This window comes from Gymnogyps californianus, chromosome 1, assembly GCF_018139145.2.
Source record: "Gymnogyps californianus isolate 813 chromosome 1, ASM1813914v2, whole genome shotgun sequence".
In the NCBI taxonomy this organism is placed as follows: Eukaryota; Metazoa; Chordata; class Aves; order Accipitriformes; family Cathartidae; genus Gymnogyps; species Gymnogyps californianus.
In genome coordinates this window covers 100677579-100965936 of record NC_059471.1, presented here as the reverse complement: position 1 = coordinate 100965936, position 288358 = coordinate 100677579, and the positions used below count along the sequence as shown (strand labels likewise).

General features: G+C 39.8%; 3 protein-coding genes across 3 annotated transcripts; 2 read left to right on the top strand and 1 right to left on the bottom strand.

Moving 5' to 3' along the window:
* Window positions 1-72284: 72284 nt before the first annotated feature.
* On the top strand, window positions 72285-130836 carry SIM2 (SIM bHLH transcription factor 2). Its single transcript, XM_050913441.1, has 11 exons — window positions 72285-72499; window positions 81877-81959; window positions 84967-85056; window positions 91321-91429; window positions 107975-108060; window positions 110311-110510; window positions 114330-114436; window positions 119399-119546; window positions 121439-121607; window positions 122758-123166; window positions 130109-130836. The coding sequence occupies exons 1-11, from the start codon at window positions 72325-72327 to the stop codon at window positions 130834-130836; spliced, it is 2304 nt and encodes a 767-aa protein (XP_050769398.1). The 5' UTR covers window positions 72285-72324.
* A 3697-nt stretch (window positions 130837-134533) lies between these two features.
* On the bottom strand, window positions 134534-265079 carry HLCS (holocarboxylase synthetase). Its single transcript, XM_050908507.1, has 11 exons — window positions 264840-265079; window positions 261098-261250; window positions 255424-255586; window positions 251636-252585; window positions 248103-248285; window positions 218784-219055; window positions 147719-147786; window positions 146561-146721; window positions 143335-143449; window positions 139410-139623; window positions 134534-138894 (listed from the first exon to the last, which is right to left on the bottom strand). The coding sequence occupies exons 1-11, from the start codon at window positions 265077-265079 to the stop codon at window positions 138726-138728; spliced, it is 2688 nt and encodes an 895-aa protein (XP_050764464.1). The 3' UTR covers window positions 134534-138725.
* Window positions 265080-270302: 5223 nt separating this feature from the next.
* RIPPLY3 (ripply transcriptional repressor 3) lies at window positions 270303-277214 on the top strand. The gene is made up of 4 exons (XM_050892019.1): window positions 270303-270343; window positions 272222-272291; window positions 275770-275837; window positions 277067-277214. Exons 1-4 carry the CDS (start codon window positions 270303-270305, stop codon window positions 277212-277214), a joined length of 327 nt encoding a protein of 108 aa, XP_050747976.1.
* The last annotated feature ends 11144 nt before the right edge of the window (window positions 277215-288358 follow it).

Genomic DNA, 288358 nt, shown 5'->3' with positions numbered 1-288358 from the left:
GCAGATAGGTTTGAATCTTCAGTTAATGAGGAATAGAAATAGCTGCATTCATTCCGAGACGTCTCTGTTGCTTTAAAACAGCCAAATAATCTTCACAGATGCCTGTCAATTGAGGTAAAATTTTTAAAACTCTTTCCAAATCCTTTTGTTTTTTCTACTAGCTCCCGGCATTACTTGCAAATGATCTCTTAATGTCACGTCTGACCTGCATTTGATCAAGTTATTAATACAGAGCTACTCTTAGTTCAGGTAAAGGAAAAGGGTCTTGTGACAGAGAAAACAAAAGGAAAAAAAGTCATTCTGCTAGTTAGGTGAATGAAAGCATTTTTCTATGATACCAGCTAGCGTGTGATCTTGTATGTCCTTTCAGATTCCTGGTTTGTTGCAGACTTGCTCATCTTCCCCACCAAACAGTAGTTAACCTTTTGTAGAACTCCTTTGGGGTATTGCTTAAGCCCTTATATTCCACATATATGTAATAAGCTCTGAACATTTTGTTACCAGATATATTTTGTTGCAAAAATGGATTTTTATTACGTGCCATTAGTGGCCTGTGACCACAGCTGTCCTTGGTCATGCTGCATTGCCACAGTCATATGGGTGACAGTAGTCAAGTAGTTGAGCTGGTCAGATGCTTTGAATAAACTTTTGAAATTAGAAAGGTTGGGCTCTTCCAGGTTTCAAAGGAAGAACAGGAAAACCTCGCCTAGGTTTTCCCCCTGACATTTATTTATTTATTGGTAACAGAGATGGAGAGGGAGAACACCAAATCTTCTGAAAGCCAAACTCTTCAATCAACATTTTCACAAAGGCAGTGAGTGGTAGAGGTCCTTTTCCACCTGCGAAGTGCCAAAGTCACTCTGATTCTGCAATCTCTTCTTCTGCCCTTACTTTTGCAGAATAAGAAGCGCTGTCTTTGCAGTACAGTCTTCTTGCTTGCGGTTTGTGTAAAGTGGTTCCTTGTGGTTTGGGGGCTGGAAACAGCATCAGAAGGGAGTGGGGCAAAGCAGCTGCTGGGCTTCAGCGACGTTCAGTCCTGCAGAGGCTCCTGCAAGGCAGCTGCTGGGGAACATGGACGGTAACTGCACCGCATCTGGGAGAGCGGGTGGTTGTCAGAAGGGTGATCAGAAACCAGGAGAGCAGCACAAGGAGGTGGCTTTTCATTCAGAATACTACTGGCATGAAGCCTCTCACTGACTTAATTTGCCCAGCCCTTTTGCCCAATCTGTTATGCTTCAAGCTTTTACTGCTCTGGGAGGTAAATATTGCTCGATATTTCTTCTGGTTTTACCTTCCTGCACTTGTTCTCCATAGTCTTTTTTTTCTCAGGGAAAGGTTGGGGTTGTACACAGACATCTCCCCATCCAGTTATCACACTCCTGTTATGTACAACTCCTAAAATGGTTTTCTCATTGTGTTTAGACTGTGTGCCATCATGGAGTGCCTGGCACCCTACTTAATCCAGTGACCTGGCTACACTGCACCACAACTCTCCTTTGGCTTACGTAGCCAGGTTTTCTTCTCCTAGAAGTGGGGTGTGGGGCAGGCTGACGTATACCTTGGTCTCACCTGATTCTGGGTGATGTAAAAGGCTAGCCAAGGAGCTCCCTGGACTCAGAAGTTAGGAGCAATCCCAAGTCCTGCAGCTGAGAAACAGCTTACATGGCTCAGTTCAAAATCTGTTCTCAGCTGCATGGCCTGTTTCCCTGTGCTTGTACAGTGCACCAACAATTTTCTCTAAAAGACCATGTGTGAAAGAGGTCCATTTTTTTGTCATAGCAACAGCCTGAAGTGAAGGACTTCACCAAAAATGTTTCATTTTAAAGAAAAATCCATTTTCTTTTCCTAATAGAAGCAGAGCATCAATCTTAAAAGTTGGCTTAGATGAGAATATCTGAATGCTGGCTTTGCTGTAGAACATGATTTCTTAAAAAATGGCACTTTGAAGAATAGGGAGGAATATTGTTTGCAGCTAAACTGAACAGTATGCTAATAATGACAATTATGAGTTCTGGGATGCTACACAGGTTTACAGACTGTGATGCATATTTAGCCACGTGGTAACTAAGCCACCGATTTCCCCCCTCCACAAGAAGTGGCAAACTGACTATTAGCTAACTATTAGAAAAATAGCTTTTCTATCAATAGGAGTTGCCTCAGGGTATCAAAATTACGAAGAAATCTGTAGGTGAAGATCTTTTATATTTTTTTTAATAATTTAATCTCCTTGCGGATTACTTGAAAAGAAAACCAAGAGTTTCTGATTTACTTTCCGAATAGTACCCAGTCAATGAAGTATGTTATATTACCAGTCCCAGAAGTCAATATGCCTGTTAAGGTTGGCAGTGCCTGTTAAATACACAACCAGTCAAGCTGTGTCACCCAGAAACCCAAGAGAGTAAAGGTGGCACTGGTCTCAATTTCAGTTCTAAGAATTGCAGTACTATGGTTTTCTATATTATCTTAACAGATACCAATCTGGTTACAGTTTGTGATCAGGATTATGCAGAAGTCTTCTCTGTGAGTAATTTCTGATGCAAAAATTCAGTTCTTGTTTGGGTTATTCTTAAAGGTTATTGAATAATTTTGAAATATAGTACCAGCTTTATCATGAGAGCAATCTTCCACAAAGGGATATAGGTACATGTGAAGGTGTAATGCTGTAATCATTCCATTGCTGTGTCTAAAATTGATAGTTACTTGTCCATTTTCTGTGGATCTTGTACAGAAACTTGCCAGTCATATCAGTTTGTTATTGAGGACAAGCCTACACAGCCTACGCAGCATGGCTAAAGATTGCTGAGGATGAAGGAAGAAAGGGAGCAAAAGTAGCTGCAGAATCAGTCCTGCTGACTAGCAGGGTCTGATTCCTGCTTTGCAGCAATCCATATGCCAATGGAGGAGTCACAAAAAGAAAACACATCTCTGAGGTATAGCCAATAATCCTCACATTACATGCTGAAATCAAGCCTGTTTTATTGTGATCCTAATCTCAGTCCACCACTTCCACATCTAAACACTGTGCGCACGTCTGTATAGAGGACAGCTTCCTGCACTGACCAAGGGCCGGTACTGCAGCAGATAAGGAGCGTGAGCGTGCTTGAGCTGTATTAATCTATCATCTTCACTTTTTCTGTCTTTTTTTTTAAGCGTTTGAGTCTCAACCTAAGCAGCTATTCAGACTGTTGGCATAGTTTGAAGGTTCCTCAGAGGGTTCCTCCTTTTACAAAGACCATATTACAAACATTAAATCTGTAATTATATACAAAATTAGATGCTGGGCACAAAGCCTATCTCTAAATCAAACTGGCGTGAGGCAGGGTGGTGTTACTGAAACAGGCTCAAAATCAAGTTATGAACCATGACTTGGCTCAAATTCTCTCCCTAGTCCTCAGTCATTAGGTTTGATATATACAGTAATTTTGCAAGGGCACACTGGAATTTCCAGTTTATTTTTGATCAAAGTATCCGTAGAATGGGACAGGAAAGATCTGGCAATTCAGAGACAAGTTCTGTTATCACTGAGATTTCTCTAGGACCATAAATATAACTATTCCAATTAAATTTGCTAATAATTGTCTTAGGAAATGTGAATTGGAACCTTCCTGGTAGATCAGACTGACACTTAATTAGGGTGCAGCTACATTAATGATCTCCTGATCATTGCCACTTACTACGCTTTGGCTCACAGCACAGAGCAGTCTCTGAGTACACAAACTGATTTCCTTTTGGATTAAACGAAACTAGACAATGCGTTCCAGTATTGCTCTTAATGCTCTCCAATTATTTCTACATATTCAATCCACAGGCCCAGACTAAAACTAGCCTGAAGTAAATTCCCTTGAAGCATGTATCATCTGCACATCAGATACTCAACATCATTTTTTCACTCTATAAATGCACTCTTATCAGGCCGCATGCTTACTGATGTAGATGTAGCCTTAGATTTGCAGTTTGAGAGTTTAACAAAAATCACTTGGAGAATATTTCTGAGAGGTCCTCAGATTCAGCAGTATGAAGCTCTTGGCAATGGAACCGTATGCCTTTGCGAGCATTTTGCTATTTAAAAGCTGTCTTTAAAGTACTTAAACTTGTGCTGTGGTGTTTGTTCTTAGAATTTGCTGAAGATTGAAGGAACCAGATCTGAAGTTTGAGTGTGTGAATTTGCAAGTTGTCTCTTTTGACTATTGATAATATATTACCACCTAATGATTTCTGCTTTGCCACTGGCGCCTGAGAAGCGCAACAGGATTTGAGTATGTAAACAAAGCTTGAAGGTTTGGAGGATAAACGTCCAAAAATAGAGGCTGTATTGTGCAAGTGGCCACATCTGAATATACAGCAATTTGATTTCTAAAACTTCTGGTGTTCTTGTATCATCAAAATTTTGAAAGAAAGAGATCATTTGTAAAAACATATGAATCCTTTGTATTTTAATGGATGAGAAAAGACAATGGGGGAGAGAAGCAGGGGAAGAAAGTGGACAAAAATGAGGGAGGTAAGCACTTGTATCTTATGCTAAACTTGCTAAAGTGAAAAGAACTGGGGCAAAATAAAAAGACCAGAGGCAAAAGCAGCACTTTGTTACTTTTTTTGTATGCATCTGAATGCAAACAGGAGTAATACTCCTTTCCCTGTCCCCAATTTTTGTTAGCAAATATTTGAGCTTGTTAAGAGTCAAATCTAAGCATCTGGGTACAGAAGCTTTCGGACAAATCGGTCAGTCAAGTCTTTCTGCTCATGTGACTAGGTGTCATCTTGAGCTCTTATACATGTGACATGCCCTGGTTTACGAACTAAGCAAACGGGGTAAAACAGTAGGTAGTTCAGACATTCAGTCCTTCACTTCATATCACCCAAAACTTTTGTGGCCTCCCCGTCCCGTACTTAGCTATAGTCAAGCCATTTGCCAAGAAAGTGCAAAGGGTGTTTCCTAAACACATTATTACTATACCCTGGTTAATATGTGCTCTGTGGAGACACCACATGCCCACTGGGAGCTGGCTTGTCTTGTGGGATGCTCCTGCATGTGTATGATGCTATACGTGCTCAGGGTCCACATTCAAAGCCTCCTTTCTGCAGTTCCTCGCTCTGCTGTGCGTGAGTCCCTAAACAGCAAACTACGCTGCAGCACAAGCCTGGATGAAGTTTTCTCCTAAACTGAACTATCCAAAACAGAAGCCATTCCCAAACCATCTGTATACGCAGCTGGTATTTGCTCTGAGTTTAAAAAAAAAAAAAAAAAAAAGTGATAAATTGCATGTCTACCAGAAGACCCATATGCTTGAATATCATTGCTCTGCTAAACCAGGCTTTTAGACTCTGTGCTTTTGCCTTGCCTGCTCTCTTTCAAATCTTCCTCATGCATATGCAACCAATCACCCCCGGACTGTGCAGAATTGGGCCATGTGTTTAAAGGACTTTCAGGATCTGCTTGCTTGTACCTTAAGTTATGGCAGCAGTTTCGAGTGGCTTAAGAGGTAGGATGAGCATCCAACTTGACTCACCAGAGGCTCTACCGACCCTGGTTTTACCTGTTTCAGTAGGCAGTTAGGTGACATTGATAGAGCCTTGAACTACGTCCTCAGCAGACAGGGATGTAAAGCGATGGACAACTTTATTTTTATGTGCTATCCCCACCATCAGGTGATCAATCAATGTGCACCACCTGTGAGCAGGACAGCCTCAAACTTACTACCTGATGTGCTACTCACTGAAGTATCTTTAAGCTTTTCACGTCAACTTGATCTGAAATAGATAGAGGGTGAATGCACACTTCTGTTCAGGAGATGAGTCTTTTGTGAAAGGCTGTGGCTTATCGCCATAAGGGGCTGCAAAACCAAATCTTTTTCTCTATGTAGTAATAATAAGATGCCTTTAATTTGGCCAAGACTTGATTTTAATAACTTGTCTGTTAAGTAAATTCAGTTCAGATTTAAAAAAAGAAAAAAGTTTTTGTTTTTCCACAAGTTCTGTGATAACTTGTTAGAGTAACTCTAACAATTACTACTGTAATTGTGTAAAACTTGGTTGTTCATCACAGATGTGATAATGTCACAGACCTGGACCACCCCGTCAGCTTGTCAGCTTTAAAATATTACTCCTGGAATAATGAAAAATTGCCAGCTTCTCAGTATGGCTTTTTGATTTATGGGTAGTTCCTCAGAGATTGATTAGTTGTTTTGTTTTGTTACCTGGAATGAATGATGAATATTTTAAAAAATACTTAATGTTAGATCCAGTGCAAATGAGATAATTTTACAGTGACTTGTTTAGTTGTTTCCAGAATAATTGGACATTATTACCTGCCCACCATGCATGAACTATAGGTCTCTGGAGGGGCTAAATAGCTTCAGTTGATGTTTCCTTAATATTTCAATGTAGTTCATCTGCACTGTTCATACAGGAGCTTTTACCAGATGGTTAACCAGCCCTGTAATGACATTTCACATTTCCGTCTATTACTCACCAATGGAAAACGATACAATTTGATTCGCTGTTCAGTGTAACTTATGACTGACTCACTTGTGTACCTGTACTAAAGAATCGTGGCCAAGTGTCCCAGTGAGGTTAAATCGAAAGGGAGTTTGCTATTACCTTGAGTGGGATCAGTACTGATGTCTACAATATTGAAGCAAATAATTTGCTCTCTTTGTATGATTTAAGAACAAACTGGGCTTTATAAGGCTTTTCCTGAGATGGTTTGGCAAATAAGACAGTTGGATATCTACCCTGAGAGTGATTTTTAAAAAATTCACGAAGAATTGATTATTATTTGAAACCGCTTTTAAACCTCTGGCTCTGCAGGTAGAGGTGGGAGAAGAAGTAGCAGTAGGTAACTGCAAGGCCATGAATAGCTGACCTTCATTTCTGAAAAAATGTACTATTTGTTCAATTCCTAAACATCAAGGCACCTCTCTCCCCTCTCCCTTGGCTTCCCTGACCGCGTCCGTGTTGTTTCAGCCACTGCAAGGCAACCACCTGGAAACCAAGAGCCGCCTCGGGGCATTGCCCACAGCGGGGAGGCACCACTGCTCCCTGTCTCGCCAGCTGCTGGGAGACAGCTGGGAACAGAGGTCGTCTCGCCTTTGGTGCTTTTTGGGCAGGGGGGAGGTGAGGGCAACACCTAATCCAAACTTATCTTTTTCTCCACTGGGCAGCATTTAGGCAGCGGTTTTTTAATAGTTTATTTTTACTGGAGAGTTTCATTATGCTGCTTTTACAAATGGACCTTTTAGGTACATGTTGTCCTTGTGTCTGATAACCTGTCGGTATTTTATTTGTCACCAAAGATCTTCAGCATGGATTGGGTGGCAGGAAAAGGCCGCTTTTGAGAAGACATTCAGAAAACTGCTGTTTCAAAACATAATCTTGCCTGTGTGCTGTCAGAATTTGCACACCGGGAGCTGGATCTGTAGGCAAACAAAAAGACCTTTTTATGTTCCTTCTATCCTTGTTATTCTCCTTTGAGTCCACACTCTATCTTCTTCCTTTTCTGTCTCTATACTATTTCCAGTTTGACCTTGTTTTCTCATCTCCGGGCTGTTCACATTGGTTGAAGGCTCCTACACCCATGTTTGTTCTATACCAGTCTATTTTTGCAAACTCTTGTCTTTCCTATTTGATCTCCATTCCTTGGCAAAGTGAAGAAAGATGCTGTTGCAGCAATCAGTAGCCTTTCATCTGTTGGTAACAGCTCTGAGGACTGGCTAGTGGAAAGGAACCTGGACTGGACCCCTGGGATCAGAGAGTCCAATCGCCCACAGCTACGAACAAGCATGAAAGAGACACTTTGTCTGCACAGCCAAAAAAAAAATTACTGCAAGCCCCAAAATGCTCCTCAGGACCCTTTGGCAAACTTTATATGTAAATATAAGAGACCCGTAGCAACTTCAGGTATTACAGTGTGTCCCAAGAAGAGAATGAGGACATCACCAATGGCTTAAGACACTGCTTTAAGTGAAAAAGCTTCCGTAATCTGAAGAAGTGGGCCACGTATTGAGCTGGCGAGGGAGGGAACCCTACAGGAGGAAGCCTTCCTCACTTTCTGGAGCTTGCCCAAATTGCTGGGTTGTCTCAAGGGCTCTCCACTTTTTAGTAACCTGATCCTACAAAAACCTTTTGTTCTAACATTTCTTCCCTGGCTAATGTCTGCTTTGCAATGTGGCTACTTGACATGTGGATTACACTTCTAGCCAGTTTTCTTTGCTCGTTAAGCATCTGGCCTCTTAGAGTTTTCTTGACTTGAATCTTTGGGATCTTGCTGAACACAGCTATCTGCAGGAGTCTTTATGATAAATGTGTATGCTGGGAAATCATTCTGTTATGATGGCAAGGAAATGGGTGTGAGATGACTGCTGCTTACTATTTCAGTTGTGCTACTTTATTGTTTCCGTCTGTGTTATCATCTCCATCCCTGTCTTCTCCTTATAGGCTCTTTGGGCCATGACTACCTACTTACTGTGTGTACTTTACCAAATGCCTCATTGGAGTCTCTTAAGTGTTGCTGAAGTCTGTTATGAAAATTTGACATGGTAGAAAGCAAAGAGAGGAGAAGATCATATTCAGAGTTGCACCATATTATTTTGATGTCAGAAAATCAAACTGAAAGACCCTTTTTTCACTTTTCTGAAAAAAAAAAAAAGCTCATTTTTATTCATAAAAGAGGCTGCTTCTTTAGCTGGAAAGAATTTTTCCCCTCTCACTAGGAATATAAATAATTTGAGCAGAAGAGAACAGAGAAGCCACATTAATCATGTATGTATGGATATATTTTATTTCAAAATTATTTTCTTAAATCTAAAAAACATTCATGACTGTCTTATTCAAGTACAGTAGTTTTCATAATATAGTGGACATATATAAGTATTTATTTCTTTCCTTAGAGACTTGGGTTTTAAAACATTTTTCTTTTTAATATCCAAAATTCATGTAAGGTTTAGGATTGACTTAGGTTGAAGCCATAATTCTTAAAACGCTTGTGCATATGCTTGACTTCAGGAATGTAAGTCTCTTTCAGTTCAATAGAACAACTTTGTCTAAGTTATATGCTTAAAGAAGATCAAAGCCTGAACCTAACTTTCCAAATAGAAGTTACAAACATTAGTTATAATGATCTAAGCCATGAAAAAAAAAAATAGCCTTTTTTAAACCGACTGTAGTTTCAAACAAGTAAGACAGGATAAACTGTAGATTAGAGGTGGAGCACGGATCCGTGCTGGTCCTGTGAGTTATCCCTGCATGAAAACCAGCTTTTGCAGAAGACGTGGGAGGCAAAGCAGGGCAATGGAAACCGAGAGAGATGGCAGAGAATGGAAAAAACCTGAGCTAGGTGAGGCTCAGAGTGTTTCCAACTCTTTCAAGTGAGTTTTAGGCTGTAAAAAGAGGTAGAGAACCGCTGCTACACATAACACTCCTGACTGCTAGTTCCTTTGCAAACCCAACTTCGCCATGCTCATAAAAGCTTCAGCAAAGATCCTGTTGCACCCACTGAGAAGTGTTGGTAAGAATTTATTTTGACTTGAGAAAATTGCTCAAGAGCTTGGTGGCCATCGTTTGGAGATGCACAGTGTCTTGGCTGTCTTTACCCGCTCTGTACTGTAGCTCCAAGCAAACCAGGATGGCTGTAGAGCCTCTGTTTAGCTCTGCAGTGAGCAGGGAGGAGGTTTCCAGAGGCACAGGGGGGATTGAGCAGACAATTACTGTTGGACACCCCTGGTAGAGAGGCATCCTTTCCTCTTTGTGTTGGTCAGAAATTTTTCTGTTTGCATTTTCCACAGTGACAGCACAATGAGGTTATCAGGGAGTTCATGTGGCTGCTAAAGAAGTTTAGGGCTGATTTAAGGGAGGGGGGTGCTGGAAACTTTGAAAAAAAGTAATTTCCTGTGGAAATATGTTTTGTGTCTTGGTGAAATACCAGGACCTGAACATGCTTCTGGTTTTAATAAAAATGTTTAGGGCTCGGTTTTTGTTTTTGTCAGTTGAAGAAAATTCAACCATCTCCACTACAAAGCATCTTCTCCATGTGAGAGAGCAGATGGAAAGTTTGGTTTCCCAGATGGTGTCCAGGGATTTTGCAGTAATGGATGGTCATTTTAACTGCTCTCCTGTGGAGACCTGAGCCGTACATGAAGGAGGGATGGCAAGGCTCCAGAAGCAGGTACTGAGCACTGTGCGTGGTGGTGGAAATGGGGAGGCTCCGGAGATACAGCCAGAAAGAAAAGTCGCTGAGTGTGGCTGAGGGAGACAGGCAAAGGCTGAAGGAAGAAGAAAAGGGAGTATCTCTAAAATCATGCAGCAGCAGGAAGAGTATCTCAAGGAGTGGAGATGAGACCACACAGACCAACGGATACTCTCTGGGATGCCAGTGACATCCTGGAGTAGTGGCACTCACCCAAAAAGTGTTCTCATATTTGTCTTATTACTGTAGCCTTTATCACTAACTCCGTCTGCATATATTTCAGTCTGTGGGGAGAGAGACCATTATTATAATATATCCTCAAAGCACAGCAGTAAATATTTTCTCTACAGCCTTTATAATGCACACAGAGCCTTGGTATAGACTAGGATGATGTGCAAATTTGCCATTTTCTTGCAGGGGGTTCCCTGGGATGGGCTTTTCATCAGCTCTTTCCCCACCGCCACTGCCCCTAAATTGCATTTATTTAGGCACCCAAAGTACTGAAACCCTTTTTTTTCCTAAACGTTTGCAATGCAGTGTGGGTGGTAAAAGATTTTTAATGCTACAGGACATGCAGTGCTGTGCTCAACAGGAGTACTGATTTCTTAGTTCTTTGTTAGAAATAACCAAATAAAATGTGATGAAAAATGTATTCAGTTTATTAGCTTTCCTAGTTCCTGAATGCCTATTAGCAATTTGCAATTACTTAACACTTACTTGTTCTAATTTACTCAACAAATATTTTAGTGTTTCTTGCAGCCATGGGATTTCTTGAAGAGTTTGCTATAGACTTTCAGTACCTCATATTCAAAATTTGAAGTCTAGAGAACAGTTGAGACTCAGCACTTATATTAATGTATATTCTCTGTTACATCACTAACAAGTGCAGCTTTTTCAATTCAGGGTGGAGAATGAAGAACTTGAAGCCTCTGAAAGTTTTTTTTCCCCAAGTAAAGAAATTTTTTTTCTTTTTTTAAGAGTAAGTAGCAAAAATCCTGAGATAGGCATGTACTAATCTAGATTTTAAAATTAAAAGCACAAACTCTTTCCTTCTAAACCTGTCAGAGAATTCGTTACAAAAGTCACTGTAAGATTTGTTGGCTAAAAGCATGGAGTTTCAGCACATTTACACGGAAAGAAAGTGTGATAAGAGTAATCACATTGCTTCTGGCTTGTCCCTGTCCTGGTTGAGATGCATAACTTCTTTGAAAAACCTATCTTGGCTATGCAAGTTATGGAACATCATCTACAGGGTGGAAGCTCAAATGTGCAAAGCAGATTTTCAGCTGGTGTGAACTGTCATGGTGCCAGTGAAATAAATAAAGTTTTGACAGCCCATATTAGCTGAGTTCAAGCTCCTATTTTGAGGTATAAAATTTGGGAATGCCAAAGAGCAGAAGTCAGGAAGATGATGGAATCTGTTTACAGCAACTTGTTGCAAAATTCATCCATGCTCAGAAATGGATGCTTTCTATTTTTAAATTGTGGCAGTACACGAAAACCCAAACAGACCAAGGTCCCTATTTCTACCCTGTATCTGTAGCTTCTTAAAGAGACAGCCTTTGCCTCAAAGAGTCTGCAGTCTAAATATAAGACAAAAGATGGGAAAGATACAGAGACATAGTGAGGCACAGTCATTTCCCCCCTTTTTCGCAGCAGGTCAGCATCACCATCAAAAGTGGAACCTGGTCTTCAGACTGCTGGTGCACTCACGCGTCATGCTGTGGGCTGAGGTTGTGTACTGCAATGTCAGTTTCAAAGCCCATTGGGATACAAATGAAAAAATGCTTAGACAGTTGTACTTTAGATCCCTCACGTCGTTAAAACAACATTATCTGGGGACATGAGGGAACAGAGAATCAAAATTATTTGCCTGAAGGATGGTTTTGTTTTGCTTTATTACTGCAGTGCTTAATAAATCTGAAAATACAGGTTAATGCATTGTGAACATGTTCAGATCCTGAAGTGGTAGAACTGTATTTTAAATGCTGCAAGATGAGAAAGATGTATTTGGTGTTGAAATATGAATGGAAGGGAAAAATCTCTGACTTCCAGTCCTCAAAGTAAGGTGTGATAATTTTACTAACTGGAGGAGTATGTCCCTGATAAATGATTCCTGCAGGTATTCTGCCAGGGGTTTCTTTCCCCAATGTGGAAGCAGTCTCACAACACACTTGCCAGATTGATTGTCATTGATGCGACAATATGTATTTGTTCTTCAGAGTCATTTTGGTTTTCACTCCTCATTGGCAAGCTGAGAAAGAAATTCTTGAAAGCGCACACACGCACACACACACACCCCCCCACACACACCCCCCCACACCCACACACCCCTAAATAAATTGTAACCATCTAAGTAATCTCTTGCGGAATTTCTATGTCAGAGCAGACCAGTGGTCCTCCTTGTCCATACTCATTCTGAGAGTGGTCAGGGGCCAACAGCATGAAGGAGTGGCAGAATATCCTAGCTCAAGTTGTTGATGTAATAACAGCTCCTTATTACTTAGACCTTGGCTTATGTCCTGACATACAAGGCTTTATACACCTTCCAAAATACGCAAGTTCTCACCAATGCACCTCTGACTGTTTTTATTATTCATGTAAATCACAGGTGACATGCTGAAGGAAAAAAAAAAATGAACAACTCTAAATGATAAACAAGTTTGGAACTGAAAAGAGGGTGAATGAATGAAAAGCCTTCTGGCCCAGGGCAGCATAGGGACTGTTCTGCGAGTCGTTGATTTTTTCCTGAAACGATGAAGTGTATCATTATGAGGGGAAGAAGCTGAAATGAGAATACAGGAAAGAAAGTGGTTTTTATAAAATATAAAGAATGGCAGGTAACTATATTTTGACACTGTGTTTTATTACAGTAGAAATTAACCTATTACGTTAGTTCTTACGAAAGTTCATCACTGTAATACCATTACTGTATTCATTATTACGAGAAGCAGACCAATCAATGTGTTAAACAGCTGTTTTGATCATTTTCAAAAGTTTTTAGGTTTTTTTAATCCTAAAAAAGGGAAAGTGCTGCTGTCCTGAAAATATCTAAGATTTGCTAATGGTAAAAAATGGGATAAGTGGTAAAGTTACTGCATTCATCAGTCAACCACCCCAAAACATTTGCAACTGATTATATATTTCAAAACTTGGCTGGGAGTCATGAGGTTCCTTGTAAGCAACTTGCTGTATTGTGCCAAATGTGGGAAAAATTGAAGGTACTTCTGAAATGTGCTGAGAAAAATACTTTGTTGTTGTTGTTGTTGTTGTTGTAGTAATAATAATAATAGAACAGAAGTATGGGAATAGATTTCGACTAGTAATAAGCCATTCAAGGAAGACTGCAAAGTCACAAAAACTAAGACCATAATAAAAATATCTCATGTATGCACCATTTCCTATTTTATTGTCTACAAGTTGCTGTTAAACTATACTCAGATTGTGTGTCTTCCTGCTCTTGCTGGAATATTTATCATGAGAATGAGGTGCCAGAACCTGAAGGCTTGTCCTAGGAGAGAGAACAGTCAGTCGGGGTTTATTGCAAGAGTCTCCACAAATGGTGGTCTTCGAGTTAAACACGTTTTTCTTCCTCCTCTTTCCTTTTTGTGACTCATGTCTGGTATGTCTTGGCTTCTTAAAAAGGTTTGCTACCCCACACATTGGACATCACTCATCCCTTTCCCCACTCTATTACGCTCTCTTTCTCCTTCCTTCCCCTCACTCTTGCTCTTTCAAGAATGTCAGACTCCCATCCAGACTTTGTACCATAAGCACTTTTTTCTTCCTGATGGTCGGTCGTGCCCTGCTGCATTGCTGCCAGTGATGGAAGGAGAAAGCTGACCTCCTTGGACGACAGCCCTGTGTATATCTCACTGCAGCATTTCTTGGTCACTGGGATCTGGGATGTTGCTGTTTTCTGTCTGTTCTGCTTCAGTGGAGGAAAGTTTTAAATTACTGGTACTTCTTAGGTTGCACCCTTCCTATCCTGTGCTGTTGCTAAATTATGCTGCCATTTCTAGTCCAAGAGGATGGGAGTGAGCTTGGGACACACTTCGCAATTACAGTTGTAAAGAATATTTCAAGTAATATGCACAAGATCATCTGTGTATTGGAAATACGTGAGATTTGCATGTGCAGTTGTCTCCGGGTAATTATGACTCAACTTTTGTTACCAGTGATGCAGACTTTTTTCATAGAATTCTCTACATCAGATGCATTTTTTAAAACTCAAGGCAAGACTTTGTCTAGTACTGTCTTCTTTAAACAGCTGTTATTATATTGGTATTCTGACCCTGTGGTAGTTTATTATCACTTTTTTTTTGTTTTGCTCCCCTCTGCTCAGGTACTCCTACTACATTAAAGGGCTCTCCAAACCCCTATTTGTTATCTATTACTTCTGTTTCCAATCAAATCCCCATTATGGCTGATATAAGTATTTTCAGTAATATCAGAGCGCTTGGAATTGAGCCCCAATCGAAAGAGAAGCAGACATTAGTGAGCTAGAAACTATGTCAAATATTAGCTCATGGAAGTCACAGTCTTACTGCAAGAACAACCCAGAAAAGAACGAGTTTGTAGCTTGCAGCTCCTTAGCTTTTTGTGCTGCAGTAGTCATGCCACCTGTTTTGTTTTGGGTTTTTTTAAATGTGTGTTTTACATTCCCCTCTATGTTGGGCAGCTGGTTTTACTTGAAACTTTGCCGAATTGTGGTCATACCTTCATACCACTCTCATCTTATTTGGAGGAGCTAGTGTAAACAGCAAGCTGGAGACCCGGTGTGTAGTCCTTTTACACTGTATAGTTTCTCCCACTGTACAGCTACAATCTGACCCCTATTTTTAAGCTAAGTCGCTGGCCTGGCCTCGAGGGAGGGAAGCTGCAGAGAAAAGAAAAGGTTAGCACTGCAGCCATACCCAGGAAGCTCCAGTCCAGGCAGAGCTCGTAACATGTGAACTGAACTTGTGTGCCACCTTTTGCATGGACCATGCAGACTTGCTGCCTCACTGAGTTCATCGGCCATTAATAAGCAAATAATTAACAGGTCCAAATGCAGCACAAGGCCATCATCTACATTAAAATTAAAAAGTGTCGGCAAAAATAGTCTGGAAGGTGATGAAGAGGAAGCTGTTTCTGAGAAAACCTTTGCTCCTGCTTAGGCTATACTGATAGATCAAAGATTTCTCCAGGTCCTTCCATGCTAACTTCTGCAGTGCTTGTTGAAACTAGTTTAGATTAGTAGTTAAAATTATGGGGACATCATAAGTCACATTTAAAATGAGGAGAACATATTGGGCAATGTTACTTTTAAAAAAAAAAATTACTAAGAGAAAACATGTCCAATTTCTAAAACCCACTCAAACTGAACTTAATTCCTGGATCATGACAACTAGAAACTAGTAACAAGTATCTCATATCCTGTCTCTAAGAGAGCTTGGTTTAGACAATACATAATACATGCTATTGCATAAGTTGAATAGCTTCCTAGTCTTGGTTGTTATGTCTTTAAGGCAGTTCAGCAGCAAAAATGCAGATAAATGCAATTTAATCAACGTACCTATTGGCTAGAACAAAGATTAACAGAAACAGATGCTTCCAGATTCCTCTTATGTATTCTGTGGGTTTCTTTCATGCACTGTGTCTTATAGGTGCTGAACTTGAGGAACAGGATATGGAACATAAGGCTATCATTCTTACTAACATGATTACAAAAATCTTATTGTATTAGCAGCATTCCAGTTTTACTTACAGAGTGCTTAACTGAATTAGTAAGTTTTATTTTCATGTGAGATACTATCATTATTTAACTCTGTAATTTACTATGAAATCCTTATTGCTTTGTCACAGGAGTTTTATGATCGTTTTTCTTAATGATAGGAGTTGCCTTTGCACCAAGGGAGTTTTTTTTTAATTTAATCATGGTCTTAAGAGATTTGAAACTTCAGGGATTAATAAAGTATCCCCAAAATCATAAAGCAAATCACAGCATACCAAATCATTTCTCCTTTGAGACCGGTGCCAAACATTTTCTGTGGTGTTCCAGTGAAACTGGACACTTCCAGCCCAATGGCTAGTAAAGTCAGCAAAGAAAAGAAAGAGAGCGACTATGTGACCAAACTTTTATTTTCAGCGCATAGCTGGAATTTCAGCCTCTCTGCACAAGTCCTTGCCATTACAATTTATTAGATGTTTTATGTAGCAGATTTTATTGAATGATTTAGGTAGTCTTGACTTGATCCTTTCCAAATGTGTTCAACAGTATTCTGCTACATGCGAAAGCGTTTTTATATTCTCGCTTTCATGTAACTAAATCTCTGAAATCTAGATAAAGTTACCCGCCTGCTGCATATACTGTTTTATTTTCAGAATTAATTTGGAAAGCCCAGTATGGCCTGGCCTCTGCAGCCCTTTCCAGAAGATTTAGGATTATAAATTAGATTGTCCGACGTGCGTCGGCATTTCAAGCCGGAAGGCATGTGTCTGCCAGCAGGAAGAAGAGGGGCATTGGAACCACCAAGCTGACTAAGAGCTATTAAGCTCCTGGGAGTGTGAAGGTTAGGATAAAAGGAAATGGAGAATATTAAAGATGCAGGAACTACATTTTCCAGAGCATATCTTGATTCCATGGTGTATTGATCTGCAGTCCTGGATTTCATCAAACGTAATACCTCATCTTCAACACGCTCACGGAAAAGGACAGGGGAGCAGGGGAGACAGCCTGAAGTAGTTGCTCTCCGCTAAACCCAGGGAGTAGCTCTGCTTCTGTAGTAAGTGTGTGTTACAAATCTTTTGATTTGCATTCAGACACATCCATATTGCAACAGAATTTATAATCTTTGTTCTGAAGGAAAAGGAGCAGCTTTCTTCTCCTAAATCATCTTTTAACAATAATTCCCCTAGAAAAATAGTTTTGATGAGATATAGAATCCCTTATGGCACCTTGTACCTCTTTTGAGAGCCACTAGTGCCAGATCAATGGATATTTAAAAAAAAATGCTGCTTCAAAATACAAGAATGGCAATTCATGTATTTTCAGGTGGTATGAATCCTTTATCTAATGGTAACTCCCAAATCATAACGAAGTTAGAGGCAAGTTTTAATCCATTCTTAGTTGTTTTGCTTTAAATTATTTTCTTGTCATTCACACATGTAAACTTGTTAACTTTATACATGCACAGTGCATATACACACATCTGCACATATTCTGCATGTCAACTCGAAATAACATGACATTATTTACTGAGTTACATTTCCATGAAAATTGAATACCTTTTTTTCTTCCTACCAAGTCTGACTTCAGCCTTAATTTTTAACTTTAACCAGGGCATCATTCTAATTTTCAGTATAATGGATGAAATTCCTGTTATTTGAAGCTGCCAGTGTAAACAGTACACATCAAAGAACTTTCTTGGACATTATCAATGCTGTCCATTTAGTCAGTAAATTTATAAACAATGGGAAAAACATTCCTATGGATGAAGCCTGAGCTGAAGAGAAAAACAATTCCCATTCACTTCTGGAAATCAGAATCTTCTCTTACAGATTTGATGAAGTGTCTTTGCAACCTGGAGGACACATGTTTGTTTATCAAATGTACGTACCTTCTTACAAGGAAACCTGTTTATGTGCACATAAGAGCCACTGCAGACCGGAGATCTGTCTAGCCTGGTTTCCCACCTCTGTCAATGGCCACTAGCAGACGCCCAGAAAGTGTAGCACAGCAGGGTAATCCCAGAGAGACACGTACCTGGGCCATTCTCACAGCCTGAGGAAGTCTCCAGCTTGGAGACTTTTTGAGTCAAAGGTAGCACCAGAGTTGTGCTTGATGAACCTCCCTTCCATTAATTTGTCTAACAGATCTCTGAAACCATGTTAGTTTGCGAGCTCCCACAAAGCTGCATGACAGCGTGTTTCACAGCTTGTCTGCAGGTCATGTGAAGAAATACCTCCTTTGTTGTGATTATAAATCTGGCTGGTTTTACTCTTTTTTCTTGTGTTGCAGTGGCAATCAGTAATGTTCCATGTTCACTATCTCCACATCACCTAGAATTTTATATATGGTTTGTGTAAAGTTAACTCTTTTATTTTCTCCCCTACTCTCCACTCTCATCAAAACTAGATTATGGTCACTCCTCATGTGGAGACTCTCCCATATCATCTTGACCTTCTCCAAGCCATGTCTAGTTCTGAAATATCTGCCTAGAAATAGAGGCTAGAAATCAATGCTAGCCCTGTAATCAAGATGCAGGTGCGTTGTGGGTTTATCTAGAGACACGGTATTCTGTCATGATATTCCTTTCCTATACTACTTTCTTTTTGACCACTACTGAGCACTGAGCTATCTATCAGAGCTCGGAAATCTTTTCCCTGAATAGTAGTAGATGGTCTGAAAACTATCATTTTATATGCAAAACTTGCATGGCTTTTTTCCCAAGAGTATTACTTTACATTTCTCTGCATCAAAATTAATCTGCCATTTTATTGCCCAGTTACTCAATACAGTGAGGTCCTTCTGGAGCTCTGCAATTGACTTTGCTTGTTAATATCCTGAATAATTTAGCTTTGATGCCAATTTTGTCACCTTCATCCCCTCTTTCAGCTGATTTCTGATGAGCACAGGCCCTATGACAGAAATCAGAGGAAATCCACGCTTGACCTTCCTCCTCTGAAAAAAAAGATAATTTCTTTTTTTCTGTGTTCCTCACCTTTTCATCAGTAATGTAAACACGTCACAACCTCCCCTCCTGTCCCACAGCAATTTGATTTTCCCAAAAAATACTTGCGGAAAAATCTTGTTGAAAACCTTTTGAAAATCCAGGCAGTCTATAGCAACCATATCTCCCTTGTCCACATTTGTTGTCTCAGGTAATTATAAGAGATCTGCAAGGGCATGACTTCTCACTGTAAAAGCCCTGTTGACTCTTTCCTAAGAAATCAGTTATCCATTTGACCATTTATGCATGTATCCACTAATTCTTTTCTTTTAGTTTAATGGTTTGATGCAAAGTTGATAGCACCTCCCATTTCTGACCAAAACTCTGCAGGACAATTTATCGTCTTCTATTTCTCGCTGAAACTCCTAGTGTCTGTAAACTGAAGAAGAAATGTGAACTCCATTCCACATAGGCTCTGTCTAATGTACCTCTAATATGAATTTACGTGACCATTTGAAAACATTGGTCTTCCTTCTCTGTTGATGCTGCATTGAGGTATGTATGCAAAAAACTGTTAAAATCAAAGGAGTGCTGGACATATTTCCTTTTCCACTGGGTATATCTAGACTAACAATCAAATATGTGTTGCTGAACTAGCCTTAAGAAATTAAATTAGAATTTTATTTGTATTTGCTTCCATGAAAGTTCCTTCCCAGTTTAACATCTAAGCACTAATGTGTCCAATATCCATACTTTTATGCTTCAGTTGTTTTATCGTTTTTTATTGCAGCATTGTATTCCTCCAGTCAGAAATTACCAAGTTCCCTGTGCTGAAAGGGTACTTGGTAGGGGGTGGAGAAAGAAAGGAAAATGGGGAATTATTTTCCACAGCCAAAATTTGGGGGCCTGATGGACCAGTGCAACATGACAGCTATGTGTAGTCTGTTCTTCTTTATCTGCAGCAATGTTGGTGGCAATGAGTTTCCCTTCAAAGATGGAAATTTTACAATGAGGGTGGTGAAACACTGGAACAGGTTTTCCAGAGAGGTGGTAGATGCCTCTTCCCTAGAAACATTCAAGGTCAGGTTGGACGGGGCTCTGAGCAACCTGATCTAGTGAAAGATGTCCCTGCTCATTGCAGGGGGGTTGGACTAGGTGACCTTTAAAGGTCCCTTCCAACCCAAACTATTCTATCATTCTACTAGCAGTAGTGCAAAACACAGGAGAAGAAAGTGTCCCTAGCTTAAGTTCAATTAGAAAAAAGAGAAAGCCAGGAAAGGGGCATGGGGAAGATAATGTTTAACATGCAAGCAGTAGTTGTGGGGTGATCAAACAAATGCATTTTGCAACCCAAATAAATTTTGCCTTTGTCAGACATGCTTGTTTTGAGTTGAGTGCTCCTTGCCTCTTCTAATACCTAGCTTATTGCTAATTCATCAGATTTCATGTAGGTCTATTTATCGTGGTGGCTGGAGGATGGTGATCTTGCAAAACTGTTCCCAACTGCTACTACATGCCTCTGGATTAGCATTAACATATATGTAGACCTCTTGTGAGATGCACATTGCGGGTAGTCAACAGCAGAGCCCTGGGCAGAGGGGAGCAACAATAAGGGGGTCACATCTGGAGTATCAAGGACCAGTACAATGAAGCTGCTTGAAGAGAAGTTGAAGAATCATAACTGGATTCAGTGGAAAGAGTGCAGGGGAGGAGACTTTAAGCTGTAATGTGATGTAACTAGCCTAACCTCGAGAAAATAGTGATTTATAAATGGCAGGATGATGGGACAAATCCAAGGGATGCTATTTACAGACCCTAACCTTGCTTCCTTTGAAATTGTGGTAAAACTTCTATTGAACAAAAGCTCTGTACTTTGAGTTCTCTTACATTGCACTCTCTGTGGTGATAGAATCTACTGTTTGATTCCAGTTGCTGCTTCAAAATACACATGATAATTTGCATGACTGCACTTTTTAAATACCAACATTTTAAGAATCACAATTGGTTAGTAAATATAGTTTTTATGGAAATAAATTTACTGTGTCATTTAATTCTACCATGCTAAGCTGTTTTCTGTTTAAGCTCTTAGTGTATCATTGTGTACGATAACAACAAAAAGCCAGTTTGTATATCTTTATCTTAGAGTTTTTCTTTCCGGTGAGTCTAATTGTCATGCTTAAGTAATAGTAATGCTACGGGTGGTGTTTTCATGATTCTAGCATTAAAGTACATCGTTTGACTAGTGCTTCCTCTTCTGGAGCAATGAAATTGTCAATCTAAATGAAACAATCTTCCACCTAATTACATTATGCTCCTCTAGCAATTCCAGAGGGCATACAGAATAACATTAAAGGCCAAAGGATTTAATTCATAAAGCCAATTCTGGTAGGAATGTGCAGTAATCTGAAAATTGCTTTAGTTTCACTTTTTGATTATTTAGCAACAACACTTGACAAAAACACATTAAGCAAATGAAATATAAAAATAACTTGTAAAGGCTGTGAATTTTGAAGTTGTAGATGGTCATCACTGTGATATTAAAGGTGACTTGAAGCACAAGCATACAAGGAAGATCTTGAAAGTATATAGTCTACAATTCAAAAGCCCTTCCAGGCATTTTGAGGATGGCAAAAATTCTTAAAGCATCCTCAATGATTTCTTGATTGATTTTTTTTTTAATCTAAAACAAATATTTGTAACAAAAAAGTAGGATTTTTTCTGTGTTTCAATGTTTTTGCCCTATAAATACGGCTGATCACCTAAGTTAGAAGGAAGGATGTTTCAACTTGAGCAGTGAGATCACACTTGCAAAACAAACTAGAGATTGTCCGGGACCCATTCTGGTATGCTGTGGTGTTCACCACAAGTAACCAAGGTAGGACTTTCAGTTTGTGGTGGTGGATGCTAAAGAAGTGAGCAAACCTTTGGTGGGATAAAAACAGCCCCTGTCTCGACAGACTTCTATCAGTGGGATGTCATTTGCAAATATTTTCGCCACCTATGTCTATGCTGTTCTCTTTTTGTTCAACTCCTCCTTTATTTCACTAGCAACATTTCTTATCAGCATATTTCCAAAGCACTTTTAAACTATTTGTTGTTGCTAGTACCTGCCATTTTCATTTATTTCAAGTTACTTGACTTCTGGAAGAAAATCTGTGTTTTCAGCTATTTTGGAGCTCTGCCTTAAGGGATGCAATGTGAAAGGGGTACATGTCAGGTTTATCAAAAACACCTCCCTTTTCAGTTGAATTGAAAAGCATGCCAAATGTTATCAGTATTTCTTGTCTTGCAATAAATCTACGCATCATTCACTTTTACAATTTTGTTATATTTCAGTAAATTACGTCTTTTTTCTGTGTTTTTGAACCTTTCCAGATCAGGCATGGAAAGTTGAGGGCTTAATGTCGATATGGCAGTGGGACATTTCTGGAAAAAGCTGTAACATCATTTTCTTTGGGGCCATTGCTGCAACCTCATATATTGTGTATTTTCTGCTAGAACTTGTATGCCAGGTCAGCTTATTTATCTTCCTAGTAGTCCCATTCTATTTTATTTTGTGGTGAAAGGGATGAAAGAGAGAAAGAGAGAGCGAGAGAGCAGTTTAGAGGCTTCATTATTGCTGTTATTGTAATGAAGTGTTTAAATGAAGTGCTGGTCCTCTTAAGGTACCATTTTCAGCAACATAAATACAAATGATCCTTGTGCTGAGTATAACCATTACAAAGAGCACTCTCAAATGATTAAGATAAATGTGTAATCTTTTAATCACTCTGAAGTTTATACATAAGAGTAATTACTCTGGCATGAACCAAGTTGTCCCTATCAAGGTACGCTATTAATGCATTAATTAGCATAGCTGGAACATCGTTATGGATTGGGAGGGCTCCATATTCTAAGCCTACAAGAAATTTAGGCTATCTGCCATGAAACTCTTTCTCAGTCTAGAATAAGACGTTGCAATCAGGTCTAACACACAGAGGAAAAGTTAGATGTTTTAGAAGCGAAAGCAGTAGTCTGAATGTTTCTCTTTAAACCAGTGGTAAATTTAATATTAGCTTAACTGAAGCAGAGAAGGACCAATTTTGAGACACTTTGATGATCCTTCCTGTACTCCATTGCCAGATTTGCACATAGGTCTGCTCTTTTGTTGCAATTAGTGATTTCTCTGGCATGTGGAAAGTACTAAGAGCGAAGACTGTTTCAGACTCTCTAAAAATAGCATTTACAGAGTATGTTTTTAACTCCTGAAGGATTCCACACCAGACTGTATCACTGAAGTATTTGTGGTGGAAAGCAAAACATCATCTCCATGACTGAAAAACAGAGATCACTTAGATCAGAGATCGTTCTTCTCTCCTGGAACATGGAATAGGAGACGATCTTCTATAACCCCAGCCATGCCTGTATCAAACTATCTATGTTTATTTCTATAGATTTCATCAGATTCCTCTTCATGGGAATGAGATGGTCCCAGTTCTAATCCGATCCAGAAGGATCCTAAATCTGCTAAATTGTGTCCTCCTCTACTGAAATGTTACAGAATTGCAAGCACAGATTTATTGGAGGCGGGGGCCTTCCTGAGCACCGGGTCTCTCTTCAACCCACAACTACAGCAGCTCTTTCTCATATGATATGGGGAACCTGCTCAGCTTTGCTCTTCAGGTGGGGGAGTATCTGCTTCAGTAGTTGCATACTGCCTTTCCAAAGTATACACTTGGGGGGAAAAAAAAAAAAAGAAAAAAGTCTCTTTTCCTCTAGAGCAGTCTTATCCCAGTTCCCCATTGGAGTGACAGTGATAATGATGGACAGTTGTATGGCTGTTAATAGCTCTTAAATCTGAAGCACTGATCTAGTCTATGTCACACAAGCGGCACGTACATGCCTTGGGTGTTTGTAGTGGTAGAACCTGAACTTGCTGAACATCCCTCGGGTCCTGCTGTGGAAGTTGGGAATATTTTCCTTAGCTCTCAGGAGTGCTGTGAAACTAAATATGTCAAATCTTTCCCAGCAACTTGCCTTTCTTAGAAGATGCTTTAGACATCTGACGTACCATGAGTGTAGTTTTGTTATAAAACTCTGTCATTTGGCTAATATTAAAATAAAATATTTTCTCTCTCTATTGCTCAGCAACAGATTCTTCTCTTTATCTATCAGTATTCAATAAAAAGAACCTTTAGCACTTACTGCTCCCAAAATACAGGATGTTCTGCTCTGTACTACTAATCCAGTTTTATTGCTCCATTTCTTCTTGAATATTCTGCCTGTCCTATGTATTGGCAATGCATACCGATGTTTTGGTGAAGTTCATACTCTCTGTGAGATAGTTATTTGCAGGAATATTAGATCCATCTTTGAAGAATTATCCTAGTAGTTTCCCTCTGGCTTGATACTTGCTTGCATTACAATCTGGTTTTGCCTCTCTGGCAGGTAGTTCTTTACTTCCTTTCAATAGTTGAATTCATCCCCATCTTTTCTACTTTCTAAAGATTACCCATGTGTCAGCATGTTTGATACCTTACAAAGGCCAGACAGAGTAGATATAATAGATTTCCTCTGTCTAGAAAATCAGTTATCAAAGAGTTTAAATGTCTGACGTGATCTCTTCAATAAAACTGTCACGTATTTTTGTATCCTATTGCACTTTCCTTTTAAATATTCTTTTTTTTCAGCATTTGTTCTTTTATGTGTTATTGAGATTAGACCAATGGACTCAAAGATGACCTGTTCTGCCACCTCTTCTAAAATACATATGCCACGATTACAGCCCCCTGCTTTGTGGTCCCACTTCTTCATTTGATCACTTTGATAAAATTTCTTCCACTGGAATTGCAATTTCATTTTCAATGCCATGGTCATTTCCATTTCTATAGTCACCTTCCCATGTGGCCTCTCATTACCAACAACAGCATATTTCTCAGAAGATGAGGCAAGATATTCAAGTTCATCTGAATCTCAAATGAATGATCTTTAATGCCTGACTTATTCTCACTGGATGTGATTTTTTAATAGATGTTCTGCATTAATCTTTTGCTACTTGCTTTTTTTCCAAAGAAAATTTGCCTCAGCTTGACTCTTGGAAATTCTCACTTTATACTTACACTTTCCTACTTAGAACACAGTTCTCACCTTTTTTTCCTGCTGTTTATTCTCCATCCTTGCAGCCATTTGCATCTACACTCATTTTGTAAAGCAATTTTTTTATTTATCCATTTGGTCTGAAGATCTTCCTTATGAACATTTTCCCTTTCACTAGGATAGACTTGGGCCACTTTTTTTGTACCTTTGATTTAAAGAAATTTAAAGCTTCCTCCGTACTGAAGTTCCAGAGGTCTTCAACTGAAGTGGCTTCACTGAATAGTCTCAGGCTAGTTGCTTTGAATCATTGATCTTTTAAGTAGCCAAAATCTCCATTATTTTCTTGAAGGTTTCCATCCTATATTTCAGCTTTCCCTCCTTTTATGGAACAAGAAGCACACAGAGTTGTTCCCCCATCTCAGTGTCTCACCATGCACTCCCAGAACTGGATGTGCTTATCTTCCTCCAGGAAGTGAAATTTTTTTCTGACAGTCAACTCCAGGCAACTTGACTTTGTTCCCAGCTAGTGGTTGAAACACTAATTCTGCAGGAATAACAGGAATTTAATTTTTCAGTTGACTTTCTTAGAGTGCTCATCTCACCTCAGTCTGCACAGGGTTAGATTAGCAGAGAGCGCTTTTCAATCTTCTGCTTTCAGCTTTATATATAACAGAGTTAAGGTTTTAACCTGACAAGCACTGGAGTAAAAAACCAAAAGGATGCAAATGTTGGTGTAATGCAAATAAAGATGCTTTCCAGCTCCCAGGAATCCCTTCCTTAGTGCTGATAGGAAACATGTGCAAATTAAGAAATCTATGTATTGTACAATGTGTGATTTTTAACGACTGTTTTATAGCCAGCTTATGTGCATGGGAGAAGGGAAGTTTTGAATTGCATTTCATTTCATTTATTTATAGATAGATGTATTTATACGCGCACACATATACAAGCAATGAGTGCTCGTGTGCATAATGTATGTATTCACAATGTGAAACCCCCAAAGAGGCAGGTTTAGAGTGTCATCAGCGTGCCTTTTCATACAAAGGGGAAAATCAGCAATTTAGAAACAAACCCATGTCATAACAAAGTGGTTTAATTTTAGTTACAGGCCAAGCTTAAAATGTACCCAATCTAGGGCAAAACCCATCTCTGAAGTGCACAGCCTGAGGTAAATTGATACATTCATTCCCAGTGCAGACTTCTTCTACACTGATTACTGGTCCCTACTAACAGTGTTTGCAAGACGGCTTATCTTTTCTCCTCTTCTATAAGAGACACTGTTCAAAGAGCTTGAAACACAGCTGCCTCTTTACAAGCTTTACCTAGTTTTCAAAAGGAGGGGAATCACGTGGCTGGGGGGTGGATACCTCCGCAATAGAAAATCTAAATTAATCTTCATAGAAAGTGGGGAGCCTTGTTTGGATCTATCAGAAAAGGAAAGCACTTGTAGGTGAAATCTTCTTAAGACCAAAGTGAAAACTTGGAGGAACCCTGTGAAAACGCTGGGCCGTGAGGCTTCCTGGGCATTTCAAACAAAAGAAATTAGCTCTCCGGATAAAAGGTTCCTGGTTTAAATGTGAAAGTTTTCACCATGAAGAGGCAGTGCAATGCCGAAAGTCTGAACGGGCTGAGAGTTTAACATCGAGCCTCTCCGCCTGGCTCTGGCACAGCCTCTCTTCTTCCTCGCCTTTTCCTTCAGAGCAGGAGCCGTGACACCAAATACACATTTGCTTCATCCTATTAGGAAACCAAGCAGTGGACTTAAGTGTATCCTAACCTCTGCAGGCAACATTTCAGTAACTTCCCGCTTTCGAATTATTATTTTGGCCAGCTAGCCAAACGCAAGGCTGGAAAAGATGTCAGGACACCTCTTTCAGTGTTTCTCAGTCTCAGTCCTATTTCACTTGCCAGTGTGGGAAGGCTGTGCTGTGGCAGGAGAGAGGGTCTGCCAGCGTCTGACACATTAGGATGTCTTGCAGACCACCACTGGTCCGGGAAGCACAGAGTTCGTCCATCTCACCCTGGCTAGTGCCGCCCCGTACCCCAAGACCGGGAGCAGCGAGAAACTGGAGTTGTAGCCAACAGGGATGACCAAAGGGGGGGAAGGGGGAGCAAGAAAAATCAAGATAACAAAAGAAGGTAAGAAAGAGGGCATTGCCAAAAGGGTCAGCCTGTTCATATAAACACATAACCCAAAGACGTGGTTTAATGGAGACCAACAGCTTTTGGCTTTCATTTTAATGAACTTTCATGGGAAGAAAAAATACTTTTCTTTGTGCAAGACTTGTGAGAGCACAGAGCTGTTCCCACACACATTGCTGTTGGTTTGCAGTCTGACCTGCTCAGTTGTTCAAATGTATGTAAGAGAGGAGAACTTTCTCTTCTTTTTAGAGCTCTGCTAACTGAGGATTTTTAGTATCTGAAGTGCTTGCAAGATGTAAAAATCTACTGAACCAAAGTCACCACAGATTTTTAGTGCAAAATATACCAGAAATTTTCTGGTAATATAAACTGGATCTTTTTCATTTGCCTTCACTATGTTTTTTTTCCTCAGCCTGTTGGAGAAAGAAACGTACAGTATGATGAATGAGCACTGACTTCTGGCCCAGGCAGCACTGGACGTAAAATCCATTGGCTTTTCCAAACTGACCGATGCTTGTCCTTCCTCTTCTTGGGAAATTGGGCTTATGAAGGGCAACATAACACTGGACAAACTCACATAGCTGTTTCTTGTTTTAAAATGTTAATTCACTTGCACTTGGATATCTGGAGTGTAAGTGGGCAAAAGGGATGTGATGTATTCATAAGCCTGTGATAAATCTATTACAACAGGGCTGTGGCTCGTCCTGCCACCTGCTATTTTGAGTGACTGTTTTGCATATCTGAAATTAAGTGTACTAGAGACATAGCCGTCTACATTTCTAATAAGTGAATAGCATATTAAGTATTCTTTTTTCTGTCAAAACACTTTGCGTGTGTGTTTGTAGAAGAGCTGATCCCAAAGTATGGGGTTTCCGTATGCAAAGCTCTGCACCTGAGATAGTGACACTTGCTTTCCAGAATGCTGTTTTTCATTTCAGAAACAGGTCTCTGGCAAGAAGGAAAATAGCAGCACTTACGATATGAGTGAGGACCATAGATTAGTGTGCAAGTTCCACCGGGGATTTCCATGTTCCAGTTTTGCACTTCAGTAGGCCTTAGGCAGCAGAAATTGCATGCCTACATCAGTTAGATTCTGTGTCTTCTTGAATTATGTGCAAGATATGCAACCCAACCCTCCTGTAAAAGACTCGCAACATGCAAGCTTACATAGCCCCCCATGCAAGGGAATTTGTTTTTATGGAAACTGGCCTAATGTGTGAAATCATGAAGTTAACTCTAGCATTAGTGGTGGGCCTTTGCCTTCACAGTTTAAGACTGAAAACTCCCAAGTGCCAGTCCCAAGTGCTCTTAAAGCCCAGTGGATATGGCTGCAAGCAAAGCAACTTCCCACCTCCAGATATATTTCATTTCCCCAAGCTTAATGCAGTAAAACGCATCAGAGATCTCGCTGTGCCTTTGGAAGCAAGACCACCCAGGGGCACCTCTGTGAAATTATTCTGAGTGAATGTGATTTGAGCAGTTTAGTACAAGGTCAACGATTCTGGCTTTTTTTTTTTTCCTTTTTCTTGCACCTCTTCTTCCTTCCTCCCATTTCACAATTGTGAAAAAGTCCAGTTTGATTTAAAACTGCAATCCCGCCCAATATTCTTCTTTGCACAAGGCAAAAGAGGAAAATGCTTTAACGGCTCTGCATAGTTAGATTCATTTAGACAGTGAACGAAAATGCTTACAAGTAGCAGCTTTATGCACTGCTGTAGCCTTTGATTTGTTTTAAGTAGCTGTTATTTTAAAATTATTCCATTAAAAAAAAAACAACCATGCATTTATTTCTTCTACTTGCAAAGACCGCTGGGAGGACTTGTGAGTCATTTGCCAAGGAGATAGAAACGGCAGGGGAAGTAGACTGTTAACACTAGGATCTCACCTGCTGTCAGATCAGGCTTAGCGCAGAATAGGATGGGAGATTTGGATGGGGGTCTGTGAGGCTTGATCCTATGCCAAGGCAGGACTCAGCTCAATTGCTTAAAGGCATGTTCCTGCAGACAGAGCCAGTATGAGTATTGCCATTGACTCCCACGGAAATGCCATTGGAAATTTGTCTCCATCCCTCCTTCCCTCACTTGCTTACTCTCCTTCTTTTTCTTTAAGTCCCATCTTCTTCACTTTGTTTCTGGCCTTTGCAGAGGGTGCAGCAATTTGGCCAGGGTCTCTGCCAGTAGATTAGGGGCCCGATGCCTTTTCTCACTGGACTCAATAGAAATCTTTCTTATGACTGTAAAGGCAACTTGACTGAACATAAATTATCAAGCATGGGGGATTAGCTGTTGTAATAAACATAAGTAATGATCACAGGTAAGAAGTAAAAGAAATATTTTTGTAAGTAAGCTCTCTTCTGGAAATATTTTTAAAAAACCAATTAAGATAAATGAATTATTAATTCAAGTACTTTTTCAGAAGACGAAAGAGAATATTACTTTCTCCTGCACAGAAATTCATTGAATGGGAAATAATAAAATACAGCATTTACTGCATGAAGTCCAGACAAATCACTGAATTCAGTGGCGCCCTTCCTGACTCTCATTTCCTACCCAAGAGGAGAACCGGCCTGTGGGACTGGAGAAAGAAAAGATTAATAAATGGTAGAATGAAAGAAAAAAGGGAATAATTGTATTATTTTAACTGTAACACATCCCTCAACTACTTGGTCTCACTGCTGTTTCTCACAAGAAACTTTCTAAGTAACTTTTGCCCCGCTCAATGCTCAGTTTCTCAGTTAACGGCTCCCGCTACATGGACTAGAAGTGGACTGTGCAGGGCTTGGATCTGCCCCTCCAGCCACATGGAGCATAAGGATTCATGGGGAAATCCATCATAAACCCCACAGCCCTCAAATCGACCCCTTAGAAGGTGTGCTCTGTAAGGCTGCTCCCTTGGCCCTCTTCCATAACCCTACTTCCCTCCTTCCTGCGGACTTCCTGTAAAAGTCGCAATATCCTTGGCTCCCCCAAAGGCTGTGGGAGTTGGCAATTCTGTGCTGACCCTATTGGTATTTTCTGCTGGAAAAATGCTGTGGTATCCTGCTCCTGGGCCATGGTGCCACGTGTAGAGGCCAGTTTCTTCTTTGGCCTCATTTGGCCCTGGGACACATCCTGTCCAGAAAGAGAAAGGAGAGGTATCTGCACCCTCAGGGAAGGAGGAAGATGTTTCTACATGGGATTTGCTGACCTCTCACAGATAGTTTGATCTTTGTCCTCACAAAGTTTCTGCTCTCCCACCAGGAGACAGAAGAGTAGAGGGCAAGTTCCCAGGATTTGCTAAAGTCCACATGGATTTTATTTTTTTTTTCCCCAAAAAGTCTGTCTTTAAATTAAAAGGTTTAAATGTTATTTGAAAATAGCTTAAAGTTTAAAAATAGCTTTAAATGTTATTTTCTTTTATAACTATGTATCTCTGGCTTCTTGTACTGCAATTACAGTATTTTGCTTTTATTTTTGCAGAGTTCACATGCTTTTTATTTTAGCGGAAGAGCCCTAGTGGAGCACTTGGCAGCTATTAAGCACAAAGACATCCTGCTACTTTTGTATTTCCATCCATCACCTTCCTCCTCCCCCTCTCCCATCTGCATGTTTGTCTCCATCACCTGTCCCAACACTTTCAGGCCAGGAGCCCTTTGTCACAGACCGTCTGTCAGCCTACGTGTTTGCACAGGGCTGGAGGCAGCGATACCCAGTCCTGGGCGAGGCCTCTCGCACAATATAAATTGTGATCCACAGAGGAGACGTCTGTTTTTACAGAGAGCTAATCCTCACACATCCTCGTGTGGGGTAGGTACACCTCTCGCTTTTCAGGAGGAAGGACCCTCTGAGCTCAGAGGCACTGGCCCTAAAACCGGGGTTCCTCCCGCTGGCGGGGTGCCGGATGCGATTGCCACTCCAGGGACAGCATCCATAATGTTTGGCACTGGCATGCGCAGTTCTCCCCCCACAAATTTCCCGAGTATAGGAAAATCATGCGTGTAAAGGTATCCTCAGCGATGGCGTGCTTCGGCTGGCTTTTGTGGTCCATGGCAGCTCCGTCACTGAGCTTTGAATAGGGCAGCGTGAGGATTTTGTGAAGCAGCAAGCAGTAACCTACCCCAAAACACCTCTAACCATGAACTCTGGGTTTTCTGCAGATGTTAACCCTTAAAGTGTGTTTATGGCTCTAGGTTCAGCCCTGCAGTGACTCTGTCGGAGAAGCAGTAAACAGAGCTCGTACGTGAGTTTTGTCATCCCAGACCGGCTGCGGTGCTGCCGCGAGGCTCTGCTCACACCGAACGCCGGCAGCAGCAGACCCCAGTGGCCACTGACGCTCCCGGCAGATGTCAGGGCAGTTGTGGTAATAAGATCTGTAAGGGCAGTTACCTTTTTCCTGCTGTATCCTTGAAGATGAGTGCTGGAGAGGAGGGTTAAATACTTTCCGTAAGTAGCATCTCACTGGTACCAGGAATGTGGCAGTTGGTGCTGATATCTTGCACTTTCAAATGCTGCAAAACACTCATCGGTGGGTATGTCAGACGTTGGCAGTGTGCTGTCTGCACGTGAGGAGATTTCATCCTGTAATTTTATTTTTCTTTTTCAGCTGTGACATGGGTGTTTCCCCAGCACACATATGGGAACTCTTAGCTCTGAGTCTTCTTTTAGACATGCAGAAAGCTGCACCTCCTCATATCTCTCTTGTAGACTGGCAATCAAATAACTTCACATCTACTTCAACATTTGCAGCTCAGGGCAGTAAAGAAGCTGGTTACCTGGAAGAGTGCAATACAGTTTTGAGAAATATGTAGGTTTTGACTTACAATTGTTGTGACAGTTTGCTTTGTTGGGCTCCAATTCAAGCAGGAGAGCAGCAGCCAGGAAATAGCCGGGCAGGGTGGGGGAGGCAGGGGCTGCAAAACATTAAAACAGAGTCAGCATTTCAAGCTCTGCACCTCACAGAAGTCAGCTGAGTTTCTTCCCAGCTGCTCGCTGTGCTGTATCTATTTTGAAACTCTAATTTCCAAGAACAGTTTATATTAAAAACCCCTTTGCTGACTCTGTTCAGAAATTTCAGTGTGAAGCAACGAAACAATTATTTTTCCCAGAAATTGTCTTCCCAGCAATTGTTGATTAAAACCTGTGGATATCTTTTTATAATATTTGTTATACATGCCTGCTAGTTTCCCTTGCCTCTGTCATATTTCCCTACAGTTTCCGGATGACTGTCCACCTTTTACCCCTCCTTCTCTTCTCTGTACCTGAAATTCTGTACCACATCAGATTCACACTGGAAAAATCTTGCATATCATCTGTAGATGAAAAATTATGGTTTCAGACTTTAATTAAGAAATAATTTCCAGTAAATGTTTTTCCAGCAAAGTCAAGTTTCACCAAGTTATTTTCATGGGTATTTAAAGAAATTTCATAAAAATAAAAATAAAATTAAAATACGCTGGTTTAGGCCTCAGTTCAGCAATGTGCTTAAGCATGTACTTAAACTCATCCATTAACACATGTCTGAGTGCTGAATAAATCCCCTGTGGTATTTAAAGCTTGGAGCATGTTTAAATACTCTTGTGATTTCAAATCCTAGTCCTCCTCAGCAGAAGGAACAAAAGTATCCCATACATTAGATAAAAACATTTTTATTGTCTTTAAAAAAAATATCGAGGAGGATTCATGCTTCTAATATAGCCAATGTTTTGGGGCAGGCCAGACTGAAACACACGGTAAGCTGTGTTCCCGTAGCCTGTCCTGAAGGGACAAACCAGCAGTGCAGGGTGATTAATGCCTGCCACTGAGTGGTGGGAAGACTCTTGCCTGCTTTCTGCGTGGGCAAGCGTGCGGCGTCGGAGGGAGAGGTCACCCACCCTCTCCTTCCTCGCCTGGTGATGGAGGGCAAGTGGTGCTCTGCAGGTGGCTCTGTGTGAGGACCCAAATGTGGGGCAAAGCTCCCAATAGCTAACAAAAATCACTGGAGGAGGTTCCTGCTGCTGAGGTCAGTCCTGCCGAGCTGCTGCGCTGCAGACGCTGCACAGTCCCCCTCACCTCTGCTTCAGACTCAGCCGTTTGCTTCCAACCCGAGACGGACATACCCGTGTACACGCAGGGCGATAGGCACCAGCCTAGCTACGCTATTTCAAAGTCACTCTCCGCTTAATCTGAATTATTTTCCCAGTGCTTACAAAGACAAGAGAGGCTGAATTCAGCTGAACAGGTCATGCCAGCAAGGAACTTGCTTCACTGTTATTAAGCAGGACTTAAGTTGCACCCTCCTGCAGGAGCAGTCAAACATTTTGGGCATCCTATAGCTGCCAACATATTTTCACCTCCTATTTTCTTCTTCAGCTCTGATGATAAAAAAAAAGAGAGTATGTACGATTCTTCACGGTAGTTGAAAATGAAACAAAGTCTCTGGCTTTAATGCAAACTGCAGACAACATTGGACTCTTGGTAGCACCTCTTTGAAGAAGTGCTCTTTCAGCTCAGCTTTCATACAAATATATGATGAAAGTTCAATGAGAGATGTAAAGACAACAATTTAAAATTTCAGTGCTTACTGAGAAGGGTGGAGAATTGTTTTTCTTAGACAAAAGCCACATTGAACAAAATAAGAGTGCGGCATAACTCTGTTTCTCTTTCGGCCTGTACCTGAGTCCTGAAAGAACTCAGGCATAAACCAGATAAGCCACTAAATATGACTCAGTTCATTCACGCAAGCTGCAAAAAAATCTTTATTTATTTAAAGAAAATTCTCTAACAATAGCCCTACCTGCTTCAGCAGGCAAGCCTGACTGTTCAGTAATGCCAGGCTGTTAAAAGTATTTTAAATGCAGGATTTACCCTCTTGAGGATGTTGGAACAGATGGTTTTGTGGCAACACCTCTATGCTTCTTTTTTGTATTATTATTATTTTATTTTAATACTAAACTTGTTTGGACTGTATGAGGCAAGCTATTAAAAGCAACAGAGTACTAGGCTTGAAAGTATCATCTCAATATTACACTCAAAAGGTTCTAATAAAATGTCTGAGCGAATGAACATTAGCCGTCCCAGTATTCTCTCTGCCGGTGCCCAGTACTGGGAACGTCAGGAACAGAAGTAAAACTCTGGGATGTTTAACCTGGGAAAAATTATACAACTGTGTACACAGGTGGAGCTGGACTCCCTTGTATTAAAGGGAGGAGGTGGAGAGGGAAGGAAAGGGGAGGTAGAGAGGAAGTTGTTCGAGTCTGTTGGTGATGAGTGGACTGTTTAAATATACAGGGGGATAAAGTGAAGAGGGCTATTTTCCATGTAAATATGCACATGTGGTTGTCAGAGTCCCCAAAACATCGAACTGAAGAATCCCATAACCTTTACTATAGGGACGGTAGCAGCCAGTGTCCCCTTACTGGGGACACTGTCCGTTTTGGTGGGTCCCCTGGTCTTCCCACAGTAAATGCTATCGGTAACAGCAACGCAGTTGCGGAGGTTCATGTTTTGAACTCTGCCAGTCACATCCAGCTGTGCTCCTCCTCCTCCCCACCCTTGTTGGTCTCATTGCTTCAGCTCAGCTCCTCAGGTAGGCTGCTCGAAGGCTGGGCTCTGCAGCGTGCCCCCATCCCTGGGACACCTGGGTTCGGTTACTGCACCTCCAAGTGCGTGCCACCCGGTTCAGGTCCAGGCATCATCCCTGCATTATCTGAGGCATGTATTCACTGTGCAACCACCATGAAGAACTGGTTCAGCAAGAAAGGGGTTTCAGGCACTAGCGTATGTTTTGGAGGAACTTAGGTTTACCTTCTTGCTCGTTTAGTCACCCTCTGCAGTTTTTGGAAAGCCACCAAGCCATTCAGAGCTCTGTTGCTCTCTGCAAAGGTTTGAGGGAGGGTGGGAAAGTAGCCCTGGTCTATGAATTACTTATTCTGTGGTAGCAAAGGTTGTGCATGTGCTTTATGAGAGAAAAAGAGGTGGGCTAACTGGCCCAGATTCAATACGGATATGACTGAAATAAATCTATTAGGTTGGAGGGAAGATGTTGAAGCAGGAGCAGATACAGCATGTAAAATCCTGCTCCTGTTGATAGCCAAATTACCATTGGTTTTAGCAGTTCTGGGATTTCGTTCATGTTGTCTGCTGTTACTATCTGGATTTCAATCATTGTGAATTTTGAGAAAAACCCATACTTAAGTCCCCAAAACACTTGTTTTACATCATATTTAACTCTTTTAGAGTTTTTCATAATCTGTTTAGCCTGACTAGAGCTCTACTAAATCTGAAAAACTGTATTCCTGCTTATGATGATTAACAAAAAAGATAAACCCAGTTTAACTTTAGGACTGTGTTTTCCAGGCTAGCAATTGTGCAAACAGTGGTGGATATAACATAGAAAACAGAAATGAATTCCCAATAGCACCTCTTTTTACAACGTCATTGTGGGCTTTGTTGACTTTAGACTGGCTTTTTTTCTGTGGATGCCATGGAATTTGAGATTACTTGAAACACTCGAACACATTTAAATGTGTGTATTTATGGGTAAGGGAGGGGGATTCGCACTTAAATCCTAAGTGCTGGAATTAGCTCCAACAAAGCCTGAGTGTGTTGACTTTCAAATGTGTTCAGCTGATGGAGCAGAAATTTGTTGGCTAGCTTCAAGAGTTATCTATTTTTTTTATTTTTTTTTCCCCCTGGAGAACATCTTTGCCAGCTATCTCAGTATAACAGAATAAGTGCAATATGTTTAAACACAGAATTTCGGCTACGGAGGGGTGGGGTGGTGGGGTTCCCCTGCCAGGTTTTGGGTTCCTTTTGCCGGTGTAATTTGGTGAACCCTGGACTGTCTGTGCTGTTCTTGCTCTGCAAATGCAGAGCTCTCCATCTGCCCTCAGTCCTAAATCCTGCACTTACAGGGGCTCTGACAGAGAGACTTTGGCAAATCCTGCCACAGAAATTTAAGATATTAGCCAGGGCCCCTTGGATGTTAGTGTTGACAAGACCCAGGTGGGAGACTCTCGCCATAGCAGAGGTGGCAGAAGAGAGCAGAGTGCCCACACGTTGTATCAGATCCGTGTGCCAGGCAGCCAATAGTGTAAGCACAACAGCAAATCCCTTTCCTCTTCCAATTTTACAGAAGATGTTAACCTGGGATGGAAAGGGGATCGATGGGGAGGGATGTCACCTGCAGCTAAAGTCTGAAAGTTCAGCTGTTGGAACCAAAACTAAACTGTACGTTACAGGAGGCAACTCGTGTGTGGTTAGAAGTCTTTTCAGACTAGCTCCATTAGTCAGATTAATTGTACAAATTGCCATAGATTGAATCTGAAACACACTTGACAAATTGCCTCTTCTTTGTATGGTGTGAGGGAATAAACCTTTTTAACCACCTGGCCAAGCCTCTGCATTACCTTTTACAATTATTTTTACAGATCATATCAGCCCTGGCTCTTCTCTTTCCTACGGATGATGTAAACACCAGTATTGCAGCTGGATGCTGTGGCGGGGGAAGAGCTGTGCTTGTAGGAAGAGTCGAGTTGGTGCTTGCAAGTCAGTGGGCAGGACAGCGCTGCCTTGAGAGGCTCAGACCAGGGCTTCTCAGGAGGCTGCTCCATCATGCTGACATTTTTGTCTTCAGAGTATGAAAGAAAAACGATTCTGCAAAGATCAATATGCCTAGCATCATGCCTGACAGATTTCCTACAGCCTCTGGCACTTGCTGGGGAAAAAAAAATCTCAGCTGCATTTACCCCTTCCTTCATGTGAATAAAACCTATAACCTATGTCTAGTTTTTGCTTGCAGATACAGTATGTACTCTATCTATCTATTCATCTATCTACATATGATGAAGATAACTATACCTTAATTTAACCCATTGTCTATCTCACAGCAAAATCTTCACTGAAACATGATGATTCACAGTAGTTTGATACACAGTTGGTGCAAATGACTGTTCAGAATGGATCACAGGGGTTTGGTGCAGAATTCTTTTTCTATAACAGAAAAGGAACATATAATGCAAACATTGTGTGCCTGACATATTTTTATAACAGAGTACTAAGAAAATACTTGCTACCTGAAATATTTCTGTAAGTCACTGAAGCAAGCAATCCAACATGTGGGTTACATTACATTCAGAGCTGATCTTAGTTTTGTAACACACACTAAACAGCAGTATGTAGGAGGCTCAGGTTTAATAAAACTAAAACTTTCGGTGGTGCATACAGCCAATAAAGATTTAAGCATGCTGGGCATGATCAGCATACTAATTGCTGCATTAATAAATCCTGAAGCCTGGGTTGTTTTGAAAGGCAAATAAAATTATTGTAGAAACCTTGAAGAGCATTTACTTAGAAAAGTTAACATATGTCTGTACTGAGATGTGCGCGAATGTAAAATATCAGTGATAACACTGATCAGATGTTTTTTTGTGTTTTTTCTACCTCTCTGTTCTGTGCAATCAGGACTTTGCAATGTCTGATGTTAATTTGTTCTGCCCTAGTGTTTATTGACAAAACATCACCAAAAACAATCATGTTTCTGTAACTCCTAGCGATAATGCAGTTTATCTTTCATTTTCACTACTGCATCGAATAAGTCATGCTGTACAGATGAAGGGGTCCCAAGGAATAACGCTGGACAGAGTTATCTATTCCACTACAACACTTCAGACCACAACCACAGGCAAAAGGGAACATGAAGGCGATTGCCCCAGCATAAAAAATTGTCCCAGGTATCCATTTCACAAAGCCAGAGTGCAATATTTCCTGGGAGGCCAGGGAAACAGGACGCCTCCGAGGTCTCTTCTGGTGTGGAAAGATGACCACAACTGGGTCTGAACTGATGTGAAGTGGTACTTTGAGTGCTGCAGGCCAGCACGCAGCATCTTGTCCAGCTGTCAGCAAGAAGATCTCTTCTCCCATTTCTGCTACCCAGCAGCCCGCCAGCTCACCGGAGAGAAACGCTGCCTGCCTTGTCCAGAAACGGGCTGGGTATCAGCAGCAAGAGGTTTTCAGCTTAAGAAGGACAAGCTTGCAAAAGTGAAAAGAAAGATTAAAAAATTAGCCCTGAGAGTTTACAGAAATGGAAAGTACTCTGCATTTCCAAACCTAGTGATGGAAGAAAGATGGCTTTACATGCAAAAAAATGTAAAGAAATGTTTTATTTTCACAGGGAGCTCACTTGCCTAGCTAAAAGTGCACTCCACTATTCTTTACTTCTTAAATAAAAATTGTTTATTAAAAAGTTTGGAATTTTTTTAATGAATGGTAAGATTAATGAGCCGTGCTCAAACAGCAATGATTCCTGCCAGCCTGTGCATTAGTCAGCTATTAACATACTTCTTGGGTAATTTGAAGGCATTTTTTCATAGTGCATTGGAAATCACAAAAGACTCGTTGAACTCAACAGGATCCTTACTCCCAGTTAGCTTGCCTTACAGTCTGATGGCTGTGGCTGTTCTAATACATGTTGACATTTTTCTCAGTGGCATCAGTACAGTTAGTGGAGAAAATCAGCAAATACTGTAAGGTGAAAAGGGCTTCCTTTTAGAGACACCTCATTTTTAGCACAACAGCCATCCTAAGTCTCTCCCTCTCTTTCTCCCGCTACTATTACATGGACTGTAAGAACAGGGAGGTGAGAGAAGACAGGGGAAAAAAAAGAAAAAAAAAGATTGCATCTCTTTCCTCGTAAGCTCTTGTCTACCCAGTCTGATGCAGATAAGAAGCGTGCATTAGAGCTGTGAGTTCTGAATCTCAAGCAGAGTGTTTCCAGCATGCAGAAGATACAAGCGCAGTATATGATACTCCCATTGGGAGAAAGTGATGAGCAAAATGTGTTTTGTTATTGCAGTGTCAAAAGGAATCCCCAGGCTGGAGAAGCTGTGGTTTCTAGCAAAAATCAGGGGTGAAATATGAATGAATAAAAACTACATAGTGAGGCAGCTGTTTTCGCAATGGTACTTCAGACTTCCACCAAGCAACTTTAATGAAGCAGGAAGCAGGAAAGTGGAGTTGTGTTAAAGGACCTGGACCCAGACTGTAGATACCAGACATGGTTCTCAAGTCTGCAGCAGATTCTGTAGGCTACACGGGTCAAACTAGCCTTTCTCTGCCTCAGCTTGCCAGTTGTAAAGCGGGGGCAGCAAGAACACTGGCATTTGTTTTTTTCTAGCGTCTTTTGTCTCCTTTGTTGGTTCCCCTCGAGAAAGTAACCATTTTATACTAACCATTTCTACTGTGGCCAACAGTGTTGTGACCAGCGGTGCTGTGGCCTCAGCTAGATCTGGTGGCTGTTAATCTCATAGACTAGACAATCTTTGATTTCGGGTTGCATATGTATCAAGCTATATGCTTGCAGTGTCTTGGGTCCTAAGTCGATGGCAGTAGTTCTTAGGGTGCTATTCTCTGTCAGTTTACGTACCAAAGTCCCTTTTTCCTGTTGATTAGCACAAGGTCTTTTTTCCTGTTGAAGCAGCTGCTGTAGCAGGCAGAGATTTATTGGCCTCCAAGTCAGACCTCAAAGGCAAACCTTTCAGGCTCCCAAACATACATCCCATGGGAAATCTGCAGCTCCCCAAGGTACCGTTCCCTCCTTTCCTCTGCCTGAGAGTCCAATGAAGAGCTCCTCAGAACACCACAGCGAAGTTTAAATGGGATTCACCCAAAGGACTGGAGAAATAGCAGACCTGTTTCTCATGGCAGAAAGCAATTCAGCCTTCTAAGGATGGTGGTATCCTCCCAAACACCCTGCCTGGGGATGTTTTCCATGGTGATTAACCAGACTTTGCTGCACTATGGAGAAATACCCCTTTCTCTGTTGAGACACTCAAAGACCTAGTGCAAGAAGCACTATTCCCATAATGATGGGAATACGTGGTCTGTTACTGTACTGCCTGCACAGCAGCCGCTGTGGATCCTTTAATGCACCAAATCTACAGCCAGTTTCCAGTGCAGACATGCCCTTATTGTTACAGGTCAGTCTTCCCTTTTTGATGCTTTCACAGGGTATATTAAATGAAACTCACTCCTTTTAAAATCTGGCTACCAGAGCCAGAGGAAAGTGTTCCACACATGCAACTATGTTCCCAAAACATGCTCTCACTGTCTCAGAAAATATTTCAGGTCTCCTGTACTTGCCAAGCAGAATTCAATTCTCCTCCTCTTGTAGCTTTGTGCCATTTCTAATAAAAGAAGCTTAGCATTATTTTTAAAATTCTTCAAATAGGGATTGTTTAGTTTATAGTGCTTAATACTGTGGCACTGCATGCTGACTCTAGTTGTCACCATGATGCTGCTGCTGAACCCCCCATTTGAGCTAGGTTTGGCAAGTTTTTGGTAAGCATAGGCTAAGGTTCAAGCAAGCATGAGTTAAATCATTACCTGGGGTGGAAACTGGAACAAAACAAGATAATAGCTGAGTTTCTGTTTTTCAAGTTTTGGTTTCATTTGAACAACAAACTCAAAACTGAAGATCACAACATCTTTTAGAAGCCATGCCTGCATTTGCAACGCAAGCTCTGGGTCACACTCAGCCCAAGTGATGAGTGTATCCTAATAAATTAATTCTGTTTATTCAGACCTCTAGACATTAGAGGTATGCTGGAAATCTATTTGCCTAGTGAGATTTACTGTCTGGCCATTCTGAAATATCATGAGAATAATCTCTTTTATTGTATCTGTTTTATCACTCAGGATCTTACTCAAACCCAGAAATCCAAAACTGCCAGGCTGGAATGGCAGATAACATTTTTAAAGCCTGCTAATCTCAAGTTCTTATTGTTTGGCATAAGTGTCTAGGTTCAGTCTTATTATATTTGAGCTGGTTAAAAAAAAACAGAGGAGCATGGAAATTGCTCATGAGCATACCCATATACTGCACAGACCAAAAGTTCCATCATGGCTTGCATGGCTCAGGGGAAGGTTCCAAAACATAAACCCACTTGGTCATACAGTGACTCTGACAGAAGTTGAAACATGCTTACCAGGGTTTTTTAACTGCTTGCCGGCTTCATTAAGTATTGCACTACATGTGTAAGCAGCAAAAATAATAAGTGCTGATCCATTAAAAAAATACACTGATTTAAAATAAAAAGATGTCTAGTCCACTCAGTCTACACTCTACAAAAACAACATACTGCCAGTAACTGCCTTTAAATAAACTCTTTAAAATTATTAATGGTAAAGCGATATACCAAATATAAAAGAGAACAGAAACATTTCACTTTTTGTATTTTTATTATTCTGTAAGTGAGGTATCTAAAAGTAAGTATTCACCATAAACCTGTACTTACTGAGTGGTGATAACCAACTTCTGTTGGGATATTTGATGCTGCAGCTCCTCCCATACTTATCTGGGTGCTCTGTGTCCCACAAGAATACATTCTCAAGGTATGAAAAGTAGAAACTTAAAAAACAAAATTATTTTGGAGTGATTATAGAAAAACTAAGGAAACATGCCCTATACAGGACTGCTTATAACCCAGCAGTAATGACTAAATAAAAAGTGATGATGACTCCTGAAACAACATATGCATTTAAAATATCTCAAAACAGTACATTTATACATCTGCAGGGTTTGATTTTCTGCTATTTGTGCCTAGTGACAACCTAGAACAGTTGCTCTGTAGCAATGCCAGTTCCAGCTGCAAAAGGTAAGAAATTCTAAATAATTAACAGGGAGAAAATCAGCCTTAATAATCTGTCGTGCTAGATTCAATATATAGCTACGTTCCATTTGTGCACTGTGTAGTCCTCCCTGTGTAAATAGGGAGTGTCTGTAGCCGATGTGCTCCTTTCTCAGTGAGAAAGATGAATTATGTGGCTCAGCCCGGTTGGCAAGAAAACATACAGCCCCCACATGTCAGTAGAAGTATCCTCATCACCACTCATGTAAAATCTAATCCCTGCCTGTCATGACAGTCTCCAAAAAATGGAGTATTCTCTGAAACACAGCCAATTTTTTGGTCATTCGCTGCATCAGGAGCAGTAGTCGCTCTTCTCTGTGTGTGTGTGTGTGCATTATGCCTCAATGTATAAATACACATACTTTTAATGCAGTTAGTTAGTTACTTTAAAACTGAGAGGGGGTGGAAATCAGTGGAAATCCCTAGCAATTTCTTTTGAGGGCTGATACTTGAAACTTTGAGTTTCATTCATAACAATATGGAAAGACTAGCGGTCTTGACGTGCCTCTCTTTGGGGAATTTTTCACAGATGAACATTTTCCCTAGTCTTATTTCATAACGTGTGAGTGAAATACAGTACACAATAGATTGATAGGGCTGTGTTAAAGAAGTCTTTGTCAAAAATTCCTGTGTGCTTGACCCGTTTCTTCAGTTGTAAGTCCTACCAGAAATGCAATCTGAATATACAGTGAGTAGGACAAATGTGGCTTGGCATAAGCAGCTGCAGGTCTGCAGACGTGTGCCATGATGGGAGGTGAGTGCTAGCTGAATTGCTGCTCCACGGAAAAGGCACCTGTTGAAATAAAATACAGTTAAGGAGCAAAAGAGACTATGTTGCAGTGGCGATCCTTAGTAGCAATGTGGAGGTAAGACCACATACGTGTCTGAGCGTGTGCACGTGTTTAGCACATGAAAACAGGAATCATTTTCGTTCCACGCAAGCTGAGGGGGCAGTTGGGTCCCCACTGAGAGCTCAGGGCTGGGGAAGGAGAGGGTCCAAGGCAATACGCAGACTTGACAGAATCTGAATTATCCAAATGCTACTGAATAAATGGGTGGGCTAGTGTATACTAAAAGCAGTGTTTTGATGCGTTGATCTAGTTTCAAATCATGTGAGCAGGCAAGCAAGCTTTTTCATGAGGTATTTGGTACCTCATGGGAACCCCAACGTGGTCATTTTGGCATCTCCTCTTCCGCTCATAGTTGGAAAATTTACAGAGCTTGTGAAAGACCAGTGCACATGTGGTGCACATACACCATAGAGGGGCATATGATTTTATTCTTCTTTGCCTAGTAAGTAGAGGGTAGGTTTCTGAGGGTGATTCAGCACTGCTTAAAAGGAAGGGTCTCCCATCAGTGGCTTGCACTGAATGTGAGTTTCATGGCTCTGTAATCATTGCGGATTCTGGTTTCACACCAGAACCACCTTTTCTTCCTCTGCCACTGGCTGTGCATTAACACTGGATACTTCAAACTCACCAAAAGGTTCAGGAAAATAGATTATCTGGAATTAAGCAGGTACCACTTAGTAAAAGGGTGAAGCAGAATAAAAAAGAAGTGAGCGCCAAGCTGTGAATGCAAGTTTTTCACTTCTTAGCGTTAATCTTACTCTTGACGAAAGGCTGATGCTGAAAAATCACACACAGCCCATGGACCTTGCTTATCAGGGCAGATAGCAGAGGCAACAAACATCCACTGGGCACTAAAGTGTGATTTGTGGGCAATATTTTTTGGACAGAGGGTCAGAAACTTAAGGTTACCATGCCATTTGATTTCTCTTTAATCATCTTAATTGCTAAAACCAGAGAACCACCCAGAAAAGCTGAATCTTGACAGCAGTTTGTTGTCCCTGGACTTTTACAATTTCTATATGGAAAAAGCTTTTAAGAACTGATTGTCAGGGACACGATTTATAACACAGAAAAACTTACTGTCATACCCATTTATAGCCATATGTTTAGATCCATATTTACAATACACAAATTTACAATATATTTAGAGTACTTCATTCCATAAATTAAACATTATTTCACTTAGACAATTAAAACGTTGTTAGAGTCACAGTGATATTACAAATATAGCAATTGTTGGTGCCAAAACAGGCTAATCCCACAAATGGTGTGTCAAAACCTCTTACTTGCCTGGTATAAACCCACTCCAGGCCAACAATTTCATATATCACAAGGCTTTAGTGCCCCCTTGCTCAGTTAACGGGGAATGGAAGGGAAGGGGAAGGGGAAGGGGAAGGGGAAGGGGAAGGGGAAGGGGAAGGGGAAGGGGAAGGGGAGGGGAGGGGAGGGGAGGGGAGGGGAGGGGAGGGGAGGGGAGGGGAGGGAAGGGGGAGGGAAGGGAAGGGAAGGGAAGGGAAGGGAAGGGAAGGGAAGGGAAGGGAAGGGAAGGGAAGGGAAGGGAAGGGAAGGGAAGGGAAGGGAAGGGAAGGGAAGGGAAGGGAAGGGAAGGGAAGGGAAGGGAAGGGAAGGTTTCTTCTGTAGGGCAGATCATTTCTAATCCTTTTTCTGTTATACACGCTAACAAAATCCTCATTGGGACAACCTGTGGCTCAAGTCCTTCCTACTTGCATAAATGCAAGTACCAGCCACATTCACATGAAAGACAGGGTAGAGAAGTATGTTTGAGTGAGGGAAGACAGGGAAAACTGTGGACATGTGTACACAAGTGATTTTTCTTCCATCTTTTATGAAATGTATTGTTTGGTGCTGGCAATAAAAGCTGCAGAGTTGGCCTTTTTGGGGACCCTAGGTTACAGATTTTCAAATATTGCTACTATTTTCCCCTATTGATCCAACTGGCAGAATTGCCTGCAAAATGCCCGCTAGGAAGTCCATCTTTTCACAAAGGCAAAGGAGAGGTGGGAGAAGGATTTGCACTGATATTAATTGGACTTCTGCTCAAAATTTCTTGATTCTGGCTATCTGAGTTTAAGTGCCCAAAAGGGTAGTCTGGTTTCCTGAACTGATGAATGTGGAAGTTTTATGTGTACACATTGGTTTGTGAATTAAACTTCACCTACACCAGAAGGGAACATTTTCTGAATACTGCTGCATTGTTCTTCAAGGAAAAGAAGCAGAAGATAGCCTCAAAACTGTATTGTAACTGCTTAAGTAGACAACAAGTCAGATCTTGCAAATAGGAAATAATTACTTGCGCAAGTAATTATTTTTTTAGTTTGAATGTCTGTTAGCTAGTGTTTACTTTTCAACCAGGAGATTCTGATGCTTGCAAGAGGACAAGAGAAATTTTCTGTAGGCTTCTGCATTTATAAATCTACTACATTTTTATAACTTCTTAATATAGTCATGAAGCTGAATTTATTTTGTGCATTAGTATTGTTTTTGCATCTCAGTATATCTTACAGTGTGTTTTTTCCAAATGAAAAATACAGCATTAAAAAATTTGCGAATCAATTGGTAAAGGTGACTAAAAGATTTGTTTTCTTTAAGTCAGGTTCATGCTGCTTCAGTAAGCACTTTTACTTCTATTATCCTCCTATTTTTAATCCTAAATAACAACTGAAAATGTGTTTATTCCCCTGGTACAGTGAATATGCACACTTGGTGAATATGCATCATCTGATAACTCCACATTGTCACCACCTGCTGACCCACAAATTGGTCACATATTTTTCCTTTCTTCTTCCTTCACTATAGAGACCTCATAAGTGTGATTTTAGTCCCTTGGAGGGAAGTTCTCATTTTGCTTTGAATGCAGCATGCTGCACTTTTCAAAAATTAGATGAAAATTCAGTAAAGGAACTACAGGCCCAACCTAAAGCTGTGACATATGCAGAACTAGTGCACCAATCCTAGGTAAAAGTCCTTTCCTGGGCAGCCCAAATGTCCCTATCAGCGACCCTTGTGAGTCTGGCTCGACAATGCCCAGGCAGCATCAAAGCTTTTGCTCAGGAACCTCCTGAGGAACTTGAGAGAGGCCAATGAGATGTTACAGCTTGAAAGGAGTTTTGAGGAGATTTATCAATTGGGTTTGAAGCTCTGCATTAGAGGAAAAAGCTACAGTTGGACAGAATGATTAGGAATGACAAAGAAATACGTTTGTCCTTGAAAAAAAAATTCATTCTGTAATAAGGGAGGTTCATAGGTGAGTGAAACAATGTAGTGGGTCAGGCTTTTGCAAGACCAGGCAACTTGTAAGGTTACTAGGAAAGTTTTTAAGCACAAAGAGATGACACACTGTCTGATTCATACAGGTAAAGACAGAAGAGGCAAACAAGTTTCTGTAAAGACTAGAAATATATAACATTATTATGAACTGCCAGAGGTCTAGTGGCACTTATTAGTCAGTAAGAAGGAACAGTTCCAAAGCAGGACACAAATCAGCAATGGTTACGGAGTACTAATGCACATACTGCCATGAATCATACTTTTTCCAATAGTAAAAAAGAAAAGCATATAAGCACTATTTGTGTTTTATATATATTCAGTTCCTGATTTTTTTATTATTATTATTATTTCTTAAAATATCATAAAACAAACATGGTCTTTAATCCATCATAGAAAACCCCTGTGTCTAATCTTAGTGTAGCTGTTGCCATAAGGGCTGTGCAAACATTAAAAAACAGAAAACAGTAATTCTACGATAAGCAAAACAGGAAATTGGAGGTTGCTGATGATGAAACTGATATCCAACTGGTAATCTGAGCAATGAAGTCACTAAGCCTTTCCTGCACTATAAATTTGATTTCCTGGGACATATTTAATGTTTTTGTTAGATTTCTTGGATAGTATGCACCAGGTATTTTTAGCTAAGAATCATCACCATCATTTTGTTCAGTTCCCTCGAAATAAGTAGCGTGTTAAAAGCATAATGTGGGAGTGGAAAGCTAAAGCTTGCTCATACTATAGTGTCAGCATTTACTTACAACTAGGCCAGTTGTGCAGATAACATCTAAGTGATAAAAGGGGGAGGGGGTTTAAGCAGTGCACGCTCTTTACAAAGGCTGCTTAGTAACCAACATCACATTGCCTCACTGGAAGCTTTATGTTTGTTCAGGCTATTTCATTAAAAATCTGCAAAGAGCCCTTCTGGAGGGTAGTGAGGAGGGAGACTCAGAGAGCAGTGGCCACAGTAGGTGAAATGTAATTACAGCCCACCAAAGCCTTCCCTCAAAATGGAGACAGCAAAAGATTTAGGTATTTTGTGAGCTGCTGTTAATCCTTGAAACTGTGATAGCCATGTCTCTGATGCCCAAGCATAGGCCATTTATTTATTATGTACTAAAACACAGCGGTTTCTGAGAGACAGATTGTATCATCAGTCAACGTAACTACGAAGTGCTGTTGGCTTTAGTGAACTTATACACAGTATCTGGCCCAAGTCTTCATAAACACTATTGAGCAATGTCCTGGCACCTCTGTAGAAATTGTTTTAATGATCACATATTGTCTGGCTGTCTTACAAATGGTGTTTTTAAGGGATGATTCGCAATGGCTTCAGTCTAAGTAGAGAATTGTATTTTGGAAGTCTTGTTCTCCTGCACCTCTGAGAGTCAGAGACAGGACCCAGACGATGGGCTGGGATTGTCCAAATTCACTGCAGTGAAATGAGGCTGGGAATGATACCTGGCATACAGGATGCTTGCTGGGGAAATGTCTCTGAAGGCAAATAAGAGAGCAATAGGAGGAAGAAGCAGTCTGAGAGTTAATTACAATCATGAGAGCATTAGCAGCACAGTGTAGGAGGTTATATCCCAAAGGCAGTGAGTGATGTCTGCAGTAGCACCAGCAATGGACAAAGTTATTTCATAACAGAATTTATGTGTGTATTATATAAGAGTGTGTGTGTATAATTAATATGAATTAGTCAATCTCAAAGGATTGAGACTGACCTGGAGGCAAGTGTCCCCTGGATGTGGAGGTTATTCTCTTGTTCCAATAGGAAATGAACCTGCTAGAGGACAGGGCAGTGGGAAAAGCGAAAGTCATGTGCCATAAAGACTGTAGGATTCATCACTACCACTCTCAAAAAGAAGCACAAGGTGATGGCAGTCGTTTCTCTGAGGAAGGAGGCAACAAAGATGGACACTAGTGGACCAAGCTTCACATTCAAGGAGGTATGCTACGTGCAAAGAGCTCAAATCTGAAACAGTTGTACAAAAGTTGTGAAGTCATCAGGCATCTCTGTGGCATCTCTGCCTCCCATTTTTCTGACCAGTAATGACACTACCAGGAGTCACCCTGAGCATATCGGAATACTCCCAAGGCCCTGGGAATAAGGAATTAGGGGTTCAGGTGTTGCTCTCAGTATGTCCCTCCAACTTGCCTGCCAGGAGCTGGTGTTTGTGTGTGGCTGCATAGATGACATTGCCAGTGGCCATCCCATCCCATGTGATGATGTTGAGCATGGATGGAGTTAACATCATGAGAAAGGAGAAGAGCATCTTTGTACACCAATCTGTTACTTGAATGAAGAGAGATCTAAACTGGGACAAAAGAATGAAAGGGAGCATCCTAAGTAGTATGAATTAATGTGACCAGCAGAGCAGAGGGTGAGAGAGGTAATTATAAAATAAGAAAAGAACTGGGCTTAGTAATGGATCTGCAGATCCAACCTAGGCTGCCAAGTTAGGAAGGTCAGCTGGATAAGTATTTTGTTGAGTAGCTAATAAAATCATTCAAGGCACAAAGTTTGGTGACCTGTACAGATTTTAATTATCCAAATATCTTCTGGGAGAGAAAGGCAAAGGGACTGTCCAGAAAACTTGGGGGATGCAGTATTGTCCATTTGCTTTTTAATCTGTATATTCTAAGAGAGAAGAAAGGTATTAGAGAGGAAGCTTTTTCTGATGCAATTCTAACTGCTAGGAGGGAACTGGTTCACGCAGAAGGTAACTTGAGAAAAGATGACTGGAATGACAGAGCTCACAATCAAGGAGAAGGAAGAGCAACAAAATAGAAACCATGAATCCGTGCAAGAAAGTGGATTTCAGCGAAGTCAGAGACTTTGTAGGACCGATCTCCCAGGAAATTGGTTCAAGGGAGTGGAAAGGATTCTTAAGGAAATAGTATTACAAACACATCAGCGAATTATCTCACTGTGAAAGGAACGGAAAAGTGGTGTAGAAAACACCAAGATGGCTAAATTGTGAGCTCTTTTCAGAGACCTGAAACACAAGGAGAGCATGTACAGAAGTTAGAAACTAAATCAGATACTTCCAGATGAGCACAGAAACACAGCACGAGCATGTAGTGACAAAGTCAGAGAGGCCAAGGCGTAAAATGAATGCAGTTCACATGGGACACCAAGAATATCTGATGCAGAAAAACACAGGCAGGGAAGGATCGCCTGGCTCCCTGTCCTGCAACAGATGTCCAGTCTGAAAGAGTATACGGAACATTGATTCTATGCACCAACCTTAAGCCATTAAACTCTACCCAAAACACTGTAAAACATCTAGATCCTCTTGCCAAAAACTCACAGTTATTTCTGTGCTGCAGGAAGAGGGCGGAAGAGGATCAAGCATACTGCCTCTGCCCCAGGACCCTGCAATAGCACAAAATGTCTCGTAACTCCTAGAACGTTGTACAAAAATGCTTCATGCCGTTGAGAGCAGAGAAGAGATGGTCCTGGACGATCTGATCTCTGGGAGGGAAATTCCCCTTCCAACCCAAACCTGGCTGTAAGGGTGTGAATAGGGAATGGCAGGCAGCAAGGGTGCTACTCGCTATACGAGTAGCAAAAGGAAGACCACAGAACAGAATGGGAAAGCTATTAACAGAGAACATTGGGGAAGACCATTGATGTACTGGAAGACTGGAAAAGGAGAAAACATAGTAGGGGGTCTTATGAGGTGCATGCAAAGATGTTTGGAGTGGCGTACCTGGGCAGTAGTGGTCAGTGGTCACTAATGACATGGGAGGCTGTGCTGAGCACGGTTTTGCAGCAGTCTGTCCTGGGATCTGGTACTGGTCAGTATTTTCATTACTGACTTGAATAAGCAATGTGCTAATCACATTTGCAGATGACTCCAGTTTGGGAAGCCTGTAAATAGTGAAAGAATGAAATTGAATTCTACATGATGGCTATGAAACTGAGAAATAGCGTTTAAAAATATTTAATTCAGTAACAATGAGGGTAAAGTGCTACGTAGGGGATGGCATAGACACAGGACAGGGAACAAGTAAGAATAGACCTAGTTGTTATAGTAGGTCATTAGATGAGCCATGGACCACTCTGCTAAGGGTGAATGCCATCCAGGGGTTGGATGGGAGCAGAGTCTGCAGGGTAGAGGACGTGATTCATCCCCTCCACCACAGAAGGAGTCAATTAGAGGGAATTCAGAAAACAGAAATGTCAATAACCAGAGATATAGAAAGCAGGGTCTGTGAAGAAAAATTTGAATGAACAGAAGAAAAAAACTGGAAAGAATATCTAGGAAAAAAACCTAGAAATAAACAGAATAATCTGTTAAATATTTCAGAGCTTTGTTAACATTGATAGGAATTGGGTTTTTTCATTTCCAGTTACTGGGATTTTTTAACTTTTAACAGATAAATTAGACCTATCTGATTGAGAGAGAATCGAAAAATTTGAGAGGAAGATTTTGATTCATCTCCTTTGAAAGTTCCTCAGAAGAGAATGAGATGTTTTTGAAAAATGTGCCTTTCACAAGAACCTATAAAGCCATGAGAGGAAACGAGATCTTATTAATGTCTGTGCAGCTACAGTGAAGTCACCAGAATCCATTTGCATCAAAACTGAATCTAACCCACACGTCTCAAATGACATCTGATTTGGGCCTTTAGATTAGGTCCACAGAGGAATGTAGATGCTCTTGCGTCCCCTGCCTTGTGGCTCAGGTCCAGCCCTGGTCACACGCTTGGCTCCCCTGTGTGCTGCCTGGGACTCAGTGCAGCCAGCATGCTGAGCGGGGAGCCGCACAAATCAGCTGGTGAAGAATGCTTTAAAGAGCAGCATGTCATGCATTTTGCTTCTTTTGGAGGTTAGGCTCTTAACCCAGGCTGTTGTTCCTTTCAACAATGTAGCAAGAGGTCACTCTCCTCTTTTATCATACAGGCTAAAAAAGAGCAAGAGGTTGTGGTCATCACAATAACCTTTTGTCCTCTAATTCAGCGGCTAAAGCACTTCTCAGGACACAGGTTGTTCAAGGCTCCCGCAAGACGGTACCCTGGTGACGGAGCTACTGGTGAGGCTGGGCACTCCTCTGTTTGCTGGGTCACACACACACAAAAAGCCTTCAAGAGTCATTGTGTTAAGAAGGAGCGTGATGTTCTAATCAGGTGCATGGGCTCCTGACATGGGAAGACAGAGACAGGGACTTAGCCCAGCTCTTAGACTTGCTTATACATTATACATGACATTTGCACCGGATAAAATTATTCAGTAGCTCCTAAGAAGGGCCTGAACCCAACCTGCACAGCTCTGTGGGGATTGCAGCCATTCTGGCCATTTGCAGAAGAAGGGATTTAGGGGTTTCAAAGACTTTATGCACCTAGAAAATGATGTGGGGAGGAACTTTATATTACCCAGTCTCTACCTGAACGTGGACTAGGTCCTCACCTTTGGATGATGATCCCATTCAGTGCAAGAACTTCAATAGAAAAAAAGAGTAAGCAATCTTCACAACACATTCTGCTTTACCGAGCAAATCTTCAGCATTGTCCATGCATAGACTGCAAGACAATCCTTTCAGACAAAAGAGTAATTAAAAAAATACAGCTGTGTATGAAGTTATTCCCGACTGTTGATATTTATGAGCAATGAATACCTGACCAAAGTTTAAAAAAATAACGAAAAAATATGAGACTATCAATGGGTTTGGGTGACATCCATCCCTTTGCCACCTGCCCAATATACTGAAGTAGCATTCATGACTCTCCTAGGGGTTTTGTTTTCAAGGCTTAGTCCCATAAATGCTGTTTTATGTCATGAGGCACTGAGGCTGTCAGAGAGGTAAATAAATGTCATGTCTATTAGTGAGTGCCAACAGCAACTTGATTGCAACAAAGCCTCAGTTGTTGAATGTTTTTATGAATACCAACGTTATTCATTTTGCTCCTGGAATCCTGGAATCTCTTCTGTTTTGTTTATGCACATACACACACATTATATATATAATATATATAGAAAGCATGAAGAGAAGAAATTTGGAATATTTCCCTCTGCAGTGTGATGGAGTTCAATTTACTCAACAGTCGCATGACCCACTTGCTTGTGAAGTCCTAGCGCCCCTCATTTCTGAGCAGGATGCCTGTGAGAAGTTATCAAGAGATGAATGAATACAGCATTTTCATATAATAGCATTTTATACCCATAAATATGGGCAATTATAAAAGAGAGAATCTTGTGTAGAATAGGTAGCATATTCTATTTTTTTTGTTCCTTTTTATATTTTTCTTCCTTTTCCTTGCTCTCTTTTACAGGAAGTTTTCTTCATTATAAAGCATCAGAGTGCTCCACACTGGGTGAGATGGTTCTGAGTCTTCATCTAAATTTATTTTTTAGGAACTGTAAGTATTCCGGTCATCGAACTCCAGAGCTTCAGTTCCATGTTTTGGGCATCCTCTGCTGGTGCAGAAAGAGTGTCTTGGATTTTTTTGCAGTTGTTGATCACAAATGTATATTTCTTACATTACAAACTGGAAACTCGGGTGTTAGAACATCATGAGCCATCTTCAAGGAGTTTTCAATGACACAAAATATTTGAGAGCATTTTGCTGCCCTTTCTGTGTTTGCAGCCTTTTGTCTTTTGTACTTTGATGAGAGTTTCATCTCATGTCCAGACAAATACCTCCTACTGAAATCAATGAATGCTTTCATTGTGAGTAAGGCAGGCCCACGGAGGAGCTTATCTAATAACAAGAGTTTCTTTTTGGCAGGTTTCATGATTCATGTTTCTGTATGTTCATACTTACAGGGAAGACTTGCTAATGTGATTTTATGTGACCTACTCAGCTTTCTCTTGTGTCTTGATGGAGAGCCCCTACAACCCTTTGCTGTGCCCAGCTTTATTGCAGTACTTTGGATTCTCTTGGACTGCCTCCATTAGAAAAGTCACATCTGACTTTGTGTTCAAAGACTCATATTTATTTATAAAAATGTTGCACTCAAGTCAATATTCTGTAAACATGGTAACCCAGCCAGGATTTTCCTGTAACCTACTGGCATTGTGTTCAATAACATGATCCTGACAATAGATTTATTGCAAAGTTTAACACTATGTCGGGTAACATCTCTCCTTTAGGTCAAATCCTGATCCATTTTAATGCATTTAAATTGTGCAGTCTAAAGCGCAAAATTCACCCTTAGACAAGTATATTTCACCCTGTTGGCCCCTTGTGCCTTTTGCTTAAGGCTCAGCAGAGTTTGCACAGACACTTGCTTTCCCATTCACCCGGCTTACTACCCGCATTTGCTGTTCCATTCAACCATGTATAGACGTGTCCGACAGCTCCCAACATCATGGGGTTTCTATATGTTGTAGGAGGAAGTGTAGGAGGAAGTCATGGACACTTCTTCAATTGTATGACAGCCAAACATACAACCCCATGACTAATATTTGGCTCTGTTTGGTTAAGATGAACGGCATCTTGAAAAGTTCCATCATGTACAGTAATCATTATAAACATGTGGACAGCCCCTTCCTTAGCTTCTTTAGTCATGACTTTTGCCCTTTTTTCTTGATTGATAAGTGACAGCTTTGCATTCTGGACCTTGAAATATATATTTACAGTAGTCTAAGAAATTTGTCCTTAATCAAAGGAGGCTTGACTTGCCAGCACATCTTTAGAATATTATTGAGTAACTCATTAAAATGCTAATAGCTTCTGTCAGGATTTATTGATCCTGATGTCAGCTTTTCTCAGAATAAGAAATAAAGCTGATTTTTATCTTATCTTCGGACCATGCTGAGTGATCGGTACTTAAATAGAATAATGAGAAGTGCTTGAGTAGAATAATCAGCATCTAGTACATGTATCAGTTCTGAACACAGACAGAGCCCTCCAGATATATGAGTGTATTTTATGTGGTGTGTGAAATAATACGTAATATAAGGCAAATGAAGAAGACACTTGATCTGGATGATTTTGACAAATAATTTATTCTGCTGAAGCAAACAGAGGGAATACAATCACGTCAAATATTTTCTCTTGGATTAAAATAGATTTTTTTAAACAGCTTAGTAAAATAAAAGTATGTGTGCCCTTGTTGTTCATTGCATCCTGTTATACCAGTTAAATAATGACCAAATTCTATTCCACTGAATTTCTATGAGACAAACATTTGATACAGAATATTTTCTGCTATTGTCACTTTGTTTTGGTTATATGTGGAACTAAACAAAAGACTGACTGACCTAGTGAAGGAGAGGGAGGGAAGGGTATTTGTTTTTCAAAGGCAGCTGCTAATCTCAGAATCTTTCCCACCATGAGCAATGTTGTCCAACAAGAGTAAAACAGCAAATCCCATGCTGACCCTAGCAGAGGCAGGATTGTCAAGTGTCAAGATGAATGAAAGAAATAAGAGAGAAGAATCTGTCTTTTATATCTTGCTTTAAAATGATTAAGTCGACCTTCGTCAGGACACTTCTTTTGAGTATGTCAACAAGCATTTTACAGCATGTTCAGGACTTTTAACAGATGGGTACGATGTTGTGATACTTTGCTAATTTGAAAGGACACTGAAGACAGTATATAGAAATCTGTCCCTTAAAGGTTTATTTAAGTAGCAGCCTACAAGGCAATTCCCTCTGAGCCTGGCATGTAAGAACCACTGTTTCCCTTGTAAATATGCTGTCACCTTGTACATGGAAGGTGATAGGCATTTACTGGCAAAAGGACTGGGGCATTGCAAATGGGCTAAAAAGTCACCTGGCTGCATTTAAGCTGCAGTGTGGTCAGCCTGTGAAAGGGCTACATAATGTAAGTGTCTGCAACAAAAAAGGCTCAGCCTTCTGATACAAGAGATTCTTTTAAATCGTGTGCTCTTATAACTTAAAATTTAAAAAAAAAAAGGTGGATTATTTAGTAGTTTATTTATAAGATAAGGGCAAGAGCAACTGGCAAGAGTGTGATGAATGCCATAAAACTTAAAAAAAATAATAATTTTAGGACATCCTGAGAGAAGCTTCTTTCTAAATCAGAATGTCTTCTTTGGATATTAAGTAGAATCTGCAGTCGAGGAGAATTTATAGGAGTTACAGTTATGAGTGATATTGTTATGAATTTGGTCAACTTACCTTTTCATCAGATTAGTCAACATAATAGGACTATGAAATCTGGCAAAACAGCCAGATGTCATCACATGCTTAGTGAATTTTAGTCTGGCATTTACAGTATTTGAGGATATAATGTGAAAAACCCTAAATGATGCCTAGTTTATGTGACTTGCGGTTCTGATTTTCATTAACACTTTTATTGTGACAGTTGCCAATAAATCCTGGAATTACTTGCATTCCTTTAAAAGGACGAAGGCAACAGCTGTGAGGATGCAGACAAGAAACATTATTTGGTATATGGTAAACAGCGTGCACTTCTGAAAGCTGGTTGAATCCTTAATGTAGCATATTAATTGTTTATGCATAAAGTACAATCTTAATAACATCTGTCCGGAGTGACACTCATACGTTAAGGTCTTCAATATGCAAACACTTAAGCTTATGGGTAATTTTACATTTATGTGTAATCCTGTTCGATATGCAATATAAAGTTGCTCATGTATGTAAGTGACTTTAGGATCAAGGTCAGGGTTTATAGAGTGATTTGAGATTCCTCAGGATAAAAATGCCATCTAAATGTAAAGATACTGTTTGTTAGGCATTAGTGTTTTACAGACAGTAAATTTAATGGGCCTGATTTTCATTTACCTTTACAGTCAGATGAGGGATCTATTTTGGAAAAGTCACCACTGTGGGGGAAGAAAAACAATAGCCAGGAAATTGCTAATGTTAATGTGATGTAAAGTCAAGCAACCATTTCAAATCTCGTTTAAACTTTGATTCAGGAAGGGACTGAAACATGCGCTTAATTTTAATCATGTCAGCAGTCCCAGCAGTCAGTGAGACCACTTAAAATTAGGCGTATTCTGCCTGCACAGAGGCCTCAGTCAACAGAGTACAAAATACATTACCATTTCTTGTCCGAATTGCCTGTGCCCAGTTCTTAATGGATGGATGGTCTTCTCCCAAAACACAATGACAGAATAGATATTTAATGGAGCAGAAAAACTTCTCTGCTGAAGTGAGTGAAATGAGATGGTGAGATTTCACTGAGGGGAGAGAGAGTCTCATCCTTTGAGAGGCATGTATTTTAGAGGGACTAAGACAGAAGCTCAGGCAAAATCCCTAATGTAGGTGCTCTGAGGAATCAAGCGTAGTGCTCTTGATAGCTCATGCTGGGTACCCACACTCCTAACTTAACTGTCTAGGCTAAACATCTAAAGTAAGAGGGCACGAACTTTTTTCAGAGAGGTTTATCTGTCTTCTGCTACCCCCAAGGGCAACGTGTTGTATCATATCATTCGTCTGTGCCAGGAACAAATAATTGCATCAAAGAATTCACCACAACTGTGCAAAGCCAAAGGCTGCTTCAGAATCACCTTTCTTTCAATGGCTCTATTCAAATTATCTATATTATTCTTCATTTCAAGAATTAATCTTTCAAGGGAGCTACTTTGAATGTCTACTTAAAACAATATGCCCTTGTGTATTGAATTTAAAAATAAAGTGTACATTCTAGCTTTTTAAAGCACATATTTATAAATAAGATATGGTCACAGTCTATATTTTGCACTTTCATTTTTAAATGTTGTGTGATCTAGAATTTGATGAAATTAGGGTTTTTTTCACAAACACAGAGATCAGAAAGAACCATTTATGCTGTTTCTAAAGTAATGATGTGCAACTTAATGTTCTGCATAACCATTCATATATGTATTTATATATGTGTGTACGTGTAGAGATACTTTTATATATTGTGAATATGTGTTTATCCTTCTATCTTTAAAAAGGTTGCTTACAACAGAAAGGATTTATGCAATTCTTCAGGCGTCTGCATTCTTTTGAGGAACCCATTAAAATAAATTTTCTTCTGACACTCAGGGACTTAAAGAACTGTTAGTGTGTTTTGGGTTTTTTTTTAACTTTTTTTTGGCTTAAAATTGGCAAGACCTATTTATTTGGCGCTTATATATATTCTCCCAATAGGCAACTAGGTATTGTATATGATTATGGCTAAAAGAGGGAACTGGGAAACAAGAGTGCTTTTTGAACTTTGTAAGCATCTTCCTGCATGATCCAGGACAATTTTGTAGATTTTAAGATCAGAAGGGATCATTACAATTTTCTGTTCTCTTTCTCAGAAATCTCCCTGGACCTCCAGCAGGATCCAGACCACAGGATGCCACCCATGTGACTTGTGTGTGTTTAGCCTCATGGGAGTGGTATGAAATTTGAAGAGCTAGAAATAAGACTTAGGGCTTAGCAAATAAGAACATGCTATGTATCTACACACCCAAGTTAATTTTAAAGGCCTCAAGTCACAGGAAATTTATCATATTCCTTAGTAAAAATTGCGTTATTCCTAGGTTGAACTCTACATCACGCAGCCAGATACCATGTACCTTCGGTGTGACAGACAAGGAGCCTCCGTGGGATGATACTTTCTCACAGCCCATTTCCAGCAGAGAAGTGGGGAAACTAAGGGACTCCAGGAATTCAGTCATTATTCCTAGCCTTGGGTCTGCTGCATGTTTGTGATCCCAGCCTGATGCTTTTTTTCTCAATAAGGACTTTCAAAATCACAGGTAAAATCTCCTGCACTTGTAGGAAACATTATTCAATTGAAATTTAATGGGGTACAAAACATATCATGCATGAATGCAGGACTACTTTAGACCACGTTATTTTCCACTGTTCCCAGGCTTTCATACAAAAGGTTCACTCTCGTAATTCACAGTTTACAATAGCTTTTGAAAGATCTGGTTAGAAGCAGTTACAATGTTTCTTTGGGACGTTATTGATGTAGGAGACTGGTCCAGTGTCCTTACCAGCACTGCAAAAGTTTCTACCCCTGCCAGCTTCCAAGGTCAGGAAAGTCCATGGAAACAGACTAAAAAGCTCCACGGTTTAAATTCTAAAATAAATCTCTACCTTCATTTAGTAATTTACTTATCTTGATCCTTGTGAAGATCTATATACAAATCTTACTCGTGTATGGTTTAAGCAACAACTTCTGGCTTAAGAAGCAACAACTTCTGGCTTAAGAAGAAACACCAAAAAATGCTGCCGATAAATATTCAGCTGACCATGGCATGGCCCGTGAGGCTTGGTAATCATTCACTCCTTAAACTCAACTTCACAGCCAACAAATGATTTTAAAAGAGATCTTAAAAACAGTTTACCTGTAAAGACTGTGAGCATTGAAATTTCATGGACCATAATTAGAGATGTGAAAATACTCCACAATAAAAATGTTGCAAGGATATTTTTTATTCCATCTCCTTTAGCTAAAATTTACTTCCAAAGATTCCACTTCCCATGCAATCCAAAAGGCTGGATTTTAAGTGATTTCCCAACAACAACAACACGTCTAAAAGGGCAGCAGGAAAGTGACCTTTTTGGGGAGAACAAACACCTTGATAAAAGAACGCATTTCTCTTTAGAGGGGGGCATTTCCTAGGGTATCAGTGGGGTGAACATTTACACTGTAAAAATTGCTGGAAAAGCCTATGAAGCACAACTGCATCTGCTCTAGCAAAGATGCTATCGCTGACTCGGATAGAGGGCCGAGTGTCAGATGTTTTGTGTCTCTGAAAACACTTGGGAGTTTGTGCCCATGACCTTGAGTGTCTCAGACCAAATCACTGAGGCGGACCGTTACCGATTCGTTCATAACAGGATGCCCCATCCCTGGAAACATTCAAGGTCAGGTTGGATGGGGCTCTGAGCAACGTGATCTAGTTGAAGTTGTCCCTGCCCATTGCAGGGGGGTTGGACTAGGTGATCTTTAAAGGTCCCTTCCAGCCCAAACTATTCTATGATTCTGTGAGTCTATGATGTGTCACTAATAACAACACCGCATGATCCATCCAAGCCACTCATTCATACACAAGTAATCTAACCATTTCTAACAATGAGCAGTAATTTCTAAATGCATTTCTCTTTCTCTTCAGGTTGCGTAGGTGAGGTAGGGGATAAAGGCGTGCTTCGTTGGACGCTTACAGCAACCAAGCAGACAAAACTGACGCTAGGAAAAGCTGATTGGTTTATTTTACCCGCTATCCCATAAAAAGTGGTAATTGACATTTTAGTGCATGACATGTTGCATTCCTTCATAACGCTACAGTAATTGAATACACATGAAACTGTAGTGCACTGGGTGACCCCGGAGTGTGCCACACACCTGGAAGCAGTGAAGTTCAATTAATGTGTCATTGCTACTAATAACAGCTACTAGTGAGAACCTCCAGCCAGTTGCTACACCAGAGGAAACAGTAATCCTTGTATTTAGACAGATAGCATACAGTAAACACCAAGGATCCATTGTTTACATGCAGAGCTGTTTTGGATCAACAGTTAAAATCTTGTTCTCTTAGTAACTTGCTTTTTCACTAAGCTGCACAATTTAATTCACCCCTGCACTGCATTTGTCTAGCTTTGTGTGTAAAAATTTGCAGATACTAAAATAAAATCAGCTGAGAGCCATTAGTAGACTAAATCAAATAGTACTGAGACAAAGGTTCATGCAATAAAAAGAGGACATAAATCACACACTTGCACAGAATAAACTATGGTAAAATGGCCTTAAGGATTTGATTTAGTCTGTCAAACCCCAGGAAATTTAGAGTTAAGAGTTGAAACTCCTTCCTTAACTTGCCTTATTGCTAAAATCAAGTTGTAAAAAGTCCTACATTAAGCATATGCATATATAGATGTGCATACACAAACAGTCTGAATATTTTCTTCATTTAGTTTACAAAGATAGAGGACATCAAAACTGAAAGTGTACATGTGTGGTGGACCAGAACGGAGGCAGGCAGGGCTGAAGTTCTTATTTTTAATATTTCAGCATCAGGTCTGATTGCACTAAATAGTAAACATCAGGCTCTTGAGACAAGTTATGTGTCCTAGGTGCTGAACCTAAGAAATTATTAAACCATTTAAGCCAAAGCTCATAAGGAAGCAAAGATTGTTCCAGTATGGCCTGGTTCCACAACATCTCTGTCCTCGCTAGGATTGCAGAGTAGGATCTCGAGTTACAAACATTACATCATTTGAAAAATCCTCCACTGACTGAAAGCCATGTTGATACTGGAGACCATGATGTTGATTCATGAGGAGTTTAGCCTCTTCACAGGAACCCTGTTTGCAGTATCAGACCTGTGCATTTTTACTGGTGTTGAGACAAATCTCAGAGGAGTTGTAGTTTCTGGCTGAGTAATCCCCAGAGATAAAACTTCTTATTGAAAATGGGTTTGAACTTCTGCAGAGCTTCACTCCTCTTCTAGCAGCTATCATCACCACATCTATTTTATTTCTCCAATCATGCTGTTCTCTCATCTCAGATTTGGCTAAGATTTATCTGTCAGCTTTATCTCCCCCTAAATTCATTTCAGCTCTCTGGCTGATTCTCTCAGGCATTCATGATAAATAATATTCTCTGTGGTCTTCATACTCCTATTTCCCCTCACTTTGCTTTTATATGTCTCAGTTTAAAGTCTGTTCCACTGACCTGCCTGAAATCCCATATGTTTATGGAATTAGAGTACAAACTTCCTCAGCGATGGGTCTCTAATAGTCAGTAAAGCACTGAGTAGGCAGCTGGGAGAATATTTATCTCGTATTAATTGCACAAATATTCAGCTCAGTCTAAGATCCACTCTGGGTTTTTTGAGCTATCTAGTCCACGCTGCATGTGTTCAGAGAGTTAGAGACATTGGTGTAATCAATCCCACTGTGAGTATTTGCACTGTCCGATACTTGCAATCTATTCAGGGTAAACAGTTGTCTGCCAATCCCCACTGCAGGAAGGTTTCCCAAGATATGCTAATAACATATCTCCAGTGCTGGAGAAACCCTGAAGCAGAGAAAGCTTGGGAAAAAATAAATACAGAAAAGGCTCTGAGTTCAAAAGCTAGGAAAGAGGAGAAAAGCACATTCAGAATTTGACTTTTATATTGGGTAGCAGGAGGTGAAGAAACAAAACCCGTTCTGAAACCATTCAAGTGATAAAAGGAGTGTTTGGAGACAATAGTATGTACCAGTTTCTGTTGATGGCGGGAATCTGCTGTTTTCTTCTCTCAGAAAAGAAGTACATTGCATTTCTGGAAATGCAAGAAAATTCTGCACAGGTTTGAGGGGAAGGAACTTTGGAGGGGTGTGTGTCTTTCTTTCCATTGCAGCGTGGTGGCCTCCATTTGGGAGACTTAAGCCCAAGAATCTTATTTTGGCTGAGGCTGGTTGTATGGAGACAGTTATATGAGGACAGACGATCTCAGGAATGTTCGGAAACTCCTAATAAGTAGCACCAGAAAACAGTGGAATAATTTCATATATTGCTCCATAGCAATGTGAAAACAGATTTCTCTTGGGTTTTTTAGATAGGAAAATATCAAAAAAATTACTTTGGAGACATAAAGCTAGGTGTTGCAGCTCCTCGTACATAATCCAAATCCTAGCATCATTTCCAAAGTCAGTGTTAGCTATCTAAACTGCTGTGGGATTGGGCTTTTCCAAAGAGAATGCATAAAAAAGCTGAGCAGTGAAACATGTAAGCTAGCCACAGGGAGATGCTAAGGGAGTGGGCTGGTTCTTACAGCCTTCTTCCTACCTCAGACTTAGACATCTTCCTCATCATGAGGTTCCCTGGCTGGGATTTTCTTCTAACCTTTTCATTTGGTTTATTTGTTTGTTTGTTTGCTTGTGCTTCGGGTTTTAAGAGAAAAAGCAAAAGAAAACACTGTTTAAGCTCTAAGACTGGAGGCAGAACACCAGTTTTCCTCATCTTCCTGCCATACCACAGAGGGGTCCTGAATTCATGAAATAAGGGGAAAGTTCAATTGCCTTTGAGGAAGTTCAAACTTTTATCTCCATCTTTTCAACAACAGCAGGATATAAATGGGGCTGAGAATCACAGTCTCTCCTGTTCACGCCAGGCTGCTCTGCCTAGAAAAACTAAAGGAAAGGAAAAAAAAGTATGTGATCCTAGCCCCATTGGCAGGGCAGTAGGCTGGGAGAAGGGAGTCCTGCACCTTATCCTGTTCTAAAGACTTTTAATGTATTTGTGTGCAATGTCTGTTCCCAAATAACATACATTTAAAACAAAAAAAAAAAACAACTTTTGAAAAGACATGAAAGGTTTGTCCCTTCCCCAGTAAATCTTGATTCTTCTACGCACAATGAAGTCATTTCAGTAGGAGAGTACCCCACACACAGACTCAAGTGGACAATGGTCTGATACCTCGAATATACTCTTTATAGACAAGTGCATTGGGTTTGTGTGGCAAGGTTTTGGTAGCGGGGGGGCTACAGGGGTGGCTTCTGTGAGAAGCTGCTAGAGCTAGTCCAATAGAGCCAATGCCAGTCAGCTCCAAGATGGACCTGCCACTGGCCAAGGCTGAGCCCATCAGCGACGGTGGTAGCGCCTTTGGGATAACATATTTAAGAAGGGGGAAAAAAAACGTGTCAACACCAGCAGCAGTCAGAAGAGACGATTGAGAACATGTGAGAGAAACAACTCTGCAGACACCAAGGTTGGTGAAGAAGGAGGAGGAGGAGGTGCTCCAGGCACCAGAGCAGAGGTTCCCCTGCAGCCCGTGGTGAAGACCATGGTGAGGCAGGCTGTCCCCCTGCAGCCCATGGAGGTCCATGGTGGAGCAGAGATTCCCCTGCAGCCCGTGGAGGACCCCACGTTGGAGCAGGTGGATGCCCAAAGGAGACTGTGACCCCGTGGGAAGCCCGTGCTGGAGCAGGCTCCTGGCAGGACCTGTGGACCCATGAAAGAAGAGTCCACACTGGAGCAGGTTTGCTGGCAGGACTTGTGACCCCGCAGGGGACCCACGCTGGAGCAGTCTGTTCCTGAAGGACTGCACCCCATGGAAGGGACCCATGCTGGAGCAGTTCATGAAGAACTGCAGCCCATGGGAAGGACTCACGTTGGAGAAGATTGTGGAGGACTGTCTCCCATGGGAGGGACCCCACGCTGGAGCAGGGGAAGAGTGTGAAGAGTCCTCCCCCTGAAGAGGAAAGAGCGGCAGAGACAACATGTGATAAACCGACTTCAACGCCCATTCCCCTTCCCCCTGTGCTGCTGCAAGGGGAGGAGGTAGAGAACCTGGGAGTAAAGTTAAGCCTGGGAAGAAGGGAGGGGTGTTTTTTAAGATTTTATTTTTATTTCTCATTATCCTACTCTGATTTGACTGGTAGTATATTAAATTAATTTTCCCCCAAGTCAAGTCTGTTTTACCCATGACAGTAACTGCTGAGTGATCTCCCTGTCCTTATCTCGACCCACGAGTCTTTTGTTATATTTTCTCTCCCCTGCCCAGCTGAGGAGGGGGAGTGACAGAGCAGCTTTGGTGGGCACCTGGCATCCAGCCAGGGTCAGCCCACCAGAACAAGAGGCCTGTGGTTGAATCCCTTTGGACAAAGGAAGGAATTGAGTCTGGATATTCACCATCGTATCTGACTGATCTATCTTGTGTATAAAATAAGGACATCTTCTGTTGATCACAGAGAGGAAGAAGCTTTCAGCACATTTTCACAGTGTATTCATTGACTGTGTTGGGCACAAATCAAAGGAGAGAAGCAGAGAAATACTTGCTTCCTAGGTCTGCATTAGGTACCATGCTAGCTCCGCCCTGCTAGGGCTGAGGTGCCACTGGGGGTGTGTTTGGGGAGCTGAAATGATGAAAACTGGGCTTTAGATATATCCATAATTAGCCAGCAACTGAGCAGAAGTGCTCAGCATTCCCATTTTAGACTTCAGCATCTGCATTCTTCCTAAGTCCCTTTCTGGATCTGGCCTTGAGCTCCAAAACTGAGAGTGCATTCAAATGGCATCCAGTGACTGAAGTGTCTAATTCTTTGGTATTGGTGGGTCTTGGGGATCAAATTTCAGGATCAGTGTCTAAAGGTCAAACAGATCATTTTAGAGGGCAGTATCTTCTGAGTATCTTTCTGATGTTAACAGAGACTGAACTTAGGTCATCTTTGTTCAGTTAAGATTGAACATATCCCAAGTTCCCATAATAAAAGCAAGGAAACCTTGACTATATGAACCCTGACAAAAGGAAGAAGGCATGTGAAGTTATAGCCATAGCTGGAAACAATAATGAGAAATAGCAGCAACTTCCTACACTGAGAGTAGCTCCACCTTCTGATACGTTTGCTGACTGACTAGCAGTTCAGCTACAAAACCAGCTGGTGTGAGTTTGTTGAGGGGTGAGTTACCAATGCAAGCAAATGCCTTGTATGCCCATGCAGGATGTTTTTGAAATGTTTCAATGGCAAATGTAATTGCATTGTGGCAATTACTATCCAAAATGGCATAACTTTTCAATCTCACTGCTACTGGGGAAGCTCATGGTGACCAGAAGAAAACAGCTGTCTGTTTTTATATTGGAAAGACATGAGCAGAGGCGAGGAACACCCCTTGCATTCTGCCTTCGGTGAGGTCAGCTCACGTGGGCTTCTTACACACTCGCAAAGCCTTGACTCTGCAAGGATGAAGGTTGGGAGACTTGCAACCCGTTTCAAACAAGACACCATGGTATGAGGCCGTTCTCTGCTCTGCCTTTTGAACCAAAAGGGATCACTTCCATTGAAACCACACCACCAGTTCCCCAAAAGCTGAGCTTGTGAATCCTCGCTTTTCCCATGCCTATGCTAGACCTTCCCAATCAGCTCGACCACACTAGCAAGGAGACAGAGGAGACAGACCCCCTCTTCCCACTCTTCTCGGTGCCTGGTCGTGCCTTGCTGAGGCTGAACTGCTGTGAGTATTCCATGTGTTTTAAGCTAATGGCATGGAGAGTTGGTTGATACACTTTCATTTGCAGGGCTGAGGTCTTAAGTTCACAAAAGCGACCTTCACTAGAACCTCTGCTTCCCTTCTCCATCCCCTCTCGCTTGCAATAACGTCCCAGTCCCATGTGAATAGATTATTCTTGACTTAAATTTCTCTGCCGGTACATGGTAAAATACCTATTTAGAAATAAGCTATTACATGTGTTACAAAGTGTTCAGTGGACAACTGCAAAAATACTGAATCAGGATGTTACAACAAATCAAAGGTACAGTAGTTAATGAGAGCATATACATTTGCTTATGAATGTGCTTAGAACACAGTAAAACATCACATAATTATGTATAAATAGCGTTTTCCATTCATCATTTCTAAATCATGACTAAAGTATTTATAAACTTTACCATAAAGCATTACCAAAGTTCTTCTGACAGCCATTATATAATATATTGAATGCCAAGCAGCATAAAATACCACCAAAAAACAGAGAGATGTTTTTGCATCAGAATTCCTCTATTCCTCACAGATCCATTACTCATCTCCACTAGATTAGTCACACTATTCATATAAGCTGAGGGCCACTGAGAAAACAAGTTCAAGTCACTGAACATAACTTAAAAAAAGTAAATAAAAATACTTACATTGACTTTCATAATGTTCAAAGGATTTCAGACAGATAGAGCAAAAATGCTCCACTGTGTGCTTTTCCTACTAGGTTTTCCCTACTTCTTCAGCCTAGAAGCTTCCTCTCTACGATTGATACATTCCCTCTCCTGTTCCCAAGGTCAGCTTTCACCTTTTAAACTATCTACTGTAGTTAAAAGAAATATGGTTTGCAGCTTATATTAGCAGAAGCAAACGTTTGGTCATTAAAGTTTGGGCATCATAATTAATATCAATTATCTGAGTTTTAAGAAAATACTTTCAGAAAATTCATCAAATTCCAGGTCCAGTTGGAAAAAAAAAAATGAAGTTGGCCTTAACAAAATAACTTTATTCTCCTTAGAAAACTGAAATTGAAAACCTGACCCAAACATGAGCATTCAGTGTTTTGAACTTAGACATATTTTTTGCAAATGTCATCCATTTGGATCAGTCCATCAACTCTGACAGCTCCTGCAGTGTTGCATGCCTGTATTATCACTGTACGTTATGTGAAGGCACTGTACATTTTGTACGCCATGTACCCTATTCTACATCATGTACAGAAAAAAATAAACAAATTTACTAGTTCTAAGGAAAAAACCCACCCTTATTTCATTTTTAAACAGCAGGTATTTTTCTGGATAGCTAGCTCAAGCTGCTTTTAACAGACTCTGAAAATGCTATCTGAGTAACGAGAAAGAGCGTTGAGTTTTCCTTCCCTCCACTCTGATTAGAAATGGGATCCACGGCCCAGCTGGATATTTCCAGTTCATGCCCAGTAGAAATAATTTTCTGTCTGATTGCCAAACGTTGTCCCATGTGGCCAGCAAAGGTTGGACAATAGCAGTAATACAGCTTCAAGTAAAGAGCTGAAAACGATCCCCTGCAACCGGAGGCCTCAATTCTGCATAGTTTAATAATTCTAGCACCATGATTTAACTTCCTTTTTTCCTTTCAAGTATTCAGTGCAAATTAATCGTATTGTCAATGCTTACGTTTCCTACCTTACTGATTTGTAAGGACATGTTCAAGTGGCATACTAGAAGGTTGATCCTGCGGTCTATACTTAACTAGTAATCCTCATGCACACTGGTAACCCCATTGAATATCAATGTAAGATTGTGGTGCCAGGGAAAGTTAAACAAATCCTGAGGAATCTGTTTTATTAGCATTTATAGGATTTGTGTGTGTGAGCGTGTGTGTGTATACATCCACACTTGGGAACAGTAGTTACAGGAAAAAAAAATATAAGGGATTCCTCCGGGGACGATAAGCGCTGCTAGTTCTTGAGCTCATACCAATGCTGATGTTGCAGCCTGTAAATGTTAAAATATCTGATGATATTTTCTTTCCTGAGGAACTTGGTGGTATTTCTCACAGTTAATACGTTAGCTAAGCACATCAGACAAAAGTTAAGACCCGCACTGTACTTGGCCCCGCAGCCCTGTTTTCCCCAGTCCGGACCCGTCTAGCATTGCGTGTATTATACGAGCATATGAGACCGAGAAATGCAGGAAAACTACACGAACGTGAAAGACCAAAGCCACGGCCCTGCAAAGGTGTCTGTCGCAAGAGTCGACCGGGTGGCACCGGGACCATTTTCACGGACACGGGTGGACGGCAAGCCCCGGCCTGCCGCCTGCCCCTGCCTGGGCCCTTCTTCCCCGCCACCGTCCCCACCGAAACACGCCAACGTCTGCAAACCGCGGCCGAAGCGCCCCTGGAAACCCCCCCCGGTTCCCGGCCGGGGCAGCCGCCGCCGCTCCTGCCGCCCGGGCGGGCTGGGAGGCGGGCGGGAGCCGCGGGCAGTCGCGGGGCTGCCCACCCCGCTGCGCACCGGAGGGGGTTCCCGCGTGTGCCGGGACCCACTCTGCCTGCGAGACGCTGTCCGCGTCTCCTTCAGGACTACCAAAAAAAGGCCTTAAAACCCCCTCGTTTGGAGCTTCTCCTTCGTCAGCGCCTTCCCGGGCATCTCGCCTACGCGCGCCGGCGTAAAATCAGCCCCTCGGGCTTGCCCCCAGCGCCACGCGGACACGCGTGGGCTGCGCGCCCGGCAGCCCCCGCCACTCGCCTCCCTCCGTGGCGGGCCGCGGGGAAATGCCCCGCCGTCGCCCACCCGCGTAACCCCCCCCCCACACACACACACGCCGTGGGGCGCGCAAGGGCTCGGCCCCTCCGCGCAAGCCCCGGTGCCTCCCGGCGCGCTGCAGCCGGGCAGTACGTGACTCGCGGCGGAGGAGCTGCTGATAGAGCTTGTCTGGGGGTGGCGGAGGTTTTTTTTTTTTCACCACACGTTTTCCTCCTTATTTTCCATTTTTAGTTTAAACCCTTGGGGGGGGGGGGAGGGGGGAAGGCGAAATATTCCTCTGCAATACAGCTCACCTGGGAAAGAAACGCTCTCCCTTTATCTCCCACCCGCTGAAGAGTTTCCCCCTCGAACCAAGGAAAAATGTTGTTAAGTAACAGTGCTTTTTGTGTGCGCCCAATTTATGATGCAACAATAACGTATCAATGAAAATATGATCTGCGTATTTAAAAAATGAATTGTTTTATTTATTCTCCTTATTTATTTTCGTCCCTGGAGTGGAGTTTCTTATTAAAACGGACGGAGGGAAGCCCTTCCCCGAAGGTCCCTGCAGCCACCTCGGACTCACCGAGTTGAATATTGTGAATCCACCTCGACAGGTTTGGGCCACCCTTGTAGCAACGTGATTTTTCTTTTTCTGTCGGGATTATGTTGCAAACATTCGCAAACCTGCCCTTTCTCCAAATTACCGTAATTTGTTCGAAATCTAACGTGCGCCCCTCTCACTTTCCTTTGAGACCAAATCGCTCGTCCCTATATATTGTTTACAGGACACAGAAATGTCCCATACAGTTTCCTTCTCGGGGTTAGCGATCGCGGAGCTTGTTGTATCAGACCCGTTAGGACCTGCCTTGAAATACAGCTACTTTTGCGCATATATATATATATAAAAAAAATATTTTTCCCCCGTATGATTTTTTTTACCTCTGCTAATGTGTCCAGTTTCGGCGGCGGGCGGAGGTTGCATTGAATTTTGAGGATTTCCCCGAAAGGCTGAAGTTTCTTTTCGACTGGTGTTTTTTCTAGATTAATTTTAGTTTGTTTTGCTCGGCGAAAAGTCCCAGCCGGAGCACGCTTCCGTAAAAAGAAAAATATAGCGGCGGGCTTAATCGCCGACTACATCTGCCGTCCCCAAGCCCGCGCCAAGGGTCCCCGTGAGAAGAGTACCCCTGCGAGAGGGGTACGGGGCTGCTCCTATTTTGCGGGTAAAAAGGGCAGAGCAGGAGGGTAAAACGGGTCACATCGCTCCCCTGTGCAACCGTTTCGCTCAGGTTTCCTTGACCTGGAAGCCAGCTCTAGCCTAAATCCCACCCAGGACGGCAGGGCAGAGGCCTGTTCCCCATCCCCGCGGTCCTCCCTGCAAAAGCCGCTTTCCCCTAGACGCGCCAGCCAAGGGACGGGCGCGGTACCGGGTACCTGAGCCGGGAGCGGGGCGGATTTGGGACTGGACGGGGCAAGAGGCCGTGCGGGCAGGGCCCGGGGCCCGTCGGGGCGCCGCTCCCCGCCTCCTTGCCCCACGTTTCAAGCAGCAGACGCAGAAGGTGCCCCCAAGCCTCCCTCCTCGCCGGCCCCCGGGCGCGGCGAGGAAACTGGCTTCCCCGGGCGGCGCGTCCCCGCGGGGGCGGCCCGGGAGGGGAACGCCGGGGCAGCGGTGCCGGCGCGGGGGGCCGCGCAAGTCCCGCCCGCGGAGATGGGGCCTCCGCCGGCGGCGGGAAGGTTAAAGAGCGTGGCCTTTCCCTCGGCAACGCCGAGCCGGGCCCTTTCTGGTGTAATAGGATAATTACGGAGGGGCGGGCGAGCTTAAGCAAACACACTCGCCCGCCGGCCAGGCCTCTCCCGGGGATTAATATTAAGGACCAGTGCATTGTGTTTTGCAAACGGGAGATCCCATCCCCCCTCGGCGCCCTCCCTGTGTCCGCGGTCGTGGAGCCGCGTCTCGCCGGGCTGTGCCCGCCGCTCTGCCTGGTCCCTCCTTTTCTTCGCACCGAGGGTTTTCTCCTCACTGCTTTAATGGCCGGCTGCAGCCCAGCTCCCCCCCGCGCGGCCGGGAGGGTGCCGAAGCCACGCGTGTCCCCGCGCAGCCGGCCCGCGGGACGACTTTTTGCAAGGGGCGCTGGGCAGGGCTGGTTGCCCGTGGGAGTGGGTGTATGTACGTGCGCGTGTGTCCCCCCACGCCTGTGCCTCTCGCAGCAGCGTGGCTCCCGTCGGGAGCCAGGCCGGGCACGCCGCGGTCCTGTCCGGGCCGGGGTCAATCCTGTCGCTCGGGACATGACGCTGGCGGGAGGGGGGACCCCGGCATCGCTCTTGTTTTCGCGGCCGCTGTGACAACCCCTGCAAAGGTGGCCCCGAGCCCTGCGGTTACAGCCCCGTGAGCGCCGCGTCGCCCGGCTCTGCCCACGCCGCGGTACGTGGGGCCGCCGCCGGGAGGGAGGGGGCCTGGGGGGCCCCGGCAAAGCCCGGGTGCTCGGAGAGTTTCTTCACCTTCTGCCGGAGAGCCGCTTCGGCTGCTCCGAGCTTAAGCCCTGGTCACAGGCGGCCCGCCGGGAAGCGGAGAGTCACGTCGGGGGCTGATGAGCAGCGGCTGCCGGTACGGACCCGGCGGGGAGGTGTGCGGGGCAGCGGGGCCCCTCGGCAGCGCCCGCCGCCTCCCCCGGTGCTCGGCCCCGCGCTTCCCCTCTCAGCGCACGCAGCAGTGCGAGAGGCCATGTATAAGTATATATGCGTGTGTGCGCGTTTGTAAACGTACTCATGTGCGTACATGTGTATATGCATACGCACACGTGTAAGGTATATGCAAAATATCTATAACGTGTACATATAGTATAAATGTGTGCTGTATATATGTATGCATGTGTATATATTAGACACACACACATACGTATGTGTGTGCAGGTACATTTTGCCCCTTTTACCCAGCGCCAAAACAACAGGGGAAAGTGCTCGGGTGACTTAATGGCGGTGCAGTGGGTCTGGTGAAGGACGGCCCGCGCGTGTCGCGGCCCCACGCATGCCCGTGTCCCGGCGCCCGCAGGCAGCCGGGTGCCGGGTAGGGGTACGAGGGCCCCCCCGGCGCCGCGGGGTCACGGCCGGTGCACCAAGCGCGTACGTGACGCAGTTATGGGGTAAGGAGGCCGCGGGTCTCCGCCGGCGCTCCGCGGCTGCTTAGGGAGGTCGGGGGAGCGGGCTCAGGCTGCCGCAGCAGACGGCCTCCGCCCCCGGCTCCCCCCGCCCCGGCCTCCCGTCCCATCGCAAGTGCTAATTGCGGCTCTTTTCTGGCTCCTCTGTATTTGGGTCCCTCGGAGGGCGCTGTGCGGGAGGACACGTCACGGATACATTATCCCCTCCCCTCTTGAGGCTCTCCTGGCTTTCTGCAGCCTTTGCTAAAGAATTAACCGAGGAGTCCACTTCAGAGCTCCTTCTGCCCCTGGAAAAAAAAAAAGGGGGGGGGGGAGAAAAAAAAAAGGGGGGAGATATCGGTGCTTTCAGGCGAGGAGCGTGGCGGCTAGGATTTCCGAAAGGAGGGGAATTTTACCTTCGATCCTTGCCGTATGGTGAGGATCGCTGGTCCTTGCGGGAGGTGAATGTAGCAAACCCTCCCTTTGCCTTTGAAAGGCATGTCTATGCGAAAGAGCCACCGCTTTGCTCTCTAAATACGTGACAAAAAAAAAAAAAAAAGAAAAAAGAAAAAAAAAAAAACAATTCCTGATCTTGCAAATTCTTTTTCTTTAAAAGGAGGAAAAAAAAAAACAATAAATAAATCCAACAAAATCAATCCCGCGCCTTTGCCAGCGCTTGGACTTGTTTGGAAAGAGACAACGCTGAAGTGGCACTGGTCCCGAGGAAAACAGATCCTTTAATTTGACTCCGCATGAGAACCACATTTGGAGCTGGGCGCAGCGGCCGGAGCGGCGGGAGCAGCCCCGCGGCCAGCAGCCCCCCGCGCCCGCAGCCCGCCGCCAGCCCAGCCCCGCCGCCGCCGCCGCCGCCGCCGCCGCCGCCCCGCGGGGCTCGGCGCCCCCCGCGCCCCGGCGCTGAAGCAGCTCCTCGGGGACGGGGGAAAGCGTCTTTCTGCCGCAAGACCAGCCGCCGCCCGCCGAGAGCTGGCCGAGAGGGGAACGTCTGAAGGAAATGCGAGCTTGTGATTTCGGAGCACTCCAGCCGTCAGCTCACTCCGCACCGGCTTTGACTTTCGTTTAGCGGGGGGCTGCCTTGCCGGCTCGTCGTCTCCTCGGCATCTCGGCCTCCGGGACCAGATCATTTTGCACTTCGTTAAACGAGCAGCGCGGTCTTTCCTTTTCTTTCTTTTTTTTTTTTTTTTAAGAGACAAAGTGTCCAAAAATGGTTCAGCCTGCTTAGCCCAATGATTTCTTGCGTGGACGCTCTATTTTTAATAATTTATTGTTATTATTTTTGGACGGGGAAGGATTGAGTAGAAGAAATCCTTCAGTGAAGGGAACCCAGTGATTTGCTCCCCGTTGAGGAGAAGATCCGATTCCAGCTGCAGGCAGAGGATCGTGGTTCGTGTAGGTCTTTCAGTCTCGGTTTCGAAGCGCTAGATATTGCAGGGTCAGAGCAGAACTGCCTTCTCCCGAGCGGCTTGCCTGTCGTGGTTGTGGCTCAGAGATCGCCTCCCCCCTCCTCGCACCATTTCTGTTGGTGTTGTTTTTGTTTGGTTGGTTTGGCTTTTTTTCCCTCCCCTTTCCCCCTTTTTTTCTTCCCTTTTTATTTTTTTTTTTAATTATTATTTGATTTGATTTGGGTGAACTCCCTCCCTCCCTTCCTTAAACGAAAATACTAACTCTGAAGCCGAAATCCATGCCCCCTGCAATTCGGAAGGATCGGGTCTAATATGCCAGTGTCATCTTCGCCTTGCAGTAGTCGCGATGAAGGAAAAATCCAAGAACGCGGCAAAGACTAGACGGGAAAAAGAAAATGGAGAATTCTACGAACTGGCCAAACTCCTGCCCCTGCCCTCGGCCATCACCTCCCAGCTGGACAAGGCGTCCATCATCCGCCTCACCACCAGCTACCTGAAAATGCGAGCCGTCTTCCCCGAAGGTAACCACCCCGGGGATCCCCGGGAGGGGCCGTCCGCCTCCCGCCCGGCCCGCACAGGAGGGACGGGGCAGCCCTGTGACCCGAAAGGTGGTGGTGGTGGGGGGTCACGTACCCCAAGACGAGCCCGCATCGCCTCTGCGTCCTGGGAGGAAGGGGGATGCTTGCAGGGGTCCCAGCACCGGGTGGCAAACGAGGGGCGAGCGAGGGAAAAGCCGCCGGGGGTGGAAAGGAGCCCGCTTGCCTGGGAAGAGGAGGCAGCGCTGCGCTGCCCGAAAGCTGAGGCTTGCCGCGGGAGCGGCGTGCGGAGGGCGGGCTGCAAGTAGCAGCTCTGGTCCTGTGAGGCCTAAACCCGAAAACAGCTCGTAGGAAAACGAGCCCCCCGGGAGCCGCGCCCGGGGGTACGGGCTGCGCGGGGATCCCGGCCGGCGGCTGCGACGGGCTGGCGGCGGAGCGGGGGTGGGCAGCCCGGCCGACGGCGGCGGGGGGGGCAGAGCCGTCTGGTTAATCCCCCCCTTCGCTCCCCTCCTCCTTTGCTGCCGGTTCAGCTCCGTCTGCTCGGGGTGACCGTCCCGAAGAGAGCGGGCTCCGCTCGGCTCCGCCGTGCCCGGCATCTGCGGCCCCGGGAGGCAGCCGCCCGGGCCCCCGGGGGAGGCCCCTCGGCACGGCGCTCCTGTCGGTGCCCAGGCACGGCCTCGGGGAAAAAAAACATAGTGTGGGTGTTATTATTATTTTGTTTTGGTTGGAGTTTTCTGGAGGTAGGGAAGCAGGCTGGGAAGTAAGGCGCGGCGGCTTCGCAGCGAGGCACTCCGCCTTCTCCTGGGGCCGGGGAGAGCCGGGAGGGCCGGTCCGAGCCCAACCTGCCTCCGAGCGGGGCCGGGACCCCGCTGCTCCCCGGCCGGGGCCGTGCGGAGCCGGGGCCGGCGGGGCCGTACGGAGCCGGGGCCGTACGGGGCGGCGAGCCGCCGGTGGCTCCTGCAGCTCTTGTCGGAGGCACGCAGCAACGAGGCCTGACACCTCTCTCCCCGTCCCCCGAGGTCTGGTAAAAAAAAAAACCTCCCCGGCCAGCCTCGCACCTACACCCCGAGCGTCGAAAGGGCGCACGGTTGGGGCCGCTTTGGGCGAGGGGAGGCAGCCAGCCGGCACCCGCGGGGAGCCGTCGGCCGCTCGTCCTTTCCGTGCCGCCGCTGAGCTGGTGGGAGACGTGAAACGAAACGCTGGTTAGTGTCTGCGGGTGGCTAAATAAAGCCCAGCTCCCCCCCTTTGTCATTTGTTTGTGCCTCTCCGGACGGGGAGGGGGTGAAGGAATTAGCAAATTCCGGAGTGGAAGGTCTGCTCTCCGTCGCGGTTTCTAAGGAGCTTTATTAAAAGGATGCAAATTAAAATACATATAAGGGGGGAGGGGCGGAAAAAAAACCCTAACCCAAACCGAGAAAAGCTTACCGTTATGGCCATCTAATTCAGTAATTTCGAGAGCAAGTACTAGCAGTGCTACGGAAAGCCAGGGCTCCCGAAGCACGCCGAGCTAGCAGAGCAAGGGGAAGCGAGGCGCTGCTCCGCTGCAATTTCCAGCCACAATCCCCCATCGGGAAACTTCCCGACGAGAAATAGCGCGTCGTAATTTCGGGGGGGCGCTCGCCGGCCCTGGCTGGGGAGCATGCCCCCGAATGGCTTTGATTTAGGAGGGAAAAAAAGTGGCACGTTTCGAGATGCTGCTGGATGTGTCCCTGCTTTTCCAGCCCTACTGATCCTCACGAGCAACAAGACGACCCCGAGAGCAGGTTTATACCCACAGCTCGGGTGTGTTTCATGTGTCTGTCTTCCTTAAACAGGCCGGGCGTGCGCTTCCGCACACTCTGCTTATTAAGAGCAACGTTTAAATGCATACAGCGAATTCCTGATCTTTCATCGTCTTAAGTATGGATGGAAATACATTCAAAACCGAAGCTTTGCATCCAGGGATGACAGGCCGGGAGAACAACCTCCTCCGGCCCTGAGCCGTGCGTTTAGTGCCTGGGAGGGTGGAGGGTAGAGGAGGGAGCCGGAGAGAGGCGGCCGCGGGCAGTGCCCGCTCCCCCGCCGGCTGCAGTAGGGCGTTTGGTGCCGGGCGGGGGGGTGCTGCCCGACGGCACACGGTCCCGCATTACCCTAACTCCCCTTTCCCTCGGGATTTGTCTGCGGAAGGAGGGGAGAGGAGGTCCTCTCCCCCCCCCATAACCAGATGATGGTTTCCAGTTGGCTTTACTGGGAAGGGAGAGGGGGAAGCCCAACAGCCCCAGAGGGCTGCCCGGCACGGCATCTTAAATTCTGGGGCAGCAAGACCTGGGGAAAGCGCCCCTTCGAGCATGACGGACCCGATGGCTGGGGGGGGACACACGACCCACTTCCGAGGTCCTGGGGCTTGAAATAGAAGTGGGCACGTAACAGGCCCCCTCACCACCCGCCGGCCCCTGCTCCCGGTGCAGCGGGAGCCGCGCCGCCCGCGCTCTCCCGGGAGTCGCCCCCGAAGCGGCTGCTGCCGCGGGTCCAGCGCCCCGGGCCGCCCCGGCCGCCGTGACCGGCACCGTGGCATCACCCTGTAAGTCTCAAGGGAGTTTACTTCTTCCAGCCCGCGGTGTCGGGGGGGAACAGGCCTGAGACGCCTCCAGCATGCGTGCTAGGCCCGGGGTAGCTGCAGCCAGCGTGATCAGAAACGTTGTCCAGCTATAAAACTGGCTTCCAGCTCTGTCTAGACTGGAGGGGAAGAGAGAGAGAGAGAGGGCTGTGTTTTTAAAAACTCCGGTGGATGGCTTTCCCCCACCCCCACTCCCCCACCCCCCCGTTTTATTTCCAGAGCGAGCTGACACATAGTTTAGGCAAAGTTTGAGACCCTCACCGAGGTGTCTGATCCCAGCTCTTCGACAAGGCTTGTAAGGGGGTTCAGACAGGTCTCCCCCTGCTCACCCCGGCCGGGGTTTTCCCGAATTTTGGACTGAACTCACAGATCCCCCCGCGGAGGCGCCCGATCAGGCTCCAAGAAGTGAGAGTGAAAGGAGATTTATATTCCAGCTCATTTCTCCCCTCAAAGTGCAAGCCCTGGAAGGCACAATTCCGTGCTCCGATATCACAGATTTTGCCGTGCGGTTTCGCTCTGACCTTCAGATTCATGAATTAAAGTCCAGGAGACAGCAATCTACAGCCTCCCCCGCGCTCCCGCTCTGTAAGATCGTCTTCTCTTGTGTTTTGATTTTTTGCCAAGGCATTTATTACTGTAGAACAAAAATACACCACGGGACTTCCTCCGTCTTGACTGTCAGTATTTTTATTTTTTTCTGAAAATGAGCTAATGAAAGAAAGAGACGCGAGAAAAAATCGCGTTCAAAAACCGCGATTCTCTGCCCCCCGGTTATGGCAGACTGGTTAAATTGTGACCCTCTCCCTCCCCCATCCCGGACGCAGTTTCCAAAACTGACTGTAAAACTGCACATTTATGGATGTTTAAACCGGATGGGAACGAGCTAATTAATAAGTGACCCAAAAGATAATGGGCGCTATACAAAATAATCTGACTAAAATGACTGAGCGGTAGATCTTAGACCTCTTTCTTATTCCGAGACTCAGACAATAGAAATTACTAGGAGCATACAGAGTTTTCGGTCCCTATTTAAACTTGGCCGTGAATGTATATTTTAAGAAAATCAAGGCGAATTGCAGCCATTTCATCTAATTTTCGTACGCACTCGGAAGAGGTTCATTAATGAATGAAATAAATAAATAAAGCCCGAGCCGACGGCGTGAGCAATCCCCCCTCTTCGAAACCGTGCCTCTGCTGTACTAACCGCTAATAGTGGCATTAAAGGTCTTACTAAAACAAAAGTGCCGTCAGGGTTTCCCTGGAGCTGCGCGGCCGTTCCCAGGCGGCGGGAGCCGGCAGCCGTGCGGTGCGGGGACGGGCGGCGGCGGCGGCGGCGGCGGCGGCGGCGGCGGGGTGGCTCTGGCCTCTCCCGCCCGGCAGGGAGGGAGGGAGGGAGGGAGGGGGTCACTGCCGGGGTAGCTGCGGCTGTGCCCGGGACCTCGCTGTTTGTCGTGCGCCCGCTTTCGGGCCTGTTAACATGATCTGGTGTCTCTGGCTCGCCGGCAAAAGCCGGGTTTGGGTTTGTCCGGGTGTCCTGGAGGGCCTTTTTGTTGTTTTTTATTCTCTGGGACTTGGCCTTTTTCTGTTTTCCTTTTTCTTTTCTTTTTTTTTTTTAAACTAAAGTCTTGATCTTTACGTCCGTCGCTCCCATCGCCCAGCCCTCGGCCGCCTTTCGCGCCGGTGACGCTGAAGCCCACAGAGAGGAGGCGGGCGGCCCGGCACATCCCTGCCGCAGTTAAGCTAACGCAGCCCTGCTCCTTCCCAAAGCGACCCCGGCGTGGGAGCCTCCCCCGCCGAGCAGAGATTACCCCCACCGGGGCCGGGGGCTCTCCGTCGGCTCCAGACCCGTCCCGGACTCTCGGACTCGCCTATTAAGCGTTGCGATCCTCTGTGCCGTCGGGGCTGAGATACCTCGCCCCCCGCTGCAGACGGGGCTTAGGGCAAGGTGTCAGCTCTGACCCTCGCCCAGAGCCCCGCTGCCTCCCCCACCTCACGGGCTGACAGGCCACCCCCTCCCCATCCAACCCTGGGCCTCGCCTAAACGAGGGAGACAAAGCTAGACGGAGGGCAGGGGCCGCCTCCGCCCCGTCCCCGGCGGGGTGCCGGGGCTGGCAGCTCGCCGTCCCCCCGGTAATTTCCCCGTTGGTCTGCCGGCCGAAGGAGGCACAACTGCCTTGGGGAAAAATCCCCCAGGAGAGGCGGCGCTGAAAATCCCGGCGCTTGTAGTTGACCCAGGTTCCTTGTGAAGGATAGCGATTGAATAACGCGGGGGGACCATGCGCTCCGGGGGAGCCGGGGAACAATACAGTAGACACAAAGGAAATACTCCAAGTTACAGGGCAATCCGATACTTAACATAATACATGGCTAAGTAATTCTTTTAGCAGAATCCCAAGCAGAAAAGCTACCGGGCTTTCAAATGTGTGTGTATACGAATTTATATATATGGAGAGCAAAGGTGGGAGTTGTTCTCAAATATTTCTAGATCTTATTACAGTTTAACTCACCCTCCTCCCTGGAAACTGGGAAATGGTACAAAGTGAACGTTGAGGTACTTTGAAAAACAGCCAGAGATGTCAAAGGACGGTGGGGGGGAAATCGTGCCCAGGTTTGCCGAAGGGAGGGGGACGCGTTCGTATGAGAACCCTCACGTCTTTCAACTGCAAAAGTAGCACGTACTTTGGGGTGCCTGTGCAAAACCCCCTCTCTGTCCCTGGGACGCCGTCGTGGGAGCCGAACCTGCCGCCCGGTGCCCGGGGGTTGCTGGGGGGCACAATTGCGATCAGGGCCGGTTATTTCCCCCTTAGCGTTGCCTGCCAGGCATCCCGCTGTGCCCGTCCTGCCCCCCCAGCACGGTCCCGGTCCCAGTGGGGACGGGACCGGCGGTCGTCACAGACACCAGTAAATGGAGGGCAAACAAGGAGAGGGGGTCATCTCTCATCCATGTTTGCCGACGGCGGGATGCCGGGAAAGAGGAGGTTGCGCCTGGGATCGGCGAGTCACCCTCCCCGCAGGCAGCGCTTCGTCCTGCCAGCTCCTGCCCGCCGGGGCGGGCTCTGCCGCTGAGCCCGGCTCCTGCTCTCCGGGCTTTACCCTACCGGCAGCGCCCGGAGTCGCCCCAAGCCGCTGGCTGTAGGCGATCCCCTACCCTCTAGCACGGCAAAGAGGCTGCGCTGGGGGCACAGGCCACCCCCACGGGTGTCCCCAGCATTTGCAGGAAGGATGCGCCAGCTGCTCGCTCGCTCGCTCGCAGGGAAACCGCTCTCTGGGCCAGCGTGGCAGGTAATTCGTGCCGCAATTTTTAAAGGTTTCCTTCGAAATGTCCCGCCCGGCACCGCACCGGCTGCACAGCCGTGTCGGAGACCCGTCAACCTCCCCCGCCGGAGACCCCTTCCCGGCCGGGGCCGTCCCAGCAAACTCCCACCGCGTTTAAGCGATGTAGGAAACGCTCGCTTTGTATCGGCAGCTCTTTTGGCCTCGCTCCAGTCCAGTGAGTGAAAATGTGCGTTATTTAGTGGCTGGGCAGGAGCGGCTCGGCTGAGTCTATTGCATCCATATGTTTACAGGACGTACGCTGCGCGTTTGCAAATCTCTCGGAAGACGAGCTAATGGGCGTTAGTCCTTTATCTGAACGCAAGGTTTTGTTCGTTTCGTTTCCACCTTTAAAACGATCTGCTGGTGGATTAAATGATAAAATCACCGGCTTTAAAATAAGCTTAGACGAATGCCAGGCTGATCCACCGAACGTGTTTACGTTTGATGCGAGTTCGCAATTGCAACTCCAATTTAAAATTTCAAAGGGAACAAATCTGCGGGAGTGACTTTTTTAGTCCGGGTTAGGAAAAAACCTCAAAAATAGTGGATATTTTGGGGATGCTGTGAAACCGTACCTGGCCAGCCGTAACGGACGGGACGGAGCAGATTGCCACGCACGGGTGGGGCAAAGAAACCGTTCGTTCTTGAAGAGCTTCTTCGTGAGTGGCTCAAAGAATAAATCTGCTTCGTCCTTCGGAAAGTTAGGGCTCGGTTCAGGACAGTTTTTACACCGCTGTGCGTAACACCTTTGTAGGGTTACAATCCCATGTTTCGAGATTTGCAATTAGTAAATCGAAATAAGGGCAAGCCGCGCAGCACCAGGACTGACTCTGTCGTTTGCATTTGTTACCGTCTCGGGAAAGAGACTGCAGGATGTCTCTGCGATCCTCAAACTTTTCGCCCCAGGGGAAGCAGCGTTTCAGCAGAAAGAACATTTTAACGGGTCCCTGGAAGTTTAGGAGCCTTCTCCAAACTGCGAATTGGGAAACGGCGGTAGAAAAGTGTGACTTTTCGTTGGCTCTTCAAAGCAGATTTCCCAGTGTGTGGCCAAACACTTCTCTCAGCGAAGGGAAGGTGTCTTTCCCCTACCCACAGGAAAGCGCAGCCGCACACCGTGCACTTCTGCGGCGCGGTTTGGAGAGACCCGCTGGGGCAGCCGGAGCGACTGACACGGGGTGGGGAGACAGACGCCTCTTCTTGGGACCGACCTTGGGTGCTGCTACTGCCTTGCGACGGCGAAAAGGAGGCGCCAGGGCCGGCGAAGGTCCCCGGGGTACCCTGTCTGGCGCTGGGAGCCGGGGGCTTCTTTGTGCTTGCCCGGCGGGCGCGGGGCCGTGGGGCCAGGCTCCGCTGACACCGGGGCACCGGGAGGAGGTGAAACTCGGGGGGAGGCACCGCGGGCAGCCGCACTTCGCCACGCGTCCTCTCCGCCGCCCCCCGTTCCTCCAGTGGGAGATCCTGTCCACCCCAAGGGAGGCCCCAAGAGCGGGGAGAAAGGCTCCCATCGTTTCTAGACCAGGGCTACCTGTGGACGCCCGGCCAAAGGATAGGCGTATCCGGGAGGGCTTCAGGCGGGGCGTTTGGAAACACGCTCCAGAGCTGGAGCTTAGGGCAGGGCTTTCCGCCTGGGTGCCAGCTCCTTCTCTCTCCCGTAACGGAGCCGAGCGGGGCTCCCGCTGCAGAAGCCTTTGCCCTTGCAAGCTTGCCGCGGGAGGTTTCTTTGAAAGCACCTGGTCAGTGAGAGGGCACCGGAGGAAAACGCGGCGCTCGGTTTCATGGCTGCACATCAGTTTGCAGCGACGCTGAAGGCTGCCCGGGCTGAAGGGCGCAGGGCTGTGCATCCATCGCACGCGTGTGCGCCCACGCGAAACGCTACAGACGGGACCCCCGGGGCCCCCGGCCGCAGTGAGCCAGGGCGCTTGTGGAGTTCGCGGCGCCGCACCCCGGCCTCCAGCACCGCCGAGCTGGCAGCACCGAGCATCCCCGCCTTTCACCCGCCACCGGCCCTTCCGCAGCGCCTCTCGGCTGCAGGGAAGCAGGGGCAGGAACGCCCTTAGGGCTCCGTGGCCTCTCAGAAGCGGTGCTGTAGCCCCGAGGGCTGTCCTTTCTCTTCAAAAAGGAGGCATTAAACGGATGCGGTCCCGTCCCCCCTTTCTCCCACCGTCTGTGAGCTCTTGCGGGCAAGGGCACGCTGCAGAGCCTGCCATCAGGTGCCGACATGAGTTTCCAGCTCTTCAGCTGGCACGGGTAGTGGTCTCGGCTCCACCGGGGAGCTGGTGCAAGCCTTCTTTGCATGGAGGAAATGAAAAACAAACAAACCAACCAGCCAACCAACCAACCCCATACCAGCTCCCCCCCCGTCCCCGTCCCAAGCCCCCCCTTCCCCCACACGTCTTCGTCAATAACCTTTCGCTGTCACCAAGGCAGTGCTGGCCGCACGGGCTCCCCCCAGCCCGCCGGGCAGCGCTACGGCGGAGCGGCGGGGCCGGGTCGGGCCTGTCGGGTCAGCGGGGCCGGGGCTCGGCCGGGGCCGGGCTGGACGCGGGCAGGGGTGGGAAGGGGGCGAAGCTGTGTAGTCGCGCCGGCAAATTGCTCGGTCCCCTCCGTGCGCAGGTGAAGAGGCCGTCGGGGCAGTTTCTCCCCGACTGAGCTCCGGCCCTCTTTAACCTCCTCAGCCCCCTCCTCAGCCTGGACCCGCCTTGGCCAGCGTGGGGGTGGTGGGCAGCGGCACCCCCGCGCAAGCTACGCTCCGGCCCAGCCCGCCGGCCGGCGGCAGGAGTGGAGGGCAGCGGGGCGGGGGGGCCGCGCCAGGCAGGCCCGCGGCCGGGTGTCAGGGGCCGTCCTGCCGCACCTCCCGCCGGGAGCACGCGTGGCCGGGGCGGTAATTGAAGACAGGCGAGTGTCTCGCAGCTCCTTGTGCCTCCCGTGTGGGAACCCCCCGCTGGGCGCCAAGTGCCCTGCGCTGTGCCTGGCAAGGCTGCTGGCAGGCCGGGTGCTCCGCGCCTGCCTCCGCGGCGGCTCGTCCCTCGGGTCCTCAGTGTGTGGCCAGCCTTCCGTCAGCCCGGCCGCGGGGGAAGGGGGGGACGGGCACGGTGGTGCTGGCAGGACGGTGCCGGCATGGCCAGCGAGGGGAAGGGGTTGGGGCAGGCGCCTCCCTGGGGGCGCGCTGGAGGGCGGGCGGCTCTCCGCGGAGGGAGAAAGCGGGTCCTCTGGGGTGCCCTCGCCGGGACCTCCAGAAAAAGAGCAATGCCCTTCCCATGCGTGTGTGTAGAAGGGACTCGGCCTTTCCCACCTCCTGAGCCCCCACGTCGCGGCCTGGCCCGCTCCCCGCGGGAGAAGGGGGGAGAGCGGGCGGGTTGCGGGCAGCGCGGTCAGCGTGTGTCCCGCCGGGGAGGCAGGGCGGGCCCGGCTCCGCTTCCCCGCAATAACCAGCTCCTTGGTTCCCTTGCAGGTCTGGGCGACGCCTGGGGACAGCCGAGCAGGATAGGGCCCTTGGACAACGTGGCCAAGGAGCTCGGATCCCATTTGCTTCAGGTAGTGGACGCCTTCCTCCTCTCGTAGACACTGCGCATCGCAAGTCTGGTGTTGCGGTGCGAGCAACCTCCCGCCTCTCCTCCTCCTCCTCCTCCTCCTCCTCCTCCTCCTCTTCTTCCTCCTCTCCCCCGCACCGCGAGAGGAGCCTGGGTGAACCCTTCCTCTGACTCCCGAGACTCAGACCGGCCTGGAGGGGAGAAAAACCGAGACACCAACCACTTCACATTTTTTTTTTGTTTGTTTGTGTTTGTTCTTGTTGTCGCCTTCGATACTAGTAGAAGTAACAGCTTACCACGGCACTAATGGGCTGTCTGTGCATGCAAAGTGTCTCCCAGCCGTAAAAGCGATAACCAGACGCCCCAGAGCTGCGGGGGATGTCCCTCAGGCAGCCCTCGGCGAGCGGCAACGGGGAGCGCGTTTAGGCTGGAGGAGTGCCGGGCACCGGGGATCGTCGTTCTCCGCCGGTGACTCGGGAGGGGAAACCCGTAAGGGAGCGCAGGGCTCCCGAGGCGGGGGGTGAACATCTGGATTAGATCTCCCGTGGACGTTAGCACCTGAAAATACCGTTGTTCACAATCCCGTTGATCTGCTCTGGCATTCCTCTGAATTCCCCCTGCGTAGGAGAGTTTAGGAAGTCGTAGCTTGGGGCGTGTGTGCCAGCCGGGGAGGGGGGGGGGGAAAGAAATTACGTTTAGCTCCATTTTTTTATATGTGAACTTAATACAGCGAGGGTTTTTCTCCCCGATTTTAAAGACCTAGTAAACCGTAATCATTTAACGGCCGTTTTTATTGTGGGAGGTTAATTCCTGGTCACAGAGCTGGAGCTATTTTAACTGTTCGCTCGGCTGGGGATAAAAACCTCAACAGAAACTCTGTTCGGGGCCTGTGGCCGCTTCCCCCCGCCGAGTCGCCGGGAGGGCTCGCCCACCTTCGGCCCCGCCAGCCGGTGGCGCGCGGGGCGAGCCCCGGCCGTTGGCCCCCCGCGCCCGCCTCGCGCCCCGGCCGTTGGCCGCGGCCGGAGGGCCGCGCGCAGCCCCCTCAGGTAGCTGCCGTTCTCCCCAGGCTGAAGCAAGCCGCAAGTAGGCTGGGCGAGGTAAAGGGGCGGCAGGGTGGGCTGGCTAGGAAAGCTGTTCGAGGTCGTCCGACATTGAAAGTGACGTGCACAGTTATTTATTTGTTGCTGCAGCCCTGTAAAACGCCATCCATTCTTCTGCAGTAAAAAGAGAGCACGCTTTCGGTAGGGTGATTTGAAGCATGCGTTACTGACCGCATATAGTAAATGGAAATTGATAAAGTTCAAACTATATCTCATGTGGAGGTATTTCTAGCCTTGAAAATTTTGTTCTAACTAGCTGATGTCCTATCAGCTCTTTCCGAATCACTAGTCTACCTAGAAAATACATACCCAATTATATCATAAAAATCATTGTTGTTACACTTGCTTCTCCTCCCTGTTAGCCATTTCACATTTTGTCTGGCATTAAATGAACTTAAGTAACATTATATGCTAATCACCTGTAATACTCATTTTACAGTTCAGTTATTTCTGAATTATGAATGTTTAACATTTTAATAAACCCACATTTACTGTAAACTTTTTAAAGGGTTCTTTCCACTGAAACCTTACATGTGAAGTTTCAGCTTCAATATGCTTTTCTGTATAGGAAAGTTAGAGACCTACTGCACCATATAATGCAGTAATGGAAGCATTGACACAGTTTTAGTTATGATAATGGGTAGAGCAATTGCAAGATGACAGTGTTTAAAAGCAAAGTTATGGCTAAGGGTGCAATAATTTATTTCCCATTATAATACTTCTACAAAATTTAATTTATGTTCCAAAAAAAGAAAAAAAGTGAAGGCAAAGAGTAATCTGGTTTCAATTACATGCTGTAGAATCATTAGTAGGCCAGAGAATAATTTGGAATATTTTCTTATTGGGGCAGTGCTGTAAGAGCATGAAGCATACAGGATTTTATTGCTTCTCTCCTGGTTCAGTAATTTAAAAGATGAATTAAGATACATGTTTGTTTTATCTGTGTAGTGTAAAAATTATTCTTCTCTTCCAAATGTATTTTCCAGTGACATTCATATGTAGGTGTTGATCAAAGCTTCCTAAACTGGTTAGAGATAATAGACACTTTTTGACTGAGGATATAAGATACTCTTGAAAAAATGCCTCAAATTGGGCACTGAAGAATCAAGGTACCGCCAAACTGATAGTTTGTATGTCCAAATCATGGCCAGTTTTGGCTAACCTGTACCATTTGCATCATATTATTTTTTCTTGTATGAATGATATATGACTAAATTAAACTTCAGTTTTTACTCACACAAGTAATATTTACCTTCCGGTCAATATCCCGTCAATGAGAATTTGTAAGATTGCATCTCAAGTTTGCATTGCGTATTACCACTAGTCGAGATTCACAGACTGTAAGGATACAGCTTAATGAGCATTAATATCTCTCTTCAAGTGTGATAAAGTTTTGCATGCTGATTCATTTTACTTTCTTTTCCTAGGTTCTCATAGTTACATAGCAGACAGCCCTCTGTTCAGAAAGACATTATTAAAAATATAGTCAAAGAAATGTAAAGCATTGCTTACAGTATCATTAAATATATTGCAAATAGTGGTAAGCTGTGTCTGCCAATTATACCATAAAAAATGGCTTGCGTAGTACTAGACTTTCCCCTAAGTACCACATAGCTCAGGATTTGTACTAAGTACTAAAATAACCAGAATCAACAGGAGAATGTTAACTTAAAGTGAAGCAGTAAAGCTAGCATCTGTAGGGGGAATGAATTGGATTTCACAATGTGTGCGTGTGTCGTAGAGTTTGTAGGAACAGCATCAGATAAAGGTTTCTGTTCCTTAAATTTTGCTGCTATTTGCTGCTGTTGAAGTTGGATAGCAATCTTCCTCCAAAAGACTTCAAAAACTTTTTCACTGTAAATGGTTTAAACAGAGTGCTTGCTTTTTACCGTACATATTTCTCTTTTTCAGACTTTGGATGGCTTTGTTTTCGTGGTAGCATCAGATGGCAAAATAATGTACATCTCAGAAACAGCATCTGTACATCTAGGCTTATCTCAGGTATGAGTGATTTATTCTGTCCATCTGTTTAATACAGATACTAGATTTGGAACCTAATACTGGTATCTTGCCATGTATATAATGTCATTGTTTTTTAGGGGTATTTGAAGCTTTGACTTTGTTCTCTGACAAATGGCCTTACTTAAATATTCAAGTTTCCTTTACTTACAACCACATCATGACTGTCTTTATATCTTTTCTTGTTCATTGTATTTTACTCCTCATTACCTTTAAGAAGGGCAATAAATAATATGATATTGCAAATTGCAGATATATACAGAGCTTGAAACCCAAACCTATTGCTTGTGTGGTAACGCTATACGTCTGAAATAAAGTTTAGAATTCAAGTCTATATGTTTTAGATTGTGTAAGATATTGAGACTTGCTATGAAATAGAGAGGAAATCTGATGTGGAACATGAGTTTTATGGTAAATGTGCTTTAGGAAAAAAAGAAAAGGGGGGCAGATTTATGAGTGTTCACATGGAATTCAGGGTAGTTTTTCCTGAGTTTTTCCAGCTCAGTGGTCTTTTCAGTAAAGCGTTTTATATGGTTGTGATAGAACTCATAAAACTCAGTTTACTACTGTTCTGCACAAGAAGTATAAGGGGGTTTTATTGTTTTTTTTCTTAGAAGGACATTTCTAATTTTTTGCCTTCTTGGGATAGGCACAAGGGCAAATAGCCTGAATTTATTGCAGAGTGCAAGTTTCCATACCTTTGTGTGTAAATGTACTATACAAATTCATTGGTAGCACCTGACCTAAAGCTTGCCGAAATCCAATAGAAAAACTCCTAATTAATTTCACTGGGCCCTGGATGAGACTTGCAAGAAACAGAAGTGTTTCTTCGGAACCAGTTGCAGCTCAAACACTTCTCTGAGTTAAAAAAAGTGAAATAAATACTTAATAGCAGAGGGAAGAAGAATGAGGAGATGAAGGTGAGAGAGAGCAGGATGTTCTGAAAATGTCTGGGGAATACGCCCTGTGGCTATTCCAATAGCCAATAAACAGAGAAGGGGCTGAATTGTGGAGATTATATGTGTACTTTAACTTTGGTAGTAACTAATATTTTTGATTGAAAAACTGTGAAGTTCTTTGGATGCGTGTTTACAATAGTGATACTAGAGTTAGTAGCTGTGCGAAAAAATAGAATTCTAAACAGCTAGAAAAAGCAAGTATATAATGTGATAAACACCGTTTCTAAATCCAAAGGCAACTACAATCCCTGTTTTTGTAATCTCTTTTAGAAAAAGTAATTTTGAGAATCAATATTCTGTGTGGATACTTTTTTCCTGCCAACTTTAAAAAATGTGTCCAGGGAACATTCTTAGTTCAAGCAGTTTGTTCAGTTGAGTCTGTTACAGTATAGTATTAGTCGTTTCATAACATTTAATGCACGTTCATATTACTTTAAATATTGCTTTGTTTTAGAATAAACTTTCCTAGAGAATGGCCATATTTTCTACTCTGAATCGGCAGCCTTATTAAATGTTTTTCTCGCCTTAACTTTTTGAAAAGTTCCACCACGTTGCTGACTCCTTAAATAGATTCATTTAGTCAGTACAATTATTCCAAAGCACTGAGTGTTCCCATCTGCCCTTGCTGAAGTAGAGTCTCATTGTCCCGTGCTGCTTGCTGTTTGATAAGTGCTTAGTGATCTTCCAGGTTTTGTCCAGAAATTGTTTCTTTCTTTTCTTTCTTTTTGAGGAATATCAAGTCATCAGATCTTGCAGGTCTCAGTATTATCCAGTCATCTGGTGAAATTAAAGAACTACGGGATCAGTAGGGCACTAAATAGACTTTGCCACATTCAAGGAGAGGGGACTGAAAGCGTCACACAGGCTTTAGTCACATTTAGCCCTCATACCCTTACGGCCATCTGCACAGGCTGAATTCCATGTGCATTGCACATGTAAATATCTATAAACCCTTAGTGCAAGAGCTGCCGAGGAAAACTAGAGGATTTGGTCATATTGCTCATTGAAGTCAGTTTAATAAGCAAAATCACAGATATTTCACTTTAGCAGAGATTTGTAAATGAATGGGCTGTATCCTTGAACTCCCCAGAAAGCTATAGATCGAAGAGGACAGAGGGATATGAAATTTAAGGGCATGTTTTAGACTCTCAAAACACTAAGTGCTCCAGCAGTTTCACAGCGCACAGTTTTTATTTACAAATACAAAACCCCAGCTAAACAAGGCAGTGATTTTTTCCCCCTCTTTCCTCATACTGTTTTATCATCTAATCTGTTCTTGCTATTTCTCAATGCTCTATTTTTGAAGGGACAATTTTGCTTTAAGTAGTACTAGCATTAATACTAGGCTACTCCTACGTACTAGGCTATTAATACATTAACACTAGGATATTCCTGTAAGCTTCCCAGGGCTCTAAATGAGTTCTTGTTCCTACTTCTCTGGAAATCACTGGGAATTTTGCCACTGACATCAGCAAGAATAAGATTGGTCTGTAGAAGCAAATTCTGCGAGTCTCCCTCACCAAGTCATAATCCCACACTATATTTTCAACAAGTGCTCTTATAGAGCTCCAGCCAATACAAGCTGAGACCAGAGTGATGATGATTGTAGAAAATCTTTTAGAGTGTGCATAGAAAGGCCTTTTTATTAAATAATTTGACAATTAACTAGTCCACACATCAATTTCCAGTTAAAGTGTAATTTGTTTAAAAATATATATTTAAACTAAATAAAAAGTCCATTTAAAAATATTTTGCAGGATATTCTTGGAGTTCTACTACAGTAGCCTTTATCTTCTAGTTGATCTTGAATTTAACTTCAGCAGAAAGAAATTAGAGCTTCTGAATAACCCTTCACTGGCTGGTGTATTTAAGCTAGTTTAAAATTTAAAAACAACATTAAGGATTGTTTTTCAACACTACTTCACTCACTTCTGTCTGCAGCATCAGAGAATCAGAAATAATATTTCTGAAAAGGCTACATCTTAATTTGTGGACCTGTCACTTAATTTGTGGCTTTGGATTTTGATCTGCCTTTGCTCTCAAATGTAACAGTAAATATTGTAAATAGTGATGGTTAGGACCCCCTCCTCCATCTAATTTCAATTGGCCTCAGACCAGTGTTGAACTGACTTGTACTAGCTGGGAGAGCCAATTCCTTGCCTCTTTTTTTCCATGGATAACAAATAGGTTCAAATTCCCCAAATATTTTTTCCCCTTAGAGTCCAAAGACACAGAATGGAGAGGAAAATCCTCCTAGGAAACAATGGTGAAAGATTTTTTTTTTTTTTTAATTTTGAAGGTCTGGAGCTTATTCCAGCTATTTTCTGGGTCCATGAGGGAGCCAAGCTTATCTTTGAATTTTGATAAGTCTTGAAATATTTAACCACAAACATCTGAACTTTTCCAAGAGTTTACTTTACTTTCATCAAGTAAGTATATGAAAGGCAAAATATATAATTATTTGCTCTAGAATCCTTCTACTTAGTCCTCTGTGTTTATTATGAATCGTTTCTTGGCAGGAAAAAAATGTGCAGCTGAGTTACACATAAAAAACCTCTTAGTAGGAAACAGCGGTATTTGGTAGTAAGCAGGTATTTACAGATATTAAAAAGCTGCATCGAGGAAGCTGGTTTAATAATCCTGAGGCATGGGATTTTAGAAGGTTCATGAATTGAACCATATAATTTATTTTTTTAAGTTTTCAGTGTTTCATTGTAGGCTTTAAAATAGCATGCATGCACTATGCATAGCAGGAGACTGTGGTCAGTTTCAAAATTATGTATACATATTTGGGTTATTTGACTCTTACATAGCCCCCATCTCTTTGCTGACGGCTTTATGTTTCCACTTGCATTTTTACAGTCAATTTTGGTTTCAGCGTCGTATGTTCACCTCCCGCTGATTTTGCTGGGGTTGCAAATGCGTACATCAGAGTAGAAAATATTCCTATGTGTATAACAAGAAAAACTAGTCATTACTTTGACAAAGCACTTTAGTTTTGAATTTTAGATATAAGCCCTGGGATACAAATTACAGTTTGGATAAAACTGTGACCTTGGGTCCAGTCCTGTGAATCCTGTGAACAAACGTGTATTACTGTGAGTAGTCCTTTTGAAATAGGTAGTGACTTTTGGAAAGCAAGAGAACCCCATGAGTTATACTTTGTAAGAGAGCAGATGCATGTTGATGTGGTTATGGTTATACTCAGTAATAGCAGAGATGCAACAAGATCTTTTGGATTACTACAGTGATGTTGCTAGTCAGGTTGGTTGGTGTTGGTTTTGTAAGAAAGTCTTTATATTGAAGGGAGAGATTGTTTGCACATAGCCACCTATGAACGATGGGGTTTTTTTGGAAGCAGTATTCTCTGATATAATTGTTTTAATTTCAAAGGCAAAACATACTCTTCAGCAAAATCACTATTAGCCAAAGATAAAATAATAAGAACAGGGTCATAAGTGATACTCCTTTTGGTTTGAACACTGACCACAGCTGTGCATTTTTGCAACGATAATTTTTTTCATGTTCTGGTTTATTAAGCATATAGGCCAATGAAATTCCCATCACCATAAGAATTATCAGAATTTTTTAAAAATCGGTTTTATGTGTCTGTAGGTGATTATGATATTCACAGAGATAGCTATGGACATTTACAATATGTTTTTCCCCATGTAATTAAAAACAAACAGAAGCATTGAGAAGCATGACTCACAGTGAGATTGTATATTTTCCTTCCTCGCCCGCCACTAAAGCTTGAATATGGGGTGTTACTATAACAGGTCTCCACCTGTTACAATCCTGAAAAGGAACAGCCAGTGCTTTTTAAGGAGAACTTTTAGAGAAAATTATATAAATGAAGCAATGTAGATAATGTCCTTTCCCCTTCTCTCTCCTTCTCTCTCTCCTTCTTGTCCCCTCTCTTCCTTTCTTTTCTTCCTGTCTTTCTCTCTCTTTCTTCACCTCTTTCTCTCTACCTTTCTTCCTCTCTTTCTCTCTCTCCAGCTCTCCTTTCCTTTTTTCTCTTTCTTTCTCTCTTTTTTCCCTTATTCAGTAAAATTTTATTCTGGTTAGAATGTCAAATCAGTGTTGGTGCTTTTGTTTTTGCAGGGAGGGGTTGTTGGAAAGAAGCAGTGGGGAATAGATGGCTAGGAAAAAAGTTAGTTTGCATAGTCTTGGGAAGAGACATTCCATGAATAATGCAGAAAATGGAATGATGAGAAACATTTTCGGAAAAAGATTGCTTTGTGGGGTAGACAACTTCATTTATTCCAAAGAAAAGGCAACTCACACATCTTAGCAAATCAGTAGGATTGGCTCAGAATAATAGGTTAAATTACTTCACCTCTCAGCTGTCTCTGATCTTGGGGGCCCAAGGCACATCAGGCCACACTGAACAATTGGGCAGCCTGACACTAATTTAAAACACAGGCTCAAAGTATTGGTTCACTCCTTAAATCAATTACTGCATCTATCTGGAGACTTTTGTTGGTGAGTTTTATATGCGGCAAATAGAGTTAGCAAAAAGGACATAGGGTGCACGCCATTCATTTTTTTGCGCAACAGTTATTATGGGTACAACAGTGGGAAAGACAGAAATACATTCTTGTGCGAGCAAAGTTCAAGTGAGAAGAAGGAATACACAGATATTTAAGATTTATCTAGTCTTTACTGTGCATGTTTACTGATAGCAGTGAAGGCTCAATCCAGAGCCCATGAAAATCTATGGAAGTCTGCCTTTTGAAATCACTGGCAACTGTTCTGAGCCCTTCACACTACTGTGGATTGAGTATGGTGGATCGTCTTTGAAAAGACACAAAGGAATTGTGTAAGTCTAGTGGTTTGGCTCTGAAGGCTCAGCTGCCAGCTGAATGCAGGTGATAGATTCTGGGAACCTGTAGAAACATTATTTTTTTTGATATCTGTCTTCTTGAGAGACATTAATACAGTTCACAGAGATTTTATCCCATTTTGTGGCAATCTAACGTTTCTACAGCTGCTCTAGTTTATCACTTCATTTGCCAGCTCTCTCTAATAGCAGCTCTTCTGTATCTGGGTCATCACCAGAAATTCCCACAAAAGCCCCTACAATATTAGTTACTGCTGAAGAAGGAATTAACTCAGTTTAATTGGTATAATTTGGAACATAGTTTTGATACATTCAATTTATGTTTTCAAAATTGTGTGTAGTTACCCAGATGCAGTGTATGCAGGTTACTTAAGAGCAGTTTTGCGATAGGAAAAAAAATAGCCAGCTGCACTGCTTCATGTGTTACATGTCTCTTCACAGGTGGAGCTTACTGGTAATAGCATTTATGAGTACATACATCCTTCTGATCACGATGAGATGACAGCTGTTCTTACTGCTCACCAGCCTCTTCATCCTCACCTCTTACAAGGTATTTGTGTGATCTGTGATCAAACTAGCATTGAAAAACTAAAAAAAAAATAACAACCCTAGGCTGAAATGTGACAAGTTCATATTTATCTGATATGAAGCTTTGTACGCGAATGCAGGAGGAGCATGAAGTTGAAACTGTGACCCAGGATTTCATTTTATTGTAGTAAAGGGAATAAGGTATCCTAGATTAAATAATGCTTTTCCTGCCGTGGAGTCCATGCAGTTTTAAACAGGTTTTTAGATTTTGCCCAGTGGTCATTTCATCTCTTTTATTTTGTCATCACTGTTGAGGTTGCAGGAATGTTGCAATGGTCTAGCTGTGCACAGCTGCAGCTACACGATCCTAGCGGAAAAAGAAAAGAATAATACATTAGGCAATTGGGAAATAGGAGGACACTTTTACTGTCTTAATAACAACTGTTAAATTTGAAGCTTGGACAAAAAGCCAGACCTAATACCCTCCACTGTAGGAAGAGCAAAAATGAGGTTTGTAAATGACCTAGACTTAGAAACTCTCATAAAAAAAGTGATCTCTCCGGGAAAATAATGTCCTATTGCCTTGATACTGGATTGCTGATTTGTCAAGCCTCTCCACACGTCCTGTTTAGGTGCTGCAGATGATTCACCCACATGTACCCATACAGCATGATGCTAAGCTGGATGGAGTGTCAGGGAAGACAGCAGAACTCTTATTGATTATGTGAACGCTGGATCAGACTGTCCACCCTGGCTGTGCTCAGCCACCACACATAAATATTAACATAACCCTTTGTGTATTAAGTTGTTACTTCAGTGCTGTAACTCCTATATAACTAACAAAGATATACTCATCGTTGCATTATCTTCTTCAGTGGCTTTTGTTTCCTCAGTGGCGATTCTTTGAATTTTAAAATATCAGAAATAATCTGGCTCCATCATGTACAATGTGCTTTCACATATATTTCATAATTGCATAATCAGTTGGAGCTCACATCCTGCTAGTTCTTACTGGCCTTCTTAAGGCACAGCCTCTAAAAGCTTGAGGAGCTTTGGGTTCGCACTACAATTCTGTTTAGGATCAGGCTTTTTTTTTTTTTTTTGCAGTTCTGGTGCCTGTGCATTTTCTGTACTTGGTGATCTCACCACAGTTCTGACTGCTGTGATTCCATCAGCGCAGAACCATGTACCCTCTGCACGCAGGGAAGTTTAATGTGCCTGGAAGCATATGTACTGCTCTGAGTGGTGTAAATGGAAGAATTATCTTAGCCTCCTTCTCTTTTCTTCCTCCCCAAACAAGTTGTCTTGTGTACCCCTTGGTGTCTTGAAAAACAAACTCTTATTTTTCTTGGACTCTTCTGATTCTAGTGGTCGCTTGACTATTTCATAGTTTGCTCATTCCTCTGTCAGGGATTTTTTTTTTTAATGTTGACTTTTTAAAAAAACAGCATTTTTTTCCTTTTTCCTACCTTACTGATAAGCAGAGGGGATACCTCTGGTATAAATCCATGACTTTTCATGCAGTTCTACTGGTATCCAGAATTAGTAGTAAGACATTTTTATACCCACTGTCTTGCCAATGGCAATAGCCTCCTGTTTTTGTTACAATTTTTGTTTTTAATTTATTAGTTGGAGATTTTTTACAAATTTAAAGTCATGGGCAACTGATTGGAATTAATTTCTATGTCAAATGCAAATAAGCCTGCAGCTCTTCCTGTTCTCTCTTTAGTATCATGACTCTGGTTTACCAGAAGCAGTGAGACAGCACACTAGTACTGCAGTTCCAGAAGGGGTTTTTTTGTTCAGAACTAGGTACTGCCTGTTTCTTGCTTACATTTGGATGTCTCTGGATGCTTATCTTGCCTGTTAGCATTTGTTTTCTGAAACAATCAGGTGTCTCTCATTTTAGCTACTTATGGTCAAATTCTTTATTTCCTTAACAAATTCTCATCACTGTGAAGTGTAATTCTGTTCTGGTTGTGTTTGCAAAGACTTTACACACAATTGAAACTGTTAATTTCAGTTTACTTGCAACTGTTTCAATCTGAAATTCTCCTGATGGTATAATTAGCCTCAAATATATGCCTCATTCTCTGTAGCTTTCTTTACCTCATTCTACATAGATGCTGTTTGTTATTAGCATCAAGCTCTGGTTTCTCAATAGTGCAAAGGTAAAGGAAAATTTACTGTGATCCATTTACATATGTTTTATTTTGTGTAAAATTTTGTGTAGCAGAGGAAATTCATAAAAACCTCAAAACAAGAGCATCTTATTTGGATTCCTAGACTTGGAGAAGATAAATAAAAGAGTTAAGCTGTGTTCTGGTTTGTATAGGGATTATTTTATGCAAATCATACTTCAGTGTGTCTCTTCACCATAAAATGCATGGAGAGGGTGTGTTAAAATATTCAGAATACATAGCTAAATCTTTTTAAAATGAATAGAGTGACCAAATATTTATTTATATTTGTCTTCCCTGTGCCAGTAGTTCCCTTTTCTGCAGTGTATACATTTTATACATATATATCTTGAGGTATAACCTGAAACTACCTGGCCTACAGGAATCAAAGCAGATTTCCTATTTTCCTTCAGTGAAGCCCTGAAACCTATTTGATAAATGACAGGAATGAAGCAACTTCTGTCTGTATCTTAGTAGATGTTTTGAATATTTAAATAAAACATGGAGTTCTACAAATAACTTAGGACAGAGGGAAGTTGAGTGAAATTGGTTTTATTTTCTAATAAAAAGGAGAACAGACTTTTAAAAGAGCATTTTTTGTCATTTCAGTTTGATTTTACCCCTTTTAATCTTTTAAAACACGTCTGAAAAATCAAGTCACTGAGTCGAATAAAAACTTGCCTTTTATAACTTTATTACTTTATAGATCTCTCCAATCTGTGGTATTACTCAGGAGTAAAATCAATATTGCACTGCAGACACAGACGTTTATAACACAAATTTACATCTTGGCTCACATAACTTTACTTGCTCAAGATGTGTTCTTCAGCTAATTCTCAGATATGTATATACATTTTTAGTTCAGTTGCTATTTCAGCAGTTGTAGCCGGATAAGATCTATTATGATAGAAATAAAATCACAAATGTGAACATAAGTATCTATACTTTGTGGTATTCTGTTACTGGTTTTTAATAACTCAGAGTACAGATTATTTTTGACCTCCAGTTTTACAGTCTTTGTGAATTTCGATGCTATCCCTTTATTTGTAACTTCATTTGCTTTTAGTCTTCCTCATTGTCCTTCATTATTCTCTTCAAACCTTCTCTTGTATTTCCAGTGCTTCATCAGTTCCATAGAAGCTTTTCTGAAAGGCCAAACAACATGAGAAAGGTAGAAGCATTGCAGCTGTTGAGCTCTGGAAATCTTATTTGCATGAGTTTTATTTCTCAGGGAAATGCAAATTATTGCTCACTGCGTAAAATCAGACATAGTGTGGATTTCTTTATATCATGCTTACTGTCACATTGTTTTTCTTCAGATAACTCAGCCTGGTACTCAAAAAGTGATATATTAGTTTAAAAGGTACAAGCCTTCTTAAATGATAACTTTTTAGTTTTTTTAAGTTTGCCCTGGACTTCTAATGTTTCATGTACAACAAGGCACATCTTCTAACATAGAGAGGGTAGATACTTCGTTTTTTTAAAAGACAGTGAAAATTCTTGAATAATCACATGCTTCCAGAAGCTGGGACTTCATAGCAAAATAAAATGTAATAAAATTTGGGAAAATGGATGTTGGTGAACTAGCTGTTGTGTCATCACTCTTTAGATAAGTTCAGTGTGGCACTACAGCAAGTTATGGTAAGGAAAGCTTTTGGGGCAAGAAACTGGAAGGCAGCAACTCTGAGAAGCATTTAAAGGTCATAAAGGACAAACAGCTCGGTGTGAGCTCCTGTTGTGAAGCTGTGGCAAAAAGGGGTAATGGAAAATCCTTGTGCATATAAGCAGGGGAATAGTGAACAGGAATAGCAAGGATGAGTAATTGTATTCTTTATATAGTATTAGTGAAATGGACACTCGATTTTTCTGTATAATTCTGTTGTCTACTTTAAAAAAAAAGTGGCAAATTGGAGAAAGTGCAGAAGAGAGCAACAAAAAAGATTGAAGGACTGGAAGGGCTTATAATGAGAGATGAAAGAACACCATCTGTTTGGTTTATCAAAAAGAAGATGGGGAGGTGACTTGATTACTCTGTGTGCATACTTTCAAGGGAAGAAAATACTGGGAACTAAAGGACTGTTTTAGAAGAAAAAACATATCAAGGACCAATGTCTGTGAACTGAAACCACAAAAGCTCAAATTAGAATAATGCATACATTTATAACTAGGAGTTTGATTAACCACAGGAACAAAATACTGAGGAAAGCAGTGGTTTCTTCCTCTTTTGATGTCTTCAGATCAAGGCTGTATGCCTTTATAGAAGATATGCTTTAGGCAAACAGAAGTTACTGAACTCAGCACAGGAGTAACTGACAGAAGTTTAATGAACTGCAATGTACAGGTTACACCTATGATCTAATGCTCCTTTCTGGCCTTTAGAGTCTTCAAGCTATGACTCAATGAAAGCCATAAGCCCCATGATCTGTGGAAGCTTTGGAGAATTTCAGCTTTAATTTACAAAGTCTTTAAGCTGCCTTTTTACTTGCATGACCAGCACTGAAAATGTAAAGAAATATGTACTGATCCCTTGCTATGAAAGAAGCCAACAGCTGGACTCTCTTTCTGAGGGTAGCTGGGGTGGCGAAAAAGAATAATCTCCCTCACATACACATTAAAGGTAGGATATGCCTCAGCGAATCACCTTACTTAAGTCTTTAGGCCAACTTTGCACCAGTTGTAACAAAATGAATCCATTATATTCAACTGGGATGGGTTAGCAGAAAAAGAAAAAGAAAAAAAAAAGAAAAAAAGAGAATAATTTGATATCTTTTCCAAACGATGTGTACTGGCGGTGCTCAGATCTCAGATGACTTCACTGGCGCTTCACACCTTTCCAAATGTTGCTTAATGTATTTCTGGTCTGCAGCATTTTAGTGTGTTCTGACTTAGTTTTGTACCTGTGAAGCCTTACACCTCAGTTTTGCTCTCCCTATACCATCTGTATCTGCTGCATAGGCTGATATCAGGATTCCTGGGCCTCTATCCTAAGACATGCAACAGTTAACTAACAGGAATGTGGGAATTGTTTCATGGTGTAGGGCCGAGAAACTGATTTCTTAGGATGTAGAGAAGTGGTTTTGAGGCATGCTGTCTTTCCTTGAGCACTTACAGCTCTGAAAGCTTTTCTTTTCTGTTTCTTCAAGTAGTGGAACTAACAAACTGGGTCCACCGGATGAGATTCTCCTGCTGGGGCAGAAGGTAGTCATCCAGCAGGGCGGTTGGGCTCCAAAATGTGGGGATGATGAGGTAACAGCAGTTTCTGAATCTTGAAAGACTGCAAGGTTACCTTTATGACCGACTGTAGAGACTCAGTGCATGCTGTGTATCTCCCCTGCTTAGTGCAGGAGGCCTAGTAGGTTGTGGTTGTAGTGCCATGCAAAATTCTGCCTAGCCAACAATAGCTCCAGAACTTCATGGAGGCATGTGAGTGGTTTGCCCCTTTCCTCACCTCACATACAGCATAAAACTAAATGTCTGTCAGGCTAGCAAGTCTAAGCTGCTACAGCTCAGCAGCAAAGCATTTTGGTACTAGCATGATGGGGGGTACAATGCTGGCACAGGTTTGTGAAGCAACTGTTACAAAGTGCCTTGTCCAGAGGTGATAAGCATTTTGAATGTGTCTGAAATAGTGGCTGGCTTTCAGGGACTGAATGTTGAGGATTGCACCAGGATTATTGATTACACCCAGCTCCCTCTAGCATGCTCTGTAGAGGAAACAACAAACTGACACAAGCTGGGATGCACATACTACAATAAGTCGGGACCTTAAGCCCTCAAACAATGTTGCTGTCAAAAGTCTGTCTGTACCAACCATTTCTGTAGAAAGTTTTCTTTAACAGTTAGTGGCATAGAGTGGTAGCCTTGTAGGAGGATAGTAACACTTACTAAACCATCTGGAGGTTTTTGGGAAATACTGTACCTCCTGAACCATACTTATAAGAATAAAGAAGGAAATTTTTGTATGAAATATCAGGGTAGTGCAAGCTAGGTATGACTAGTCAGTCCGTCTGTCATCATTGCAGCTGAATACAAGCAAGCGAGCAAGGGAAATAAGAGATATTTGCACTGCAGGTTAACTGAGACAAGCAATTAAGCAATGCTGAGAGGGATTCAGCATTGTGTGCTGCTCTTCCATGTGTGTATTTGGAGTCAGACATTATGTGTCTTTTATTGGTTTCATATGCTTTTTCTGGGATTTTAATCCTTTAAAACGTCTATAGCTTCCCAACTTTTGCTGACTTGCACACCAAAGCATGGTGTACTAAAAGCAGTTTATTAACATTCCCCAGAGCAGACAAAGGGAAAAAGGAATACTGTAGTTATTGTAGACATTCCAATTGTCTGCTAATAACTGGATAATTCTTATATGATTAGTTATAAGCCTAATGTAAGTTACACAAGGAATGTGGAATACATTGTGTCAGGCTTTCTCTACTCTGGTTGACGATTTAAGGGCACCGTTTTAGTCAGCTAAGAAGTAAATGGCAGTGCACACTTTTCCTCTCAAGGAAGAACACCTTCCCTACATACATTTTGTTTGACATTAAAAGAAGAGAATAGAAAATTGTGCATCTGGAAAGATCTTTTTTATACTAAGTTTTAAAGAAATTTTTCTAGTAGTACATACGCAAGGGACAAATGTTGATAGGAATTTTTGTTTTAATTAATTTAAAAATATTTTATAGGAGAACTGTTATTGAAAGATAATGGTTTAACATAATGATCCTGTTACCACTGTTTGTTAGTGTTATTTTAAACTTAAGAAACCTAGAAAATATTATTATTTTAGATGTACAAAAGTGGAAAAGAGGGCAGACTGCTGGCACCCCATTAAAAAATCTTTTTTCATTGGTAATTAACAGTAAACTATACCAAAGAGAGCAGAGTGTCTCAGACTGCAAAAGCTATTCTTTTCCTTTCTGCCTAGTGCCCTGTTGAGTTTCTTCTCTAAGAAAAGTTTGGAAGTATCACTTACAGGAGCAAAGGAAAATTTGGGCAAATGCTAGCAACGGCTGTATTTGGATGACAGGAATGATAACAGAGACAATTTACCTTCTGCAGCGCTGACAGGATTCTGAATACAGTCGGGACACGGAACAAACTGCCCAAATGGGGAGGAAATTTGGGCAGCTCATACAGGTCTGGAACTCTAGAACAGAGGCTAACAACAGAACTGATTGCTTTCCTACCATAGCAAGAGCATTACCAGGGCACACCAAGTCAGCCCACAAACTTCAATTTTCAACTTAGTACGTGAATAAGAACTTGCTCTCTCTCTCTCTCTCTCTCTCTCTAATTTGCAATTTTGCCATGTAAGGCATTTATAATTTATCATTCAACTGGTGCCACTCATTTGCTAAAAAGAAGATGAGTATTCTCAAATACTTAAGCCTGTAACCTGCATGTGTATATATGATGCTGCAGTGTAATAGGGAGAAGGGAAAGTATGTCTAACTGTTTTGTTTCTTTCTTACTTGGAATCAGTTTTGACCACACATACCAAGGAAGGACAGGGAAATGTTGTTTTCATACATCCCTTTGCATGCAGTGTTACACTCTGCAGAATAGTTTTAGTCACAACCTCACTTTTGCACTGTTTTTTCTGGCATAATGATAATAAAGATGGTCAGTAAGCACCAGGCTTACAGGTCTGACTCCTCATTTTCCACTAACTCCAGGCCTGCTTCTGAACTTGTCATGAGGAAAGTCCACCAACAGCATTTGCAAGCCCCTTCTCATGCTGGCCCTGTTGGGCAGTCCTGGATTCCCAGCTTCAAGGTCTACCTTAAAACTGTGTGTGCTATTATGCAAGCATCTCTTTTGTATGCACCCTACAGTGCTTTTACCTCTTTTTTATTCTAGAAACTGGTGTCACCCTCATTCAGAATTAAGGGGTAGAAGTTGTGGCATTCTCTCTCCTGTGTCTCACAAAAGGCTATAGCCTTGTTATGCTCACAAGAGTCTAGCCAAGATACTCGCGTGCTCTTTTAGTCAGCAATGTGCTGTGTGGGACCCAGATGCTTTCCAGATTACACAAGAATAAGAGTAGAACATGTGTGACTTTATAGTATAGAGGAGGTAAGATGAAAATAACCAACTGAAAGGGCAAAAATATGCAGAGTGTTTGGGGGATGGGCAGTAAAGTGTTATCCAGACATGAACTTGTGGTATCTGTGTTTCCACGCTGTAAAACAGTCGAGCAGGGACATGGAGCACAGCTTATCACACATGCATGCCTTGTCTCCAGAGGAATGCACTAGCTTGAAGCAGGCGCGTGTCTCCGCACAAGCTGGATGGGAGGGAAGGTAGAAGCAGGTGACCGCATGCACAGTGCTTTGGTCTAAATGTGTCCTTAGAGAATAGTTTTCATCTCCTACACTGTAGCTGAAATTTGACATTGCACCCAAGCTGCCATGTAGAGCGAACATGAATCCTTAGCTGTGTCAAGAGCTGCCAATTTTAATGCTGCTTCGTGTCTTTTGTAGTGACAGATGAGACATACATTCTTAAAACAGCGCATGGTGCGGCGGTGTGCAGTTTGCATGCTGATGTATATTAATTTACAAAGTGGTTCTGCAACAAAACAATGCCATATTTTGCTAATGTCAAAACTTGGGAGCTTTGGGAAAGAGATACAAAATAGTAGCTTTTACCTTCGAGAAAATAAAGGCATGAGAGGTGAAGCTGTGGAAAAAACTATGATGATCTTTTTTCTCAGTCCACTGTGCAAGCAGGATGCAAACCACAGAATTTTGTGACTGTTTTCTTTCAAAAGAGATGAAAGATGGAGTGGAAAACAAAGTTGGATTTCATAGTTGTACCCCCAGGGGTGGACAATTCTGGCTTCCATAAAGCTAAACATAATTTCACAGAAATGCTTGGAGAATCCTGTTTGGCAGTCCTGTGCAATATAAGTGAACAAATGCACAAATTCTTTATCCAAAATAGCAAGACTCATTTTCTTTACCATGACATTTATTCTGTTTATGAGAGTAAGAAAATACAAATCTGTAAAATATAAACAGGCTATTTTATTCTTGACTAGTGTTTGCAGTGAAACTGTATTGCATGATATACTAAGCTAAGAAAAGAAAAGGGATTATCAGAGAAGGCATACTTTATAGAAATGGTACTCAGTGCTGTGAGAAAGAAATACATCTTCTGTATGTCCATGGACAGCAATGTTTTTCTATGTTCTCTTTCACAGGTTGCTGTGTTTCAGCTCTGTGAGGATGTTAACATACGGATAAGTTTGGGCTGGGATTTGAATGAAGCCATTTACTCTTTGCCTCATTTATAGCTTTTACTGAATCTCCTCAACTACATTGTAGCAGTGCTTCAGGGAGGGAGCCCCTGTAAGATGACCAGGCAATATAGTAATATATTAGTAGACTAGAAAAACTTCTCTGAATCTGATAAGGGAAACATGGAGTTTGGCTAAAAAATAAACAGTAATGCATTTGAAATGGGCATCTTGGACGTGGATATGGACTCTGACTTGCAGTGCCTCACCCTATAAAACTCATTATAAATGATACCTCAATTTTATTAAAATATCTGCTAGTAGGCATATTGAAAAAGTCAGGATCTCAGTAACCTCAGTTACATCCTTCCAAAGAAGAGCAGCAGAAAAGATAGAGAAATCTGCTCAAAGTATATAATCATGGGGATCAAAACTAGTATTTTACTTGCATCAGTTCTCATTTCCAGCTATTACCAATCACCCAGTTGGGGAAAAATGGAAAACTGGAATTCCAGGATAGAAACTGAGAGTCTCACAGGTCATTCTTAAGAAGATTTCAATAAAAGTTTGTGGAGCAGTGGGGAGAGGACAATCACTTTCAAATGTTAAACATTGATACAGGGCAAACAAAATCAGTAATTTGCTATCATAAGTAAATCCAAGTTATAACAAATATTGGAAGCAGCTGAAATAGAAAAATAGACCTGCAATTGTGTTCCACATAACTGGATAAAGGAAAACACTATGCCAAAAATGGGAGGGTAAACATTTAGAAAGAACCCTAAAGCTCTGCTTTTCATCTCTAATTCCTGTAGTAGATAAACACAACGTCAGTAAGTTCTGGAAAATGTTAAAAGCTGTACTAAGATGGTTGGTCTGCTTTTCAGGAAGCTATCATCAGAGCCTTTCAAGATACTTAGCAATTTAGAAGTGGGGGTGGAGGTTTCTTTTTAGCTGTAGCAGCTATTGAGACATTTTCTTGACTCATCTTCTGAAAAAATCTTGAATAGAAGAATGTACAAACTTTGAAAATTATTCAACTCACGTATGAAAAGAAGGATCAATTTCCCAATTATTTTAAAATTGTTTGGGAGAGGAAAACAAGTCACATTCAGGTAAAGCAGGAAAATAGATGCTGCCATAGAAAGTAAAGGGGAAGATGGGAAAAGCAGACCCATGTTGCAATACTTACACCCGTAAACGAAAACTGCGTTAAAACCTTTCATAGCAATACACAGCTGTTTGTCAGAATTGTAGATGACTATGGCAAATGCTAGAGAAGGTGCAATTAAACAGACAAATTTTTTCACATGTGGTGGACTTGCTGGAATAGTAGGTATTTGAAAGAAATGGTGCTGAGTAAGAGATACAACAACAGTGAAATTTAGCTTGAGTTGCAGCAAAATTTGCCATCTACATGTGGTGACTGCTCACTTTTTTGAAACCTCAGGCGGCTGGGAGAGGAGTGTCTGGAGAGCAACGCTGCAGAAAGGGATCTGGGGGTGCTGGTTGACACTAAGCTGAGTATGGCACTGGCAGCCAAGAGGGCAAACCGCATTCTGGGGTGCATCAAACACAACATAACCAGCCGGTCAAAAGAGGCGTTTATCCCACTGCATTTAGCATTGACGTGGCCTCACCTTGAGTACTGCGTGCAGTTCTGGGACCCACAATTTAAGAAGGATGTGAATGCCCTTGAATGTGTCCAGGGGAGGGCAACAAAGCTGGTGAAAGGGCTGCAAGGCATGTCCTGTGAGGAGCAGCTAAGGAATCTGGGTTTGTCTAGTTTGGAGAAAAGGAGGCTGAGGGGTGACCTCATCATTGCTCTCTACAGCTTCCTGAGGACAGGAAGTAGAGAGGGAGGTGTTGATCTCTTCTCCCTGGTATCCAGTGATAGGACCCATGGGAATGGTTCAAAGCTGCGTCAGGGGAGGTTTAGACTGGACATTAGGAAACATTTCTTTACTGAGAAGGTGATCAAACCCTGCAACAGGCTTCCTAGAGAGGTGGTCGAAGCCCCAAGCCTGTCAGCGTTTAAGAGGCAGCTGAACAATGCCCTTAACAACATGCTTTAACTTTTGGTCAGCCCTGAATTGGTCAGGCAGTTGAATTAGATGGTCGTTGTAGGTCCCTTCCAACTGAACTATTCTATTCTATTCAGCTTGTTGTCAGTTTTCCAGTTTTTCAGCTTGCTTCTGGAAGCTGTAGTCAATGGGGCAATATAATATATAATACCTCCTGCAGTGAGAATTTACATATGAGATTGTTTTACTCCAATCTAAAATATCCCCAATCCCACACTGTTGTGAAGATACAGTTGTCTCAGTTCCAGGTGTTGTGAAGGCGCAGTTGGAAAGTACAGTTCACCATGGGAGACATTGCTATGCTTAATGAAATCTCCTTTGTTTCTTGCAGCTCTAAAAATGCTCTTTTGTAAATCCATCAAGGTGCATACATACAAACACACACAGAGTACATACACGGACGTTACAGTGCTGTAATAGTGTTCTTTTAATCATTATTACTACTAATAATATGAAGTACATCCTCATGCAGAGAAATGGGGTTTCTTTTGTTAGAGATGAAAACATCTTCACATTGGATCTGGTTTTATTTCTTATTCTCCCTTTTCATAAAAGAAAAAAAAAAAAAAACCAAAGCTGAGCAATATATAGTTATCAATATCCATAGGGTTTGAATGGATTACTTTTTCTTCTGTGATATATATGGAAGACAAAAAACAACAAAGATTGTTATTAATAGGGTTTTTTTTTGTGTTAACTCAGCTGGAACATCTCCGTAAGACTTTCTGGTCTACTCAGTAGCATTTTGTTTCTCATCCTTCATTAGCTGATGTCTGCAACCTGTTGATTTCATCTTTTCTTTATAACAAACAGACATAGTTTATAGATAGATTTTTAACATTTTCTTAACACGTAAAGAAAAGGTGTTAACATCACTTACAGTGATGCATTTATATAGTCAGCATTTCAGAATAATTAAATACAGTGGTTAAGCTTTGGTTATTAGATGGTATGAATATTCTCTAATAATTAAGAAGGCTATTTTCCTTCAGTGTTGCTTATATTCTGGTTCAGTCATAACATTTTATTATTCATTATTCTCTCTCTTAAATTTCATATATATGTGCTTAACCCACAGTTCTCTCAACCTTTAACTGCTTAAGAACTGGTAGCACTTGATTGGTTTCTTCTCTGTTTCAAACCTCTTTTACCTTTTGATAGCCTAAGATCCTTTCTGTTATTTATATGTGCTGTGCTTACATGTTTGCTTGAAAGAACACTAGTGATATAAATCATTAATTACATTACTAGGTCTAGATGCTTTATGTTGTTATATTTTTGCAGTTTTTCAAAACTTAATTCTGATTGATAAAATCCCTTAACTCTTAAGAATAATTGGTTACATTCACCTTGTACTTAAGCCTGGAGTGCTTATTTTACATTTACTGTTTTTCTGTCTTCCCTAATTCGAGACTTTTGCTACATCCCTGAACATCACCAGTCATTCTGCTTTTACAGCAGGTGTTGGCTATTTATGCTACAGGCTTTTTTCCTGCTTTGTAACTGAGCTTTCATGCCTACTATCTCCTCACAATTTTGTGATTAACCTCTGCAGCAGGACAGCATGTATTAGTAATCAGTCTTCTCACAGCTCATCTGATATCTCCTATTTGAATATTCAGCGTCTCCCTCTTTGCTTGCTAAACCTTTAAGTACCTCATTTTCTTTCTACATTCTCTTCATCAGAGTAGACCATCTTAATTGCATCATATACAGCCTGGATGTGATATTTTAAGTTTTGCATTATATTGATGGATGTGCTAGCATCCAGCGGGATACCAGGGCTCTTTATTTCCCAATCAGCTTTACAATTACAAATTTACTTTAGTTCTTTTTTGCTTTGCTACCCCCTTCTGCTACTTTCAAGGGTGTTGGGGAGTCACACTGGCAAAGGTATCAGTTAATATGAATACTAATTCACACTGTTCACAGCCTTGCACATCTAGGTTCCTTATGTGAGGGTTGTGGTCTTACAGCTCCTTTATATTTTGCAATCTGTTGATCAGGTCTGGAGGTAGTTTTATTCCCAGTAGGCACGCACAAACACACGTATGTACACAGCACCCACCAATGACAGATCAACACGGACAGGAGAACGGTGCTTTTACAGGCACCACATACACACTAATAGCACTCACATGGGCATGAACAATATGAATGTCCTGGTCCTGCTTTTCCTTGCCAGTGAGTCAGTCTCAAAGCTTGCTAATAGATTTTGTACTCAGACACACACTCACAAGGATCTCTGGTAGCTTTTGTGTTCTTCAGCTCCAATCCTGCAAATAAGATGCCAGATGCCATGTAGCACCTGCACATTATTCACTGGGCACCTTGACACAACTATTAGCCTTAACCAGCCATGTAACAATCCCAGCTGGCTAGTTAAAAATGTTGTGGCACTCTGCATCCACCTGTGCTATGGGACACGCTGCATTACTAAATAACTGCGTTAACAGTTGTTACGGCCCCAGACCATCCAGGAATGGTCAGGCTCTCTTTTTCTCCTTCAGACACATTCTGCTTTTTTCCCCCCAAAATGGCAACTCTCACAGCAACACTGGGCTCCCACACAAACAGTCATTCTTAATACACACAGGTGGAGGAACGCTTATCATCATGTATACACTACTTCGGCCTCTTCAGGTAAAAAGGCAGTATGTCACTCAGGGCCCAGATTCTGTTTGGCCATATGGACCATCTCTCCTTTTGCTTACTTAAGGCATCTTAATATCAGCTAGCTCAAGCCTCAAAAATGCAAACTCCCAGATGAGTTCCCAGTTACCTCCTGGGTAACTCTTCCCTCTTTAGATTGCAGGCATGGGATGTAACTGATTTAAGAGACTAGTGTTTGTTGGTTCAGCAACACACTACTAAAAATCTAATAATTCAATAATCAATAATTAATAAACACATCATTATTAAATTACATTTATGTAATTTTGCACTTGATTACACACAATGTCAAAGCTACTAATTATTACTCTTCAGTCTCACAAATCACATGCAGCTACTATTGAATTACAATTCTTTCACCCTTCCCTCCCCATACCACTTAGTACTAGGGTGCAACTCTATCCCTCTTTACTTGTCCTCCTACACCACACAGCATATTTGCCCTTTAATTCTTTTAATCTCCCCTAGAGAGCCTGTAGCTAGTTACGAGGACTGGTGTTCCAGGGGGACCTCTTGCTTACAATCTACCATCATGAAATCAGGGAGACAAGACCTCTTCCTAAATAATGAAATAATTACCGATTTTAAATAATAAAGGAAAAATGTTATCCTACAGTCTGGGTACTACTCTGGTTTTATAGACACCTAAAGACCACACCACATCATAACCTGTTCCTGGTGGAACAGTGAAGTTAGAGCTAACTGAGTGTTTCTGTAGCAGTGCACTAGTCCACAGTAACATTTAAAAATGAAGGAAGCAGCAAATAGAAGGCTGACAAATAAGGTGCCTGGAAGGAGCTTGTTACTGAAAGAGACTCTTTTAGGTCTTGTGGCAAGACATTTGAGAAGTTTAAGGCATTGCTTCCAATTCCACTAATCACCTCTTTTTATAGAAGAATGTAAGTCATTAAAATTGCTAGCAACTCAGTCCATGTCCGAAGATGGTCTTTGTACCCTCATTACTGTGCGTCAATTATTTTTCTCCCTTGCTCCCTTGAAGGTAGAAAGTTACCTTTATTTTGTGTGCATGGGTCTGTGGCAGAAAGAGAGCAAACACTAGTGTTAGGTCACACAGAAAATCTGTATTGAAGCCATGAATTGCACCGATGTTCCCAACTCCCAGTTCCATTCTTTACTCGTGAGATCATGCTTCAGCAATAGTAATATGTACTGTATGGCTTCCTCCCACCAAATTGTGTACATTTGTATTTAAAACTCTATAGTAGATGTGCCGGTTCATTTAAGTGTCTGTTTTTGCCCATACGGATCTAATTTGCATTAGGAAGATAAATGGAAAATTCAAATACTCAGGAAGGCTGATACTAGTTGAGATGCACTACATATTGTATTTCTTTTCCCTCCTCACTAAATCCTTTTTCTGTGGTTGTATCTTCAGACCTTTAAACTCAGAACTTAATATAGAGAGTTTATTGGTTTCCAGGTAGTGATCTGAGGCTCAAACCACTGCAGGTGTGTGGCTAAGAGGTGTTAATTGGGTGATGGATGCACAAAAATTGGGAATACAACTCAACAGCTAAATCAAATTAAAGCAAGACTCCAACTGATTACAGTGGACTCTGGATCAAACCCTGTGGGGAGTTAGGAGGTAATACACATTGCAACAAATCTGAAAACCCCTCTGCTTCCCTGATTTTCCTATTCACAGATGTACCAAATGAGTTTTCTTTTCCTGATACAGTTGTGTTCTGCCAAACTACAACTTTCAGTAAAAAAAGCCAGAACTATTAATGACGTCTGAACTGCTATTGAGAGTAATTAATGTTAAAGATAATAGTAACTTATTCTTAGCAGAAAATATGTGTGTATCTGAGCAATATTTAACTTTAAAACATTTCTGGAGGTTATCCATGAAGACACTGTTTTAAAAACCATCTACCAGGATGGTTTTGGAAGTCAGTGAAACAGGTAATAACATTGCATACGGAGGCTAGAAGTTCACTAGTCTGGGCATGACTAGCTACGTACACTCAAATTATTAGAAAACCTATGAATTTTCTGGTTTCCCATTCTGCTATTATTTTGGGGAGTACCTTCATTTACCTGTGCTCCAAAGGACACATTTCCTTCCCTTTACCAATACGGGCTGTTAGTTAGCTGTTCAGAAACAAGGTGATTGCCTTGTGAAGGGTGGTAAAAACAGAAATTTGGAGACCTAGTCATGCTGACTTGTCCAACTTTCACAGAGAATCCTAACATGAAGGTGAAACAAATCCCGAGGGCAGAGATTGAGTGGGAAAGCAGAATGGCTGACTTCTATTGCTGCCTAAGGCTGACACATAAACACGTCTGTTAAATCATGATAGGCAATGTTATGGACAGTTTTGAAATCTTCAGTAATAAATAAGCAGTGTGGTTTATGCTTTCAGAATATGAAATTGAAAGATCATTTTTCCTGAGAATGAAGTGTGTCCTAGCCAAGAGGAATGCAGGATTGACATGCAGTGGCTACAAGGTAACGTATATAAGTTTCCCCCCCTGCCCCCAAGTATTCAACAAGTGACAAGTTTATTTATTTAGGGTTTTTTACATATGTGTAGCTGAAAGCCAAGTCTGTGATGGAAAGAATCAGAACAGATGCAAAAAATGCCACTGCTGATTGCAGATTCCCTTAGTAATGCAAGTCTAGACTCTCTCACAGTGAGTTGGTTTGCCTTGTGGCACATGCCCACATCCCGATCCCTGATCTTCCAGATTGGGGAACTGGCTGGTGCACAGCCATGGAGGTGCAAGGAGAGCACACAGCTAGGTCTTATTCCCCTATGGAACTGGAGGCAGGTGAAGCAGGAACCCAGACACAGGAACTTGGAAGTCTTCCCACATTACTCTGCCTTGGTGTTACCATGCTCCGGCTGAGCAGCCACCCAGTTGCACAAGTCACCTCACTGGCCTGACCAGAATTACTTCAACATTAACGAGACCATAATGTTACCCTAAACAATCATTACTATCAACTCAGGGTTGAATTGTACTAAACCACCAAGTCTGTTTATGAATCTTATCATTTGTATTAATTTTCTATTTATTACATGAAATCAGAAGCCATAGCAAATGCTGAGATTCTATAATAACACGTACCATTCAGGTAGTTCTTCTTTTCAGCTTTACAGTGTGCATTTGTTGCTTTTTGAGCTACACAGTATAATTCTATCACTTAAGCATCAGGAGAGAAGGGTACTTCACATACAGTCTGGTGAGGATTCATTTTGAGTCATTCAAAAACAAAAAGAAAAGCATGCAAGAGAAGCAGAGCTTTTTTAAGGAATGTGTTCAAGGTCCAGACATATATCTGTCTATTTACACTGCTATCTATCTGGTTAGACTGATAATTCTTCATTACGTGCGCCCCTGTTTGCTCAGCTGCTTCCCAGCAAAAATTATTCTGTCCCAAAGCTGAATCTGAAATCAGATAAAAGAGTAGAGCTTGCAGTGGTGGTATCTCTGTATGGGTTTTTTCCCCCCCATTTGTGACTGCTAATCAGAGGGATCACCTTCTTTCTTCTTTTGCTTACTATCAAAAGTTTACACAGTGAAACATTTAAGGATGTATTCATCCAGAGAGATGTTGGCCTAAATTTATTCTCTTTGACTGTACTTAGAATCAGGACTTAATAATTTTGAAAATATCACCTGATTAGCTGAAGAGCAGGAAAAACTCATGAATCAAATAGTATGGGAATTAGTAGGATCTGTTGAGAGATCTTAAATAATTTTTGCTTGCTACTGTACTTTCGCTAAACATACTAATCACTTGGTGATTGGAGAGGAGGAAGGAAGGTTATACAAGAGGAGCCTATTTATAGGTGACTGTTTAGTAGGTTGTTCAGGAGTACTAAATACAGTGGAAATTAATTCCTTTCCACTGGACACAGTTAAAAGTCAAACAAATCTAGAAATTAAGCTGAAGGATGTGTAGTATGCCCACTGTCTGGACTAGAAAATTGGCAGGAGCACAAATGATTTCTAAATACCAGCACTACATTAAACAAATCTTATGTTCTGGAATAGTCCCTAGGTTACAATTCCCCCCCGCCCCCTCTTTAGCTGACATTGTGAATTTTTACAGTCTAACACTGAAGTTGTCACTCCTGTGGTTAGGAACTGTATATGGGGATTCAGAAATCTGGTCTCAAGACCCTGGGCTTGGTCACACATCAAAAGAACGTCATCTGAACTTTACTGGAGAACTTAAAACTCATTTCTAGTGCATTTACATATACAGCAGTTAATCTCTATAAATGTGATGTATTAATCTCCACTGGATCTTTAAAGTGTCTGTTTTTCATCAGAATAATAACTCATTAAAATGTAAATGTTTATATATCTGTGTGTGTGTAAGAGAGTAATTTAAAAAAGCAACTTCCAGATTTTTTTTATTAATGAACAGGAATTCTGACTGTATCTACAAGAAATCTATACCAAAGAGAGTTTAAAATATTAACTGGAAAGCAGTCTAGATAGTCCCCAAAGAGCATGTGCCTTAATACTGGATTAATCATGTTGGCAGTAAACACAAAACCTGCATTTACTGTGTTTTAATCTCCATTTATAAATTAACCGCACTTCTGAAGCCGTGACAGACTATGCAGTATTTAAGTGTTATAAGGGTGTATTGCTTTATAACCTCATTGAAACTGGGTGGTCAGCTGACTTGCAGCCTCTTCCATTGCCATCAGATATTGAGTTTTTTTTCTTCTCATGCCAGGTGATCCATTGCAGTGGCTATTTGAAGATACGGCAGTATATGCTAGATATGTCTTTGTATGATTCCTGTTACCAAATCGTTGGACTGGTGGCTGTAGGTCAATCTTTACCTCCCAGTGCAATCACTGAGATCAAACTTCACAGTAACATGTTTATGTTCAGAGCAAGTTTGGACTTAAAATTAATATTCCTAGATTCCAGGTAAGCAGCTATTTCATTTCTAGCATAAAATGTTTTCAAAGTCAGGTGTTATCATAAGCTACAGTGTTTTCCAAACAGATCAAAATATCCATGAAAAAATAAAGCAGTCCAAAACAGATCTGGAACACAAAGACCGTGTGGGTCTTCAAAGCCCTTCAGGTAGCTGGATAGACCATACTTTGTCTTGAATGCCAACATATAAGAGCCTGTACAATTTAACCTATAGTTACCGACAGTTTCAGAGAGTCAGCTAAAGCCTTCTTGCTGTGAGTAATTGGCAGATGAGCAGTAATACATTTTTACCTTAAAGGACATAAATTTTAACATACATACAAAGCTAGTGAAAGGAATAAGGATGTACGGTCATTCAGGATTAAAAAGCCCCACAACTGAAACACTGAGGTCAAATGACTTGCTGGGGTCATCCAGAAAGGTTTTGACAGAGTAGTAAGAAAACGTAGTCTTCTGCACTTCAGTGTAATGCCTTGACAATGAAACCAGCCCTACTAATGGGGCTGTATTAGAATGAAAATGAATTCGATTGGCTACTACATGAAGCTACACAACCTTCTTAAACAAAAATTGGGAAAACGGCTATTGCTGAGGAAAGAACCCTACCTCCACTCTCAGCTGATATAGCTCACATACCAGCTAAGAAGAGAGGAGCACAAAACCAGAACTGAAGGAGTTGTGAAATGATTCATTCCTCTCTTTTTGAAACATGGTATCTTTTAGTATACAATGATACTTTGTACAGTGCAGTTCAAGACACCTTGAGGGGAAAAGCCCAATTCCCTGACAATATAACAGATTTGACTACTGACAAGATGATCATTCTTCAAAAATCCCTGCATGTGAAGCAGTTTTTCACATACTCTCTCATTTCCCTGGCATGCTGGATTTGCAAGAAGCAGAAATTATATTCATGTGTAGCAGTGAAAAAGAGTCCGTATCCAAGACAGTGGGAAGTTTTGCATGGCAGGTCAACCATGCAAGAACATGCTCTTTCTAAGCCAATGAGATAGTGGGCCATCAGCTGCTAAAATACAAAGAACTAGTTGTTTCTGGAATCCTTCCTTTTTTTTGGGCATGCTTTACTTAATGTAACAGCTACAAAGAAGCACAAGGGGTTTAGCAACATGTCTTTGCATGTGGAAAAAAGGAAATGATCTGCCTAAGAGGAACTGCCTGGAGACATAAGTGTCTTCAGAGGAGACAGTATAACCAGAGGTGTTGACAGGAGCACACATAGAACCAGTACTGTTGCATAGCTGTGTTTACTAAAAAGCAGATGAGTGTCGTCCACACACTGGACAATCAGCGGTATTAAGCATTACCAAAGCCCTTTGCTCTCCCAGCTGAGCAAACCAAATTATATTTGCTCAGAGCAGGGACATTCTAGGAATAAGACAAAACTGTTTTCAGGCTTGCTTCTGGTATCCATACAAGGAAAAGTGTTGCTAGATCTTTAGAGGTAACAGTCACAGCAGACAGGCCAGTATGAAAGCCATAGGAAGGAGCAGTTAAACAAGCCTTTCTAGACACTTGATACTAAGTAAAACATGCAAGTCTGCATTTATCAAGGTCACTGGAAAAAGGAGACAGTTACTTCCGTCCAAAGTGATCTGCTGCTTCTGATTTTCGTGGTGCAGCCTATGCATTCATTGCTCCATGGTTTACAATGGCTTTAAAGAACTCTAGAGGGCAGAACGGATCGTTGGGGCAAACTCTGTTTCCTTCTGTGTGCCCTGTCACATGCAAAGAACAATGTTCAGAGCCCAGGCTCCCTACAGTGGCTTATTGAGGGGTTGCTTTTGTGTTAAGGAAGTCAAGCAGCTGAGTTCATTTCCAGATTCAAACTTTTCAAAAGTTTGAGTGTCCTCGTAACTGCTAATGTTGGTTTTTTGGCCCATGGGAAGACCAGCTTCAAAGTGAGGCTGCACCTCCAGAAAAATTAACACCTGGCTTAGGTTTGTGGCATTTTGCTTGTTTTTGGATTAGCTGTTTCTGTACTCACCAATTAAGTGAGCCGGATGAAACTGACACCCTTCTTTTAATTACCCTGAAGTCAGAAGGAGCACTGAAACCTGAACGGGATCTTTTACCAGTATTTCACCATGCTGATAGGCTTAAGTGAGAATTTGGGCCCCTAGAATTGTAAGCCAGGAGGGACAGCACACACTGCAGAGGAGAAACACAAGCATATATTCACATATCCTCCTGCAGAAAGAGACCACATGTGTTGACTCCGCGTTGGCAGTCCCTGACTGAGGCAAAAGCATGCAAGAGTTTCCCAGATGAAGGTATAGCTAGGGGAGGTATTTGTACTGTATTTATAATAAACCAGACCACGATGGCATTTTTTTGTTGTTGTTTTTCTGATTTCCTTCAGAAGAATCCCACCCCCCAACACTCTCTCTCAAGCACTTAAAGTCCCCAGTCTCTGTGGGGTCTACATGATTGCTCAGCATTAGGGTAAGAGTAAAGAAGATGCATAATAGTTACAAAAGAAAGAAAAAGTAATCAAAGTTTACATTATCTGCAGCCCCCAATGACACATGTTGCTTGAGACCCCTGTATTCATTTCTGTAGACACTACTGTGTTACTCTCTGATACAGTGTATCCTCATTAGTGTTTAAGTTCAGACCAGAAGCATCCTTTTGAAGTGAATGTCCTGACCGTCCCCACTCATTGCACTGCGGTTCATGTCATGAAGAGGCCTTAGGCATGTGAACTGGATTCCTTCTGGATGAATCTAAACTGGAAGACAACCTCCAACAGCATGTCTAAGGCACTCCAACTATTATAAAGCTTTCAGTCCACAGGCCTAGACTAGAGCTAGTCCCAAGTAAAAGTCCTGAAATTAAAATATGCAAATGCATCTGCTCCTGCAGAAGTAGATTCTCAGCAGTAAAAATTTTACTCTACAGATTGCCTGCTAATGGACTGTGTTGCTTGTTAATGTAGACATGCCTTTGTATGGTACCTCTGTTCTGCCTTTTTAGGTGAAGAAAGTCCAGGACAGCATAAAACACCCCCAGCAACACTAGGTAAACAAGCCACATTATGGCTGAGTTGCACAATGTACTTTAAGGATTTTTGTTCTCATGCAACAGTGCTAAATAAACAAAAGTCCATTTTGAACCATGAAGTTTGACTCTTCCGGTCTGACCCAGTGTAAGTCTGACCAGCGTAGTCTGGTTCTTTAACATCTGCAGAGGTGCTGCTGTTTCAAATTTCTTCCATTATTCTCCTTCTTATCATGTGAGGATGTTTTTTGGAAGTCTAGCTTCAGCCTTCCTTTTCTTAGCTTGTGATCTTCATAGCTCCTTGTCTTTCCACATTCTCAGCTGGAATAAGCTCCTGCTTCCTTCTTCTGTTAGGCATTAGCCTGAATTTATTTATAGAACATGATCACAGCTTCTATGGACTGACATACATGCTACACTTGTATGTTTGCAAAAGCAAATGAAAATGTGTCAGCAGTCCACAAGAGTAGTTTTATTGTTTCGTGAATGGCTCCTCAACTGGATCTTTGTGCAAAGGATCATGCATGGCAGTGGCAAAAGCCCAAAGTGGAAATAAGTAAAAGAACTCTTTTTCCTGCCTGTGTGTAAGGCTGGCCAGGGAATAGTTGCACCTTGCTTTGGCTGGGTTGAGAGGGTTTATTTCCTTATAAAGATGAGGATTCTGTTTCCAAAACTAACATTTTGTCCTGCAGTTTTTAGGCACCTGATTTGTTGGCACAATCAAATGTTAGGTTAATGAAACTGAATATTCCTAGAGATTTTGCTTATTATGGAATCCTCCTTTTCCAGGGTGACTGAATTAACTGGATATGAGCCCCAAGATCTGATAGAAAAAACCCTCTACCACCATGTTCATGGCTGTGATGTGTTCCATTTACGATATGCTCATCATCTGTGTAAGTAAAAAGAATGCTAGACTGAAACTTATTAAGTAGAGTGAGAAGTTTTGCAGACAACGGGCACTGTGCTGGAAAGTAGAGAAAGCTTTCCAAATCTTGAATGGAGCTAGATTTTCAAAAGTGCTTGGCTGTCACTTAAGGAAACCATTAGTTCTGCAAATAAGCTAGATATTCTATATGCTGTGCTTCTGAAAAAAACCATATCTGGCCACTTTTATCTTCCTACTTAAAGGATTTAGGCTCTTTTGAAAATTTGGACTTGATTCTGGGTGGTAACTCTTGAAGAAAAAAACCCAAAAGAGCAAGTGAGTGAGTGAGTGAGAGGGAAAAATCTGAACTTCACTAGCCTCCGTTGTTAAAAGAAAAATTATGCAACAGCTCCCCATTCCTCTGAAATATGTTGGTAATAATCATCCCATGTTTGAAGTGAATGCAAACCCAAAAAATCCTTAAACGAATGTTCATTAATAGCATGTGGATGAGGTTTGGAGAATGGAGTGTCAGGAAAAAAAATTACACATTTAATAATTCCCCATCTGCCAACAGAGACACTAATCATATCTTCAAACATCTGGATTTGGGAAGCGGTTCATTCAGTAGCACATTAATTTGAGAAGCAAATTGAGGGAATAGCTGAACTCTGGATTTGGCTCAGTCTGCTGCAGCCCATACGATGCAAAGATGACATCCAAAAACCAATGTCAGTGAATTTTTTTCCAGATTGCTTCTGTGGGCTGAAAGCAGCCAAAGTCAAACTCTTCTCTTAGGCTCCCTGAAGGAGAAAGTAGTCAGTTCTTCACCTTAATATGTGCTGTTCATGAGGATCTGGAATATAAAGGAGGATGTAACTGTATTTGGCAAGTCAGTGCTGAAATTCCAAGTGCCGAATGTTGATGGCAGTGTGAGCTACACCCGCGAAAGCAGAAACTGATCTTTACAGTAAGTTCATATTTACCAAAACACCATTGAATACTCTGGGCCATTGCAAACTGAAAACTAGAATGACCAGCATACATGGTAATGTCCTGTTGGGGGCATCCTCTTTGTAGTGTTAACATCTGCATCTGGATGTGACTGTTGACCTGTACAAAATATCACTCATTATTTTCACAAGACTATTTGAAATACCTGTGTCAGCCAGTGTAGAGATGATTCCATTATAGCCACAATCATCTCTGGAAAACAGTCTTCCATTTTAGAGCAGAGTGATGGATAATTCTGTGTGCATGGTAGAAGACTTGTACATTGGCTGCCAGTTTGATCTATGTATGACTGGAGTTTTAAATAAACAGACAAATCATGTTTACTGAATTAACCCCCCCACACCTCCTCCCACAAGAAGAAAACCCCTCAACCAAACAGAATAACTAAAAGCACTTGTCTAGATACTGTATCTGAATTACAAAGATAAATTATTGTAAAGCTCAAAAACAGAAGAAAAATGTGAGACATATGCATAGAAATTTATGGAAGTTTCAAAGCAAATAAATGCCAAGAAGCAAAAAATAATGGCTAATGCTTGGGCAACAGTGGAAACAGTGCAGAATCATAGTTAGAATACCAAGTAATAGGAATTATTAAAACAGATGTAAAGTGTACAAACTTCCTCTGGGGAGCACTGTTATAACTCCCCCACCATTCATCAGTAAATGTCTTAGGAACATGAACAGTAAAAGGCTGGCAAGTTTGACGTACCATTCTACAAAGCAATCTGATGATTAAGTGTCATCTGATGAAGAAATCTGGAGAGAAACATCTTACACCTAATAAGGGTATTAAGAAAAAAAAAAAAGGCAACCTTAAACTAGGGTAACCAATTGCTTTTTCAAAGAGGAAAAAAACCTCCCAAACTGAAGACTGCTTTAGGCAACTGAACTTTAAGTTAGGCAGCACAGAGAACAAAACAAAGGAAACAATGAGGAGAACAAGTTAGAAGGGATATAACAAGAACATCAGACTATGAGGAAAATGTAGATGTGAATATTTGCCTAAGGTGTGCTGGCAGCAAACAGTGTTTCCTGTTTTAAACATTTGATTAGCTTCCAGCTATATGAAAAAGCTTCTGGCGTTTGAACTAGTGTTATTTATTTCTATAGCACCATCAATATACACAGTGTTTGCTCTGCAACTGGGGAAATGTGGCCACACAAATAATGAGTCGCTGCCTAAGGATCTTGCATTCTAAAAGACAGGGTAAAGAAGCTGTTCCAGTACAGACAAAATATTTTTCTGGCCTCAGAGAAATCACTTCATTTGTACCATTGTGTCTCTGTGAGGAGGATTTTGTGCATCCCACATGTTGTAACATCATTGCTCTTCCCACATAAACTTTTACAAGAGTCACATCTCTGTGCCTTGGCAAGGCAAGGCCCAGCCCCAGCTGATGTCATCACCAAACTGTTCTGCCACTTCCTGGCAGTCAACCTATGTATTTATAGAATCTGTCTTACAGCAGAGCACAGTTTACACTCTGTCCATGGCACTGAGTCTACTTTTGCTCCCCCAGCAATCAAGCCTTCCGGCAGAGCTGCACTAGTTTTTAAGAGGGCAAAAGAACTGCAGAGTCTGCTAGGGCACCATCCACTGACCACGCTGCTTGAGGGCTGGACCGATGACATGCCAGGTTGTGTGCACCAGGGAAGCTAAAACAATAACTGCTGCAAGCGAGGAACCAAGAAGTCCATTCCTCTTAGTGGTATCCTTAAGTGCAGGCTAGGAACTCCCAGCCACATGCCTGTGAGCCTGCTGGAGCCTTTTAAAATAGCCGTCCATGACAGACCAGAAGGACCAGCCCAGCCAGCCCAGTGCCTTTTTCAGCTTGCCTGCTAAACCAGGAGGGAACCACAACAGTGGAACACCCAGTTACAAATGGCACATCTAAGAGCCAAGTCTAAAGCCACTGAATCCTCCCCATTTGATTGCAGCGGAGGCCACCAAGAAGTCTGAGCCTGCATAGATTGTCTTGGTAGTGGATTTACCTCACTCCCATTGCTGAGGTTTCCCAATCAGCATCAAACAGGGTAATTTAACACAGAGCCAAATGGAAATTGACCTCATTTACTGTATCGGAAGCGCAGCTACTGTCCCCTAGCCAAGGTCAGACTTTCTCCAGATTGCTAAAAATGCAGGAGACACGGAGTCCTCCTCCGTCCCAGGAGAAATATTGGTTTATACATATAATTAGGAAGGAAAGATGAACGCTGTAGTCCTCAGTGGTTTTCACATCTTTTAAAATACTGTCTTAACTGGAGAGCTAAAACAGGGATTAAAAAAAAAATAAATCAGTGAGAGAGAAAGTCAAAGCTAGTCCCAAAGCACATGGAAGAACTTTGTTATAGCTAGTGAGCCATTACAGCATTAATTTCTATTTTGGAAGACTGAGTAGCAAGGCATTTTGAATTCAAGGAAAACCTGACCATTAAACTAGCATGAAGACTTAGTTCTGAAAAGCCTAGTCCGCTTTACAAAAAATATCTGTTAGATGATCTAGGCCAAAATGTAAGCATCGTTTCCTAGAACTGGACCATTTGAATTATAGAACACCAAGAAACATAGTGATTCCATGGCATATAGCTAATTATTAACAAATATTTTTAGAACAGATTTATCTGGCATTGTTACACTAAATCTTTGAGTAGCAGCTACAAGACCTTTACCTTGGAGCTATATATTGCACTTAAAGAGTACACATGCCTTTCTATTTTGTAGGTGTGTTTACGTACTTACACACACATTCCTCATGATTTTCTTAAGTATCTGTACACATGCACACCTCCACCCCATAGAGTATTCCATGTGGAAATGTAGGCGTGAAAAAGGACACCAGCAAGTATGAGGCAAAAAGCTGATATCTAAGAGAGACTTCAAACTCTAAACAGCAGTGGCTTGGTGTCAGTGAGGATGGGTTTTTGAATGTCCTGCAAGATGTTGTTGTTTATCTTGTTGCTTTCTGAACAAATGGATACCATATCCTGTAACGGAAGGAGAACTGACACTGCCAGAAAGACCCGTCTATAGCCATTTTGTAAGAGCCTGATTTTCTTAGGGAGATTAACTGGATTTGAAGAAAAGTTTAAATATGTTGTGATGTGTGCAGATGGATAGGAGAGTAAGCAGTCCAGAGAGATGACCTATGTGCTACAGACTTAGAGGACCTTTTAGCAAGAACAAGAACTCTTGCTCTTCTATTTCTGTCAGTCTTACATTGGGCTATTCACATTATTCACATTATTGCAGTCTCTTATTACTATTGAAATTACAATCCCCTACTCCCCAAGTAACAACTGAACAAAAAAAAGCCAACCCCAGCGGTGACTGATAGCCATATAGTTAATTACCAAACAGTAAACAACCCCCCAAAGATTATGCAGTCTTTAGTTCCCAATTTAACATTGGATGCCCTCCCTGTCAGAAAAATCTTCTATGAATACCAATTATAAGGCCGTATATTTTCATTTCAAGTGGTCATTTGTTCTACTAGAATTGGCTGAAAGAGAAAGCTGTTGTTTGATTTCCTTATTATGTATCTGCTTCTGCACCAAGCCTGTACAATGAGAGAACAAAATCACAGTGAACTTTGCTACTAAGTTCAGTCTAGTACAAGCTCTACATTTGCATGCAGGAATTCCATGTCTTAATCATGTATTATATAAAGGAATTGCTGCTATTGATCACTTTTTTTGGACATAGTTTGTGTAGCAAGCTCAGTCTCTTATTTCCTAATTTAAAACAAATAACTGATGGTATAGAAGAGTAAGAAGATGGAGTTTCCTAGAGGAATGCTCCAGGGTCACACAAGAGAAGAACCACCTTCGAAGGCTGGGCATTACCTTCTAGTGAATCATTAGATAAATGCCTGGCCCTGAACCAGAAATATTTGTGGCTAGATTAAATATTCAGAGATGCTGCACAACTCCTATTGCAAGCAATGTGAAATGCTTTTTTTTATTGTATTCACAGTATTGGTGAAAGGCCAAGTCACAACCAAGTACTATCGACTACTGTCCAAGCATGGAGGCTGGGTTTGGGTACAGAGCTACGCTACTATTGTGCATAACAGCCGTTCATCACGGCCTCACTGCATAGTGAGTGTCAATTATGTCCTTACGTAAGTCAAAATACTTTGTACCATTACGTGTTATCAGTAATTGATTCATTTTCTGTGTTATCAGTAATTGATTCATTACTAATTAAATCCTTTAAGTTTGCTTTACTTGTGTCTTCCAGTATCATTCGGTGCTTGCATGTTACAGCCACTTTTCTCTCCTCATATCCTCCCTCTTTTAGTTACGTTGAGCTAAAAAGAGCTAGTATTCTTGATGTTTACCTTGTACACCATATGCTTGACTGTAATACCACTTGTAACCATTTGTGTTAGACCTGGACCCCAGTTCTGTAATTGGCATCAGAACTGTGCTGGGGCTGTCCAGACACAGTGAAAGCTACTGCTACCCAGCAGAGGTCACAGTGTCAATTTGGGAGAGAGAGACATGGTAGGAAGCATTACTCCTTTCAGGGACAGGTGAATCACCGAGGATTCCCTCACTTGCCTTGGGCTGCACAGATACTCTGGGCAAAACTACATTCTCACAACGGCAAGTAGCTCCCCCTGAGCTGGTGAACGTACAGCGGTTTGGACCTGCAGTTTATGAATTCTAGTTCAAGTCATGAAGGTGTTACAAAATTCCTATCTTGATATAAACCTGAGAGAGATAGAAATCTATATTGAATAAGAGGGATAAGTAATAGTGAAACAGACTGTGACTGAAGAGACTACCTGTGGGGGAAAAGGAAAAAAGGGATAGTCAGCATCCCTTGTGTTGAATAGTGTAAAAAAGTAGGGAACTATACACTCTTTTTTTTGTCTAGACTGGTCCATTTCTTATCTGGCTTGAAAGTAAGATGTATTTGCATGATGTGTGTGGTAGGATCATGTGTGTTTGCATATTATAATGTTGTCTCTGATACCTGACTTTGGGGAGTTAAAGTGTATGAGTTGAGAAACCATAGGGTGTTTCCTTAAACTACTTGAAATAGGTACTCAGCCCTAGGCACACTGGCTAATGCTGCCCTCATTCTTGTACAGATGTGAGAGCCAGCAGCATGAGGGAAAGACTCAGCCCTGCAATCTGCTTGAGTCCCATGAGTTGGGGCAAGTGATATGAGTAAAAAGGAGGACACTGTGCCAGGGATATAAAAGCATATTCTTGAGTTGAATTCACTTCCAGGTTATTCACCATCAAAAAGTGATGGAAATGAGTTCTAGATAGAAATTGAGAGAGAAGTAGGTTTTTTTCTAGTTATCCTTTCAAAAATATGCTCCACTGTTGCTACTGACAAAACCAGGGGACACCATTTAATCATCAGAACTATATCAATTAATGTTTCAAACTATGATCCACAGTATTTGTTTTTTAGCCTCTTTTGTACAAAAATCTGCCCTGTCTGTGGGGCAGACGATAGAACAGAACAGAACGGAGCAGAAATGAAAGTCTAGAGACTGTCAGAAAAACAATGTTGCAGCTCCTGTAGTCTAGTTACAAGCACATTGTGCTGACAGGAGAGGAACATTGCTCTTTTTCCTTTCCTCAGGGCTAATTGTGAGAGCCAGGGCAGAGACCAATTCCTGATGGAGGGGGAGACAGATGAATCGATCTGTGTCTTTTTATCAGCTGACATGGCTGTGATTCCAAACTGCAGGGTGCCACGGATGGCTGAGAAGAAGTCAGCACAGCTTAGGTTCAGAGACTGGGGACACTTAGTAGAAAGATGTTAATGCAGTTCCCAGTGGAACGTTTGTGATAGACTTGCATGGGGACAGGGTCAGACCATAAAATTCACTGCCTGCTGACATCCCCAGACTCACACTGCAGACTCAGTGAAAATCTTGGAAGAATGAAAATGAAAACATTGTGAAAGCTAACATGTATTTTCAAAGGAGCTATTTTGGATTTGTGTGGTATGTTTGAGTATGTAATTTATTGGACTGTTCTTTTGCAGAGATATTGAGTATAAGGAACTTCAATTGTCACTGGATCAGGTTACCATTTCTAAGTCACAGTTTTCATGCAGAAACTCAGTATCTACCTCGCAGGAAACAAGGAAAATAGTAAAACCCAAAAGTAATAAAATGAAGGCAAAACTCAGAACAACACCTTACCCACAACAGGTAACTTTTTCAGTCATATTTACTTACCAGTTGTTGTCATAGAGTGCTTGGGACAACATAGAGATCATCCAGAAGTGAACTTACTGTAAAACTGACTATGGTATGCTCTGCAGCAGGAACTCCCTTGTAAGCCAGAATACAATTAGACCCTTTTGTCCTTGGGGTGGACAGCAGAAGTAGTACAAATGAACTCTGGCAAGTGATGCAAACAAAAAAACTCTTGGATATGGAGTATGTAAAGTACTTCAAAAACAATGTGCTTTCTTGGTAAGAAGAACTAAAACGTGTACTAAGAATAGCTGTGCTGTGAAAATTTGTGCTGGTGTAGAATGCATCACATTCACTGTTGATATGCAGAGTTCTTAATGTTGCATAGGTATTAGCAGTTTCCTTATGCTGGAGAATGCGTCATAAGAATGAGTCCTAGCAAACAGAGCATTGGAGTGGGATTTGGAATATCTCTCACTGTCACTGGGTGAGCTAGAACCAGACGTGAAAGGAAACTATGGAGATTGTCCATAAAACTGGGTTGGTGAGACTGACACCCACCATGAGACATTCTGAGACTTTGCAACGAATATTGCTGGAGGGGTCTACTATTACCTCAGAACAGCAGTGAATGCAGTTAGCACATACACTGCGTTCAAAACAGTGAGAGCCCAAAAAGCATTTGGTGTATGGAGAGGAGGGTGGGAGAGAGTGGGAAGAGAAAATCATTGTGATAGAAGCTGATGCAAAGGACAGATTTTTGCCTTCCTACCATTCTAAAGCTTGATATGCCAACGTATGCCAAATCATATTTGTGGTCTGCTGCTCCATTTATCAGTGACTTCCAGTGCTTTGCAACAAACTTCTGCCCTCTGGTATTTACAACTGCCTGCACGTACTAGCTAAAATCCAACTGGCAAAATTAGCAAATAAACCCTTAACATTAGGATGACAAAATAGTTTTTTGTTCCCATGTTAAGTGAAGGTAAAGTTATTGTGAAGACAAGGAACTTTAAATACACTGGTAAGCCAGTCCCTTTAGCCAGTGAGATCGCAGTTCAAGGAGGCCCAGCTCTGGGCGCCTGTATGATATGTTATGCGGTTTCATATAAAAGTTAGTCATTTAACTCTCTTCCCCTCCCTTTTTTTTTCTTTCCCCCAGCAATACAGCTCATTCCAAACAGACAAACTGGAATGCAGCCAGGTGGGAAGCTGGCGATCCAGCCCTGCAGTGAACGCTGCCACCATTCAAGAACAAAACTTCCATTCAGAAAACAGTGAACTTTTATATGCCCCGTCATATAGCTTGCCTTTCTCTTACCATTATGGACACTTCCCTGTAGATTCTCATGTCTTCAGTAGCAAAAAGCAAATGCTGCCTTCAAAGTTTGGGCAGTCTCAAGGAGCACCTTGTGAAGTGGCTCGATTTTTCTTGAGTACGCTGCAGACAAATGGAGAATGCCAGTGGCATTATGCCAACTCCTTGGTACCTAACAGCCAGTCACCACCCAAAAATCTTCCTGATCAGCCAGTGAACATCATCCGACATAATCTCGCACAGAGTTATGAAGGTGGGTGTCACTTTAAAAAAAGAAAAAAAGAAAAGCAAAGCTCTGGGGTGTCTGGGAAAGATTTGTAATTGTAGTTTGAAAACAGGAATTGAAAACAAGGTGCTTAGGAAACACAGAAAATCAGAAACAGTGAAGTGTAACAACCACTATGTTTACAGTATTTACATGTTCATCCCTGCTCCCATTACCATCAGCACTTGATTAGGAATATTGTCAAAGCATCAGTTGCAAAAATGTATTCACCAGAATCACTTTTAGAACAGGGCAGAGATACCACCTCCTTTAATACTGGCACAGTTTACCTTCATGTTTTGCACTACCAGAGTTATTTAGTGGAACTGCTGAGGTAAGCCATTGCTGAAGTCAGAAAGAAACAAAAGTATTTCAGCTCACATACAGAAATTAAAATAAACACGATCTATTTCCATAAAAATTGAAGGTTGTCCTTTCTGAGTATGAAACCATTCTGAATGTCTTTACCTTACAGTTAACTACGGTGAATGAGTAAATGAAATGCACTGTCTTCTGCTTTATTTGAAAATGTCTTCAGCGCTCCTCCCCCATAACTGCATTATCTCTCTGTACAGATGGTCACCTCAAATGAATTGAAGGAAGCAGTGAAGACATTGACTCCTCTGAGGTGGCAACCTATAAGAAATAACCTTGCAAAGCTATAAAGTAACTAAATGTAAACAAGCTCAAGATACACTCTAATCCTTAGATCTCATATACATTACATCTATCTGCATACACCGTTTTGATTAGTTAAAAATCACTGATGAGGACTGACCGGTTGACGTACTGTTATAAAGTTAGACAGAAACACTCCTTTCTTCTAGCTTCATTGAGGATGGGATGGAGAAAGCAGTAGTGGAAATTTAAAATAAAAAAGCTAGAAAAGATAGGCTCAAGATTCTTGAGTACCAGAAACAAGCATTTATTCACTTAGGGACATGACATTAGAGATCCTAGTTCTGAAGGGAGTATCTGCAGATGTTAAAAGCTGAGCTTGCTACATCAGACAGAAGACGGTATCAGACATTGGATGTGTCTCCCACAGAGGAGCAAATAACTTCTGCCCAGGGTTTTGTCCTTCACAGGACCGTTTGACCTCACCTAGCTGATTGACCTCACCTAGCTGACTGCAGCATTTTATTTTACTGTTCTGTGTTTAGGTTGAAAATGAGCAAGACTGAAGCTCCTCTTACAGCCTAGTGCAGGTTAAATGCTTTTTCTGAGCTCATGCTCCTCTAATGTGCCGGCTTCCTTTTGTTGCTGCTGTGGACTGGGTGTGAAAAGGAGTAGCTTTAGACCAAAAATAAGAAATGGTTTTGTCCTTTCTAAAGGGGCTGTATCTTTGTGGAAAAGAAAAAAAACCTACGTCTTTTGAGGATAAGTATAAGGGTTGAAGTAAATCCTGCAGATCCCCAGTAAGTCTGCAGGAACAAAGCTATTCTAGGTGTACAGAAGTCAGCCCAGCTTTTCTTCTCTGCTTCCAGACTAACAGATGCCGTGAGACTGACCAGGAAAGTAGATCCACCCCTTGCTGGTCAGAGGGTGCCATCAGATACACTGAGAATGGATGTGGAAAGAACAGCCTGTTCAGAGAACAGTCTGTAAAATTGATTGTGGCCATAACATTTGCCAGAAAAGCCCAGTGAGCATAGCAGCAGACAAACAATTTACCATCAGTCAGTTGATATGGGCAGATAACTCCTAGTAAATACATTAAGTCAGAAGGATTCCACAGGAATACTGTTAAATATGTTAGGGTAAAAAAAATCCCAACAAAAAACTGCAAGCAACTGCTGGTATTTTTAAATTTCTTCATGCATGCATACCTTCACCATTTCCTCACGAACAGGAAAATGGAGCTGTGATACCAGCGGTTCTTACTTCTGGATCTACTTAAGATTTTGTTGCTTAAGTTGGAATATGTGGGTTCTCTTTTGAGCACAGATGTATTTTAATGGATGTTTAGCTATTGGGCATTTGATGAAAACTGACTTGGTACAATTAATGCTCTGCAAAAGCACTTATAATTGTACTATTTAGGAAGGAAAAAAGAGTATGGTCAAACTCAGGCCTGGTCAGAGATCATTGCTTGAGTTCACACACAGTGTTATAAGAGGGGAAAGAAAAACGGAGTCTCCACTGCAAAGAGGATTTCTATCTAACTGTTCCAGAGTTTGTTTCCTCCTGAGGTAGAATTAGCCCTGTTGTACTTTTGCTCAGGCTGGTGGCAGAAGAGAAATCCGAACCTTTGGAAGTGACTTTTTGCATTGAATTGAAAGGGGCATCTGATCTTCCTTACATTGTCAACTGCTGCTTTTTCCAGCGGTTCACTGAAAAACTGACAGCCAGTAAGCTTCAAAGCAGAGAGGATCTGCTTAGCGTCATTATCTTCAATCCAAAGGCAATGCCAAATATGACATCTGGCAACCGGGTTGGATGCAAGGGCTATTCCACATCACATCCATAGAAGCATCTGCCAAAAATGCCGTAGGCCAGAGACATTTTTCTCTATGGAAAATAGCTTCTTTTGGAGAGATCAGAGATTTTAAGATGATCATGCCAAGCCATCAAAGCTCTGGAAAAGCACGTAGCAGATAAAACTGCCTGCCAATCAGATGCTACTGCCTCAGAATCTGGTTTCGAAGCTTCTTCAACTTTTTTCCAGCTGGCCTAGTCATCAGAAAAGAAACTCACTTCAGAGAAGGCAACCATATTCTTAGTCAGGGAAGTTTCCTTTGTACACTTGAATGGATACATTACTACTGTGGGTACCACAGTACCCGCTTCTCATTAAGTTATGCTGTTGGTCAGTCTGTACTCTCTGTGTGAAGCTTAGTGCCACTAATCATGCCAAAACTCAGGAAACGACGAAGAATACTAAGCAAATGTGTGACAAAGCTCTGGTCTACCTTCCTCCCTCAAACCAACTCCCCAGGTTTAGCCTGTGACTACTGGAAGAAATACACGCCTTCTCTGAAAACTGCGTTCCACTAGAGACAAAGAGGTCTTGAAGATCGTGTTGCCTTACTATTGTTTTTGGAGGGAGAATAACGGAGAACATACATAGTAGTTACAACATCAGCCCATGCCTCACATGATTTGCAATTAGCGTTCAGACCAGGACACAGCAGAGATACTAAGCTAATGTAAAAAAAAAATCTTTTGCATGGGCATGGATGGTATTAAGACCTGTTGTGTCTTTGCCTTGTTTGACACGGAGGAATATCAGCACGCCTTTGTGACACAGGAGTGTGTGACCTAAGCAGTACAGCGGCCCTGCTTGTTGGTCTTCAGCAAAACTCAGAGCGATTGAGTAATTGCTCCTCTTCTCTGAAGGCCCTCTTGTACAGATGATCAGGAAACATACTGAAACATCCTGGGCTACATGTGAACATTCAAGTATTGGCGTATTGTCTTTTCAAAACATACAGTAACTGTCAGGAGTACACTCTTCTAGGTCTGGTGTAGATCAGAAAGCCCAAGAAAAATTATGCAAGACAAAGCATGCATGAAGAGGGCTTCAGCTGTGTCCTAAAAACAGACAAGGTTTTTCACAGACAGGATGCAAAACTCTGCTGATAAGGACTGCATACCTTTTGCATGAAGATCAATGCTGAGTACCAGTCTTTCTTTGCTTTAACCTGGTTCCAAGATGCCTTTCTCTCATTTTTACTGAAATAGACAGGGGCAATGAGAGAACAAGGAGCAGCTCTGCCTATTAATGTCTTGGTACAGAAAGGCATGTTTGTGAATGAAATAAATACCTTTTCTGCAAGCATCTTTCCCCGTTGAGCACCATCTGAGCTTTGACTGCGCTAGTTAAAGGTGAGGAGGGAATGCTCCTCGCTGCAGCACTATGTTTGACAGGGGAAAGATTGCTCTAGTACACTGTAACTATGAATAGACATGATATGTTCTAAACAAAGACCAATACCTGCTCGAGTAGCCTTCCTGTTCCCACTTGGATGGTTGGATGCTGAAATCTGAGCAGGCTGCCCGGTGATGGGGCTGTTATCTCCAGGTTTTCCCTCACCTTGCCTGAGCTGCACCCTGTGCGCCAGCAGGAAAGCAGAGCTACTTGGCAAGAATTAACAGGGACATGATGCCTGAAGGACTGAGTTCACTGTTGCGGTGGTAGGCTGCTCTGAACGGAGGCAGTGTAAGTAAGTACAAAGGGCCTTCTAGAAAGCTGCTATCACTCTGGTATGATATACAACCTTAGATGTGCAGCATGTCTACCTCACTTGGCATGGCTGAGTTGCTCTGGCAGAAGAGTGGTCCAGAAAGCATCCCAAATTAATGCGCTGACTTCAATGACTGTCAAGCATTTTCAGTGCCGGAGAAGTGCAGAATGCAGGGGATCCCCGTGCACCTGCTGAGGCAGGTACTCTGGCAACTGCCCGCACGCCAGATGGGTGGAAGCAATCCTGGGCTGCTGCCCTTCTACAGCAATACAAGCAGCTGGTCAGCTTTCTATTAACTTCTGTATGAAAAACTCCCCAGGAGGAGTCTGTCCCAGGGCATCCTTGGGTTTCCGTCTGCAAAGGAAGACAAAAGCAGATTTAAGTCTAGCTCCACTAACTGTTCTGAATGTGAGCAGACAAAAATGACTGCGCTCTTTTGCACTGCAGACACGACTTGCCTAACTGTCTGGTCTAACTCCACAAATGTGCTGACAACTTTAACGGAAGCCTGCAAACAATTAACCAGACGCTTACCTTCTTCCTCAACAAAAGAGATGAAAACCATGTTTGAGAAACAGGATAGAACAAAATGGATAATATCCTGTAAATCTCCCAAGTACGCAAATTACTTCTTGGTACCAAGAAGGCAGCCATCAGCCCAGCAGAACTGGAGATTACAAAAATGAGAATAACAAGGCAGGGGCCAACTGGCTGCTGTGATGCTTCAGCTTCTTACAAATGTGGGCTTTAAAAATGGAAAAGGACGATCTTTTGTTCAGAGATTAGAGCCATAAAGTAAGAATACTCTATGCTGCAGTAAGAGAACAAACCCGTCACTCTTGTGGATGTCTCAAGTGGGAAAACCACTAAAACCAGTATACCAGATCAGTTAAACCATATTAGTTACATGTCAGTAGCTCTCAGCATGTATACTTATTTCATAGTAAAAATGCCAAAGGTGGAGTTAAAATTATAGTAGTATAATTACACTGGTAAAATTTCCACGTTATACTCAAGCTTGTGGCTGAATCCCTGTTTTGATTTGTGATCTAAGAGGGCCGTTTTTCAACAGCTGATGAGAATTCAGTTTACTTAGGACTGCATATACTTCTTGGTACAAAATATATACATGGAAATTAAAAAGAATAACTTGAAAGGTTGTTGTTTCTAGGAGGGTGGTGGGTTGATCAAGAAGAAATTGGATCCAGATTCCTGTTTAAATTCTGGTGTTAATTATGTGGTGCAACTCCCTCTGAAATTAATGAAGCTCTGCATATAAAAAAAGGTACAATTGAGCTATTTCTGCTTCCTCTGTTGTACATGAAGGCTTTGCCAGTCTACTGTAGCACAGGGAATATTTAATTATTAGCAGGTACAGTTACGTCAGCAACCACTACAGGGGAACTCCAAAACTTTTAAGATGTTGAATAAAATTTTTGGAAAAACAGAAAATCCCTTTTACAAAAGGCACTTAGGTGTCCAGGGCTTTCAGTGAGCATAACACAAAATAGAGTTTAGGTTTAATTTGAGAAATTTGCTAAGTGCCTCATTTAACCTTTAACATAAAACTTTCAAATATGCCTTGGAGGAGTAGTATAACTGTCAAACTGTTCACACAAGACAGTGCAAAAAATTTAGTACTCGCCTAATTTTAGCCATACTGTACAGGAGTAAACCAGTGGCTTTTTCTCTTACCATTTGCAGATAGCTGTGTACAAAAAGGAACAGCTGCGTAAGCCAAGCAGAAAACGATAAAAACAATTGAACTTGTTTCAAGAGTTCAGCTACCATGCAGAAACTTAAGAGAAAACTAGGATTCCTCAATATATTTTAGAGGAAAAGCCTGAATAGAAATCCTAGGTTCATAATCTCTTGAAAATTTAAGAATCTAGCTTCTGATTTTCCATGCATACCCAGTTTAGTACTCCCACATTCAAACAAATGTTCTCAGGGTATGCTGTAAATTACATTTATATTATACACATAGCTTTATTACAGGATAGTACCTTAAAAGCAGAGATACAGCATTACTCAGGAAGGATTTATGTTGCTTTTCAATAGATGTTTTTAATATCTGATGCTAGTTTTTCAAAGATAAAAAGCAAAGCCTTTAACGTGACACAATCTAGATATTACATACATCACAAATAGATATCACGAATTGGATACTGACACGTCAGTATCTAATACTACACGCTCTCTTCTTTCCTTACAAGGGCAAGTGTCCAACACAGTTCCACAGAGACAGGAAGAATAAATTCTGTTCTGCTCTAATCACTGAATTGTTGACATGTAATAACTGTTATCCATCCTTTGGTAAATCGTTTGATAGACCTCTGAAAAGAGCTTACTTAAGGTCAAGGCTTTTGACAGCAGGTCACATTTTCAAATATTTCTTTGGTTTAATTTCCCCGATTTAACCATATTAATAATGACAGTGATTTATAATTCTTCAGTCAAATAAACAAATGGGCATTTCATATGGAAAAACTTTTCAGAATTGTTCAAGACTGTTGGCCCTTCTGAATGGGTTAGGTTTTTTTTTTTTTTACTTTTCAGCGCTGTCTTAAAGAGACTTATCTAAAGGCACTGAGGCAAATGGGAATGTCCCTGATGTCTTCACTGGGACTTGGATCTGGCCCAAACCAAATGGGTATTAAAGTTCAGTCATAAAAAGTGTTAAGAGTCTAACTATTATATGAGCGCATTGTCAGTAATTAACATGTTTTCTCTTTCCCGCAAGTGCCCCTATCAAACAGAAGATACAGCCAAGATGCTCTATCTGACAACTTTACAAGCTGCACAGCACCCATGCCAGGCAGCAGATACAAAGAAGAGATTTATGATTCCGGCATCATGAAACCCAACAAAATAGACACCAGGATTCAGCCACCTCACCACCTCATTAAAGAAGAAAACAAGTTAGCTTTGAACAGAGACCTGCAAGAAAAAATGAGCATTAATGAAAGTTCTTTTTCAAACTCAATAGCTAACTCCTTGCTGCCAAAATCAGAATGTTTCCAGTCTAAAGCTATAGGACAATTAAGTCACCTCCTGCCAATGCCCTCAGTATACGAGCAAACAAGAAGGATTTGTATGAAAGAACCCAAATATGGGCATATTAGTCACCACGCCACAAATCTAGATGAAGTGGACAGCGATGAGAGAATGACTGTAAAGCTTGATCATGACTCCGAAAGCGAACGTGTGATGGATGTGAGACCCTCCGGACAGGTTCCATTTGTGCTTCTAAATTATCACCATGTTTTAGCCAAACATGGTACGTTTCAAACTTCATCATGTACAGCGGCGGGACATGTAGGAGAAAATTATGGATACAATTCTGAGGAAGTAAATACATTTATTTACAAAAACCAAAGCCCCTCATCAGCTTCTTCTCCAGAAACCCACAAGGAATCTGCACTACCCCATTATATTGGAACTTCTGTAATAATAGCCAATGGAAGGTGACAGTAATAGAGGGGTATTTACGTTTAATTAAGAAGCCAAACTGTAATGATTTGCAAAAAGCATGCGAAAACATGGTTACATTTACTGAGCATAGCTGAAGGTCATTGAGGGACAGACTCGTGTGTTCCTGGCAAGCCACGTGTAACAGTACCTTCAAGGTCAGGAAAAAAACCTACATCTAGCTTCCGTGCTTCGTTGTCACAGATTAAGCTCTGGTGCCAGTGAGAAGACGTGTCACAGATCTTATTTTTGTTATTTTATAGTGTGCAACAAAATTAAATGATAGGTGTTATATGCAGAGATTTATATGAAGAACATTTTTTTCCTTAACCCCTCCTTCTCAAAATACATTCAAGAGTTTTTTATCACTATCATAAACTATACACTCTAGGTATTTTTGACAAACTGTGTGAAACCTTACATCAACTCTCCACCCACGTGTTAAACACCCTGACAAATGAACTTCGTTTAAGGAGCGGTGATTTTTAGTATCCATAATACAGCTGTATGAACTAGACAGAACCCCGTTTGGAAAAAGCTGATTTATTAATTATCCAAAAGTTTTTAAACTGAATAAATCAAATCTAAATTTGATTTATTTAGCATAGATTTCAGTGCTCTGAGACTGTTACCACCATCATGTGTCTTGAGAAGGAACGATATGACAAATTAATACATACAATGATAGGTATTAAAGGGTTACAGGTCTTGTCATGGCAAATTGGCACAAATCACGTAGCAGGAACTGGAGACTATTCCCCATAAAATGTTGTAATAAGAAAACGAAACTTCTAAAATGTGCGTTTCACTGAGTGTTCTGGGAGGAGGCTGTGCAGATTTTCAAACCAGCTAGTCAAAAATACATCTTAATAATAGCACCAGAAATGTTTTCTTTATAGTCAAGGGAATAATGAACATTTATGCTTTATTTTAAGCTTACCAGTAGACTTCTGAAGTTTGAAAGGTTCGGCTTTTAATGCACTGAACTTCCTTAAGCATAAATCTCACTGTCAACACAAAGGTAAGATTAATATTTGACTGATTCGTGCACTTCACAAATAATGTCAGTGGACAATCCGAGTACGGAAAGTCGAAAGTCATTGCACAACCACAAAAACCAAAGTTGCACTTGAAGTAAAGCCGAGTTTGAGTACATCGGGGTTTGGAACTGAACGCTTTGCACACTTCTCAGTTTGTGCTAATAAACTGTAGCAAGCGAAGAGCGTACGGCACACGCTGACATTTTGTCCAGCCTATTAGGAACAGATCTCCCCCCCTTTTTTTTACTTCTGTGTAAACCTTACCAACGAGGAGACATACAGATCTGTGTGCATTTAATTGACGGCAGTCAGTCCACTTTGGTGGACATCCCCAAACGTTGTGTGCGCTTGATGAAACAACAAATGACTCCCTAAATAACGGCTGTAAATACCAACAATAAAGGTTGTTGTAGACCTGAGTCAGCTATACTTAGCTGTATTTCTTGGCCCCATTCAAGGCTAATTTACACTTTAAAAACTTTCTCTCTCTTATCAGACTCTCTCTAAAGAGACCTTCGCTGAAGAAAATGCTTACCTGGCTTGTGCAATACAGAAAAACACCTGCTCATGGATTGCGCCTTGTCAGAGAAAAATGTCATGAAATACACACTCTTAAAAATTACATGTTGTCCATCTTTTATATGCAGCAATAATATTCAGTCACCTCTTTCTATGTATGAATATTTATTGCTGAGTACACAAAAATACTTTAAAAACACTCTTGAAGACAATTTTCAGTATTTTTATTGCTTCCTATTAAAAGGTTAACAGAGAAGGCTTTATTATGAAGTTAAGTTGATGTTCACTCGGAAGCTCACAGGTGTCTGACTTTTTCATTTGCTAAAAAAGCAGGAAAAGTATCTTTCGTGATAAATATGACCAAAACATACCTAATCAGCCATTACCAGAACAGTGACTTAAAAACCAAAAGCAGAACCAAACGGGCATATTCACTCCCTCAGTATAACTGCGCTCCTTGGTTCGCCTAACGCTAGAGAAGTTAGCAGCTCTACAGAAACGTTATGAGTGAATACTACTGTCGTTCTGACTTTATAAATGGAAGCGATGAGACACGAGTTGGTTTTACGGCGGCTTTGGTTAGCAGCCTTCCCAGCCGGTGCTACTAATAAACGGGCCCAACTCCTCACAAGAGACAATCATGCTAAGACTTGCATGTTAATTTTGTTAAATTAAAACCATGCCCTATAAAGGAGTAACTGACATTGTTTGCATCATTAAAAAGAAACCTGATGCACAACTCTCATGCTACACGTTTTCTCTATACCTCATTAGTGGCTTTGCTGCACACACAGTCAGTCTGGTGTATTTTTCTGTTCTTGTAAGTACTTCTCGCTATAAAAACATGTTTTCAGGAACGTACAAATTAGGCTTCGGTTAAAAAAATGCCATTGATATTTTTCAGTAAAATACCACAAAATATTTTTCCAGCATCGACCTTGTTATTCACACTTCCAGGCTTTATTCAATGAGCCTGGGCAGAGGAGGTGTTCCATCATTCTCCCACAGATGTTTTACAGTATGTGATATTCAGGTACATGAACTTCCCCTGTTAGGCAATAATGAATCAATTATGCATTCACATATGATAATACAGGGTAGGTTTAGGAAAGAGCTGTGATTAAAAAAGCAAATGTGTGAAACATTTTTCCTGCCGTTCCAAAATAGAAACAGCAATCGCATGTTCACATCTGGAATGTGAGTAAATTATATTGAGAGAAAAATATGACTGTTAGTCAGTTAAGCTCCAGATGTTCACAGCACACTCGTACGGCAGAACGCGGCACAGCCGCTGACAGTGGCAATGTTTTTAATAATTGGAAAAAATTATCTCACAGAAGTGGAGTGTGAATTGGAATATATTATGAAACATAACCTCATTTCTCTCTACCGTTCTTGTCTGAGCCACTACAGATACCTTTGTCATGCGACTTGACAGGATTTTAACTCTTAGGGGAGTCCAGATCTAGCAAGTAAACGATACGGAGGATGAGAGAGAGAAAGAGAGTGAGAGGGGGAACATTTTACCAAAATGTAACGTTGGAAACGTGAATCCCATATTGAGGTCTCAAAGTTTTTATCCTATTAACAGAAACACCGCAATGTAGCTAAGGTGATAAGGGAACAGGCTTCTCTCCAGCTCACAGTAGCCCTGTAACTGGAAAAAGGGTATTAAAGGAATCTAATGAAATGAAGCGCAGCGGACAACAGACGTAAAATGGGAGAATATATCACTGAGAGAAAGTGCAAATGAATGGGGAACCTGCCAGAATACCAGTATTCCTCTCAAAATCACAAAACAGGACACCAAGTATTTTTGCAACATTTCAGTCATACTTCAAAAACAGCACAGAGAAAATTTTATTATTCCATTTTTTTCCTGAGCATTAGATTTTGCTTTTTTTATACAATGCAGGTAAAAGCTATTTGGCAAATGTAGGTGAAAAAGCACGCAAAACAAACAACCTATTAATGCTCAGAATTATGTATGTATTCCCTAAAAATGTAAAGCATTTTTGCTTATTTATTATGTAAAACAAAACTGTTAAAATGTTAATAAAATCCTGTAGCCAAAGGAAAAGTGAGTTGGATTTCTTTTTTACTACAAAACACAGGGTTTCACACAGAATAATGTTGCATATTTGGAAATTTATTTCAATTGTAATACATACTACATTTGACAGTTAATGTACTATGAAATACAACGGGGTTTTTTTATTTATTGTATTTTAGCAACGTTGCATTTTAAAGGAAGAGAAGTTCCTGGAGAACTGCAAATAACACAGAATCACTAATGAAACGCGCTAACGCAAGATACTCAAACACGACATCAGTTTACAGTTCTTCCCTGCAGTTCGTTTTTCTCAGTTGTGTGTTACCTGACGGCAGCCTGCGGCACGCCAGCGGTTTTTGACCTCTGTTCTTTCCTCAGTCCAGATTTAATTTCTTTGGTGTCTGATCAGTGCGGTGCGTCGCTGCAGTAACTTGTGCATGCAAATGCTTTTATCAAACCAGTTACCCCCAGGGACCAGCTCTTTGCGGCACAAAACTTTTTCATGATGGATATTAAGCTGTACTTCAATTTTTTTTTTTATATAGCTACTGTATATTCCAAAGTAGTTGCAGAGAGTAATTTTTTAGACTGCTGATGTCTTGTAGCTGAATCAGAAAAAGCAAAGCAACAAAAAAGCCTGCGGTACAATGGAGCAGAAGCATAAAGAATTAAATGCTTTAATATTATTTCTAGGTAATAGCCCTTGAAGTAGATTATATTCATTGGATATATTTTAAAAAATGCTCTGAAGTCTTATAAAACCTTTTAGCGAAAGTGAGATGTACTGCTCGAACTCTGTTAAGTACATGATTACTTTTTCAAATCTTTGGAAACAGCATGGGTGCTGACTGGACACAACCCGCTTGCTCTTTCTGAACACAGACACGTGCCAACACACCCAGCCTGCTCGGCAGCAGTTTTCCTATCAGTAAACAATCTCTACAAATATTTTCACAATGTGTAATGAGAAATGTTGTAACAGAGTCCAGGAGGAAAAAAAATGAAGTCACAGCAATATGCATACCGTAATAAATGTTTTTTGAAAGCACTTCGTCTAGAAAATAGTCTAAGAGATGACATCAGCCTCACAATGAAAGAGGTGTTTTACTAATCTAGACAGTTGAATGAAATTAACCATTTTCAGTGCATTACATCTGGATCTGGAGTTGTCTGATTCTCTCCATACCTACGCCCAGAGACACTCTACACACCACATTTGTCTGTCCTATATAAAGAACAATAACAACACTGATTTTCATACAAAAATGCTGTGGCTTTCGGAGCCTGCCAAGTTTGGCATAAAAAGAGTAAGACTGCGGGCTGCGCTCCCCATCTACCTTAAGGTGTGGTACAGGAAGGTTCACTGGCTTTCTTGGCAGGAACAGCCGCCAGTCAGAAGGACCGTGATGCAGCCGCTCACTACACAACGGGAATTTTCGTTGTGAAGTTCTTTGGTTCTTCTGACGGAAAGGCCAGGTTGGTAACAAACGCTTCATCCAACTCAAGGCTGTTTCCTCAAGACAACAGGTAGTTTTGTACACACAGAATAGGCCACCAAAAAGTGGGGGCAAGGCGGTACGTTCCCACAGCACCCACCTGTGCTCCGACACATCCACACTTGGTTAGTTCTCATTTGCAGAAAGGAAGTTCAACGCTAAGTTTCTTTCCAATGCAAAAATTTTCAGAATAATCTCACAACTCAAAGTGAGACTAGAACAAGCTTTTCATTAAGAAGGTTATGAAGAAATCCAAAAGGAACAATAGCAACCAAGAAATACTGCAGCATTTTACTATTAAAAAATCCATCTGCCTGCTGCTCAGGCACTGCGGTAGCGTAGCTGAGCGAAGGTTTGCAGGTCCATCCTGCCCTGCACACAGGAACAGGTCCTATCATTTCCCCCCATCATTCTTTTACGGTGCTTGTCCCTAGCGAAGGGAGAGCGTGTTTCAAGGAAGCAGTTCAAGTCAAAACCTGACGCGTGACCCGGTCACTAAAAGAAATCTCTATGGGCACTCCTCAGCCTATCTGGAATACGAGCGAAATCAAAGGTGCTTCCTACAGGCACACCCTACAGGACCAAAACAGAGACAGTGTTTTAGCTACGAATACCGGACTGAGGCACAGATCTAAAGTTTTGTAAAACTCTGTGGTTGGAAAAACAGTACCCGAGCTATGCTTTCCACAGCTGACCTGCAGCAGCATGCGTTGCTCATAAGCTGCTTGAAGGAGAAGGTAGAAAAGAAGTGAAGATGCACAAGAAAGATGTGAGTGTGCGTATGCACACACACACATTTCTTATGTATGTATATATAAGTGGTTTCTTCTTTTTATTTAAACTTTATTAACTCAGACTCAAGTTTCATTTGACTATAATATGCATCAACATTTGATTCTGAAATAAAGGTAGTTGCCAAAAATTAACAAGCCCAAAGCAGTTTTGAAAGCATCTGGCGGGAAAAAGCAAAAACTGGTGTTCATGTGTATCATTTTAACTATGCCAATTAACAGCTGTCTACACTCCACTGTACAGTTCTACGAAATACTGGTGTGCAGTCTCATATGATGTGGATCATGGGGGAAAACAAAACAGCCAGGTATGGACAACCAGGCACACAGACAAATCTACTGTGATATGGAGCATAAAATCCTAAATGTAATAGGGACAAGTTAATTTCTAGCACTTGCTGCCAAACCACCAAACCCCTAATACGTGAGGATTACTCTAAATTACCATTACAGTCTAGTTTCCTTGTTTTAAGACTTCTTGGCTTTGTAACTGAAACAATCTACTAACATGTTCAGATTGTTTATGAGGCGAACTTTAACCTAAAAACCCCATTTCTGGCTAGTAGACAGAAGTCCTTTGTGGAAACCAATTTGGCTGATCCACCCTCAGTAGGGACAAGGTAACGTAATAAGCAGTGCTGCCTACTTGAGGAAATGAAGCTGGCCACATCACACCTCTGACAAACTTTTCATTTGCAGAGCGCTGTTTGAAGTGCTGCGGTGGCCAAGCCTCCTGGTGCAAATTCGCCTCGCCCGGGAGAAAAACCCGACAAGTTGCCATCGCACGGAAGCTCCCGCATGCCTGCTTCACGATGCCTTCCAAGCGCGACCAAGCTGTTACACCTAACGGGGAACTGCGTAGCCAGCCCCCAAAGCAAGCAAGCTACTTTCAGGTCAGCAGGTGTTAAACCTCTTGCTTTTAATGGTTAGCAGCAAAACCAGATGCCCTGCTTTGGGAAAGGGGGTGACAACAGAAACAACGGAAGAGAACTTGGACACAGGTTAACTGCATGTTTTCTCTTTTTCACTGTAGTAGTTGTTTACGGCAGCGACTTTAAGAGCTGGGCATTTTGTCTTACTTATTCACGTAACTTCATTGCTATTACAACAGAATTACTATTAAATTCTAAACTACTAGGACTTCCCTCTCCTGACATGGGATTCTACAGTAACCTGGATAAGAAGATTGCAACTAGGTGATACACTACTCCAGTGGGCTATTCTTACGGGGGCTAAAGCCTCTTGGAAGGCTATGATTCAAAGGAGATATGAGATGATTTACTCAGATCCAACTGACTAAGAAGAGCAGAGTACAAATAATTTGGATAACCAACCACAGCTCTTAAGCGCTGATGGAAAACTCTCCAAAAATTCAAGGCAGCCACGAGAGAGTTGCAGACCTGAGACCAAAGCACAGGATGGTAAACTGTTGTACAGGCCCAGACGGAGAAGAACCAAATCAGCAAGGCTCTACACTTAGACCTGAATTTAAACACAGTGGTAATCCCAGTAATTCAGAAATATACGATGAGCTCTTCCAGCTGTTTCCACTGCAGACAATGCATAAACCAGAATTTAGTTTAACAACCCATAGTAACAATGTAAATATTGTACTGCATTGTGCTAAAGTACAATAAAAAGGAAATATTTAGCCACTTCAGTTTCTCAAATACAGTGTGTAAATGAAGAGAAAGTTCTGTTCATTGAAAAGTATTCCTTTGCAATCAGGCTCCTTTTAAAGAACAGATGCTTACAAAGAATGGCAACATAGATGTGTTTTAAAGTTAACACAAAAGAATAAAGGCCTTCAGCAATCAGATAATTACCTCTTCTTAACTGTTGAAGTTATCCGTGTCAAAGAACAAAGATATCAGAAAATCAGAGGACAAAAAACCAAGCTATCAACTACCCTTCCCACCTTTAAGCAAGTTTAGCTGCTCGGTGCCAAATACTAAAGAGCCTCCCTTTGCGCTGTGAGCTCTGAGGACCATTAATGCTTTGGGACTATGAGGTTTCTGAGCATGTCAAAAGAGTTGCCGTCTGGGTGCACAGACTCTACACCCTTGCCTTCTTCATGAACTTGAAGGAAGCCATAATCATCTATCCCGACTATCCATGCAATCGGGCCCTCCTCATTGTAGAGACGGACCTGCTTACCGCTGCAAATAAAGAGAACCAGACGGTTAGGAATTAATCGGTGGACATTGCACAAACCATTAAAAATAGCTTAGAGGACTAATGTCTAGCAGAATATTTTTATTTCCCACTTCACTGGTTCTTTACAGAGAATGATTTTCAGCAGCATTTTCTACCTGCTTTAATTTCTTTCTGTGGAATTAACAGAGTTGGAGTTAATCCAAATAGTCTATTTTTTTAATAAAAGACATGCGTACAGCAGCTTCATCATTAGCTAAACAAATCATTCCCAATTCCCTTTGTTTTGAGACGATACATGTAAAATACCTAGAAGCATTCTTTAACTCATGTTAGTCCATTGATTTTACTATGTGCTATTTTTATTCTCCCTTAAAAAATTACATCCTGCTTGGGAGTATATTTTAATTAAGTCACTAGTATTAAAGGCAATCTAGAAGAAAAAGTAGAAAAAGACAAAATATCCATGAGTTCTTTCCAACTTTCTTAAAAGAAAGTTTGAGAAGAACATTATACTTACCTGTGTACCCAGTACTTGTAGTAACAGGGAAGAACTCCGTTGGGCCCTTTCTCCTGAAAAATATCTATAAGCCTCTCTAGCCTAGTTACAGTTCTTGCAATAAGACAGTCTGCAGTTAAAGGCTTCAGCTTTGTCCCCTCTTCCTTATTAAATTTTGTGATGAGATCATTGATGCATATGGTGGGGTTGCTGTTGTTCACATTAAATCCAAAGCCTGAAGAAGACAAACCAAAAGAAGAGGACAGGATCTGTAAATACGAACACTTTGTTACCACCAGAAAGTCAGTACTTTATTCAACTACTTGATACAATTATCTCTACGGATGTTTCCAGTAGCTGTTTTTCTTACACCTTTAAACCTTCCTACTCGTGTCATTACAAATCTCAGTCCAGATTTCACTTGTTCCTTGCCCTTAAAATGCCTCCTCAGAACTGTAGAAGCAAATCCAGTGCAGTCTTTCAACAACACACCATCCTATCAATGAGGGTTAGGAAGATGGATGGTAAGTGGTAACTTGCATGTTGGTTACAGTAACATCAAAGTGAGAATTTCTTTTACTCCCCGGAAGCTGACAGGTCATTAGCTAATTGAGAATAAATCATTGATCATACTCTAAGATGGAGTTTTATCTTTCAGTCTAAAATTTAATTAAGAGACCTTTCTGTTTACTACAGTTAGCTAACTGCATTTTCTGAAAATTAAGCCTTTTTACTCAGCTGATAAGCCTTGTTTGGCTTGCTCTGAAAAGCCCAGAAGATTTGACTTTGCTGTGTAAGACTCCAGTTTGCTTAATCTATCTTACCACAGCATATCCTTTAGAAGCCTCAAGTCTCTCGCTGAGATTTCTCCATAACGTTGGCAGAATGCCTTTCTTATTTAAATATGGCTCTTGGGGCCTTTTTTGCAGCCTGCTGAAACAGGCTTCGAGGGATGTAAAGAAATATATTGTATTACCTGTTTATTTTTTTCTCCTAATAATTTGGATTTTTCTTTCCTCAGACACTTGGGATAAAATCCCTGTCTGTCAATCAGGTTTAGACATGATACACCTCCATCTGCAAGAAGGTCCAGACGCACTGTTTTGTAAACTTGCTATTAATGAGACTATTCATATATGGAAGTAATTAGTTTTAACTATGAGGAGAATGACCTCTACAGTGAAAAGGAGTTTTTGACTTTTAACTAGTCAGAGAATGCATGCAAAGAAAGCCACAGTGATACCAGTACCCATACATCGATCCTATGGAAGTGAGGCGAAATGTGTTATTGGAAAGAGACAAAGGAAAATGAACTGGAAAATATAATGTGCCATGCCAGCAAATCCCAACTCAGCTGTTTACACTCAAATACAGTACAAGTGAAGAGAGAGTGACCGTGGCCATTAAGCTGCAATTGGTACTGTCAGGTGCATAACGGGGCCTTGGAGTCCATCTGCAGGCTCGGGGCACTCAGGCTTTTAAGTACGGAGATCACTATTTAGCAATCCAAAAACTGAAACAGACACAAGAGACACACTGAGATGACGAGCTCAGCTGAGGCAGAAGCACCTGGGGTTAAACACGGTGCCAAAAATGTAGCCAGCTAATTTGAAAAATATTAGGTACTCAGGACTCTTAGGGCATCTCTGCGTTGCCCATGTGAGAAGAGTGAAAAATAAACATTTAGCACTGATCTTGCAGTGTGCTGATGTGGCTAATACATCTTCCAGTTCTAGAGCCAGCCCTGCCTTCAGCATCTGTGCACTGTTCGAACATGCCTTAGCTACACACAGAGGCAGACAGAGCTTTTGCAGGTCAAGCAGGCTGGCTCTCCCTTGCATTCCACTCGTGTTCGGCTACCTACGTCTGTTCTGAGTCTGGCCCTTACATTAATGAAGTATATTCTTCTGCAGAACTTTTCTTCCAAAAGTCCCACAACAATTAAGTCCTTAGAAAAAAAAAGATTTCTTTAAAAACATGTTTAAAAGTATGGACATGAACTGTGTCATCTGTGAGGCCTTGAGCACGTGGTACAGGTGAAAAGGCACGTTTGTCTTTCGCCTTATTCTTCTGAGGTGCTTCTCAGAGCAGTGAAGCCATGTAGATGATCTTTGATTTTGATCATTACCCTCATATATGGGATACTCTTCATGAGTGCCATGTAAACAGTGAGGTCTAGGTAAGGAATCTGCATGACTGTAGAAAGGGGATGATGCATCTGGCTTACCTTTCCTGTTGTGGAAGTTTGATCTCATTGCTACTACTAATACAAGAAGTTAGATGTCATGAGTCACCCCTACTACTCTCAGTGACATACATCACTGAAATGATGGAAAAGATCCTTGGACTAGAATGTGGCAAGTAAGTTTCAATCTTAGAAGCTTCCAGGTGAAAGAAAGTTGAAGAAAACGTACATCTTTGTATATACCTCAGACCTATCACCACCAAGATGACTCCTATGGACATCAGAGAGAATGCATACAGAAAGTTTCCATTTGAATTTGAATGTTTGTTGTTTAGGGTAAGAAACACAAGGTCCAAACCAAATATGTAATATGCAAAGAGATATTTGATAAGATGAACTATTTTTGGAGCCATTTTTCTTTTTCTTGTATTAACCAGAACAGGCTCTGGAAAAACATATGGAAGCAGTAAATGGTTGACGGGGCACAGAGAGACTTTTTAAGTGTCTCGGTGCAACTTCCATTCTGTACATGTAGATTATTTACAAAATGAGGATATAACAATTGAACAGAAAATTTAATGGCTGGGCATGTTTCACGGAAAGAGGTGACGACTACTTCAACTCTTTTGCTTGTTCGCGCCTTAAAATTTACAGCACCTTGACAGAAACAATATCATGCCGACACTCTCTTTGCCAGATACTTTACTTATCTACTGTGCTACATTCAAATATAAACCAAATATTATAATCTTCTTCTTTAACCTTTTAGACTGGCTAGGGAACTTTCATGTAATTTTTTAGACATAGCAGAGATAATTATTTTTGGAACCAGAAGCTAGAGCTCTGCTGGCAGGTTTCTAAGCATGTCTGACAGATCTGTGCAGCTGCTGCTGCTTAGTTGCCGGCTAGGGTTAAACCACGACATTAGGGGAAAAATTTTCCTTAACAAATAGCACGATGATTATCAGACTTGAAATGATAAAAACATCTCAATACTTATTTGTGCACCTAAATGTCTTCCCCTGTTACAGCACTGGGACTTGCTGGAAAATACATGTACAGTCTTTTTGAGATTGGCTGTGCTACCTTTTTGGAACCAGCTTTCCAGGTAGACTGTTTGTCTTCACAATGAACAAACAGACAGTCACTCTTTGCTCCCTGACCCAGCCTTCCCAACTACTTTGCAAATTTTACTTTTTGAGAGAACTAAAGAAAGCGATTGATTAATCAAATCATTACTTCACTGCTGCTTCACTAGCAATATTCCAGTTTCTAGAAAGGTATCAACAGAAACAAGTTATGAATAAATTTTAAAAGGATGAAAGGAGAAATTAAAACATTACTATGTGTGCATAGCTCTTTTTCTCCTGATTTAAAAGGCATGTTCTTTATTTAACTATTTGTCACGTTGCAAGACAAAAGAAAACTGAAAAAAATAGATACATTTTTCAGTATGTTCTACTAGTTTTGCAATAGATCAAGGAGGACATTTTCCCTCTCTCCTGTAATGCTGTTTCTTTGAACTGCACTACATCAGCCCAGATGCTTGCATTTACATTTTCCTTGTCAAGCATATGGAATTATTAAGAAGAATGAAAACATTTACATTTTGTGCTTCCTTTTGATTTAATATTGTGCTTTATTTCCTTATGCCTGCTGTCATTATTTGTTCTTGTCCTTATCATTTGAACTCATAAAGACATTAATAACAAATTTCTTCAGGAGAAAACAGTATAGAAAAGCTTCAAAATAGACATTTACCAATAAGTATATGAAATGTTGTTTCAGTAAGTGTAGAGTTTACCAGAACTCCACCAAGCTTCATAAGATCGCTGTAGTAAATATCGTTTGGCCATTTTACTCGCAGATCAATATCCTAAAGAAACAAAACCATACATTTAGAAACACTTTGCTCTTCGATACTGATTATAAGAACATGGCTCATTCATCACTCCATATTCTATATTTTCTGTACCTCTTTGTCACACCGAATGTGATACTGTCAACTGCTTTTCATAATGAGAACCTATTTAAGTGCTCCACAAATGTTATTGAAAAAGTCATAGTAACATGGTTACATGGTTTACTAAGGAGGTTGGCAGCTGTCAGAGAAAAGTATCTATTTGCCAAAAAAAAAAAATTATGCCAGATAATTAAGGCTCAGAGCGACCAAAAGGAGGACTAAAGATACTACAGATTTTCAGTCTCAAACCTGTGAGGTTTTATAGAACTCATTTCCTTCATTCACAAGTCCCTATTAAAGATTTAAAAGATCTATTCAAGAAAGATGCAAACTGTGGCAGCCACCGTGGCTTACTGCTGATAAACAATCAGGGTAAGCCCACAATAACATCAACACTGTATTTGAGGATCCTTGCAGAAACCAGACAAGGAGACAATGACATCTTGAATTTCAGAAAGGAAATTTAGCAGACAGGAGAAATTCCAGTTCACAACTACGTAAATACTTCAGTAACGTCCTAAATATATTCACGCTTTCGGCAGCTACGCTCAAGCAACACCATGGAGCTGGAAACACAAACTGTGCTGTGTGACACCGTTCCAGCGCAATAGAGAAGTTTTTGTTGAAACCACAGAACTGAACTGAACTTTGCACCAGCTACTTAAACACAAAAAGAAAGCAAATGTGCTTCCTGTAGTTTGAAAAACTGCATATGACTGTATCCCCAGAGGCAAATTATGGGAGGTGCTCCAGGACTACAAGAGACGCTTTCCCTCCTATTGTAGATTATGAAATCCCTTTACAGGATGTGTGAAAACTGCACCTGGGTCCATGTCTACTTTCCTGACAGATTTAAAGGTCAGAGAGGGGTCCATTACACGTACATTCACAGGAAATACTACCTGATTTTGCTATCAAGGCATTCTAAGAGAGAGTATCACCAATTCATATTCATTATGGAAAACAATTTGAGTCTTTGCACTGGGAAAAGATTTATAGAAAACTCTTGAGACATGCGAAGTATGACACAGTTAAACAGTATTATCAGTGTTAAGAGATCTTCTGAAGAGCTATTCAGTAGATCTTACCTAAGGAAAACACACACCTGTAAGACACCAGACACTAGCTCTGCAACTGAAGTGACAGCAAGCATGAAGAACAATCAAGTCAACTGGGTATTCTCATGACATAAACTACACAGCAGAGACTTTGCCACAAAATGGAGTTACAAGGTACTGCACAACTATCTGTGTGTCAAAGAAACGATGGGTGTCACAAAATATGCTGGAAAAGGAGCACATTCTTATCTTCACTTACTAGAGAGAGACGTCTGCTGTTCTCAGAATGGGAAAGCAAAGCATTCTCTTGATATAAGGCCCATTTGCATTTGCAGCACTAACATCTGACAGTAAAACTTCCCACTGAGCAGTCAGATTTTCTCCGTGAGGACCCAGAACAAAGGCCTCAGTTGCTGCCTGTTTAGCATAGTCAACATTTGTGGCAAACCTAAAAAGGATGACTGGCTGATAAACTGAGACATGGGTATTTCAGATTTTTCAACAGAAACCCTGAAATGGACTTTGAGCATAGTGAACAACATTAAAGCGTGTTAAAGTATTATTAAGATTCTGACATACACCCACAGAGGTACGGAAATTTGGAGGAGAGAATGAAACTTCATCTACAGATTAGCCCATTGTTTGCAGCTACTGCAGTTTGTATGGCATGGATGTTCATCTGACATAAAGAAAAGCCCTGCGTTACCTAAGTCTAAAGGCGAAATCTAAGCATTGAGTTTCCGATAAACCTTTGAATTTCCTTGCTTTAACATATTTGAATCCAGACCCTTAACATTGGTTTCACCCATTGTCTAGGGTGGATGTACTATCAAAGAGATTCAGTAGCTTTGTCTTGGTCATAGCAAGCTACGTATTGTACATGTGCTATGTACAGTACATGTATTATTGATAAATACTATTTTTATATTAATATTTAGTACTTCAGTCACCTTTTTCCTCTTGAATGAAATAAAATAAAAAATGCCAATGTATACCAGGGTAGGCATACAGAAGCAAAACCACCTCCATTCATAAGTTAACTCCTTCCCCAGTCAGACTCATATTTTATAGAACTAACTCTTGTCCCTTCTATTTTAAATGGTTAAATTATTCACTCTAGCCAAATATTTTATATTGCAAATTTTAGCCTGAAGCATTTTGTTTTTATAGTCAAGTTATGAAGCACTGAAGTTAGAAGGTTTTAATAGAAAGGCTGACAGACCCTAAACTACAGCAAAGCTACTGGGTGCCACTATAATAAAGTTCATGTGTAAATGTGTATAAGTCATTGATTTTCTGTAATATAGGAAACATATGCTTTAGTTAACTACTTCTGTAAAATACCAAAGTTTTATAGTTAGCAAATATTAGGAAATGGTAACATTAAAAAGGAGATATATGAGGTGATGAAGAAGACTGGTTCTTCATTTTAATACTGATGACAGGACACTTGATTCCCTCTTGAGAGCAATACTCCTAAATTCTTGCTTTAGAAATCAGTTTTCAACCTTAAACAAGGGTTGGAAAAATCCTTTAAAAGGGATAAAGTGACCACTGAAACAGCACCAACAAAAAAAGTGGAAAAGGATTTGTCAGTTTTATTCATTTTTCCCTCTTCCCTCTTCCCCAACTCCTTCAAAATCAAAACAAATTAACTCAATTGTTAGACAAACAAAATGGACATTTTCTTTACTGTTGAAGACTGAGTCTTAAGTTTCGTAAGACTATGAGTGAAGTGAGCATAGTATACTTAATCAGCTCAGTAAAAGACAGTATTCATCATATGTATACTAGACTTCTCAAAAAACATAAATAATCAAGCAAGTATGAAGGCTAAGTTTACCACTGTATTAGTGCTGAAGAACTATATTATGCATTCAGTCATTCTACACATAGAAGACATAGTTAAAATCTGCATTTAATGAACATGGAAACAGGAATTTTGAGAAAAATTAGAATGACATACCTCATATCCTGGTATTGATCTAACTGACTCTACCACTGCCAAGGACACCAGGTGTTGAATAAAAGGAACTCTCTGGCCCAGGTTGGAATGTAGAGGAATGGCAATATGTAAAGTGGATAGTGCACAGCCCAGGGGACTGAGCCAAACATTTCCACCACGACCTGGGGAGGGAGAGGAAAAAAGTTAACTTCAACTCAAGGAAAAAATATTTATAAAAAAGATCACTTTGTTAAGGTAGACAACTACAAAAGAGAAAGATTCAATAGTATCCATCCAAGAATCTACCGTAAGTCCTGTAATGGAGTTTCCAAACTAATTTTGAAAGAAAAATGGTTAAAGTGCAAAGCTTTTTCTTTAAAAAAACAGCAGGTTGTTTAATGTGCATGCTGCTACTCAGTTTCCTAGAATGTCCTAAATGACTTGCTTCCAGGATTTTCCTGGTATCTGGTAATATACACATTTCAAAAAATCTTGCTTTGTTTAAGTGAAGAAGTATTTGTGAAGATGCTCTGTGTGCATCTAGAAATCCATCCACGCTGTGAAGCAGCTTGACACAAGCTAGATCTGTACTGAAAGCCAGGTAGCCACCTTCATGTAGATCTGTGCTCCCAAGAGCTTACTAGGCTGGGCACCGTGTTCTTCTAATAAAATGAACGTGGCTTTTAAATCAGTGCTAGCACCTTCCTGGGAAAGAGACAGAACTTGCTTATATTTAACTGCAAAAGATCAAGAAAGCCCACATGAGTGCTCACACAGGTCCTGCAGACTCAAGAAACCTCTATCTCAGAGCAAGTCAAGACCCAGTCTTGTTCCAGTTAAGTCAAAAAGGACTTCTGATTTGGAAGTCTGACTTGTATTACACTAAATGTAGTGATGGCAGTTTCCATGACTGGGGAGACTTTTTGGCAGAAACTAGAAGACCACTAAATCATTTCTGCAAAAGCCACCAAACATCCTGAAAATGTTTACTTTGGTCTCTGTTAACTTAGTTTTTGAGTTTGAAACCACAGCTCAAGCGGGAAGAGAAGAGGACATGATTATTCTATAGATTATATTATAAAAAATACTCATAATGTATTTTTGAGGCAGCTAGGTGACATTAAAATGTCCTATTTCATATATTTAATACACATTTATTAGCACTAGAAAGAAACTTACCTTTCCCTTGCGTTTGTTGAACAGCAATTGCTATTAAACCCATCTCCTCAGGCAAGTCGAACATTAACCTGCCAATTAGGAAAAAAAATCCCCATGCTTATCAGCTGGAACACTAAGCTACATTCATGAAAATATAGGCTTAAATATCAGGTAATATTTTATGTTAACATTGCACTACCACTTATCCGTTTTCAGTTAACATATATTCTTGACCAAAAAGTATTAGAATATTAAAAAAAGATTAACTGAAAAATGATAATGTAAAACATTACTATATCTATTATGCTGGAAAAAGTTATAGCCGTAGTTCATTTAAGGTGCCTTCTGATAACATACGTTTTGTATTTCTTCATGTTTTCTTGAAGTGCTTATTTTTTGCGTGTCACTATCTTCAGTAAGTGACAACTAGCAATTCTAGACATTTGTTTCTACTTACAGCAAATTTTTGTTCATACTACAGAATATAACAGCAGCAGTTTCTGATTATTTAGAAAACCAATATGGTGGCAATAAAGCAGTTTAAAAGATACACTATCCCCTGAGAACTAATTATGATTTAACTACAGTAAATAAATCTACACCTTCTGAGAACTCTAGAGAACACTGGCTTATTTTAGGCTTGTGTTCTGCTTTTAAAATAGTTTCACTTAAAAGAATACTAACTTTCCTCTGGGGATAAGTAGAAAGTGCACTTTAACACCACCAAATGAGTCAATGCTAGACTTAAAAAAAAGAAGAAAAAACCCTACTGTGAGAACTTCGTTCAAGCCAGTTTAAAACAGATCTGAACTGTACTACAATCCTCCTCCATCTCACTTTTCAGGAAGAGTTATTTAACAGATAAAACAGATATTCAAGATGTTGCCAGCAAGGTAAACCCAGAAAGTGATGTATAGCCTACAAATCTACTTCTAATATGGACACAAATATCACGTTGTTCATTCATATAAAAGCAATCTTGTCTTGGAGATAAGTGCAGTCCAAATCAGCAAAGAGTACCATTCAAAATTATTTCCTCTGCATTTCAGATACGTATAAAAGGTGTTTCAAGTCCTGCAATCAAGCAAGTATCCATGGGCAGCAAGGACCAGCTGCAAGCAGAACTGTCCCCCCGCTGCCCACAGACACACGTCTTTAGGCAGGCGACAAGCTAGGGAACTATCCATCCCTCCTGCTTCGCAGGTTGAAAAGCAGGGCTTCAGTAACTCCTGGGGCTGTATTGGTAGCAAAATGTAAGTAGGGTCCCCAAGGCTTCAGAATATCTTTCAAATGGCTGACTTGCTTTCACGATGATCAAAATGGGAGGTTATTGGAGGGCCCGAGCAAAGTCTGGACCACAAATGCCTTCGCTCATTAGAAATACCTGAACCCAAACTGACAGAAGCCATAACAGGCTCCACAATGTTTTCCCACATTACTGCTGGATCAGTGAGACATTGTCAAAGAACAGTAGCCAGAAGATCTTTTTGCCAGTCCCCTTCCAGTTCATGTGAAATACAGCTCAATAATTCTTTCCTTTGGACCCTATGGATTGCACACTGAGACCAGGCTCACCTATCTACCACCAACCTTTAACATTAAAAATATACCTCTTCTTATGCTGGGACCTAGGGGAAAATCCTCCGTAGCTCATGAGGCCTCAGCGCTGTCTTCTGGGAACAGCGTGATTTCAGTTACAACACCAAGTTCATGGTTTTGCAACATGAAAATCTTATTTAAATTTGGAAGCACAGTTAGGAAGAGATTACAGGCTTTGTCGAAATATGCTGATTTCTGTTACTTCTCCATCCCTTCACATATTTTTTTTTAAATAGGAAAAAAAAAAAAGTCATGTGCTGCCATGATGGGAGGAAAACAATCAGAGCAGGAAAAAAAGTTAATTATGAATCCAAAACACAGGCTTCTAGAACAAAGAGATATGATTAACAGAACATATGAATGTAGCTATTAGAGGCTTGGCAGCAGGTAACAACATATTAAATGCAGAGACCAAGTTTGTACTTTTAAGGGCCATGAAGAAATTCTTTAATGGTCACAACATGGGGAAGTTGTTAATACCCAGACTGATACAGCAAGAGACAGATAGATTTATTTTTACTACTTCCTGAGATTGTGTTGGAATTACCATGAAGCCTACGATAATAAAAAACCCCACACAACTGCCCCCCAAACTTCAGAGCTTTGTAAACTGCGTGTGCTTGTTAGTTTTATTCTGGGAGAAACAACTTGGATTTTTCTTACCAGAAAGAGTAACTGTACGTGCACTTTTTTACATATTGACTTCCCTTCTTTTCTTTCAACTTAATCAGTTGCAGATTTAACGATTCATTTTTCTGCAGAGTGACTTAATCACAGTGCTTACCACATTTTCCCCCCCGAAATTTTTTCCTTCAAGAAATTCTCTGTTCTTTTTTGTGCTCTTTAACTAACTTGCTCCACATATTAAGTCAAAAGACCACACTGAGATACAAGACTACGGAAACATCAAACGTCTGAAGACAAATTTACCCATCAGGAAGAATATCAGACGGCACCTATATGACCTTAGAAGATAATACTAGAATGTTATGAAAATTTTTCTTTTCTGCTTTGAACATTTTTGTGGTATTTTCCAAAACGTGAGCAAGGCACTTTTGGTATTCAAGAATATTAAACCAGCTGAAATATTAAGAGAGAGATTCTAGCACAATTTTTTATACAAATACCCTCCCCCCACCCTCTAGTGCATACTATGAATGCTGTCAAGAGTAACAAACAATACTTAATTGTTTTATAGAAATTTCAAGTCTAAGGAGGACTCGTGTCTTCACGGCTAGTCAACACAATGACTTTTCTTCCTACATGCATGTAAAATGGGAACTGAAACCACAAAAACTATGTTTGAATAATGTTAACGGCCTGACAACTATAAATTTCATTGATGTTGTGGGTTTAAGATTGAAACTCTCATTAATGCATCCTGCTGTGTTACAGTATTGCAGAGGTATTACAACAGGCAGCATTACGTTCCAGATGTTAAAATACCTGGGCACAAGAGGGTAAGTTATGAACAGATTTCTCCCTTCACTTCAAGTTCCTTGTCTGAAAATCTCACTCTCAAATAGCTTGTTTATAGAGTATTATAAAAGCAATATAAAAAACCCTTTCAATTTTTAGTCAAATGGAAAGGAACATGCCTTTTGAACAGTTTCTTGTATTATTTTGGACAAAAAGGTGCCCTGAACACTTGCTTTACTACTTTATATCCACTGTTTCTGTCCATTATGTCCAATTTGAAAATAAGCAGTGTGCCTACTAGTATTTTTCCTAAACTCTCCTCCGTTGCCCTCCATCTCCTTTTCATAGCCCTCAACTGCATGATGCTGTGTCTGATACCAAGCTCTGTGTGTGAATGGCCTGCCAGAGGGCGTGCTGGCCAAGTAGAATAGGTAACTCTCGAGTCCACGCTGCAGACTTGTTGCTGGCAGCACTGATCTGGGTCTCTCTCTCCTATCTGGAAGCTTGTTTTCATGAGAACATGAATACCTGAAGGAACTCAAAGATATGGAAGTCTTCTGTAAAACAGGCAGTAGACTGACTGAGAACTGGTAGGCCACGATCAGAGGAGAAGCCATCAAAAATGACATCACCGTGGGAGTCTGCTACAGACCATCTAATCAGAAGGAGGAAGTGGAAAAAGTCTTTTTGAGCAACTTGAGGACATCTGCAGATCACAGATCCTGATTCCTACAGGAGACTCCCATCTCCCGATATCTGCTAAAAGGCAAACAAAGGGATTGGGATGCAAGCTGTCCTGGTTTTGGCTGGGACAGAGTTAATTTTCTTCTTAGTAGCTGGTACAGTGTGCTTTGGATTTAGTGTGAGAATAATGCTGATAACACACTGATGTTTTAGTTGTTGCTAAGTAGCGCTTATCCTAAGTTAAGGACTTTTCAGTTTCCCATGCTCTGCCAGCAAGCAGGCCTACAAGAAGCTGGGAGGGAGCACAGCCAGGACAGCTGACCCAAACTAGCCAAAGGGATATTCCATACCATAGAACGTCATGCTCAGCATACAAACTGGGGGGAGTTGGCTGGAAGGGGCAGATCGCTGCTTGGGCATCATTCAGCAGGTGGTGAGCAACTGCATGGTGCATCTTTTTTTTTTTTTTTTTTCCCTTTGTTATATTCCTTTCATTACAATTATTATTATTATTATTATTACTACTATATTTCATTATTATTGTTGTTAGTGTTATATTTTACTTTAGTTATTAAACCATTCTTATCTCAACCCAAAAGTTTTACCTTTTTTTCTGATTCTCCTCCCCATCCCACTGGGAGCTGGGCGGGAGTAAGGGAGCAGCTGCGTGGTGCTTAGCTGCTGGCTGGGGTTAAACCACAACACAAGCAATCCAGCTGACTTGTGGGAGACGCTAGGGACAAGCTCTTAACACAAATATCAGGTGATAGCTGGAGTGATCAACTCGATCTGCTACAAACAAGGGAGAGCTGATTGGGGAGGTGGTAATCTGTGGCAGCTCTGGCCATAGCAACCATGAACCAATGCTGTTCAGGATCCTGAGAGGAACGAGGAAGGCAAGTAACAGAGTACAAACCCTGGATTTCACGACAGCAGAATTCAATTTATTCAGGGATCTGATAGATGGGATCTTATGAGAGGCAGCTCTGAAGGGCAAGGGAGCTCAACAGACCTGGCCTTTAAAGAAAACCTCCCACAGACAAGATAATGATCCATCACAACACGGAGGAAAGTAAGTAGATGAACAAGGAGTCTGGTTTGGCTAAAAAGGGAATTGATAACTGTAAAAAGAATGTACAAAAGAGATGGAAGCAAGGAGAAATGCTACAAAGCAGAAATGTAGAAACATTGTCCAGACAAGCAAGGAGGATATTAGGAAAGCTGAAGCTCAACTATAGCAGAGATTGGCAAGAAACATGGCAACAAGTACTTCTACTGCTACATGATAAGAATAAACAAGGAAAACGTGGGCTCACAGCTGACTGAGGCAAAAGCACAGCGGACACACATAAGGCCATGTTACTCAATGCATTCTTTGTCCCGGTCTTCACGAACAAGGTCTCCCAGGCCTTTACACATACAGGCAGGGTTCAAGGAGAAGAGGAAATATCTACAGTATAAAAGGATTGATCTCATAAATCTCTTGAGAAATCTTGACTCATACAAGTCCATGAGAGCAGATGGGATGCATCTGAGAGTGCCGAGAGAGCTGGCTGATGGCACGTCAAGGCTGTTTTCTATCATCATGGTCATGGAGATCAGGGGAAGTCCCAGATGAATGGAAAAGGGCAAATGTTGCAACCATCTTCAAGACGGTCTTTCACAGCACCCTTGTATCCAAGTGTCCTGGTTTCGGCTGGGACAGAGTTAACTCTCTTCTTAGTAGGTGATATAGTGCTGTGTTTTGGATTTAGTGTGAGAATGATGTTGATAACACACTGATATTTTGGTTGTTGCTACGTAGTGCTTATCCTAAGTTAAGGACTTTTCAGTTTCCCATGCTCTGCCAGCAAGCAGGCCTACAAGAAGCTGGGAGGGAGCAGAGCTGGGGCAGCTGACCCGAACTAGCCAAAGGGATATTCCATACCACAGAACATCATGCCCAGTATACAAACAGGGGGGAGCTGGCCAGGAGGGGCGGATCACAGCTCTGGCATTAGTCAGCAGGTGGTGAGCAACTGCACTGTGCAGCACTGGGGTTTTTTTTCTTTTTTTTTCCCCCCCTCTTCTTTTTTTGTTATATTCCTTTTCATTACTATTACTATATTTCATTATTATTATTGTTAGTATTATATTTTACTTTAGTTATTAAACTGTTCTCATCTCAACCCACAAGTTCTACCTTCTTTCCCGATTCTCCTCCCCATCCCACTGGGAGTAGGCGGGGGCGGGGAGTGAGGGAGCAGCTGCGTGGTGCTTGGCTGCTGGCTGGGGTTAAACCATGACACCAACTTTGGCCATTGTGGTCTAGATGGACACACTACCAGATGAGCAAAAAGTGTCTGGATTCTGGGACTGAAAAGTAATGGTTTGTACTTTACCTGTAGGCTGAATACAACTGCAGTTCCTCAAGGGTTTATCCTGAGACCTATCCTATTTAATATCTTAATATCTTTATCAATGACCTGTAGGAGGAAATGGCACGCACATTAATCAAGTTTGCGAATAACACTGAACTATGAGGATAACTAAGCATTGGAATAGGGTGCTCAGAGAGGCTGTGGAGTATTTCTATCCTTGGAGGTTTTCAAGATCTGATTGGAAAAAGCCGTGAGCAAGCTGGTCTGAATTCATTGTTGACCCTGCTTAAAAGGAGGAGGTTGGACTAGAGACCTTCAGGGATCCCTTCCAATCTGAGTGATTCTTTGACTCCAGGAAATGTACAGAAACTTGGTATCTCTGGTGTTTCTAGCTGTCCTTTCGTTTTGGTTGAAATCAGTCAGAAACTAGCCATTAGCTACTAATTACTAAATTAGCAATTTAGCCCAAAGGCTGTTCACTGGAATCTCCTATCCCAAGTAGGATCCTAGATTAAAGTAATTTTCACACTCTTTTTCTAGCCTAAATATTTAATTTTATCCATCTTCCACTTTCCATGCAGTATTTTGTACATGACCAGGTGCAATATGCAGGCTCCCAAAAGATTGACTCCCACAGTTGACACAGGTAGAACAACACCTAAACTGTTAATCCTACTGAGGCTTATTTAAATGATAGGAATCTTACAGCTCTGCACTGTTATAACTTTGCCTATATCCAGCAGGCAAAATACGTGCCAGAATACACTATTACATGGATACACCCTTCCGTTCTATTGCAAAAATTCATAGCTTCTTTCACTTTATAGTGGGTTTCCCTATAGCAATGTTAGTACAGAAAGGACCATTTAGTGTCAAATTCTCTTTGAACTCCTTAGATACATTGAAGTCCTACATCAGCGAGAAAAAGCGTTAAGGAATTACAATGTCCCAGACTTGTGGAAAACTAAAAAAGTACTGGAATCTTGGACTGCTAGTTTCTTGTACCTTACTTCAATAAATACTACAAAAAGAAGATTGTCCTATACAAGTCAGGACATTTTCAGCAAGGAATAATCTGTTGATGCTATGAATGACATAAGTTAGTAACATATATAATTTGGCTAGTTGGTTAGACTTTGAGAGCAGTGCACTAATAACAATATAGTTTCAACAAAACTGCAGTACATAGGAAGACTGTAAATAGGGCAAAGTCGTGTGAGTTATTTTTCAGCTGGATCAATGCTCTAATCTGGCTCACCATAAATGAACACTGCTGTTGGCAAAAGGGAAGCAACAGTAAAAGAGGCCAGTGGACAGAAGGGAAGACTAAACTACCTCTTTCTTACCACCCATGTACTTATGCTTGATTTAAATTACCGTATTATGGCCTCAGAATAGTGCAGGCTTTGCTTGTGGAATTGCTTTGAGAATCAGGCCTGCTGAACAGGCAGGGTAAAACTCTACCATTAAACGCTCATTTTTTCTGCTCACTGCATTTTTCAGCTGGTAATTTTCTTGTCTCTATTTTTATACCAGATATTTTATAATTAGTCCTTTGTATATGTTTATAGGCTTTTCCTCTTAAAAAAAGAAAAAGAGAATTTTAAAACACAGTACCATACAGCCAAAGGTGTCAGGAAACATACCCAAATAAGAAAGGACTCCAAAAAATTGGTTTGCCAACAAAATGCCAGTAAAATTTGAAACCTGGGTTCAGACACACTGGTAATGTTCCAAAACTGAAAACTTAAAGAACTTCTTTATTCAGTAAATCAGCTTCTCTGTGAATATCATCAAGACCACAAAGTTACAGTAAAGGAGGGAGTTTCCAAGGGAGATGTGAGGAGAGTTTAGGAGTTTAAGTTGTTTCAATTTTTAATTTGAAAAGCAAAAACCTCTACTGTTTTGAACAATTTATTTGATTTTTTTCCTATAATAAGTAATCTTTTCAATTCATGACCTTTCTTTATTTGAAAAAGCTACCTGAAGCATACTGAAAAGTTAACATAGGACAAATGGAAATGAAACGGATTTCATTAAAAAAAAATGAACTCCAGTGCCAAGATTTAAGAAACAGAATAGTTACTGGAATGCAGTGAAACATATTTATCATAACATGTTAAGAATAGAATCTTCAGAGTGGAATAAAAAGTTATAAACATATTGATCAAAACCAGATCTAACCACTCTTGTCCAAAGTAAAGCACAGTACGGATGCTATACAAAATTTAAAACACACCGATCAATACAGCCTGTAGTGATGTCACTTTTAACAGTAATTTCATCACACTTCATTAGATTCACAAGCTCGAGAAGTGGGCCCATGTGAACCTCATGAAGTTCAACAGGGCCAAGTGCAAGGTCCTCCACCTGGGTTGGGGCAACCCCCAGTATCAATACAGGCTGGGCGATGAAGGGATTGAGAGCAGTCCTGCTGAGAAGGACTTGGGGGTACTGGTGGATGAAAAGCTGGACATGAGCTGGCAATGTGAGCTCACAGCCCAGAAGGCCAGCCGTATCCTGGGCTGCATCAAAAGAAGCGTGGCCAGCAGGTCGAGGGAGGTGATTCCCCCCCTCTACTCTGCTCTGGTGAGACCCCACCTGGAGTACTACATGCAGCTCTGGAGTCCTTGGCACAGGAAAGACATGGACCTGTTGGAGTGGGTCCAGGGGAGAGCCACAAAAATGGTCAGAGGGATGGAACACCTCTCCTATGAGGACAGGCTGAGAGAGCTGGGGTTGTTCAGCCTGGAGAAGAGAAGGCTCCAAGGAGACCTTATTGCAGCCTTTCAGTACTTAAAGGGGGCTTATAAGAAAGATGGGGACAAACTTTATAGCAAGGCCTGTTGCGACAGGACAAGGGGTAACGGTTTTAAACTAAAAGAGGGTAGATTCACACTAGATATAAGGAAGAAATTTTTTACAATGAGGGTGGTGAAACACTGGAACAGGTTGCCCAGAGGGGTGGTAGATGCCTCATCCCTGGAAACATTCAAGGTCAGGTTGGACGGGGCTCTGAGCAACCTGATCTAGTTGAAGATGTCCCTGCTCATTGCAGGGGGGGTTGGACTAGATGACCTTTGAAGGTCCCTTCCGACCCAAACTATTCTATGATTCTATAGGAGTGTACACGTTTGGGCACTGTCTGAGAGGGGAAACTTAAAGTAACCCCATACAGTACAGCAAGAAACAACAGCATTTCAGTAAGATTGCAAATCTATTTTAAATCACTGGATTTAAATAATTGGATTCACTAACTTATAGTGTGAGGCATCGCAAGCATTGGGATCTCAAAAGTAATCTATCATGATTCTGAATTCATACAATATTACTTAAAGTCACCTCTCAGATAAAATAGCAAACCTAGAACTTTTTGCATATATAGTGATTTTAACTTGATATTCTGGCCAATTTCTAGTCTGGGTAATCACATTTCCTTACGAAAATTTCTCTGCAATTTACTAAGACAGCACTTCATTTCCTGTCTTAAATCATACAGGGTGTTAAACAGTTGCCACATTCCACCAGAGAATTGATGAAGGTATTCCCAAGTAGCCACTCAGTTAGGGTTAATGTAGAACAAAAGACACTGGACATATCGTGTAAATTAAAGTCAGCATGAAAAAGAATTCTGTGTGAGCAGAAACTATCTGCCCTCCCCAGATCCTTCACAGAGGTTTCCATTGCAAGCTGGGAAAAATTAAAGCATTTCAACAAAAACCCATCCATTCCTTGCTAAGTAACTGTAAAAGACCTAAAAAATTAGCAATAGCACTTATTTTCCTTAGATTCATAATTTTTCCTTTATCCTTTTACTATTGAAAGTTTCATCAAAACCAATCGTACTTAAAATCACAGAAGTAATTTATAGTTAAGAGAATACTCTAAAAGCCTTTGAATTTTCTTCTGTGATTGCTTTTGTTTCTTTTATTTTATGCCTGCAACGTATATTGTGCTCCAAAGTTAGGCCCTGGTGGTTTATGATAATGGTAATGTGGTTGTTGCTATAAACCTAAGGACGTAGTAAATTTCTAGTCTTCCTAATCCAATGCTAACCGAAAAATAATTTTATTTTTTCTCCTCTTTCTAAAGGTACCCTCAATAGTTTTCCTACACTAAAACAAGAGGTAGAATATTTTTACATTGTTTGACATTTCTTGTGGTCTATAGATTAGACTTTACTTTGGGGGGACCTGTCAGTTGGTTTAACATTCTTTCTGAAAAATATTTTTAATGTGAAAAACAATTAACTAAAATGTCACGCAAATTTCTTTGTTACCACTGTTTTCCTTGGCCAAAAGCATCTGAGTCTCAATTTTAAAATTTCCATGTGCCTCTCTCACCATGTAATTTAAAAATACACACAGAACTTCTTGTGAAGTTCCAAACATTTGTTCATATTCTTAGTTCTATGATATGGGGTACACTGTACAATGTACAATTACAAGCATCGTCATGAAGATGGTAATTTGACACGTTACTTGGCATTAAATCAAATCTTCATAATTTTGCCCAGGTGTTACAACTACTATAAAACAACATGGCTTCATAAACTGGCAGGTAAAGCACAATTATTTTACTTGCGCATCTTTTTTTCCATTAAGCACTGTGAAATACGAAATCTTTGAAAAAAGTATTACTAACATGTTTTTGCTGTGCAAAAGCAATCAAAAGCACTGTATTCCTTCTATGTCAATAAGCCCAGAATTTAATTGCAAAACTCCCACAGACAAAAATGTCAGTTTTTTTTCTCCTTCTCTATTAAAAAAACCTAGATGTGCAGCATCTAGAAATTTCTTGAGTATAATGTAAGAGATTAATGCAAAAGGATAAATTTAATGCCAATTTGGGAAAAAAGGTATTTTTTGTTTAAAGAAAAAGTGTTCCAGTGAGAGCCATTTTTAAAGAAATTCTTAGAAAATGGCAATTTAGCTCTAAAATTTTAGTTATAATTTGAAATACTTTGTTTAGCAGTTACAGTTTAGAAAATTATTTTTTAAAAGGCATTATTAGACCTGATCAGATATTTTCCATATACATAATTTAATAATGTATTTATTAATAATTTAATAAAAATGTCATTTTTCCTTTAAAACACAACACTTTTTTGGGGTATTTTCAGCCTAGTCAAACATATAAGTTGCTTCAAATATATGGAAATGCTAAAGTTTTGAATGATTTAAACTTTGAAATCTACCCATGGTACCACAACCGGGCTTTCACATGCCTCAGTTTCCCCGTGAAGCCTCAGGTTCCGTTAAGGAGCTACATTTGCCATCCAGCTTGTGGTTCCTCTTTGTTAGGTCATGCAATGCTTCACAGGGGACACCTTTTGGATGAGGAGTCTGGCCTACCAGCCAGAGTAGCAACATGGGCTCTCCTAACTAGAACCTTCATAAGGCATAAAAGTCCTATATGCACTTCTAATACGTTGTTGAGCTGACTTGAAATGAAGCATTGAGCTGGGTTATAAATCCTGAACATTACACTTCAACATCCCTAAATAGAATTTCCCTGCAATTTCTCGTTCCCTGTGTGAAGAAAGAACTGACGATACTTCAGCTTTTTTCTGATTTCAAGTTGCAGATCATGTTAGAGATAGTAACCCAGAAAAATTATTGGGTTTTTTTATGGTGAATAAAAAAAGGCAATAAACACAATAGCTGAACTCAGTTGGCTCTGTATTCATGCGTCTAATAATTAAAACACAAAAATGCTCTCATCAAGTACCAGAGTCTTATACTAGCTGCTCCCTCACAGTGCCAACAGAAACCACAAGATTTCTAAATTCAGTATTAAAGCATACAGCACTTTTCTCATGCAAGAGCCAACATCCAAAAACATATAAATAAAGAACAGAAAAGTTCTGTTTCCAAATATGTTGTTAAATATTTTTAAAACCCCTACTATTAGACTGTGCCAACTTGAAGGCAGACTCCAATAGTTAATTTCATGGGTGATTAAGAATGGATTTCAAAATAAGGAAGTTACTTTATGCTGGCCACAGCATCCTCTGTAGACTCCAGAAACAGTCACCATAATGTAGACTTTAACCACAGACTCAACACAAAATGTAGCTGATATCCAAATCCCAAAACAGTGGATTCTCTTTGTCAGGGTGGGTAGGAGAAAACCCAAAGGTCCCCATGTAGCCTCGTTATTTCAAATTCTTCAAATGCAAGAAAAGCAGTAACTTCCTACTTCTGTAAAGTTCAAAGGAATGCCAGGTTTAAGACAATAAAATATGTACAAATACCTCTTACCATGAGAGGTGGATGAATGGGTAAAGCCCTGAACTGGAGAGAGCTGACATCCAAGTGGGGAGGGCTGCACAACCATCCTGAATCCTGTATCCGGATCACGCCTGCTGCTTAAGCAGCAATTGCTAGGGGGCAAGAAACTGTATAGGTCCCCAGGTAAATCTATACTTGGATCTTGGCATCTTGCCACTTTTCTGAGCAATGGCCACTGACATTTGCACATAGTGGATGATGAAGTCTGAATATACCAAATATTGTCAAAGAAAAAATGCCTTTCATTCTTGCATTACCTTAGTAAACTCAGGAATTACTTGCAAACACTGACAAATATAACATGTCAAATTCTAACTGTGTATCACTATAAACAGTATTTCAACTTTCTTGTATGAAAACCAAAGAAAACTGTAGGATGGCTCACTCCCTGCCATTTCTCCCTCTCCCCCACCTCTGCTGCAGCGTTACTCTGTTGTAGTATCTCAACAGCCAGGATCTGGTCACAAGTCCTGTTGTCCATTACTAGCTCTCAGTGGATGTCTTTGAAGACATGCCATTCTTGCTTTTGCTCATCAGATACGTAATCAGTACTCATAGAGTAATAGTTGAAATCTGTCACAAATAATTTCTGAACCTCCCGACAGACCTCTGGGTCCTCCTTCACCTAATTTTTTTGTGCATTCTTTAGCTGTAAAGTGAAAGCAAAATACAGGTGTAGAAAAGAAACCTTCTCACTCAGCTTTACTGATACATTTCTACAAAACAGGTGTTCAGTGGACCCTGACACTTGAATTGAGTTGTACTAAAGCTTAGTCAGATGCGAAGCCTTAGCAGAGGTGTTCTGGGCTAGTAAGCAAATGAGCAGAACCATTCAGATCACATGCAATAGAAGCAAGCATCAAAGAGAAGGAGGAAGACTTGGAGGATTAGTTATACGATACTATGAGTCTTAGCAGTACTTAACACTAAGCAAGCCAAAATTGTGAGACAGACATGGTGGTATTTTATTTTAAATGAAACAGTAAGGTTTTATCCAAGGTTAGGGTGGTCTGTAGTAAATAATTCCTTTGGCTCTGGAGAAGAAGAAAAATGGGCTGGGAAGAATGTCTTAAATGGGAAGCATCAGCACAGACATATATAAGGTACTATGCAAAACCGCTCAGAAATAGTCAGAAATTAACAAAATAAATAAATATGTGGAAGAAAAAAAATCAGTAGTTAGCACATTTGTGCAAAATAAAAATCCACCCCACTAGCAGAAGGCTATCTCCCAGTACCCAGATTTGTAGTCATGGCAAAACGAGCCACAGCTGTGCGGTAGCAAGCTGAAACCCTACTCCAACAACAGGTCAATGCTGACAGCTACAGTGTAAGTCTAAGATACAATTTTACACCACAGTCACAGAGGGTTGGAAGGAACTTAAGAGCCATCTAAGTCTTTATCCTTTCCTCTTCTATGTCTGGTAAAACTTTCTCTAGATTATTCATAAAAACTTACAATGATGGAGAAATGACAGCTTACTTAAGCAAACTACCTTTCTTTAGCAATTTTAAAGGAAAAATTACTCCATCTGCATTTCTGTATTAAAGTGTTGTCCCATACCCTCTGAAAATGGAGAAATGCTTATTCATTTTCTTCCCGTAAGGGACCATTGACTTGAGTAAAGGTTTCTTTACACCAGTCTTGTCTTCTTTTGATGAAAGAAACATAGTTCTTTCATATCCCACTCTCCCTATCTAAGGAGTCATATTTCCTAGACCCTGAACTATTCCCTTTTCTCTGTTTTGTACTGTGCCCAGCAAATCCACACCTGTTGAAGGCTGGTGCTGAAAACTGGACCAATAACTCCAGTTAAGCACTCCCAGTGTTGAGTAGAACTGGAAAGATTACTCTATACATTTTACATGTAGAACATTTTTAAGCACTTTTGTATGAATTTCAGTCTCAGTCCTCACCTCCTTCATTACAACAGCAAGACTTTTTTTTTAACCTATATTCAATTGCTGACTCAAATTTCCAGAATCTCTCTTGAAAACTGATATCCAACCACCCTATCTTAATTTAATGATTTGCACCTGATTATTACTCTTTGTCACACTTATCCATAAAGAGCTGCACCCTATTTATTTCAGGCCATTCTTTGATTCATCAAGAGTTTGAAATCTACCTTCCTACAACCTTGTAGCTCCTCCCTACAGAGTTTCGTTTTTGATAAACATACCCTCAATTCCGTCACCCAAATTATTAATGAAAATGACTGAGTTGTGCTGAAGCATCGGCAGGTATGAAGCCTCAGCAGCCTGGCCTGACTAGTGAATCAGCTGAACCGCTAAAGTCACATGCAACATGAACAAGTATGAACGTTGCTTAAGTGAAATCAGAAAAACACAAGGAATCTTCTCAAATGCATACATCTAATAATGAAAATAAGATCTGTGATGCTGAAGCTCCAAGCAGGGAGATCAATAACCGTAATCTTTGTAACCCTTTAGATGCCATCCACTTTGCCCAAAGCAGATTAAACTAAACCATGACTAAGAAAGGAACAACTACAAATACAGTAGAAATGGAAACAAGCAAGTCAATTAAATGGGTCTTTGTGCTATAGTTAAAACAGGAGCCTTAGCTGTAGCACCTTAAATTCCTTTATTCCAAGAAAAAATAAAAAGCAATTGCATAACTGGCATATTGGCCCAGATAAAGTGATTTTAGGGAACTACTTTTCACTCTCTCTGAGTGCTAATGGTAAACATACCATTCCTAGGCAAAGCATTTGGATTTTGGGAAAAGTCAGAGTGATTTTCCAAGCCCAAGAAGCTCTAACGCAACAGGCAACGCTATTCTGTAAACGATCATGGATTTTGGATAAAACAAGAACCAACAGGTCATAACCCGCTTTAAGAGTTGGAAGATCTTTGGTAATGCACACTCCACATGGGTCTTAGTTTTAAGAAGGGTGTTTAAACACTTCAGCTGTGATAGTAAGGAGTTAAGCATCTAAAAGGAGAAAGATCACTGAAGAAAAAATGATCACCTTTCCCCTTCTCCACTAACAGAATTTTAACAAGAAACTCTTCACAGAATTAATAAAGTTGCAGTTGTAAATGCCAAGTGTTTGCAGCTGTCTGTCTCCTCCACCTTTCACAATACATTTAGTGTTGAATATAACTGAGAAAGAATAAGGGGAGGAAATACTTTTCCTTTCAGGTGTTTTTTTAAAAAGTGGCTTTTTCAACAAGTACTCCATAAATAATTTTGACTTTTCAACCATGGACATAAGACTAACATAAAAGAACACTATACTCCTATCCATCCAGAATAAACCTGTAAAATTCATCTTCCTATCACCCTTGTTTTCTTTTATGGGATAACTTCTCTATTGCAGCAAATATAAGCTCCTTGTGTTCACTTTCGAGACCCTTTTGACTATCATTCAATCTAACATCCCACAGCCATCCTGTCCCTGGAGGTCTTTTTCTCATTCACAATTTGTAAGCTCTGGGTCAGGAACCATCATTTTGTGTTTTTATAACTTCTAGCCTCCAAGCCATCACTAGGGTGGCTCAGATGATTCAACAAGAGAAATTCAAATGGGGCTGGAGTTTACATACTGTAGGTTGACAAGGCCAAGTACAGGCAAAATACAAGGCTCAGACAGCAGTGGCACGTCTTTTGTCTTTGCAGTCCATCCACCACAGGGAAATGATTGTCTCTCACATACGAAATTCCCACTAGTATTAGCAGAACAGACAGAAAGAACTGACTTTAGAGACCAGTAAATGAATTGACTATCACCCAACATATGGGTTCTTACCATGAACATGTTCAGATCATAAACACCCAGGTTTTCTGGAATTCTAGAGGCATTTCCCATGTATAGAGACTAAACTGCTTCAGGTATCGAGTTGCAGAAGTGTTATATTAATTCCACGGCTATACATCAGAACATAAGCAGAGCCCGAAGTTTACTAACAGGCAAGATATAGGCTAAGTGCTCAACTCGGGCAGAATACTTTTACACATCAGATACTCTTATGCAGCAAGAAATGGAACAGTCATTCCAAAATCAAATGCAGACATGATCAAATAGACCTCTGTCAATATGCAGGGCAGAACCTAATTCTCTGGTGGGGTTTTTTGTTCTACAGATCCTGAAAGCTGAGACATGCAGCAATGCAAGCCAAATACAACAAAACGAGCATAACTCTCAAACTGAAAGTACGAGGCATATATTTACAGCGTGACACTACCTGGCAATTCTCAGTGGTTTAGCAACAACAAAAGATGAAAAGATGTTTTTTTTAATAAACCAAAATCTTCACATCTAATGCAGCAACTGAATGGTTGGATATTGTCAAGTTACATTTGCTTATTGCCTATTAGTGTATTTTTATTTTTAAATAAATTATGTATATGACTATCCATTTTTAAAAGCTACTATAAAATCTTTTTAATAGTAAAAAAATTCTTCCCTCAAGTTATGTATTTCAAGCGATAAAACTTATATCAGCTCTTCCAATATCAGATAAAGCAAGGTGGCTTCCAAAATCATTAAACGCATTGTCAAGTTCTCAATTTTAAATACTTTTTTTAAACCCTAATGTCAAAAATATTTCTTGGAAGTTAACATAAAATACGTCTTTGATTATTTATCACACTCTATCCCTCCTCTGAGATGAACATTTATTTTTGTTATTGAAGAGTTCCTATAATTGAATTTCCTTGTATTCATTAGCTTTTAGGATACTTCCACAAAGAAAAGATGACTGAATTTTAGAAAGGAGATCATAAAATATAAAATGTGACAGAAGAAGAATGCTTTATTTATCTGTCCATTAAGCAAAACTCACTATAACTTAAGCATTTCTTTCCAGGTGGAACAGACACTGTGAGGAGTACGTCCAAACAATGCTCGTAATATCCTATAGGTGTACATAAACACACAAAAATTAACTCATTCTAGCAACTGAAAAAAAATGTTTGCAGTCAAAATCAAGTTACTCAGCCCCCCTTTTGTTGCCAGTGCACATGTACATCAATAAAATCCCACAGGCCTTTTCTAGTGAAAAATTTTTGATAATCCAGTTAAACAGCATTCACTGTAAATTGAAGGACTTGAAAGAAATAATACATAATTATAGATGTGCCTTCCCATAAGAATGCAAAGTTATTTGCATGGCTGACTAACATCTCTGGACTATATTTTGATGGTTTTGGTTGTCTTGCAACTCAGTGAAAACATTATCTGCAAGGCAGTTTGCCATGAGGCCTCATGAAATGCAGCTGTTCGCATGGCTGCCTCTTTCCCAGACAAACTGGGATTAAGTTTCTGTTGCCGCAAAAACTCTGCAGTCCTGACAAGCATTCTTCTACCTCAGTGTTAGGGCTCTGTATTGGGCTATCGTATGAGGATGGCATGGGCATGGCAGAGTTCAGTTTAGACATCACTTACATAAACAAAGAAAATAATATATATTTTAAAATTTTTTTTTAGTTTTTTAATCACAGAAAAGAAACAAGAAGCTGAATAGGATAAACTATCAGTATCAGTCTGCACTTGATAAGAAAAACTTTATGTCACTCAAAGTGGGGGGGAAATAACACTGAAATTTTGATCAGAGTCGCTTTCTAGTAGTTTTGAATACTGAAGATTGCATGCAAGGAATGGTTAAAACTTTGGTTTCAATCTACTATTATTAGACAAAATCAATTTGATTTGTCTAGACAGTCACTACTTGCTACTCAATCCTACTTGACAGTATGGCATCTTCCCATAAGCAATTTTTCATGTATGCCTTTGTAGAATCCAAAGCAAAATCATAAGTTTTGTGGTTCTGTTTCCCCATGTTAGTATGCACTTAATCACTATTTATCTACACTGTTTCTAAGAGATCTTGGAAACCTAAATGATAACTATTGGCAAACCGTTTCAAAACCCACAGATGGATGATGCTATAAAAGCACAAAAAGCATACTAGCGCCGTTTCTGAAAAATGATACAGTTAGTGACTTAGAAACATTGGGCACTACTGTTCTACTACTCTGTGTTATTATTCTGCATAAGTAATGTTATGAAGAGCTTTGCATGTTCACCAAAGTCCCTCGTTTGGAGCAACTTGAAGGATGTGCTTTGTTCAGGTTCTGAACTTCTGACTTTGCACAGGCAGTGAAGGCCTGTGCATACTATTTCTAATCCCATGGGTGACACAGATCAGTAACGTGTATTTCTAAAAATCAGAGACAATAGCACGATGGTCTACGATTGAGCTGTAACTATCATGTTCATCACATATCCCATGGCTAGGGATGAAAGCACTTGGCTGTCAGAGAAACAAATCAAACAGTGGATGTGCAAATGACTGCAAAATTATTATAGGAAAAGGTTTTATGTAAAACCTCTTATTCTCCCACAACCACAGGCATCATGTGCCAGAAATATGATATTGTTGCATGCATTCAAATATGCTGTGCCTTTGCCTTAGAGTACAATGAATGTCTGACAGCATTTCTAACCATCAACTCATCTACCACTATGCATTGAAAAGCATTGTTGGAACAGCTTCAGGGCACTCACAAATTACCATGTCTAGTTCTAGGCCTCTGTATAGCAGTCACCTGGACTTTCATTTTCCATCCATCTACTGAATGTCAAGGCCAACTTATATTTCACTAGTTATGCAACAGATGCACAGTAAAACCACAGCGTTTGTTATGTCTGATAATCCAAGGCAAGGTACACAGGAAATTTTAGAAGGTTCTTGGACTCCTGGAGGTGGTGTCTATACAACATCCAGATCTGATATCCATGCAGTAGAGGTCCAAGATTGATTACAGCAAAACACCTTAAGCTAAACTATACATTAAACGATATACAAGCACAAAAGAAATTATTGACTTTGTCATGCCTTACCACCTTTAAATGCCTATGGTCTTTGGTAGCTAATCAAATGTTCAATCATTTTCTTCAAGCCAAAAAATCAAAACAGTGAACTTCCATGACACTTTTTCCTTTTTTAAATATGCATTTGATCAGGTTTGAAAGAATCATTTTGACAACTTCTGCCTGTAATGACGCAAACGAGATCAAGTACATCTGCAACCACCCAAGATATTTCAAGTGTATTCCAAGACACACAACCCAGTACTGATGCAAAAAACATGTACAGCCACTGTAAAAAATGTTTGAATCTCACTGTGACATTACAGACACAACTGAACAGAGGTTCATCTCTGCGCAAAGCTGTAAGATACTTTTAGGTCTTGAAGTTTTAATTATTTGTGAATCATGGGCATAATTCAGTGCAAATATCCTTTGAAGTCATTACTGTTAACTGCATTGCAATATGCAGAATATTCTATTTTTATTCTATGACATAATTGATGCATGATATTACAGAATAGTAATATTAAGTCCTTGGCTAAATGCCAACTGTGCAATTACTTTCTGCCTATCTAAAATTCCAGTGCAGTTGCATTTAGCGATGGTAATGGGCATGTCCCATCCTGAATGTTTGCCTGGCTCCACTTCTGCTTAAGGAATACCCTCCATCATTTTAGAAATGTAGGCATCTCACTTTATTTAAGAGAATAAATTGAGAAATTTGCACATTCAACACCTTTAAAAATTAAGGTACTTTTTTTGGTGCGTATTTAAAAACATGCAAACACTGGAATTCAGAAACTAGGGAACAAAGCTCAATGGGAAACTTCGTACTTCTACTCGTTATATGAAATCATCTCAGCAACAAACTACAGCAGCTGTTTGTCAGCAAAACACAGTACTACCTTGCTCTTCACAGCAAGGAATTTGGAAAATATTTTCCAACTGAAAACTGCAAGAGAAGTTCAGGCAGAAAGTAATTACTCTCTCTCAGTTATGAAGGAGACCTCATTATGCAACTCATTAGACAGTAAAATTGGTCTCTGTCTCAAAGAGACTACAGTTTAAGAATAAGATGAGAAGATAGAACAAGAATAAGATGATGGGCAACAACACTGACAAGGATAATTTTTTTCTGAGAGACTTCAAGGCTAGAAGAGACTTCCCAAGACCTTGAGAGGAAAAAGTGGTCAAAACCTCAACATCATGTCCAAGCTGAATACTCAAAATACTACATGTACATTTAGGCTCATAAGATGCACTTTAAAAATACCTTTTTTCCTTCTCCTTCCCTTTTTTTGGTAGTCTGGTTAACCCATACAACATTTAGCATAATTAAGAAAACTATACTGCCTCAGGGATGGATATGCTCTTTTCCTTGCCACCTTCCACTGAATCCAGGCTTTCATTTGTGGGCTTGACATCTGAAATCCAGTCTTTCATGAAGAATTAGTATCCTAATTGAACTGTCCTAGCTTACAATGACAGTTACGAAAAGAGAGCAAACAAAATGCACATAATTATTGTAAGACTCATGCAGATGCAATTAGGTTAAAAGTAGGACTTAAATTTAAAGATATACAAAATTTCATAGTTCAGCAGTGAAATTATTTATTTTCAGTTCCACCTACATCTTCCCATCCTTATCTTTCAGAATTTGAACTTATAAAAACATACCATTAGACAAAATGGCAACTGGAGGGGAAAAACAAACCCCAGAAGATAACTGGCATCCTACAAATAACAAGCTAACTGGCTTCATGAAGAGCCCAGCATTCACAATTCTCAGGAAGACAGCAGACATTCTTGTCTCAAATCCTTACTCAGCACATACACTGTACTCTTCTGAGCTGTACAAAGATGTCAGAACAATGTACGCATCATGATAAACATACATGTACAAAACCATTAATGCAACATCTTGACTTACACAGTAAGACAAGATGACTTCCAATGTGTTTTTCCTCTATGAAAATGGATGGTCTCTTTTTGCAATCACACAGCATTATGTTAATGCAAGAGTCTTAAGAGCGAGCCATGTTTTGTAATTAGACACTTCTTCAGTAGTGATGGCAGATATATAGTTATTTATTTCTATTTTAAGAGCACAAGCACCTACAAACCTTGCTGAAAAAGAAATACTGAATAACGTGTCCTGGCACGCTTCTAATCTCCTTAATCTCACAAATCATTAAAAAGTAAAAAGAAAAATCCTTACTCTCTGAATGCTGTGGATTCAATCCTATGTTCAAACTTAAAAATGAAAGGTTGCATTTACATAATAATTCTTTATAGAAGTCATTCTTGCTTTTAGCAACATTAAAGGTCCTATTTTCAACTGATGTAAATTGGATGGAAAAAGACTACAAAAATGGTACATACACTAAACACTACTTCATCTACACATCTTCAGTATAAGAAGCCTCTTTGGGCCAGGTTTTTCCCACCAAAGCAAAGACCTTATAAAAGGGGCTCGTGGCAATCACCCATCTCTTCTTCCTCAAAGAGACTGACTCTTTTGTTCATACACTAATTTCACTTTGAATGTAAACAATTTTTTAAAAAGTTATTTCTGATACAGTGAAGACTTACACTAGTACATATACAACTATCTGCACTGGAAATATATTAAAAGGTTCTTTTAATCTAAACTACTCATAAAGTAGTTGGATGACCACTAACGCAGGCAGCTGTCCTAAAACTCCAAGGCTTTAAGCAAAAAAAAAAAAAAAAAAAAAAAAAAGAAAAAAAAATTGTTGTAACACCAACAAAATGTGTTGTAACACATGGTATAGTATATAGTATACGCATCAATCTCAGGAGTTAATCTAGGACAGCAATCAAGCAACGCAAGCACTGAAACAACTTTTTCTTACACAGGTAGAAAACAGCTGTCAGACAGCTACAGTTTTGTAAGATAACTGTTGTAGCAATAATGAACATTTTTTGTATTCTGAGACTTCGTTAGCATCAAAGCAGCAATGCTGGAGAAATTACTTAGCTCATCTCAGCCCAGGTACTCATTTTGGTCCTGAATGTTACTGTAAACAGTAACCATTTAAACCTTCAAATCAGTCTTCTCAGCACAAGAGACTTCCCAGAAAGCCAAAAAAATTGGTCCCATTGTGTTTGTATGCTTATGCCCCTATGTGTGCATATATGGTTATTTCCAAATATAAAAATAAAAAAGGAATCATGCATTTTAAACTCTGAAATATGTATTAAATAAGAATTCCAGATTTTCAGTTCATTCTTCCCATAGAGCAATACATGTCCTTGGTATTAACTCTCTTAAATTCCCATCATTGTTAAACCACAAAAACATACAGTTAATCTGCTGACATTTCACTTATTAGTTGCTTCACATCCTATTGAGGTTAAATTTTCACTAAAATCTTTCCTATCTTTAAGTTTAAATAAATTGTACTATCATGTCTTGCAAATCTTTTTCTTGTTTTAAGGAGTTACTTCAACAATTATCTCAATGATTTAAAATAGGGTATTTTGAGAAAAAAAAATATACTACTATTCTTTACAAAATTAAGCCTGCACTACACTATTAAGCCTGCTCCTTATTAAATTAAGCTTACAAGTAATTAGTTTCTTCTAGCTCGGTGATTTACAGCATATTCCCATGTTATAACAAACAAAAACTTTCTGGGATCTTTTCTTCTCATATTCAAAATTCCTCATATATTTCAAATAAAAAGAAGTGAGCGTTGAAATGAGTATAGAACTGAAATATCTTACACAAACTTATTAACAAGTTTTCTGCACACCTATAGAAACAGTAGTTACAGTTTCAGTTTCCTCCTTCCCCTGATTTTCCTGTTAATCATCTGTAACTGCAACTTTTATCCCTACTGAACATTATCTTAACTTTGCAACTTTTCCAACTGATTGGAATTGTACTGTTAGAATAGCAAGATACTTTTCCATGTAAGCAGTGTAATGAGATCTTTAATTAAAAAACTGACACTCTTTCACTTTTAAGATGGGGCCTCAGCTTTTTATTTCCCTTTTTTATTGGTAATGAGCATTCATCAATACAGTATCATATATGTCAGTTTTCAGTTTTTGAACACTAAGATGGAAAAGAAGTGAATGCACAAAAAACTGAAAATGCCTCCCTGTAGGTATTAATCAAAATCCTTCCAGTGGAAGAGGACTGTCAACTGAAATAATCAATATAACCCAAAAGATATGGATCCTTGGGATCTGGCTCAGGCATAACTTTGCTTGCTTGCTTGTTTTATTTATTTTTATTTCAACTACTGATTGCCACTGAAAAAGGCAAATAAGCAGTTTCACTGGTTCAAGTGGTACGTTTTCTTGAAACTTTATCGTTACTGATATTCTGGCATTTGCTGCGTTTTGTTTTCAAAAATTTTGTCTATTTAATGGACCTCTACTTGGAGTTGCTCATACAGTAACAAACTATTTACTTTGGGCTCCTTGTTCAGGTGCTATTTATCCTCATTCTACAAAATACTTCACTACATATATAGACATCTAGCACTCGTAATATATATACAATAATCAGTAACTCAAGAATTTGACTTTTAAAGGAATTCATCAGCTAGCACTTTACAGCCTGAGCTCTACATTACAGCTAATGGCCTCCAAGGCAGCCATACTGCTCTCAGAAACTTCCCTCCAACAACTGAGAGACGTGCATTATACATCATCAGCGGTTAAGCATTCAAATATCACAATATCCGCTGATGAGAACAAGAATGCATTGCAAAGCACCACTGGCCTCTGCTTTTATTTTTGTAGACTAGTAAATCTTCTACAAAATAACTAGAGTCCAGGGCAACTCCTCCTAGACCAGAATCAAGCCATAGAAAGTCTATGAATTTTCATATTCTTCAGTACTACGATGAAAAATATTTTTCCCTCAAAAACCACAGAGCATTCCATACAGAAGCAAAAATCCCTACATCCTTCAAAAAACCCCAAATTTCACTCTACTGATGACAGTTTTCAAGAACAGATCATGCCTTGCCTTCCTTGCCTCTAGGAACCAAGTACATGTTTTTAAAAAAAACATTAGGGATCGGTTCTTGGGTGCTTTTTAGGCTGGCAGTGCATCAGGAAGGAACATGACCTCCTCCGCTCTGTGGCAGGTTAAGCAGTCTGATTGAACAATGCTGCTAATTAAGAGCTCTTGTTGTTTGGCAGGACCACCAGAGTACCTTCTGCACTTGTTCATGACAACAGCACCTCTTTCAGAAATTAACTCTTGATGAGTGCAGACAGGGGGCCCAGCTGGTTCTCCCAAATCCTCCAACTATATAAATGAAGCGTAATAAGAACACTGGTGACTACCGAGGGGAGAAAGGCTATTCGTGACCTCTTTTTAAAAAACAGAGTATACTTTTACATTGACTTAATTTTCTACATTGGGGGTAGATAATGCAGCTGGGAACTGTGTGAACAGAACTAAAAATCACAGGAGGTGATAGTGAATAATTTTGTAAGAAATATTTTATTAGGCAAGCTAAAATATAATTTTGTTAACAGAGCTTTCAAAATCAATAAATAATATTCAGTAATCAGGCTACAAAAAGAAAGTTTCACAACAGAAGCTGAAGATGAAAAAGGAAAAGGTTTTGTGAAAAAAAGCATGTTATTAAAACTGATTCGATATTTCATTTCTAAATCTTTAGGATGCATTCAGAAGTGCAGCTTTGTAATATTCAAAAGGGACGTTCCACATGCATAAATAGTACAGGCTACCCTATAAAACACACACAGAGCTAAATCCTCCACAAAATACAACCCTCTCCCATTCAATGTTAATATTGCAGCATATAGCATGAACTGACAAGTCACTGGCATCTCTGCTGACATTTCCACAGGTTAGCAACATTTTGTCCATCTGAAGAGGTGTTCCCTGAAGACTTGGCATGAAACACACTAGAAGAGCAATGGCAGGAAGCTCGCCGTTATCTTTGCTGTACTTACTCTGCATGGGATTTCAGACTTCAGGACACCTTGCTTAACACTACATCCAAATCAAATTCATAAGGTGAAGCCTACAGATCGACTTCCAGATAAAACAAGAATGGATACCAAGCTGATAATTCAGTAGCAGAAGTACTGTCTATTAATATACTAAGATGCCACAGTCACAAAACAGTGATTTTTTGTTCCTTTGTATTGTTTCAGAATCTGATCTTTGTACAAAGAGCCTATGCATCTGTCAGCCTTAACTTGGTTGTTAAGAGCTGAAGCTTATGGAGATGCAAGAGTAATTATTACTATTTTAAAATATTTATATCAGTATGATACATTAAGTAGTGATTAGAAATAATTACATACAGAAATAACTACATATGCAAAGTGCTTGGACTGCACCCTTCTGTGCTAGACACTATCCATCAGATATGACAAAAGAATGTGAAAAGCTATGATGATTGGAAACAATCATTTCCCTCAGTTTTTAAAACAATTCAGTCCTTGTATTTCTCTTCTTCCCCCCACCCTTTCATTTCATCTTGTATGAAGCCTTAATTTCAAGGTAGCTGATGTTAGAAAAATCTGAGAGCAGGCAATATATATATTTGCTCACTTTAAAAAAAAGAAGTGAGAATATAAGAACAGTAAGCAGTTTTCATAAAGTGACTAAGGAAAGACATCTTTACATGTGTTTCACTGGCATGAAAAATACCACCAGAAACAAATACTTGGACACATGTGAACTGTACAGGTTTTGTGTGACTGAAAAGTTTGTAATATACATCCTTAATTATTATTTACTTTTTTCCTTCTGAGATGATTTCTACTTCAAAAAAGTAACCAAACATTCAACCTAAACTATGATTAAGGATACCTCAGTGGTCAGCATACTCGGAGAACATTTGGATTAATCACAATATTTTAGTGGTGGTAACATGTTACTGCAAACCTCACACTGTGGTGATATGTGTGAATTTTTTAAGGTGCCTCAGCTTCTGAAACCCTGCAAATATATACTTCAGCTTAAAAATCAAAACATCAGCCATGATGGGTCCATAGGTTAGTCGGAAAAACACGACCCAAAAGTCCAAATAGCAAATAAGTACCCCATAGCTATTTTTTCTTAATCTGAGTATCAGTGAATGTACAGAGCTAGTACCAACATAACTTCTTTTCCTTATGTGTTGGTAAAAAATAGGAGAGAACTGATTGTCTTTTTCTAATTCCATAGTTTCAACAGTCTCCTTCCAGCTTTTTCAAATTTTTGTTATATGTGGAACTGAGCATTGTGGAGCCACAGGAGGAGGGCTGGAGAGCAAAGAGCAAGTACCTATGAAGCAGTTGAATCAGAAAGGAAAAATATGAGCCGTTGTTAATAGCTGCATCTATGGCAGAGGTGTACAGAAGCACAGTAAGTTTTCACTAACCATTTTCAACTGGAATACAGCACTAAGAATGGAAGCAGCCTATGATGGCCATGTTTCAGTACAAGGTTTTCCACTGGATTAAGTGCTCTCTCTCACATTCATATCCCAAACTAAGTTCTAATGGACAATGTCTGAGGGCAGCAATAGAAGATGGCATGGAAGATTTTTACCTTAGTTTCTCAATAAACCTCTTCAGGTTATAGGATGGATAGTAATTATTATTAAAGTCCTGAGTAACTGTAGTTTTAGATTGCACATAAATCACCTTTTAACAAGTAACTTCCATTCATACCCTTTCCACTTTTCCACCACAGCTTTAGGAAATGTTTCCTATTCGTTATGACTCCTGTTCTGTCACACGATCTCTCCACTTTTTCTGGGTGAGGGCAAAGGGGGAAGGGAAAACTGCATACTGAATCTCAGGCCTTCAGTTAGGAGCATAATTATGTGTTGTAGTGGGCTTCAGATTTCCTCAAACAAGCCCTTTTTCCAAAATCACCAATTGGTAAGTGCTCAAAGGCAACACAGCCTCAATTAAAGGTATCTTTAAGCCATCTGTTAGTTTTGGGAAGAGGGCAATTCAAGTCTCCCCATACAACCAGTAATTCTTTTTGCGATGGGAAACAGCTGCATCCAGGCTAAAAGAAGGTATATTCCACAACCTGGAACTGTTAAAAGAAAGAACAGACTTAAAACAAGATTTCTGAACAAGTATGAGAGGCAGAGAATTGTGAAAGGAAAAATTCAGAATCTGGCTAGAGTGGCAGACATCAAAAGTACAGCCCAGGGCTCAAGGAGGGGATTGAAAAATGCTTCTTATTCCAAAAAGCATTCCAGATAAAACTATGGTACTCCGTATCATGCCCTATGTTAGAGCATTGTACTGTACTTGGCACATACACCACTTTACACAGTCAAAATGCTATGTAAAGTAATAATTATAGCCTCAGTTAGTTCATTAATGAATTTCTACCAGAATGGATGGCCTTCAAAACAAATGCAAAGCCAATGGCTCTTAATAGTAAGTGGGCAAATTTAATGTGGATAACTGCATATATACTTTCAAAATTATCTCTCTCAAATTCAGAGAGTTTTTTTTTGTTTTTAATAATCTATTGGGGGAAAAAAAAAAGAAACTGAGGGAAAATTTTCATACTAAATGTTGTTGCACAGTGGCAACACCGTAGTTAAAGGATCAGGTTCTGGTCTGACTGATTAAAAGTTCATTTCTTCTGGAGGGAGAAACTTTAATTCCTTCCCACATCAGAAAGACCTCTTTCAGGCAGCATTTAATCTTCAACTTTCATGTAAATATCCACCAAGAGCTATGCTAAACTGTGCTACATGCTGTACAATAATTCTTTCAAACATGGCCATAATACCTGATGAGTCAATAACCTAAGACAGACAATGCTGTGTCAGAACAAAGCTTCAGCTAGGTTAGCATCCCAACCACAACAATGACCCAAAGCATGGCCAGGGTAGAATAACTGACCACAGCAAGCACAAAGCCATACCTTTCCAGGGTGGTCTCCCTGCTTTTAACAATTTGCAGCTCAGAGGCTTCCTGAGCCAAAGGCAGTATCTTTCCATATAACAACCCTCAATGGATTTCTTTTCTATGAACTCATCTGTGCAGCGATTTTATTTGCATTTAAGGAATGATTTTCACATCTTTATATACTCTGTCATCGGAAAAGGTATACTTTATATGTATGCATTGCTCATTACATATCTTTCATCTCTTGTTTGAAGCTGTTTTTTTTCACACACTGACAGTCCGTTTCTCTTAAGTCACAGTCCTAAATTCTCTCAAAACATTTAGCTGGGAGATGTAGCACACAATCCTTAAAATCATTTAAAAGTCAAACAGAAAAATTAAATGGCTTTATTCTGCAGACAGAGGAAGTGACTCAGCCTTGGAAAAGACACCTATCAACAGTTGGTGCCCTTGCGGGTGATCAGAGTACAGGCTAATCTCAGAAGACTAGTGGTGGTGTACAAAATCCTGCTTTATGAATAAGCATTTTTTCTGATAACTTGCCATTATTATAAATAGTATAATTGTTTTATTCAATTATGTTTACCTAAAGAGACTTTAAGTTGCAAAATAAAAAGAGAGTTAAAGACAGAATGAATTAAGAGTTGAGAGAAAGCTGCTCAACAGCCAACACAACAGCCACTTAGTACCCTTAATTTGCAGTGCTGGTAGTCATCACCCAGGAACAGGGAGGGATACAGGATCAAGGGGGCCAATGCTAAGAAGTTCAAGAACAGATGGTCTAACAAGAGACACTACCTTTCTTTGCATGCTGTACCTAACTTAAACACTTAGGCCATCACAGCTAAGAACCGTAACAACATTACAAATCATTTTTCTATACTATTCTTACTTTCTCTTCAAGACACCTTGGTTTTCTTTAGGCTAAGTCACTTCTCTTCATACTATACGTAGATCCCTGAAGATGTCACCGTGGTCAACATGTAGCCAATCAGCCTACGCAATCTTCCTTCAGTTTGAACCCATCCAACCTAATCACTGTATTGTTTTCTGAACATCCCCAAGTTTGTTTTCATCTTTTTCCGCTCATGAGTATTCAAGACTGTACATAACACTCCAGGAGCATTTTTGGTAGAAAGGCACAGACAGGGAATATGACTGATCAGCAAAGACTGAATTACTTTTATTTCACAATTTACTCCTCCAAAAAATGAGCGAACCATATCTCCACAATGTCCTGTCAAGGTCTACACACAGCAATGATAATGCATTTCTTCTTTGACAAAATTACTCGACTCCAGATTTCCTTGTGATGACATCTCTTCCCTTGGCATAATACAATACAAACAGTTATACTAGGTTGAAATGCTCCATGCTTTTCATGGCATTTTCAGAGAGTCAGTCCAGACCAGTATATTCTATTTTAAAAGTTTTCTTTACTTTTTTCTCAAATTAATCCACAAGTATATTTTCTAAAACAAAGTACTCAATAAAGATTCACAGTACTGACTTCAATGTTAATCAATATTACTGAAATTTCCTGTAAATACAAATTAATAGTTAAAATCAAAGCATCAGTTGTGGGTTTTGGCCTGTCAGTCTCAATTCTTATTCTTTATTTTAGGTCACTGAGCACTATAGGAGAAATAAAGGAGGGAAAAAAGCCCCAAACTCAGAAGAATGCTTAGGTCTGCTTAACGTTTCTGTTTGCTTTTTTAAAGTTTGCTTTTGGTTTATACAAAGAAATGAAGATTCAATATTACTAGATTCCCAAAACAAAAAAGGGAGTCCTCAAACCTTTTCTTTTCAAAAATGAGGAGACATACTACGTAACTTTATTATTCATTCTACATCTTACCATGCACCAGCAGTCTTGCCATCACAAATGATCTAACCATCCTGCCACCACTGTTCTCTCTGTATTTATGCAGGTGTATATAAATATCAATTCCAGTAAGATGTGTTAAATGAATTTACAGCATCCTAAGAGGTGGCCAAGAACTACTGCGTGTGTATTTATAAGTTGTATTCAAGCGTAAACCTTATATATTGAGTTTCCCAGCCAAAACTCCGTAACTTCTATTGATGTGAGGTACAGCTCAAAACAATTTCTTAAACAAAAAAAAAATTGTTCCTTTCTCCAAAAAAGGATACAATATCAAGGCATGAATCTGTCATAAATAAGATTTATCTTCCTGCTTGCAGATCAGGATTTTTTAATTTTTGCACTCAAATTGAATACTCCAATCAAAAAAGGCATTTGAAAGTTTTCTGATCTGCACTGCTAGCCTTCTGGTAGAGTCTGCTACTGAAATAAATCGATACCAAAATTAATTTTTGTCATATTAATATTCACTTAGTTGTATTTTCTGAAGGTTGGATGATAACATTAAATTGCCCAATTTCATGTTGTGATCTCTCACACTATCAAAGTGAAGGATTTTGCAATAGCAGAGGACTACTTTTATTGAAGTGTTGCATAAGAAATCTACTACAATAGTCTCATGCAAAACAAGCTTTGTAGCCCATTTGTTATTTTAACAAAGAAACATGACCTTAAACTGATGGTAGACTTATATGTACTTGTGGATAATCACCTTTCAATGATAAATAATAACAGGCAAGTCAGGAAAAAAAAGGAGAATTTATTTACTGTTCTTTTTTCCTTCATTTTCGTACGGACAGATTCTTAATTCAAAATTTCTTAAAATCAGGTCTTAATAAGCCATTTCCATTAGTGTCCCTGAATGCATTATTTGCTGCTTGAGGTTTCACTGATATTTTTGGAAGTATCATACCATGGATTTTGCTAGCACTTCTATGTAGAAAGAACATACTTAGTTTGGAGCAACACTAAAAACCAAGCAAGAGGCAACACCTTGACTGACTTTCAGCATTATACCTTTTATATATTGACACAAGTTCCCCATTTAATATTGCAAGACCTTTTCTGCTATAGTTTTGATGCAAAACTTGTTATTCTCAAATCACACTGAAAAAAGTTAGATGTTTTGGGCGGACAATTCCACTTTAAGTTTTTTGGTTTGGTTTTTTCTTTTTTTTTTTTTTTTTTTGAAATGCTAATTTAGAATGTTTTTTCACAGAACAGTATTTATAAACAACAAGAGCTTTGTCAGATCTGAATTATAGTCCTAACTTTATCATTAACATTTTGTGCCATTTTGGGATTGACACAGTGTTCAACAGACTCCAGCGACCGAACTTGGTGTTTTACAGGCTAACCCTCACTCCGTCTGCACTCAGACCTGCGGTTGTCAACCTTTGCAAAACAAGTTATATATTAATTGTGGACTTTTTTCTGTGAAATGCTAAACTGCAAAAATAATTCTCAATAATAAATACCATTTTCCAGATTAGTGTCCTATGCTACAGAAGTGTAAAGACAAAGGCTTTGATTGCCCACTGTAAACACTTCACCTGAGGTTTGGCCTTACCTATTTTATCAATACAAGAGCTACAGCAGGATCTTTGTTATTCTACATGCTCCCCAGTTATCAATGGGCTTTCTGTCACCAATGACTCAGAAAACTAGCCAATAAATTAGGCTGTAAAAGTCACAAAAGATGATGATCTGAAATGATTTTAAATCTGAATTAGTTTTTTCTCTTTATATTAAGCTATTATTGGATTAAGCAGCTTACACTTTCAGACCAAATATTATCATGTGAATATGGACACTACATTCATTCCTCACAGCCCAAACAACTACATTCAAATTATACATATACATAGTTGGAATCATAAGGTTCTGCATAAGGCAAGTTTTCTGAAAGGAAACCATCAAGTAACAGAGCTTTCTTGGATAAAGGAAGCACTGGTACAGCCCATAGATCATGAAAGAAAAATAAAGCATCAGCTTATACTGAAGCTAGAAAAGGCCCACAGATTCAGTGCCAAATTTGACCCATGGTGCGTGTATCATTGTACAATAATGTTCACAACGACTAAACTGATTTGGCATATTTGGTGGGGAGGGGTACAAGGACCTTTAATCATCCCTGACCTTAAGAAAAAGATGTACGTGGATGAAGCTCAATTCACCATAACAGAAAAAAAAAAAAATAAAAAGGAAAAAGAAAAAAAAAAAAAAAGAGAAAACAAAAATGGAGCACATCTGAACTCCATAAAAGACTTCACTACTCTTTCAGGGAGCAATGCAGTCAAATTTAGATATTTACAGGCTTTTGGGGACAAATTTTAACTGAAACAGTTTGAACTCTTGCAAACCAAATGTGAATCCAAATTTTTTTTCTTGTAAAATAGTTATATGTACATTGCACTCATGAAAGTTAAAGTAGAAAAGGTGAAAATACAAACTGCAAAATGTTTAATTTCCTGGTATTTCTAATTGTGATGGTTTAATGAATCCACAAGTCAAAAGTGAATTATAATTAAAACTTCTCTTGCATTTTAATATAAAATAGACAGTATTTATTTTTAAGCTAATTCACACAGTAAAGAACAATCCATTTTTGTGCTTGACTTTTTGAATTCATATAAATACACTGTGTTGTTAAATACCAAAAGCTATTACCACTCCATCAGAGACATTTGCTTTCAAATGAGAATAATCATTTCAGCAAGTTGCAGCTGCAACTCAGCTACGCTTTCTCAATATTTGTAATACTTTCTTTTATTACATGTCCTTATCCTGCTCTTGCTACAATACTTTACCATTCAAGTCCCCTGCTCTTTTGTGTAGCTCCAAATAAAACATACTGTTTATCCATAACGGTCCAACACCAGCATATCCCACAACGAAAGGTTTTTTCCATATGTATTTATTTCCAGTTTTAGCAACTCTGAAAATTCTATAAATATGCAGTCAAATAAGAGAAAAAATAAATACAAGACAGCAAATTATGTTAAGCTGTGTTCCTGATTGCTCTTACTATGCAGTTACGTTGGTGGTTAAAAGAATACAGGACATTTTGTTATAGCACAGGTTTTCAAAGTATAGTTGTGCCATTTGCAAGCTGCAATTGGTTAATGAAGCTAAATTTAATTAGCTCAACTTCCTTGCAGATCCCATCAAACGCCACTATTTGATGTATTCTGTAAGATGACCAAGTCTCCTACAGCTGGCTAAGTGTCACAATGAAAAGGCATCTATACTTACTTCTGGGAACTGAAATGAGCTGTTTTAAGTGGAGCTTTTCTTCCATTTTCTGAGGCTGCACTGCTCTGACCTTCCCAAAATCAATCCTTTGCGGATTAACATGTAAAGCAGTGTCGAATTAATTTCAGAAAGCGAATATGAGATCAGCCTGGGATCATACAAAACATCTAACTCCTAAATACACTAATGCTTCTAGCCGCTCAATGAGAAGCTGTCAATAAAAAGAGGGAGGGGGTAGTTAGAAGGATTTGAAGCGTGGAGCAATCTATCAGGCTAGTTAGAGCTTTGCCTACTTCTGTGGCATGGCTAATGCATTCCTCTAGAAGTTAATCCTATTTCTAAAGACCCTCCCATGAGGAGCACATAGGCCGTGCCGAATGAGAACTAAAATGCATTAAAATTCTCAACAACGTCACCAAAAGGCACACTAGTAGATTCTGAGAGTTGACAATAAGATGGTTCATTAAAAGTGCAAGGTCTTAAAGAACTGATTTTTGTTACAATATGTCACATAGAAAACATCCAACGCATCTTTTCTGATGCACCTGCAAATGGCATAATCTCTTAAAAACTGTTAAAAAAAAATCAAATAAATAAAAATAAACTTGTATTAATGCTACCACTGTAAATGGAAATTGTCACAGTTTCCATGACATTGCAAATCCACTACAAAAGAAGACAGTCAAGACTCCTTTAAGCAAATATTTACATACAAAACTTATTTAGTATCTGTTACAGCAATACAGCATATGCAAATATTTTTAGGTATGTTTGCTTCTACTTTAAAAAGAAAGAAAAGTAAATTATCAAGTTACTACCTGAGAATGTGGTGCTTCTAATACACCAATGTTGAGTTTTACAAATGCCAATAACTGTCAAATGCACGTTCAGTCTGTATGCCATGATACAGTTAGACAATTTTCAGAATTTTTAACAGAATGTTGTATCTAAGTCAGCAATTTAAGCATCCATGAGCAATAAAGCAAGGAAACCTCTGAACAGGCTAAATATCATCTGGATACCTTCTGCTCTGCAGGTAGCAACATCAAAAGTCTGAAAGGTCAAAACCAGAATCCTTATTCATCAGTAAAGACAGAGAATAGATGTAGTTCGTATTATGAGGCAAGTTTTCTTTGTAATTATGAGAAGGTAGTGGAACCATATTATCTGAATAAAGATTATGTTAATCTTCATGAAACAGAATTATCCATTTCCAGATGGAGAGGATACCAAAAGGCGATACAAACTTGTTTACTATTGCTGTCTTGAGGTTGAAGTGCGATTGGGAGAACCAAAAAGCAAACCCTTTGCCTTCTGTACACCTATAATCTTTTGGTGTTTTCAGCACGTAAAATGTAATAGAAGCAGGTTAAGAACTGTGCAGTAGTCACCAAAACTGGATTAAGCAGGTATCTTGACAAAAAGCACACTATGCATAAAACATTTTAGACAACTGCATTAAAAACATATATTTTCTACTCCTCAAAGTTTAGAAAGAGAAACGCATGCCCATTGCTCCTAATTAAAGACTACATATCTCATAAAACTTACTGCTAACAGTGAACAATACTTCACAGAATATTTCTTGATTATCAGATCCCAGAACAAATCTTACGGTAAGAAAAGTCTCATTTCATTTGTAACCTGATAAAATCTGATACAGGATAAATGAAGAAAAACCAATAGAGCTGAGTGTCATTTCCACAAACTCATTTGTGATCCTCTCATCATACGTACACGCTGTCTAGGGTGGTGATTAAAATGTACTGTGATTTTGCTAGCACAACCGATCAAGAATTCAACCACCTTCAATTCAGCAAAGGAATGGAATTCATTTTTTTAGGCCAAAAGACTCTGGCAAAAAGAATTTTATGACTGTTTGAGATCATACTTCATCTAGCTGTTTTTTAGTCAACACTATTCATTAAAATGCCTTGCCAACATCTACGCATAAACAAACTCAGAATATAACATGCAAGACAAGCGAGCAATTCAGCAGCGAGCAATTCTCAGTCTAAGCGGGGGAAGGGATTTGTACCACCACGTTTTGCTAAGCCGTCACACAACTAAATTTTGGTTGCGTCTGCTTTTGTGATATAATCCCACAATCAGCACACAAGCACCATCTTGAAGATACTTTAAAAGAAGATGGAAAAACCAAACTAGTATTTTCCACTATTTCTGACTACCACAAACTGACCTACTTAAAGATGAAAAAAAAAAAAAGTTAACGCATTTTTTTCCCCTCAACAAAAATGATGTCCGTTTAGTCTTTCAAAAAGGGAACCGAAGGGCTAGTGAAAGATTGCAATGTTGACATTAAAATGTTTCACACTCTAAAATCACAGGAAATGAACCAAACACATAGTTTCCACAATACAATGGACTGGCATAAGTTTGCCTAAGCTTAATGGGATAAAGTCTCTGCTCACAGAAATAACTGAATCATGAGAAACAGCTACAAAAAAAGGCCATTAAGAACAGTTAAGTAAAAAGTGAAAACTAAATTAAAAGTTAATTTAGTACTCAGTGCTGCAATTAAAAACTAAAGACTGACTTTTCACTGAAAATCCTATAGCTGAATAGCTCTTAACACACGCTTCCATCCAGAAAATAAGGTAATGGCTTTCTCATATTATTCAGAGCAACAGAACTTTAAAAAGTTATAAAAGTGACACAATGCTGGTAATTTTTAACAATTCTATTACAGAACCATAAAGACAATTTAGTGAAGACAAGCTAAACAATATACTGTAATTCCACTTCAACTCACCACTTTTTGTGCCGTAGGTGTTTTTGTGGCAGTATTTATGTTCATGTAGGTTTATAAATATTTATGCAGAAACTTAATGTGTCTCAGTCTTCCAGAATTTCCAGATTCCATCCTTAATATTTTGTCAGAAGAATTCCAAAAAGGTATTATTGACCAAAAGTAGATGGAAGCAATAAGTGTAACTAATTTGTATAGCATAGCAAACATTCATTGGTTTTACTTAAAATACTCCTAAAAAAGGAAGTTGGTAAGAATTTGGCTCTGCAAAACTTTTTATATCAATTTCTTTCCATAAAAGATACAAAGCTAGAAACTAACACTTTGAGATGTAAATATATTTGTGAAAGAATATTGTGAGAAAACCTGCACAAATCTGCATAAGGAAAAGATGTAATAGTTTTCTTCAGGACAGCACTGAAGCTGCACAATACAACTCCCAGTATGAAATAAAGCTTAAGTGAGAAGATCATAACCGAAGATCAGAAGCCTTTTATTCTCTAGTCTGAAATAAAGAGAAAGAAAAAGGAACAGAAACTATACCTTCTAATAAAATACTGTTTATTCTGAACTTGATTTTTCTAAGGGGGAGGCAAAGAAGTAGGAAGGGGAACATATTTTGAATCATACATATTATGAGATGTGAGTTACATCATGCACTTGTGTTAAGTCTGATATTACACCAAAACTATGCCATGTCCTTGGAAAGGCAGCTCATGGGAAATGCCGCATTTTCTCTTAACCTAAAAGACACACACAACATGTCAAAATGTTCCTGTAGTTATACAATAAGGTTGTGCTGCAGAAAAGTCAGTGATTTTGTACAACTGGACTGAAAATCAGATTTTGAAGGGAATGTTCCTGCTGCTGGGAACCTGACAGTGCCTCCAGTTGCTAAACTGGCAATGTATTTTTATGTCCTAACTGTTAAACTAGGGAGTGAAATTAAATTCCATTAGGAATTAAAAGGTTATGCTGCTATTGTGTAAGTAAAGACTACACTGACCAACAATATATAGTGGGTCTAGAAGATACTGCCCACAATAATCCACCATGGAGAAAGTCATGTATATACAGAAAGACTCTGATCTTTTATAGCGAATGTTTTTCAGGTAATGTTATTGTCAAACAAAAAGATATATACATAGATATAGAAACCCAACATAATTTCTTTTTTTCACATTTCTAATATTTCAGGGAAATTTAAGTCTATACTTAATGTAGACAATGGTGATATTGTAATTTTCAAGACTCATCTTTTTGCATTGCCTGCCATTTTGCACTTAATTTCCCATACTAGAATATCAATTATTATCAGGTTACGAAGATAAGCCAGTTATAGCAAATAAACTGCTACTATCACCGTAAAGAAGAGGGTCATCACATCCTAGAAAGGGTAAGTTATTGAACCACATTTGGTAACAGCATGCTCACAATTACAAAAGATATCAGATGAGACCATATCAAGGCACTTTGTTTATGCTGTGCCTAGCAGAAATGTTACTGATTTCTGTTGCGTTTCGATAGCTGCATGCCACAGCCTGTTCACATGTAAACCTGAAAGCTCTCCAACGGGCAGTACAACCAGTCCAGACTCTGAATACCTTCCTGTAGGGCTCTTCCATAACCAGCCCTGAAAATCTCCCAAAGGCAGGAATCTTGGTGCTTATCCCTCAGATGGCCCTAAGCACAGCAATGGACTGCTGCTTCCTAAAGATACCTATACGGCTATGGTACTTTGATATTTAACAGAAAGACAGGTTCTATGCAAAACATCCAGCAATACGCAGCTGCCAACACACACAGCCATTTGTGCATTCACAGTGTCAGAAAGTTATCCTACCGCCTTTACTGCCCAAACTCTGCTCAGACAGTTATTAGCCACCATGACTAACACAGCATAGGTGTGTTAGAATGCACATAAGTGTATTCATGCACCTAAGTGTATGAATTTTACAAGATACGAAGCATCTGAGCCACTCACATGCCTAAAAGAATGCACACGCTTAAGCATTTTGGTGTACGGGAACAGTTACAAGCATGTTTTTATTATAACATAGCCAAGTGAATTTCATAATTCTTTCTGTTTCATGTTCTTCAGCTCAAACCTAATATCAAAATACTAACATTGTCTAAATGCTCATTTTAAGGTCTACAGCAAACACAGCATGGGAGGACCTGCTTAGACTTTTATTCCAAGTCATTTCAAGACAGACAGATGTTCAACAAGATCCAGAAAATGCTGCTTGATGGATTGAAAAGCATTTCTCTAAGTGGATTAAAAGACTACAAGTCAAGATGTTTCTATTTGTGCTCCACACAATTATGCTCTTTAAAGAGACTGCGTTAAAACTGTTACCATGGTGCCTATATTCTAAGGTTACACGTTGACAAGTATGTCATTAAAAAAACAGCAGACACTTCAGTGAGAATCTGCTCCTGATCATCAGAGTTAAGCTGTTTTAGAGGGATTGCTCTGACCATGTTATTTAGCACATTCAATTCTTACCTACTTTAAACAACAATCATAAAAGGCTTTTTTCCATGCGATAGCATAAACCATATTAAAATGGTATCAGATTTTTACTGCTTGGCCACACTGCTTTTTAATAATTGAGTACGAACAAGCAGCTTTATCTAGCAAAATGTATCCAATTCATCAAGAGCCTGACACTTTCACTGACTTAAATCCATCCTACAACTCCAGCTCTTCCAACACAGCAAAAACCTGTTTGGTTTAGCACCCAATCCTGTAAACGCGCAAGTTCTTCCAAGACGACAATGAGGCTGTATCTGCAGAGGCTTCAGCAGCTAAAGTGTGCTCTGCATGCCCCTCACAGTCCTTCTGTCAAAGCTGCACATGCGGATGACTCATTGCTCTTTGTTATATGCTGAAGACTAAAATAGATCCAAAGACAAAACAGAGCTGGGTAAACTCTCTGTCCATATAGCGCTGCATATGCCAAGAGAGGAGTCTACAAGTGAACCAGGGCCCAATGAAGGCTTCCCCTTGACTATGAAAGCCCAGCGTGTGCATACCTCAAGTTAGCATGCTGACAAAGGATGCTGTTTGTTTCCTTGACTCAACAGGCATTCAATTCACCTGCTAAATCATGTGAAAATGTAAGAGAACTACCTTGCCTTTACTATGATGCTTGCTCTGTTAGCTAACTTATGGTTAAGTTTTTAGCAATAACAATACCAATGACAATAGTGGACTTTGCTGTGTCTTTAATGTTCATCTGCTAGAGAGATTTTCTGTTTAACACATTAAAAGTGGGTAAAGAAAAATTTATATTATTTTATTTAATTCTATAAAATACTATGTTTCACTTAAGGGAATTAGTGCCTTAAGCAATAAACAGAAGTATGCAATAAATGGCATATGTGGGATCTATTAACCTAAGTGCTTGACTCTGCCATCGAAATAATCCCCTTTTAGAGTTTCAGATTTAAAAGTTCATATATAAATGATTGCTAAGAAAGTTTATTTATTAAAAACAAAAAGAGATTAAAATAGACTGTGGATCTAACAGCATGTGCTGCTGCTGAGGATTTAGTGGTGATGCTGGTCTAACTTTTGATCCCCTGAAAGTTCATTTTCCCACCCTCAGAAAAATTACTGGTAGCATGAGATAGTGTCACTAGATTAATTGCCAGATAAAGCAGGAACTTGTTTGAAGCTCCTGCACAATCGATTTCTAGCTTATGTGGGCAAGGCAGCTTAAAGGCCTTTCTAACTTACCCTCTCTCTCCTTTTCTGTGTTGCTACCATATGTTTTGCTGTGCTGAGGATTTGCTGCCTGCCTGCTAGATCCAGCAGGTCAGGCTGATCTAAGCTGGATGGATGCTTCCATCTTTCTTCCATCTCCTTCCAGCACTGCTCTGGAAAAGAAAAACTGCCCAAAGATGATCAGCCAATAATAAATCATGGACTTTGGGTCTGGCAGACCTTTAGCCTGGGGGAAAGACAGGTGAGGAACTGGGAAAATAGCACACTGAGGTCTTTCCTCCCTGTTATTCGCAACCCACTCTCCAAACAGACCAAGAAACTGGTACCTCTAGTCAACTGTGGATGAAACCAGTAACCTTGTATGGGACACTGACTGTAAGAGGTCCCATAAGTCATCATTAAGCCTGCTGTTTATCCTGTATGTCAGCATTGTTTCTTATCCACTGTCCCAATTAAGTAAGAGTAAGACAGTGCACAAGTAGGGATATAAAACCTAGAATCATTTTGTCTAGTATTACATTTAATACCATCCAGACATAGTTAGCAATTCACATCAGAACATTATAGAATTGCAGCATTGGCTTACAGTAGTCAGGACAATACTGATCTCCTTGATTAAAATGAGAATGAACTCCCAGTCCTAAACAGTAAATATTTTATTACCTTTCCCATACCTTGTATATCTCTCTGTATAAAATGTAATAACATCCTAATATATTTCTAACAACTATTATGTCAAACATTAATTCTTTAGCTAAGAGCAACATCTTCAATTATATGCAGAAAATGAATTGTTTGCTTTTTGTCCTTTTCTTCTCATAAATGCCTTAATGGCTAAGAAAGTATTTTTCTGCACCCCCCAAAAAATCAGATAAGCAGGGATTTTACCAACAAACATCAATATGAATTAAAAAATGGATTAACAATTAAAGATTTAAAGTACATTAGCATTGATCTCCAGCATGAAATTGTTGTGATCAATAAGCTAATCTGTAAATTTGATTAATTGAGTAAATCCTGTTTAGTAAAGTATTCTATAAGCATAATTTACAAATACAAGAAGATGAAAATCCTGCTCTCACTAAAAAAAAATTCAAAACCATCATATCTGTGTTTAGACAGGAATGGAAAACCAAGATATTCTCATTCAAGAATGTATTCCTACAGAGATACCAAAACTTCACGGGCACCGTGCTGACAACATACGAATCAAGAAATGTCCTCTTGATACTACAGGAATGGGACTGGCACACAGTGAGCTTGGCCAGTGAAGTAAGAAATATATAACAGGGCAATAAACTCTTCTGTTTTTTTTTCTAAGAGCTTGCTCATATACAAAGTTGTGCTGCTTTACAACTATACTGCTAGACAGGAAAGGGAAATAAGAAATATTGGTGGAAATATATCCTCATACCTATATAACTATATTTATTCTAGGAATTGTATCAATACAACTACATTGGTTAAAAAAAATAAATCATACCTCTGACTGACAGGTTTAAATAGTACAAAACTGTTCAGACCAAACCTTAGTATTGAATGTGAGACTTAGTAAACTGAGTAGGTAAGCACTGCTAATTGACAATAATTGAAGCATGAAAACAACAAGTAGTGAGATATAGTATTTAATTTAAAAAAGAAAAAAAAAGAAATAAGGAGAGTTAATTAAAAACAAAGTGAGCTTTTTTCTAGTTGTAGGTAACAAAATTTTACTGAGAAGTTAAAAGGCATACAAACTTTCATTTTTATCTGCAATTCTAAGTTTTGTGATGAGTCAAGTTGAAATGGTTGTACTTCAAAACTTATGAAATAATAGCCTTCGTGAAGACAGATAAATGATGGGCACTAATGTAAGGAAATTTAGGACAACTCAATGCACTTTGCACAGAAATGCAGAATTCTTTCCAATTCCATTGTTCTCTTAACCCCAGCTGGGAGAAAACACCACTTGATTTTTCTACGCAGTCATTGCTACAAACCCCTAAATAATGGAACTGACAGGCCTTGAGATACAACAGATCCTACACTGTCAAAATTCAGAAAAAACCCCGTCATGACATTTGAGATCCTCATACATAGTGAAAAACATGAATACATGGAAAAAAGATCCTTTGTCGTTCACTTCATGAAAAGAAATCAGTTATAATATCAAAACTTAACACAAACTGACATAAATAAATTCAATATTCAGACTACTAAATATTTATTCATCCAGCTTTAACTCAATCTACAGGCCCTCTAAAAGACTACCGAAGACTCTAAAAATTAGGCCTATTCCAGCACCCACCTGTAGCAAGGGAAGTCACTTAGTCAACCACATCTATAAGAGACCAGTAGGTTTTGTTGTAGTCTGGCTCCAGAGGAATGAACCTCTGAAGTGTATCAGTCAGTCTGCACTTCTCTCAAAACTACATGGTCTCTCTATTATTGTAGGTAACACTGGCTACGTGTCAACAGCAAGTAGTGCAACACAGTACGAGCAGATCTGCAGAGCAGAACAGCTGGTGATGAGGATGCAATGTCCGCACTATAGAAGGGTTGGGGGTGGATTTTGCAGTAACTCCAGCCTGCTTCCAGGGACTGAATGCCAACGACTGGTTGAAATGTACTAGGTGCACTTCTGGAGCACACCTTCTGGTTACGTGTAACCTGAGAGGAATCCAGTTCACACTATGAGAACACTGGAACGTGAACCAAAGCACAGTAAGTGAGGATAATTACATTTCTTTCAGAAGCTCATTCTTGATCTAAATAGGTAACACAGATGCACTCACTGCCTTCCCAGGGCATGGCTCTTTCAAATCAAGATTCCACTTGCTCATGAAATGAGCAAATGGAGGCAAACCAGATTTTATAGAGAATTCTTCTGACCAGTTCAGAGTTTTTAGCTGTATGCACCACAGTTTACAGTATCTCCCCAAATAACCTGTCAACTACAAGAGGTTAAATGTTAAAAAGATCAGGTATCGTTAAAAATGTAGAAACAACTGTATCTTGCTTTAGTCCCTTAGAGAATATAATTTTCACATTATGATTTTTAGACCTGCTATATTATTATAACAACTAAACATGAATACAGCAGTGTTTACTGAATTTTCTTACATGCAATTTTTTAAATGTTTAACCAAATTTTGGGTTAACTTTTAAAGACATACAAAAAAGCCTCATGGCTGGCACATTCAATTTTAAATGGAATTCAAGTAACGGAGGTTTAGAGTTTTCTCAAAGATTTGTAATAGAAACTGGAATTGAATTTTACCTTAGCTAATGAGTGCTGCTGTAACTCTCTGAAACAATCTCCCCAAATCTCTGACAGAATATAAGATATTTCAAAGTCCCATTTTTCCTCCCAGCAAAACTAGAACATATGAGAATAACTAAGAATTAGTAAGATCAAGAGGTCAAAACTAAAGAAACGAATGGTAAGTTTTGCACATTGAAAGAGCTGTTTTCTCACAGAAGTGTAATTTTAGAGAAATTTGCAAGTCAACTGCAATCATGAACATTTTGTCAAACTATATAATGAATGCTACTGTTTTCCATACAGCCCACATGAAACCATGAAATTCTATACATTCAGTCAGACTTTCTACTCTGTACACTCAAAATTGCTGGTTATTCCCTCTACAGCATTTCCTTTTGTTTTGTTTTTGTTTTTTTTAAAAAAGCAGCATATAAATTAGAAAAAAATATGTTAGGTTATCTCCTAAAAAAAAAAAAAGCTATCTTTAGCTATAGTACATATACACTGCTTATTGATGTACTTCATCATCTCCCAACTTTTGAAAATAGTATCTCATCTTGTATGTTTGACTTCGGAGGAAAAGAAAGTTCAGGTTATTAGTTCATGCAACCTGATTTGATGTATTTGTAAATCTATAAAGGAAAGTTAATTGCAATGGGACTTGAGCCCATCTTCATAACAAAAAAACGTTTGTGAAGAATACACATTTTCTCCAAGTAACTTATCTGTTTTTCCTTATGCAGCCCATTTGGCTACATGAACATGTAAATGCATTGATACATTGATGCCTTCACCAGGATGTACTACAGTGTTACCAACACTTCTGATTTTATAAGAAGCCTTGCAGTATTTTTTAAACTTCAATACCTCAGAATAAAACTAAGTGTCCAGTGCTCAACATTTTGCCTATCAGACAAATAAGAACAGGAATAGCTTTAAAGCTGTCCTAACCTTATTCTGGGTTTTTTTGTTTGGTTTTGGGGTTTTTTTTGGCTGTTCCTTATTGCCAAAATTCCTAAGTAAAGTCATGAATTGTACAAGTATAGTTCAAGATTGGCTATGTGGGCAATTTTTTGCCCTTTAGAAGCACAAGGAAAGAACTGACCCACAACTATCAGGCCTTCCCAGGAACTGCAGCAACACCACACATTACCTAAGCAAGTGCTGAAATGACAGAGAAGAGGAAATGCAGCAAAACATAAAGGGAGAAAGGGACAACTGGCATTATCCCAAAACGAAGTGGTTTAATAATATGTACATCACTAAAGTAGCTCATGTCAGGAAGTGCAGAATAGTTAGCACAGTACAATGCATACTCAAAAGCTACAGTCAGAATGGATTTAGAACTTGTTAATTGTAGGCTGAACACAGCCATTACTTTAAGATAAACAGACAGGACAACTGATTATAAATTATAAAACTGTAAAACATGATTGTGGTGGCTGCACAATACCTGTATGAGAATAAATGTCTCTATCATTCATTAGACGAAAATTTGATAGATAAGGGAAGGCCAACATGGTTGCAATGTCCAGCTCTCCAACAGTGTCCACTCTTTTACCTCCTACCCACTCCCAGAGGGACCCAAGTATTGAGACTTGGTACTGGAAATATATATCATCAATAACACTGCTACTGTAAAGGAAACTTGTACACAGTCTTGTCTAAAAAAAAAATCTATTAGACTGTCCTACATTATTTCAAATTTGGCCGGTTTCTGTTATTTTTCTGGCAAAAACTGATTTTGAATACTAAAACTGTTCTACACTTTTTACACACTAAATAATTTTAGAACTCTCAAACCTGCATCCAATGGTTTTTCCTTAAAGTAAGAAACATGTTACATGCATCTTCAGTGTCCACAGAAACTAGAGGTGGAGAAAAAAAAATACAACCATAGAATCATAGAACAGTTTGGGTTGGAAGGGACCTTAAAGATCATCTAGATCCAACCCCCCTGCCATGGGCAGGGACACCTTCCACTAGAGCAGGTTGCTCAAAGCCCCATCCAACCTGGCCTTGAACACTTCCAGGGATGGGGCATCCACAACCTCTCTGGGCAACCTGTTCCAGTGCCTCACCACCCTCACAGTGAAGAACTTCTTCCTTACATTTAATCTAAATCTACCCTCTTGCAGTTTAAAGCCATTACCCCTTGTCCTATCCCTACATGCCCTTGTAAAAAGTCCCTCTCTGGTTTTCTTGTAGGCCCTGGTGGAATCTTTAGTGACCTACACAACATTCACAGAAGATGTTCTCACTGTTTCTCCAGGCTGTACAATGAGCTGTCCGACAGCATAAATCATTTCAGATGACTTATCTGTAATCTAAAAAATAAAGCTTAAATATAAAAAATCTGATTCTCATTTAGGTTTAATGGAGGAAAAGTTGAATGGATGAATATTTGATCTAAAGGATATCTACAGGATTTTATGTATTTGTTCACATCAAGAAAAAATGTGCAATTTTTGAATTACAATCTGGTACATGTATGGAGTGTGATCACTTACTGATACCGTCTATCAAATGAGTTTAATATTCACAGATACTATATTACGTTAAAAAAAGAAAAAAAAAAAAGAAAAGAGGAATTTACTCCATAAGTATATTCCTTTGATATTAGCACAGCACAAGCTTCCATTTATTGATGGTATTTGCGCAAACTAAACAAGGAAACATTTGATAAATCTTAGTGGAATTCTAAAGAATATTTCTGTGTGTTGTTCATTGTTTTCAAATCTGATGATCTTTACAGAAGACTGACTTTTAGAATGAGTTCCATTACAAAGTCACAGGTGCCAAGGACACTCAAATGAATGCAAAATATCAACTGCAAAACAGTTTCCCAATAATTCCTATGAGGAAGTCTGAATTTACTGAGGATTTAGGCTTCTACACCCCCTGGGCACATCCATACATCCTGCCCCCTTAAAGGCTACATCTAAAAGCTAAGAAGCACTATGTAAACACCACCCTGAATTCAAACTTGGCAAAAAACCTTTGGGGTTTTCACAATAGAAATCTTTCTAGTCTTATTTTAGGTATAAGAATGTTTTTACTTGACAATTTTGATTAAATTTAGATTAGCCTACTTCAAAACAGAAGGCTGACAAAACCAAGCAAGTAGAAAGTGAGGCTTTTTACAATGAAACAATGAAAAAATTGTTTTAAAAGCTGAACTACACATATCATTTACCTATAGAGTACTAACTCTACCGCTTATTTTGAAAAGATATTTTAATTAGAAAGGAGAGAGACTGGAAATGACTTACAGTAGTAAACGTGCAGTTCTTCCATTTCATAACTCTAAGCATCAATGAAAGGATCTTCACTACATAAAAAAAAGCAGCGGTTTGCAAAAGTGCCTCTACATATCAGCTGGTTTTCATAATGATGTTCTCTATTTTTACATTTGTCTATATAAACAACGAACAAATGTCTCTCTTGCAATAAGTCAAATATGTTTCTTTTTGGCATCTTGAGAGAAAACCTGTTTCATTACTATCCACATGATTTCAGGTCCACATAAAGAATAGGAAATAAGCTGGTTTACATTTCATCCTTGGAAGGAAAATGGGACTTGAGAGATTATTCAAGTTCTTTAAAAATGTAAGAGTACATCTGCACAGTCATTACAGAAACTGAACTTAGAAAATTTTCTTGTGGAAAATAAGCTTTTGTAAAAAACACCACACTGGAACATTCTTGAGAATGGTGTTGCTAGCAGAAAATAAGTAACACATTCTTGTACTCTTGTCTTAATTTGTTATGCGAACAAAGACTACAGGGAAGGGAAGATGTAAAAAGTTCCTTCAATTTTTTTTTCAATCCAGAAACCCGTAACACAAGCTGAAAAGTAAAGGACTATCATTAATGGCAGCCCTGGATATTTCCTTGGATGGAAAAGGCAACAGACCCCAGACTCTTTCTACGTCTGGTAGAAATCACCACATATTGTGGGACCGTGAGCCCCAAATCTTTTTCTAACTGTATCTGGCTAAAAAGTCCCTCTCTACTAATCTTGCTGCTCCTTATAACCGTAGAAAATCATGGTCACAATAATACTTCTTAGTAATATAGCTTCCATACAAATAAGACTAGTGCCTTGGTAAGTTTGATAATGTTGATCTAAGCATTAATTTAACATACGGGTAAGCTAGCAAAAGACACTTGGACACGTCTCTGTAATAACGCAGTCCTGCACCTCAAGTTATATTCCACCATTCAACTGTAGCACCGTCAGGGGATGTGACACTTCGTAAGAATCCCCTTCCTAAAATTCCTCCCTCCCTTACTCTCAGGAAGGGAGAGTTTACAATGCTATACAGCCTGTACCTATGGTATTGTCCAAATGATGTAGCTAAAATCCATTCTATTTAGACAAACTCCGACTGATGCATAACGCAGTCTTCATTTCACAGGTTTGAACAGACATGAGGGATGTTGTAGAAAGCTCCTGTACTTTGTAAAGGCTAGCAGCTGCTTTGGGAGCTAGCAGAACATTTCCAAAAAGATTCTTCTCTTTGGAAAAGAGGCTATTCCTCTGTCAGTGACTTATCTCCAATGAGGTCCGCATGGAAATAACTGGAGTGGAAACTTTATTGGCAGCTTTGCACAGCTCTCCCTCAGTTGCATTTTCCATATTACATTTTATAAAGTAGGAGTTAAAGAATAACTTTCAAATTGTAGGGCTTTTTTAAAAAATGAAGCCGTCAAGAGCTATGAAGGCTGGCAACCAACACAAGGTTAAAGCTGAACCTTTACCCTTGCAGACTGTCATAACAATTTCTTTGAAAGGAGTGCTATATAAACTGAACAAGCAGACAGGTTTTTGTGTTCTCACATAAATGGAAACTATGTCATATAAAAGAACTTTAATGGGCAAATGACACTGGCTTTTTTTGCAGCAGAGTTTAAGATTTTCTTCCTTTCATTTTTCCTTTTTTCCACTTGAAACACACATTCTATCATGCATGCGAGCAGCACAAACGGACAAATGCTATCAAAAGTTTCAGTTGCACACAGTATTTCATATTCTGTTTTTTCACCATCCACTGCATTTTGTCTAGTGTTAGTGGATGTATCGGTACTGTACTGCATTTTTTAAGACTTCACAGGGAAAAACTATTACATTACTCTGCATTTGGTGGAAAAACTTTACTCTTTACAAAAGAAATGTTGTAGAATTTATTAAAACAAAAGTGCCAATAAGATTTTACTTTAATACCTGAGGGAGAAATATGATCATCTGCACCAATAAGAAAAAGATGCATGCACTAGGTGCTCTACTAATTACAACTGCTTTGGTGGGCAATATCATTGGTGAAACAGATGTTAGGGACCTATTAACGTAAGTTTTTCAAACATCTGCTTACAATTTTAAGGCAATTGTAAATACAGCACAGAAGGTCAATTGGGCTCATTAAGGTCTATGTGCAAATCTACTGCTGCAGGTTTCTTTTTAGCTAATACTGATTTTTTTTTAACACAGGAAATAGAGTTTAATAGCAACTTGTGTCAATTTTGATTGTGATTTCATACAACAACAAACAACAATCGCATGCCCTATGCTTCACCAAATAACCCATTTTCCTTCCTCTTTTTCCTCTCTACCTACAGCACACTGCCACGGTTCTATGAGGTGAAGCACAAGGTAAAGGAAAGGTTATAAATTGGGCAATTATATAGAAATGATTGATTTTACTTTTAAACACCAATTATGAATCTTGTTAGGAAATCTTCATTTGTTGGACCAAAGACAAATGAGTTTTGATTACAATGCATGGTTACGATATGCAAATTGTTCTTACCAACTGGAGTCAGTAGCCCCTTTAAGTGTCAGAACAAGAACACAGATGTTCAGCAGGACTAAAACATGTTATTGATTGGAAATACTCATCAGTCTTCCTCAAACTGGAACAACCCAGTAACGCCGTTTTCTGATGAACTGCTCAAAACATAATCCCCTGACCATAGTCCCAGCAACAGCAGCAAGGTGCTACAATGTTTCCATTGCAGCTGTTAATTAGTATTCTAAAATTCAGGAACACACAGAGGAGTTTCCAAGATTGGTTCTTTGAGAAGACATCCAGTAAACTTGCTATCTTGAGTTACAGCTTGAACTAACCAGGTGACTTTGCACTAAACCACATCTGTAACAGTCGGCCGTTCTGTGAAAAGGGCTGCAACCTGCAGCTGAAAGGCTTCCTGAACCAATTCAGTTACATTCCCAAGAACTTGTCTTCCACCTGGAACTATATTGGTTATACATGGCAAAAGCTCTTTGTAATACACAAAGCTTTAAGATTTTAACATAGAGAAGACATTTATGAAAAGGAGGAAAAATGCTGTGATGTAGACGTCAGTCAGTATTAAAATCACAGCCTGCATCCTTATAATAAAGTTCATAAATTTGATGGCAAGTGCTGATCTATTAAAAAGCAAAATTAATTATTTTGTAAAAAATTTTATAAGCAATTTAAAAAGACAATTCTATTACTACCTGTTATAATTCACTACAGGAAAATTAATGATTCTACAGTAAAATTGCATTTGAAAGCTGAATTTTGTGGCTTGCACCAAATTTGAAGAAGATTCCACTTTAAGTACTTTGCTGCACATTTTACAGCAAATCCAGCTTAGGAAATAAACACTAAACAGCACCTTCTGCTATCAGTAGCAGTACGTAGTTGAAATTATTAAAAATAAATTAAGTATAATACAGATGAAAGTGTAAAATTTGTAAAAGTTCTGTATATCTGCAACCTTGAAGCTGTGCTTATATAGATCTGAAAAAGTAATATGAGTCCTTCTTGTCCAAACAACTGCTAAATCTGAAAGCAAACATCAGAGCTTTCAGAAAACATTCCCATCAATAAAGACTTGTCTTTACTCAGCTTGGCCCAATATTGCCTGCTTTAAAAACTTATCACCCTATCCATCTTCTCTGTGACTTACTAGAAAGGATATTTTCAATGTCTTATGAAATTTTTTCCAAGCCATTTTTCCTTCATCTAGCATTTAGAAGAGTCTAAATGGACTGTGAATTTCTTTATTTCTTGTAAAGGAAGTGGGTAGCTTAATTTTGTAGGGCTGAGGAGTCTGGAGATTACCACTGATAATCTGTAAACTAAGCTTTTGATTCCTGTGTTTTTAATCTTCAAGTTAAACTTAGCTGAGCAGAATGTCATTAATGATTTACTTGAGACTGAGTAGGTCATAGAATTAACATTATTCTTTGCTTTTAAAAATCTACGACCCCACTGTGGCAATTCCAGAGACTCCAGGTACATTTCATATCAGAAAGGGAAAAGTTTAGTGACATAAATTATCCCATCTCCAACCTTCCCCTCAGAATTCAAACCATTTAAAAAATGGTTTGGATTCACAGTGCAAAGCTAATTTTAGTGGCCTAACCTGCTTTTACTGAACTGATCAGGGTATTTTTCTTGCCTGGGGAAGCGAGGAAGGAGAGAGAAGAGAGGGAAAGGAATAACATTTCCTAATAAAAACAGAACTAGGGGCACCTACACATAAAAACTTAGAAAAGAAGAAAAGCTATCATTACCACTTCCAGCAACTTTTTAGATTTCCCATTTGAATACTGATCCAACTTCACCTATGCAACTTAAAATGGGATGCCAAAGAAGGTAAAATCCTTACATTTTACTAGGAGTTAAATGAAAAATGTGTCCCTTCATTATACCACTTATATTTGTTGGATATTATTCAGGACCACTTAATTAAAAAAAAGCATATACTTCCAAATCAAATCCCAGAAATCCCAAAGAAAGTGGGTGTGGGAAATGCAAGAATCTAACTAGCAAAAAACCAGCACAAAGGTAACACTGATGATGAAAGGATTTGCTTTAGCTGAGGAGGACATAAAAGATGAAGTTCTACAAAGACCATTAAGTATTCACCAGCTCACTGCAAATTACACTAAACACTTGGTAAAGAAACATTTGGCAGATGTCAGCAATACGTAAGCCAAACATGTTCCTTACATTGAAGGATAATGTAACTACAGAGAGGGTTTGTTTTGGAACGATTTCTATAGCACAAAAATAATCTGGCCTTGTCTCCTGGCAAGGCTGGATTTACCAAGGAAGAAACAAGAGAGAACCATGACTACTTATGTGACAAATCCACATTTCTGCCATTTAGATACTTAATATCACTCCTGAAATAAGATATTATACACAAATTTGGATAATAAAACATTTAGTTTTAAAAAAGATTGCAATAGATCTTTAAAAACTCAAATATTTATGTAACCTCTTGTTTTAACAAGTGTAGTATACACACCACTGCATACACACAACTACTTTCTAAAGTGAAAATCTTCCATATTTTGGATTTTGCTATTCCACTATTATCTTTTGCAGGTTTGAAACTACATTCCGAAGTGTGATTTACAAAGTTGAAACAGAACCTAAACCCAGTGAAATCTGTAGGATTTTCTTCTCCTGTCCATCTCCAAATAGAAGTTTTGCAGAAGTGCACAGGTTCACCCCCCCAGTTATTAGAAAGGTTGACTTGAACATTTAATGTTAAAATTAATGTACTGTTAGGTTCCACTTTAGGAAAACTACACTTCAAGACAAGACAGAAAGGAAGGCATCTATTTATAATTAGGAAAGATATCCTTGGCATAACTGACCAGGCTGTCAGTATCATTGCTAGGTAGAGCTTTTAGATTTCTTTTGTGGCACATGAATTTCCTAGAATCAAGTTGCATCCTTACAGCTGATGCAGTCGGTACTCCAAGACTTTATGTGCATGGCAAGCTAAAAGCAGCAATTGAGCTTCTTGTGGGATTCCCATACTGGCTTTCACTAGTGAGCTCAAGTATCTGTAAATAGTAAGAAGGGCAGCAAAGCACAATACTCAGGCTAAGTCAGGTTAGGCATCCAGGCTCAACCAGGTACGATAGTGTTGCATATGCTGGTTTGAAACTAGTTCAGAGAATCTATACAAGCTTTGTATCCAGACTGATTTCACTGTACACCTACCTTATGCCAGATAAAGCACTCCCTCACGCTGGTATTTTGACTTGGAAAGGTAGAAAGAATCTTTTTATTTGCTCTTCTCTTGTTGTTATACACGTTTGAAATCTCTAGTTCTTTTTTTCCCCCCCTTTTCTCCTCTGTCAGCAGGGCATCATTTGCATCAGCATACATTTAATATGAACTAAATCAACAGATTTTAAAATAGAGGGTCCACCATAAAGGAATTATACAGATTTGCTCTTTTTCAAATTTTTGAAATAAAGTGACTGAATTTTAAAATTGCTAAGTTATCTGCTACTGTCACCTACACAGGCTACCAAGTTTCATGCAGTTTACTGAGACATTTAATGAAAATGCTATTGACTTTTATCATTGTAACACTGTTATAATTTTAAAATAATATGGCTCTAATCCCAGTAAAAGAAAACATCTTGACAGCTCTGGTCCTCTGCTTATTACATGGTTGCAAGAGTGGCAGCTTCTTGCATAAAACTTCACAACTACGAGTTACCAGGAGCTAAAGTAAGGCAAATTTCTATTGTCATACACAATCCTTTGCACCAACTCACAAACATGAGAGATGCAAATGGCAGCTAACACTATGGTGCTTGAACAATCACATACATCTGTGAATGCTGGAGAAAAGGGAAAAATAATCAGGCTTTCCCCCACATACACAACACACAGTCCCTCATTTTCCTGTCCCCTATAAAGCACAAAGTCCTTCACTCTCACCTCAATTAGATGTCTGTTCAAGTTCTAGTTCAAGTTTCCTGAACAAACATGAGAACAAGATAACTGAGTTCTCATCAGCTGAAAGTTTTACTGTTGCTGAGGCTGACTAAAATCAAGCAGGTAAAAGTCTCTGTAGCTTATCAGCTGGACTCCCAGCCAGGAATACAGACACTTTCGGAAGCTCATGCAAAGACTAGCTGTTCAAACAACTAAATTGAAATTACAGCCCACGAATCTCCTTTGGGAAAGAATCAGCAAGTGGACACAACATCTTCCAAACAGAAGACAACCTTCTCCTGACAAACACACTTAATTTAAGATCATGAAAACAAAGTTTTAACTATTTACACCAGTCTGACTTGGGAGTGCAGCTAGCTGTTCATTAAGCCTCTTAAAATGGCTGATCTTCTATTATCTTAGGGCAGCTGACTTTCTCAGAATTAGCTCTTCTCATACATAACTTCATCCATGTCAGTTCTATGTATGTACCCACAAAAAAGGCATGCTAGTTGTATCTGACAGTTAAAAGACTTTTCTCTTCAGTTAGCTGCATTTTCCCAGAGGACTAGACAGGTGGTTTCTCTGGCAATCTGCAGTTTTTCACTGGGCAGTACTTCAAAATGGTGGCCCTCATCTGTGACATTCATTCCTAAAAAGGACACATAGTGCTCACATCACAGTAAATGAGCAACAGCTATCACACATCAACCTTTAAATTATCTATCAGGAGTAGCAGTGCCTGAAAAGGAAATATTGCATCCCTAGCAAAACAAACCAATGAACCACCCACATGAACCAGCACTTACCCGATGCAGTGCAAATGAAATAGTGGTCTATAGTCATCCAGTCACCTAACCACAGTAAGGAAATATTGTTTCCTCTGAGGAATTCTTTCTCAAAGTCTCTGTTTAAGCACTTCATACTTCCATAATTCTGTCATAAGTACTTGGCAGAAGCTGTAATACAAACATAACGAATGGCAACCCTTACCAGATTACAAACTATAGTCTCTGAAACCTGGGCCTCCAGAGACATCTATTTTATATAGCAGTTTCGTATGTGTAGAGATGTATCCAAGTGGAGCTGGAAGCTACAATTGCCAGAAGTACAGTAGCCGCTGACTATATTCCTAATTCTAGGCATCACTGCTATTTGAGCGCATTTCAGGGGATATTGTGGCAAGGTATAAAAATTTCAGGCAGCATTTCACAATGCCCAGAGCGTTTCCTGGAAGACCTGTTATCCTTTCCCTCAGTAGTATGTCCAAGGTGTTGTCTTGCCTGACTTGATGCATGAGGGATGTGGGGGATAATTTCCAACCAGAATTTTAAAGCTGATGAAACCGGACCTATCGATGTTCTACATTTAAAAAGATACTTGGAATGACCAAAGACACATACAGGATACTTTGAGAAAGCTTCATTTATTGCTTGCAAAACCATGCAGAAAGACTGCAGAAACAGTTCCAGCAGCGGCAGTTTCCTGCGACACCGCTGCGGAATTAAATTAGAACCTGTTACCAGAAAACCACTTCAATTAGGCAGGGAGTGGGTAAGAGGGTGCAACTGGTATTCCTAGCTGAGCTTCCAAGGCTTTCTTCTTGCTCATGCTTCTGTTGTGCATGACAAATATATCAACAGTGCTGCTATCCTTTTGTAGTCACTTAAGCGCAACTAATCAGAAATGTCTCACGGTACAAATCAAACATCATCTGTTTTATATCCTCTCTGTGCTATTTTGTGGAATCCACAGTACTGGAGGTCTAGAAAGTACATCTCATACTATGTCCTATTAAGAAAAACTCAATAACACCCATTTTTCACCATCCTTTGCAGAGCTCTTCCCTTCACATTCACATAACTTGCTTTCTATAGGGACTGCATCTGTTACTTACGGCATTCCTATTCAACACGTGCAGTGTAACAACATAAATATAATTTAGAAAGATGCTTGCTGACCATTACCTTCCGATGTAAAAGGATGTACCTTTGGCTTTCTACCTTTTCTTCTCTGTGATATGATACTATACAAGAAATTACTTTTTTTGCACAAACATTTATGCTCAGGCTTATTTTGCAACTTCTATTCAACATCCTATAATACACATACAGCTATAAAATCTCCCATAGAGAAGGCAACTCGTCTGATATCACTTAGAATCTGAGAAGCAAATTTCATTTTAGTTATTTTTTTAGCTAATTTTGAAAATGAAACCTAACAATTCAAATCCTCCTAAATGTTGAAATGAAATGTTATTTTAGTAATTCTCTGAATTATGTTCTGTCAACACAACAAGAAAGAGCTCCCACAAAAATTTTTCAATTTTAGTCTATCATAAACCTTGTGAACCAAAGATGCATGGAGTTATGAGAACTGAAGGATGAGGAACAAATTACATTTTACTTTTCTTAAATATGTTACAATCCAACTTTACTTGAAGGTTGTAATTTGTCCCTGAAAACACACAGCATAATAGTCACATGTTAAAAAAGGCTGGGGAAGATCCTTGAAAAGTATTCTAGCCAGTTTCCAGAACAGGACTAAACCTGCTCAAATCCCAAGCGTAAAGAAATCAGAGTACAAATTTTTTATCAACCTATTCATATAAATGTATGAAAGGGATGCCTTAAAACATCACGAAACCACTTCATAAGATTAAATTTTATCATATAAAAGACTGGAAGTAGATGCTTGCTTCCTTTCAGAAGTCTTCACATGCTTAGGTTATTAAAGCTCACAACTGCACGTATATTTCATATACTCAAATGTACATGAGTACATTCTAAACGAAAACTCTTCTACCAGGTCTATTTGTTAAAAATATAATATCTACAAAATGAAAATAACTATAGTTAGAGGGCTAGTGCTTTTTGTTCTGGAGGCAAAATTATGAAGCACATGGAGAAGAAAGAAGAAATTACTCAAGAAAACCCAAGTAGGACTGTTAAATTCCCACATTAGGGAAGGTCAAACTATACTTTCAGTTAAGAGCCTGTAGTCTCAACTTGTGTATTTAGAGCCTGCCGAAAACAATTGTAGATTTAAAAAAAAAAACAAAGTTGGAAAATGGCACAAATATGACAGGTAAATTTAAGCCCCAGTCCTGTACCAAGTTCTACTTCGTAAGTATCCTTAAAACCACACACAGCCTCAACAAAAGCTTACGTGATTGGACATGCAAGTAAAAACATGAGCAAGTCAGTCTTGAAGCAGCAGCAGGAATACTGCAGAGAAAATATTATACCAAGTACTTTATGGCCAGTACTATTTCTGGCCTTAATTTATGAGTCCACTTCCACGCAGAACTGTTGTACCACCTTAAAAAGAAGGCTTTAAATTATGATATGCAGTTAGATGGGGCAAAAAAAACCCAAAGGGGCAAGGCAAGGGGATTCTAATTTCAGAAACAAATAAAAAACTGCAAAGCCAACTAGACTGATCACAGTTACCAAAAAAAGAAGCTGCTCTCCAAGAAGGACAGGATGAGGGCCTCTGTTGTTAAGAGGATCAGATCACTTGTGCCATTTACTTATACAAGCTGCATAAGACTGACAAGTCAGTAGACTGGACTCCTGAACGATCAAAAGAACTAAGGACATGGATATAGTGAAGAGCAAAACAAAACATAAACATATCATCATTTCTTGCAGGTAGTGACAAAATTTTGACTTGATAGAGATGAACAAGGAGAAGAGAATTTCTTTTCCACTGTAGATCATACTCACCAATTATGGTCTGGCAGAAGAGAAGCAGTACAGAGAAGAGGAGAAATTTAAGGAGGGAAACAGGTTCTAGTCAGTAGATTTTGACAAAAGACTGAAACGGTTATACCCTCATGACTATGGACTAGCTGAATCTGAAGGAGAAAAATCTGCAGTAGAAGCAAGTAAGGTACCCTGAGAATTTCTTGATTCTGCTTGAAACACAAAACCTTAATGTGAGCATCTGCCATACAGCTGGTGCTTTAAAACAGACGTAGGTAAAATCAGAGTGAACATAAAACTAGCTCACATTTTCTGAAACCAAATCCAACTCAGATTACTGGCAAATAATGCAGACACCACACATATCCTAGTAACATGAATATCAGTGTTTCAAAACCACCCTCCAGAATGTGTTCACACAGAAAAAACCCTACATGTAAATGTAACTGATGCTAGGAAGACCTAATACACTATGTAATATGGTCCAGTGCAGAAATCTGCACACAAATGACATACACACCAATAATCACCTACTTAGGGAAAACCACATCTAGGGATCATATTCCTACCCTTCTTGTAATGAGGTGGGTATGAGCCACTGCATAAGATGGAGAGATGGTTAATGTATTTTGAAACCTGAAAACCAGAATGAAGCACCTCAGATTTACTAGAACACATAAAACTGAAAACACAGACTAGGCAAATACTTCTGCCTTACAGCTCATTCCCTTGATGATATTAATATCACACAATAAAAAAAGACCTTTAGAAATACTGAAGTACATGACAGACTGAAAACAAAATAATCAAAGTTTGATTTTTTTAAAAATTAAAGGACAGTTCATAATACACAACCTTCACAATTTAGCTTTTTTAACAGTTACGTGGTTGAAGCTTATACAGACATTCACAACATGATTTTTTGGAATTTGATGTTTAATGATTCTGTTAAATACAGGAAAAAAAACACCCTAGTTTACTGAAGAGCAGTTCATTCGCGTCACCTAGCATTGTACTGGATGTGACTGCCAGCTGGCTCCACAGCCAGTTGAATGGGTGAGCAGTCCCAGCAGGCTAGCCTGCAAAGCTGCCTGGCATCTCTTCTGTGAAGTCCACAGTAGGGTGCCTGGAGCACTGTTGTAAAAAAAACAAAACAAAACAAAAAAACCCACCAAACACCAAAAAAACCCCAACTTTCTCTTGAACCAAATTAATATGTGAAGTCTCCTATGCCAGCATCCATTAGATATAGAGCACAAGATAAACACATGCATAAAATGTTCATCTGAATTATCTCACAGTACAAGGAAAAGTGAAAAAGAAATTATAGCATAGTTTGACTCTTGGTGTTATTTTTTATATTTTATTCATCTCTGACCTAGTACTTTGTAATCTGAATTTAGCTTAGGCTTTCCTTGTATAGTTACCATCACTGTAAAAAAAACCTTCCCTATTTCCAGGAAGGTTTTGCTAGGTACTAGATAAAAGCAGCTGCAGACCTAGCCACCTAATTAAGAGAACGTGGTTCCGGATCCAGTAAATGCAACCTCCATTTCTACATTTCTTGTTTTAACACCATCTAAAGATTTTTTTTTTAAAGATCTGAATAAAGTGTGTGTTTAAAATATGGGAAGAATTCTGCTGAGGATTTTAATTAAAAAGCTATAGCCCTCCATCACTAGAAAGCCCCCTGACATGAGTTAGAGAACAGTTAAATAAAAGGAAAATTTACATCCAAAATCTTGAAAAATCTAGGGTTACCACACTTTATGAGCCATGTCTAATTTGTATGTGGCACATCTGGTATAATAGATATGATATACAAGCAGGCAAATATTTGAAGTAATAAGTGTTTCCCAGTGTTAAAATAAACAGCACTTCAGATTTTTGGTCAGCAATTTTTCCTCAGTGGGAGAGGAAGTAGGGAAGGAAGGGTACTTATCTACTTATCTACTGTTACACTCTACCACTTATGAATTATCACTCACTCACCAAGATTTTTGGTTTCAAATCCAAGTAGAAAGCAGTCCATTTCACTTGGTTCACGTTCACGATATTTCACTGCTTAACTTGGCAAAACATCAAAATAGAATATTTTCACCCTTCTTAACCTCTCCTGTTGGCACACCAGTTTATTAAGCTAACGCCTCATAGCAAATTATCATTTTCCCTCTAAACCAATATAATTCTGTTGTCATGAACACCCTGTATTACAGCTTCAGCCAACTGGAGAATATTCATTCCTCTTCACAGGTAAAGGTCTACAGTTTCTGTCCAGTTGTTCCCCAGTTACTAGTGAAATATAATTTGTCAATGACTAAATATTATCTGTTCTGAAGACCACTGAATGCTGAAACCTCCAAATAGTACATTAGATGAAAAACAGGTTGTCAGGTAGAATCCTAATGTTCCAATTATCTGCACTCCCAAAAACGCCTACCATACTTTCTATGTCCATGCCATGTTGAAATAAAAACCAGAAGAGTCTGGAACAGTAACATACCTTCAGCAAGGAGCTAACGATGACCAGCAGACATTCTCCCAGACTGAATTATGTTATAGCCAACATGTAACAGGACCTGCTTATTGATCGATCTGGACTTCATAAAAAAGAAATCTTCAATTTTACTCCAAGTTTACTTATTCTTCCCTTTTCCTTCCACCTTCCTCCCAAAAATCTGACTGTCTTCTATCTAAAAATCTTCAGAGTGAATGGTTTCTCTGTTCCCTTTACTAGCTGGTTTCCATAGAATTCTGGGTTGAATTTTCTGGTGAGTCTTGCAGAATAGTATCAATAAGCATTAAGTATACAATTTTTTACACCTATTCTTGCAGATGTCCCAAAAAGACATTTATGTCTATCTCATCTATCCAATTTCTGCATAAAACACTAGGAAAAAAATTTTGTTATTTTTGCAACACATAGCTGAAAACAGTTGAATTTTATGAGTTCATTCTTTTCTTTTGGTTCTACCTTTTTTGAACTATTTATGTTGTTAGTTAAAGACAAGGTGGAATTGTGCTGAATTTCATACTTGATACTACTGTTTAGTCATACTGTGAAAACAGTCAGAAGTTTGAATCCATTCTCTAGTGTAAAAAATGTGTTAACTGGTTTTAGGAACAACAAGCAGATGAAAAATAACAGAGAAGGTAGAGAAGGCAGCATGCAAATTCCTGATGACACACATCAGAAATATGTGTAATTTACACATTTCAAGTCAGCTGACACTTACAGAAAAAGGGAAGGGGAGATTTAGAATATTACTCTTTTAGAATATTACTTCTTTTTAAAGTATTTAATGATTACAACTTACTCGTTCCAAATAGTGTTCAGAACTGCAGGATTTAAAGCAGACCAATGAAGAGCTTTAAGACAACAAAGTATAAGAAAAGCTAAATTCAATACAGTTTACCAAAACAAGGTTTTTTCCAGCATATACCAGGTCAAGATCTGAGTTCCTAACTGAAATAAGATTGATTTCTCCTAATTTTTTTCTTTTTACTTATCAGTCAGCAACTATCAGAATTATTTTAACATGAAATTACTTTAAAAAAAAAAAAAAAAGACGTGAGTTCTGCAATTTCTGGTTTTAATAATTGGTAGTAATTAATTAAATTGTAGTAACAGTAAGTTATATCTTATCCATCTCAAACATGAAATCGAACCAAAAACTAAAAAATAAGGAAATAAAAATTACTGGTAACAGCAAAATACTGGAAATGTGTGAGGAAACTACTGGGAATAGAAATAATATAAGCAGAAATGTTCTTTTTCTTGTCCCCAAAAGGTAAGCATGAATTTGCAACCCTTGTCCATAACAGAGATTAAGAAATAGAATAGATTTGCCTAAAAGATTTTAATATGGTTTGTATACCTAAGGTTATAACTGCTTAGACAAATTACTCGATCAAATTAAGACTATTTTATAATACCATTTATGGTACTGTGAAGGCCACATTTGGCTGTTAAGCAAGATAATTCCTCATCTTGCTCTGTCAGAAGGGTTAAAAAACCCCTCAGGAACGTGGCATGCAGTGAAATACCTATGACAATATATCCTGTAATCAATTTCCAGCTCTGTGGCTACAGCATATGGCTCTGTGGAAAGGTGAGTTAATCAAACAAACTTCCAATTCCTAGGGACGAGATTAGCATAGTTAAATCCACTGCAAAGGTGATATTCTGTGCCTGAATGTAGTTTTCTAGGCTGAGTGCTTCCATACAGCAGGCATTTCAACCGGCTACACCAAGAATCTTTAATTGCCATTACTTCTTAAAAGCAAGAAGCCTCTTGGGATAAGGATTCTTTCCTATTTGAGGCTTTATAGCATGCTGGTACTGTGGCGCGCAAGGGTATCTTCCGTCTACTTTTTCTGTCAGCCCGTTGTCAGTATTCTGATGGAGAAAACATGCCCCAGAAGAAGAAATCTGCACTTAGTTCGAAAGAAAACCACGTAAATGTAACAACTGAATGGCAGCAGAATGCTGATGCTAAGATAGAAACAAAACGACAGCCAAATAAGCTGGAGTCACAGCGCTCCACTGACTTTCCAACACCTTCCCATCAAAAATTCTGTGGTGCCTGGCTACCACAAGAAATATCCAAGCCACTCACAGCTGCTTTTCAAAAACCTTGGCAAAAGGTGATTATTTCACTTTTCTTTTTTAAAATGGACAGATAAATTGTGATGGAAAATATTAAACACTCCACAAGCATTGATCCTTGCTAACCTGACATGGTCTACTAACTTAAAATTATTCTCTATCACATGAATTCTACATGACATCAACTAGCACACACGATTTTAAATATGCGTTAAAGCAGGTGGCCACCAGCAATTTCTTTTATATCTCATGTCTGGTACCATACTCCATATAAAGTATACACGTTATCTTTTGCTAATCTATCAAGACTTGAGTAAGAACTCTTTATCTAATTTCCAGTCTTGAAACTTAAAAGCTGTAAAATAATATTCTTTCTTTTTTTCTGCATCTGTGGACAGTATTTTAAACTATCTTCTCCTTTCAGGGAAGCCTGACAGACGGCTTATTGAGATCATATAAGCATTCTTCTGTATTACTTCATAAAGATATGATCTTGACAACACTTCTGTTTCAGAAGCCAGTAGCACAAACAGAGCTTATTGGAGGAAAAAGGTTAAAAAACCCTAAGAAAATAGAAAAATTTTTCTTTCTCCTAGGGCTGGGATGAGCATCTATATTCAACACGGAAAGAAAATGTTTTTTGGTACAAGATCAGTACTTCATCAGAGAGTTATATCCAATGCCAGCAATAAACAGTTCTAAAACAGCTTGTAAGCCTGTTTGATACCCCTGACACATGCATTTACACCAGTATATCAAACAACTATTTGTTCTGAGGGCATCAAGTCCTGGTTTACTCCAGTGAAGAGTGAAATATTATTTTTAGCCACTAAAGCATTATCTGCATGTTATTCCTTCAGTGTTCATAAATCTCAGTTTCACTGCAACAGTCATATTGTGCAATACACTTTCTTAAAAGGAAGCTGGTTCTGTAACAACTAGTTTGCAAGACCAAATTAGTTTCTCCTTTAGACATACGAGAAAAATCAAGTCTTACGTTTAAACAAAGCAACTGATTATACAGGTGAAATATTTCAGCTGAAAGATGATGCAGCAGTATAAAAACACGTTGTTCTCTTTCACTAAGCCCACAGCCCATCTAAGTCTACCAACAAGTTTTAGGGGCTTAGAAATGGGTGAATGAAATTCCATTTTGAAATTTTAACTGCCTATCCAAGGATTTGAATAAAGATAGTAAATTAATGGATGGAAAGCATTACAGTCAGGTGGAATGAATTCTGAAGCTTTTCTACTGTCATGTAACATGCAATTTAATGAACTACACGATATCCAAAAAGTACAACGTAATATGTTGTAAGCCACATTTTTAAAAGCATGAAATAAGCAATTTGTGGGATTCTGATTAGGTATTCAAAAATTGTTATGATGGTAAGAAAGATTAAAAGGATGACTAAAAATAAACAAGCAAAGCAGGACATCATAATTTGCAGATTCAGTTATGACTGTAAGCAAAATTATTATTTAGCCTCAACACAATAAAGTGCTCCTCTTTCCTCATACTCCCCAATTTTCAAACAAAAATTAGAAATGGAATCACCACATGCTTAAGTGGAGTTATTACCAGCCTTTATGACTTCAGAAGAAATCAAACCCAAACACTACGTAAATTATCTTTCAGTAGACAATTTGCCATTTTAACAGGGGAGTATTGGGCTTTTGATCAGTAATTGGTTTGCTAAGCACTCTGACAATGTGTAGATTTCTCCCCAATTAATACTGCAATCTTCTTTCTTACATCCCACTTATTCTACCTAAAGCTTAGCATATTTGCTAAAGAAATATTCCGTAAATACAGATAAGATTTGTTTCCCTTGAACACTGTATTTTTATTTCCTCTTTCTTGTGTCTCAGCCTCCATCTTCCTACTTTTTTTTCTCCTCTAGTTTTCTCTTCAGCATGCCTCTTCATCTTCCTCTGTGAATGGACAGACTGATGATCCATTCAAACACAGATCAAATGAAAAATGTCTATAGGACAGTTTATAGTTGTATTCCACAACTGCTTACTGTAATATGCCATAAAAGCTTTGTGTTTGCAAGGAATTCTTTAAAATACTTTTGGGTTTTTTATGTAAGACAATATCATCAGTAAAAATAGTGTCAGTCCAAGTTTACAAAAAACATTTGGAAGTTCATCCACGTTTAACAGTTAAGCAACAAGAACAATGCCAGTAAATTCTTTTGAAAGCAACATGAGGTACAGCATTTTATAGCGATCCTGGGGATCACAAAACCACAGTGGGGGAACCTCGCTTTTTTTTACACACCATTCTAAAGGCCATGACATTTTAGGCTAAATGATATGAGGTGTGATAAATGCAAGCCTTCGTTTGAATACAAACAGATTCTTAAAATATTTTAACTAGGAGTATAAGTGAAAATAAATTAGGCCAGTGGGATTTAGGTAAAGAATTCAGATTCTGTGGGATTTTCTTAGTTTACTGCTTAAATTAGAAATTACACAAGCTTTGAAAGTTTTTGGCTCTGGAAACAATCAGGGAATTATTCCGAAATTAAATCACTATCTTCAGACTGGCAGCATAAGAACAAACAAAAATCAGTGTATTTATTCTTAACACCGGAACAGGTGCTGTCTAAACTTCCCTAAACAGCCATGATTTAAGTTTCCTAGCTGCTACCTTAGCTCCCATACTGTTGTAAATCCAACCTCTTTTTCTTCTTTTTTTTCTAACAAGGGCAAAGAGATGGAGGTGTGCAAAATGGAAACTGAAAGCCATGATCTAACTTTGAGTTTCTAAGAAATCTGATTACACTCTTCTTCCTGTGTAGTCAGAATGAGAAGCTGGCATCTCCAGAGAATAATTCAGAATTTGTGTGACTGCACTTAGTTGTAGTTCAGCATTCAGACCTTTACTGTAGTTTCAAATAAAAGTAGTTAAAGTCAAAACCTAGCACACAGCATGTTTGTCTCCATGGCTGACAACAGTGATTCTTCCCATCAGCTTCCTAAAACGATCAGACAAAAATTACTCTGTAGACGTAATTCCAAGGCTGAGGTAGGCCCTACGCATCACTTAAAGCAATTGAAATGGCCAGAGGAGTTGCCAAAGCAACGCATACTGGGCTCCACTTCTTCTCCAGAATTCCCATTTTCTGAAAAAGTAGGGAGCCTGTTTGGAACTTGCATGTGCTGAATACGCCCAGCACATCTCCTTCATAGGTCAAGTGTAAGAAACACGTGCAGTGCCCAGCCAAGTGGATTCTTTACCAGTTCCTAATCTGGGGCTTCCTCAGCAACACATAATGTGAGCAACCTGTTAATCAAATACAGATCAAGTCACTTAGATACCTAACTGCTATTCTGTTTTGTTTGAACACAACATCTTCAATTTATTCTTTTACTAGTCTGATAATTATAACAATTACAGTAAAAAGGTATGGGGGAGAAATGCAGATCCATGACTTGTCCAAGCCCTGAGCTACTCAATGAGGTTAATTAGGGAGGTGGGAAGGTTGTTTCATCTGACCACATTATCAACATATCTAGTTTTGCTATGCCTTACCCTCCCCTTTTTAAGTCAATGGGTCATGTCCTACACTGACTTATGCCTGTCTTTGAGTTTTTTAACATATTACTATAAGCACGTGACTTCATTAGAGGCTATATTCTGATCTGAGCTCGGACCAGTGGCAATAAGGTGGCAGGTTTCCCAGTGCACAGAAAGCTATTTGATGAACACAAGGATAGCCCTACCTGATATGCGTTTGCACTGACACTACAGAACTGACACTGTTATACTTAACAATATGCTACAAAACGATGATTGAAAAAGCATGAAAATCTTTCTCAATGAGGTGCAAACATTAATCCGTAAGTGCTTCTGGGTAGTTTAAGCTTAAGAAACACTTCTTTTTACTAAATAAAAGTTAAAATTCAAAGGCAGAATTGACAGTCACAGAGTTAGCAAATGAACAGCAATAATATACATGTAATATGTTGTGATTAATATTATACATATATATAACAATATATATTATTATGATATATTGTATTCTATTACATGTATTATATACTTTTTCAAGTTAATCCTCTTCTTCAAAAAAACGTGATGATTTGTAACTTCAGTGCTTAATTTTTTCATCTTAATACAAAAAGTCTGTTTTAAAATGTGTGCATGAAAACAGCACTGTGTAAAACAAAATAGTAAAATGTTATTGAAACCCTTCCATTTCCATTCTTTAGCTCTCGTTTTAACTGTGCAGTCTTACAGGGTTTCCTCTCATATTTAATGAATGATGAGTGCACTCTAAGGCTACATGTGTATTCATACGACAATGCAAATTGTTCAGGAACTTCCAGCAGCAGGGTAATACAATATACTATATAGTATAAGAGTTCAACGTGGGTTAATTGCTCTGCAAAACGAGTATCTTTTTTTTATGACTCAATCCCCTTTGGGAATGCCAAACCTCCCCCTGCACTGACAGAAACCGTGCAAGCACGGGGCCCACTTCATTAACAGGAAGAAAATCTACTGATTTTACATAACAAAAAAATAGAGGAACATATTTTGCCTTCAATTCCATGAAAAATCTGACACACAAGGTGCGTGACAGGAAAATAGGGACCTAATTGTTTAGTGCCCTCAAGAACTGTTCACAACAGGTGGAAAGAAAGGCACGGAAAATTGACACAAAGGAGATGACAAATCCTAATACAGAAATCTTTCAGCAAGCATGTAATGAAAAATGGTATTGCAGAGGAGAGTCTGGGAATGGCACAGAACCAAACCAGTGCCAAAAACTTCCGAATTCCTCCCTTTCTACAGGCGAGGAAGGGAACAGACTCTTGGCTGTATTACAAAAATTCCTGCATGATCTTTTGTCATCAGGCTGAAGGACAGCTTTCTCTAACACTGGATGATGCAAAACACTACCAGTAAATGAATGGAAGAATCAAGTATGACATATTATACATTTAAAACTAAATTAGCAAAAATTACTGTTGAAATTAATTTGATTTGATTTAAGGGAAACAAACATATTCTGTTATTTGAGCTAATCTTTATCACCAAAGGAAGGCACAAAATATTGAATATAAAAAAATCCTTAAGGAAAACAAGCTATTCCAATGCACTAACTTTCTTCTTTTGAGAATAAAAAGCCCTTCAACCTTATAAATAAAAAAATGAAAGTTTAAAAGTTAGTAACTCCAATGACGTAAAGAACGAAGGAATGTGTTATTGTATCAAGGCTAAGTTAAATGGGACAGATGTAGATTAAAAGCACAGAATTCCTTAAAGAGCAGGTCTATCGCCACTAGTATCTAACTTTAGTTTTTAGGTTAGACTTTCATCAAGCGAAGCATTCCTATCCCACACTACAGTTTAACAAACAAATAAAACCAAGGGATCTAAGCTTTTAAAAGCAATATGAACTATTCGTGAGAGCTCTCTGCACAAAGAAGTACTTGTTATCCAAACTGATAAAATATTTTTGGTTATCTATCTGTAGAAAAGATTTTATATAAAACGCATACACCATTTAAATGCAACTGACCAATTTATCAGCACACATTTTTAAAATATCCAACAGCAATGCCTATTTCCTGAGAGAAAGGCATCCTTCCTGCCCACCATGGTATTTTCCAGCTTTCCAACATGCATTCTTGAGGGGGAAGAGTATAGGGGGTTAATTTTCATAAACTGTTTATGTTGGTGACAAAAGATTTATTTATAGCAGACTATTAATGTACTAGGATAGTCTCACCACGCTAAAAGACAAAGATTACTCTCTGAAAACTCTGTACTCCAACAACCCATACATCTTCAAGAGAGGAAGCCACAAGGTCAGCGATGAAGCTTGCAGTCGGTTTTGACTATTACGGCAAAACAGCTTCCTCCACCCACCTGAGCCAAGATTATGAGACATGGCTAGCTAAAATAATATTAGAAGTAGTAAACAATTTTCATAGCTTTTAAGAAAATGGTTGATCAAGCTGAGCCAATAGTTGTAAGAAGAATAATTCTGGCATGTAGTTACAGTCCTAGTGGAATTTTGAGGCAAGTATCTGAGAGGGGAGACTTTAAACAGGTACACCTGATGATGGAATGAAAACAAGCACTGTGACTATATGGCATATTTTGCAAAGGTTACGTTAATGCCAAGTTTCTATCTTCAAATGACATTTCAGCCCACTCCCCACAATTTATCTGATTTTAATTTGTTTTTTTAAAAATATGGTTTAAACAGAGAATAAGGGAGATCACCAAGGTGCATGGAATGACTAAACATGAGGCCACTGTGTTTACATAGCGTAAAACATTACACAAATTTGAAAAAAACCATAAATCACTAAGTACAAAATAGTTTGTCAATCTCAACTTGTTTGCTTGTGCCTCTGAAGTGCCATTCTAATCTTCAATTATATGCTACTCTTACTTTTCACTAACTCATACCTGCACTAGCAGCATGCATATTTGAATACAACTAAAACAAGAGTTTTAAAATAAAATGAGTCCTAATGCTCACTTTCCAAAATTAGAGCTGTAGTACAATTTTTAAAAATTCAACAATATGAATCTAGAAAAGCATAAAGAAAAACTAAAAGGGCACCAACGATGTAAAGGATTTTCTTTTTCAAAGCTTTTAACTGCTTGGAAATTGTTTATTCTAAGCTGACATTTTATTTAAATATCCTATTCAGCAATTATGAAAGCAACTTCATCCCACATTTCATTTCCACTAAAATTCACCTTTCTTGTGTCAAACCCTTCTTAACAATGGCACTTTGTGCTTCTTAAATATCGGGGAAAAGGGATCCACAATGGCATTTCATATAGAATGTATCACATGCTGGCTTAATGATGTATAAATCAAATCTTCTGCCAACTAAAACATTAAAACAGGATATAAGGTGCCAGTAAAGAATAAAACTGAAATGTATATCTAATTAATTTATTTTTTAATGAAATGCTTGTGAAACTATTCCAGCCAATTAAGAGTGTGCTAGAAATATTTCTTTATCAATCTCAAGTCTTGTAAGTCTAATAAGTATGTCTCTACAATGTAACACTTGTATCACTATACAAGATGCATCCTCAAAAAGAATGATTTCATCTTAAATCATGCAATGCTAGGCATGCTCTGAGAAGAGGAGACAGAGAAAGTGGAACTGCTTCTGGCAAGGTTAACCTGTTCAGGTGGCATTAGGATAAATATCTTTGAAGACAAGGTTTCTGACATGAAACTTACAGAAAGAATTTCCTTTTAGAGAAAAAACAAGAGAGCTTCTAATCTTTGGTAAGGATTTTAAATTTTAGTTTAAAAAATAAAAATGGAAATGCTTTTAAAAATAGCCTCAAATGATTCAAATAAAGCTTTTAACATGAAATCATAAAAGCATTATTGATCATTTAAAACTATATGACATTTAAATAAATCTTTATTTTACAATTAGACTAATGCCATTTAATTTTAGATACCTACAGGTGAACCCACACTTCACTTTTTACCTTGGGACACATAAATGTATGCCAGTGATAATACAGTGTGTACGTTAACATGCAAACCGCCAAGACCTGCCATCTGGAGAGCTAATGAACAATCAAGGGATCTCAAATTAAACTACAGAATTTTCCCTTAGAATCTTTAGGACAACACTGTCAAGTTCAATCTATTCACTTAACCTCCAGAATCAATTTTTCAAACTTTATGACAGGTCTAATAGTTTCCACCTGTTTCTCTTGCTTGACTTTTGACTGGCACGTTACCAGCCAGGGTGGAAATGCAGACAAAGACCCTATTAGGCTCCGGCTGTTTCTCTACTGTGAGGTTGCTCAGCCATTAAATTAGTTCCAGCCCACTTTCTCCTTCCACATCTTAATTTTTGGGGGGTATGAAGGTTTGGGGAGGTGGAAAGGAAGAGAGACAAAAGTTCGACTTTCAGTTAGTGGGAAAGGTATAAGAAAATCTAAAGTCAAGAAAGTTAAATGCTGAATTTATTTATGATTTACTAAATAATTTACTAACTAAATTTACTACTAATCACACTACTTAAGTTCTGAGGTGTCTGTATCACATTTTCAATCACCACAAACTTGGTAAAATTTGAGAGACCCTAAGAGAGTCTATCATGTAACAATTGCTACTTAGAGCCAGGACTTCTAGTTTACATCTTGCCTGAAAACCGACTACTCAAGCTGCATCATGACGGGGAAAATCTTGAAGACCTACATCTGTAAACACTTCATTACATTTGGACTACTTAATGTAAAAAAGCAACCTGAGTGCTGACCACTCTGCTGGTACAGCACTCTAAAGATAAGAGAGTAAAGGTTCCACAGTCATTGAAAAGCCAAGACCACTTCTCTTAGCTCCCTTACCCTTCCTGGTAATATAATCATATACAAAATGGCCAGACATGATTCTATTTAGCTTGTAATATCTAAATAAATTCTCAAAACTCTGAATTATATACTTCATCTTCCTGAGATGTGTGAATAATGTTACTGAGAACCACCACCAAAAACAACTGTCAAAGAAAGGTCTTGACCTATTAAATTACCACTTTGTCGGTTTCTTCACAGTACTGCTTTCAATCCAGTGGGCTGAACATGCTGTGAATACTAAAAATTAAGAAGCAAATGCTACAAATGCTTCTATAAAATAACTCTTTTCTTTGTGGCCTCTTATCGAACTAGCGTGTCTGTCTATCTCCAAAAGCCATTGCAAAATCAGTTGCAGGACGAGGATGTAGATCTGGGGGAAGGGGAGTGGCAAAATTAAACAGCAACATTTTTTTAATGTGTGTGCACATGAGTACATATGCACACACAGAGAATAGTTTGGAATTAAAACAAATTTGTATTTGATTCCAACTGTCTCTAAATTGCAATATTTTAGCACACATTATCATTTTTCAATTCTATCACAGTGTCAACTGTAAGACTAGAAACTGATTTACTTTAATACCGTTATAATACATCCTCATTCACAGATTTTGTGTGCATATGTTCTAAAACAAATCACCTTTATTATTTGCAAGAAGGCATATTCTGTAACTTATATCAGTCTCACAATTTAGGCTCTCTAGCTGAGAACTAAAGCTATTATTGCTGGTTAACTAATCAGTTACAATAACAGTCAAGATGATTTAACTGATGATGTTGATTAAAAAAAAAATTCCAAAACAAAATTCCTGAGATTATTTTCAACAGTAAAATTCATCTGCAATTTCTGCGGATAAATTAACACTGATACTTAAAAGTAGCTGCCAAGAAAAGTTATAGCTACAGGTGGAAACATACATAGAATAATCTGTCCTGAAGAGCAACAACTTCCCAAAGACAGTTTTTTCCATCAGACTGTTTCATGAAACTTAACAGTATAGTCTTTGTACATAGACTCCAACCTAAGATTTAGTAACTGTGATTTTCATATCACTTAATCCCATTCAAAACTCTAATGAACTACCTTCTCAAAGGTATCCCACAACTCAATCACAAGGGTCATCTATATGATGATGAAAGAGTGTCTAGCATAACTCTAACTGACGTTTAAAAAAAAAACCCAAAAACACTAAAGAGCATTTTAGTGAAATACTCAGTAAAAGGAATGAGAGAAAACAGTAATGCTAAAATTAAGGCCACAATCTACTTGGTATTTAATTTTGTCATATAACTAGCTTAGAAAATAACTTGTACTACAAAATGCATATAATCTCCAAAATATGCATATTTAATACCTTAAACTTTCCTATGGTGATGTTCATGCTTTGCAAGAGGAATAATGACTAAACTCCACTGCCAAGTAAAAAGTTGTCACACTCAGATTTTCCCGCTCTTTATGGATTAGTATTTTATACGTTGTCAATTAATATTCTGTGAACACAAAGATCTCTATTTGGTGTCCTGTCTAGAAGATAATCAGCTTTTTTTTTTACTTTGGCTAGCTTGTAGGCAAAAAATAAACCACAGAGAAAAAGTTTTCTTTCTGAACATCGTGTGTTACTATAATTGTGAATTCCAGATCAGAAAGTTTATTCGGTATGGTCTAGATCATTATCTTACCCATCTAGAAGATTCATTGTTGTTGTGGTAACTTCAGTAAAAAGAAGAATCTTTCCAAGCTTCTTTGTTTGAAGATTCTGTTGATACGTCTTCAGGCTGAAATGTTCTGATGAGAAGCTTCCCATCTCAGTGATGACTGGCATGAGAGATGGAGTTATCTCCATTTTTGATTCACAGGATGAAACAAATTTAAGAGAGACCTTGCTGGACGCTCTTAATCCTTCAGCATCTACATTCCCCTCGAGCCATTTCAGAAAAGCAAGATGGATTTCCTGTGGGCAAGGGAAATAAAGTAAGGTATAGAAATACAGACCACCACATGTGAAGACATACAAACATTCTTCTGAGAACATTTTTATTCAAGCAATCATCTTCTACTTCAAAATAGGAAAATTGACTCAATTTCCTCTTCAAAGATCAACTTCTGCTGCTTGTTGAACCTGGCCTGACTACTTGGTACTGTCTTCCTAGACTTGAGACCATGCTCCTTTGCAGATTAATTAGGCTTAATCTTTCCCTATAACAGGCTTTGTAGTGGTTCTCCTGGATACTGAAGCATGGAGTGCACACATTCATCTATATTATGCAGGTTTTTCAACATGCTAAGCTTCTTTGCTGGAAGCCCTTTAATCCATTGTTAAGACTCGTTCTGAAGGATAAAGCAGCAGCTAAGAAAAACATTTACTGATTTCTCAGCAGAATACCTGCTAAAAGGGCTCATACCTTCAGGTAACAGCAGCTTGGCTAGTATTACCTTAAATATAGATAAAAGTGGCTGTTAATTAGCTAGCTAAAAGAGAAGCATGTAACTCAAGAATGCACACAACTAAGAAAATTCTACCAGTGTATGAAATGCAGTTGTATGTATGCTCTGTTGTCCTTGTCCCAGTCAGTGGTACAGCTAGCACACATTTCGGCGTAAAAGATTTTAAATGTGAAATATACATGTACATACACATATAATTTTATATATCCACACACCAAAGCTTTGATTTTTCTCCCCTTTGTTTTAGGTTATTTAGAAATACATTTTTTTGAATGTGAAATGAAGAGATGAATTACTGGGATTATCACCTGTCTGGTGACACACTGAAACAACTGTCACACATTCACAGAACTCTTTCTGGAGATATCTAATTCTATTTTGAGAGATTTGATATGAAACGTTTGCCATGTCTTTAGAAACCGTAAGTTAACAGCCCACGAATGCAGATGCTGGGACTTCTTTTCGCTAACTGTGTAGCTTAAACTTCAAAGAGCTCTCCTTCTAGAGTCAAAGTAGTCTTTTATATATGATATATGAAACCACAAAAATTGTGGTTTCTATTCTACTGAAAATAATGTACTAGTGATTCTTACCCTCAAATTTTTAAGAGGAAGACATTTGACTTTTAAATAAAAAACTTCTAACAAATATATGCCCCTCCTTCCCATTACTGCCATATCTGGGAACCAGAATACGAGTGTTTCCTACGTGAGTGCTGAAGACAGGACTAAGCTCTCTTGCCCTTGAACAAGATGTCTCTGAGCTCCAGGCCAACTCTTTAAAACCCACAAACCACAATTAAGAGCAAACTTCATATAAATAGTTATCTATCCAAGGAATTACTCCAATTTTCCAAATCCCATTGTTATATCTTAAGAAGGAATGAGAAAAGTGGTCCTGTTCCTAACACCTTTCTATATATTTTCCATCCTCAGAAACTACACATTCTCAAGTTTCACATGGACACTGCTTCTTGTGTGACACTCTTTGCATGCTGAATGTCAGCAGACTTACTGGTTTGCAGCCCTGTAGTATGGGTAGCAGAGCATAACACAAAGAAAGGAATAGTCTCTTTCCAAATGCAATCAGGCACTAGCTTTTAAGCCCTGGGATGACCTAAGAGTGACTCAGTAGCTAAATTTTAGTTACAGAGAAATTACTTCTAATTTCTTGGTTTTCTAAAGCTCCATCTGAACTCTTTCCATCTAACTTCTTGGATAAAATATGCTCTAAATATTTTCTTCCTTTTTTTTTTGCATATGCATCGTAAATGATGATGTGGCATTAAAGGTTTTATGAGCATTTCTTTGACTTTATCTGCATGAAGCACTTGTATCTTCACTTAGTGTAATATCACAGCTTTGACAGACGGCTGCTAAATTCTTTACACACTTTCCTACTTGTTTTACACACACAGAGTAACTTATTAGCTGTAACTCATATTTAGAAAAATTATAGCTTTCATTCTTGTCAGGGGGTATATGGAAAAAACTGTGCTTAATCAGAAAGTGCATTTTCCTATTGCTTTCCAAACACAGAAATTCACTTAGCATAATTGAGCGTGCAAGTCCTAGACACAAAAACATAATTTTAACTCACATAAGGACACGTTTACAGACTTACAGAAACAGACATTAAGTTAAAAAATAAAGGTGCTTAAAGTATTATTATGTTCTAAACAAACAACGAAAGTGCTCAATATTACGCGTCAGAAAGTCTGGTGTACTTTTGCCACAGAATACTTTCTGAAAAGACTGAAATAGCATGTACTTACACGTGATGTTACATTATTACAAATATGCCACACAATTCCTACCAATTATCCTCTTGAGTATATTCTTTCAGGTGATTTTTTTCCCCCATAGTTTTTAAGTTTACCTCTTGATTTAATTTTCTTGTTTCTAACGCATACTGAACCATTTAAGAATTGTTACATGTATATAATTATGAAGCTAATTCTTCCCATAATGTACACGTTTATTGAGCTGATCAAAAAATATAAACATGAGTAACACATGATCAAGAACAACATTTTTTAGGAATTTTAAAAAATCAAATATGTTTTTACATTTTTAACAAAGCAAAGTTTCAAGTGCTGTCCAAGTACACGCTAGAAAAATTAATTTTCACTGTAAGAACCTCCTTCACACAAAGTTACAGAAACACAGATGCTGAACCAGTGCATTTTGGTCCCCACAATTACACTGGCACACAGAGAAGTACATTTTTGTATAATGAAATAAACATACATAAGAAGCCAGGGTTAACCTCTGCTTCAACGCCATTTAAAAGGAATATAATCACGTTAGAACCTGAACTGTGCGATTTGTTGCTAAGTTCAGGATTCAGCTTTGAATTCAAAACCCATCCCCAGACGTGTCCGCCGTTCTGCAGCAACCTCTGGTGGCCATTTAAATGAAAAGTGTTGGTTCAGGAACTGTTTGGCCTTCCACACCTCTGGGACCAGATCAGATGTGTCAAGCAAGGTACCCAACGCAAGGTAAGGGAATACCCAAACTCCTGGCCACTGCTTACTCTGACCACTATCAAAATCCTAAAACATGCAGGTACAAGCTTTAAATGAGTATGCAATCAAAAAAGCTGTAGCTGTTACATATTCAGGCACCGACAACAATATCTGCAGCTACTTACACATACAATCATACTAAAATCCTTATTACGCATATTATCAGTAAGATATTTTGTAAATATAATAACTACACTTCTTTTAGGGTGACACAAATACTTTCTGAAATTGTTATTCATCATTACTGCATCAGTTTTGGACAGGAGAACTGAAGTCAAGCCAAATTTAATTTCCTATAAAACTGTTCATTTTTCAAACCACATTTTATATGTACATTCTCTAAAGCAAAGATATTGCCTTCTTTCTTAAAGTAAGAATGAAATTTGACATGTCAACCAAACAACTTGGTGACAAGAGAGCTAATCAGGTTTTCACAGTTAAAATAACCAACTACAAATTCAATATTTATAAACAAGAAAATTTTTCTACCCATATTTTAAATGGTAAAAGCACAATATATTTTCAATGCATTGTAAAAAACAATTACCAAAAGCAAAAAAGCACTATGCCAACAGGAACTACCCACCACTTCTCACTAACAAATTCTCCCCCAGCACTCCAAAGCACAACTTAAGTCCTCCCAGACAGAAACATGGAGAGATATGAAATATCAAAGCAGTGACAGCCTCACTGGTCTTGTACCCAGGGACAAACAGATCAACCAGCAGAATTTTGATTGTCAGACTGAAAGTGTCACTGAATGACAAGTTGTTCTGAGCGGATAGGGAGATATAGTGGATGTTAATTCACAAAATTCATAGAAATAGAGACTTAAGCTACTGCATACTATATACCCTCTGCTCCTCCACTGATGAGCACAAAGGTTTATTAGGGGCCACTGTACCAAGGACTGGAGGTCTGACATTGCAAGTTGTTGAACTAAAGTTTAAATGGTAATTGTAACGTAAAGAAGGAAAAGTAAAAGCTGTATTTGTTTATGATTTAACATTTGCTTTCTATGATTTTAAGAGTTTGGTCAGGTGTGTGAAGAAACTGCTACATAATGGAAGTTTTCTTTTGCTGTTTAAAATTATTTTTATTTTCATAATCATTAGTTTCACTTTTTCCTCACACTTACTTAGCAGTTGAGATTGAACAAAAAAGGATAAAAGAGGGAGACATAAGAGACAAAAACCAGCTGCATAGGGATCGTTCGCTGTTGTAGTATAAAATAACAGAAAATTACAGCTCCTGATGGAGAAGATTTTATTTGCACCTGGGCTCTATCAACCAATGAGACTTATACACAAAGCACATAAACTTTCAGTTACAATGGTTCAAACCAATCCCAAATCCAAGACTTTATTCTTACATTCTATTTATATATATAGAATTTTGATGTATTTTCTTATTTTTATATGTATGTTCATATACACACACAGATATATGCAAATATCACTCTCATTGGGCATATTTGGGAGCTGCTCTTTTCTACCAAACTCTGTGATGACAGGTCTTAAACTCTGTATCAATGGAATCCTTTGTTAAGACAAAATTCAGTCACAGCCAAAATTCATTTGGTTTCTATTAAAAACATGGAGGCTAAACTAAAAGAAAGCTAAAAATATAATGCCATAAAACAAACAAACATTATACATCAGTAAGGTCTCTCCTTTCTTGGGAGGAAAAATGAGACAATTTTAACTACTGATGCTCTACCTGATGACTCAATATTGTGACTATAATGTAATACTCTATTTTAGCTGTTACTTGTTGAGTAAGTAAGGCCAAGTATTCACTTTCCGGATACATAGCTAGAACACGATTTAACAATTTTTCTCCTTCCTTTGCATAAAATGTAATCATTTCCAATGAACTACCTCTATTTTTGCTTCACTATACTTTAAAAAAGTTTGCAGTTGATGTGTTGATTTATATATTATCAGTTGATGTACTGATTAAATCACATAGGCATATATGTTTATTAACTGCAAACAGGTGAAGATTACACAGGCATAAAGTACCAATCTTTTAGAGGAGCACATGAATAGCCCGTTTGGAGCATAACCACATTTATAGACATCACACCTTCACTATGGCTAACCTGCTCTTTTTTCTGAATTGGCTGTTTTCAAATGAGTATTATTCAGTTCAGGTATGATCTCAGATGTATATATTTCATATGAATTCTATAATAGCACTGATAGAAAAAGAACATATTTTAATAAAGAGTGCATGGCATTTGGAATCTGATTTCAACTTTAGAATATAAAAATACACACATGCATATACATATACACAAAAAAGATATCCTCCTTGTATTACACAGCTTTGCTCAACAGCCCTACAAGTTTAAAGGTGTTAAATTAGCCACTGGAGAGCTTCCATAGCATCTCTTGAATCCAACAGAAACAAACTGAAGTCCAACGTGGTAGTAAGCGGTAGGCTGGTGCCAGCAAAAAATACATCTATAGTGGCAACTCCAGCCCCGAATGCTAGTGACTCAGGAGGCCAGCAGCAGGAAAAGTCAGCTATTAGCACAAGAGGGCAAGGTTTTGGCAGACATTTCTGACTAATGAGGCACACAAAATGCTTTTCTGATGCTGCCTGCGCTTTTACTTCCTGTAATAATGTCATACTTTGAGATCTGAAGCAGATGACAGTTTCATAACACAACCATAGCCCCATTTTAAAATCATGTTCATACTTAGTCAATATAGAAAAATGCTAAAAATAAATATTAAATGGCACCAAAAAACCTTACTGTAAATATACAGAAGATACAGAAAAAATGTGACGTTATATACTATCCTTATTGCTTTCGAACTCTAGCATGTATATATTACCTTTTACTGAGGCTTTGTAAAACATTTTATAAATACTAAGTTTAGTACCACAACCATTCATTAAAAGGTATTATTTTCTTTTATGAGGCAGGGAAACCCAGTACAATGTCTTTCTCTTTAGGAAAACACTGAAGAAAGGAGAAAAAAAACCCCAAAACTTGATAGATCAGATAAGGAAAGAAGATAATCTCTTGGTAATCACAGCTTTGACAGAGGAACTGGAAGAGGATGAAGAATAGGCCTGCTGTAACCTCTTCCATATAAACACTCACAAAGATGGGAGAAAGGTTGCTCTTCCCTCCCAAGAAAAACAATACTGGCAATTAAGTTGTAATGGCCATCTTCTACTAGTTCAGCAGCACTTAGGAAAGCTGTAGATAGCAGATGTATTATTTGTGTTTGTGTGTCAAAGCCAGTGTCTCTAACCAGACAACCAGGTTAAGAGATTTCATTAGGTAGTCATAATCATTATTTCAACACTGTTCAGATGTCTTTAACATGTAATAACACTACCAAACTACACATCAATGCCTGGAGTCCTGAATAGTTGCCCTTTTAGACTTCAGTAAGTGTAAGCTTGAAGATGGATTTTGTAACAACTGAAACAAAAAGAATAAACAGAACTATAAAACACACAGGCTATTTACAAACACATTCAAAATCTGATTTGAAATATACAAAGTACTCGAATTCATTTTCAGAAAGCATATATAAAACTTTTATCTTAATATTAACTACTTATAATTAATTTCAAAGTTCAGTCCTTGTTCAAGGAAATATATAAAAATTGAGCAAGCTAGATAGTTTCCCTCCACGGTCCCACTGGCTGGTTTTAATCTATCTTCATATTACTTATAACATTTTCATTTGTTTTGCATATTTTATTAATAGGAAGACAGTTTAGCTGAGGTCACTCCTCTAGGCTAAGTCAGGGGAGAATCTGTGCATCTATCGTACTCTATTCAGCACGCAGAGGGCCATTATTTTCATGATTGGCATTTTAGTTCATAGTATAAAAATCCTAGGAAGGAGAGAAATCCTCAGTTCTCCACTCCCTCCTTTCCCCATCCCTCAAAGAACTTCATAAAGATTTTATTGTAGTACAACCGAGGTGCATTCTCATTTCATGTTCTCATGAACTTCTGTAGTGACTTGGCTGATATTTGCTATGCATTCTCAGGATACTACATAACTAGGAAATCTGTTTCAGTTTATTAATAATCTTTTTATATTTCCTAAACCCAGATACGGTGCAAAACATGAGCTGATTGCATAAAATATGGAAGGGCTTTTAGAAAGATGGGAGGGTTTGGTAACTTTTTAAATTCACAACCAACTGGATTTTTAGGAGTCTCTAGTGGTTCGGGCAGTTACTTTAGTCTGCGATATACTTTCTCAAGAGAGGCAGAAAAAGGTAATAATTTCTGAACGATCATTCCAGAGACCAAGTTCCTTATTTTTGTCTCCACACTTCAGTGTGTTTTTAAAAACAAGTATTACATTACATGAACAGTTACACAGTGCATCATCTCAGCAGTATGAGGAGTAAAAACAGTCACATATAGAAGTGGGTCCATTTTGCTAAAAGATATGTGGAATACCTAGTCCAAAAAAGGGAAAGCTTTTTAACAAACTGTTGCAAGGTATCCTTATCCTTTTTATTGCAGTTACATTTCTTTGAACATAAAGCATCTTAGATTTCAACCCATTCCCAGTCTACATGTCCAGCAACTGCTCATAAATCTGTGCCTAAATTTGAATCCAAAATTAAATTTAGCTTTAAAAAGTACTGTATGTGGGCAGAAAATTAATTTATCCAATGTGCAGCAGTCCATTTTAAAAACAGGCTGCAGGGCCCAGGTCAGAATTCACCAACTAATGAAAAATATATCAGATGTTACCTTTTGTAGAGAAAAGAATGCTGTCAATAAGGTTAAAAATAAGATAAAAAAAGAAAACAACTAGCAATGAAAAGGAAAATGGTCTTCATGTCAAGTTTTTTATACCAATATCTCTCTGTTGTTTTTAGCACAGTTACGCTTAAGTATTAGGTTGCTAGAAGGCACATGGTATCATTCAGTCATGCAAAACAAATACAGGAAGTGAGGCAATCGCATTTTTTCTTTATTGTTATATGCAAAAAAAGTATCAAAAATTCTTAAAAGGATGGAACAATAAAACCGAGTGAATGTGTACTGCCCTAAGCAGAACACACTTCTTTTGATTTCTCAATTTTGATAAAGTACTACCATTTATGGTCCCTGACTATGTAACAGCCTTTGCAGCTGCAGGACAAGGCTAGCTGCAGAAGGCCCCACTGCACTGTCCTCAACACAACCCAGAGCTGAGCAGAGGAACAAGGAGGACAGCAGAGCAATGCTGTAAGGTGCATCCTGGCCTTTGCTTTTCTTACTCAGCTGCAACAGAACAGTCTGGAAGCAATCTTCCCAGCAGCTGCTCTCATCAACAAACTGTTTATTGTAAGAAAGTGGCTGGGTCAAAGGCTAAACGTCATCCAGAACTGAAAGCATATCTTTAAAAAAACCTGAAGCCATCCATGCATATGAAAAAAGCACATTACATATGAAAGAGAACCATATTCCATTCTGAAAGGCCAGAAGTCTACTTAAACAAAAACTCTTTAATTTGATGAAGCAGTATTTTATAACGTTGCACTAATCTACTGTGGCTTGTGCTGATTTTGAGACCTGTGCAAGGTTTCTAATAAAAACAGAAGTTATTTAAATTCAGTCTGTGTTTTATGGTTAAAAAAATAGAGTTGTATTAAAAAATATTCTAAAATATTTTATTAACACTGAATAAGTTAGCTCCATATTCACATACAACAACAACAACAACAAAATAAGTATTCCTCTAATACATTACAAATGCACCATCAACGTGTTATACAATTTGAAAAAACAGGTTTAGGCTCATTATCAGTTTTACCAAAAAAAAAAAATTGCAGGTTTTATGATGCAGGTAGCAGAGCAGGATGACTTATTAAACGCATGTGTATTAAATCCTTCGCAAGCACTTGCCAAGTCAGTTTCAAACCTTATTTGAAAACTTTTGAATGCAATAGCCCACATTCAGATGTCAAAACCTCTTCCAGAATTCCCAGCTCTGTCAAGAATCACTAAAGGATTGAATTTAACCAGGTTTTAAGCCAAGCATACTTTAAAAAATTGTAATCGCGTGTTACCATATAACTACATTTAAGCACGTCAACACACACACAAAGAAAGGAACAAAGAATGTATGCATCAAAACGCCCTCATATTTAGCATAATTTAGTAACATCCATAATAAAGTTTTAGTTTAAACTAAATGATACTAAAAATTACAGAACGAAATCTCATTTAGTAGTTTGTAGCTCTTAATCTCAGAAATTAAACAGTATATGACCACCTATGCAAGGTAAACTGGTATCATAACATAGCACAGTAATTGGGGTATGTTTGCTGCAACAGACTATAAAGCTGACTTTGAGGGTAAAGGATCAATAAGAACAAGGTCTACCTTTGACATAACATCACTACATAACACTTCACAAAAATGAGCATTGCAATGAAAAGGCTGATAAATCAGAGGACTAGTAGGTGTTGATTTATCCTACCAGAAAAAGGAGTGATAAATTATGGTTTGACCATTTAATTCTTCACGACACCTACTTTGTAACAAAACTGTTGTTATTTTTTGAACAAAAGTGTACAGTAAATTGAGCATATGTGCAACTGTGCTAAAAATAAGTATAGAGAAACCAGGCAGAAGGGAAAAGACATTCCAACTTTCCACTAAAATCTGAACATTATGCATATTAAAGTGGGGTTTTTTAAAAAAAAAAAAAAAAATCAGTCATGTTTAGAAGAATAAATTAAGATATAAATCTAACCCTAAATGCTGTACACATTTATTTTAAAATTACTCTCAAAAGTATCCTGTATTGACTAGAAAAAAAATACAGAAGAATTTTGTTCTCAGCTAATAGGGCAATAAATTAGATGCAATATATTCAGCTGGTAAAACTGGCTCTGTTAAACAGCTATCACATAATAATATTTTTATTTGGTACCAAACCTTTTTTTTTTTTTTTAAACTGAGGATAAAATTGTTTGTTGAAAATCTTGGAATTAATAGTAGAATGAGTTATGTAAATAAAACCTAAGAAAATATTTTTTCTTAGCACTGATAATACACAATTCTTAGTTTAAGGTTTTCCATCAGGTTTGTTTGGCCTTTCAACAGGTTTATATACACAAAATGTGAGTGAATTTAGTGTTCATGAATATGAAATAGTAGAACAGGAGCCAAAGATTCTCCTCTTAGCACTGCAAACACGCATTAAACTCGAACGACAAGATTTCAGCTGTATCTCATTTTTGCCTCTTCTGAGCAAGAACTCCCAATTCTGTCACACTGTAGGGGTTTTTGAGCTAAAGAAATGTCTGTGAAATAGTAGGGTGAAACAACTACACATTTTCACATGTACCACAACGCAGAGATTACAATACAGTTATGTCCCTAAAGTTGCACAGCTAATGTTCAACATGTATCATGTATTTTATAATCCTTTCTAAAGCATATTCAGGTTGACATAACAGTTTATAAATAAAAAAGATACTAAAAGAAACATCTTAGAAAGGAAGAATTTCTTGGCAATTATATGCTATAATGGCAAGAACATGCTTGGTATGTTATTTATAGTATACCTACTCTGAAGATAAAAAACAGTATTAAGATAACAACTACTAACTTTCACTGTAACTAAGATCTCCTTCCTAATCAAGGATCCTAAAAAAAAAAAAAAAAAATAAAAAATCAGCATGACAGCACGGTATTATTTAAAAAAAAAGTAAACCAATGCTTTTTATTTAGCGGAGTCTATCAAAAACATTAAGCTTCATGCTTCGAAAATATCTCATATACATATACAGCAATGTAAACCCTCAATAATATTCAGTTTATCACAAATTAATAATTTTTTCTTACAAAGCATGGGGAAAAATACAGTATTCATGCCCTTGTACTATAACGCTAGGTTGTAAGAGTGAATGATACAAACTAAATTTACAGTTATCCTAGCTGCATGTTTTCTAATGCATTGTAATTCTTCTCTCCCTTTTTCAGCCCTTTCAGATTTAACACTTACCTGCATCTGCTGGGATTGAAACTTTGTTCAGAACAAAAGAGGTAAAAATGTTTCCTCAGAGGAAAAACAAGAAAATAGTAAGCAAATCATACACTACACCTTCCCGTAGCTGTAAGTGTCCTGATACACAGGCCCCTTCAAGAACTAACTTCAGAGCCAACCTCCTTAGAGAGCAGTCACCTGAAAGCATTTCTGCAATTGTCAGGGATAAATTGGAAAAAAAAAACAAACCCCAAATTTAATTTGTCCTTTAAAGGTGGACATAAAACATACTTAACCCTCACAGGGATAAGGCCGAACATTTATCTAGACAAACCCTTTAGCTACTCCAGAGCTGAGTTCACTTTAGTCAAGTCATATACACTACTAGCTTCTACTCCAAAAGACCACGTTTGGCATACAGAACTTACAGTATTGCAGACAACACAGCAGAAGTCAAAGCTCATGACTGGTTTTAGGAGTGACTTTGGGAAACAAGGCACTCAAAGAAGCAGACAAGAACAGACTCGAGACCGAGGCAGTGTATGAAAAGTGGTCAACAGAAGCAAATACAGACAGTCAGGAGCATTTTTGACAATGGCACATTTTCTATTCTGAAGGACTCTGGATTCCCTTGACTTGTCTCTGAGGATAACCACCTGTTTCTGTGCTTAGGGATACTTATGCTCTATTACTGTTAAAAGAGTTGAGGGAAGACCCAACCTGTCAAACAAAATTTGGCAATATTCGTTAATGCAAATGGTAACACTTCATGTAGAATGTAGCCTAAAGAGAACCCATTTAATAAAATCTAACCACAATGCTCGGAAACATGCTCTTGCATTGTTTTAAGACTCAACTGAATAGCACACCTGAAAAAGATGGCTTCATTTTTTAGACTTTTCCCATTAACATTTAGTATTAACCCAAGTAAGGAAATGTCTTGGGGGGCAGCAGTCTGGAGGGGACAACAAAATACAACCTTATGGAAACACTTGCTGAAAACTATGTAAACAGTAAATGCTTGCTGCATATGGGCACTGATGTAGTCTATTACAAAGGTTAGTGACTGCAGTGCAAGCTTCAAACTTCTGACAAGGTATAAAAGCTTTTAAGTAGAGTAACAGTAGAGCTTAAGGTAATATTTCATTCCAGCTCAGCAGCCAGTGAGTGAAAGGGGATTCCAGCTCCCAAGGCGTATGGCTGTATTGTGCATTTCCTAGCTCCTGACTGACCATAGAAAGCAGTAGAATTGAAACTTTTGAACCCCGTTGTAATACTAAAAAGAAAAATAGCCAAGGTCCGGGCAAGAGTGTCTTATGGAAATGAGGACTAAGACTACAACATCCTACCTAGACTACACTTCTAAAGTTAAGAACCTGGCCAGAATGAAGCAAAGGCTTTGAAAGAATGAAAACCAGCTCTGCACATATCCACTCCAAAGATGAACTTTTAACTGATTAAATATGAACCACCTTTCTTGAAGGCCCTAAATTAATAGTCCTAAACCAGAGGGTTGACTTCTAAAAACAAAATGTCTTGAGGGAAAAAGTTTCAGGGATTACTTTAATCAGTACTAAAATGTGAAAAAAGAGTTTAAAATGCATATCCAGAATAGTTCCTCACAAACTAATGAACTCAAGCTACAGACAAAGTCTGTATACTCAGTCTGTGACACCTAGTGATTAATTTATCCTTGGTTAAATAGGGACAATTTAGGTCTCTGTTTCTTGAACGTAATAGCTGGGCAAACAGGAGACTGCGAGCAAAGCAATTATTATTTAATTTTGAGTTTAAAGTTTTATGTGTACTTTCAGTTTGTCAAGCTAGTGTTATTACATAAAATCAGGAACGTGACAGTGGCTGCAAAAGTAACATTCTACCAGCAAATTATCATATGCTTCTAAGAGGAAGAGATGTCCTTGAATAGATGGAGAAATTGTTTTGTATGGAGCAATAAGGATAGCAATAGCTGTAGTAAGGTTTATTGCAGTTCAAAAATGTCTCATTTGCTATCCCTGGACTGCTAACTGGAGACCATCATTAGACAGAGTGGATCATGTACAATAGAAAAAAGCTTGAAAATATTTAGAGAAGACTGAAGTTCACTCCCACCTCCAAAAGGAAATGGTTGCTGCAGAGATAACAAAAGCATATCCTTATCATTGCTAGCTATTCATACATACCATTTGACTGAAATACCAAATCAAACATTGCTGCTTCCCAAATGTTGCCTATGGCTAAAACAGGTAGAAGGAAAAGCTTCCCGTAATTGCCAGAGCAGATGAACTTTTCTTTCAAATGACAAAATAACTAACACTTAGCAGAAAGGGGCAGCTCTTGTCAAAAGCCACTGCTGCTCAAATGATATGAATACAAGAACAAAGCAGCAACCATATCAATGTAATATGCCCCTTTAAATCTGTACCTTTTCTCCAACAGTGGCCAGCAGCAGATGCACGAGAGAAGAACACAGCAAGCGTAAGGCAATTATCTCCTTTTCTAGCAATCTACATCATAAGGATTTGTGAGCCAAAGAGCATATGCCTCACAGCTTCAATGAAGTATTCTCCCATGAAAGACAAGTAATCTTTTGAACTCAGTTCAAAACATTCCTGATATCAACTATGCTCATTAAAAATAATTACAGAAGTATTCTAAAAACAAAAGTACAACTTTAAGTGTTTTCAGGTATTTCTAACAAAACCTCAGGAATTCGAACAAGCAGCTCAAATATTTAAGGTAATTTGCAGCTCATACTGCTTATGGTAACTTTGGAAAAGTGCCGCTCTCTCTATAGGAAGCAAAAAAATAAGAATAAACATTTACTTTCAGCTACTGTATTTTCCTTTCCATCAGCTAATACATTGTACTAATGTACCAACATGTAAAACACAGTCAAAAAATGGAAAACTGATTAGATAAAAGTTATCTCTGCAGCTGCTGTTCCTGTCAGGTAGCTGCGGTATGTGAACTAATTGTAATACCAACAATTCCATTTTGGAAAGAAAAAAAGTATATCTTCCAGACCAGAAAAATGCATGGATAATTGCTTATTTCATGTAATGAGTTCTGAAGTCAAAACATGCCGTATGTAATTTTTTATTCAAATCTTGATGATTATGCATCAAAACACAACTATTTTTCCTTGTCTTGCAAAAGAATTTCAGAAATACCTCCTGGAATTAGTTTCCGTCGATTTTGACTACATGGAAATGCTGAGACACGCTCCCACAAAATAGTTCTCTCCGTCTTAAAATTCAGAGGATCTTAAGATGGTTTTCAATTCCTAAAAGTTGTCTTTATACAATAGGCAGAGAACTTCCAGGCACAGTTCTTTAAAGCAGAGGAGATGGTGATACCCTTTCTCCAACTCAATATTGCTCTTCCCTTCGAATAATTTTTATAATGAGAACAATGTAACTTTTTCTACTGAAGTTATGACCTACTTCATCAGTTGAAAGGTAAGTTACAAAGAAATGATGACCAATTACTTTGTTGCAAATGTAACATCAAAAAAAGATATGACAAACAGAAAAAAGGGAACATATGCATACTATTCAGTAATACACATTATATCCATAATCTCCCTTCACATTTGGATCTTAGCAAATAAAAGTCACCTTATCTTTATTTAGATTCTCTCTCTGAAGTTGTTAAAACTTGATATTTATTTTATAGCAAGTCTATATTGAAGGGCAAGAAGCTGAGCAAAAATCTAGATGCAGGTTGTTTGTCCGAAGAATGTTTTGATACTTGGCAGTCTGCGTACCCACTTCTAAAGGCTTAAGTTATTAAATGATCTATTGTTCTGTCTTCAAATCTTAGTTCTCACCATGCGCAAAAATTGTAAATTTATTACGGCCACTACTACTCTCAGAACTGCAGGAGAGATTCTTACCTGTGTTAAAATAAGTAGGGATAGACTGCACTAGTCTCCTCAATACTGATCCTGCTAAGGCTTGGCTTTAACAATTATTTTAATTATACATTTATTCAGTTTTTACAAGTTAAGAAGGATATTTCGAAATATTTTCTGAAGTAGTACTTAAAATATTTCTTAAATAAGTTCAACAGTACAATTTAGTACAGACTTGAGAAACAATACACACTAGATAAGTAAAGTGATTCTCAATAAAACAAGCTGTAAAAATCAAATGTTGTCCCATAGCTTACATCCTAGTGCAATAATCAGTCCAAAGTAGCATAGATTTTATAGCTAAAATTATTAGATATGCATTATAATAACTAGCAGCTGTAGGGAGTGCTAGAAAATGCAGTAATACAAGTTGTTTCCTATATGGTCAAGTCTTGCTCCTTACCTCTGCCTCTTCAGCTGCTGCCCTCTCTCCTCCTCCCACGCAGTGTCTGTCTTCTCTTTCATCTGGTATCAAACTAGATCCACTAGCTCTTCCTCCTGAGGTTTTTCTCTCTCAAAAAAGTTCTTACCCTCATCAGTCAAGGAGCATGCTCCAATTTACACACTAGATGAATAACTCCCATCTCAACTTTTCTCAGGGCTTAAGTTTTTCTCCAGCGCCAGTTGTCTTCTCTGGGCCTGTATCACTTTTATAATTTCTACTACATCATGCGTTTATTAAGAAAGGGGTAAAGAAAGAAGACTTGACTTAATTTCTGAAACTTGAGGTTGCCAATATGGCTAATAAAATAAGATTATATACAGACTTTTTAAAAACATACATATTAACTCACATATACAAGTCTGTATATATAATTATATACAGACATAGTGCCACACTTAAGTACAGAACTTCATCACTGTTGTAGATCCTCTAGTGTTTGCACAAGGAAATGCTGGCACAGATAAAATGGTGACCAGCTGAAATTCTTAAAATTAAATCATGTAATCCTGTGAAGCACAGCTCTGTATAATCTAACTGTAAGAATACAGGTTGCCCTGATGGACTTAGCTACACAGCACTTTTACAGAGGATACTTTTACTGGCAGAAGAAAAATACATGTGCCATGAAAACAGACAGAACAAGATTTATTCTAATTTTTTTTTCTTCTGAGAAAACCTTGCTTCAATATTCATGTAAATCCTTTGTAATTAATGTCACTGTTACAATTGCCAAGTAACCAAGTACAGTGATTTACTTAACTGGAACATATTCCACTTGTTGTGAAGACCAACTACAACCCAAATAAAAAAAGCTTTCACATAGAAGTTGTAGTAGAAACTACAGCAAACTTTCTGATTTAAGCTAACAGCTGTTCTTTAATCAGCTTTTCACTATAAGAACTGCATAATGTCAGCCAGATAGTCACATGCCAAATTCCATTCCCATTGCACCTGGAATTTCAGGATTTCCTCAACATGTCAGAAACCCCAAATCATTTCTTAAAATGAACCGTCAAATGATAAAACACAACAGAATCTCTAAGACAGTCCCTTCCCTATCAACTGCTGACACAAGTCATACTTGATAATTTTTTTGCAGTCTTCGTCTTCTTCGACGACAAACTCTGAGAATACTGGAATGTTTTTTAAAATCAATGATAACTCTAATTAAAGTCCCATCTTAATTTTCCAGAATAAATTCAGCTTGATAAACTTAAATAATAAGCTTGGTGTTGTGGACAATTTTTTTCTGATAACATTATTATGTAACTGAATTGTCAAAGAATTGTTAAGAGTCAAAGAAATATATTCAGAAGACCTCAATGTGGTAAATGCACTGTTTCAAAAACAGCTAAAGTTTGCAGTTCTATCTTTTTTGAAGAGCAATATAAGGAGACACTTCTATTCCTCTTGGTTATGTATATTTATTCAACTTTTCCCTTTAATTAAAATACATTATCTTATGTCATCTAGCCATAATTTGTTTAAAAGTAAAGATACAAAAGAAGCACTAATTAAATTGTTAGATAACCACTATAATGATTTCTCATTGTGGAAATGTATCGTCATTTCTGAGCAATGGTAACATGATAGCATCTCACAGGATTCCAGCTGATGCCAAGCCTGTTCTCATTTTCCCAGTCTCACTTACATAAATTAGCTACAGGCCACACTGACAGTCAGAGAATCTCAAGTTTTTTTATGTTTGGAAATACTCCACTTTTGTCAGATCTTTACCAGTGAGGTCATAGTAAAAGAATCAATGCCAAATTGCCACGGATCTCCAGAGCGTTTGTCACAAGTTATGGATTCTTGTTATCTAAAATCACCCATCTGCTCAAAGGCAGTACCCTGAACCCTGACTCCAAAAGGTTTATTGGTTACAATTTTTGAGTGCTGAAACAAAATCCAAGACCAGTCACTTTAATTACAGCCTTCACATTAAGATAGAATGTGTGCCTGTGTTAGACACAGAGCCAACATGAATTTGGATTAGTCTGCCACTGTAGATTTTACTTTTTTTATTTAGATTCCTATTACAAACTCCAAGATAAACTGAAACTAAGAAAACTCAGCCTCACACACTGGCTAGCAACGCTCTATGCTGAGTGACCTATACTCAAGAAAGGGTACTCAGCGCTAATGCTATTCTCTATCATTTCAGGAGTGACAAGTTAGCAGAAGACATGAACATCAAGCTCACAAATGTTTTAAATATATATTACATAACCCATTCTGAAAGGATAATAAAATTTTCCATTCTCTACAGTACAGAAAGAACATGCCTAGTGAACAAAGTAGTTGTGAAGTATCATGCACACTGACTTGAAGCAAGCCTTGAAACATGATAGAATACACTTCAGTGAGTGGCACTTTGGTCAGATGCCAGCACATAATAATTTCATATCAGAGTTAGCTCTACAATATGATTAAATGCTACTCAGTACAAAAGGCATTAACTTTTAGTTCTCACAGCAGCATAAAGACCCTTTTTATGGAGATTTCTATAAACAAAATATTTTCTTTCATTCCTCAAAGCTTCTTGCATTTTCCAAATGATCATCAAAAACATTTATTGAATCAATACATAGCCAAAAAGTTGTTTACAAACCATAATGCAACATAAGTATGCTATTCATTACTATGTACCTACAAAAGTGATTCATGGTTGTTTAACATAAACAGCATGCTTGCTGCTATCATACAAGAAGGAAAACACGTTTTTAACTAGAGAAGTGTAAAATAAAGGGAATGTTTGCCAGATTTCTCTTTCCCCCTCCCCCAAATATATGGTAAATATTCCCTGAAGATAAACAGCAGAAAAGCAAAAGGTAGCTTTAGCAACCACCTGGAATTACTTGGCTCCACATTTGGAGTCCCCTTCATCGCCCATCTAAATTTCCTAATTGAAAATGTTTTACTGTATTTTGACACTACATACCATCGATTCCTGCGGAATTTAAAATGCCATTTTAAAACTGAGGAAATGTTATACAGGGCAGTTGCTGCAAACATGCAAAGATATTTTAATGCAAATCTATATACAACACACTATGCATAAAATGTTTTCCATACCTTCCTTATTTCTTGCTGTACTGTGTGTTCTCTAAATCCAGCTCATAAGTGACCCCTAGTGGTTAGACACCTTCCCCCTCACTAAAGGAGCTGTATAAAAAGGCACAACTGCATCCAGCTTTTGAGCGCAATAGAGATTCCCGGTAATTTTAACATATTGCCAACACTAATATAGCTCAGCTGGGCAGGGACGCTGATCAATACTGGAGTCTCATAGTGCTGGTGAATGCACTGAAAATACCTGCAGCATGCCAGCCTTTCTTCAATAAACAGCTCCAGGGAGAAGTCTGAAGAAACTTTTATGAGTGAACAAATAAAAGATAATTTAGCCTTCTAATACTTACAGGAGCCAGCATGAACAAAGCTCAACTGTCAGTCAGATCCTGAGCCTGGACTACTGAGTTAGCACCCAGGAAAAACAATCTCTATTGAACACTTCAATTTTGTCTCCAAAGTTAGTAAAAAACCTTTTATAGTTTCATAGTCATTTTACACTATAAGATTAGTTTAAAAAAGCAGCCTCTGAGCAGAAAGCCAGGAAAGCCTAATTTCCTGTAACTGTGTCTCAGTTTAACTGCAATAACCCTCACCATCTTTTTCTCCATGCCTTCTACATAGAGTCACTATTACTATTGCCGGTATCTCCTACACCTTCTCTTCTCTCTCTCTTTCTCAACAGGGCCAGCTAAATGCTTCTCAGCAGCATAGGCAAAAGGTTTTTTTAAGAATAAAACAATTTTTCAAGGCAAGTTGTCAATTTAATGACCCTCACTGATCCAAGCAAGCTCTTTGTATCTGAAGAGAGCCAAGAAAAAACACGCTCTTCAGCCTCTGGAGAGGAAGGACTGCTCGTGTTTCTAGGCAGTGAGACCAGCAAGGCTCCAGTCAACAGCAGAGACCAGAAAATTCAGAAAGCATTGCCCTTCCCTGCGCTCCCCCCTTATTTGGGGGTGGGGAGGTGTTATGAGATGAAGGAGCCATTTCAATACCGCATTGATGTTCTTTCTGTGACAGCAATGTGCTGCTCCCCTTGTCACGCTCTCATCACCTCTTTCAGCTATGGGGAAGAACATAGGTATCAGACAGCCAATCTATAGTTATCTGTTACTGTTCATGTCATTGCAGGTCCCATAAGATCACCTATGCGGTTATACATAGAGCTGGTATCACTCCACCACAGCTATGCTGTATCTCCAAGCTCCCATACCTCAGCCCCGCACGACACCCCTTTCCTCTCTTGACAGCAACACGCTCAGTCCCTCACAAGTTCCTGCCTCTTTACTACCGCTTGCCCTGCCAGCTGGGAGGAGAGCAGAAGAGGCTGGGTGTTTCTGTCAGAACAGTGTTTAGGCAGACTGGCAGTCCCACCAGCATCTCTTTATTGCCAGGCAAGATTGACGGGCTGCCTTGGCATATAACTAGCTTTGAAAAGCATCCTGCCCTGGACCGTATGTTATAAAATTTGCTATAGAAACTCAGCTTCTTTTAAGCTTTTACCTCTACCAAATAGTTGGAACCCCAAAGTTTAAAAATTTTACTGAAGAACTGTGTTGTGGTTTAACCCCAGTCAGCAACTAAGCAGCACACAGCCACCTCCCCCTCCCCTCTCCCAGTGGGGTGAGGAGGAGCAAAGGAAAAAAAAAAAGTAAAACTCGTGGGTTGAGATAAGAACAGTTTAATAACTAAAGTAAAATATAATACTAACAATAGTAATAATGAAATATAATAATACTAATAGTAATGAAACGGAATATAACAAAAACGGGGGGGAGGGGGAAGGAACAACAAAAAAAACCCAGCGATGCACAATGCAATTGCTCACCACCCACTGACCGATGCCCAGTTAGCTCCCGAGCCGCGATCCGCCTCCCGGCCAACTCCCCCCAGTTTATATACTGGAAATTTGGGGATCGAACCCGCGACCTTTTTGCATTATTAGCACCACGCTCTAACCAACTGACCTAACCACTGGGCATGACGTTCCATGGTATGGAATGCCCCTTTGGCTAGTTCAGGTCAGCTGCCCCGGCTCTGCTCCCTCCCAGCTTCTTGCACACCTGCTTGCTGGCAGAGCATGGGAAACTGAAAAGGCCTTGGCTTAAGATAAGCACTACTTAGCAACAACTAAAACATCAGTGTTATCAACACCATTCTCACACTAAATCCAAAACACAGCACTGTACCAGCTACTAAGAAGAAAATTAACTCTGTCCCAGCCGAAACCAGGACAAACTGGCAGACCTATTAGGAAACTACAATAATAAAGGTATGCAGAACAATAGAAAACTGAGAAAGAAGAAAGACGTGCTAAAATATACAGTACTTATTCCACCTCCGTCTACTACATGACTGTATGGCAAGTTTAACAAAACTGTTCACTGAGGTACAAGAGGAAATATCACTGAGCAACAAGAACCAGTATTTTGGTTCCCATCTGCAGACCTCCTTCTCTTCACCTTTCTATCCATCCTCACTCCTGCTGCACCTACCTTCGAGTCCTGTAGTTCATCCTCCCTCTGTATGCTAGAGAGGGTAAGGACAGAAAACAGAGCAGCATCCCTCCTCTCAGTTACTCTATTAAGTTACCACAGATTAAGAAGTTATCCTGTGCTTGGTAAGCCACAGTAACTGACCATAATCATTCTCTTAGCCATTCACAAGTCTAAAGTAAAAATACATCATCTTAAATCTCTACAATTTATTCTGCCATGCCATTGAATTCTCTCTTCTTATGCCCAGCACTGTCACAGAGCTGGTGCCCAAAAAGCCCTACGCAGCCTAAGCACTTCTGAGACTGGCCTTTTCCCGTGCTGAACCTGCAGAGGATTTAGCTGGCAAACTTCTCGCCTCTGCAAGTGGGCACAAACCAGGAATCCGCAGGGGCTCACACCTCAGTCAGGGTGGCATTAGCTCTCAGAGGAATGGCTTTCTGCTTTCCTCTGACCAAGAGAGCTCTGAACTGTCGAAGCAGGAGACAAGAGCTCTGAACTGTCGAAGCAGGAGACAAGAGCTCTGAACTGTCGAAGCAGGAGACGGTCCCTGTGTATGTTCATTATCTAGAGTGCTGGGGGGGGGGGGGGGGGGGCAAAGAGCTACTGACTGTCAAATAACCATCCCCGCTTAGAGGGCCATTCCTTTCAGAACCACACGCTCAAACACCAGCAAACAGTAGGGACTATTATTAGAATCCAGACATTGATATAAAGAGCTTTTCAATTAATGAGAACAACACTGAAATAGTTTTGGTTTCCGATTGCTGTGACCCTTCTGGGTTTGCAAGTTTTGTTACAAAGAAACAAAACTTAATTTGAGGAGGGGAGGAGGAAGAATACAAAACAAACAAAAGCAAACCCACCCTCCCTGCACACACATGCAACTCAAAGCCTTGCAAGCCAACAAATAACTCTGAATTTATTATGGAAAAAAACCCTAAACACATGGAGTTAAATTACAAATATTTTTTAACTGAGAGTACTTTGTTATCAGTCCTTGGGTTAAGTTTTACAGACAAATTCTTCAAAAAGCCACTTAAGAGAAAAAGCATACTACCTGTCAGAACGCAAATGGTTTGCCAAGTGCACCGCATTGCCTAACCAGCCTAGTAGAAACACAGCTTTTAACAGCAAAAAGAGTTTCACACATGGCATACATTAAATCCATTTCCCAAAAAGAAAAAGCTGTTCCAGCAAATACACATTTTTACTCATACAGATGCATTTACATTGCTGTATCTACTTTTTTTTTCCCCCTGAAGCAACTTTGCCATAAAAGACATTTTCGTTCCTAGCCAAGAGACAAACTAGCAAAGCTTTCAAGTACAGACAAAGATTTCTGGCAACAATGCACTGTTTGTTTGAAATAATACATGTAATACGTTAACAAAAGTAAAAAATGTTAGACAAACTATTTATCAGTGATCAACAGAATCCTTTCAGATCTCTCACGTGGTATGCTTTTCATTCAACATTTTTCTCAGCTCTTGGGTTACTTCTGAGGTAGAGCAAAGAGCAAGTTTCCTTTCTGGAATAAATACTTCCAAAGAGCTCTTGCTTTTTGTCCTACTGGCTACAAAGGCAGGGACGATGCTTACACTTTGAGGATGACAGGAGAAAATAAGCAAGTCTCCTATTTTGTAGATTATACATTTTTGGTTCACTTTCAAGCACGAAAACTTGGATAGCAACAAAAATAAGGCTTTGGAGTTTCAGTATAACTACCCCTGATTTTAGCACTGGAAATTTTTAAAAAACTCTGAAGTTTCACAGCTGAATCTCAAGTTCTACAATACACATTAATTTGCATGGAAATATTTCAGAAACAATTGTCTCAAAATGTACCCTGAAATCTAGGTTCATTATAGTGTTAGCTGAGAGTTCAAATTTCCCATCCTCAAAGAAAGATTTACTCAGGATAAAGTAACTTCATACTCTCTTTGCTGACATAATGGACTTGGAATTCAAAAACAGCCGATGCCATCACAGAATCCAAACTACAGCTCAAGACATGTAAATTTGGTCTGACTGAATTCTGATTGTGCTGTAGCGTACTGAGTTATTCAAATACACAAAGTTGTCTTCGCACTGCATTACCCTTGTGAGCACAGTATTCTGTATCTCAAAGTGTCATTTAAAGAAAAGTTTGAAATTCAAAAGGTAAGTTCAATTGTACTTTTTAATTATTCTTTCTGCCTCCAATAAACAAGAGTTAAAACCCCCAACTTCAAGCTTCAGCCAATATGTTTGTATTAACTGTTTATTATTCTGGAACTGTTTAAAAGATGGTTACTAGCTGAGCCGAAGTAATGAAGACTAATTACATTTCATCATTTGGCCACCATCCATTTGGAAGATATTGAAAAAAGTGACTCAGCCTAACACAGCCTGAGGAGTTAGTAGTCAAGTTTATGAGGCTTCAGATTAGCAAATGTGTGGGTGTAATATACTTCCTAATGGAAATAATCACTATTCTGACAAATCTCTCATTCTTCAAGGAGTGAGTTCTTGTTTTGAAACCTAGAAGATGTTATGCTGAAACTTATGGCAATAAAACACAATCCTAGCATTTATGTCTGAAAAATTATCCTTTAAGATGGCAATGTGAAAGAGTAAATATTTGAGTGTTTAAAAGGCAAAGCTGCAGAAAAAAATCAGATCTCTATGCCTGAAGCTGCCACTGAACATATGGGTGCCAGACAACAGGCTTACAGTGATCACCATTTGTTTCAACACTTTGAGTTCACCCTGCACCACAGTGACACAGAATTTTCTTTTTACAGCAATGTACCAGTCTACAATTTGCTTAACTGCTTTACACCAGATCAAGGAAAGAGGACAAGAAAAAGGTGCTGTATTTCAATATCAATACTTGTCTCTAAAATTACATTTAACACCAACAAGTTGTGCAGATTTAACTAAATTTTTAACCAGTGAGTAACCTGCCTTTCATACTATGTTGCTCTTGGTTCAAACACTGCCTTCGTTGTTGTAGCACTACATCAATATAATATGGATTTTTCCCAGTTAACTGAATTCAAAAATGTCCATATGTGTGTATCTGAAGCAAACCATACTTGCAAGCCTTAGTGCAAAAAGTCTTGTGATGAAAGAGTTGCCTCAAGTGCTGTTACTTTCCAGGCCCCCTACCTTATACTCTGTTTACAAGAAAGGAGATCAGGAATAAAAAGTGCACACTGTCACAGGAATCATTCAACACCAAGAGCAGTGAGCACTAGCTGAGGATTGACTAGCATAATTCTACATGGTAAGATCTAGACCTCTTAACAGATGGACATTATCATCCATTATTCAGATATTAGAGCTTTTATTTGAATTTGAAGCCATAATATTACCAGAATTTCAATCTCAGACTGGTAGAGCCAGTGGACATTTTAAGAAAAAGTCAGGTGAACAAAAGAAACACAGAAGGGGAAAAAAAAAAGAAAAAAAGAAAAAAAAAAGTAAAATTGAAAATCCCCGAGATATGGGAATCAATCACAGCAGTAACATTATTTGAGAACTGCACTACACACAAAAATTTAATAAATCATATATTCTAGTTTGACCTCTCAATCTGACATTTTAACTTTCTACTGACAAGTAATCTAAATATTGTTACCCCAACAGTGGTATCAATGTGATCTAATTTCCACTGTTTAGAAAGATATTCAACAGCTAAAAAGAGATGCAGTGCTTATTTAGCACAGGCTCCAACTCATCCCATCTCCAGCTTGAATACAGCACAGCTGAAAATCTCTGCCTGTTTTAGAACAGTATCAGCAGCACAAATCTAGTCTGGCTAAGCCATATGCAGTCAATATATCACTTTTTTAAAAGCTTGACCATCCCATTCCTAATGTATTTTTCTTGAGTGATAAGATTCAGTTGTGTAATTTTCAACGTAACTACTGTCAAGGTTTAAATAGTTCTTCCCAAGTCTCCTACATTCCACCCTAAACTAAAATTTTCTTTTCATATGCCAAAGGCAAAAAGTGCATTACAAAGTTCGGAACTCCTCATAAAATATTAACAACTGTCTTTCCAAGTCTTTTTTTCAAAGAAAAGGACACTACATTCAAATTTAATTACGAGTAAGTTAATTATACCTTTGTTTATTTTTTCATACATCAAACTAGCCCCCAGTTTTTATTATATATAAACTTAAAAAAAAGTAATGGATAACCTACATGAAATCCTGGACACAAAGTCAAAATTCAACTCTTCTCTCCAGAACTAGCTTTTTTTTAGCTTTTTTTTTTTTTAAGCAATTAAAGAAATTGTCTCCCCAAATTCTAAAGTTACACTGATTTTCAGAAAGCTAATGCCAGTTCTGCTTATATTTTACTGGCTTTTTTAAATCCATGTAGTAAGACTGTGATTTTAAGATACATGATAACCATATAAACTGGAAACTAAAAGTTCAAAATGTGAATCCTGGGGAGGGGGGGGGGGGGGGGGGGAATACCAATCCACCCCTCAGAAGCAGCTAAAAATTACATTGCAAAAGGCACTGTCCAAGACCCAGAGAGTACGTGAGAAGATCTGAAAGTCTTAATAATCAAATTTATACCAACCAGCATAATAGATTTGATGGGATTATTAACAGATCGCAACAACGATACAAAAAGACACAGATTGTTCAGGAATTGTAGGCAGAGGAAAAGACAAGAGAAGCTATTTATTCATATAATAAAGTTGAGAAAGTTTTATTTGATGTCCACAATGTAGTAGAAAATAGGTCTGATGAAAGCTCTAAAGTGATAAAGGAGCAAAGGGGGTGGGGAAGAGAAACCAAGGAAATCACACAGAACAAGGTACAGCTCTACTGTAAATTGAGGCTTACAGATCAGAAAGAAAAAACTAACCAAACTAGCACTTTAAATTCAAAGAATTTGAAAACGACAGAAAAAAAAATCTGCATTTTTTTTCTTAATAGAATAGAAAATGCAGAGCAAAATCAATTATTATTTCTTCCACATAAGCAAAAGGAGCTTGTAGTTTCTCAAATTAATTAGACAAATTTGACAAGGTTAGGTCTACCAGCATTTTTTAAACATAATGATACAGATGCAACCTCCAGTTTGGGAGTGAGGAATCACTAGTGAACTGCCAACTCGTAGAAACAAGGAGAAAAGTGTTTGCCATTCTTCCATTTTTGGAACTGCTAACAGAACATTGAGCTTGAGTGATCATTAGTTAACTCATTATGACATTTCTTATTACAGGGAAGCACAAGAAAATAATCCAAAAATCACTTGCCATCAATGAGCATTACTTGGATAATCTCTCAGTGAAGGAACATACTATCCAGTACATCCCCAGTGACCTGTACTGGACAAGCTCTCCACACAAATAGTGATTAATAAAAAAAAAAAAAAAAAAAAAAAGAAGGAAGTTCAAGAGTACTAGAGCTTGCAAGACAGTTTCCTCCATTTCCACTACTACTGACTCACTCTGATCTTAAACAAGTTTATGTATTTCCTCAAATTATTCACCTGTCAGGTACATTTCTGGTATCTCCTTGCTCTCTAGCAAAGCAAGAAGACCTATGTAGAACATGATGTATGGAGAAAAATAAATAACTTGTTAGAAAGCTGAACTATTACATACACCTTATTTATTTTAATATGCTATCTCTTCATTATTAACTGTAGTTTTTACACACAAGTTGCAACTTCCTTTCACACAATATTCTGGAACCATGTCATGGCTAAAGCGAAAGACATTGAAATAATGACTACACATACCAGCACATAAAAACTACCATTTAAAAAAAAAAAAAAAGCAAACACAAAACTGTGGAAAAACAACATTTAAAAAACTAATTTTGGTATAAACTTTAACTATAGAGTATACATTGCAAAAATATCTTTAATAAATGGCCTGCAACCCTGTAATAAGCCACTAGATGGCAAGTTTGGATAGAAATTAGCTAACTTTTTTTTATTCATGGCATGTTTGAAAATTGCAAGTGCACAGGAAAGAAACAATCATGAAAGAGTGAAGGAGGAGAACAAAAAAAGAAAGGGTTCAATAAACTACAAGTCTTCTGTATAGAACGCATTTAATATTACTAAAAAAGGCTAAATGGGTTTTAGTTTTGTTTCCACATCTGCCACACAAATAGATAATCAATTCTTACAAATTTACTGCTCACAGACAGGGAAGAACTTGTTTCTTGTTTGGTCACAGACAGCAGCATTGGCTGTAGCAACCATGAGAAACCAAGATCTGGAGGAAGGCTGAGAAGGGAAGCAGCAGAGTTAGGTCTTGGGAAAGCAGATTTCAGCTTATGCAAGGAACTGCTAGTTAGGATTCCTTGGAAAGCAACCACAAAGGGGTTAGAGGTACACAACACATCTATAAGAAGAGGATGGGGAAGCTGGGTTCGCTCAGTCTGGCAAAGAGGAGGCTAAGGAGTGATTTAATAACAACCTGTAACTACTTAAGAGAGTTAAAAGAATAACAGAGCCAAACACTTCTTCGTAGTGCCAGACAATCTAATAAAGCATCAACAGCCATAAATTGCAGCTTGAGAGGTTCAGGCTGGACATTGGGGAAAAAAAAATTCACTAGAATGGTACCACAGCACTGGAATAGGTTGCACAGACAGGTTGCAGCATGCACTCTTGGAGGTTTTCAAGATTCAACCAGACAAAGGGCATGGCTGACCTGATCTAGTGTTGGCAACAGCCCTGCTTCAAGCAGAAGGGTGGATAGAAGCACTTCCAATAGTGTTTTCACCATTGTAAAGTGGAGATGGATCTGGCAGAGTTTGGCACACATGAAAGGGCAATCATTCAAGGAGAATAAAAAAAAAGCTCTCTGCATTTTGCCTAATTTTGATCAATTGTTACATCCAATCAGAGTTGCTATACAAGGGCATTACTTAATGCACCAGTAGAAAGTTTTGGCAGTATCTTCAGAGACAGAAAACAAATGCAGATTTGAATTTACAGATACACCTATTAACAGTATTTTAGTCAGTTTGTCTGGATCTGCTACTGACTTGCCTGCCATACAATGAAGGCACATATCACGTATTTCCAATCTATAAATTGTGCAATGCTTATCACACCCACCTTCCAGATCAATTAACAGTGTTTTGAAAAGTACCATCTAAGTCTAAAATATCATCCAAGTTATTTAAAAACATTCAGCTGTAATATGTCACCTTGTTCATTGATTGATCCTGTAGCCAAAAAAGGACGTTATATATGATACTGCTGGAAACAGGCATCCAAGGAGGAGCTTCTATAGTTGAGCTCCCCTAAAGACAGACATCTCATTTCTGTGCTAATGTAAGGGTGGTACAGAAAAGGATCAGGAATCAGAGAAGCGTGCTAAGAGCAAGTAGTGACAGCGCTATATATGTTGGAAACAATAACCTCAAAGAGCCTGAGTAGCCGGTATTGCTTTTTAATCACCTACTGCTTCACCCCTTCAGATCAATATAATACAGTTCTCATGTATTTGAAGTCATGTTTAAAAAAAAGTTCAAATTGCTGCTTTATATGTTCTTCACAATTCCTCATAGCAATGTCTCAAATTGAGAAGTCCAGAATAGTCAGCTGACTATTTGAATTACAAGAAGCTATTCTATTTCCAGGAAATATTACAACACCATCAGGAATAAAGCTCTTCATTGTGTAATCACACACTCTACTCACTCAAGTCTTTCAGTTTTGGTCTGCTGCACCATTCTCCATAATTTGGGTTTGATCTTTTGTTGCCAGCCTATACAGAACTTTCTACCTCATTTTAAAAGAAAAACAAATCCTGTCTTTTAAATCAGTTCTTTCTGTAGCTTACCACAGCCTTGTGTTCTGATATTGCAGAAGCATGCAAATAAGCATAGAAGTTTTTAACAGAAATATAGCAAATATATCTGAAAAGTTAACCCTGCACAATTTCCCCATGGTTAAATTCAAAACTACTACTAGCAGGTAACAAAATAGTGACAGAGTAGAAATTAAACTTTTTGCTTACCTGTAATACATATGTAAACCTCTCCAAACAAAAATACCACATAAGAAACAAGGTGTATTTAACTGAACACTGAATTTGTCTTGTAGGGTAAATCTCAAACAACTGAAATGTAAGCAGAAGCCTTACCTCATCAGAAGAGAGAAGGTAAATAGGTGTCAACATAGGAATTTCACTTGATTCACAACTCAGGCCAAGTGATATCAGGATCTCCTTGAGAACTTCACATCTCTTGGTATTGCTTATCTTAAGCAAATTAAAATCCTCTTCAGTTTGGACATCCATAGAATTGATACCCAGTTCCAAGTGTGCCTGGCAGAATATGTGCAAAGGGAATAAAAAAATTTATTTTTTTGGTATTACACATTTTAGCGTGGCAGAGAGAAATAAGCACAACAGTTCCAAAAGCAGCTTTGTCCTGACTGTGGCTGCTGAACTCTCCAGCGTTACTAGTGCAATTTAAAAATTTCTCCTGTTTTGATCATATCTACACAAGTAGGGCTTTATTATCCTAATAAACTAGGGAATACCTATGTATTTATAGTTTCCGATTCAGGGATCACAGTTGTCAGTACACTACAATCTTCTTTGAAACCTACACAAAATATCCTTTCTTAATAAACTGGTCTTCTCCTGGAGGAGTTGTTCAAACTTGTATTTACTAACTTAAACTTCTTCTGCTTTTCATGTCTGCTAGCAACCTAGAATCAACAGCAATATTGGCCACATTCTGGCTTGTACAAGAGCAGAATTAAATTAAAATTTAAAGAGCTTTATCAGAGGTTGCACAAGATACATAGAACTCAGGGTGAGCAAGTCTTTACTGTGTCACATGAATTAAGTTGCAATCAGTCCAGATAAAGAAATGCTTCTGTCTGAAAGAGAACTAAGAACCCCAGAACACCACCTTGTAGAGAATCACTTCTCAAGGCTGAAACAGATGCTTAAAAGTAGAAACGAAATGCAAAAGGAAAATAAAAAATCCCTTCTAGACCTCCTTTTTAATTTGCTTTTTGTGGTTTTTTTTTGTGTTTGGTGGTTTTTGCGGTTTTCTGTTTGGTTTGTTTTTTAAATAAGTGTTCCAAGATATTTAGAAGCCTTTGTACTCTACTATATGTATATTCATTTAATGAAAATCACAAGCTATTATCTTTGTTCATTTCTTCAATTTTACACATTTTAATGACTTCATCTTTCATATATGATCTACTTGATTGAAATTCAGGGAAATATGCTGAAATGGGGGGCGAGGGAAACAGAAGAGTACAGAAAAATGGGAAACAACAAGTCTGCAAGAGAATATTTAATGGCTGATGTCACTGTCAGTCCCCTGAAGAGAAAACAATAAGGCTTTTCAAATCCAGACTGGAAGTCATTTAAAATTATAAAATGACACACTAATCCTTTTAATCTGATTTTTGAAGCTATACTGTAATGCCCTTTTTCTGGGGAAAACCTCTGCAGTATTAAGTTTTACTACAGCTGAAGGGTCAATTTAAACCATACAGCAAAGCAGGTTTTACCATGGAACTTGCAGAAACGGATAGCAACAGTATCTAATCAATTTTCTAGTACAAGCATACAGCACATGGGTGGCAAAGCTTCCTACATAAAGCTATAAACGTGCTACTATGTATAACAGAGTTTCCAAAAAGCTAGCTGATTTAAACTGATAAACTGATAAGAGATGAAAACACTTCTAAGAAACCCGATGAATATTTCTGAATTATGTAATTGCTAGAAGCGTGTATGCTACCTGATACATGAGCAGTTAAATTTGAGTGCTCTGGGCTCCTGAGAAAGTTCTCCTGTAACTAAAATATTGGTAAAAATAGGTCCTAGAATCTTTCATAAAGTTTGTTCAGCTATGTCTCCATTATATTCCTCATCTACTTAAATACCAGTAAATAAATCTTGCTCTGCTTTTCTCAAAGTGCTGCTTGAAAGCAAAGACAGAGTAAGGGAAGTGATATAATTGTGAACAGCCATACCTCTGCTCCTACTGAGGCTAACTCAAAACGTGCAAGTTGCCTTCAGGCTCACTTTAAAAGTTTTACTACAAAATGGCTGAAATATCTCTAGATTTAATAGCACAGGTTATATACCCAAGTAGACGCATACTTCTGGGGCATAGACTTATTTTTCTAAACTTAATGGTACCTCTTATTAGGCTTTCTATCACTCAAAACTTTAGCCAGATATCCGTGAATATTTAAATAATCAGTGACCAACATTTACCTTTAACACAGCTATGGAAGCTTCCTCACCCATTATCCAGGAAGAGAGAGAGTAACAATAACAAAAAAGATGAACATTTGAACTTATCTGCTGTTTAACTTTTTGAGGGAGTGTGGATTTTGTTTGGTTGTTGGTTGGTTTGTTTTTTTTTTTTTTTAACAGAGACCACAATACCGTAACACTGGAGAGGTACCTATTTGCTGGGATATTATTGTTAAGTGGAATGAATAAGATTTTGGCTCATTCTAGGCTTCCCCACTTCTGTCCCCCAGGTGCTCTGAGCTATTTGTTAGGTGCAGAATGTTAAACATTTAAAAGTTTAAAGCCTGAAGGAAGACTCAGGAAACAAAAAAGCAAGTTTCCAGCAGACTAGATTCTCCCCCCTGCCCCCCCCCCCAAGGAGCATATATTACTGACTGTAAACATGTCAAGGTTTAGAAAACAAAAAACAAGTTTTAGAATTTTAATTTTGATAGTAAATAGAAAAAATGCATTCCAGTTGAATAAAGGGTTTTTTTAAATGACAGAACAGTGAGGCCAACATCATGAATGTAACATCCATCTAGAAATTAGCCTTAATCAAAACACTGCTAAAGAAACCATAAAATGGTTCACTTCATCCACAACACTAACATAAAAACAGAATAACTGAGAAAACGGTAGCAATACTAGCAAAAAAAAGAACCAACAGACCTAAATCAACAATGACATTTCAGTGCAGCCAGAGACTAACCTTTATTGTGTAGTTACTTGCTCAAACAAGAATTGTACAGCAGTTTTTCTAGACATGGCATGCAACAAGTAATAGAGGCTGGGACCCTCTCATTCACTAGTCAGATTTCCAGAAGTGCTGGCTACCTTAACCTTAAACTTTAAAAGGAGACATCTTTCAAGTTTCTTGCAAAGTTTAGTTTACATGCTCTCCTGACTCTCTGCTTCACCATAGTTCGTATTTTTGTAAGGATGTCTCTTTTTATCTTGCCAGTATAAGCTTTCACCCTGAGCCCACCAACGACTCGGCTCTTCCTGTTCCCACCTCCCAAAATCTGCAAAATGCACAGTTGTATCACTGCACAGCTTCTAGCAGGTGGAAAAGGATAGCTCTGCTCTTGAAGATGCTTACTATGCAAATCTGCTCTCTCCTCTACCACCCACTGTGATCTTGCATGATCTACATGTGCATGGCTACATGATGAAAACAAGGAAGTGGAACAGCAGTGACATGCTCTACCATTCTTTAAGCTTCCTGAGGATCAAGTGAAAACCATTCTGCGTTCAGAATCCTTGTGCATTCACTGAGACATCCATCTATACCTCCCCCGACAAGCATCCCCAAGAGCATGCACTGGCAACAAGTGAACTTTTTTAGCATACCACAACATCATGTAGCAATGAGCCAATTAATGCTTCTGCATACACAGTACCTGAGAAAGAATGGCTTCTCCTCCACTGTCTCCATAAGTCAGATGAACAATAACTATATCTTTATCAGCATTATTTAATCGACTCAATGTCTTCACTTTGCTGGTATCTTCCTTCATCACTTCCTCAAAAACACAGCCACTGACCAAAAGATTTAACTTTATTTCAGTGCTGTCCATTTTAGAGACCACTAATTCATGAACAGTCTTCTTCAGTTTGTTTTTTCTCTTTATTTGTATGCCATCAAATGTAAAAGATGAAGAAAATCCTAGAATCTTTCCACCTTTAGATAAAAACTTCATAAATTGTTTGTGGTTCTCCTCAGAAATAGGCTCCTCTGTGGCAATGACCAACAGCAGTGAATTATCAATCCATGGAGCTTTCAGAACTTGTTCCTCATGCAGCTGGTAGATGGTGTAGCTGTTTGCATCAATGCATTCCTGAAGGATTGATTTCACCTGCTCAAATTCCGCTTTTGCAGTTTCAGAGCCAAGATAAATCAATACATTAGGGGGCTTTCCAGCAAGGTTTACTCTCTTTACTCCTCTTGCTAGACAGTCATCATTTTTCTCTTCCAGTTTGCTATTGCAATCATCAGAAAGTTCTGGAATGTTTTCTGCAGAGGCAAATCTGACTGATTCAATAGTACTGTTTTCAAGTTGCAGGCATTCCTGACAGCTGGAAAGATGCAAGTGATGATGTTCTCCAGCACCTGTCTCTTTATCAGACAGACTGTTGGATTCATCTTCATGTTCACTTTCTTTCTCTAGCTTGGATTTCTCCTCTTCACCTTGTCCTGCAGACTCAGCTACTCCTAATCCTGATTTAAGAGTAGTCCCAAAAATAGCAGCAGGAGTTACTTCATCCATTTGTGTACTGCTTACACTTTGCTCTTTTACAGATGGTGCCACCTGCGCCAATTCCTTCAGAGCAGATTCCTGTAAATGGACAGCTGGAAGAGTTAAAGAATAAAAAAAGAGGTTATAAAAATGGTATTAAAAGAGCTATGATGAATATCACTACCACAGCAGGGTTTAGATTTATTTTCAGTACAAATCATCTATAATAGCATGAATTTCACTTGTTAAACACACCAAATCCTAACCCCCCCAAGAACGTAATAAATTTGCACTCATAACACAAGTCATTTACTTTAATGACTCTTTGTTTCAGGAGTCTGACTGAGAGCACAACACTCGATATTTACAGGGCACATTTAAACAAACTAACATTTATTGTTAGTGCAAAAATATTTGCACAAATGTAAAAGATGACCACTACTGTACACAATGCAGATGTGTTCTTAATGGAACAATGTCTAATGGGTGGGAAGGTGAGGAAGTTCTCGTAAATGCATCACCTTGTCAGCTTGTTATTTCGCCTGTCCCTCTGTCCCCAGCAAAGGACAAAATGAAGCAAGGGAAGTACCTTTGGAAAAATACCGGTCTCTTAAGGAGGGCAGGGTGGAAAATTGCTTGCTGCTATTTTGAAATAAACTATTTTGAAATAAGCTAATAAAGTGATGATATTGGGTAAGATGGAGACATTGAACCATGCCTCTTGCATTGCTGAAGGCTGCAGATAAAAGTCTGGCACACATAAAAGGGAGTAAAAAAAAATCTGACCTGCTTTCAGTCTGCAGAAAGCGAGACATACCCACCCATAGCAAGACCTGGGAGCTAAGAATCTGAGGGAAAACCAGCAAATAGGAAGAATTGTTAAACCTTCCCCTTTCTCCCCCCCAAAAAGGATGGAAATGCAAAGATAAAAAATTTCTGGCAAATACAAGTAAGAAAAGAAAGGCAAAGATGATTATTGTCAGTGTGAAACTTCCAAAGCAAACTAAATAAGAAAGAGGAGAGGAAAAAATACTCTTCATACGGTAATTTTTTTTTTCAGCTGCTGAGCCATGAAAATATTTCAAATCGAAGTCTGCAAAATTTTATTGAATCCCTCTCCACTCCCATAAGGCCAAATAAACTTACTATGTTTTTGTTTCTGATTTCTCAAAGAAATTCAGTGAGAAACTTGATTCACAAAGTAGTCAACTGGCACAAAACACACCCGATCCAAGTTCAACCACTTTCTTCGCTTAACAACACTTGCATGCCCTTGAAACTGTATCCCTTTTGCCTAGTTTGGAGCAGAAATTTGAAGCAAGATTTTTTCACATCCCAGGAGAATTTCACAGCTATCAGCCTATATGCTATTCCATCAATAGCCTCCATCAGCCTGTTCTCCTGGAACAGTTCAAGCATGCACACAGTACCTGAAGGAAAATGAGCCAGAAAACATTCTGAAAAGTAAATGACTGGGGCACTCTTTCAGCTTCCATCCCCTCCTTCTATGAATATTTTTGCAGAACAGCACCAAGAGACAGAGTTTGACATCAGATACATTTGTGAGCATATTCCTACCCTCTTGTACCCTAGCTAGCTGTTCTTGATTTTGTCATTCCCTGATTTCTGCCAATGCACTATGATCTACATAAAAAAAAAAAACCAAGCAAACAAAAAACCCCACACAACCAAACACAAAAATCCCCAAACCAAACCAAACAACCCAACCCCTTTTCTTTTTTTCCTTTTTTTTTTTTTTGGGGGGGGGGGGGGGGGGGGGGGGGGCAGGGTTTGGATTTTTTTGTAGCCCAAGTCATTATTTTATTATTCTAGGTGGCCCACAGTTTTATCGACACACCTGAGAAGACACAACTAGGCAGGAAGAAATGAGACTGCTGCTGAACAAAGAAAAGCGTCGCCCTACCCCCTGAGAGCCCACTACTCTACCATACCCTATAGACTGCATATTATGGCACTTTTAGAACTGTGCTGGAAAAAAGAAGTTCAAATCTCATGCAGCAAAGGGAGGTGAAGCTTGGACTTCCCACAGCCCACACAACAACTCTATTTAAGAATGGTGTTACAAGTGCAACCACGACTACTTCCTTCTCCCCTCTGTGGAATTAGCCATGAACTCCCTCCCTGCCTTAGCTGAAACTATTAAACTAATGAGGACACAATGGCTCATAGTTTTGATATCATTAAAATCACCCCCTAAAGAAATAAACCATCCACCAAAAATTCAAAATTCAATTAGTAATGACACCACTCTCCTTCCACTGGTTATCCCTCTCCCTGTTTAGAAAGTATCTGTAAGCTTTTCTCTCAGTGATTTAAAGGATTAAGATGCTCAAGTTCCAGCAATTGTTCTCAACCTATGTTTAGCTTTGAATACACTTTTATTTCAAATCTGAAAAAAAAGAGAAAATTTGCCTAAAACCTTCTGTATTTTTTTTTTCCAAACAGATTAATTAATCTAACAGACAAGACTTATAGAAACAATATTTTCTAACCTTTGTGACATTTACACATTCATGCATTTGCAAAAGGCTAAACACCGTCTTGGATACTTGGATATCTCATCATACTAAGGTTAATTAATGGCAGTAGCTTATGAGGCCTTAAAGAAAAAGAGGGGGGTTTATTCCAAAAATCTTTTGAACCATTTTCCTGTTATTTCTGTTGTTGCATTTGTAAGTTGTTCTGTAAAGAGAGAAACTCACTCAAAAAGTGGTCTAACTTTTCAAGGACCTCTATATTTAACAGTATACAGTATAAAATACAGTAGTGCTACAGAGTGATGAACTGCCTAGAATGACAACAGGAAGAAAACATTGTGCCAAAATAAAAGCTTGGGTTTTTATGTAGGTATAAAGACTATATGCACAGTCCTAAAATAACCATGAAACAAACACGTTCTACCATTAAAAACAATTTGTGAAGATACTTACAAACAATCTTCTGTGGCACCATTCCGTTATCCATTTGAAGTCTGTCTTCCATGAATGCTACTCCAAGGTTACTGAAATTATCTACACTCGCTTCAGCAATTAACTTATAAGGCTCACCAGGTTTATAGGCCAACGGTGAACAATAGTCTGACCACTTCACAATCTAGAATAAAGCATATGCATGTTTTCCAGTTTGAAAAGGTTACAGAAAAATATCAAAATACCGACAGTATTACGAGTCTGCAAGATGAACTGCAAATAAAAACTGCCCTTCCTTCCCAAAGGATTCTGCTATTAAAAAGCAACACAACAGTAGGCAGAGCCAACAGAGGGACATTATCAAACCAAAATGGCACAACTGGCAAACCCATGGACTGGAAGTAATGTTAAAGAAAGTATTTAAAAAAAAAAAAAAAAAAAAAGTGCAGCTACTAAGATTATAGAATACTAAATTGGCAGAATCACTTTTCAGACTTGTTTCTGTGACGCCTGATGTGTTTAAAAACAACTACTACATTTAACAGTATCATGAGACAACACACCTCAACTAGAGACGGCTTTCAGTTGATAGTTCCTTTCACACGAAAGTGCGAGTGTTGAAAGCAAACTGGGAGTACAAATACATCTTTCCCAAAGATCAACACTATAAAAGCTTCAAGTAACACACAAAATGGCAGGAGAGCATTATTACATTCTATAAGTAAACTTCTATTTGTTTTTATTTCCAATACATGGCTTTCAGCACAAATTCTAAAGAGAATGCTGACAAAAAGAGCAAAAGTAAACTACTATGGTTTAATAAAAGTACACACTGACTATCAGAAGCATTAACTAAACAGGGAAGATTCAAGCTGCTTATCTACATCAAAAATTCCATTCTCCAGAAAAGAAACATTATGTAAGTGACACACTTGTGTTTGTTTTCTTCAAGAAGGTTTGTTAAACCCAAACTACACAGCTGTACCGTCTGGGAGAACAAGTTTCAAGTTTAACTATAAAAGCCACAAGTGGAGGAAAAGTGAAAAGTTTTGGTGTCCTTCTGAAAGGCAGGCACATTAATAAAGACTACAAATCTGTCTGCTGGCTCATAACTGAAAAGGACCCCTTTTAAACCTCATGTTTATAAAACAACAGTACCTAACAAAACAACATTCAGACAATTGACAAACACAGTGATTTAAGAGTCAATTCTGAAAGCAAAAACCGAATAAGGCACCCAATTTCAGTAAAAATTGTGTGAATGATACCACAGCCTTTATCCTTTATAGGATACACAAACCAATTGTTCTCCTGTGAAGGCATTTTTAGAGACAATGAAACACCACCTGTTTTCATGACCTAAAAAAAGTTAGCCTTCACCATGTGATATGGTCCAAATACGGTGAGACAAAGCACAATTCCCACATAGCAACTCCAGCACTTTGACGCTGTCATCAGCAAACCACTTTCATGAAGTTCACCCTTTTATCACTACACAAAGATGTAACACAGATTAAACACAGTAAGAAAAACCACTTCTTTTGAATGCACAAAATGAGGGTGAGCTCTTGGATATTTTACTTGTTCATAACTTTATTAGACTATCAGCTAAATTTACCTTTTATCTACTGCAGTTAAGTGGTTTACATAATATCCAAAAGAATCTATTTCCAACTTTTGACTTCACAGTATTTCCCAAGGGAAAAAGAAGAAAGAAGAAACTCAAATTTCATACAACCTTAATGGTCGCGTCTCCTTTCTATGTCGTTCTCAAAGACAGTCTCTGATTAGTGCAACCCAAATGAGACCATCCAGTTCATATTCATATTGGTGGCCTTTGGATATCTAACAAGAAAACTGGCTGGGTTTCTTCTGATACATCACCTATACTAACCCTTAGTGAACAAACTCAGTTTCAAAAAGCAGTGTATGGGCAGTGTGTTGGTGTTTACCACAAGGTCAGCTGCATGCTTTAACTTATGGGTTAAACTCCAACTCTGTAACAGAAAAGCAAGTAACAGCTTCAAACCAGCCACACCAGAACACACAGCTGGTGAGAGCCAGCCCTCAAATTCATGACAGATGTATCACTGAGGTCCTGAACTCCTGGTCCTAACAACCACTCACTAGTAAAAGCAATAACAGCGAGTTTCTACCTCCAGGACCTTCTGAAAGGTCATCTCCATGATTGTAGAACAAAGAAATACATACCAGCTCTGAAGTTACAAGATATATTTCTGGGCACACTAGTATTGACCAGTTCTGAAGCAGAACAAAATCTCCTTCTGGAAGATAGCTATACCAGACTCTGACAGATTTGAATCACTGTAGTTGGAACATCAGTCAGACTTCACCCCACTGTCACTGGGGAAGTCTGCGACCAAGTCAGCCAGAATTGCCCCAACCAACTGCCTTCAGTGATGTCCTCGACAACACCATCACTTTCCAGATGGAAGGTATTCCCAACTGTGTTTAGTCTATTGGTACAACATCCACAGCTGGAATGGAAGTCTCCAGTTGTAGTCATAAGGCATAAAACTCTAAGGGCCTGCTGCTAACTGTTGGCAATTCACGATCACCAGTGACAAATATGGCAGATACACTTATGATATAGAATACCAGCTTCCTTCTCTATTTTCCTCAGCATATGACTAGGCTACTCTCTGTGGTGGAGGGTAAGAGACTCATACCATATTTAGATATCCTTTCTTACCCAGAGAACAGGCACAAGCAGGTAACACACACACGTCACCTGGAAACTGTGAGGAAGATATATTGATGCTCTTGAGCTTTTTTTCATGGCACCAAGTAAAACATCAGACATGCTAACAAGTAAAAAGTAGTTATTGCTGTCTAGTGCAAATAAAGTGAATACTCAAAAGAGCCTCACAAAGTAAGGCTGTTGCCAAGACATATGACCTGTAATCCGGCTCACACAACAATCCATTTGCTTCACAACAGAACAAAAATCCTCAGAGAGTATTTTCAAACAGGCCAAGCTTTCCTGCTAGGACTACAAATCATCAAAATTCTGTTAGAATACAGAATGAAAGGCCAGCTCTTAGCAAGAGATGAGAAATTATTTATACTCCTGCTTTCTGGGTCCACCTCAGTTTCAACAGAAACCAGTCACAGATCACTGATAGCCCTACAAAGAATGGCTTTTCTGTCTGGAAATTCTCATAGGTCACCGGAGCAATCTGTTCTTACAGCCCCTGTCTATGTTGACAGCTGGCTGCCAGAGGTAGCAGAATTAAGAGCACTTTGCTAGAAGTGACATGTACACAGAAGAACAATAAACAAAATGAAACAGCAGTCCTTTTCCCCTTTAGTTTTTGTCTTCTGCCTGGACTATTGCTTTTGAGCTTGATGAATCAAATTAATTACTAATGTCTACATAAGAATGCAAACATTTTTCATTCTAAAGAAAATGCAAACAAAACCAACAAGATTAAAAAACTCTGACGAACAATAAACCCCAAAAGAATAACAAACTAGAGCTTCAACACAGATGTTTTTGTGGACCTCTCTGCTACCAAAAAAAAGTTAAAAAAAAAATCTCCCTTAGCCTTCTGTCTGAGTTGGCCCAGCACTCCCCAGGTGCACTCCGAGACAATGTAGAGAGCACAGCAGGTATCCTATCTAGTTTATCTCCCAGAAGCAGGGCCCACCTGGATGGATTCCACAGTCTTACATCAAAGGCAATAAAAACATTTACAAACCAGCTAATGTGGCTACTTCCTGTGTGCTCCAAGGAAACATGAGGCCAGTGGAAGCAGGGTCAGAAGACTTCAGCAGAAGAGGTCTGAGAGTTCTCAACAACCTTTCAGTGCCTCCAGTCCTCACACTCTGAGCTTCATGGAGATAATGATTTTGCCTGATGCACCACTTCACCTGGACATCATTCCTCTAGAGGGCAAAGACTAACATGCTCCACAAACATGCTCCGTTCTAGAATTGAGAGGCCACCATGGAGGGTGAACGTACTAAAAATTTGATTGCAGGCACAAATCTGGAATTGTGCCCATTCCCAATCTGTCCTTCTGTTCCTGCACTCAAGTTACATAAGTCTATTTACCAACCACTCTGCTCTCAATGTTCCCCCCAGCAGAGGACTCCTGGATCATCTCCCAGAACAAGTGGCCTGGAAAATATATGTTCCTCATCCAGGGAAACAGACAGGCCACAAGCACCTGTGTGACTGGTTTCCTTTAACTCCAAGAGGGAGCTTGAAACCTGATGCCAGAAAGCAAGGATGACAGATGGCCCTTTAGGGTGCTAAGTTGGGGCCATTCAGGAAGACACCTTATCGACTGCCCCCAGGTGGCGATCCTAGCTTGTGGCATAGCGTGTTTAATGGGAGGGCTCTGTCGTTTTCATGGTACCCCAGCAACCAGGCCAGATGTTTTATTACTGCCTACCCAGAGACATACTAGCATGCACGTCTTTCCATTTCTCCTCTTTCCAGTAGGCAATGAGGTCCATTCTGTCCTCTTCACTAAGCACACAGCACACAAACCAACCAACTGCCTTAGGAAGGAACTAGGACAACGTGTACTGCTTGGAAGATTTTTCCTCCCTGCAAAGTAAGTTTATCTTTTGCTTTGGGTTACAACCTTTCTCCCCCTTCAGGCCTGCATCCAAGCTGAGACACCTAGGCAGCAAGCACTCCTCATGTGAGGAAAAAGTTAAAAAACCAACAAAATCTAGGGGAGAGAGATGTTATCTCAAGTTCATAGGAAGTTTTGATAGGGTCTGGATACTATTTTTATGCATAATCTGTTTAGAAATATTATATATTCAGTAATTCAAGTTTTAGAACATCATCTTCTAAATCCACATCTTCACACATTCAATATAGTAGTGGAGAAGGCACTTTTTAGATTTCTAAGTATCTAGGATATGAACATTTTCTAAAGTATGCTTGCCATAAGGATTTCACTACTAGTTTAATTTATATCTTTGAATGCATCAAAAACATTTTGTAAGTATTACGCATTAAAAGGCAAACACAATTTATAAAATTCCAACCAAGAAGTATTGCCACTCCCCCACTGCATTTTATAGAAAAGCAAAGAGATTGAAAGCTTGATTTTGGCCTTACTTCCGCAGACTGACAAAATAATCCAAATGTATAATACTTTAACCTGTACTTGTAAATCACAATGAAAAGAAGCTTCCAAGAGAGACCTCTATTTCAACTACAACTTTTCACAACCACTTGGTTGGAGGCTTGAAGAGCTCTTCAGAAATCATAACATATGCTTGCTTTGTATATTCTTACCAAGGCATTTCTTTCAGCTAGCGTCAGAGACAGGATACTGAGGTAAATGGACTTCTGATCTGCCTTAATATGTCAGCTCTCAAGCATTTTTTTCCTATTCAGCATATCTAACCATACATGCCTTACCCAAAGTCATGATGGAATTCTGCAGTTCCCATTCACAGGCAGAGAGGCATACTACTAACAAAATCTCAGTCAAATGTCTACAGGTCTACCTGAAGCATAAACTAGAACTAGAGTATTAACAGTGATTCATTTTAATGAAGAGATTACCTTTTTATTCCCAATAACATTACAAACATACAAAATCTATCTGCCATTGATTTTCTTCCTTCAAGTGTTTTAGGTTTATACCCACCAAATGACCCATCTGCACTACTTTCTATGCAAGAAACAAAGAGAACTACTTACCTCTTTTGAAGAGCCAGGTACTTTCTGTATGTTATCTGTCTCAGCTGAAATGCTTTCTGTCACAAAAGCTATATGATCTGCTTTAAGTAACTTATCAGGATAAATAAAAGGAGAAATGAGAAGTAGACTCCAGCTGTTTAAGTCATCAAGGAACTGAAAGAAACAGGAAAGAAAAATAAGCCTGTATAGCAAGCATCTGATTTAACAATTAATTTTTAAATTATGCCCAGCCTAAATTCCAATCTGACCCTTCAGCCTTACATGAAGGGTGTCTACCATTTCACACACCCCATGAGGAAAAAAAAGGGGTAAAGGTCTGAACCGTTAAGCAGAGACACATCAAAAGTAAAACTAAAAGTGACAACCCAAGCTTTTAAGCCAATTCAGACTCCAGCTTTCAGCTTTACAGGAAGAGTGCAAAAGTGAGTGGGCCACAAGACCACTGTGTCACTGGCACTGTGACTGTTGTGGGCCATCTGCCACTGGCAAGATCCCTCATTCAACCCAGTGCGCCTCGCCCATTCACACTGCAGTTCACCCTGCTTCTTCCTTCCTTCTCTCTTCTCCCCCGACTACACAAACCCATGGCCCTGCTGCCTCAGTTCTGGTGGCTGAAGCGTACTGTCTGCTATTTGACAGGGACTAAGAAAGCAGTCACAACACACAACCTGCCTGGTCAGTCACTACCGCCCCTTTAACTAGATAGTAGTCCAAGTGGCATTCATTCTAGTTGGGTAACAATCCTCCAGGAAATATACAGTCCCACTGCTAAGTCATATACACTGTCTCTATACCCATCTGCCAAAAGACCAACCAACCTGTGAGCCACAAGTGACCCTAGAACTATGTACTACACAGGTCTAATTTTTAGACCTAATTTACAAAGTTTCAGGACTTCCTTTGTAAAGTCAGTTATATAAAGACAGTTATATTTTGTGGACATGTACAACCTCAGGACAAATTCTTTAAAAAGTTATTTGAAAAATCTTAAAAAAAAAAATTTGAAATAAAAGGAGAAGGTACTTTTTTTTTTTTAATATATATTAAGTCCTCATGCATTTGCACCAAAATTACTCATTCAGTATGTAACTCTAAGTTTGGAGTTAAAGAAATAACTCATTCAAAATAAATTTGTCCATAAGGTAGTCTATCCACTTACCAGACCATTGGACAAATGTTTCCTTCATTAAATTATAAAAATGGTTCCCTCTCTTGTCCTCACAAAGGAGCAAATAAAGCTAAAAAGCTGCAATCAGTAGACCAAAGAACAGTTTTAAGAACCTCAAAGTTTCTCAATACATCATCTGTTCCCATACTATATTACATCAACTTTTATGTAGATATTGCATTGAACTTAATTTTCTGCCATATTTTAAGTGGCAAACATTAGAAATAGATATTTTGCTACTACTACACTAGAAACACATGCTTTGTACACCTTCAGTAATTTTACATGGAAACATAAGAGAATTTCCCTATAGCACACTAAATGTGTACATCACATCTAAAATGAAACTGCACAATATTAAGTCTATGAGGACAGCTTGCCAATCCAACCAGCTTTACTGAGCACAGAAGCTGCAAGAGTAAACATTGCTACCTTCCACAGGAAAGTGAACTGAACTTTCTATTATAACTGAGCTTTATATTATCTTAAGCATCCAATTTAATTAAAGATCAAACAAAAAAACTTTACAGATTACGATTTATGACTTGCTGGTATCTTATCTTAAGGAAGTTACTGAACACAGTCCAGAGGCAGTTATACCTACTCAAAAAGCAAAGTAGCTTCCCAGAAGCCAAAAAAGCATGCTAGTTAACCTTTTTCTCTTCACAGTGTTCACAGACGGTGCAGAGCACTCCACAGTGATCTGCCTCTATCTTTAATGCAGCCAGGTCAGAGCCCTTACATGCCACACTACTGAGGTGCAGCGTGGCAGGCATCTTCCACAGGGATTCTCAGAGTCAAATGTAACTGGTAGCTTTCAATACATATTTTTAAGAGACAAATACATTTTGAATAACAGCATTGACTTTATGCCAAACTTCAAGCCAAACTACAGTTCCCTAGAGGGCTTCCCAACTCCCAATAAACACAAATAAACTGACAAGCTTATAAAGTCAGTCTGCATGAATAACATTGCAGACAGAAAAAAAATGTGCTTACTGTGCAAGGACCGAGGAGAAGCTATTTCAGAGATCAGCAGAAGTGGAGCAAAGAACAGCATAAATTGGTTGAAATATGATTTACAAAATAATCTAGGGCAACTGAAGCAGAACTCCTCTAAACACATGGACAATTATTTGTTTTTGTTTTTAAGAGCTTTATCAAAATGTGAATTAAGTATTTAACTTTCCTATGAGAGATTCTGAGATTGTCACCAGTACTTTTAAGTATGAAATAATCTGCTCATTAGATATCAAAAAGACTATTTTTGAACAAACTCCATTAGCATTTGTGATCTTATTTTCACTGCAGTGAAAACATCCTCTTTACCCACTGAACTTATGAAAAGCTTCTCTGCTTCTTCAAGAGTAGCACTTAGCCAACGACATCCTTCATAAATGCACTTCAGTAACGCCCATTTAAGTAAAATGTGCAACAACTGAAATAATTTCCACAAACACACATATAAACATCAGCAAAAAGGAAAGATCAAGAAGATTCTTATCCACACAAATTCTGGTATTTAGTGACAAATTTAGATAAATCCTACAATCATTTAAGTAATTCAGATGATTTGGGGAGAGTGCCAGAGGAGTTCCACTTCTAAATCTGAAAGTCATAAGCAAGGTTACTTTCAGTTTTACTTTATACAATGGCAAGTGAAACGTGCTCAGGCACAGTATTTTTCCACTGTCATGGGCTATCACAGCCTCACCCCACCCTCCTCTCTCACTGTCCATTTGCAAAAAAGTGATTTTCACAGATCGTGTTTTTCATGTCATTTTCCTCACTTGAAACAATGTTTTTTTATCGGGAGAAGCATGCAGTTCTCCATAACCAAAAGCTCAATTCAGACTCCATTACAGATTCAGCTACGTTTTAAATCTCTGACACAAATCTTGAATGCATAAACACAGCATATATTTTTAGACCAAAGCCTTATATGTGCTAAAAGTATGTTACTAATATGGAAATACTATCAAGTTCTCCTAGCCAAGTGCTCCTATTGCCATAGCTGTACTTACAAAGCTGCACTTCACACGCACGTAGTAAAAAACACTCCCCAGCCCACTCCCTAAGCCACCAAGCTACAGTACTGAAGAAAGGTAACTACAACTGTACCAGGATTTTCTACCAAGGCAATCACCTGGGTCTTACCTACGCTTTATCCTTGACAAGTAGGGCTGCGACACGCCTGGGAAGCTACACGAGTTATTTTTTCAGTCACAAGCCCCAGCCCGCCACTGACAAGCTCGCTGTCACACGCCGAAAGAGAAAGCGCAGCCCCAAGCCCCGCAACCGCTGCTCCCCTTTCCCTCCGGGCTCCGCCACCTCAGCCCACGGACAGTCGCCGCCGCTCCCCTCCCCTCCCCTCCCACCGCGGGAGGCGCGCGCCCGGACGCCGTGGGGGGGGATGGGGCGGCCGCGCAGCTCTGCTGGTGGGGAAGGAGGCTCGCCGTTGCCACGGTAACACGGGAGGCCGCTCCCGGCACGGCTGCTTCCCCGCCCGAGCCGCCCCGGGCAACGCCGGGCGAAGCGCCTCCCAGGCCTCAGCCCCACTGCTCGGGGCGGTACCTGCGTCTCGTCCGTGAAAAAGACTTTGTTCCCTATCCTGAGGCAGACTCGCTCCTCGGGCGGCACCTGCCTGCGCGGCTGCCGAGCCGGGGGCGCCGGGGGCGCCGGGGGGCCGGCGCAGCAGCAGAAGGTGAAGGAGCAGCGGGAGCGGTGGAGGCGGCGCACAGTGCGGCGGATGAGCGCGGCCGAGCAAGGCCCCCAACGCGCCCACAGGTAGAGGTAGCAGAGCGTGATCAGCATGGCGCCCGCCCCCGCCCTCGGCCCCGCCCCGCACCGCCGCCAGCCCCGCCCCGCCCGGCCGCCGGCCCGGCCTCCCAACGGCCAGCAACGGCCGAGGGGCCGCGGGGGAGCCCCCGCCCCGCCCCGCCCCGCCTGCGCCAAAGAGAAAGGGGCGAGCCGGTTGGGCGACCCGGCCGGCCGTCCTGATTGGCTGGCGGCCTCGCGCGCTCGGCGCCCCGCCCCCGTTAAGCCCCGGCGGGGACCGTTGAGGGGTGTTGCGCCCCTCTCGTCCGTAGAGAGAGGCTTGATGTTTGGCTCAGGCAGCGAGACCGGCGGTGACCACGGACGCGAAGGAGCACCTGGTGCTGCAGAAAATACAAAGTTCTGCTTTGAAACAACGTGTAAAGAAAAAAAAACCCACAACATTAAAAAGGGCTAGCCTGGGGAGTTGTCTCTTTGCGCCGCGTTAGTTGTCCCCAGGCTCCGGCGTGAGGAGGAGCAGCCCATGTCCTCCCGCCCCGGGCGCCACGACCCGGCTCCTCAGGGCATCCTGCAGCTTCTGCTCTCCAAAGCCAAGGCTGTCCTGATGGACAACGGTTTTGGATGAAAGCAACAGTTCAGTGTCGGGGTCAGGGGCTGTGGGACCTGCCCTTCGGCTCTGTGCGTCACGCACAGTGCATCTATGGTGTGGATGCAATGCAGGGAACTGAACTCAACTTTTCCACTGCAGAGACGGGTTTGCTCTCCCGTCAGCTGCATTTGACCTTGACGCTATGGGTCACAGAAAAGTATACACCCGGTAGGCAAAACAGTGAAAGCCGGAGTATTCATTGCTTGTTTCCGTGCAGCAGCAGGGAAGGATCTCACCGTCCTCGGAAATGGCTCCCCACTGCCCCCTGACCTTATTTCAGGGCCCGTGGTATCCCAGAGGAGCAGTATCCCTTCCATCACAGAACCAGATGAAGACACCAGCCTCCAGGTCCCATACCTGTTCCAGCGTAGCCACCAGAAGGCAAAGCCGGCACAAATGGATGCATTTGATTTCAGCCGATTTGTTGCATTCACCAAACGAGAAAGATGAAGTCAGGGCTCGGCGGGGCTGGCCATTGAAGCCGGAGTGAAGAACAGCCTGTCGGCGGAATAAAGCTGGAGGATTTGCATGTGCCATGTGTGCCGCAAACACAACTTGCCACTAGAGAAGATGCACCAGAGAACCCATACAAGGTATTCTTTACTCCTCTGGTACGTCTACGCACAAAAGTTATTAAATAATTTTTACATTTTATATGGAAGGTAGTCACAACATTGAGCTCTGTGAAAAGAACACATATATCAGTCTGATCCTAGCAGATATTTAGTGGGTGAGTGAAAAGAGAAGGGAAAAAAAGGCAAGAGGAAAAATGCAAGAAGGCTAGAAGAAAGAAGCTGACACCAACATTAAAGTTGCAGTTGACTGATACATGACAATCATTTCCTGAACAGAGTGTGAAGCCACATTCTTTTTTATTATTCTGAACTCAAGGCCTTGTATCTGCTTGGAAATTTACTAAAATAGATATTCTAAAAGAACAACTTCCTAAATGGATCTCCAGCAACAACACGCTGGCACTGTAGATAAACAAGGAACAAATTGGTCCTGCACATTTTGGAGCGAGCATCAATATGAAAAAACCACCACCAGTACCAGTACTATGACAGACATTTTTACTCCTTTAAATCTGCACCCACAGCAGAAGCTTATCCAAAATGGTAGAAATCGCCGACATAATTTTGATTTCCACAATGCATGGCAGAAACAGGTGACAGTTTCAGTTGGAGGGTCAAATAATTTAAATAATACTCCTTCTCCATCTCAAGCTTAAGAAATACCAGCCTTGTGCTGCTGCTGTATCCTGTACATATTCTACAGAGAGAGGAACAAAGTCTCCAGTGGTCCTAACTTGGCATTATACGCTGTTCCTTTGTGTGACTTTATCTTATGCAGGAAGTCAAAATACTTACCCAGGCACATCAAAAGAAAGAAAACAAGCAAAGTATACAACCTCAAAAGAAAGCTTTCAACTTTGGAATTCACTTTCTCTGTAGTAGTTCAACAGCACATGCATTGCTGACCTTCAGAGCACACTGCAAAACACAACTGTTTACATAACCTTTGCACGATGAGGAACGTGCTTTGCTTAATCCTGTAGTGGCATCGCATGCATTCAACTATATTATGATCCTTTTTGTTTTTAAGGTTCCCTTACCCTAGAAATGTTTATGAGTAAATGAGAAAACTGAATCAAACCTTCATGATGCAAGGGAATCTAAAGCAGAACAATATACAGGCAAAAACAGTCACCATTTTAAGGCACGTTTCTACATATGTTGGCACACTCTCAATTAGAATAATTTGAAGCCATAAAGTTGCTGTAGGTTTTCTAGTTTCTATTATAGTGTAGCTTAGACTTAATCATGACAAGCTCTGATTAAAAGGTTAAGACTTTTAGATTGGGAAACATTCTTTTTTTGTTATTGTGAAGTCAAAGCCTTGCATGCACCAGGAAATTTACTAAAATAGGTATTCTAAAATAACTCTGTCAATCAGCTCCTCCTTATAGGAAGGTGGAAGGAAGCCTTGGAAAGAAACAGTGAGTCATATTAGCCCTCAGACTTCCCAGAACACTTGGGTTTTTGTCATAGAGAACAGATGACAGAAAGATGTTGCAAGATGCTGAACACACACCCACCGACCCACACGTTTAAGGAGAATTTGAAAAACCCTGAAGAAAGTGAATAGGCTAAATTTTGAATTTCTGCCTGCAAGCTTGGAGAATCCCGCCCCGCCCCCCCCCCCCCGCCAAACGGGGGGGAAAGGCCAGCTTCAGTCTAGGAGGGGTAAATCTCCCTTAGCTCTTCAAACAGTCCATGTGGGAAGGCCAGTCAGAACAGGGAGCTAACTCTACCATGTAACCTCAGCATAGATGAGTGTCTCTTTTTGACTTTAAAGGAATATTATGAGACTGGCCTTGCTGTGCTTTGTGAATGGCTTGGTTTCCTCCTCCATCTGTTCCCTAAAAGCTTTTCCAACAATTTCTCTTTGAGGAGCTTTGCATGCTGTTAGTGACTACAAATGCCTATATCATGTTGTTTAATACCACATATTATTCAAAACTATAAATGCTGTAGAGCTATCCTGTTCCCTTCACTATACCAATTTATATTGAACACTCTTTATTCTTGCAAATGCACAAGTGCTTTCATGAGAAAACTGAGTAAAACAGGTTTCCCACAAAGATAAAAAACCTCTTCCAGTTAACACAAAATAATTATCTTATGGCTCATCTCTCTGTAAGAATCAAGTCTGTCAAAGTTATTCACAGGTAGTATCAGAAGTCTGAAAAATACTCCTGGCTTCTGGGAAAGATGGATGAGCAACTGTAACAAAACCAGTGTTTTCTGATTCTGTGAAGTGTTCTTCACCAAATACAGCACCTTGTATTAAAATTAAGTATATTGCAAAAAGTAACATAGTTCTTTTAAAATTAGGCAGCTATGGCTGGCCTGACTGCTGCCTTTTTTTTTTTTCCCCGAGAAACTAGAGATCATACACTATTACAGCTGCTTATATTTTACTGGAATAAACCATTTTCCACAGACCTGCAACCTGATTTTAGCTAATGATTTCCATGAAAATACCGGTTAAAGTTGTGTGCTTTGATTAATTAGTACAATAATGTAGTATTAACTTACTTTTTTTCTATAGTGTTACATGTAATTATATTAGATTACATTATAGCTTCATTAACAAAATTATATTTTCAATAATTTTGTAATAAATTTGGCCTTGCAGGGCTTTATCAACAGATTTAATTGAGGGTAATTTTGCATCTTCCGGAGAGCTATATGTTAGTGGTTTAGGCTTAGTGCTGCACTAATATCCGTGTTGGCAGATTCTATGCAGAGGTATAAATCAATTGTCCTCACATACGGATCTGATTGCAAGATCAGGACCATAGACATCAATTGTGTAATGCACACTTCCCTTTCAACTATCAAGTTAAATTAGGTCTAAATAAAACTAAGCTGATGAAATTATATATGTGTATTTAAGACTGTAATTCAGCGAGTTATTTAATTACAATTTAGGTTACTTAAGAAGTTTGCCATTTTTTCTCAGGACCCATGCTGCTATTTAATATATATTTTGTTATTTGAATATTATTCACCATATTCTTCATTCTAATAATTTTACTGATTTTGATACATAAATGTTTAAAGTGATTGAGACTGTGCATATATTTTCTTCTTTGAGATATGGTATTATTTACTTAGTTAAAACTTTACAAATATCACACAGTATTTAAACATGGGAGGGAGTAGATTTAGACTGTAAGTCCTCTATTACATATTGTCAGTGCTTCCCAGAACAGCATTTAATGGCTTTGGCCTTTGAGTTTAAAACGTGTCTGTTCGTCACAGCAAGAAGGGATGTTTTAAATAACAGGAAAAATTTATGTAAGAATTGGACCTCAACAAACCAAATCCCAGATTCTATTACTGAAGACTACTTCAAAAACATCAGAACCTGTGTTACACTATTACTTTTAGCAGTCTTAGGAGTGCCAAGCAGCTAACAGAACCGTACAACTTGCATCAATGTAGGAAAATCAGTCTGACTCTGAAATCTGACCTAAGCTCCTCCCTGTTGGAAGAAAGATATTTAAATTTAAGCAAAAGCGCTAGAATGCACAAAAACCCCACATGTGCAAAGGTATATATACAATGTTTTCTAATACAGAACAATTTCAGGGGGTAACAATGACTCCAAGGGAATACATTCAGTGGTCTTTATTTGTGAGTCCAGCCCCTTCTTGCTGGCTGGACACGTGCTACGTCCAGCTGGATCATAACTTGAAAAAGAGCCACAAGGCTTACCTCGGAGGGATCCGACTCCCACTGAGAATTTTCAGTGTCCTCTCAAACTGACTGTTTTGATGGTTTCTTCAGCTAAGTCAGCTAGAAGGGACCTAATTCATACTAAATAATCAATGGACATTCCATGTTCAGTAAACGACATTATTTTTCTCTCTCTGGAAAGAAAGTTCACAGTAGAAACCAATTATATTTGGGAGCTGAATCTGTTCCCTTTGATGTCAATGTGTAAACAGCACCAGTGGCAAGAGGATTCAGCTTTAGGTTCTTATAATCCTCTTACATCTTTGCAGTAGTTGCCAAATAAAGGAAACAAAGTAAACTGTAGCAATGAACCACAACAATGAAAATCAGATAATGTCACCCACCAGGTAATAAATTGTTCTCGTATAATGTAACAGGCTATGAGTAATACATGTTATGAATGAAAACAGTGGGAAGAAAGCTTGGAAGAAGTCTGTTTCTATGCAGTCTTTGTAGGCTTAAAGCATATATTGCATACTTTGAAATAAAAGATTCCTCGAAGCGATGGCATTCATAACCCTTATTCTTTGATAGACAAAGTAATCTTTCTTGGCGTAAGCTTTCTTCTCCATCCATCAAATAGCAATCAAATTAAAAGAATATCCCTGTAGTCTTGAGGAAGTCATTAGGCTTGTCTTTAAATCCTCTCACCTTCACTAATTTTTGGTATCTTTTTCCCTTTTAAAGTTAGGACAAGGAAAAGACTTCAGTCATTTAAAAAATTGTTTTACATTTAAAATTCTCTTCGAGTCTCTGTTACACTTTTTTAGGACAGGATGTTGATGAGTTTTCCCAAGACATGAAAAAGAGTATTTACATCATATATTTCATATAGAGCAAATATGGATTTCGTAAAACAGCGACAGAAAGATAAAGGGCGCGGATTATCTTCCATGTGATTTGCTAACCAAACTTAACAAAAAGCCTCTGTTTCCCTAGCAGTGCTCTCCCCAGGACAGCCTGCCAGCATGGGAGCCCTATCTTTGAACTGTTTGGGGGGGTCGAAAGAAATCTCATTAAGGACGTTTCTCTCCTTTTACCTGAGGCCGTGTTTGTTTTAGGTAAGTAGTATTTGGGAGTTAGTTAAGATAAAGGAGGGGCTGAAAGGCCCAGGCAAGCCCCCAGCCTGCCACAGGCTTTAGACCATCAAATGCCATGGAGAGTGCAGCTGCAGGTCTCGGGCTCCAGGCTGCAGCGGGCCGCATCTGTCATCGCTCCCAGGGCGTCTGGCAGCGGCAGCAGCAGCAGCAGCAGCACCAGCAGCAGCAGCAGCAGCAGCAGCACCCGCCCCGGCCCCGGGAGCACCCAGAGAGGTAAGGCAGGCGCAGGGAGACTTTTCTCAGTCAGCAGCTTTCCTTTCAAAACTCCGTCTGTAAGTATCACGTGAATGTAACGATCTTGGCATTGAATAGGCAACGGAAAACAATTTCCAACTTCAGAAGTCAAGGGCAAAATATGTTTCTGAAAACGTTTCACTTTTAGAACAGGTATTTTATCTGTTTTGCCGATATTTTATCCTTTTCAGTCAAATATTTCAGAACTTACTTATGAATGGAAGTAAATGAAAATTAAGCTTGTGATAACCGATTTATTATTATTTTTAAGTTTATTTATCTTTCATATCTGAAAGCACTTTTCCATTTCCCCAGCTGTATGGATCTGTTACACAGCAGCAGAGATGGAAAGTACTGTTAAAAAGAGCATCCATAATTGTAGTCCCCCCACCAAACACAAGGCAGATATAGCATCCACCACTGCATATGCTCTCTTAATCAGATTGCCCATGCCAGTTTAATGCTGGAGTTGCTTACTCAATAAATAACCAGCCACTCAATGACGACATGGAATCTGTATTTAGACATACTGTCAGAGAGGGAGGGTTACTTTTTCTTTTGTAGCAGAGCTGCATAAATAGAAAGATTTCGGTATTAATAACAACATCATTTGGAGTTCAATGCAGTCACTTTGAGTTGTGAAATCTTGAAGGGAAATGGCACCTTAGTTAAAAATGTGCAAGCGACTGTCTAGTTTGTTTAATCAGATTGTAGACAGAAGACAGACTAATATTGCCATAGAAATCAGATTTACCAAATCAAAATGTGTTGAAAAGAAAAAAATCATGTTATTTCAAAAGATGCCAGCAGATCTAACAAAAGGAGCTGTACTGTATGGATATTACCACAAAGAATTAACTGTGGGAGCGCTATTCTATCTTAATCTTTCAGCAGCCCTGCTTTATGGAGGCCCTGGATGCTCACAGCAAGAGATGGTGAGATGACAGAGAATCAACAAATGGTGAGACTAAATTCTGGAGAAAATAACCCTTATAGAAAACAGGTGCAGAAACTGAAACTATTTGAACACAGGAAGTGAGGCTTGGTCATCTATTCATTTGTTCTTTCAGGTTATTTCTTCAGTGTTAGAAAATATGGTTCAAATTACAGTGTTCTGTACATGATAATGGTTAAGAGTATCTCTAATTTTGTATCGGATATAGAATCATCATCAGTTCTTAAAGAGCTGCAGAAAGCACTGCTTACTCAAAACAATCCTTATTGTAACAGCAGTTTTTATTTTCTTAATTGTAAAAATAAGAATATCCTCTGTTTGAAATTTCCAGGCCTAGTCTGCATGTGATATTTTGTATATAGGGGGAGTTTGAGTGAAAATGACTTTAAGTTGAAATTTGAAAAACATACTTTCAGGTGCACAATTTTATTGATTGGTTTTTTGGGAGGGATGTTGCTATAGCTAAACCAGCTAGGAAGTCAACAGAAAACTGGATTTTAAAGTAGCTCTTACTGCCAAGTGCCTTTGAAAACACTGTGATTATTAGTTTTACTTACGTAGGAAGATTTGTTAGGTTCAAAGAACAAAAATAGAGATTGAAGCACATTCAACATAGGTCCTGATGCTGTGAACTTCAAAAAATATATTGAAATAGTGCTACTCCCGTGCTTAGTTTTAAGCACCTGCACAAGTTTTTGCAGCATCCAATCCACAGTTACATCTGCAGCTTTTTACCAAAGGCTCAGCAAGTCAAGACAACAAGTCTCCTCAGTGCAAGTCCTTAAAGACTCACAATTTCTACTATATTCTAACACGTGCAACACTTTTTTACCTTGTACTTTTTGTCTGCTGATGATGGAGGTTGTAACTGTACAGATCTGAGGGAGTGCCACACTCCTCCTGGCAGGCGTCTTGGGAAAGCCTGCGGAAGAACGTCCTTCCCAGCAGTGTTCCAAGCTTTGCCAGAGGCACCTGCAAATTTGCTAAGGATGAGAGGAGTCTTACTCTCATGAGAGTACATGCTTACAGTGATGATTTCAAGAAACTAAGGTTTCTGAAATCAGGAAGTTGTGATTTATTACTGAGGTTATTTTTTCGTAGAAAATTTTATTCAACCAGCCGAAAGTTTTAATTCACACTTGGGCTTCTGCCCACTTGTGTGAGAAAAACAAACCGTGTATGAAGTTTTCCACATTCGTGCTAACAGCCTGGCATTGTTTCAAGCCAAATATAACTGAAACGGTTTCAATTTTTTAACATTTCCCCTTCCTGCCAGAAGCTTCTCAGATCCTTCTCATCCATACCTTATGGCCCATCCACGCTTTCAGCATCCTAGATGCCTCTGTAGCTTGGGACCTAATGAGGGCTGAAGGAGGGCTTTAGGAGCCCTTTCACATGCTTTTTAACAGGGTCACAACAACTGAGGAAAGATGCTTGGATACTTTGTGTGGTGCATAGGTGGGAAGAGGTGCTCACTAAAGCATACCTAGATCCCACAGCTGTGGAAGGCAAGAGGTATCTTCTTCAGCAAAGTTACTGAGGTTTCTAGCAGAAGGCCTTCAAAGATGGATTGAGCACAATGTTTTTGCTCATTAGTTGCATGCTGACTACTTTTATTTTCTGCAATGTATACATACAAGTGCCAATGCTTTACAGATCAGTAGACACTCCAAACACTGGAGAGTGAAGCAAATAAAAGTTTCAATATTCTCTATGTAATTAAAAAAAAATGTTTAAGAATATACATACAAGAATCTAACCTGAGAAATTGAAAGATGCAGAGCAAAGCACTAAAAAATAAAAGTACTGGTAAAAAAAATTAAACCAATAATTTTACCTCTATTGCCAAAACCATGTATTACAATATACCCTATAGTTACCTATACATAATATACTTTTCCTTATATAAAAAGTAACACTTTTTCTACTACCTAAATTCAAATACGTTGTTTGAAGAAAAGCCGTGAAAAGTAATTCAAAGTTACTATTGCCATATCTACAACTTAATACAAATTAACACTGAACATTTTCTGCTGTATACAAACTGAGTTCGATTTTGCAATTAATTGGCTTTTATCAGAATTGCTTTTCAGAAATGCTGTATTATAGTCTGAAAAGAAAAAATGTAATGTGTGTTTAATCAATATGTATTATTACATATATAATTATTAAAAAATAATAGGTATTCCAAAGAGAAGACAGTAGAAAATACAGGTCATTAAAGATAAAAAAGACTATTTTAATGTAAATATGAAAGGAGAAAAATAACATATGGTATTAACACATATTATGATCACATCTACAATGTTCAGCCAGATCAGGAGTCCATTTGACTAGGTACTGTGGAAACAAAGTAAATGTGTCTCCTGATTAAACACAGAAAACCCTCAACAAAACCCTAACAGCCTGAAGACAAATCATTTTGGCTGCAAGACAAACAGGTGGGTATGAGAGAAATAGGCCAACATAAAAGGTACAAAGAGAATTCTATAGGACCCCTTGTTCAGTCCATAGCCCAAGGGCTTTTTGGGGCCCACCAAAATATCCATGCTGAAGCCTACTTCCTCAGAAAGATAGATGAATTGCTCTGACAGTAGCAAAAGTAATTTTTGTCTGTTTGTAGCAAAGTGGACGGTTTCTAGATTCTGTTCACTAGAAGTTCTAGTATAGCGAAGCTAAATCTTCCTATTTTATGCAACATCAAGTTTATAGCAACAGAAGGAAAAAAGAAGTCTTCTTATGTTAAGATATGGAAGAGAATACATGCCTACAAGATTAAGTGATAGGGCTCAGTGGTTTTGGGAGATGCTTTCAGGTTTACATTCCAGGTTTATGACCTTAATAGGATTTAGTAATGCTGACATTTGCAAATTATTGTTTTTTATTGTGACCTGAATTTGAAGGAATTTATTCTGTGCTAAATTTAATTTTGATATTTAAAATATATTTTTGCTACCTACTCTGTTGTATAAAAATGATTGTTTTTTAATCGCTGTTTGCATAGAAATATGAGATGCCAGTTGTCTCTTGATTTTACTGTTTGGACTCTTAGTGTGCTTGTGTGATCTTTGATTACGGTTAAGCTTGCCGACTTGAGCATTCCAACTCCAAACTACTAGTTAGTGTAGTTAAAGAGGTATTTTATAAAACCCTAACCTCCCAATCCTTTAATCACTGAACTTCCATTTGGTGGTGTTATTAGCTCACAAGTCGCTATAGATATTCCGTAAGAACTTAAGCAAAATGTACAGCTTCATGGCTTTATGGCTCATAAAATGTACAAGTTCAAATGCTTTGTTAAATATGCAACTATTGGCAGACTGTGGGCACATACATTCTCTGAAGTACGCTTAGTCAGAGTAAAGCAGCATGCAGCACAGCAAACAAAGCAACATTACTGTAGAATTTTATAGTTACCTGTAGAAGAAAAAAGTGAAATCTTCATTTTTAGCCTATTCTAAATAATAAATATGTTTCTTTACAGTCAGAACTGGATGGTCAACTAATAAATTTTAGATCAAAAGGAGCCCTGGGGTTTCAACATCCAGTGAGGTGAGTTAAATCCTATCACTTGATACAGGAAAAGTGACACCTTCCAAGACAAGACATATTCCTTCTCAGGAGAAGTATCAGTTTGTCTCTGGAGTATCTCTTTTTAGTAATGCAGTTTAACTACTCACCACACTCCATAGATTTTTATCCCTCCAAGGCGAAAGAAGCCCAGGCTGAACAGAACCTGAAACAATATGCTAATAACGAAAATAAGAAAAAAGTAATCCTAAAAGAAACAATGTTCTTCTGCCTCATCAAATTTGTATTTACATTTATTAATATGATAACAAGCCCACAAAGCCCAAATAATTAACGTGAACAGCTGCTAATGGAATGTGACTTGTTACGGATCTGTGTCTTGAGGTTGCTTAAATTTGCTCTTGAATAGAAGTTGAACTCCAGGTAAAGCCTTTCCTATGCTTGCGGGATTTATGAGGGTTTTCACCAACATTTGGCTTAATGATGTAGAAACTCCTGATTTGGACTTTTGTTTAGAGGAGGAAAATTAATGGAATATCCCTCTTCTTTACAAGCACTTCTTTTTATAAATGTTGTAGAAGCTTAAATTCTGTATGACCTTTATCACTGTCAAATTTAATTGAAAACTGGCCAAAGTGGAACCAAGAAGAAGAGATGTATGTACATATGCACGCAAAAACACATATGTATACAGACCACGTAAGTTTTGCTTTAGCGGGAAAGCTGGTGAAAACCCGAAACGTCAATTAAGACATTTATGATTTCAATACAAAACAATATGAAGTTTGAAATAAATCTCTCTCAGTGTACACCTCCTCCTCCACCTGGAGACACAAAATCCACTAAGATCAACCTCTGTGCAACAGGCAACCCACCCCAATCTTAACCTGGTGTCTTAATTCCAGAATCCCAGAACATTCCTCAAACTTCCCCCAGTCGCATGGGACACTTGCATTCTGAACTCTGCTAAAAACCAAACCAAACCACCTCAAGCACGCATCATTGCCCTGGCAACACTTTATCAGGGTGGGACCTTAGATAAATCCAATACACAATATGCCCAAAGCAACTGAGGTAACTTAAAATCAACAGTATCTTTTAGTTAGCAACTTTTATTTTAAAAGACAAGGAACCCTAGGATTTTTCTCTCTCCAAAGAAAGATAAAAATAGGTTTTAATACTCAAGCTAGTTTAGCTGGGAAAGCACCACATAGTTTTACTTTTTCTCTTAAAATATGTTTTCTTATTAGACTTTATTTGCCCAAGTCCAAATCCCAAAAGTTTCTTAATAACATCGGAGAGAAGGTTCTGGCAAGTTTTCCAGTACAAGCTACAATTCACTTCTACAATGATGATGCCAGCTCTGAGGAAGATGAAGAAGAAATCTGTTCAGCCTAATAATGAACAGTGGTCAGCCTTGACAAACACAAAATAAAAATTAAAAAATCAAGAGATAAAAAAAGAACTCTCAGAAACCTATGGACAAACATCTGACTGAACAAAGAAATACATCAAAGCTCAAAAGAAAACTATTTATAACTATTTTACCAAGAAGAATGAGTCAATGCAACTGGAAACTAAGACGAAATCCTTTTGTGTTTTGAGAAACTTTTAAATAAAACCCTGAAGCTGAACAAAAGATTATAAGGTTTAAATCAAGTTGGTTTAAGTAATGTGGATTAAGAACATTAAGAGCACTGTACTTAGTTACTCACTATTTTTTACATTGCAGTCATGATAAAATTAAAATAGGATTATGAGGCAAAATAATATAATGTACAGCCCCAAAATAACCCGAAGGCTTTGAAACACAATGTTTGAAATTAAGCAAGAAATTATTTAAAATGCAAAGACTATTGCTTATTAGCTCCATGGGGCATATTTATTCTGATATAAATGCTGTATGCCAAATTGACCTAATCCATTTCCAGTATAACCCTCTGTCAAGACAAGTTCTAAATGACAGTCATGATATTTTCTGGGGTCCTGTCATTATTATCAGATTTCCGCCTGTAATCAGAAAAGTGTATTTTTGTCAGTCAGAAAAAAAGCCAGCCTTGATTAAAAACTATGATTTAATTTAATGACACATTAAAACACACATTATGTGCTACTTTTTTGTTTTCACCACAATATTCAAATCTTATTTCTATAGCTTAGTGTGCTTGAAACTGATTTTAATATAACTGACCTACTGTTGATTCCCATCTAGTGGGGTTTGGATGTGTATCTTACTACCCTGATATTTTTTTTAAATTGATGTTCAGGAAGAATTAAGTTACTAATTTGCATAACCATTTTTATGTTATGTACAATGTAGACACATTTATTCCAACACTGTTATTCCACTAGCAAAAACTGCTTTTTCAGTACAGTTTATTTCAGCCAGAGAATTGGCATAATCTCTTCTGGTTAACCTTTTTTTTGCATAAATTGTGTATGCTCAGAGGGTTTGCCAGTACTTGTCTTGCTATGCCAGCATTTTTTAATTAGCTCAAGGATTAGCTATTTGGCCCCACTATGTTTCAGAATTATGATGCTTCAGGTATCTTATCTCTAACAAAAACTGTCATAGTTTCCGCAGAGAAAAGGCAAAGGCAGAATCCAAGATTCTTGACCTTTTCTACACTACTGTTGGTGGTGTAGATAAGGTCAGACAGTTGTAAGAGCCACGTAAAGTGTGTGTCAGATCTTCCTGTTAGTACAATGTACTGTCAAACAAAGTGATAGTGTTATAAATTGTAAGTCTAGCAAATTAGGGTTCCAAATGAATGAACATACTAGAATGGAGGATTTTTTAAAAATCTCCATTTACAAACTAAGAAGTGGATCTGTTAATTAAATTTACACAAAGAGACAGCATCCTATAATATACGGAATTACAAGAACTAGTTGAAACTGTAAACCCTGGTGTGACACATGAAAGTTCACCTTTTACATTTCACTTGTTCATCATCTCCAAATCTTCGCTTCCCAACATATGGAACTAAAGTATGGGCATTTTAAAGGTCTTTCACTTCTCTCACAAGATATCCTAAAATTATTTATGCTCCAGCTTCAGCATTATTCAGTCCATAGCACAAACAAACAGAAAAGCATCCAAGATCACTTAACAGGTTGGCGATGACATATTCCCTACAATGGTCAAATTATTGTACGTTAAGCCTCAACTTATTCCTTGCAAGAAGCTCTAGTCTCCATCAATGCTCAGCTGAGTTCACTCCCAACATTTGGAGTTCTGCCCTCACCTTCGAGTCCCAAAGAGGGTTTTTCCTCACCTTCTAAGACACCTCTGTGTGCATTGCCATTTTAATCTGTGCTATGACACAAACCAACCTGGTTACTGCTGAATTGCTCAGGCCTTCATTGAGGATTACTGGAATCTGGAGGGATGTGTTGAGGGGACCATCTCCATCCCCTATGAAAATGGTGGTTACCACACAATCCCCACACAGCACAGTGCTCCCTAACACACACACTACACTGAAGAGCCATTTGCCTTACACAGATACTGTCACCATTTAAGGATCCATTATGTAAAAGGAACACACTGTAGGTTCTTCCTTGCTAATCCTTACCTTTCTATTGAGACTATGCTGCCTGTTACTTCCTTCTTTCCAGCTTCTCTGCCTGCCCTGCAGATGCCCAGCAGTGGGCTGTGGTTACTCTTCAGAAAAGTGTCAGATGAGACCAGTGCACGCTTGCGGACACAGATGCCCAGCAAGAGCTGGTGTTACTGTTGTTGCAGGATAGCAATGAGGAACTAATATCCGCAGGACTACATGACATAAATGGAGGCCAGCTTCAGTTGCAACTGAGACTGATCTTCCTGCATTAAGGAGAGGTTTTGAGCTGGAGGCGTTAGCATCAACAGGCAGGACTATGTGTTGATGCTGAGGACTGCTTATTAACTCCAGACAGAAATCTTCAAAAGCTCTATCGGAAAACACAGTAACTGCAGCTTGGATGACCAGCAGAAGTTACCGTGTTTTCAGGAAGACAGAGCTTTTAGAGATCTGTGTCTGGAGTTAATACCCAATCTTCAGCATCAACACATCATCTTCCAGGCACTCACTCTACTTGTGTGGAGTTTTGTTATCCTGTCCTGTACTCTCACTAACTGGTGGTGAACCAGTCTGGAGTGGCAAGTGGCTCACTGAGATCTGTGAAAAAGCCTTCTGGACTTTCCAGCAGCAGCACGCCAGAACCCTGCCAGGTTCTAAGTCGATTTTTGGTTGGTGAAGTCTACTGACTATTTTGAGACACGGAAAGCATTGGTTTCAGTGTACTAACTATTTTTCAGGGGTGTTGGTAAAGAACCTTTGGTCAGTAGAAGAAGCTTCAGATGGGGTAACTAGTAAAACAAGCAACACAAGAGAACAGATACAGTGCAGACAGTGGCCATACATATCAACAGAACTACCACATCAATACTGGATGGGGCATCTTATTCCAAGTTTCCTGGTAACACGTCCAGGCAGGATCTGAACATCTTGAACTTGTCCAGAATTTTGAGACCTACAGCAAACCAAGTGGGACAGTAGCTCCATTAAAAATATTCCTAGGCAGAAAAGAGGAGCAGTTTTAGACAAATGGTGGAGGCTTGAAAATCCCAGACAAGTGGCCACTGAATAAATGCAGATCGACTACCCAGAATGCAAGCCATAAGTCTGCTGTACCCTAGAAAATGATATTCATACCTGACATGAATGCAATAAAGAGAGCAGGGGGGAAGGATGATCAAGTATATAGATTACACAAACAACAAAACAGATCAGAACTTTTCAGCCTGGAAGACATGATTGAGTATATAAACATAGTCTTTAACACCTTGAGTGGCTTGGAGATGGCAGACAATGATTGAACATCAAATGAAAATAGTGAGCTGCGATTTTAAAACAAAAGGAAGCACTTAATCCAACTTGTGATTACGCTGTGATGTTGAAACTAAGAGTTCACCTACTTGCAAAAAGTAAATAAAAGATTTTCATAAGAAAAAATACAAAGATGCAACATCTGGGTCCGAAGTTTCACATTGTTGCAGGCTGGGGAAGCATTCTGAGGAAACACTACTAGCTTCTTGCCCTCATCTTTTCTCTTCCTATTATAGCAGGCACTATTAGCCAGTGTTGGAGGCAGGATATTAGCTATATTTATCTTTGGTCTCCCACAAAATAGCCATTTTAATATTTATAAATGGGCTACATCCTGGATGCATCATCTGTAGATTTAATGACATAAGCAAGTGCTGTTAACAAATCCACACCTCTGAAACAGAAAAAAATAAGAGAAGTGTGTTCTTGGCCTGGTTTCAGCTGGGATAGAGTTAATTTTCTTCCTAGTAGCTGATATAGTGTTATGTTTTGGATTTAGTATGAGAATAATGTTGATAACACACTGATGTTTTCAGTTGTTGCTAAGTAGTGTTTATACTAAGTCAAGGATTTTTCAGCGTCTCATGTCCAGCCAGCAAGAAGGCTGGAGGGGCACAAGAAGTTGGGAGGGGACACAGCCAGGACAGCTGACCCAAACTGGCCAAAGGAATATTCCATACCATATGACGTCATGCCCAGTATATAAACTGGGGGAAGTTGGCCGGGGGGGCGGATCACTGCTTGGGAACTAACTGGGCATCGGTCGGCAAGTGGTGAGCAATTGCATTGTGCATCACTTGTTTTGTATACTAATTTTAGTATTATTATTGTCGTTTTATTATTATTATAATTTTTTTTCTTCCTTTCTGTCCTATTAAACTGTCCCACGAGTTGTTTGGTTTTTTTTTTTCAATTCTCTCCCCCATCCCACTGGGTGGGGGGGAAGTGAGCGAGTGGCTGCGTGGTGCTTAGTTGCCAGCTGGGGTTAATCCACGACAGTTCTTTAAGACAGTGGAACAGACACTGTTATTAGAAAAATACAATTGGATAATGGATGACAGTCTTACCAAAGGCTGTTAGAAATACCAAAATAAATTATCTTGCACATCTGCTGAGGTCTGACAACATTGTATCGGCCTAAACTGATTCAATTTCTCAATCTCTGCTACACATTCCATTTTGTTTCCCCTGTACTGTCAAATTCAATTTTCAAATTAAGGTAATATTACTGTACTATTTACCTGATTGGCAATATTTAACTACAGTCATTAGAGGAAGCCAAAACTGTATTACCCTTTTCCCGTCAAGCCAGCATTTTGTTTTGTCAAATAACTGACTGTCTTTTCATGTTACAATGTCAACATACGCTTATTTGCACACTTAAATAAAATATGCATTGCGATCCCTTACCAATTTGTTAATAATTAAGAGAAGATTAAAAGTGAACTAATATAGCACCTCTGTTATTCAACTGCAGTTAACTTTCAGTTTTCAGTTCTGGTTTGTTACTTCAACTGTGATTTGACCTTGCTAAGTTTTCAGTGACCTTAGAATCATCCATCATTTACAGGAAAAAGATAACAAAGCATCCCCAAATAATGAGTTTATCATGAGCTTACTACTTCAAAGACAAGACTAGAAACACAGCATTTTACAGATTAAATGGTTGGCTCAGGATCTCTGTTCCACACAACCTCCCTTAGTAATTCAACAGCTGCAACATTTCCAGCAAATGCTACCTTTCGATTTCCATTGTCTAAAATTATGATAGTAAAAGACAAGTTAATGTTCCACTGGTACCTGAATGCTGGAGAGGTATCCAGACAACATCTACAATTTTATATTTCTATTGTATGTATTCACGTGAAAAATCAAAATTAAAGTATGTTCATAAAACAGTCTTGAATTCTACTTCCAAGCTCTTTTAAGACAAGCTCTTGAAGAATACATATATCCAAGGGAAGTATACCCTTGCATGACATGAAAGTTTGTTGAGCGTTCTTTCTAAATACGATGCAGTAATAATTTGGATTAAGAGAAAAAGAACTATCATGGGAACAATTTTTTTTCTAAGCTACATTTATACTGAGAGAATGACAACAGTAGCAGGACTAAATTGCCAAAACTGAGAAAAGGCAGTCTTCACAATAGCGGTTTTATGAGCTCTAGAGACAAAATCCATCCAATTCACTGAATCATCTACCATTTAATTACACTCCATATAATCATGACTTCCAGACTGGGTTAATCTAACTGCACAGCATACCAACAAAATATACTTTGACAATCTCTCTGTAAGGAAACTGGCAGAACAAGACTAAATGCTTCCAAAACTTTCTCCTCAGAATACGGTTCAATTCATGAATAGAGGGAGAGATACAAAAACCCCCTTTCTTCTCAGTTGTTTTAGAGCTGACTGGAAATCTAACAGTACAGCAGCAAGCAGGACTTTGCATTAAACATTTTAGCCACTCAGACTCAAGTGCCCATGGAAAAGGTGCATTATGGAACAAAATATATTTACACAAAATCATTTATTAACTATTCTGTTTGTAAGTCAGAAATACTTTATCATTTACACCCACAAATGAAATTGAAGTCCATAGAAACTGCCTGGTAAAGAAATCAAGTATTCGAAAAGTCTTTTTCAAAAGGGCTTTAGTGGTGAGTTTCTCATTGTACCTGTAGGTGGGAGCTTCGGCATGAATGTGAATTAAGTATTAGAGAAACACTATATTAGGGCAAAGATCTCATAGTTTCTTATCACTCTTATAAAACTGAATTGCTACAGATATAGCCAAGACATTGATTTGTTACACTCTCCTGGGACAGAAAGCTGGAGTAGGGGAGAAGAGGAAGAAGAGTCCAACGCTACTTAGACTATCTTACCATTACCTCCATTTTCATGTTTAAGTTTTGTCAGGGATGGAAAGTTCACTTTTTCTACAATTATGATCTCTTCTCTTCATGAAGGTATCTTTTTGGCCTAACTTTTCCTGATTTAACTTAGAGCATCTTAAGGCTCACTAAAAAGAACACCACCTATTAGTATTACTTTACCACCATCTTTCCTTGTATACACTTTACTTGCCGTTGGTGGTAGAGTTGCACTTTTAATGTTTATAGACCACCTAGCACAGAGGTGTACCAATGAACAACTGGAGTATCAGAAAGAGATCTACTCTATGGAACTAAAACACGCACATTTTCCCTGCTCCTCCTCTCAGAAAAGCTTCAGGCACACTATCTGCATTGTGGGCAGTATGAGCCCTCCCGATTCAGGCCAATTTTTAATTTTACAGAAATATTGCCTGCAGCAACAGTATAAACATTTAATATTTATTATTTCTGATTTATGTTATTAATATTTACATTAAATGAAATATTATTAATAATATTAATATTTAGTATTCCTGATTTATATGAGAGGGTCTTTGATTGTACTTACTGATATCTGAACTTTTGCCATAAAAAAATCTAGACTAATATAATTTGTTACTCACCTTTTAGCCTATTCTCCCCCCCAAATCACAAACAATGGTTATTTTAAAGATCATCAAATCAAGCTGACAGCATTCCATAGTATGCTCAATATTTTTAAGATGGCCTGTACACTTCAGAATGCTTTAGGTAACAGCAAAAGTATACCTGCATATCTGAAGGAGAAAGACAACTCCATTTTACTACTGCTGAAACAAGTTTTTTCACTCAGCATTGCTTCCTGCAAGGACATGACTTTCATGCCTACAAACTGAAATAACATTTGAGATGCTGTGTTTCTTTTTCTTTCCTTTTCTTATCCCAGTCATCCTATCTGTAGGAACAGTAAACACAAACACACACAAAATTGTGCTAACTTTTTATTCATATGTGCTTGCATATTTTACTCCACGTGCTTCATACCTTTGAACTTCATAACAGAGCATTTATCTCTTTTACTATAGCTCCCTGTTGATCTCAATTAAAGTGGCAAAATACTTCTATTAATGCTTACAATAAAAATGAAATTATGTGGATACACAAAGAATTTAGCTCTTCTGCTACTTGATATGCATACACTCTGTATTTGCGCTGAAGCCTCCAAGCTTATGGCATTCAATACAGTGCAATGCAAAAGACCAAAATCCAAGATAGCTTCCCTTTTTAAATCAGTTGCGTGACACTCTATTCCCAAAGTTTCTCTTTCAGTACTTGTCGACTTCAACATCGTAAACACACCATCTGTGCTGTTACTACCCTTCCCTTCACAGCTACGATGGAAAGAAGAGAGATACACTCTACCACCTTGTCATGGTTTAATCCCAGCCAGCAGCTAAGCACCAGGCAGCTGCTCCCTCACTCCTCCCCCTCTCCTGGTAGGATGGGGAGGAGAATTGGGAAAAAAGGTAACACTCGTGGGTTTGAGATAAGAATGGTTTAATAACTAAAATAAATATATTACTAACAATAATAATAATGAAATATAATAATAATAATAATAGTAATGAAAAGGAATGTAACAAAAAAAAAAGAAAAAAAAAGAAAAAAAAAAACCTCAGGGAAAAAAAAACAGTGATGCACAATGCAATTGCTCACCACTTGCCGACTGATGCCTGAGCAGCGATCTACCCCTCCCAGCCAACTCCCCCCTGTTTATATACTGAGCATGACTTTCTATGGTATGGAATATCCCTTTGGCTAGTTTGGGTCAGCTGTCCTGGCCATGCTCCCTCCCAGCTTCTTGCACACCTGCTTGCTGGCAGAGCATGGGAAACTGAAAAATCCTTAACTTAGGATAAGCGCTACTTCGCAACAACTACAAAAATCAGCATGTTATCAGCATTATTCTCACACTAAATCCTAAGCACACTGTACCAGCTACTAAGAAGAAAATTAACTCTATCCCAGCTGAAACCAGGACAATATCCACCCCTTATTCTGTACCATTTACGTTATGCCCAGATCCCACACTTTCCAATGCATTTTCAATTAATCACCACCACTTTTCCTGTCTTCTAATACATACACACAGATATCATTCCCACAGTCTGTGGGCCATCTCTATCAAATGTCTGTTGAGTTCATTCAGTCCATGACTTTGGGCTCCATCTGTTGTAACAGTCTGTCTGCGCAGGGGGGATGATGCAAAGTCCACTCAGTCAGCAGAACAGGATCAGGCTTCGGTGTGGTGTGGCGGGCGGGTAACATTGGGCGCAGCAGGAGGATGGTGTGTAGTGTTGGATTGTTGCATGCTGAAGTCAGTCCTGGTTCCATCACTACTGCACTTCGCTCAGTTTTATCAAAGTTCATTCTTCATTAATCTAAGTGATTCTTACTGTAATACCATTGATAAAGCATATAACAATTACAATAATAATGATATACAGTGGCAGGATTATATAGCAATCGACATCATACAATTTAATCTATTGGCTATTCTCACTCAAAATCCAATCCCCTTGAGGCACACATCGAACTTCCCCATCCTTCTGCATCACCCACCAAGTGCACCCAGGCCCTTGAGCAAAAGCAATCCCACAAATGGGTGTGCCTTTGCCTGAGGCAGGAGTAACCCAGACTGTCTTCCCTAGCATATTTTTTGTGTGCACTACGGGAACTTTATCCCCTTCTACGGTACATAAAAGTTCTGATTGGGCAGGGCCAGCCCAATTGACAAATCCTCTAGTGTTGACTAACCAGGTGGCCTTTGCTAAATGTGTATCCCAATGTTGGAAGGTCCCACCCCCCATTGCTCTCAACGTAGTGTTTAACAGTCCATTGTATTGCTCAGTTTTCCTGGAGGCTGGTGCATGATAGGGGATGCGATATACCCACTCAATGCCATGTTCTTTGGCCCAAGTGTCTATGAGGTTGTTTTGGAAATGAGTCCTGTTGTCTGACTCAATTCTTTCTGGGGTGCCATGTTGCCATAAGACTTGCTTTTCAATGCCCAGGATAGTGTTCTGGGTGGTGGCATGGGGCATGGGATATGTTTCCAGCCAGCCGGTTGTTGCTTCCACGATTGTAAGCACATGGTGCTTGCCTTGGCGGGTTTGTGGGAGTGTGATATAGTCAGTCTGCCAGGCCTCTCCATATTTATATTTCAGTCATCGTCCTCCATACCAGAGAGGCTTTAACCGCTTGGCTTGCTTGATTGCAGCGCATGTTTCACATTCATGGATAACCTGTGCGATAGTGTCCATGGTCAAGTCCACCCCTCGATCACGAGCCCATCTATATGTTGCATCTCTTCCTTGATGGCCTGAGGTGTCATAGGCCCACCAAGCTATACATAATTCACCCTTATGTTGCCAGTCTAGATCCACCTGAGCCACTTCAATCTTAGCAGCCTGATTCACCTCCTGGTTGTTTTGATGTTCTTCAGTGGCCCGGCTCTTGGGTATGTGGACATCTACGTGACATACTTTTACAACCAGGTTCTCTACCTGGGCAGCAATATCTTGCCACAATGTGGCAGCCCAGATGGATTTGCCTCTGCGCTGCCAGTTGCTCTGCTTCCATTGCTGCAACGACCCCCACAGAGCATTTGCCACCATCCATGAGTCAGCACAGAGATAGAGCACTGGCCACTTTCTCATTCAGCAATGTCTAAAGCCAGCTGGATGGCTTTCACTTCTGCAAATTGGCTCGGTTCACCTTCTTCAGCAGTTTCTGCGACTTGTTGTATAGGACTCCATACAGCCGCCTTCCACCTCCGATGCTTTCCTACAATCCAACAGGACCCATCAGTAAACAGGGCATATTGCTTCTCATGTTCTGGTAGTTTATTATACAGTGGGACCTCTTCAGCATGTGTCACCTCCTCCTCTGGCGATTTTCCAAAATCTTTGCCTTCTGGCCAGTCCGTGATCACTTCCAAGATTCCTGGGGGACTGGGGTTTCGTATTCGAGCCCATTCTGTGATCAGTGTGACCCACTTACTCCATGTAGCATCAGTTGCATGATGTGTAAAGGGGACCCTCCCTTTGAACATCCAGCCCAGCATCCGGCAGTTGGGGTGCTAACAGGAGCTGTGTTTCAGTACCAACCACTTCTGAGGCAGCTCAAACTCCTTCATATGCTGCCAATATCTCTTTTTCAGTTGGAGCATAGCAGGCCTCGGATCCTCTGTATCCCTGACTCCAAAACCCTAGGGGTCGACCTCAGGTCTCCCCTGGTGCTTTCTGCCAGAGGCTCCAGGTAGGGCCATTCTCCCCGGCTGTGGTATAGAGCACATTTTTTACATCTGGTCCTGCCCGGACTGACCCAAGGGCTACTGCATGAACTATCTCCCATTTAATTTATTCAAAGGCTTGTTGTTGCTCAGGGCCCCATTTGAAATCGTTCTTCTTGCGGGTCACTTGATAGAGAGTGCTTACAATCAGACTGTAATTTGGAATATGCATTCTCCAAAACCCCACAACACCTAAGAAAGCTTGTGTTTCTTTTTTGCAAGTCGGTGGAGACATAGCTGCTACTTTGTTGATCACATCCATTGGGATGTGACGACGTCCATCTTGCCATTTTATTCCTAAAAACTGGATTTCCTGTGCAGGTCCCTTGACCTTACTTTGTTTTATGGCAAAACCGGCTCTCAGAAGAATTTGGATTATTTTCTTCCCTTTCTCAAAAGCTTCTTCTGCTGTGTTGCCCCATATGATGATGTCATCAATGTATTGCAGGTGTTCT

Coding starts and splice junctions, on each gene's coding strand:
- SIM2 (XM_050913441.1), top strand. CDS start 72,325: ATGAAGGAAAAATCCAAGAACGCGGCAAAGACTAGACGGGAAAAAGAA. Junction 72,500..81,876: donor GCGAGCCGTCTTCCCCGAAG/GTAACCACCCCG, acceptor GTTCCCTTGCAG/GTCTGGGCGACGCCTGGGGA. Junction 121,608..122,757: donor CAACACCTTACCCACAACAG/GTAACTTTTTCA, acceptor TCTTTCCCCCAG/CAATACAGCTCATTCCAAAC.
- HLCS (XM_050908507.1), bottom strand. CDS start 265,079: ATGCTGATCACGCTCTGCTACCTCTACCTGTGGGCGCGTTGGGGGCCT. Junction 219,056..248,102: donor ACCTTCTCTCTTCTGATGAG/GTAAGGCTTCTG, acceptor CCTTGCCCACAG/GAAATCCATCTTGCTTTTCT. Junction 138,895..139,409: donor TACAAGTACTGGGTACACAG/GTAAGTATAATG, acceptor CTTTATTTGCAG/CGGTAAGCAGGTCCGTCTCT.
- RIPPLY3 (XM_050892019.1), top strand. CDS start 270,303: ATGAACCACAACAATGAAAATCAGATAATGTCACCCACCAG. Junction 270,344..272,221: donor CAGATAATGTCACCCACCAG/GTAATAAATTGT, acceptor TTAATCTTTCAG/CAGCCCTGCTTTATGGAGGC. Junction 272,292..275,769: donor TGACAGAGAATCAACAAATG/GTGAGACTAAAT, acceptor GTTTCTTTACAG/TCAGAACTGGATGGTCAACT.